The 251,423-nt window shown below is 46.5% G+C and overlaps 7 protein-coding genes, 1 long non-coding RNA gene and 1 other non-coding gene across 10 annotated transcripts in view; 5 read left to right on the top strand and 4 right to left on the bottom strand.

The window, feature by feature from the left end:
* LOC119386884 (calcitonin gene-related peptide type 1 receptor) overlaps positions 1–6,040 on the bottom strand; it is a 30,622-nt gene extending 24,582 nt beyond the window's left edge. Inside the window, exons 1-2 of the mRNA XM_037654160.2 lie at positions 5,929–6,040; positions 4,536–4,621 (exon numbers count right to left, since the gene is read on the bottom strand). The gene's annotated coding sequence lies outside the window, so the exon portion shown is untranslated. The remainder of the gene's footprint in view (positions 1–4,535; positions 4,622–5,928) is intronic.
* Positions 6,041–7,856: 1,816 nt separating this feature from the next.
* LOC119386885 (uncharacterized) lies at positions 7,857–36,021 on the bottom strand. The gene is made up of 3 exons (XR_007415372.1): positions 35,964–36,021; positions 10,920–10,968; positions 7,857–7,992 (listed from the first exon to the last, which is right to left on the bottom strand). It is a non-coding gene; the product is annotated as an uncharacterized LOC119386885 (long non-coding RNA).
* Positions 36,022–39,219: 3,198 nt separating this feature from the next.
* Positions 39,220–53,448, top strand: LOC119385719 (serine-rich adhesin for platelets). Its single transcript, XM_049414076.1, has 4 exons — positions 39,220–39,327; positions 39,753–39,877; positions 43,273–44,593; positions 53,152–53,448. Exons 1-4 carry the CDS (start codon positions 39,220–39,222, stop codon positions 53,446–53,448), a joined length of 1,851 nt encoding a protein of 616 aa, XP_049270033.1.
* A 2,623-nt stretch (positions 53,449–56,071) lies between these two features.
* LOC119385718 (phospholipid-transporting ATPase ABCA3-like) lies at positions 56,072–97,238 on the top strand. Its single transcript, XM_049414075.1, has 16 exons — positions 56,072–56,084; positions 58,226–58,515; positions 61,094–61,345; positions 63,457–63,763; positions 72,257–72,505; positions 73,526–73,714; positions 74,428–74,612; positions 76,773–76,898; positions 79,110–79,227; positions 80,417–80,571; positions 82,670–82,825; positions 84,396–84,568; positions 86,686–86,899; positions 90,550–90,700; positions 93,310–93,569; positions 97,002–97,238. The coding sequence occupies exons 1-16, from the start codon at positions 56,072–56,074 to the stop codon at positions 97,236–97,238; spliced, it is 3,075 nt and encodes a 1,024-aa protein (XP_049270032.1).
* Trnai-uau (transfer RNA isoleucine (anticodon UAU)) lies at positions 81,510–81,602 on the bottom strand. The gene is given in 2 exon segments: positions 81,510–81,545; positions 81,565–81,602. It is a non-coding gene; the product is annotated as a tRNA-Ile (tRNA).
* Positions 97,239–103,791: 6,553 nt separating the features above from the next.
* LOC125757856 (retinal-specific phospholipid-transporting ATPase ABCA4-like) lies at positions 103,792–106,732 on the top strand. Its single transcript, XM_049414074.1, has 3 exons — positions 103,792–103,802; positions 103,923–104,211; positions 106,361–106,732. The coding sequence occupies exons 1-3, from the start codon at positions 103,792–103,794 to the stop codon at positions 106,520–106,522; spliced, it is 462 nt and encodes a 153-aa protein (XP_049270031.1). The 3' UTR covers positions 106,523–106,732.
* Positions 106,733–109,124: 2,392 nt separating this feature from the next.
* On the top strand, positions 109,125–143,309 carry LOC119385717 (phospholipid-transporting ATPase ABCA3). The gene is made up of 10 exons (XM_049414073.1): positions 109,125–109,200; positions 128,916–129,041; positions 131,314–131,571; positions 132,536–132,783; positions 134,674–134,832; positions 136,507–136,665; positions 137,986–138,167; positions 139,046–139,219; positions 141,050–141,272; positions 143,079–143,309. The coding sequence occupies exons 1-10, from the start codon at positions 109,125–109,127 to the stop codon at positions 143,307–143,309; spliced, it is 1,836 nt and encodes a 611-aa protein (XP_049270030.1).
* Positions 143,310–189,145: 45,836 nt separating this feature from the next.
* Positions 189,146–197,950, top strand: LOC119385055 (uncharacterized). 2 transcript variants are annotated; one of them, XM_037652616.2, is made up of 3 exons: positions 189,146–189,226; positions 191,400–191,743; positions 197,755–197,950. In XM_037652616.2, exons 2-3 carry the CDS (start codon positions 191,405–191,407, stop codon positions 197,884–197,886), a joined length of 471 nt encoding a protein of 156 aa, XP_037508544.1. In that variant the 5' UTR covers positions 189,146–189,226; positions 191,400–191,404; the 3' UTR covers positions 197,887–197,950. The 2 variants fall into 2 exon arrangements, with proteins under 2 accessions (XP_037508544.1, XP_037508543.1); XM_037652615.2 differs by having other exon boundaries at positions 197,752–197,950.
* An 18,435-nt stretch (positions 197,951–216,385) lies between these two features.
* LOC119385054 (uncharacterized) lies at positions 216,386–220,527 on the bottom strand. The gene is made up of 2 exons (XM_037652614.2): positions 220,401–220,527; positions 216,386–217,398 (listed from the first exon to the last, which is right to left on the bottom strand). Exon 2 carries the CDS (start codon positions 217,383–217,385, stop codon positions 216,408–216,410), a length of 978 nt encoding a protein of 325 aa, XP_037508542.1. The 5' UTR covers positions 217,386–217,398; positions 220,401–220,527; the 3' UTR covers positions 216,386–216,407.
* Between the last annotated feature and the right edge of the window lie 30,896 nt (positions 220,528–251,423).

Raw genomic sequence — 251,423 nt, 5'->3', positions numbered from 1 at the left:
AACACTTATTATGAAGGTAATAATATATTAATCTCAATAACAATGACTTTATGCATGCAATTCGTAAATGATAGTCCCAAATGAAGACTGGTAGCACGGTCGAAGTATTTCTCGCCTACCATTATTTTTTCATAAACTGTATCTTCACCATGCTTGATGAAGCATCCGAAAGTGGTGTCACAGCCGCATTGCATGTCTCCGCGAATTGACCAATAAATTAAAGTTTGTTCATGTAAGACGGCATGTTTTTTCAGCCATTGCGGCTACGAACATCGAAAGAACGCAATGAAGGTCCTGCGAATACTGTACCTCTTATTAGTTGTAAGAATTTACCAAAATGTATAGTATGATAGTTATTATTTGTATGAACTGACGTTAGTCATTTTTATGCTATACTAGTATTATGCTGCGGTACTGGTATGTTAACAATATCTCAGCCACCGTTGCTGGTAAACAGCCTTCTCGTTATTATTTATTTTTACTATCCCTTATTCTTTATTCTTTAGTCATTCTCCGTATAAAACCAAAGGGTTCTAAAGGTAGAATACATAGACGCGTAAATAAAATCATATAAAATGCATCTTCCATATTTGCGCTCACTGTATACGCCCGCTTGCCCAGAACTTGAAGCACATACCCCCAGCCAATCGACACGAAACCACTTGATGGCTTTGTCTTCGTCGACGAATGCAAGTACCAGGAGCGTGTGCAAGTAAAGGCCCTCGCAGAACATCCACAGTAGTTGCAGACAGGAAGTGCTGCGTCACCACGTGCAGAACCTGACACCAACTCTGACGTAGGCAATGGATAGGAGAAAATAAATTGCTTCTTTCTGATCAGGTTAGATTCAGTGTTGGCGCTTGATATATTAAAAAAACATGCGTCTTTGATCTCGTCTCCCCGGGTTCAGTTCGATTACATGTGTTCCGCGACGACTTGCACGTACCAGAGTATCCAGCAGAAGTTGCTGACAAATAAACGATGTGAACAAGTTCTTATGAATAGTTATTCTCTTGCAACGAAGCGATCTGCAAGGAGAAAATTAATACATTCGTTGACTTGAAAGCGTGCACTTTGCAACTCAAGTTGCTGTAAAAACGAATTCATGAAAGTAGAATGCAGGAAGATGAGTAGTTCGGCAGGGGAAATAGCTGAAGCTCAATTATTTAGTTTTTTTCCGACGCTGACCATTAGGAAGACCTGACGTCACCATCTAAGCGATCATTTGAAATTATCTGTACTGATGGCCAAGTGAATTAGACATGGTGATGATGGTGTTTTAGGCAGCTTTCAGATATGGCTTTTACTATGTTTAGCATCTTTATAAGAGGGCTTCTTTCTTACCAGTACATGCCGTGATTGTCTTGGTTTAATTATGTTATGGAGAGACCGAAATGTCACTTAAATAGCCTATAATTGGGGTAATGTATACATTGTGTGCATTGTTTACATGACAGAAGCTTGTAAGACACGATACAAATATTTATTTTTTGATAGATCTCTCATACCACTGATCCGAATGTTCAAAGATGACAGGTCTTCTCTGGACCCCAATAAAGTTTGCATCATCATCATCATTAACAACATCATTATAGATATGGGGAACTGCTCACCTGAAAGAGAAAAATATGATAAGGGACAAGGTGAGAGCCACCAATGATATCGTGTATCCAGCGACGTACAGCGAGTTCACCAAGTTGCCGTACTGCGAAGAGAGGGGACAATATTGAATGAACTCACTGAAAGTCTCGCTAGTTCTTTTCAAATTGGACTCGCTCGCGCTTAATATGCAATAATGGCGCCGGCCGACACGACCATATTGTGTAAGCCCAAGCGGAAACGAAATCCTCGCAAAACTTCGGCTGTTAGACTTTAGTGCGGCTATAATTATCGAGACACACCGAGCGAACATTCGCCGTCGGCGTTGGTGGGGTGGTCCGCAAAAGGTCCAAGTGTGATGAGGCTCTATGGTACCTCGCGCGGTACTCTGTGGAATCGAGAGAAAGCATGTTACAGAGGGCGCCGTCTTCTAAAATAGGGGGGGGGGGGGCGTGCAAGGAAGGGGACAGGCGAGGACATAAGGCAGGGGCGGTTGCTGATGAAGCGCGGTCCTTCTCATCTTGCCAGACCAGCCTGGAGCTCTCACGTGCTCCGCCCAGCAAAATGTCGTAAAAGGCGTCGCGCTTGCACTCCCTTGCGCGGTTACAAAAGTTGAGAGAGCCGACTTCGCTGCTGGCTTCGTGTTGAGTTCTTCGCCGACATCTCCGTGCGCCCAACGTTGCAAAGAAGCGAGAAGCAATGCGACACGTTTGCTCATTTCTGTTTGCGCTGTTCATAACGCCAGTGTTGCGAAAGCCGGTGCTCGCGCGCATCGAGTGAAGTGTGTCCATGCTTGCCCACGCGCACAGACACCATGTTTCTTCATTTAATTGGTGCGAGAATGCTTGCTGTAGTGTTTAAGGTCAGTAAAGCAACGAGCCTTTGTATAGCTATTTTATATGCATTGCTATCGCTGTCAGTACTTCGCATTTCTTGCAAAACTGTTCCTTTTTCAGAAGAGCATGCAACACACAACATGTTTATACAATGCAAAGGGATGCCACATGGCATGGTTATATCAGAAGGTAAAAAAAGCACTTATGACACGGACCTGTAGGTCGTGGGTGTCGACGCAAGCCGTGTAGTTGGACCAGACGTGACCAGTGACGGGATGGACAAACCAAGTTCCGTTGGAAGTGCACACCTTGTGCGCCTGCCCTTTCGCAAGTGAACGAGAATATGTGTATCCAGATCAGTGACAGTCGATGTACCGTAAGGCTGCGTCTGTCAGTACAGTGACGATTTACGCAGCCATGAACTCGGATACGAGTAAGCTGACTAATGTCTGCAGAAATTATATCGGTTTAAACGCTTACATGAATAAAGCGGAAGCGAGATTGGATGACCAAGCGAAGTAATGCGCTACTGAACTATTACTCGAGGCCTAATGCGAACACTGTGATTCTCGCTATGCTGCATAGTTCATTACAGAATAGCTGTAAAATGCCATGTCACACAATACATGCCCGGACGGTTTATTTTAAGCAGCGTCTGCGTACTTTATGATTGTGGCGAGCCTTTACAGTTTACTGAGGCCTCAGGTCATACTAGTTATAAACACTATCGTGATTTAAAGCTTCCTAGCTAAATAAAAACCGCATACCCACCTGACTGTTTAGCGCCGGCGTGAAAGAAACTTAAAGCTCAACGATTGCATGCATACTATATGTTAAATGAAGACTTTACTGTAAGTCGTGCTGTATTGTTTTATTGGAAGCCATCAGAAGCAGCGAGCAGCCGCAAACAGAAAAGCGGCTTCACATTCGCTTTACCTGCTGAAAAACGTCTACCGTTTTCGTACATTTGCCTCGTTGAACGATTGTGAAACTCCTTTGTCTGTGTGTGTGCGTGTATGTGCTTCCCTCCCTCCCTATCCCATTCCTCTCTTTCTTACTTTTCTGTCTCCCCTTCCCCAGTGCAGGGTAGCAAACAAGACATGTTTTCTGGTTAACCTCCCTGCCTTTCCGCAATACATTTCTCTCTTTCTTTATACCATGCCACAACAGCCGGCCCTCTGAAGCGGTGAAGCGGTGATCTAGAAGCGGTGATTTCCCCTCCAGAAATGGTGCAGCTACACATGGTTCAAGTAGCCAATAATAGGACGCAAGATCGGACTGGATTCCCCTCCCCCTGCTCGATACAATTATATTTCATCCTATATTCTACACTAATACAGATCTATTTCTGTTCATTACGTTGCGATTCAACTAAAATGACGCACTCACTGTACGGTACGAATCCGGCGACGAACTGGGGGCAAGGTGCGTACGCTGTGCGACCGGGCAGCGTATCGTTCCAGCAGCTCCACCCGTCCCAAGTTCTGGGACAAATAGACTCACTGACACCTGCAAGGTGCGAGGAGAAATTTATCATTCGGTTGATCAAGGTTATAGAGGAACATATTATGGAATATATCAGATTGGTAAGGATCTGTGAAGATGTATACCTAAGTGAGGAAGTGGTTTTAGGAGGACACTTTCGAGACAATCCTTGAAGCGGTCGATCTTCTCTTCTACGATTCCGTCCTCACCGCTGTGCAGCTTTTGTTCCCAGGGCACGTCGTCGCCTAGATCTTGGGCAATGTTATGTAAAAGCACCAGTTCGGAATCCTAGAATGAAAACAAATATGTTGCTAGGCACGCTTGCGTCCAACATTGTCTCTTGCATTACAAACACATGTCCAAAGAAACAAGTGTCGAAGGTTATGGAAATTTAACAAAGAACTTTAGATCTTTTAGCAACGTGTTTTTTGTAAGTGGTGTTTTCGTGCACAATATTGCACAAAAGAAATAAATCCCTGTAAGCATACAAGAAAAACAATATACGAGTCAACTGTTTAGTTACGATTATAGCAAAATGTGTAATGTTAAGTAAATATACTTCAATGTGACACTCTACCGAAAAGGCTTAGAAGGATTTCATGATGAGCTCCTTACTTCGGTGGGTGAGCTGGTACAGGATGTGTAGTCTGCAGCAATGCCATTCCATGAACCATTCAAGTGACAGTCATATTTCGCGGCCGCTGTTTCCGGGAGAACATGAAAAATATAAGACCGCTTTGAAATTAGTGATGTTCGAAACAAAAATATGCACTTGTTCTAGGTGCCTTATACAAACGCCAAGCGTGTACTTTCTTCGAGCTTTTCCACGAGAATCCTTTTTGTGAGTGTACCATAAAGCACAAATGTAGCGATACGCTATTGGCACAGCTTATATGTTGCACCTTGCTCCAAGTTTATACGCTTTGTCTGTGTTTGCGACGTCTTCACGAGAATGTGCATTTAGATAACGACATCCACTCTTTATATCTAGCTGGTGCAGTGTACAAGAGGTAGTGGTGGTCGTCGGCTTTCGTAGCACGAAAATATTGCTTCTTTGCATACATGCGCGGACCCAGGAGGAATTTATAGATGTCCTTCTCCCCCTCCCCACCCTTTACGTTTGTGTGGCCAGTGCCGTGCAGCGTGCGGCACGTGACAAACTCCTAAACGTCATTCTTCCAAGCTGTTGCTGTGTCGTTGGAAAAGGAGCACTCACTGGGACGTGAATATTATTTATACCAAGTAGGACTGAAAATTGGGCGAGTTGGTAAGGACTTATTATTATGAAACGGCGCTACGGAATAAGACGAAAACATAGAAGGCACACGAACACAAGTGCCGACTCTCAAGTGAAGTTTTCAAGGCTATTGTTATTGATCACAGTCATGCGTGCAATCATCATCGATCAGAATCTCCACGTCAGACCCCCCTCCCTCCCTCCTCGCTTTTGAAGAAACCCGGGATCCGAACCTGGTTCACCTGTATAACATAACTTGTATTAGCACGACAATCTTTACGTTGACTAATAGTACCAATGATCAGTGCACTAAATCGGCTAAGTTGGACACATAAAATTTTTTATGCCATTGTTTAATTAAAAAAAAAGCTTTCTGAATAGATAGAAATAATCTTAAAATCTAAAAGCAGCATCCGTCCAATTTTGAATGTTAAAATTCAAGGAGATCGAGTGAGCCTGAAGATTGTGGTTATAATTCTGCTACCATGTAACGTAACCAACGTATTAGTCAACCGGAAATACTAGTGGATTTCATGTGCGGAACTATTGCGATGTAGTTGTGGGCCTAGCTTAAGAAGACGGCAATTTCCACGGCTGAGTTTGTAAATGTCATTCGAAACTGAATTGTGACATCCTGAAGATGGTAACTGCTGTTGTTACTCTGCTACAGTTTATTCAAGGACGTGGTTTTCTTTAAGAAAAAATGAACAAATCGCAAAGCCGAGTAACGGTTGTCAACATGAAAGATGAGGTGTAAACCAGGCGACTGACCGAAAACATTCACTTGTCCGGGAAGGAGATGAGGACACGGCGCCCGGGCTTCGGCGCCCACTGGCGTCGGAGGCCAGCACTGCCAACCGTCGAACGTTCTGTTGCACCTGCTTCCTGTAGAATGGTTGACAGAAAAGGCTCAAATATATCATAACGTTGCATGCCCTGCCGCCATGTTTAGCTCTTTTATCATCAACAGTCTTTTCTCGTCAACATTCTGTTCATTTACCCCATTAGCACTATGGCAGAAGTACAGGTGAAGATGAAAGCTTGAAGAAGTGGAATTCATCTTACAAGAAGCGTCGCTAGAGCCATTGTTTCGACAAGGGGACATTTCTTCAAGTTGATGGCCAGGCGACGACGAGTACACTTTTCGAAAAGGTGGCTCTAGCGACTTTCGTGTTCAACAACTAGTCATCACTTTAAGCACTCCGGGACATATAAATGTGCAACGCCACTTTGTTTCATATATATTGGGGAAGTAACATTTCGAAGCGGCCAGTACAGCGTTAGAAGAACACCCGAGTGTAAGAAAAATCGAGTATTTGCAGAATATTTCTGCCACACAACGATAATCGTCATCCACCTCGCGCACTTTTCTTGCGTTATAACCGTGGTCCCGGCACTTCCCGGTCACGAACGGCGTGCGCGCTATCAGCGTAACATACCATTCTTAGGAAAGTGGCGAGAGCCGGGTTTTCAAGAAAGCAAACGCGAGCAAGCCAGATGACGATTATAGTTTTGTGGCAGAAATACTCCCCAAATACTCTATTTTTTCTTAGAGCGAAATTGAACCGGATCCATTTGTAAATGCATGCGCTGATTCAATGCTGTAAAATATGCTAAACTTGGTTAACGGTATAGCTATAATCAGGGATGAAGGCACAACTGATTTGTTTGTCGGCGAGAACGCTGTGCCCCCAAAGAAATATATTTTTCTTCATCTCTGCGCTTCCCGCACTGTGTTTAGCAATTACGTAGTCGTCCATTTCGCCATATATGCTCTTTGTGTTATGTGCACTATGCACACTACATGATTTGCGAGCGCAGCGTACACTGTATATTATGCGGTCGCTATGGGCGCTACGGGCAGTGTAAACATGTTACCACGGATAGCATGGCATGCGTCAGGCACGCTTCGTACCAGTGCAGTCCTAGCAGCGCTCATTTGTTGCTGCTCCTTACAACGAAACAACAGTTGAACTGAAAGAAGATTCACAGCACAAAAAATAGAAAAATAAATAAACAAGCGTTAATATGCTTAGACTTACTGCCCTCTTGAAAGGGGTCATTAGAGGCGCTCTTGTAAGCAAGCTGAGATGATCAGGACTAAAATGGCGAAACACGCCGTGAAGCAATATAATCATCGCCATATATCATTAGCGATCAGACCCTGCGCATGGCATCACGTATAATCACCTGTTGCGAGTGATGAACTGAAATGCCGAATTATGCTGGATTCGGAACTTTGAAAGCCTTCTAAACGCTTCAGTGATTCATACCAAGGTATTCAGCTGTTAGTTTTGCTGAGAGGAGATTATCTAGAAAATTTGCTTGCCGTATGGCTTTGCCGGATAAGAAATGTCACGGAGCAACGATTAATCGATTACTGATGCGCTAAATCATTTAACGTTTCTTTCGCCGAATAGGTCAACCGACGAGCACCCTTGCGCGCATTCGCGGCGGGATACCATCGTCGTGCAGATAACTTGTTTTCTCAGCAGGACATCGTCTGCAGATGCGATCTTCACCCAAAGCGAAGCTCGGAAGAAGATGTAAAGGTCACAAGAGCAAAACTGGCGCGTTGACACATCAACACAAAAAAGCAATTGCCTTTGGAAAGCAATCTCCCCTTAACTCTGACAATCTGGCAGCATGAAAAACTGCCATATGCAAAGTGTGTTGTTCGATCTAACGTTTTCTTACCGGGTGTTGTTGTGATCGGCTTCGAAAAGTGCCAGCTTAGTGCAGTCGTAGAGTGCTCTCAGCTTGGCAAACAACCTTCTCGGTGTGAGGACTATGCGTCCTTGTGTAACACCATGGCAGGAAGCAAATACAAGCCAGCTGCATTCACAAGGTTAAGGGAAAAAAATGTTCAAGGTTCAGTATGACTTAAAGTGCCTTATTTTGTATATCAGCCGAAAAACATTCATAAAGCGACAGTCGCTTTATTGAACGCGAGCATTCGCATCCTCGAGTGGCAAACTCGGGTTCACTGGTCGTTTTATGCTGACCACAAAAGAAAGGCGCGCTACGAATCTCTGGAATCGGGGTTTGACTCCGAAATAAAGCAAACCTACAAACATACAAGAAGCAACAAACACAGCATACACGACGAAGTTCAGTTCACATCGCCAACACAATACGACATAATAACTGCTTTAGGCGCGAAAAACACACACACCACTTGAGAAGTCGACGGGACAGGACCATCGTATTCTCTTGTGACGTGTGTGTTTTTCGCGCCTAGAGCATTTATAACATGAACCGATACCAACTCACCCAACAAGAAGTTCTGTTACAAAAAAAACAATGCTGACATATTTTACGCAACGAATCATACCTTCTTCGATTTTTGTAAAAAAAAAAATCCAACCTGAAACATAAGTGCGTACAAGCACAATCGTGCAAGATGGTAACCGTGTTCGCGATATCGTCGAATGAAGTCGTCATCCTAGGGCAAAATAAGAAAAAAAAATATAAAAGACTGCGACGCCAGGGTTGTCGCAAGGCGGGGGGACATTTATGCATTTCTTAACAAGGCCTGACGTTAACGTCGGACTAGCATGTCCACGAGCTCATTTTGTATGCTACGTCGCCAGCCCCCAGAGAGCGTTAGAAATGGCCATCTGTAGGCAGAACAGGGAAGAAGCCGTTGAACGTGACACTTTTAAATTACAGTGTTTACCGCTCCAGACGCACTTGAATGTGTAAAGACGACGGTGTACAGAGGCGATAATGGCTGTATAGACGAAGCGAGAATTGGCCTGCCGCTGGCTCGTGGAGGAATTTCGGAATAGAGACGCTTCTCGAACGTGCCATACCGGCTGTAGTGTAATTTTCAGGAGATGCCGCGTTCAATAACCCTCTGGCCATCTCCACGTCCACTCGTCATGCATTATAAATGCTTATGAAAAAGCTGATGGGACTGACTTGCGTTATGTCGTCCTCTAATACCGTAGATGCGCCTCACTATATACGCAACGCAACGTGAGAGATGTAGGCGTCGTAGAAAGACAAACAAACGACGGAACAGGAAATCACACATTTTCTTTCCACGTTAAGATAGGTTACAAATCGCAATATTGGCTAGGTGAACGGCATTTTAGGGGCGAAGCTCCTTAAGGCGGCACCCGTTCGTCCCTCGTAGTCGTCGTCGTAGTAGCAGTAGTAGTAGTAGTCGTAGTCCGTAACAAGTCTTACGCTTTGACCTCCAAGGTGGTGCCGGTGGGAGATTTTTCCTGTGCGTTGTTGAACAATAAAAAATTCGCAGCGTGCGCGTTAACTAAAAGCCGAATTCTGTCTCTCATTCCCCATTAGCAGCCATTGGCATGTTCCAGTAGGAAACGTTAGTAGAAGTAGAAGTGTAAGTGTTAGCTAAAAGCCGACTTCTTCTGTCTCTCATTCCCATTAGCAGCCATTGTTTACCTCCAAGGTAGTGCCTGGTGAGATTTCTCCTGTGCATGATTAAACAATAAAAATTTTGTTCAAAACGCCGTTGATTTATGAAATAAACCAACGAAAGACGCCAGATGTTTTGTAAAAGCAGAACGAAAGAACGCCAGATGTTTCTAAAGCAAAACGAAAAAGACGCCAGCTGCTTAACGAAAGACGCAAGGTGTTTTCTAAAGCAATGGTTTTCTAAACGATGAAAATTCACAGCGTACATGTAAAATTAAAGTGAGCTGCGAGTCGTCATAACTCATCGAACCTTTAGTATAAACGCGCCCGATCTCACGTCGGTTGGGCAGAATTCACGGAAGATTCACGGTTTACCGATGAACCTCCGCAGCTTCGCCCACTCATCATCATTCACTCCGTGGATATGCTGTGATTTTTTTCCTCTCAGATTACATTGTCATATTAATTGTCATGCTAAACTGTAAAGCTTGGAGGTTTCGGGCGTGCGAACATTTATGACGCGTATACATTGTTGGTGCGTGGGTAGTTATGTAGCAGTAACAAGATTAGAAATGATGATGTCCATTGAACTTTGTACTTTTTTGTGGTTATTGACAACTTCCTGATGTAAATTATTATGTCAGAGAAGATGAGTAGCCGGATACACACTTAGGCACCAACCCGTCCTTCAATACGACTATGTTCAATACATTTATTGAAAAAAATTGTCTGCCTTCGTGCCGAGTTTAAGGTGCCTGCCATCACATGCGCTGATTAATATTAATCTTTTTGATAAACAAGTAGGAAAAGATGGCGAGAAATGAACGGTTATTAAAATATTTAATGTTTAGATGGGAGAATACCTCATTGACAATTTAAACTTTAACTTGGGTTGTGGAGCGTTTGTGAATTGGGAAGTAAAAGCACACTCGACAACGCCAGCTCATTCGTTTGGAAGGAGCTTTGTATAAGTTTTTGTCTTTGTCGAAACGACGCGTTACCTACTGCTATCGATCCGCATCAACTAGCCAGGTCAATGTGTCCGTTAAATATAAAAAATATTACAGTCCTTAGTGACGTATGGTGCCTTGTGAAGGTGTATACATAATCAAACTTGTTTGAATTCCAGAAGAATAGCGATTAACTACTGGCTACATGGACGTCATTTGATTTACATAACGCTGGTTTTCCAAGTATGCATTTATTTACACATTTCTCACAAATTAGTGCACCGATGTACATACGTGCTGTGAAGAGCAAAGCAGAAAATTTAACTTGTGAATAAAGCTTACTGCTCGTACACCTGGATACAGTGACATAAGTTATTCATGAGGAAAGATAAAACAAATAATATTATATGTAAACCTTACCATGGTGAGGCACGTGCTATTCAGCGTAGTCATCATTTGGTCTACAGCTCTGCAAGATGAAAATTCAGACAGATATCATAACTAGGAGTGACAATTCAGCCCTTTGTATGCAGGCAAACTTTCGCCCGGTAATATGACCGGGGCTATTCGATGCTATGAGCACATGGTCACAGCACTTGCTCACCAAAGCACTTTCCGTAAACTAAATGCTCACAGCACCAACCGAAGTTTGTATTCCACAGCTATCTGTGAATTACTTTTGTTTTGGATCCTTATTTTTGCTTCTTCTGCTACCTGCGGTAGCTCTGATATTTTTCTTGCGAGGGGGGTTTTTAAGTGAATCATTCTGCTTGAATGCGAACACTTCGAGCTTGCAAGTTGACTGTCCTCTTACTTCAAGTAAGTCTGACATTTCTTTCACAGCCGTGTTGGCATGAAGTATGCATTCAAGAGGAAGCCTTCAAGTTTTCAGATAGATAGAGTATTGTGTTTCCCTGTACGCCTCAGTCGTAACTGGTTAAATCCAGCTGCCGTAGTTAAATGGCTATGGTTTTTTAGTAGCAGGTTTATTTTCCGGCTGCGTAGTCTGCATTTTAGCAAGGGAGGAAGAAAAAAAAAGAACTTCGCATAACCGCGCTTTAGGCTGGCGTGAAAGAGCCACAGGTGGTCAAAACATTCCGGAGCCACAGATTACGCGTCTCACATAAGGTCACTTTGATTTGGGAGCTTAATCCTCTTCATATACTTATGTCCGAGTAATAAAACCACGAAAATTTGAATCATTATTTATGTTGATACATGTGGCCCGGCGCACCTCTGGTTCGTCAAGGGAAATGCTTGCAAAAAAGTTAGAATTGCGATGTGGATCTATGAGAAATGTCTAAAAAGCCCAAGCAAAGGGATAATATGATATAAAGACTTCATGAAGAGCATGAAACGTCAAACCCTGTGACCTCTTCCAATGTCACGCGTCATTTCCCATTATGAGCACTGGGGAACTCATTTCACAATTTAAGTTATGTTAAAGAAATAGCGTTTTCAACCCTCCAGACTTGGTCACCATGGATTACTTAGCAGAGCGTTTTGTTTCACGGGGCCCCTTGATCATCTTTAATCCATCAGATGGCTTCTTTAAAGATGCAGACGCGTTGAACTCTTGGTAGTCCTTGTAGATTATGTAAAATTATTCAGTCTGAGTCGCAACTCGTCGCACAGGAATACATTTCGGATAACTTTTCCACAACGTTATTTTTTTGCCGACTATACAGTGTACAATGGTGTATTGGACAGTGACGCGATATCAAAGCGGATTTCCAAATCTATCGGCTGTGATGTTGACATAATATGAACGCGTAGTTATATGGTTATATCTAGCTAGCGCTGATAGCGGTACAGTAATATTCCTATCAATACACAAATGAAAGCTGGCAAAATGAACAAATCGTTCCTTTCAGTTATACAATCAACTATGTAATCACACTGATTACTCTTCACCCTATCAGTGAAGACTGCGAGTACTGTTTGAAATACTCCTAGTATCAAAACTTTTGCTAATGTTTCACAACATCAAATGTTATTTACATCCTAAAGTAGATTTATTTTCGCATAAAACAACATGGTGATTGAGCAGTATTGTACGTCATGCTTTCTTTTCTTATTTTTTTTTCAGGGGGTTGGACTATACGAATGCAAACAGTACGGCGGTATCGAAGGACTTCTTACTTGATCAGAAACAACGAAGCACCGACGATTCCTTAGCGATGTGGGCGCCGAAGAAATGTGTAGGAAGACTGCTCGTCGACTTACCCGCACGCGCACTCACCGGCTCAATACCATCGGCCGACGCCACACATCCACTCGACACTCACTACTTGCCATCATAATGACAAAACAAATCCTGCGATTCGTCGCGCTCTCAAATGTCCGACTGTCGTCATCGTGTCGCATTTAAGCAGTCCGAGCGTCGAGTTGGTCGTTAGGGTGCTGTCAGCGAGGACGAGGTGTTAACTATTGCCTCATAAATCAAAAAAGCAATCCAGCTGATTTTCTGATTTCCCCCGCGGCGAGCCTTTGCGACACCCACCACACGTATGCGTGAAGCATCGTTGTGTCACAGCAATGCTGGCATTGCGTATACCTGCTGCGCCGGGAATTTGGAGATTGGCGAAGAAGGCTTTGGGGGCTAAGCCCCGCGTGCCCACGTAGGGGAATGCCTTCCGACCATTCGGCGCACGCTGAGAACCGCCGCGATAAAGACGTGACCGCGAATGTGAACAGCTCTTGCTCCCTTGTGGGAGAGCAGGAGGAGGAGGGAGAGGGAGGGGAGACGTCATGTGCCGAAGGCACGCGACGCTGTATGTTGCAGTGTACGGTTTGTACTGGCACGCTTACCGTGCTGAGAACAGGTTTGCCGATTGAAATCCCCAGTGTTCATGTACAGCTGACAGAAGTGAGTTTTTTCGTTGTTTCCTTTGTGTCATCGGTGTTTATACGGATCTCATAACAGCGCCTTGACCATGTCTATAGGCGGACTCGAGAAGACCAGCAAGAAGCGTTGCACTTCGTAATGCTGCATGACGTAATTGAAGCCAAATACTGTTAGGATTAAATTTTAACTGAAACCTGATGGTGACTGAGATTGTTGCGGCACGGCTCAGTGTTACTGAACGACACTGATTACTGCACCTATTCTGTGGTGCTGGCATTGAGAAACATCGTCTTGTTGTGTTCAAATTGGCCGCTTATTAAAAAAAAAATTGCGCGAACAACGCAATGCCCAATTTTATAATGTGATATCATCAAAGGTTATCTGAATGCAAAAAGCTCTGCTTTAATTAACTTGTTATGCATGTCGTTGCTCGGTATTTTCATACTTATGCATTGCCTAAGTCATTTCCCTCTCATTCTATAGGTTGACCATACAATATTTTGGTCACTACAGCTGCGCTTTTAAATAATGGTTACAAGAGAACTCTGCCCCTGTAGAAAAGGAAAAAAAAAACCTAGGCTATTCTTTCTACAATGAAGGGGAAGTCCTCGAGAGTGCTATCAATATAACCCGAGTCAACGTCTGCTCTATTCTCTATGCATTTTACAATAATTTCGATATCACCATACTTGCAATATTGCACTAATATTTTCCTTGCCCCCAAACAATCGCTCATTTTCTCTACTATTTGTCCGCAAATTGATGACTGCCCAGTATTTGCATGTGTGCCAAAAAAGAGAGATAGAAACATAGCAGGCACTGGTATATTTCATCTCATATACAGGCAGTTGCCGCAACGAAACCCGCAAAAGTATATAGCATTAGTATGGAAGGTTATACTGACGGCTATGACCATTCTCAGGCCTCTCTCAGACTTAAAACTTAAGTCTCACCGAACGCTCGCTATGAAGTAGCTGTTAATGTACTAATAAGTTGTAAATCCAATATGCTAGGAAGTTTAATCTCATTGTTTTGCCATTTGTACACGAATGTGTATGCGGTGCCCCAAAGATGAGCAAGAAGAATGTCACACGAGCGCTTCTGAAGCACACATTGTTTCTTTGCGACGTCACATCAGGCGGAACCAGCCATTACTGAAGTTGATCGAAACGCATTACATGTCAATCACGTGTAATGTTTATACCGGAGATCACGGATATATCGCGCATTCGATGAGTATAGATGCGCACGTTTGAGTAGCACGGGCAAATACCTTCAGGTTTTCCTATCTAACTTAGTAATACTTGCTGCTGGGCTTGCTGGTAGATGCTTACCGAAATACAAAAAGACGCGTAGCCACCATAGGACTCGAGAGAGAACAGAATGGGGCGTCACTAGCAGCGACTGCCCCGTATTATAAAGAGGAGAACAGAAGGCAGGGTCCACTACAGAAGAACTATAACTCAGTACTACTTTTTTCTGGGCTGGTTGGTGCATGCTTACTGAAATAGCCGTTGCTGCTAGAGACCTCCTTTTCTCTTCTGTTTCGAGTCCTTCTGTGGTGGTTACGCGCCTTTTTGCATTTTAGTATCCCACAGACCAGCTCTCACCACATAATAGAGATTTCCACCTCTTGAAGACTATATCAGAAGAGGAGATACAATCTCTATGCTTTTATTCTTGACGTCTTACACGTACGGAACACAAGAAAAGCGACGAAACAGGGAAAGACGCAGAGATACGCAGTTTGCTATTAGCGCTGCGTGTCACTTCGCTTTCATTTTGCCTTTGTGTTTTGTGCGTCACGTATATCAGGTCAAAATGTGCGAACTCGCAGATAGGTCACATTGGAAAGCATTAAGTGCAGAAGGATGCGCAGGGAACGTACCACGTCAGCTTCAAGTCTGCAGATGGCGATGTCTTGTTCATCATCACCAAATATTACTTACAAGAAGCACATGCTTATTAGAATCGGCATAGTTATGGGTGACCTTAAAATTTAGCAAGATGATAACTACAAGCAGTGTTGAGTAGTCTAGAAGGAAGCTTCGTGAGAAGGGTCAGTTGACGAAAATACGGTGTGTGGTACTAAAAACCCTCTCAAGCGTGGCAGTTTGTCTTTGTGGCGTTTGCGCCACTAAAAAAAATAAAAATAAAAGCAAAGCTGCGTCCGCGGGACTGACCACACCTGACGGCTTTCATCTTCGAGTTGTCATAGGCGAAGGCACAGATGGCTATGCGTGCTTTCTTTATAAGTGTATCACATCGGAGGACTAAGATCATCAAATATAGTAACGAGGCAGGAACAGTTTCACTGATTTATCAAGTCACAGCGTACAAAAACAATTTCAACATTAATTAAACTTCGGTAATTAACAACACAAAAATGACTTTACTAACATGATGGGTAAGAACATTGGGCATGTGAGAAAAGAAAATGGGACTTTAAAAAGTGATGTATACGTGCAACAGTGGCGCACATGGAGCACTTCATGGAAAATAGTGCGTCGGGTTGGACAACATTTAGCAGGAGTGTGTTTTTTTGTATGACATGATAAACACCAACTCGCTAAAAGACGGTGCTCTGGTGAGCGAATGAATAGTCGTTCGCGACGTAGAGGGAGTGTTTGTGTTTAATAAAACTTAAAAAAGCTTTTTGTTGGCAAAATAATTTGCAAAAGCTTTTGCTCCTTTCATGTGCTTAAGAGTCAGAAAGATCTCTGTAAAAAGTGTAAACTGTGTGAGGAAGAAGATCGGCAAGCATGAAGGCCCATCGCCATCGGCTGGCACAGACCGACAATTCGCTCTCTGGCTACGCCCTGCTGCTACGATCGTCGCTCTCGTAGAATCCTCAATAAACCCCCCGTAACAAGTGGTGGAGGTGCTGGGTAAGCAAATCTGGAACTACGCAACGGGAAACTCAAGCCCGCCTCTACAATGACAGAAGGTGGACCAATGCAGCAGCAACAACCCGGTGCCACGGTGACTACCGTGCTCTGCCCTGGCCCGTTCCCTCAACGCGACCCACCAATCTTCAGCGGTGCAGAAGAGCAAGATGTGGAAGACTGGCTCGCTGAATACGAACGAGTGAGCGTGATAAACCGCTGGGACGACACAGGAAAGCTCAACTACCTGTCATTTTACTTGAGCGGTGTCGCCAGCGTGTGGCATCGAGACCACCAACGTGACCTCCCGACATGGGCTGCCTTCAAAACTCACGTGACGGAGGTATTCGGGCGCCCCGCCGTTCGCAAGCTTCGAGCTGAGCAACGTTTGCGTGCTCGTGCGCAGCAGAGCGGTGAGAATTTCACAAGCTACATAGAAGACGTTCTCGACCTATGTAACCGCGTTGATGGAGCAATGACCGATGCCGAGAAGATTAGGCATATCTTGAAAGGAATCGAAGACGATGCCTTTCAGATGCTGCTGGCGAGGAACCCATCAACAGTGTCTGACCTAGTCAGCCTTTGCCAAAGCTTCGATGAACTGCGCAAACAACGTGCAGCCACCCGCCAATCTCTACCACCCGCGACTTCAATGTCCGGCTTGGCTGTTGCTCCCGATCACACGTCCCTGCTGCAACAGATTAAGGATTTCGTTCGAGAAGAAGTCGCTCGTCAGCTTTCGCTGATGCCGCTTATTCACGGCCAGTCGAGTTCTCCATTGGCGCCAGCTCTCCAGAACATCATCAGGGATCAGGTAGCCGATCAAGTTCCACCTTCTCTCCTTCAGGCTCCAACTGCTGCTCCTCTGACGTACGCTGAAGTCGCTTCGAGGCCTGTGCTACAAAGTTACGGCCCACGTCGCCCACATATGCGCCCGCCAGTATCTCCACCCGCCCGACCAGCAGTACAGTACGCACGAGCTGAAAATCCTTGGCGCACAGAAGACAACCGTCCTATCTGTTTTCATTGTGGTCTTCCTGGGCATGTGGCACGTTACTGTCGCTTTCGTGTACCGAACGTCTCGAACAATATGCGTCCACCATGGGTCACGTATGCGCCACGTCAGCCCCGCCGTAGTTATTCGGACGACCACGAATCTGCTCCTGTCGCTGAGGCACCATTCTCCTCCCGCCGTTCGCCTTCTCCTCACCGCCGTTCCCTTTCACCCATGCAACGACGGCGGAGCCCTCTGCGCCAGGAAAACTAACTAGCGCAGTTGAGGAGGCAAGAACTGCGGTGCCAGCGAAATGTCTAAGGCCTCAAATTTCCCCGAAGAACGTCATTGATGTCGCCATAGAAGGAATACGGACGCTAGCCCTCGTCGACACTGGCGCTGCTCTTTCAGCAATTGATGCCCGCATTTGCCGCCGAATCGGAAAAGTGACGACACCACTTTCTGGACTATCTCTTCGTACCGCCAACGCACAGCACGTCGAGCCGTCCGGCGCCTGCACAGCCCGTGTCGTCATTCAGAATGTCGTCTATGTCATCGAATTCATCGTGTTGCCATCATGTTCTCACGACGTAATATTAGGCTGGGATTTTCTCTCTACGCATCATGCGATCATCAATTGCGCCCGCGCCGAAATCGAGTTGTTTCCGTTTTCATCAGATATTATCAATGACCACGCAGACTCTTGTTGTAAAATGGCAGTTTCCGAAGACACCGTTATACCGGCCTAGTCTACTGCTCTTGTCAGCATCTCTTGTACTTCTATCAACGACGGCACCTTGTTTTTCGCACCCTCTGACCTTCTACTTCGCCGCCGATCACTACCACTGCCGTTTGCCGTCCTTCAGTTCAATTCTGGCACCTCTGTGATGTACGTGTCAAACCCAACGGCCGCACCAGTCACCCTGCGCCGCCGTGAAAGCCTAGGGAGAGCCGAACCACTGCCATCTTCTTCAATTTTCGACATCATGGAAGACTCCGCTGACCTGGCCGCCCTTGAGGACCTCACCTCCTCAGTCACTGCCGCGGTCTTTCACACCAACTAATGCAAGCGACCTTACGACGACGCAGCGCGACCAGCTTCTTCGCTTGCTCGAAGGCTTCTCATCCTCGTTTGACTCCCACGCAACGTCGCTTGGCCGCACGACGGCTGTGTCGCACACCATCGATACTGGAAGCCTTGCGCCCATTCGACAGCGTCCTTACAGAGTATCGGTGAGCGAAAGGCGCGTTATCGATGAGCAGGTGAAAGACATGCTGCAACGTGGTGTCATTCAACCCTCCAACAGTCCCTGGGCCTCTCCAGTCGTCCTGGTTCGGAAAAAAGACGGTACCATACGATTTTGCGTCGATTATCGACGGCTTAACAAGATTACCCGAAAGGATGTGTATCCGTTACCCCGTATTGATGACGCCCTGGACTGTTTGCAGGGTGCGGAGTTTTTTTCTTCCTTGGATCTCCGCTCTGGCTACTGGCAAGTGCCAATGGCTGACGCTGACTGTTCGAAAACGGCGTTCGTAACACCAGACGGATTGTACGAATTCACTGTAATGCCGTTCGGTCTCTGCAACGCGCCCGCGACCTTTGAACGCATGATGGACGGCATCCTGCGCGGCCTGAAGTGGCGCACTTGTCTATGCTATCTTGATGACATTGTCGTCTTTTCCCCAGATTTTTCGACTCATCTGCACCGTTTACATCAAGTTTTGACCTGTCTCCAGAATGCTGGCCTGCAGCTTAACTTGAAAAAGCGCCAGTTTGCGGCTCGAAAACTGACTATATTAGGCCACGTTGTCTCCAAAGAAGGCATTCTCCCCGATCCTGCTAAACTCCGAGCCGTATCCGATTTCCCAAAGCCCACTACCCTGAAAGCACTACGCAGCTTTATTGGCTTATGCTCATATTTTCGACGCTTCGTTCGCAATTTCGCTAATGTCATCGCACCCCTGAATGCACTTCTCCACGGCGACAATGAACTGTCTACCTGGTCGGAAGCCTGTGATCACGCGTTTACGACTCTTCGCCGCCTGCTTACGTCTCCGCCAATCTTGCGCCACTTCGATTCCAGCGCACGGACAGAAATTCACACTGATGCCAGTGGTGTTGGCCTTGGTGCTGTGCTCGCACAACGTAAGGACGCCAACACCGAATACGTGGTCGCCTATGCCAGTCGTGCGCTCACGAAACCTGAGACCAATTACTCCGTCACAGAAAAAGAGTGCTTGGCTATCATATGGGCTCTTCAGAAATTTCGCCCCTATCTTTACGGTCGTCCTTTTGACGTCGTAACGGACCACCACGCTCTTTGCTGGTTGTCGAACCTGAAGGACCGGTCAGGCCGCCTCGCTCGTTGGGCTCTCCGAATCCAGGACTACGACATCCGCGTCGTAGTGATTGTGATTGTGATTGCGGGTGATTGTGAGGAAGAAGATCGGCAAGCATGAAGGCCCATCGCCATCGGCTGGCACAGACCGACAATTGGCTCTCTGGCTACGCCCTGCGCGCTGCTGCTACGATCGTCGCTCTCGTAGAATCCTCAATAAACCCCCCGTAACAACTGCAAATGAGTATCTGTTTTGATCATAAGGCCAATAGTGAACGTATGTACAAGTTATAAAAGAGCTGCTTTTGTGTCCTCTGTAGAGAAAAGTTGTGGACAATGACTGCGAGGTACACCTCCGAGGATATCAATTAGTATGCGACCATCATCATCATCATCATCATCATCATCATTTACTAACCCTTATGCATCCCTGTTGTGGTATTACATGCGGGGGAATCATAAATGACAGAAAATAAGAAACGGCCATGTGTTGTAGAGCACGAAAAACCACGGTTATTTCATGCATGCTCAGAAACGTCTCATAATTTGCTGCAAGTTATTCAGCTGGTACTCACCAAAGACAGAGGGAACCATAAACGCAAAGTTTTATCATGACTTCAGATAATTACAGAATAAAACTGCGCAATTCTTCCCCTTAGATTATGTCTAAACTACCTATAAGTTATAGGTCACGTACGTTGTTATAGACAGTGCCAAAGCATCATTCTAGCGTCGGCACCCACGCACTCTTTCTTCCGTTATGTCTGGACGGATTGTGCGGCAGTTATAACCAAAGTGCGTGAACCTATAAGCTACAGCCAGGCAATCGCATTTGTCAAACGTACAGAAATAATAGTCAAGTAATGTGACTCCCACTGGTGCGACTCGACGCTGCGTGCAGCTGTTCTCTATAGCTGGAACCGTGAGTCACAGCTGCGGTTACACAAAGAGGTTTCTATTCTACCACTCGCAACACGGATGTTACGGTTTTACAAGTATTTCTTGCATTTGTAATGTTCTTTTTTTATGTAGTGGGGCAATAAAAAAAACCGCGGCTGAGAGAAAAGACTGTCGATGACAAGCGGTAGTACCTGTGCCCCGATGGGTGCGTTGTACACGTAGTACATCGGGCCATTAAGCTCTTTAAATGATTATTTTTTTACGTTTAGGTTAGACCATGTATATGTTTGTGTATGTGTGAGAGAGAGAGAGAAGCAAGGAGAAGGTAGGGAAGTTAACCAGACGTACGTCCGGTTTTCTACCATGCATAGGGGGAGAGATAAAGGTTTGAGAAGAGAGACAGAAGAAAAGAGAAAAGATGAGCAGAATGAAGTGCAGATTTTGGGAGAACATCAAGTATATAGGCGGTCGCACAGACCCGTTAACTTTAACTACTTCATCAATGCTTTTGTTGCCTTCTGCGTCTTCGAGGCGCATGCCCACGGTTCTAGGATGCGGCATAATGTGGTGTTCACTGAAGCAAAGTGGCTCTTTCTGTTTCTGACATACTAATCTCATGTAACATCGGAAGCCTCATTCTTTAAAAATGGAGCTGGGCAGGTCATACAATACGTAGGACAGATAACCGATGGTCAGTGAGAGCGTCAGAATGAGTATCAAGGAATAGGTAGCATAGCCTAGCACGACAGACGGTTAGAGGGGCTGATCATTTTAGACATCAGCACGCATAAAATGGAATTAGATTGTTGAAGGAAGGGTAACTTTACTATCATTTGGAATGGCCTGCGCTCTGCAATGAACATTAGATAGGCTTATGATGAATGGGCATTGGTGCATTATGTATAAGTATATGCGTACCGAATGTGGAAAGGAACCTTAAGGTTAAAAATATTCACTATCTTATAAGGGGCGAAATGTGCGAGTCATCGTGTCTTTAGGTGTTAGGTGCAAGGTGAGGTAACGAAAATTGCCAGGAATAATGCGATGGTCTTCACTGCGGCTTTTCTCACAACCAGAAAGAGATAGAGGGGGGCAGAAGAGAAGGCCGGAAATGTCAGCTACAGTTTGCTACCCTGCAGTGTGGATGTGCATGGAGGGTTAACTGCTACGAAATAATGAAGTGTTGTTTAAAGCAAGTTATCTGCGTAAGTTGCTTTAAAACCCCTTCCGTGCTTGCCAAGTTTCTACGCTCGTACGACAGGGCTAGACGTTATCCAGAAGAAGTTTTCTGCTTCGTGTTCGAGAGGTGGAACGCATCGTGTTTGGTTATTGTTCGGGTCATGTCTTAGATACGAGGTGCCGCGAATAGTTGCCTCACTCGTGTGGTCATCAGAGAAATTTTACCAGCTATGCCTGGTAAAATTAGCACTGGTCATGCTAATTTTCGTTACAGCTATGGGTTGGCGAACCAATGGTCTTATTTGCCAGTTGCACGACACTGGATAACGAATATTACCGAAACTTGGCATTCTAGAAGCTCTATAAAGGAGGGCGTAGCAGCTATTTCGTTAGAGCGCTGATACGTCATCGCAAAGTGAAGTGCATTAATTTCAAAATTCCTAAACACTAAAGTGTTTGAATAACGCATTGATAATAACCTGAGTAAGGTTGTGCAAGTTTGACACCGTGTGATTTCAGAGTACTTCGCAATATTTGAGCCAATTTGATGCGGGAAAAGCTCTCGAAGCTTGCTGTTTTCAATGTCTGAACACGTAGTATTCTGTGCAGATGAGGACCTTGCTGAAGCGATACATACGTTGTTAAATTAATGAAGTCAATTCAAGCCGGCGCGAGAACATCAAGACGGCAATGCGTGTTTTTTATTGCAATTAGACTTGCCCTTAAGGCATGATACATGTGTGTATGCATGTATTAGATGTGTGCGTTAAGAACGGTGTTGTGTATGAAGTAAAGCAGTGTCTTGTCGAATCCGTTATCATGTATCCAACAGTCATAAGTGAATACATATTCTATTATAAATTTGCGAACCACCAAACATTATGCTTTCTTCAAAGGCTATACCACACTGCCACGCGCCCAGTCCCAGGAAATAAAATATAGCAGAAACCATCTAAAGGTGTTTGCCCCAGTCAGGGATTATAGCATCGTTGTTGATTGTGTATTAGTGAACTTCTTTGCGCCAGCATTCGAGTGAACGGCAACTCAACGACTTCTTCAACTTTGTCAAAACGCGCCAAGCGGTTCAGTGTGCCTCCTTGAATGATATGCATGTAGGCGTTGTGGAAAACGCGCCAAACGTCTAAACGCGTTTTCTTGCACGCGGGAATTGTTTAAGATGTTCTAGGAGCCTCCGGTGTAGGGGTTGGCGCACAGGGGGTCTGTTTGATAAGCTCAAAGTTGAAAATATAGCGGTAAGAACACTTGTATTTATGCTTATGAGGTGCAGATATGTGCTATGTGACGTCATTCTCCACCGTGAATCACCGTGACGTCATCACCACCAGGTGCGGCTAAATAAATCTCAAAGGCATTAAAACAAAACTACACGTTAGATATATACACTTTCTGCAATCTGCGTTGCAGAAGATGCAAACTCACTCGTGACTCCCGCAAGCTGGATAAAAACAACATAAGTATTATACACCGCTACAGGGACAACACGACGAATAATTCACACGATGATTGACGAAGTGGGATCGCCGACAAGCGTTAACACGTGTTTCTGAACTCACCCTTTTCTGGTTCACCATTTAAGCGGCAAAAAAAAAAAAAAAAACGAAGTTTCGCGTATACGGTTTTCTCATTGGGTGCTAGCAAAACGTAGAAAAAAAACCAGAAATGGATATTTTCCTTCGCACGTTTGCGTCTTTTCATCTTGAGGTTGCAAGACAAGTGATGGATGTGGCACGCGATAATCCCTATAAATAAATGACCGTAAGCTCACGCCGCAACGTTGACGGCCTTCGTCGAACTGCGAAAGAGAGTTTGTGCGGTCGTGGACGTTTCGTTTTCACATCAAGATTTCCAGTCGCCTTATATCCCCGCATACGTCTTGGGCCGCGAAAGAAAAGAAAGGACGAAAAAAGAAAGATAGCAGGATTCAAGGTTGAGAAATCAAGCGGCTATAGAATGAATGAGGGATGCTAAATCACTAAATCATGCGTTTAGTTGGCTACCTTAAGTACCCACGAGGGCAATAAAAAGAAGTAGGCCTAAGGAAGAGTGGGAGAGGGAAGTCGTATGTTTAGGTCAAGTTCTTTAAGCTCGTTACTAAAAAAAATGACACAGAAGTGGAACTACCGAATTGTCTTAGCCTATGCCTAAGGGCAAGGTTTCGAAATTAAAATAAAAATGTACCGATTTGACAGCACGTTTGTTAGTTCATCCTTCCTAAATAAAAAAGTAAGTTTTTTTTGCCGTCGCAACCTACATACAGCCCACGTGTCCTGCGCTGACTCTATTGACGCACCTAAACGCTGTTGGACATGAAGATGAGATTCTTCATGTCCGCGTAAGCTACGCAAAGGAAAGAGAAAAGTTGGAGAAAAAGCCAACAAGTTTGGAAGGCGCCCCTTCAACTTACAGAAGTGACTTGAACCGTGGCCTAAAAGGCATCTTCAGCAAAAAGTGAACATCTTCCTAAAAGACTTCTTTGTGGACATTGAACTATAGTATAAGCGCTTGTGATGAGCAGCCATGCGCAGCTATATGCGAGTGGATGTGTTAGTCCTTATACGGGGGGTAGAGCTTGGACAGAAAGCCTGTGGGTCGGTGTAGCGTTTGCCAACTCGTTCAGCTATCGCATTGGCGTGGCAGGTTCATCCATGTGCAATAGCTGCGACTGTTTAGAGACTATATTGATCATCTCTTGAGCCGCTGTCTCCAATTTGAACAACATCGACGGACTCTCCAGTGTGCCTAGAGGAGACTCGATGATCGGCCCTTTACTGAAGGAAAGATCTTGGGAGCCTGGTCTCACAACACATCAGCCCAGAAAGCCACACGAGCCCTCCTGCAGTACTTGACGGCAACAGAATTAAGCGACCGCCTGTGAAACCCTGCACTGTGTGTGTGCTGTGAAATGTGCCCCTCCTTCTCTCTCTCTTTTACTCCTTATTCCCCTCCCATGTGTAGGGTAGCAAACTGGACGTAGTCTATTTAACCTCCCTACCTTTCCTATATTCCTTCCCCCTCTCTCTCTGGACAGAAATGTGTGCGCGTGAACGTTCTATTGCGAAAGTGAACTCCTGCAAATGAACTGTTCATTGTCATGTTATTTTCTTTCGTTGCTTCAGTTTGCTATGTATTTCTTTTCTTGTTCATTTTTGTTTTGGGGTAACCGTTTTATTTTTCGGGGCTACGGAACATATAAAAATGGAGTAGTCGCTAGGTGATATAAACTCAACCTCTGCACAGCAAGCAAGTTAGAACAGAACAGAACAGAACAGAAAGAAGCACTGCAACTCCAATTGTAGAGACCGAAAATTGCACACCGCGACACTAATCCCGCCTATTTCCTATATGTCATCGAGAGCGTCAAAAAAAAAAGAAGAAAAGGTCACGCCATATCCACGAAGTGAATGATGATTGAGGAGCTGGCTCGCAGATAATCGGGTAAACCATGAATGCTCCGTGCTATTCCTCTACTGTCATATAAAGACGTCACACGTTGTTATAGTAGCGATTGTGGTCAGGTTATTGTCGAACCACAAGCGATGGCAGATCTCGCAGCTGTGGCCGGACGTGTGGTCGAGGAAATCGCGCTTGAAGCGCGCCAACTTCAGGTAGCGACCACTTTCGGCGCTTGGCCGCTGTATCCCGCGCCCGTACCTCTTCGAGGTTCTCTTGCCGCCGCTTCCGCGCTGCTTCGGCTTCGCGGGCTTGTATATCGGGGTCCGCACGATGCTGACGTCTCTCTGCGGCCTCGCGAGCTCTCACCGCAGGGTCTTAGCGGCGAGCCCGTGCTGCTGCTGCCTTAAGAGCCCTCCGCTCCGCCGCCTTGTCTTCTTCGTTCATGCTGTTAGTATTGAAACACACTGCCGGAGTGGAGCGAGCGCCGCATGCTACAGTTGGCTATGCTATATGTGGTTTTGCCCGCGTTATTATCATCATCAAGGCTCTCGAAGAACAAGATAAAGAAGATTTTTCTTTCGCGTGAGCGTGCGCATGCTACAGTTGGCTATACTATATGTAGTTTTGCCTGCGGTAATGTCATCATCAAGGTGCTCGAAGAACAAGAGGAAGAAGACTTCTCTTTTGCGTGAGCTGCACCTGTAGCGGTCGCCTCTGGAACTAAGCTTACGCTTACGGCGCGGGACTTTGTCCCAGCTTAAGAGCCTGGCGAGCCAGCTCTTAAAAAACGGAAGCTTTGCTAAGTGATTTCGTGAGCAATGTTACCCGTTTTCTTGTCACAATATTGTTTGGCTTCACACCTGTATAGAGTTACGACGAAATCACATACGGCGCGGAAAGCTGATTTTCCATCGGCACCAAAATATCTCCGATTGAAGAACTATTGCGCGTTTTTGTGTTTGCACTCAACGGCAAGTAACGAAATATTATGTACTACAAGCGAGCTTCTAGTTAGAGCCATAAGAGTAGCGCAGAAACACTCGCATTTATTAATATGCACCCTTGCAATTTTTAACAGTATCGCGCACCCTCCGTGGTGTTCTAGTGGTTATGGTACTCGACTGCTGACCTGAAGGTCGCAAGATCGATGGAGGCAAAATGCCAGAGGCCCGTGCGCTTAAGTTTGGTGCATGCTAAAAAACCCCATGTGGTCAAAATTTCCGGAGCCCTCCGCTACAGCGTCTCTCATAATCATATCGTGGTTTTGGGGTGCAAAACCCCAACAATTATTACTAATAGTATCGCGCGAGCGTCGACCCAAGGATACGGTAGTTTCTATATCAGCGAAAAGCAACGAGATCAGCGATACAACAGCTCCAACAGCTTTCTGAACACATGACCGCGCAGATAAGCCCGATATCGGCTATGCAGGCGGTGGCTCGCACATCATGTACGAAATATCGTTACTTCTCGCCTATATTAGACGCTACCATGTGTGGAGGTCAACGCTCTCGCGATATCATTAAAAAATGCAAGAGTGTACAGCGGATAACGCGTTTCGGCAGAGGAAGTCTGGTGACCCACGCCTTGCGGCTTGTTTCAAATGGCCTTGATAAACATGCGCGATAACACAGCCTTGACGCAGAAGCTGGTGCCGAGACTGGCTTTTTAATAGTATCTGAGGCTTCTATCGTATATTATTAATGCTGTCGCACTCGCTGGTATACGTGAGATGGCAGGACGCAGCACGCGGGTCAGGTCAGGAGGATCGTTTGGTCATTTATAACGCTTCTGTGACCATTTATAACAATTCTCGTTAGTTCGTCGGAGCATCAGATATATAGCTGGGTTCGGCGGCGCTGGTTCATTCTCTGTACCTGCCAGCAAGGTGTTTCCTTTACATTGCCCTTGAACAAGCACTGGCAGAAAAAAGTCACCGGGTGCCTTCAGCTAAAGATTAACATATCACAGGATAAGAGTATGTTCTGCAAGGTGCTCTTAATTTACTTTAAGCACTCTTGATTCACTTAATTTACTTTAATGTATATTGATTCGCTGTATTCAATCTTGGTTCATTTTAATGGTCTTTAATTCACATTAGGTCCACTTTTACTTCACTTTAATTGGTACCTCTAGTCATATGGCATCATAAATATACCGAATGAAGTATACTGCCTTTAATTATGTACACATTTATGTTTCAAATAAAGCAAGATGCTAAGATTAATTTACATGCTATTTACGGAGTTTAAAGCAAAAAACAGCCAATAGCTTTAACCTAAAAGCCATGCGACGTCTTCGTCCCGGTGGTTCATCATTGTGGCTATGCTCCGGATAAGAATAGCGATGTGGGCGAGTTGGTCTAAGATCATGGCGTGAACTCTGGAGCGCTCGTGTATGTCTTTCTTTCGCTAATCCCTCGCACATGTTTCATATTTTCCTTCCACGATTTAGTTAGTATAGCTCTGCAAGAATCCCACCATGGTCATGGTATACCGCGGAATTATTGGAAACGCCATTACGCTGATGAACAATGTCAGCCATATCAAAAGAACAGTTCTCACAGTTCTTGACGTGTATTGGCAAATCTGTCGACACCATACAACGTCTACAGCCTCACGCAGTGCCTATGATATCGTTAACACTCTACGCACCGTGCCAGCGGTCACGGCGCACAAACTCAAAGATAACACCTCACCTACAATAGACGGAGCCGGAGATCGTATAATGCAGCTGATGTTTCGGATTAGCGGCCAGGATGCGGTTGAAGAAGCCGTTGGTGCTGATCTCCAAGTGTGCGGAGTGTGTTAGAGGCGTCGTAAAAGTACGCCCTGTCGCCACGTAGGAAGCAGGCATCAGCGAATCGTTTGCCAGGAAAGTGATACACTGCGGGCCACACTGTGATACCACGACAACCGAGCGTTGAGGAATAGGAGCGGCTTTAGACTGGTGAAGGTGAGTCGATCAATTCCGTACGCGTGACAAGGGCTACGTTGGCGACGATTGCATTACAGCTTGAAACAACTGCCACAGTCACTATGTGCCCGGTTTGTAACCACAGCGCGGGGAAACGGCGACGGAGGACGGGTTTCCTGTGTAGATTAGAAAACAGGCGTTTGATACAGCGAGAGCATTGAAAAAGAATGACAGGCTCGTATAGTGTAAATATGCAGTTACACAAGTGAGTCGTGCGGATAAAACTGAGGTTTTATACATGTGGAGAGTCTGCAACGATAGCATTGCGCAGCCTACGTCGTGATATTAGTGCACGCTTGATTTTATAGTGATTCAGGAAATACGTTACATTATCGGTACGTTAACTATGCCATTCTTCTTCTTCAACGAAGTTGTCTAATTACATCTGTAGCAGCAGCAGCAGCAGCAGTAGTAGTAGTAGCAGTAGCAGTAGTAGTAGTAGTAGTAGTAGTAGTAGTAGTAGTAGTAGTAGTAGTAGTAGTAGTAGTAGTAGTGTATTTTTACCTTAATTATTGCAATGATACACACAAGAGGGAACAGAAGCGAAATGCGTTTTATACGCTTGAAAAAAACATCTGCGCCTGTGGTTCACCGCACACGCGAAAACAAAATTGACGCACCAGCGACCAGCTGACCGACCAACTTTGGGCCGTCCGGCAAGCCGAGGATGCCGCCCGGGTCCAAGGGCTTCAAGCCGTCACCTGACGTCATTATCATCGACGGACAGTGGGACGGGAGAGGGGTTAATCCCCTCTTTCCCCCGCCTCGCCCGGGCTTTTAATAAAGTTTATTCACTCACCGTATAACATGAGCGATAACAAAGTAGTATTCATCACTTACACAAGCAACAAATGACGCACTTTCCATGTTATAGATACACATGTCTTACGCTCACAAATAAAAATTGACGCGTCATATAACAACGTGAGCAATAACAGACATTGCTCTCTTGCAAAAGCAACAAATGACTCACTTTTCATGTTGTAGATACACATGGGATACACACAAAAATCATTCAACGCATCATATAAGGACATAAGCGATGAAAAAGTAGTATTTCTCTCTTACAAAAGCGACAAATGACTCACGTTTATAATGCAAAAAAAAAAAATGGGGCAGTTAGCACCAAGCGCAAAGCTTGGTACAACGAACCACGGGCCCGTCTCCGCTCGTACTCCGCGTCGACCGACACGTCTAGCTTCGAGATGCGCGTCTTCCTCCTCGGGAGGAAACCTTGCGCCTGTGAGAGAGAGAGAGAGAGAAAAAAAAAACTTTATTGAATAAACAGAGGAGTTTGGAGCTCGCAAGCTCCCGGGCCCCCGCACGACCCCGTTGCGCTCAAGCGTTCATTTGGTGGTGGTCCATGACGCTGGCAGCCCAGCCGGCAGCCATGGTCCGCGTAACCGGGTCCTCTGAACGCAGTAGGGTCTCCCAATCCTCTCCATGTCCTTAGGTGTGCTAGGACCCGCGGGGGAGGATCCGCCGGGCAGTTTGAGAGGATGTGAATTAGAGCTGCGCACGGGCCGTATTTCCGAGCCCGAGCCCGGCCCGGGCCCGCTGACTTTGTCCAAGGCCCGCCCGAGCCCGACGGCAAAGGGCTGCGAGCCCGCCCGGCCCGGCCCGACGTAAGAAAACACAATCCCGGGCCCGGGCCTGGCCCGGCCCGGCTTTTTGAAGGTTCGTTGCGAAAACAAAACATCGTTTTCCGGTAATTTGGCATTTTATTGAGCATATGAAATATGATGAAACGACACACGACGAACGGTCTCCATTACACAGATTACAAAATACAAGTAGACGGCCTCATGCCAGCAACAATGGAGTTTTTTTTGTACTATTCAATTCAATTCAATTTTTATTCAACATCTGACAGATGTTTGGTGCACGGACAAAAACCCTGAAATGGCTTGACTAGATCCGTGCACCAGACTATGGCATACAGTGGTGTGAAATTACAATAGAGGTAGAAAGCAACGCGTAAAGGAAAAGAAAAAGCACAAAGGAAGTACGTTAAGGCATCAATAAAGGAAAAACCATACATACACATCAGAGCTACAAGAACTTTTCTATATTACAATTCTTAGTAATTGATATATTTAATCGGTACATATCAAAACTACTGGAAATTCGCTAAATTTCAAATCAAGGTAACAAACATATGTAGTACATTGGACAAAAAGAAACAATCACAGTTGTACATACATATTGCGTAACTCATTCAAAGTCATTAAAGCTACGTCCGTACCATCTCTGGCAAGTTCATTTAGTAATGTAGGTAATGTGCACCTGAGCATTTGCTTGCCATAAGTCGTGCGGCATTTTCGAATTTTTCATATTTCAGGATGGCGTGTGTGGTATGCAGGGTCATTTTCTGTCAATTTCGCCAATGTCTTTAGAAGGGAAATTTTCTTTTTTGTTTCCAACTTGTGTTGCCGAAGTAATCTGAAATTGTAAATGCTTTGTACGCTTACAATTTTAAGCTTTTCGAACATGCCCTGTGTGTGACTTAGGTAAGGAGCTTTAAAAACTATGCGTATTGCACGCTTTTGAAGTAAGAGAAGTTTTTTTTTATATTTTCTTTTGTTGTCGTCCCCCAGACCAGTGCACCATAGGTCAGAGTAGAGGAAAATAGAGCATTGTATAAAATATTGTTAATTCAAAGAGGGAGAGTCAAGCAATGTCGACGCATGAGGCCAATTACTTTTGACAGCTTTTTCAGCAAGTAATTAATGTGATCATCCCAGTACAAGTTAGTCGAGGAAAATACACCTAGCGTTTTGAAACTATTCACAACTTCTATTTCAGAATTGTTGAGCACTAATCGGGGGACTGCACGGCATTTGTTTCGCGGGTGAAACAAAACTGCCTTGGTTTTACTGATGTTCAGCTTTAGCTCATTATTACTAGCCCACGAGTGAATGGAATGAAGTACCTCATTTGCTCGATCCGAGAGACATGCAACATCCGAACCAGCGAAAAAGAGGCTAGTATCATCAGCGTATAGTATATGTTTTGCCGTAGGATCAATATTAACAATGTCGTTAATATAAAGAACAAAGAGAAAAGGACCGAGAATGCTCCCCTGTGGTACACCCACATTGACTGGTTTAATTGAAGAAGGGTGACCATTAACCATGACAAACTGTGAACGATGTTGTAGATAAGATGAAATAGGCGACAAAGCTTTTCCTCGAATGCCATAGTGCTCCAATTTTTTATTTAGTATGTTGTGGTTAATAAGATCAAATACTTTCGTGAAATCCAAAAAAGATGCCAAGGACCAAGTTCTGACTTTCAAACATTTCAAGAATTATTTCTTTTTGCGTGAGCAATGCCAGCTCAGTAGACTTATCTTTCCGAAAACCGTACTGTGAATCCGTTAAAATGCTGTAACGGTCAGTGAATGAAATCAATCGTGCTAAAATTATTTTTTCAAAACCTTTTGAAAACACAGGGAGAATGGAGATTGGACGGTAATTTCCAATATCATTTTTGTTGCCTTTCTTGTAGATAGCTGTAACTTTAGCACACTGCATCCTACGCGGAAATACTGCACATGAAATACAACTGTTAATTATATGCGTTAAATAAGGTACAATTAAGTCAATGACAAATTTTACCGGTTTGATCTGAAGTTCCGCATTATCTGTAGCTGTGCTGTTTTTTAAGCTAGTGTAAGTTGAAATAATTTCCGATTCAGATGTAGGCCACAGAAACATTGTGTGCTCACAACGCGGCTGCATGTAGGGGAAGCTGTCACTTCCGGAAGATAATGGAATGTTGCGAAGGAAGGAATCATTAAATGCATTCGCTAATTCTTCACCGGAAATTTCGAGGTTATCTTTTACTCTTCTAGTAATATGTTCAGTTCCTCTGCCTATTATCGTATTTAGTTTGCGCCACATGTCTCCATAGCTTTGGCTCGCCAAAGCCGTCACGTGTATGGGGTATGCCCATGCAAGCGTCAGCTTGCACGAAGGCGATCTACGTCGGGTCGCTCGTCGCTGTCGCGTGCATTTTCACTCATATGAGATTTGGCCTTAAATCTAACGCGAACAGTCGCGTGGCGCCGTCACCAGCTCAGGTGCTGTTACTTCTCTGTTTGTCGGAGTGAAATAGAGGCAGCGCTTTACCTGCTCCCCTTTTGTTTAAAGTAGCGAATGGAAAGGAGAAGCGGTAAAGGGCGGTCGCAAAAAAGGCGCTGTGTGCGTGATGGAAAAAAATTCCCGCTGATTCTCTATATTTCGGGCTTGAGTCGGGCTTTGCACCGGGCCCGAGCCCGGCCCGATAAAACTCCAAGTAGCCCGAGCCCGGCCCGGGCCCGAGGTGAAAACACGTTGGCCCGCCCGAGCCCGGCCCGCGGGCCGGGTCGGGCTCGGGCTTTCGGGCTACCCGGAGCCCGTGCACACCTCTAATGTGAATAGCAGAAGCGTGAGGTTCAGGGCAAATCGTACAGGCTGAGGTGAGGAAGAGGGGGTGATAGTGTGATAGAATGAGAGGAGAGGGAAGAGTGTGAGTTTGTAGCTGGCGCCAGAGGGTTGCCTGTCTGTTGCTGAGGGACGTATGTGGTGGGGGATATAGCTGACGCGCTGCCCTGTAGGCTTGAGTCAGCTCGTTGAAACTGTGCGCGCGCTCCTTCGTGAATCCCGGATCGGAGGCCGCCAGAGCCCGGTTTAAAGAACCTCGGGCTAAAAGGTTGGCAGCCTCGTTTCCAGGATTCCCGCAGGGCGCGGGCACCCAGATCAACTCCACTTGACGGGGCGGGGGTGCAGCGGGCGAGTCCATTATGCAAAAAGCAGGGACGTGAACTCGGCCTCGCGCAAAATTTAGGATCGCGGTTTTAAAATCTGGTAAGACATACCGTGCTTCTGTGTTTACGATTCCTAATTTGCTCGTCTGTTCCTTTCTGGTGTCCCGTCTCGTTGCACCACTCACGATGGTTTCTACGCACTCCTCGGGAGTACGCAGCAAGGCTGTGCAGTATAGAGCGGAGGCTCCGCGCGATGTTTCCGTCGGTGGGCGTGGCTTAGCTACTGTGCATGCGCGGCTTGGTCAGATGGTGCGGTATCTGGTCGCTAGACGACGCGATGCTTGCTTCCTCTTTGTTTCTATCTTTTTTTTCTCTCTCTCTCTCTACTTCTTTCTCTCTCTTTCCTTGATGTTCTCTCTGTCTCTCTTTCTTTCTCTCTTTCTCATTCTTTCTGTGTTACGCTGTACTCTCTCCCCTCCACCTTACCTTTCTCCTCACCACCACACCTCTCCTCCTCACGCTCACTTAACTTTCCCACCCCCTTGCTACACTATACTATACAAGGCTGTGCTATGCTCTGCTAGCATGCCTGGATGGCCGAGTGGTTAGGGCGCTCACCTTCGTATCGAGAGTACGCGGGTTCGAATCCCACCTCGTGAAAAATTTTTTTCCTGCAAGAATTTTTCTCTTTCTTCTTCTTTATTTCTTTCTTTCCGTCTCTCTGTTTCTCTCTTTATTTCTTTCTCTGTACTCGTTCTCAGGGTTATTGCAGGCCACGCCGTAGCGGTGAGTAGTGGGATCTGCACAAATTCTGTGGCACATACCCGGTCATGATGATGATAGTTTTCGGGCACGGTCACACACTTTACGCCGAGCTAGAACAGCTTCGCTGTTAAAAAATAAAACTGCTTGAATATAATTTCCCTACGAGTTCTGTGCCATATTGTTTGGAGATACGGTGTTTGGATGCGGTGTTAGTCCATTGATTCGTTCGGAGTTTTTTGTCGCACTTTTTATCGACCGCCATGACCAGTTTTATAATTAGGTTTCTACACGGCGGCTGTGAAGAAGATGCAAGCGTATTCAATGCATTAATGAACTTCACCGCCCAGACATTTCTGAGAAAGTGCTGCCAGCATGCATGTTTAAGTGTTGCTTCACCATTCAAGCAGCAACGTATGCAAACGCATAATGCTAAAATGAAATTCTTAAGCATGAACAAATGTGATATTGCTTCTTGCGATCTTATCCTTCCTTTCTGAATGCATTAACCTTTTGGAACGTTAGATGAAAGGGCACGAGGGTGGAATTCCCGCAGTCGCCATAGCATATGTTTACAAGTTGGGCGGATATGGAGTATTCAAATGTATATAGGTACTCTCACAGCCATCCGGCACCTTATTGGAAAGAGGGAAGTGTATTATCGTGTAGATGCATTCTGAAGAATTGTGCACATAAGCTATAAGCGCCAGGTCAGCGCACGTGTGAATGGTTCGTTACCGCCATCGCTCGTGTCATGCCATGCGTGACAAAACGAAAGACAAACTATTTACTGAAGACAGCATTATTCAACTGGTTTCAAGCACAAGCGTAAGTACTCGAGCTTAGCAAGACAGGAAGTTGAGCTAGTTGGTGGCGGTTTATCTAGAAGTAAGTAAGGCGTGCAGGCACGGACACAAGAGTAAAGAACCAGGAAATACAAACGCCAGTTATACGACGTTTCTATTTATTTATTTATCTATTTGCCGTATTTATTCGAATCTAAGCCGATGTTATTTTTCGAAAAAAACATATGCGAAAGTGGGGGAGGAGTCGGCTTAGATTTGAGTACAATGATTTTAAAAGTTTTTTTTCTTCTGGCCTTGCGAATTTCGGGGGTCGGCTTAGCATCGGGGCCGGCCTAGATTCGAGTAAATACGGTATTTATTTATTTATTTATTTATTTATTTATTTATTTATTTATTTATTTATTTATTTATTATTTATTTAACATACCCACAAGGTCAATACGGCATTATAGAATGGAGTGGTTAGGAGCAAACAGGTTAATACAATGAACACGAGGAAATTAAGCAAAACAAACATGTATACATAAACAAATGACACCTAGATATACAGTGATCGCTATGACGTTCATAGATGCAGTGTCAACAACGTGACGAAAAAAAAAAAAGGTTCCTGTAGTTGAAGAAATCAAGAGTTCGACGAAAACTCGTCTGGTCGGGAACAATCATGGTCAAAAGTAAGAAGAACAAGGCCCCCGTACGGGAGCCGAAACGTCTTTGTTATTTTTAAGCTTTTGGTCGGCGTCTTCTTACTTTTGATCGTTCCTGTAGTTATACATTTATGTATATTTTGATATCGCACAAACAAACCGCGCTGAATTGTCTCCTGGGTTCCTAATGTGCGATTGCCATAACATCAGGGACGTATATATGATAGGTAAACGATAACGCAGCATACACGGAACGTTCAGAGCGCCTACGATGTGTTGGCCGGTGATGTGGCGAAACCCATCATGTCTCACGAAATACTTTGCGACTTCGTGTGCTATATCTCTGACAATACTGCAACTTCATGGCTTTGCGGGGCCTTCTAGACTGCGGCGCGCGCTGATGTTCAGAGTTCCTTGCAAAGCGCGTGGCGCGAAGTGATCTCTACGAGGCCGTAAAATCATGGTAAATATTGCGGGTCTAAACGCGTCAAATAAACGAAGTAATTTGTTCAAGAGCTGGAAACTCACGGCACAAACGGAGCTCGCTTCTCTGCGCAAGATCTCGGCGGCAAAATCGTCGCGCGATTTGACTGAATTGTGAGACGTCCAACATTCGGATATGCGCATCAAAGCAGCAATTTGTGGTTGAAGGTGGCGAGCAGCCACTTACGTACATCAACTGCGGACGATGTTATGGCTTGGCGAACGCAGCTACTCATTTTCCTGCAGTAAGCGGTTATCGTTGCACGCAATTTCACGCTATACCAAATGAAGGCTTTAGTTGCGAGTGGGATTTATTCGGTTGCATAAAGGAACAAGAAACGGATGCTGAATCCAAAGGGACTCCACCGACAAATAGGATATGCGTTGAAAAGCCTGACAGCGCTTACAAAGAGATAGAGATATGCGTTGCAAAGTGCTGCGCTTACCATGCAGATGATGTTCATTAAACCGTGCTCACCTTCAGTTCAGATCGTTGGCCGTGTGTGGATTCGATGACATCCTGGGACAACACGTTTGGCAGAACAATGCACAGTGCGTTGACGCAGAGTTCGGAAAGGGATTCAAAACACAGAAAGTTCCCCCTTTTTTTCCCCCTGAGATCAGTAGGGACACTGAGCCCTAGTAAGCATTTAGGTTTGGATTGTCACGCTTTTTTTTTCCTTTCGGGCACAAGAAGGCACTAATTTCAATGTCTGGGTATTCAATGAACGTTACGAATCACAGTGAACGAAAGTTGTACTCTTGTTCAGCTTTGAACATGAGCTTTCATGAAGGTGTGCCCTCGACTTCACAACAAACTGCGCCGCTCTGGAGCACCGCTTCCGAACAGGATGTAACTTATAGAGTCACACCTGTGCGGAAACTGTGGAACGAAATAATCGAGCAATAACACGCTTAAAGTATACATCCCGGAGATCGCGCTGGGAACGTATATATTTCAACTTCATCGCGCGAGCGATGCGGCAGTGCGCTCGGTTGTTTAGGTGACAACGAGCACGTCGGGAAGTATACACTTTCATCGAAACTCTTCACTACTTTTTTCTCTTTTAAAGAAGTTATAAATAACTTCGGTTTAAACATAGTACAAGCTGTTGCCAGAAATGGCGAGAACGTGTACACCCGCGCAGCGCTTTATATGAGCAGTGTGCTGTACCCACCGGGAAGTATATCATAGCCAGAGTTTTTTTTTTTTTTTCGGAGCGGTGGGCGTGCAGGGAGTACAACCATACTTTGTGCATGTCCGTGCGTGTGTTTCTGTGTGTGTGCGTGTATATATACACAAGCAAAAGCGAAAAATCATACCATCTACTATTGGAACGTAAAACTCATTCATTCATTCATTCATTCATTCATTCATTCATTCATTCATTCATTCATTCATTCATTCATTCATTCATTCATTCATGCAGTGCACTAGTAGCTGCGGAGCATTTATAGATAATACATGATAAATTGTTTATCAGGGAATGTCGCTGTAACAAACTCTTCGACAGGAGGGCATCCAAGAAGACAATTACTCTTGTTGAAACGTTGGCTTTAGCCACACTCCCTGTTCGATGATTTTGCATCACTTCAAGCTTGCACCTTCCGAATATGCGTTAATTTTAATTAACGTTTATCCAGCCATCCGTTCCCCCGGGCTTCCGTATTGTGTAGCTTATATAGCTAACACAGTTTATCATTCCTGTGATAAGTGGGAAGACCTCTTATGCTAGGAGTCATCGCAAAGACTGATATAACGATCGAGCGAGCGAGCCGGAGGCGATGCGCTGCTCCCACATGATCACCTCATCAGGGCGGTGACGTCATGCACAATTATCTGACAAAAAGTGCATCTTTCGCTGCCCTAATAATGGCTATTGTGACATCGATGCTTGCTGGCTTGAACAAGGCGGTGATTTTCTCGCATCCCTCACGTTACGCGAACTGACCAGCGAATAAATGTACATTTGTTCAGGCAAACAACTTCTTAACTAGCTTTCTAACATTATTCAACAGTTTCTAACTGATGTGAACGACGGTACGTTATAATTGACAATCCATCGCAGTTTACAATAAATAAATTCGCCGCATCGCCACGTCCCCCAAGGCTTCCATATTGGAGATGTCCGGCTCCCGGCCGGCCGTTCATCTTTTATGCCGACGGAGGCCGCAATCACTCCCAGCAACTATTTTAAAAGGTCCAGCGGGGGACCGCGCACACAGCCCCTTAGCCCCTACCTTCATCTAGCTCTGAGTCCTCCAAAATAAAAACGGAAACTCGCCGCAAAAAGTGTTACAATAAATTACTTAAGGCGCTCACAAGATCGACACCAATCGCTAATAATATTTAGGTAATGTTCGACATTGGTGACATAGAATGACGTAAACGCATTAGGGACACGTCAAATATTCTTTCCTTGGGAAGTCTCATTGCTGAGATATTGCCTTAAAGATGTCTAACACGCCAGCGATGACGAGCTGGGCTTTGACAAAGATAGGTCCACCTAACGTAGTGTCGACCCTTCTGTCTGAAGCGTGTCTTGCCCCTCTTTATACCTGTAAGCCGCATACTCTACGCTACTGTTTCAGCGTTTTCAATTGCCCTAGAAACATTTTCTTGCTAAATTCTTAAGAATTTATATTACCTTACTTTATTTGTTCGAATTAAAAATTCTCATTCGTGTTTTTTTTTTTTTTCATTTTACTAGTCATCTTGATAACTCATCCGATAAACTTGATCAATCTGCTGTAGAGGGCATCACTCATTCACAAAGAAAAACTGGCAAGCCAACCAACAAAGCACCGTCACTAAATTTTTATTTGCACAGGCCTGGTTTCGTTCCTTCCCCCCAGTGTAACTATCGTAATCAAGCAGAAACCATAGAACACTTCCTCACAGAATGTCGCAGATATGAAAATAAAAGCCAAATATTTCTGAAACCGTCTTTTCAACGACTTGGGCTTTTTGGGCTTTCCATATCGGCATTACTCTCCCTGGGGGCGTCGGCCCTGGGGCACTGCGACAGGGACATATATGATTGATTGATTGATTGATTGATTGATTGATTGATTGATTGATTGATTGATTGATTGATTGATTGATTGATTGATTGATTGAAATAACTTTAATGACGTCCTGCGGGACGCGCCCTAGCGCGATGATGCCGTATTCAATTACAAAGGAAGCAAAGAGACCGCCATGCTAATATTATAAGTACATCTAAATATTATCATTTCATTTATTCATTTATTCATTTATCTTATCAGTATTTATTTATTTAATTTTATTAAATAACACTTATTTAATTAGCATTTTAGCAAAGCAAAAATACTACAATTTTTTTTTGCTTCCAAATAAATTATCTTTTTCGCATATCTCTTGTTGTCCTTTTCTTTTCCCAAATTCTACAGCCGCACGATTCGTGGCCGATCCCCCGTGGTGTGTTGAGCCACTCTTCTAGGAACCAACCAACCAACGTCGGATACGTGTCTTTAGAAAAATTATTACCATCAGCATAGGGAGCGCACATCGCGGGCAAAGGCCTTGGTATATTCAGAAGTCCTGTACTACGCGCGTCTCTCTGAATTCGTCATTGTGGCTTGAAGACATGATCGATCGTCGGTCATCTATGTAGAAAGGACAAAGTTTAAGCTCCATCATCTTTTCTCTATTTTTTATCAACCCAGACTAATTCAAATCAGACTGCTGCAAATGCGCAGAGAGAACCCCAATGGAACACATCTTTTGGGGCTGCCCGGCGGACCCTCCACCCAAGGAACTCCAGAAGCCTGCAAGCACGCAAAATTGGAAGACCCTGCTGGCCAGCTCTGCTCCGGACGTACAAGTCCGGGTCACAGTAGAAGCCCAAGAGGTCGCCTTCAACGCCGACTGAGGGCCATCTGGTGAGGACGCACAAGCCTTCACTTCCAATACCGACATTAAAGTTTTTTACTACTACTTATTGATATTATTATTTCTCCTAATGCCACCTCGTTCATGGACTATTCCGCATCGTGGGTGCGTGCCATTGAGAACTAGTATCATCATCTTCAATGTCCGAGCGCCGTTTACTGCTGAGCGCGGCGTCAGGCTCCTACCGAACATCCAGCGGCAGACCTTCCTCTCCTCGCTGTTCCAACCATACACCATGGCGCCGCCTTTCCAGCCAATCCGAAGCGCCTTGCGTTTTTGGATGAGAAGACACGCTCGAAACGACGAAAGCGCATCGTACACGGAGCAGGATTGGTGGCCTCTTCGTTACAGTGCAAAACTCGGCAGCCGGGTGCCGCCATCAGCTTCCCGCTCGAGCGGCCAGTGGTCATCGGCGCTGGTGACCGACGAGGCGTCGTCTGGGGCTGCGAGTTCCCGCCGCGGCTCATCGTCACACGGCTCGTACGTCCCGCTTCCGCTGCGTTTTTTCTATATATACTCTTGCACTACATGGTCATGTATGCCACGACTGGAAGTTTCATAGCATACCGTTGTCACGAAAGAAGAGTTAGAAGTTTTGTTGCTTTCTTGTTGGAGTAACCATTGAGGGCTCCGAACCTGTTTAGACACGTCCTCGGTTGTCGACTTCATGTGTCGTAACACAGTTTCCAACAATTTTTTTTTAAACGAAGCTTGCGTGATCTCACAAAAAAAGTGTACAAATTACAGCCGAAGTGCAGTGATGAGTAGTCATCGCCCACGTCTTGCCACTTAAAGCGTCTATATTTCCTGAACTTCTGTCTTGTTTTTTACCGCACGATGCACATAGACTCCTAGCGCTGTACTCATAAAGTCTTATTGCAGCACTACCACTGTCATGGTAGAAAAAGAGAAAATGCTATTTATTTGAATTGTGTTGAAAGATGGGTTATTTATCCTCGCGCGGTTTTCAGAAATAAATCAGCATTTCCTGAGTACCCTACAGCAGGGCATAACCTAATGAAGCCAACAGACAATGAAGCCAAGGAAGGCATAGGGGGCAATATTTGTAACTTCTTTAACTGTAGTGTAGTAATTATGGCATAAATTGCTAGGAATTAAAGTGCACGAAGTGCCGTCGGTAGGGACCAGAGTTGTGCGCAACGCCTTACAAGTAATCCATTTCTTGTAATAAATTACATTTTCCTGTTATTTCGTAATATAATCGATTACTTGTTTGAAACAGTAATTTTCTGGGTAACTTGACTACATTTTGTTGTAATTGATTACCGGTAATGAAATACTTTTTTTTTTCAATCAAGTTGTAACCCGTCTTCTACGGCAGTTCTCGTACCGAAAAATATGCGACCGCTCTGTAGGGACCCCTCGTCCTGTTAGACGGGGGTTGCCTACATAGCCTATTTTTTCACCTTTTCCTTAGCTTACCTGCAACGCCTTACCCGAGCGCCAGCAACAGCTAGGCGCGACGCTTCATAGAGGACATGGACACCAGCATCGAAGAACTGCGCAATTACGAGCTAGTGCGCAAGGTGTTCCTACGTTATAATACCGCCCTGCCCTCCAGCGCATGCATTGAGAGCGTGTTCATTGTAAAAGCTAAACTCTTCACGTAGAAATGTGAAAGAACCAGCGACCACAACTTTGGAGGAAAAAAACTCCTACTGAAAGTTAACGACGTGTGACACTATATCACAGAAGCCACAGTAAGCCCCCCCAGCCTTCACGCAAGTCTTCAGCCTTCTCTCTACCATGCAGGCCACGGTAGTTCGTTGTAGTTTGAATAAACTTGCGTTATTGTGTTACGGCAATAAAATTTTGAAGGAAAGTAACGCAAAAGTAATCGATTACATTTCTTTATTGGCTCAGTTACTTTTCTGGGGCTGTAATTGACCTCTGTAATCAATTAAGTTTTAAAGGAAGTAATTGTAATCGGTTACTTATTCTCTGCAACGTGTACAAGTCTGGCAGGGACCGAATCTACAATCTTCGGATAATGCTCTCGATTCTTGGGTTCGTTGTCTGTTATTTGGATCAGGTTGCGTCCCACAAAGAAACGAGCCCTTGATCCATTCCCCTCCTATCTTACCGCAGGGTATGTAGATTACGACACGCTGGCAGAGTACCCGTCAGGCATTGATATAAGGACAAGAAGCCCGCCACGTTACCTTTTATTCCGCGTCGCAGAAAGGACCCGTACACGTTTCCGCGGTGCGCGCTCAAATTCTTGTGCGTCAAGTGGTGAGGCTGTCCGTATTCTCATAACTCATACACACAGGGCTGTGGTGCTTTTCTTCTGCTCGTCGTTCGCTATCTTGCGTGCCTTTCGTGTCTAGCGCATGTGTTCACCTTTAAGTATCAATCTGTTGTTGACACTTCATCGCCAACAGCTGCGACCTCTTTCTATATAGCCTTGTAGTCATGCAGGTGCACAAATAAATATTACGTTGGCAAATTAAAGACTAAATACTTAGTCGTTATAAGAATTCTAGAATCGTAAATGGCTCCAGTCACAGTTTTTGAAATCTACCCGACGTTTCGGGACCGGTTCGGTTCCTTCCTCAGGGGGTAACTGTATTGGCTGAGGAAGCGGCGTCGCTTCTTATCCTCTCACCTTCGCTGCACATTTTCCTCGCCTCTGGAAAGCTGTGCACGTATACGTTCCCAGGGATGGTTTGGATGTGCCAAGACTCGAGTAAGAGCCCTCCGAACCCTCCTACCTGGGTTCGCTTCGGTGTCGATCAGAGAAGCTCCGTCAAAACTGCTTCAATATTGCTGCATCATCTCCTTCTGAACAAAATCCTCCGTTGACGCTTCCTACGAACAAGAACCTCATCGATGTGCATGTGGACGGTATTTCTTTGCCGGCTCTAGTCGATACTGAAGCTCACGTGTCCATAATCAGTGCTCGTCTTTGTCGCCGACTGAAAAAAGTCCTCACGCGTCGCCGATGGCGGAACTGTTCCTGTCACTGGAATGTGTACAGCTCGCATAAGCATAGCCGACCGTTACGTTCCTTCGCACCAAACCACGTATACAGTGTATTTTCATGTACTTGTCACGTGGTTGAATAAACTCAAACTCAAAATCAAAATTGATCTTGTGTTAACGCTTGTCATAGTGCTCTGCAAGAACGCTACGCTGCGTTCCATTCTCCTCACATCGTTCCTGTGTTTGCAGATTGTTTCATGATAGAATCTGCCAGGTATAACAATAGCCACTACTAATCCTTCCGCTCTGTAGCCTCTAAGGCCTTCAGAAGACGTCACCCATTAGGTTATGTTTTGTTTGAGTCATTGTTTACTTACATTTCGCAGCTAACGTACAAGTGCAAATGCTATTATTATATTATTCGCAGCGTTGAATGTCAAAAACGAGCTTGAAATTTTACGCTTGCCTAAATAACAATTTTTTTCTGTGCGTATCTAGCCTAACAAGTTCTTCTTCAGCTCTCCTACAATAGAAGGCTGGTAACAAGTAACATGCCGTGTCTTCATATTTGGCCTTCCTGTTCTCTTTACCTTTGCCGTGGAAGTATGACAAAAGTTAGTGAAAGTGGCGACGAAGGTGCTTTCTTGTACACCTTAAGCAAGTTGGCTCGACAATGTAATCTATCCAGTCGCTAAATTGACGTAACCAAGAGAGGGGCTGACCCCCCCCCCCCTCGAAATATTGAAATTTTGCATGCGCATATATGCACGCGCCCATACAAACACATGCACAAACATATATAATTCATGGTTGAATCCGCCCCCCCCCCCCCCGAAAAAAAAATTAAAAATTTCTGGCTACGCCTCTAACCATGACATTGCGCAACGACCCATATAAACGAAACAGTTTGCTCTTAATTGTGCAGGCTGCAGCAAAGCAACAGTGTGGAGAGCAATGCCGACAGCAGCATCGAGCTGACGGACAGAGGCTCCAAGGAGTCCTTGGTACGTGGCGGAATAGCGTGGCAAGGTCTTGAGAATGCCTCTCAGTATATGCGAGCGCCGGCCATCGCCTGCATCGTCTTCGTCGGTGCTTTTGCCACCGCCATGGTGGTGAAAAGCGCTTTCGGAATTTTTTCGGGAGAGGAAAACGCCGAATTCGCCTCCGACCCACCTGTGCACCTGCAGCTGCCTTCGAATCCGCTTCAGCCGGACGACTCTGGCCCCGGCGTGAGATTTTCTCACCGCTCGTACAACGGCACTGTTAAGCGAGGACGGTTCGTGCCCAGAAAGGAGAGTTCCGTGGCTACGACTGCGTTTAGTACGGACGAGCCGGACGGGACGTCTGGTACGAAATCACTGCTGCTCGACACCGTTTCTTCAACCGAGGCCGGCAGCAGGACGCTCGGAACGAGAAAAAGAAGCAGGAAATTTAGCGAAAATGACAGCACGAGTTCGATTAGTACAAAAGTAGAGTTGTCAGTCAGGACCTCCACCGCCAGCACCGTTTCTCAGTCGGATAGCACTTCGGAGTCAACCAGCGGTGCCACAGCGACCCCGTCGTCGGGCGAGACCTCCTCCACCGGCAATGGTTCGTATCCTGATATCACCAACGTCGGTTCAGAATCAGCGGGAGATGTGATAGCGAATCGATCGACGAATACGCCCTCCAGTACCAGTTCCTATCAAGCTAGCAACACTCCCGTGTCAATGTCAGTGACCAGCGAGTCAACCACTCTGTCGAAAGGTGAAAACTTCGCCACTGGTACCGAACCTAACCGGGGTAGGATTGCTGTTGGTTCAGATTCAACAAGCAGCAGCGCAGCCACGTGGTCAAAAGGCAGGAGCTTTGTCACCAATACCAGTTCCTCTCCAGGAAGCAACATGATTAGTTCAGACTTGACAAGTGACGAGGCAGTGACGATGCAGCATACACAATCGGCAAGAACGACCATGGTGGCATATTCTACGGGAAAAGCTGTTACCGTTAGCGAGCTGCCGGATTTGATAAGCACTTCGTCCGCCGCTAAACCTACGGACCAGGGCAGTACTGCAACTGAAGCTGCCAACTCGAGCACAGCTTCAACTGGAGTAGCATCCTCACACGCTTCACCAGCCTGGTCTGCTGTGGACGAGCGCGCGATCGGAAGTAGCCTTGCGGAGCTGACCTCGGATACCAGAGGCAACTACAGCGCTCCTGAAGCGGGAGTAGCGCTGGGGGAGACCGTTCAGGAGGCGGACGCACAGGCCGGTGCATCGACAGGAAGCAAGCAAAGCTGGTTGGTTGGAGATTCTGAGAAAAGAAAACGGCGACGCCATTCAGAATCGGTGAAATCGTCCCAACGATGGGACCCATCGACAGTTCGCTGTCGGCGAATATCACCGGGTAGTATTAAAGCTTTCTTAACTGAAGCGAGTTACACTGTTCTGGCTCGTTACCTTTTGGACGACGAGTGGTGTTACACGTGAAAGTAATTTTTTGGCGAATGCAAGCGAAATTACGCCATCTGTAATCTCTATTGGTTTAAAGTTTGATTGTGCTTTGTTCATGTGCGTAGCATCAAACTACGAATAAAGTGAACTGTTTTACTTCTACATCAGCAGTTTATGGGATAGAGTCAAAGAGGCTTAGCGTTCCACTTCTTCGTCCTATGTTTTTGCGCGCTGTTACCCTCACAAGTGTTACCCTCATACCGTCTGGCCCGAGCTTTCACTATTTTGACACACAGCATGTTAATGCTCAGTGAAAGCTCACGACAATTGCTTCGTATCATAGTTCAGCGTTCTCCATGATAAATTGCTGAAGATAGATGAAAATGACTACCTTTTTTGTTTTAGAGCACAGCTCTTAGGCGCCCGTTCCTGCGTTGAGCGGCGTTGCCGTTGTTGGCTGGCGTCGGCGTAACCGATAGAGCGAACGAGGACGAAAAAAAAAATTCACAGCATATCCACGGGTGAATGATGAAGAGCTTGGGCGAAGCTCCTGAAGCAATCATGGTTACACCGTGAAATCTTCAGTGGTTTCGCCCAGCAGTAATCAAAGCGATAGCCCATACATCATCAAAAGACGTGACAAACACTGTATATATTTATACAAGAAATTTTATTAATCGTAAGTGGTAGCTAGACGTGGCTTCCGTTCCCCCTTCATTATAACGGCTTTATGGTCGGTGAAGTGATGGATTGGTCATGGGTCGTAGTGGGATGTTTGCAAAGACGAAGTAGTGGGCAGTTTGCAAAGGTGGTTACGCCGGACAACGGAGACGTGACAAGGTTAGTCTAAGAGGAGCTTCGCCCCTAAAAAAGCGAACGCGGAGTCTGTCGATATCACGAGCCACTGGCCTCTAACCTCGCTTTCTTACTCCGTCACGCGCGCTGGCCCTTCGGTCGGAGCTCGTGCGCATGCAGGGCTGGCACGTGCACTGCGGCTGGCTTCGCTTGTCGTAAAGGGGCTTTCGGCGTTTCGCTTGGTTCACGACGCCTGCAATGCACAGAGTGGTGTGCGTAGCACTCGAGCGTTGCCAGTTTCTGCGGCAATATGCAACGAATGTTACATTGCTACAACTGCGGATAGCCAAAACTTCAGACACCGTTGGCGTTGCCCCAGCACGAAGCTGCGCTCAGAATTCGCGTTAGGCAGTATCGTAATTACGTCGGTGAATTTTTTTATTAACCAACCATTTTTATGGAACAATTAAGAGGAAGGAAATGACAAGTGAACCTTTGCGCATGTGTCGAATATATCTTGACTGTTGAATGCATCCAACCCTCCGTTCCACACTGTGACAGGCACGCTGTACGATTCTCGCGCTTCAGCCACATTCAGTTCCTAAGTTCGTTTGTACACGCCCGTGTGCGGGACCTGACAGAGGCCAATTTCTGTCGCACCGTTCTGTATGAGCATTGTGTGAACCGCTACATGTGTTGCGAAATTGTACACAGCAAGTATAGGAGACCCCGTCAGATGCTGTGCGCCTTTAGCTCTTGATAGCAATTATATGGACACTCTCGGCTGATTTTTGCCGTCACCATTGCCGTCATGCCCCGAATATGTATATGTACGTATATATAAACAACACGAACAAAGAAAAATAAATCAGAAGAAAAATTCGGCAGATCCCACGTACCGTGGGAGTCGATGTTATGCGAAGCATGCAGCGGGTAGGTGACTTTGGCGTAACTTTTTTTACTTAGCGACACTTTACAAAATGACGCTGAAGATTTGTGTAAATTTTATACTCACACATACATATATGTTGAAGAGCCGCATATGTGCTATATAACCAGTTGTTTACGGTTGGGTAACGCTGCCAATGGCAAAGTGGGTATTGCCAACACCAGAAGCGGTAAGCTGATATGTAATGATTATGCGTGTCACGAGAACGCATACACGTTTGACGAACCCGTGTGTATGTGTGCCAGAAGTTCTTGACAGTTCTTGAACAAGGGCATCATCACCGTGATCAGTGAGCACCAGCAACTGGTCATGATTGTTATATGATCCGGTCATGATCATTGTGACGAGGGGTCCATGTGTAGTGAAGTATGTGGTATAATAGAGCTGCTGGAATTCGTGGATGCCTCGGTCAATTCGTCGGCAAATTGTCTGTCGACAGAGCCGGCGACATGTCGGAACCTGAAGCCACCCTTCGCGTTGGTGAGGTATAGGCTGTTGAGGCTGGTAGGCCTCGATAGTGCTACGTAGACCAACATCAGTGGATGGTGTTTGTCGTATTCATAGACTATCTGGGCGTATGTGGCCTACGTAGCCTAGTCTACAAAGCGGCTGTCAATCAATCTGGCATCTTCCACGGTCTGCATGAGGCCATCGCCCAGCCTCGTAAGAAATGAAGAGGACACTGCGTCGTTCTGGTGGACGAAGTGCACCTTACGCTGCGGTGATGTGGATATCATATGTAACTTTCATTAATGTATTCCTCCGGGGTCGAGCAATGCTTCAGTATAGCTTGCTGAATCATAGAAATACAAACATAATGTTCATCAGACTGCTACAAAAGCGGAGCCAACACTGGAACTACAGACGTTAATCTGATATGACGCCTGTATGGTAGGAGTACACATCGTGGAAGTATCATGTAGTGTTTATTGCTTTCTTGTAAAATTAGAAATCCAGCACCACAACCAAAATTGACGTTGCACCGGTATTACGCCTGCGTAGGCTGTTTTTCCAAACCAGTTTATAGACCTAGCGTGGCTCAGTGGTAGAATACTTGATTGCCACGCAGAATGCTTGGGTTCGATTCCTGCTGGGATCCTAATTTTCATTCTTTCCATTCGTTGAGTCAATGCTGCCGATGTTGGTGTTCCTTAACGCTCTAGCATTTAAGTTACCAATGTCTGTTCTCGCCGTTCCTGGGTAGATATAAACTGTCAATCACTTGTGGCACATACCCGTACACCGCGGCCCGTGGAAAACGGGTATGTGCCACACATGTCTAGTGGAAAGGGTTTGACGACGTACGCGACAGGATTTTAACGTTATTGATGTAATGACCGGGCAATCATATTCCTGAAGTCCTCTTACCCTCCCATGTAAATTTTGGTCTACACCAAGTTAAGGAGGCGATCATGAGAGCACCCAGACGTAGGCGGCTAGATAGATAGATAGATAGATAGATAGATACGTAGATAGAAACGCTCAAAGTGCCAGATGTTCGCTAAGAAATGCTTCGCATTTAAAATTATTTTCGGAGTGCACTACCCAGGCTCGAACCTGCAACCCTTCGCTCCACAGCGCGCCGCTTTAAACAACTCGGCCACGCGCCAGCCGTTTGTTGACCACTAACGGCGAGCTATTTATATACGCCATTTAACGGTGGCGGCATGCAGATCTCGGAGGTGCTTCCGCGTGTGCAGTATCACCCGCGAGATTGCCCGCAGGGCGCGCTTCAAAACAATATTCCTAGATTTTGTTTCTGTTTGAAAACTGCCATTGAGACGCGCACTAAAAAGTGGCCCATTTCTGTACCCACACGCGATGTGGAACGCCGGGTAAACATAGAGTCACTAGAAAAATTTCAGAGTATCGCATCTGTTTTCCGCGCGCCGCCGCCGACGCTATTGGCTTACTCGCATCACGTGACCTCTCGCCGCCATATCCCTTCCAAGCGCTTTGGGTGCAGGCGCGTTCAATGCAGAGCGTGGCCGGACATTTAGCAGTACCGCGGTCCCCAGGAGTACTTCGTCGCTTTTTTAAACGCGTCATGCAGACAGGGGCGTAAGCAGACGTTTTTTTCGGGAGGGGGGGGGGCACCTTCTTGATCTGAAGTGGGGGCCTGGCAGGCAGATGTGGTCGATCGAGTGTCATTTCGTGCTATGTATGCCACGGGAAAAAAATTCGGGGGGGGGGGGGGAGGCACGGGCCCGGTGTGTCACATCCTGGCTACGCCACTGCATGCAGATGCCAGAAGAGAGTAGCTCACCAGCAATCGAACGTTACTGGTGAGCTACTCTGGGAATCTCGTTTATTTTTGCATGCCGTGTGGGAAAAATTAATATCAAAGAGCGCCGTTCTACGTGGCTGCATAGTTGGTCGGAATGAACTCGCCCCCCTTGAATAACACTCCTTCCTGCAGTGAAGTACACTAACTTTGCTGGAAAAGATCTTATGCGACAGGATACTTCAACTTTTCGGTTCGCTATGGTCAGCGATATTGAAAACTACATACCTTTTTTGCTCGGCTGTTTATATCGATCTGTTGAACAGATTACGCATGCTATCCGAGTTATCAGCGTGTCACCCACGAGAGCGAAATCGAAGATTTATTAAAATAATAACTGTTTACTGGTATACCTTGAAGGCAATTGTGGCATGATCATTTGCCATTGTGCAAAACAGAAGCGCGGAGCTCTGTTGATAAACTTGGTATAAGGCAATGTATCAAGCGTATTTTAAAATTTGTTGCAAAAAATGCTGCTAATGCTTCATTGCGCCGAGCGTACCCTTAAATACTTTTTAGTGGGTGAGAAGTGGTCACAGCAAAAAAAAAAAGCAGATCCCGTACATTGTGGGAGTCGATTTTATGCGAGCCCTAGGTCTATATATATACTGTGTTGCAGTAGCATGCGCTTTAAAAATTCCGGGATATGCTATTTCTGATCAAAAGAACATAAAGCACCGTGCCGAGGAAGTTTTAATCAGAGTGCATTATGAAAAAAAAAAACAAAGTGCGGCAGTGCAGAAACCAAACCCCAGCTGTTCACGCGCTGGCAACGAAAAAAAACTTTGTCGGAACACAGCAAAATATCTGCAAATTCATTGCAACGTTGGGAATATTAAGGAGACAAGAAATAGGAAATGAAACAATCAAGTAGTGATGTCAATCATTTTTGATGGCCTATTTTCTACGTATCGCAAGATAAGATGCGCCTTACCTACCGCACGCCGATTCGCCCGTGCGTTGGGCTGCTGGCGTTCCGAATCAAGACATAAATACGTCGCGCACAACTTTCAATTACAGTACACACACAACTTCCATTACACATATCAACCAGTTGAACAGCAAGCATGGTGCGCAAGCAATCTATGCGTCAGCGATCAGTCGAACGACGCAATGTTGAATGTTCTCGATGTTGTTCGATAACGTTCTGAGTGCAGTGAACCTGAACACCGACTGCAAAACTAGCGCAAACAGTCAAGATTCACCAAATGTTGAAGTAAATGGCATCTCGCACGATGTCACTGCGCTAATACAACTATGTTTACAGCTCCGGAGCTAGCGAACACACCCGGGCGCGACACGAAAAGAGACCGATGAAGCCATGAAGAGAGTTCGCGAGCACATGGCAACATTCACCGTACGTTTCATTAGTTCTACCGCTAGCCGCGCAGTCGATCCATACCTGTCGATGACTCGAAATCACTTCTAATATCCTCTTCAAGAAACACACACACATAATGCCGTTCCGCCGAGCGTAACACGGCACCGAGGCTAAAAGACCGGTCACTTCTCAACCCACGCTAGCAACGCGCCGGGCGGTCTGGAAGGGATATGGCCGCCGCCGCCCAATGTTGCCCGCGTGTAGCCTACCTTTGCGGTACTCTGATTTTCCAGTGACTCTAGGTAAACAATGCGTCGAACGCCACCGCGCGGCAGGAGACGCGGAGGGGCCACTACACGCGCCGCAGTTTTCAAGAAAACAAAAGATATCTAAGAGCGTTGGTTGTAGCGCGCCGCTCAAACACGAATAAGTAACTTGGACAGTTGTTAGTTCGCGCTCGTCCTGTGTATACATGTACCTGTGCGGTATTTTCGAGCATCCTTCGTGGTGTTTGAGCAGCGTACCGCGCTGCAAGTGTCGAGTTGTTGCCGTTCTTAGTTCGTGGTCATCCTGTGTGTGTTCTTTTCGTGAGTCATTTGTGCTGGTTGGGCGCGCTTCAAGTATCGAGCTTATTGGTGTTATTGTGACTGTAATTTGTTTCTATCGCATTCAATGCTTCGCCTTTGCGGTGAATCTGCGATTTTTTTTTGAAATATACGAAGAAAAAGTTAGTAAATGAAGTCGAACCGTACATCTTTCGCTATAATAGTTCGCAGGGATGAATTTCCGGCATTTCTGATACTGCATTATTCGAAGAGGAAGCCATTCGACAGTGTAAACCTCGTCTATATTCGGGCCCTAATTGCTACAAAAAATCACGGGACTCTTTCAAGTCCAAAGCCTTAGATGCCTCATTAAACGCGAAAATTGACCATCGGCGTCGGCGGTGTCAACACAAGTGACGCCAGAAATGATCATCACGATGATTTTACCATACGACGTCATAATGACGTCGCAGATTGCCAAACTTTGTGGCGTCATCATGGCTTCACATGATGGTGTCATCACATGACATAGTCGCATAGTGAAAGTCGGCCGATCACGGAGGCAGCGCAAAATCAAGCGAGGTCCAGATATATTTTTGATTGAAGGAGGGGGGGGGGTCAATGCATCAACTGAGAAGAGAAAGAAGATGAGGATGGCTTTTGCCTTCGAGTCGTCTTAGGCGAACGCATAAGGGACCCCGTGATTGCATCCTACAATTTTCAGTCCATCTTCGGCGCCTTAATTCTGGTTCGTGATTGCAAGTTACGTCGAAGTCCAGGCTAGTTAGAACCCATTCGGCTGTTTCCTTCCGGAAACAGACATAGTTGAAACGAGAAAGAAGACGAAGAACATTGTCGCCCCGAGGTCGCCGAAGCGTTCGCGAGCACTTTCGCGATGCCTTTTGATGCCAAGTGCTCCCAACGAGCAGCCGGCGGCGATGTCCCGGCTTCCATCAGCGACGCTGCGCCACCTGTTCCAGCGTCTACAGGACGTCGCCAAAAGGTCCCGGCGCTTCCGATGACAGTGCAGCCAGTGCTGTACAGTAGTGCGTTGACCGTAAGTTTTCGATGATGTTCTCTGTTGTAATACTGATGTGAGGGCGGAACCTTGTGATACTTTCGACCGGTCGCCTTCGAGTGGTCTTGAAGACCATTCTGGTGTGACGAACTGGCGCTGCGAAAACTCACACAGGCATCATGGAAGACGAACAGAATGTGTGAACTTTTGTTGCTCTTATTGCGAACATCAGTTCTGCAGAACCATCTCGTCCAAGTGATTCCTGTTGAGGGGCACAATAACAGGGTGTATTTAGATCGCCCAGTTTTTATTCGAAGCACTCAGTGGAGGAAGGGGGGGGGGAGCACTTTCCATTTTAAATTAGAGTTCAACCGAGAAAATTCGAAATGCATGACCTCTAATATGTATGTGCTAAACTGCATCTGCTTTGATGATTGTCATTTTATACAAATGCAAAATCGCATCCACAGAGAATTACTGATCATCCGAATCAGGCATGCTTTCTCTAGTTCCAGGGCGGACAGGCTTTCGCAATGCTGCAGACCAAAGGGAAGCGTGATAGATACAAGACGACCATACCATAATGACGTGAACAAGGGTAGGGATATGGGCTTGTCGGTACATCTTCACTTTAAAAGGAAGCGGATTGACGAATGTGTAATTTTTCGCTAGTGTTTATACCGTGGGCTTTCGTCATTCTGTTTCCTTTCGCTGCACTCTCTGTGAGTCTTTTGCTCATTTCGGAACCATCACTTTTTGTATTGCTCTGCTATGAACCTGATTGGGGCTTACATGACATAGAAAGCTTCCCCGGTGTAAATATACTCGCTGTATGGGGATGGTACCGTGTGTATTTAGCGCCTTCGTAGAATGTGTTAAAAATGTTTAATCCGACAAAATTCTTGCTATACCACCACACACACACACACACACACAGTTAGACTTAAATTTTTCTTCGCAGAAGATTGCATTGATACTCCCCCCCCTCCCCCCATCTCTCCGAAAGTTTCTACACCTCACGTGGTGTAGCACAGCCTCCGTGATCGGCCCACCTTTGACAAAGCGTCGATGTCACGGGAACGAGACGACATCATAATCTGGTGTCATCTTATGTGACGTCGCAGTGACGTCAGAAATTTTGGGATCTGTGACTTCATACACGATGTCGTCATGAAGTCACCTGTGAAGACGTAACTTTTTGCGCCGCTCGCGTCGACGCCGACGTTGACGGTCACTTTTCGCGTTTGATGAAGGCAACTAAAGCTTTCGCTTTAATGCCTTGAAGGTGCGCATACTAATAAGCCACGTTAAGCCATGCGCCTGTACGTGAACAAGCAAGAGGTATTGTTCTGCTTCCCTTGGCTTTGCACAGTACAAGAATGCTAGTCGATGTCACGCAATAATAACGCTAAATAAACGTGTCGTCGTTCCACACTGCAGTGAGTACTCTTTTTTTGCAGGGTTCGGGGGCTCTGCTCCCGTCGGTACTGTACGCAACGCCCGGCCGAGCATTCGCTTCGTCCGGTGACAGCTTCGACGATGGCGGCCGCGGGAGGCGGAGGACCAACAGCGACAGCCAACGAATGCGCGAGGAGATAATGGCGCTCGCTCGTTCTCCAAGCTGCTGGCGTCCGCTGATGGTCTTCGTCTTCAGCCTGGTGATCGGCGCCACGCTGGCGCTGGCCGCCTACGGAATCAGGGGCGCCCGCCTGCGCGGTGGAGGAGGGATGCATCCTCGCGGCAACGGCACGTACTAGGATGCAGCGGACGAACGGCGGAACCACCGCTGGCACCGCCATCTCCGCCATGGTCAAGATGGTTAAGATTTGTGGCCGATGCGACAGTCCGCGCTAACAGCGGTCAGAAATGCTGCCCCCCCTTTTTTTTTTCTTTTTTCTATGAAATGTCTGGTTCTCAAAGTACTATTAAATGCTGACGAAATCGTCCCTATGTGGCCAGTGTTATTTGTCGTCTTTAGTTCATAACAGCCCGTAACAAGATAACGTGCTACGCGACGCCAGCTGGCGAAAGGAGAGTGTTCCACACTCGCCGTCATGACTACGAGCGGCGCTGACTAACACTCCAAGGTTTAAATGCACAGATGTACCCGATAAAGTGTACGGGAGGACGACCACCACCGTAGCTCAATTGGTAGAGCATCGGGTGCGTTCTCTGAATGTTGCAGGTTCGGTCTCTACCGGTGGCAATTTGCCTTTTCGTCCCATTAAGTTTCTTCACATTTATATCATAGTTACTACAAAACGTACCCTATACTTTCGTTGGCTTGACTGTAGGATGGTTGTCATAAACTAAGAACATGCTTGACAGTGCAACCCATTCCTGAACAGCCACCCTCTTCAGGCCCTGCGGAGTCACCGGAAAACTTATTACTATAACCATGATCGGCCTTCGTCCTCTGCTCGCTCCCCGAACACGTGCGCCCGACTGTTATGTTCCCCTTAGTCCTCTTCTTCATCTTCTGCTTCGCTCACAGAACACGTGCGCCTACTTGTCCGGCGTGGGATTCAATAACTCTGATGGGCGAGAGATCGAGTACAGAGCGATAGAAATAGAGACAGAAAGTAAGACACAGAAAGAAAAAGAGAAATTCTTCGCGAAAACATGCCTCCAACCCGCGGTCCTCCGATCCCAAGGCGAGTGTCGTAACCACTCGGCTATCCAGGCATGCTAGCAGAGCATCGCATTGTCTTGTATAGTACAGTATAGAGGGGGTGGGAAACGAAAGTAAGGATGAGGAAGAGAGATGTGATGGTGAGCATAGGCGTGCGCAAGGGGGGGGGGGGGCAGGGGGCGGCCCCACCCAGTCACCTAAGAGGGGGGGGGGCGCAATATCTGCCCCATACATTGACCCCCCTAGTCACATAAGTAGGGGGGGCGCGAAAATCTGCCTCGTACATTGACTTAGAAGGGGGGGGGGGCTGCGATGAACCTTCGCCCGCCCCTGATGGGGAACCCTGCGTATACCTATGAAGGTGAGGACGAGGGAAGGAAGGAGGGGAGAGAGTAAAGCGTAACATAGAATTAGTGAGAGAGAAATAGAAACAAAAAAGGGAAAAAAGACAGAAAGAGCAAGAATGTGAGAAAGAGAGAAAATCAAAGAAAGAAAGAAGCGTAGCACAGAAAGAAAGGGGAAGGGAGACAGAAGGAGAATGAAAGAGAAATAAATAAATAAAGAGAATGACAGAACAACATAGAAATAAAGAGGAAGCGAGAAATAGAGAGAGAGAGAGAAATAATCGAAAGAAAGAGAGAGAAATACATAGACAGAGAAAGAAATAAATAGAATTAAACGGAGACAAAAAAGACATAGAAGAAACACAGGGATCAGAGAAAAAGGAAGAAGGAGAGCGAGAGAAAAAAAGAGAGAGAAACAAAGAAGGCCGCCTAGCTCCGCACTTCCTTCAGGCTTAGCACCACTAGTGCGAAGTCTGCCTCAATTTTTTTCGATGATGGATGCATACGAACTGGTCCAGTTAACCGCAATTCTGCTGAGCGGGCTCTCACTGCAGCTACCTCTATAAGCGGGGCTACTGGCGTAGCCAAAGGGGTGGGTGTAGTGGGGTGGGGGATTCAACCTGCCCCCCCTCCCCCCGAAGTTTCTCAATTTTGAATATGTATATATACACGCACAAATACAAGAGAACACACGAACATACATAAAAAGTCATTACCCCCCCCCCCCCTCTGCCGAAAAAAATTTCTGGAAAAAGATTTCTGGCTAACCCCCTGTGTACACTTTACCGCTGGTACTGCTGTTTCCGCCGGTACCTAGCTTATCTTACCATATCGGAAAAGTTGTAACAATCTACGCGGCGCAAGGATGAGGAAAAGAATTGACCGCTATTTTTTTTTTGCATAGTGCAATCAATGTAGTATCGCGAAATTAAAAAAGTTTTCGCAGATTATTTTGTAAGCCTGGCCTACAGCTGTACAGCTGAGGCTGAGCGAACTTTATTTAGATACAGCCCTTACAAAAATGAATTTAGACAGTCTAAAACAGTTTTTAGACAGTCTTTAGACTGTCTGTATACATTTTTGTAAGGGAGAGAAGAAGCAGGGGAGACACCGCACCACCCAGCTAGTCCCACATAGGGACCGCTAAGCCGAGTTTTTTTTTCTTTGTTGCAGCTTTTACTGGCACAATAAAGAGAAATACTAAGCTGTAGCTGTTCCGTGATAGAACAGCTACAGCTCTTAAGGGTGCCAATAAAAGCTGAAACAAAGAAAACGGATGCCACACGAGAAAGCGCGCTGCCACAGAAGAAGAGCTGCACGAACTGTCGCGTGACTCCTCGTGACGATTTTTGTTGAACGTTTCGCCAGTCGTTCGACGCCCGTACAGCAGGAATACAAACCGCTATGCCTCAACAGGGTGAGTTTAGTATAGAGACCACACTGAATTTCTTGCTGCGTATTTTGTTCCGCAAGATTGGTTCTCCCGGTAGCGATAAGACTGGGCGAACATACGCAACCGCGCTGAACGTTGACGGCTGCACAGTTATTCCGTTGTTCGGTGGTTGAACATATCCATATGGTCTTTGAATATCGTGTCTCGTGCAATTTGGTGAAATCTGCCGTGTTTCAAACCCTAGCATCCCCTATGCTGCGGTCGCGGTTTTGAGAGTGTGGCAAGGAATAATAGGGCCCATTCGTACCGACTTGTCGTCCAGAACAATTCATGTTCAATGTGTGTGCATAACCTTGTCGACGTAAACGTAAGTTTTGTTCTTCCTAGCCGCCGTAATACTTGAAGAGGCTCCTCTTCTCTGTCTGGGTGCAGCGCGAAGCCTTGCACTAATTGCCAAGACCTGTTGTTGCGCAATAGCTCCGTGGTTAGCATGCTGGAATATCAAGTGCACATTCCTTCACTGAAATATCCTCAAATTCCGTTTAGAATGGTTTCAGAGAAGTTCGGGAGATGACTAGGTGGCGTAGTGGCCACAAAACGTCATCGTATGCCGTCTACGATGGTCGTAGTCAGTATTAGAGAATGCGATGACGTGGCGGTCAGGACGAAATCGATTTCTCGCGTTAGGCTGTCGTAGTAAAACGTTGAAGAAAAGGGCATTTTCGAGCGGTCGTTTGAAAGCGCTCTGCCAGAGACCCGAAGTAGACGAAAAACAGTTCTAAATCTTTGCTATGATGACAACCACGCACGGGTGTTCTTATTCCACTTCGTTATTACCAGTGGAAGCCGCTTATGCAACGAGATGCTTTTTCACATGAACATTAGAGCGCTGCCAGATCGCTCAGGAGCACTATGTGATTGGAAAGAACGACCTCTGGCGTCAGCTCTTTCTTCACTCAAGATTCGCGACACACTTGTTATGTATCCCTCTTACTATCGTTGTGAACAAGTTTCGCCGTGCATGTGAAATTATCTTAATCACCTTGAATATACATTTCAACTAAGCGAATCAAGAGTACACTAATGTTGCGTTTGCACCGTCAGACTTGTGTGTAATAATTAAGGTTGTTCATTTCACACGATACCGTAAATCGTGCCTCTGAAGCGCAAGTTCTTTTTCGTGTATCTTCCCATGCTAACAGGAGAGTGCGTACTCGCGCTGAGAAGGCATCTGTCGTTATATCCGCCCTGTTATAGCGTAGGGGCGAAGCTATTAACGGGGGTTTGGCGCACGCTCCCAGCGCTTTCTCTCTTTTCTCGTGCGGCGAGCGCACTGGAAGCTAGACAGGAGGGATGGCATGGGGGAAAGAAGTTACGCCAGCGCGCGTCATGAAACGCGATCGCTCTCCCGCTGTGATTCGCTTGCGCGAGTGCGGCTACCGTGTACTGAGGAGTGCGGCGCCGGCATGTAGCGGCAGCGGCAAGAAGCGCATCGAAACGCCGCTTCGATACGTCGGCTATCGGCCAATAAGCATGCTATGTCTCTTGCTACGTACAGCGGACAGACGCCCCGCCCAACCGACGAGAGTGAGAACCGGCCTCTGTTTGAAAAGAGGGTGCCTGGGGAAACGGCAACTTCGCGCTCCGCTTGTGGCCATTACGCGGCGCGCACGACTGTAATATTTGGCAGAGCACTTCATAGCCGTGTCAGCTTTCCGCAGGATGTGTTTTTTCAATCAGCCCAAGGGGTGCTTCATGACCCCTTTAAGTTGGCGGACTACCAAGCTTATAGCTACAAGCTACAATGTTCATCTTAAAAACACAGCGCTAATTTAAACATGGACAGAAGAAACAGCAAACGAGAACAGCGCCCGTTCTCGTTTGCTGTTTCTTCTGTCCATTAGCGCTGTGTTTCTAAGATGAATCCGTACCAATGAGCTCGCATCCAAACTCTTCTAGATCATCAAGCTACAATGTGCTGCGCTGCTCAGCTCTAGGACGCAGGTTAAATTCCCAGCCGCCCTACGATGGGGGCAAAATGCAAGAAGACCAGTGTATTCTCATTTCGGTTCACGTGAAAAGAACCACAAGTTGCCAGAATGACACGTACGCGTCCCATTATCATATCGCTGTTTTAGAGCACAACAAATATTGTCTTCTCGCAGGGAATCCGATCGCTACGAGCGTCCCTGTGCTGGACGTTATACCCCGTCACGCGCCGTCTCCTTGGCTGCAGCTGGTGACACTGCTGTGGAAGAACGTGTACCTCAAGCGGCTGCGTCGCCGCTACATCACCACGCTGCTCGAGATTGTGTGCATGGTCGTGCTCCTGCTGGGAATCCAGGAGAGCGCCGTAGTGCGCGAGCCGCTCATTCGCAGGGGCGATACCATCTTCGCGCCCATCAGCCAAACCACCTTCTGGAACACGGAGCCCAGCATGGTGCACGTCAAACAGGTTCGACACTCGCTTCACAGTAGCAGAAATGTCGTTCAGCTCAGAGCCATTGATTGTTCGGCTGGTTTGTGCATCCTGCGAGTTGAGCGTAGTAAGAAAGGAGGGAGCGAAGAGGACAGGCAGGGCAGTCTGCTTTTTGGTTAACCACTGTAGTCGATATCCAATGTACTCGATAAGCTTCAGTTGCAGATAAGCGTCAGCCTTATCTTATTCGCTTCGTTCCTTTCTTACTGCTCTCAGCTACCCAGCTCGCACGTCGTCCAGCGTCGAGCATGCGCTGTAGCATAAGAAACGCCACTTGCTGCTTTGCATCTTGGAATTTGCTTCCGGTGCTGGCCGGGAATAGTCTATGAATTGTTGGGGGAAAAAGCTCATTAGAATGAGCAAATGGATAAGTCATCACTAAAAATGGAGATAACACGCATGAGTCAAGCGGCGCAGGAACTCGTTGAGGCTACACACATCTGCATTCAGGGCAATGGGAAACAACAATGAGGAAGCTGCCGTATGAACAAATGGGAAAATAGCCGCCTATGGAGAACTTCAGAAATTATTTTCTTCCTTAAAACGCGAAATGTAATGATAAAATTTGCCATGTAAGATCAACTATTTGTTTTATATTGAGGTATAAAGCTTATCTTTAATTAGAGCACCACATGGCGTAAATTGCGTCACATTGTGGGCCAACATGAACATTTTCTCAGATTTGTGTTCTTTTTTTTCGTAAGGTTTACAAACTTAAGTAGTCTGAAAATACTTTTATCGCAAAGTGTACATTCCGTAGAGTAAGTATTAATTACTCAGATATGCATACACAGCGCAATATTGCAAGGGGAAAATTGCAAGCATAGCACATTTTGGCAAACTTTATGGAGGTGTATATAGCAGAAAAAAATCGTAGTAATATTGTCGCTTCAAACACCTTATACACAAACGCCTTTGCGTGACATGTAAACCAAATTTGGCATCGAAATGAGCAACGATACTCTCAGAATAAATTTTCTTACAAGCATCACTCACAAGACCTCATGCGTGGCTCCAACTTGAACAAAAATTTTGTTTCTCTCCGAAATACTCTTGCGTTTCACTGCTTTCAGTGCAATATAACAACACGATTTTTTTCCGAATGCACTTGAGATGGTCACCAAAATCGCTGGGACGTTTGGCGTGAAATGACCCTAGAACGAAAGTTCTACTACTCCCGGTACAAACCCAGGAAACGACTTTGTGCACGAAGAAGAAGATGATGATAACAACTTTATTGTTCCGCCAAATAAGCAGGCACCCTACACCCCGTCCCCGGCACGCAGGCCTTGGTAACGGGGGCCGGCACCACCGCGATTATAAGCAAGCAAAGTGGTATTGACTCTTCGCGGCTTACTTCGCCAGGCGGATGGCTTGTTTCTGTGGGGAAGGGTGATCGCTCCGCAGCAGGGCTTCCCATGCCTCTCTCTATATAATTTGTTTACTTTAGCTCCTCGGGAGCTACCCCACTCCCAGATTGTGGTCGAGGCTCCCTCTCGCCCCACAGTGCTTGCACTCTTCGATATCACCTATCTGAGCATATGCCGAGACCGGATAAACAAAGTCCCCAGCTTGCAGGCGCCTCCATGCGACTGCCTCTCTTTTGTTTAGACTTGAATTAGCTCCTCTTCCTCCTCTCACTTGCGTCATCATAGCAACGGACATGCGCAGTGTCGGTTTGTTCTCATCTGTCGGCGAGAGCCACGAGCTTCTGTCAACGTGACTCCCGCGCCTGCAATATGAAGAGGAATCTGGGAAGCGTGCCACTGCTTGCTCCGCAGGACACCGCTGCGGCATGCTTTCCGCGGTAGTTGCTTCGGCGTTTGACCACGCCAATCTAGTGGGCAATGTCATCGACACATGGCCTATCACGACTACCAGCGTGATAAAGGCAATGATCTTGGAATGATTGCAAGCAGGTAATAACTCCTTTTGAATATCGCTGGTGGGGAATAAACTAAAGGGCTCTTGAACACAACGGAAAGCATCAAAACGAAAGTCCTGCGGTTTCGGTAGGTCACTCCTCCAAGAAATATTTGTCACATATTTTTAAAGTTAGCCAGAGTAATTTCTGCGGCTGTGTTTGGTAAGACATATCTTTAGTCACCTTAGTCTTGGTTCCAATTGCACTGGCGATGAGTCTCGTCGGTTTGAGACCCTAGTAAGGGTTCGTACCCTAAATCGTTAACCATTGGTGCGATCTTGTACGCATTCCAAATAAGCACGGAGGCGTGGCGTTACATCCGGCCGCACGCGAATGGCAAATGTGAACCGTGTGAACCGCGACAGACGTCACGGCCCTGCATTGACCAATCGCGTGCGGCTGGAAATCGCGGCGGAAATTATCAAAAGTGACGGCGTCATGGGAGTCGAAACGGTAATATCAGTGGTGGGTGCCGTACCCGTACTTTTTCGCGCGTTGTTGTAGCTCACCAAATGTCTTCTCAAGTCACAAGTGGTAAGTTCGGTATTCTGAAAGGTAATTTCATTAACACGAAGTAAATCTTTCGCTTAGTGGGCTACTAAAATTGTTTGCCGATGCTTCCTTCGATAGGTGTTCTATGCGCCCGCTGACAACAAGTACTTGTCTCGGCTGACGCGGGAAGCCTTCAAGATGCTGCGCGTGCTCGACGTGAAAGGGCTGCCCTCGGAGAAAGCACTCGTGGCTGCCATGCTGCGGCAGAACACGACGCCCGTGCACACCGTGGGGCTGCTCTACGGCAACATAAAGCCCGGCGACAAGAACAGTGTACCTGTCAGCCTAAAGGTCACCTTCTTCGGCGGTCGCCTGCCTATGGACGTGTTCGTAAGTGAAGCCTTCCTTATGGCTTTTAGGGGCGAAGCTCCTTAAGGCGGCACCCGTTCGTCCCTCGTCGTGCTCGTAGTAGTGAGTAACAAGTCTTACCCTTTGACCTCCAAGGTGGTGCCGGTGGGAGATTTCTCCTGTGCATTGTTGAGCAATAAAAAATTCGCAGCGTGCGCGTTAACTAAAAGCCGAATTCTTCTGTCTCTGTAGAAGTGTAAGTGTTAGCTAAAAGCCGACTTCTTCTGTCTCTCATTCCCATTAGCAGCCATTGTTTACCTCCAAGGTAGTGCCTGGTGAGATTTCTCCTGTGCGTGATTAAACAATAAAAATTTTGTTCAAAACGCCGTTGATTGATGAAATAAACCAACGAAAGACGCCAGATGTTTTGTAAAAACAAAACGAAAGAACGCCAGATGTTTCTAAAGCAAAACGAAAAAGACGCCAGCTGCTTAACGAAAGACGCAAGGTGTTTTCTAAAGCAATGGTTTTCTAAACAATGAAAATTCACAGCGTACATGTAAAATTAAAGTGAGCTGCAAGTCGTCATAACTCATCGAACCTTTAGTATAAACGCGCCCGATCTCACGTCGGTGATGATGTACTGGGCAGAATTCACGGAAGATTCACGGTTTACCGATGAACCTCCGCAGCTTCGCCCACTCATCATCATTCACTCCGTGGATATGCTGTGATTTTTTTTTCGTCATCTCCCTCTGGCGATCTTTGGCCATCAAGTGGCCTTTGCGCCATAAAAAACCATATGCATACCTTCTTTGGCATCTCCCTCGTCACTTCATTTCCTTCGAGACGGAGGAGCAACACCAACCCCGCGGTACACAGACAAACACAGAAGTGCACGGTCAACAACGTACTGCGAGGGCGGTCGCGCATTTTGTGCTTAGAAAGGGCCCCGCAACGCTTTTTGCACGTGGAAGAAAGAAAGACGCTAGCGATCGGTACTTGAGGATGCTGTGAACATGTGAGCCGAATAGGCTCCCCAAGCATCGTTTAGTGGCGCTGCATGCCTGTCAGGAGCAGCAGGCGCTGCTGTCAAGGCGCTGCTGCTCTTGACAGGCATGCAGCGCCATCTCAGGCATAAAAATAAAAACTGGGGGCAAACGACGCGCGTTTTCCCTTCTCTCCAAAGCGCTGCCGCTCGCTTCCGGGCACGTGCAGAGCTCTCGCGGTGCACATGCGGCGCCTCACAATGTACCACCTGCAGTGCGGCTTCAAAAAGATCTTCAAGCTGGACAGGCACTTCCGCAAAGCGAACTTCATAAAATGAGAAACGCTCGTAAAGCACGTTTACGGTGAAGAGCAGAGGATCGAGAACGACGCCGGACTCAAAGCGAAATGCATTTCCCAAGTCGCGATTACACCGTGTAGGACGCATACCTCGAGGCAAGTCTCATTCTGTTATGTTAAAGATGCCTAATGGTCCATATGCGCTCCAAAATGAAGCCGTGCACGCTATCGATGTTCTGCGTTGTGGACTATGAATCATATAATTATTCTTTTGATATGGCATGTTTGCAGTAGCAGCCGTGTACTTTCGTGCACAAACGTTTGCGGCGTGCGAAAAAAGAAATTGTACGGCCATGGCACTGTTTCCTGAGAAGGTTAGAGTCAAGTCCTCCGTGCCGCTAGAGAATAGCCCGCCGATTAAGACGCGAGACAGCTAGCTGAGCTTTAACCACTGTGAAGCAAGATGAACTGCTCGCCTCGTTTTTTCGACTCTCGCGTCATGCTTGCACTCTCTTTTTGCGTGGATATCGACTTTACATGCATATAAAACCTGCCGCGCGAACGCGGCTAGAAAATCGCGCAAATTCAGAATATGGCTACTGCAAGGTGGCAATTGCAAAGCATGTATTAAGTGCTAGTTATATTTAGCGGCTTAAATATATATCACCCTAATAGTGACAAAAACAAAGCAAACCAGCAAAACGATGTCAAAGTTTGCTGAAAATGCACAGACGTCCGTTCAGGCGTGATAACGCAGCCTTCCCGACGCGTAAATTGCAGGTGCCAAACTTTTGAAAATGTGCCGAGTTCAGTTGAATTCAACCAACCGCGCAACGCTAACGGTATAACGCGAGCGATCTTTGCAGGTCCACTACCCACAGCGCATTCTGTCTCAGCCGGAGGGCCCATCTGTGGAGGAGCGCTTCCCGGAGAGTAACACGTTGCTCCCCATCATGGGAACGCTGCAGCAGTTGCACCTGGAAATGCAGGCGATGCTGCACAATCATACCCAGTACACTCTGCACCCGGTGCGTCTTCAGCGCTTCCCTTACCCGAGCTACATCGAGTACAAGGACACGAGGAACTACGCGCTGGTTCTCACACGGTTCTGCGTCGGCATGTTGATCCCGTTCGCTTTCTTCGTCGCTATGCTCAGCGAAGAGAAGGTCACAGGTATAACCGAGCACAGTATATGTCTTTCCGAGTTTACTGAGGCGTTTTATTACTGTGGTATTAGGAAGGGAGCCAGTAAAAAACGGATGAGAGAAAGGCGATGGGTGGAACGGTGGGGATTCGTTCTGTTTGCTGGTTTGTACGATGCATGCTGAGTTGACAGGGACAAATATACGATACTGCCCGCAAGGCCAGTGCTGGGCAGTATCGAAGATACACGTATCTTAGATACTGTCTTAGATACTTGTTGCATATCTTGTATCTGTATCGCGATACGTCTCGCAAGACGTGTATCAGTATCTGTATTTCTGATACATTGAAGAATGTATCGTGTATCTTAAGATACAAGATACTGCGATCGCGCCACCACCGGGCGAAATAATAAACGTTGCTGGTACTGCTTCCACTGTCACCAGAATACAACTAAAGGCACTGGTGGCGCTCGCATCATCTCGAGAGACAAGCGCGCGAACGTATATGCCTAGCCGATATTTTCTTTCCTCGCTTTTTCTTTCCTTTTATTGCGATAGCAATTATATGGAGAGTCTCGACGGGTTTTTGCCGTCGCCGTTGCCGTCGCCGTCATGTCCTGTATGGAGTGCAAGAAGACCCCCCCCCCCTGCGCATCCTATGTTCTACCGCGGGTAAAAGCGCGCGAGCGGGGGCGACGAACGCGGCCGAAGCAGAGATCAAACGAGCCGGCCCATTTCTGTCGTTCGGATGGTGCATGCGATAACATCACTCCGCTCGGGAGGCCTGCCGTCGAAGCAGACAGGAAACGCCCCCGTCCGTCTTTAACGAGCATGAAAAGACGCGAGGGGGGTGGGGTGTCGCACGAGCAGCAATTTTGAACTTTGAATCTAAGGGTGCGGTCGCGATCGCTGGCACGCGCGCTATCTCGACAAACATCACAGAGGGCGGCTCGTACACCCTTCTACGTGCTGCGCTCTCAACACGAAGTGACTCTGAGGAGAGCATCTCTCCATCGAGCGGCCGTACTCTCTTACACCAGCGTTTTGTTGTTACGCGAGATCGGATACAAAACAGTTAGCTGCCAGCCTCACTTCGTATAACACTACAATTTGTTGCTCTCGCATTCATTGCTTCGCCCTTGCGGTGAAAGTGCGACTTTTTTAGTTGTGTAAGTGCTTGGCACTTAGCCCTTCCTGTTCCGCGTACTGCAATGCGTGCGGCATCTTTCTCGCACATCCTGATGCCGCTGTAGTGTCGTTGTCAAGGTTTCTCTTGCGTGGTGCTTCATTACGAAGTCTGAATGATGCGTTGCGTATCGTGGCTTTCACACATCGGCGATTTGAAGGATTTTGCGGATGTAAGTTTCGCTTACATGCAATGATAATAATAATATGTGGGGTTTAACGTTCCAAAACCACGATATGATTTTGAGAGACGCCGTAGTGGAGGGCTCCGGAAATTTCGACCACCTGGGGTTCTTTAACGTGCATCTAAATCTAAGTACACAGGCCTCAAACATTTCCGCCTCCATTGAAAATGCAGCTGCCGCGGCTACGTGCAATGAGATTGGCTTATATGCAAATAACATTCTAACAGCTATAGCACCGTGCACCGGTGCCGATACTGGATCTAACAGAACAGGAATCCGCCTAACCAAATCTATCATGGCGTAGGTCTCTTCTTTTATTCAAAGAGTTTCGAAATCATGTGTTTAAAATCATAAGCACAAAAAATCCTAATCATGTGTTTAAAATCATAAGCACAAATTCTTTCTTAGCTATCCTTCTTTTCCATCCCATATATTACCTATGTCTTATACTTTTTCGGTCTGCTTACTGCACTATGTCTTTAACGTGCTTCCAAGGCAAGCCCTTTGCTTTATTCTTAATTTTGAACTGTCCGCGTCATTTGTGATAACAGTTTACGTACTTATAGTATTCCACTTGAATTTACTGTCATGTAAAGGCGATGTTGAGAACAAATATATAATTATCCGGGCGTGCCTAGAGTATACAGTAACAAATTCTGCTTACTGCAGAGTCAATTAGCGAAATTGAGTTTTCATTCTAATGGCCATCTTAAAGTTGCAAATGGGTTCTTAAGTTAGCAAAGCATCTTAAGTTAGCAAAAGGATTCGAGAAACCAAATGCTCCGTTTTTCTTATGAGCGTCCCGACGAGCCGTTTTACGCTATTTTCCATAGGCACTGAATTTTCTATGGTCCTACCCTAAATGCCTAATTGTCATACCTATTAGGGGTTACTCGCCTCGGTGGTCTAGTGGTTATGGTGCTTGATTGCTGTCCCGAAGGTCGCGGCGGCCGCATTTCGATAGAGGGAATATGCTCGAGGCCCGTGCGCTTATATTGAGGTTCTAGAACCCCAGGTGGTCGATATTTCCGGAGCCCTCCAATACAGCGTCTCTCATAATCATATCGTGGTTTTGCGACGAAAAACGCAACAATTATTCTTAATCATATTAATATATCACTAGTTCTTTAGGTGGCCGTCTGTATAGTGTTTCTATACTTATTCGGTGTGTTTGGTACGGAACCGCTTTTCTATTTTACTTGGATGTATTTGTTTTCCTTGTTTAAGCTTCCTTAAATTTATTTGTATACTGCACCAGGTAATCGGAGCTATAAGTGCCAATAGTGCGAACAGCGGCGGCGTCCTGCGGCGCTTTTTACAACTGTAGAATACGTCTGAAAGGTTTCTGGGCTGCGAATAATCTTGGTGCCGCAAACCTGTCCGGTGATCCGCTATGGTGAAAGCCAGAGGCGTAGCCAGAAATTTTTTCGGGAGAGGGGGGGCGCACCTCCTTGATCAGAAGTGGGGGCCGGGCAGGCAGATGTGATCTTGTCATTTTGTGCTCTCTATGCCATGGCAAAACAAAAAAAAATTCGGGGGGGGGAGGGGGTACACGGGCCCGGTGTGCTCCACCCCCCCCCCCCGGCTGCGCCCCTGGCGAAAACTGTAATACGTTTACGGGCAAGGTAGAACTCCATAGCGGTATTTGCACCATCGTGCAGAGGCTTCTTATTGACGTTCTTGTAAATAGAAGGCAACCTGCTAGCTGGTTGGCAAGCAGAGCAGCGACTTCCATAAATTACAAAAGTGACAAGCAAAAACCGCTATCAGTGAAGTGTATAAAGAGAAGCGCCATAAGTTGTTTCGGAATGAAACTGACATAGCTTGAGCTAGAAGTACAAAACTTTTGAGATACCAACAGACATTACATTCAAATGAAACAAAATAGCTCGCAGTTAATCAATTTTCGAGCGAAAATTGTTGTGTATAGGCCTTTTGTGCTACATTATATGAATATATAATAACAAATTTGCGAATGTATCGAAGTATCTTAAGATACAATCGGAATGTATCGTATCGGATACAATCAGTGTTGTAGTATCTTGTATCTGTATCTCAAATACTTCTTGCCTGAGTATCTTGTATCGTATCGCGATACAGTTTCAAAGTATATTTGCCCACCCCTGCGGCAAGCTTTGTCACCGAGGCCTGCACAGAACACATGGCACAGTCCCAGCAAAAGCTGGAGGAGAAGCCTTTCTAGAGTAAATTCTTTTGGGCGACTACTGCAAGTAGAGTTGCAAGGCACCCACTAAGCCATAAATCGTAATTTTGCGAAGAACCCACTATCTCATTGTTCGTTATTATGTAGAGAAGCGAGGTACCCCCTATGCGTCTGTAAGGCGTTATGCGCACTTTGTTGATGCTGTGGCTGATTATTATGGCTGAGCACTTTGTAACTGGTGGGAAGATTTAGGCTACCAACTCATTACGAAATTCTCAATGTGTGATGCCTGATGCTTTTCTGCTCTTCTACCACGCTATGTTACAGAGGTTAACGCGATTCCTTGCGTGACATGAGGCTTGTATGGGGTCTTTTTGCGAAGGAGTTTCAAGCACCGATGTGGCTCTGTCGAATACTCGACTGCCACCCGGAGTGCCTGTGTTCAAATCCCTCTCGAACCCTGTTTTATTTTTAACACGAAAGTGTTTTATGCCGGGGTCCACCAAGTACATCCGTCACGGATATGACGTTGATAAAATGGACGCCAGCGGGTGAGAAAGAAAAAAACCAAGAAAAAGATCCCCCACTGGGGATTGAACCCACGACCTTGCGGCCGCGACGGCAAGCGCCCGACACCCTACCAACTAAGCTAACTCGACAGACGCGGAACACGGCGCGAACGCGCCTTATATCTTTCACACATTCTCTCTTTCGCACGGTTGTCACTGTTGGCGGTGTAGGTAGGCGGAGCGGGGCGGTGCCGCCGTCTATGAGAGGTGAAAAGAAGTAATGCTTCACGATCGGCACTTACTAGCGCTTACTCCGAGATTGCGCGCGATATTGGAGGTCATGGTTAAAGCGTCTCGATACCAGCGAGGTACACTAACCGCGCTGGCGTCGCCGAGGCACCTTTGACGCAGTTACGTCGTTACGTTCTTTGCCTTTCGCTTCGTGTTAGCGTACGTTGGCTCATCGTAGTAGTGCAGCTTCCATATGCATTAACGGGATTTCTCCGCCGCCGACTGCTTAGATTGCGAGAGAACCGTCTAACAAAACTGCTGCAATACGCGTTGCAGAAAGGACGCGATTTCGACGGGCGAATGTCGTGCCTTGGTGGAGCGAGACCAGCGCCTGCGAGACAGGTTACGAACTCTACCTCCCGTGTTGCTGAAGCGCAGTGTGTGGTAGTGCATACATGAGCGCAGGCGTCGGTCACCCATTGCTAGAAAGCGCACTGTGTCGTTTCTCTCCTTAACTGACGACGCTTTGAAGAAGTGCATACCGGGTACCAGTGTTGATTATGAGCTTGTTGATATCATCCTTACATGGGATTCACGATTTGCTGTGTCCAAATATATGTTCACAACGTCACCTACCACAACGGTTTAATCATGATCATGGGCGTCAGTCGACGCGATAGAGACATGCCGTCAACACAGGTGCATCCGCGTCAAACGGTGCTGTAGCTGCCCAACACGGATATACATTGTACAAGCTCTCATATATCACCACACAATAAGCACTACTTCTGTGAAGACACGTTTCGCTTTCGTGTTATACCGATTCCTATGACGGAGGGATCAGCCATGTTTTTTTCCCTTTTCACTGTGCGCGATAGCTGTCACGGACACCGACGGCGGCGGCGGACAACTGCGTCACAAAATCTGCTGTTGTGAGCAGCTGTAAGAGCGGCGTTTGAACTTTAAGCGCATTCTCGCTCCCGTGAACGCCCATTTTGTACCTTCGAAGCGTTGCAGTACACTAGTTTGCGAATGAATATTTCCGTGCTTTTTACAGCGAAAGCTGTTATGAGACCACAACAACGGTCGTTTTTGACGTCGTGGTTGTCCGCCGCCGCCGCCGCCGCCGCCTCTGGTGTCCGTAAGCTCTACCGCGCGAAATGAAAAAATAGATAAAAAACCTGAGCCCTTTATGTGAGAGCCCAGTGTTCTACCACATAGTCATGCCGGTGCTTGAAACTCCTTTGCAAAAAGACCCTATACAGGCTTAATGTCGGAAAGAAACCATATTAACATATGTAATATAGCGTCGTAGAAGAGTAAAATAACAACTAGGCGTCACACAACGCGAATTCTGTAAACAGGCGTCAAACAATGCGAATTGTGCAACGAGTGGGTTGTTGAATGCTTCCAATCCATTACAAAGGGTTCTGCCATAATTCATCGTCCTCAGGCACAGCATCAACAAAGTGCACATAATGCCTTACAGATGTTTAGCGGGTACCACGGTTCTCCGCAGAATGACGAAAAATAGCATAGTGGCTGCTTCCCTACATCACAAAAAAATATCGCTTATAGCGTAGTGGGTACCTCGCAAGTGCACTTGTATTGGTTGTCAAGGAAGCCCATAAGGCCCCCGTGATCCATTTCCTCAGCGTCTGAATAAAGTTCTTTCTGTCTCTGTAGCTATTTCTCACGTTAACGTATGTTATATAGCGTGGTGGGGGAGTGAAATAACGACGGGGCGTCACACAATACGAATTACGTAACTAGTGGGTCGTTTAAAGCTTCCAACCCATTACCATTGGCTCAGCCATAATTGTTCATCAGCCGCCGCATCCAAAAAGTGCACACAATGCTTTACAGATGTGTAGCGGGAACCTGGCTTCTCCGCAGAACGACGAATAATGGCGTAGTGGGTGCTTCCCAACTTCACGAAAATTATAATTTATGTCGTAGTGGGTACCTTGCAGGTGTACTCGTCTTAGTAGGCCGAAGAGATTTAACAACGGGCTCTAGAAATGCCGCTCTTCTAGCTTTCGCTGCGACTGTGCTGCCCTTTCCGCGCAAGCCTGGCGTTTTTTTGTCTTTTTGCAACGGCCTTTCTGTCCACATACAAGGGCATTATAATTCTCGTGATCGCTCAGCAAGTCTGAAATACTAGGGCGGGCAATTCGGCTTCATCAGCTTGAGAAATGGGCATCGGGAAAAGAACAGAGAAGTTACGTCAAGGCTCGTGTGAAGAGGAGGAGCTGATGCCAGAATGAATGGCGGATGTGTGTGTCACTCTCGGTATAATTGAGCAGCGTCGTTGCAACGCAGTGAAGCAGCAGATTCGCGGAAAGCCTATCATCTAGCGTGCAATACCGCCGCCTCGTGTAACTGTCATTTCAGAGAACAAGAACAAGAAAAAAAAAGTTTTTTTAACAAATGTAGCCAAGTTGCATGCATGTAGAATAATGTATCTCGAACAGCAACAAGCGTAACCACATCGGATGGTGTCGCGTGCGTCATTTTATTGATACATCCTGCCGTCTTTCCATCGTCATAGCAGTATGGACTTTGGTTTGATTAAAGTGTTAGGATTAATATCTTTGAAGTCGGAAGAGAACCTTCGGTATCGTGAAGAACAGTAAGCGCTGATCAGGGATACGCTGAAGTCACTTACTTCGATCAGATGCTAAACTAGATGAAGTGACCGGTCGTGAAGGCGCATTTACAGTTTAGCAGCGTCTCAGCCAGCGTGGCTTCTGGTCTGTTGCTCCATATTAATTTATGAACCAACCCGCCTAGAGACAAGTAACGGGATGGGAAGTCTGACGGCTTCCGTCAGGACCGCCTGAAGTGTTTCGAATCTATACGTCATTGGAACTGATGACCGGGTTTTGCGAGATAGTCACAGTACAAAAAGCCGAGTTGTAGCGCACAAGTCACTTGAAGGGTATGGCGCCGAATATATGTTAATACCCAGACTACGCATGCGCCAAATAATGATATTGAATCAGTCTGATTGCCGTGGGTGTGCGAATATTTATAAAAGATTCGAATATCGAAACGGATAGCATTCTATTGGATTCGGTACTCGAATCGAACACAAGGTTATTCGATTCATTTCTGTTGCTTCATTTTCTTTTAGTCATTGAATTAACAAGATGCATGCAGCCCAATAATTTCCAGGACCTAGCTACGCTATATTAGTGCTCGGATGAAGGCGTTCTTGCTTAAAATCAAAGTGTCACCAAAGCTAAATTTAGGGCCATCACTCTACTGTCATCGCCATGGGATTTATGACGTTGTATTTATGGTACATTGTTTAATTTTTATCTATTTTATTTAAAAGCTGGTCATAAAGTATCACCTTGAATCACTGCTGTCAGTCACTGCTGTACTTCAAACTTCAGGTAATAAATATCTTGAAAATTGCAGTCGCTGACATATACGAGCTTACCTCAGTTAATTAACCTAATTGTGGTACCATTTGTCGGTTAAGTGTAGCCGTATTGTTTCCTTTTCAAGTCTGTGAATTTTCGTTTCGGGTCAATTGATGTGGAGTTCTAGGGATGCTTTGAAAATAGTTGCCTTACTTTTGGGACGCTATTTTGATGGCATGCGATTCGTATTCGATTCGGTTCTCAAGTTCGCTACTCGCACACTCCTAATAATTTCCATATTGGTCTGAGTGTCCACCATAACCTGGCTTCTGGCTATTTAATGAATTTCGTGAATGGAAACGTGAAGAGACTGTCTGATAGCAGGTTGGATGAGGGAGGAAAATGCATATCGAATGGGGACTCGGAGAACTCGTGTTTATGAAACCTAAATTAGATAAACAGTCATTTTCTAGAGCAACAAAATGGAAGTACAGAAAAAATGCTGAACCAACGCAGCAAGATAAATAACAAGGCAAGAACGACGATTTGAAAAGCTGTGGGACTACTTTGTTCCTGTTCATTCCCCGCGTCTTCTGGTTTCCACAGTGGGAAACAAAAAGGGCGGACGGGTGTTAAAGGGTTGTTATGTAATTACGTAAGTTGCACACATAGGATAGACTAGGTACTCTCTTTGCAGGATTTCATATGAAAGGAGTGACCTTCCTTGCACTTAACAAACGTCTATCTTCTTCATATTATTATTATTATTATTATTATTATTATTATTATTATTATTATTATTATTATTATTATTATTATTATTATTATTATTATTATTATTATTATTATTAATTCATCGGCAGCGTCATCTCGCAGGTATGAAGGAGATGCTCCGGCTGGTGGGAGTAGGTGACTGGGTGTACTGGATCAGCCACTACCTCAGCGCCGCCTTCATGCACGTCATCATAGCGACGCTCATGATGCTGTTCGTGTGCGTCAAGCGGAACGAGGAAGGACGCTCCTTCATCCAGTACAGCGACCCCATGCTTGTGTTCTGCATCCTGCTGTGCTTTGGGAGCTCGTGCACTATGCACGCCACGCTGCTCTCCATGTTCTTCAGCAGTCGTGAGTATACCGCATGTGTTTGTAGTATCCACCCTGCCGTGAGCGTGCTTCAGCAGCACTGACCCTAGACAGGCCCTCTGCATCTACATCGCGCGTACTGCACGTGTGAAGGTGGGGTGCAGATTGGATCGAACTGTCGGTCGTTTAGTATCGATAACTGACTCGTAAGAGCTGACTCGTTAGAATAACTAGTCAGACCTCCTGTTCCGAAATAGCGTGTGGGAGTTGATGAATTGAACATTGGCATTAATTGTTTACCTAGAGTGTTGCGATGGAGTGCGAAAGGGATTTCAGGCTGTAGGCGAAAGCGCTGTTGTGACTCCTTTTTCGAAAGTGATGAATGAGAAGGCAAGTCTCAATATGTGAATCATTAAAAGTTTTATTCAAGAGAACTCTGTGCCGTCTTATTATCCTTGCGGACTTCTTGGCACTTGTGACACGCTTTGGTGACAGCTGCCAAAGTGAGTGCACAGAGCAGCTGTTCTAGCTATGGTCATCAACGCGTCGAAGTAAAACCAAGTGAGACCGCGAAGTAAGACTAAATGTGACCTTCGTGCAAACCGACCGGAAATGTATCCAACTGAAGTAAGCTCTGCTAGTTCGAAGAAGGCCGAAAGGCCTTATGCATATTAAGCAAAAGCTATGTGCGAATAGCAGTTTGGTGCATGCCAAGCAAGGTCATTGAAAAGTAAGCTATCACCACACCTCAATCGCTAGAGCACCGTACGCATCATACGAAGGCAGCTCTACACGCAGCTTTACATAAACCGAACAACGCTTATGATTTTTGCAGTCATGTTCAAGAGATATTGTGGCTGTGCGTTCAGCACACACTGCACTCATTCCACGTATCGGTTAAATAGTATTGCTTTTACAGCGTAGGTGCTATTGCGATAGAAAAAGAGTTCGCGACCAATCGGAAAGTACTTCCGGCAAACTCTGTAACTCGATGTAGCGGCCCGGTTATGAAGATTTGGCTACTGCGCCTGATATCTTAAGGGTCAAATGGCTGTTCCGCAGCGCACAGTGCCGTGGCCGGAGCCATGCTGTACTGGACGTGCAGCTGCGTCATGCCGTTCCTCCTTCTGGAGAACGACGGAGGCCAGGGTTACCACTTCATCAGGCGCCCGCACAAACTCGTCACGTGCATCTTTCCCGGCATGAGCCTGCACTGGAGCTTCCGCGTGCTGGAGCGCTTCGAGAAGTTCGGTGAGCGCTCTCCCTGCGTTCGGTAGTATATGAAAACTCGACGATGGACACCTTAACACTAATAATATGTCCGAAAAACATGACCACTGGAACGATAGATGAACAGGATCGGTGCTATTTGGCCTTCCTTTTGTCGTGTTTTTGGTGCTAAATCTATTATTAGTATGGAACGCGCAGTAATTAGCCGTCTAACAGCAAGTACTACTTGATGGACGTCTCGCCTAGGGCTCAGCTCGACAAAACCTTATGTCACAGTTGAATAAATGGGGCTCTTATTGAAAAACTCTTTTCGAACAGCGGCTTCTTCGGCGATAAAACAAAGTGAATGCCAGCAGTAAGATTGAAACCATAGGAAGTAATAGACAATAGTTGTAAGCAACCTACAACCTACCTATCTTTAGCTCCTATTTCTTCCTTCATTTCATTTTCTGCTTTTTCTGTGATTCTCCGGGTATTGCCGTGTATCAACAAACTACTCTTAAGAACACGTTCTAAGAAACCGGAGCAACTATGACAGGACTTTTCGAGGGCTGTAGAAGCGGCAGAGGAAGGGGCTCTAGGAACAGCTAAGGAACAACCTAAGGAAGCGGTTTCCGAGTTTGGCAATCTCGTTGGCGGCATCAAAGCGTCGACTTTGGCCAACTAATACAATACCAAATTTAATGCGGCACCGCCTAAATCGCTGTGTGTAACGGTGCCTACGATACTCGCAGTGCCATATGGCGCTAACTGGTCGAACTTCTACGACCGGGCCGCCACTCCGGACAACGTGACGCTGGCAGAGATCCTGTTCATAGGCTTTGTGTGCGACTGTTTCATCGTGGTCGCGGTCTGGTACCTAGATAACGTGCTGCCCATCGGTCCAGGAATCGACAAGCCTCCGTACTACCCATTTCAGGTACTTACGGCAATGACACAGTCATGGGCGTGCGCACGAGGGGGGCTCGGGGGGGGGGGACGCAAAGTCTGGCCAATATTTTTGCTCAGTAGGACCTGTCCCATCTTAGCTTAAAGAGCAGGGTTTTTCACGATAATGGCGGTTGAAGGCCCCTGATGTTGCATTCTAAGAACTGCTTACTTACCATCTTTACTCCCGGAAAGCCAAGGACCAAAGGAAGGCCACTGCGAGAGGCGCGTCATCGCTTCATTTTCATATTTTTTATCCATTGTTAAGCATCTTGTACTTTGGACATGATGGGTAGGGGGGGGGGGTGGAGCAGCTAAGATTATTCTTGAACCCCCTCCCCCCCTAGGGGAACCCCCCTGCGCACGCCTTTGAACGCAGTTGCGTTTGTGTGTCTACTCGTGCCTCCAGGTCGCGAACTGCCATCGTTAATGATGCCTGTTTGTCCTTTGGCATCTGTGTCCTTAATGAGACACTAGAGAGAAAATAGATTTTGCTCGTATTAGCAAATTACTTTCTCACACTACCAAAATCGCCACGCTTACTGCGAGAAGACTTTTAGCAAGGAAGAAAACGCGCGAAAAGAAAATGCGGGTGGCGAGGCCATCTTGAAGTTTCCGCACCAATCGACATGACGTCGTAAGTTTCGAGTGCGTCTGCTAGGACGTACGTCGTTCCTAATCGGTAAAAATGAAGTACATTGTCCTCTGAAGGGCGACTAACATACCCAAGTTTCAGGAAGTTTCGTTGGGCCAATGTCACCAAAATATTAAAAATGCACTTTGAAATCAGTGACGCTACGCGCGGAGATTTTCGGCGCGAAATTTAAAAAATGGGACTTTGACCTCGACTCTTTCCTGTAATATTAAGCTATCATGGCGAAATTAAGGACGTTAGAGTTTTTAGAGTAAAGTTAATCAATCTGAATCGATTCCTTGTGTTACTGTAGTGTACCTTAAGACTACAGAATGTTCAGCTTATACGTCAGTGAGTTCTAACCGCCCGTGTGTCCGCGCAACGACAGTTGAAATTTGGGGCACTACGCGTGCTGTGCGACAACCACCGCCCCTGCCGCGTTCGCCTAACCAACGTGCCTTAGCGTACACTACGGAAACCAAGATGTATTTCGAGCACCAGTTGCCCAACCATTTTAAATTCGCATGCAGACTCTGTGGCCACCTTTGTCGCAGTGGCTGTAGAACGGTTAGTACCAGTGGTTGCACTACCAGTGACATCGGCACCGCTGCGCAGTAATACGGTGACGCTGCTCAATTGTAGTGGTCAACATAGTGCGTCAAACCTAGGCAAGTTCGGTGGGGTCAGTGTGGAACAGCCTAGATTTTAACGCTATACAGCATCACTTGGCTCATTGTGCGACCCTGTCGTTATCAGAAAGCCGTGGCAGAAAAACAGCACGCAAGATACGTCATTTTCGCTGAACAAGTGGCCATGCTGGGAATATGGACCTCTGCCCGACTGCAACTGTTACCGCTCCGTAGCCGAGTGCGCCAACCACTGCGCCACCGCTGCACTGGCCCCTATACAGCATCCGATAGTGTTGAATGGATGTGCACTTGGTTGGGTTCTACCGGGTAGCCAGTTGAATAGATGGCGATGCAGCCGCTGCAACCCACCAAACTCTCACCGCAGCCGCTTGCTCTGCCTTCTGCGTTGTCTGGGATGCAACGTTCTTGACTTAACACACTCGCCTATATTAATACTATCTCATTTAAACATAATTTTTTTAGGTGCCCCCATAATTTTTTTTTCGGTGGTGGTGGAAAGCCTTTATTAGAGTAATGAGAGGTGTGAGCCCCACAGTGGGACTCTACGTACTAGGAGATGTTCCTATACATAAACTCCGTATACATAAACCCGGTAAGTTTCATCAAAGCCAATCAAGAATTTCTTTTAGTAGCTTCCCTAACATTTCTTTCTGTGTAGTTGCCATGGTTACCACGCTGTAAGCGGAAAACGCGTACGCGGCGGCAGCCCGCTGGCTTTTACGTGTTGCGTCATTCGACAGTTGGCCTGACCCTATATCGTACACAGAAGGTGACGGTCATGGTGCCACACCGCTACAGTAGAGTGTACTAGCTACAGCTTCTTCATTTGTCGTCCATGTTGTGCAAACCTAATCTACGTGCGATGCAGATTGACTACTGGATTCCCCCTGTCGTGACCGTTGTGCCACCGACAAAATCAGCAGCCGAAATGCAGAACTTTCAAGAGGATCCGAAGAGCCTGCCAGCCGCAATAGAGATCGTGAAAGCCGGCAAAGTAAGCCGACTTTACTCATCAACCTTGATAAGAATGATACTACGTTCTGTGAGAAGACGTCGGCACCGCATTCACGGGGCATTGTTTACGGGCTGTCGAATTGCGCTGACGCCAGAATTATGGTGGAAAAGTAGGAGCAAACGCCACCTGACAATCTTGAAGCGGGATCACGAAGTACAGACACATGCAGAGTGTCTCTCTCACCGAGGGGTAGGAAAGGGGCAATTTCTAGCTGACAGGTGAGGGGATAGTATGGGCGACCCGTGTTTTCATACCATAAAGACTTCCACAGCGGAACTTCTGATCGCCGTCACATGCGGTAAGGTGACATGATAACAACAGAAACGTCACGAGTGGTGTCATATCGCCACCAAACTTTCAACGAAAGGGAAGACATGGTGTTGGATCAGTATCTTGCCACTGTCTGTGGTTAGCCCTTGTCACGGGGGGGGGGGGGGGGGGGGGGGGTGGAGGTCTGCCACTAACGTACGCCATGCCGCTTCGCGGTTTTCGCTATTTCGCCAGCATCACTACTGCCAGAACCAGATTCGACAGCGACGTGTACCAGTGGCGTCATAGCTGACGGTTTCTGCTGAGGTCACGTGACTCTTGCTCATGTGACAGCAACCGGAAGCTCCACTATTACGCTCTTTAGGATACGGAAACGCATGGGGAGAGTGCATGTGCATGACAGAGAGCAGGCGTGGTGCTTGCATAGGTCGGAAAACTCATTCATGAGTCGACTCACTCAGACTAAGATCCAGCAGTAAGTCTGAGTGTGTCAGGCTGAGTAATATTTTCGTGAGTCTGAGTCCGCGTCAGTCAGGTTGAGAAAACATTGCAGTGAGTCTGAGTCGGAATGCGTCCGGCTGAGAAAAATTTTGGTGGGTCTGAGTCCGATTGAGCACTAACGGCAAAATATATATCTTTAGTGAGTCGGAGTGAGCTCGAAATTTTTTTGCCGGCCTATGGGTGTTCGTGACATGGGCTGCACTAGAAGCCACTACGAGGAACCGATCAAATGCTTGATAGACAGTTCCGACAGTCAAAAAGAATATTTCCCAACGATCAGCGTGCAATTCAGCTAACGTATAAGGCAATAAGAGTCGTCGTCAGGGGAAAGTTATATTGTCCAGGCTAAATGCGTGACGTCGAGCTTTCTCCTAGTTTTCTATTTCTAGAAGTAATACGCGAGACGAATCGCTTAGTTGCTCACTATGAGTGACGCGGAAGTATCGTAACCTCACTGTTATGAGAGGCATGCTTTTGGCACGAACACCGCGTCACTCAAGGTGCAAGCACGTTCTAGCTGCACGCATATTCTGGCAGGACACTGACTGCGGTAAACGTGTAATCGTGAGTGCCCCCATCTACTATCTTTATATAGCTAGCCGAGGGGTATGACGCCGAGTTGAACGCGTTGGTATACCGTATACGCGTCATGTTGGGGCGCCGGATTATGCTGAGGACTCGCCAGCTCCACTGACTATGAGGCTATGCTAATCTGCTGCGGAAAGAGAGGTCCTGGGTCTCGTTACCCGCAGACGAAGTCCACATTCTGGTGGCTCGGAAATATTTACCGAAATTTTAAGTGCACGTTAAAGAATCCTGATCAGCTAATAGTCGGAGCTTGTCACTACGGCCGTGTTGTATCTTGCGTTGCTTCATGTAGTTCAATATCAGCAATGAGTAATAGAGCCTTGCTCCTTTCAGGCGTGTTACGCTTCTAAAAGATATACTTCCAGAGGCGCCTGACCCAATTCCTTGTCTTGTCTAACATGCTCTTAGTTTTATGATTCTATAAGGCGAAAGCCTTACATATCTCATAAAACGGGAAAACCGTCGTCGTAGTCGTCAACACGAGTGATACCAAAATCGCATGACGTAACAATACGCCTAAGAACCAGTGAAGCAGTATAAAGTGAAGTAAAAAGTAATTGAGAGTGATTATGAGTAATTAAGAAGTAGTTGAGTATAATTGAAGCTAAGCAAAATGACTGAATAATTTAAAGAAAATACAGTAATTGAAACTAATTGAGAATAATTGGAAATGAGGCCGAAATAGTAAAGACCTTAAAATAGAGCAGACGTAATGGCTTTCATCGTCAAGTCTTTTTAGCATGCGATAGGTGACCCCGATTATTTTGTTAAGGTGTCTCTTTCACAAGGCTGCTTTTAATACGCCCCTAAGCTTAACTGCCCCAACTACAGGACTACAGCGGTCTGCTCGTCTTGCAAGACGTCACGTTGAGGATCTTCGAGAACCAGGTCACGGTGCTTCTCGGGCATAACGGTGCCGGCAAGACAACGCTACTGAACATGGTCACCGGTGAGTCACTGGTGGGCGCTGTAATGCTACCAACGTGGATGCGCGAACAACGAAATGCTAATCTTATACCACTGTTATCAGGCTGTATTGCGTGCGCCCTGTCCGATATGGGCAGTTTGCTCTGCATTACCTTGTGTTTTCTAGAGCTAATTTTAAGGCGAAAGCCTTAAGTGTTTCGCTGCGCGGCCCCACAAGCGAGACGTGGCAGGCGAATTGGTACAAAAATCCACGTGACCTACGTACGACGCTAATGACGCCAGATATCTTATAAATTTGGGGCACATCCCACGACGTCAGTTATGGCATCATCATGTGACGTCATCACTTGATATTGTCACTTGGTCAAGTGTGGGCCGATCACGGAGTAAGTATACAACGCTGTGTGAAGTGCGCAAAGCTTCACCGGCGGGTTATGGGAGGTGGAGAGGTTACTATGCAATCGCCTGATAAGGTGAAGGTAATTTAATACGTGTCTCTCATGTACTACGGCTCCTTATGCCTTGCAGGAGGTCTGGGGCCTGACTGCATAACGTAATGCGTTACCAAGTGCGAAGCAGTCTTTCACCTTCAATTGTTACAGAGACTGTAGCATGCTGCCGGACTTTTTCTTTCACTCAAGGCTCATCAGTTATGCTTAAAAATGGCTATAACAATACCATGACTTTATCCGATGAAGTACTCGCACTGGCAAATACGAGAAACTTTTGATATGGTGTTAAGGACGCGAACTTGCTGGCTGTTGGCTTCATATGGTTTGTGTCTAGCAAAAACGGCGCCCTTCAATCCATTTGTCTTCTTTCGTTCAACCTGCATCGTGGCGACATACGGGACTTGTATATAGATACGGACAGTAGCGATACATATTGGTGCGCGGTCGGCGTTCCTCGTTTCTTGAGTCCGTGTCTGTCCACCAAGTTGAACGCATGCCAAACATATTTTAGTAAAAACAAATCCCGTTGTATATTAAAATTTATTTCTGAATTACTTCGAGAGTCATGGCCAAATGCCTCTCCCAGTTGTTAGGCCTTCCAGAAAGAATGTTTCATCAAAAGAGCAGCTTCTTAATTTTAGTACGCCGTTTACTACAGGAATCTGTCGTTGCTTAGACTCGGAACACAAGAACGCGCATTACAAAATATCATGCCTGTTGTTTATATCTCCTGATTTCGCCGCATTTGCTTAACTCCAGGTTTCACGAAATGCAGCGCGGGCAACATCTTAGTTGATGGCTTTGACATCACGACTTCCACCAGGGATGCCCGCAAGAACTTTGGCTATTGCCCCCAAGGCAGCTTGCTCTTCAACGATCTCACGGTTGAGGAGCACCTCATCTTCTTCGCTGTCGTAAGCTGCGCTGTTTCCGTTATTACCACGTCTTACTGTGTATAACAGCCCAGCTTTTAATTTTTTTTTTACACTCAACATTCACTTACGAACAACGAAATGCCGTAAACTCACGTACGATTCGTACTCTTCAAAAAAAAGCTGGTGTAGCACTTACTAACTTAGGTTTATCCTTGTAAACAGGTATACGTAGACTTACTTGTAGTAAACAGGTAAATACTATAGCAAAAGTTAGTAACGGCTTGCGGCGGGTAGTAGCCGTTGGAAGCGTTCAAACATCTACTAATGTAGGTAGTAAGAAGGCAGCAAGAAGTTAGTAACAACCGAGACAGGTAGTAACAGCTGCTGTTGCTACCTATTTGCTCGCAGTTACTAAGTTTTTACTGACTATTTTCTAATAGCGCAACTCACAGTTACAAATGCGTCTTTTTTTTAAATATTACTTATTTCCTGTGAGGCCTTTTTGTTGAGATATTACATAAGGGGCAGTTTTCTTCAAAGTATAGCCGCCCGGAGCTTTAGATGGAGCGAGAATCGATTAAATAGACGTTCAGAATGGCACAAAACGAATATTTGTGGCACCTTTATTGGCGTGTCAGCAGTTTATCGCTTATCGATTAATCGACGTTTTAGGTGAAGTTTATCGTCGATTGTCTGAAGTAGGGGTTTTGAAGGCTTTGCTGAGAAGCAACTACTTAAACGATACTCAGTTCTATTTCGGAAAAGCCTGCGAAAACTTTCGACGTGTTCATGGCAGTTGCCTGTGAAACTGTATTACGCTGCGTTGCGCACGCATCAAGCGTGATCCATTGGTTGGGGCGAGATACCAGAGTATAAAAAAAATTGAAGTAGGCATTCACACCGCGATAAAAGGGTTATCTGCGCTCTGCTATTCGTACAACTTAATAAAAAGAAGAAGCTAGGAGAAAAAAAAAACCTTCCCCAGGTGAGGCTCGAACTCACAACCCCGGCATAGCTCACGAAGCACTGTCGTATAAGTACCGTGCGCTAACCAATTGCGCCACTGGGGACACGAGGCGCACTAGCTGTTAAGTGTGGGCAGACCTATTAGGTAATAACACTTCTTCCGCATGGCTACCTTTTTGTCTTTGTGAAAAACGGGTCAAAATGCAGCGCGCGCACAACACAGGAATATATTTGCGCAAAAACCTTCAGACGCATCCGTGTATTGTGCTGTCAGCCGCGAGAGATGCTGAAGATGCTCTTGCTTTCTTGTTGTAGCTGCGGTCACGTGGGTGGTGGGATGGGAGTGGGGAGAGGTCATTCGGGCATTACGCTACCATGACGCGTGGTAGAATATAGTGAATAACCTGCTTTCAATATTCTGGTAATGCCGAAGGGGTAACCCTTACTGATATATCGGGAAGGTTCAGTGGTGAACGAACCGGGTTAGTTTTGTCACGATTAACGATTTGAAAGCCAAATTACGGGATCGTTCACCACGATGAGGTTAGCTGAACGTTGAGTCAAAGCCCGTACCAGACGTATAAGTTAGGGTAACTTATCCTTATAGGCTGAATGGTTGAGATGCTTTATTTGGCCATTGTAGCGCATCGTAGCGCATTGTAGCGGATGGTTGACACGCTCAATGAAACCATTGTAAAGAAGGAACACAACACCGCCACCAAGGGCGCTACAAGTAGCTCGCGTGGGTTGTGGCACAGTTTTTTTTTCTTTTTCGTGTGCTTCCTTTATTTGAGCTACCGTGGCTCCGTTATGCGTATTGTACACCCTACAGCAAAAGTTCAGAGGACGCTATATTCCCGCTTGAAAGCTATATTCCCGCTTTATCTAAAAACACAGCCTCCATTACAATGTTCCAGCCTGTAGTTGTTCTAGCAACTTGTACAGCTATCCGTTAGGTAAGAAGCGTCATGCAAAAGCAGAGCAGAAATTTGTATTTGCAGCAGAGCCCACGTCCCCTAAACTTGCGTACATGCGAAAGTGCATGATGGTGGTGCCAGTTTTTTTCTTATGCAAGTTTCGCCATATTCTATGTTGATACCGAAACACAGCTTAAGGGACGAGCGCGATAGTTCCTGTCAGCTACTGCGCTCAGGATAGATGGTTGTCGCAGGTCAAGGGCACTCTCTACAAGGACGTGAAGCTGGAAGTGGTCACCCTTCTGCACGACGTCGGTCTGATAATGTACCGTTCAGACCTAGTCAGCAACCTTTCCCTGGGCTTGCAGAGACGCCTAAGCACAGCCATAGCCATCGTGTCCAAGCCAAAGGTGATGTCACGTTGCGTACCATGGTCTTCAGGCAACTCAAGCTCCTTCTACCTTCCTTCTACCTTCCCTTCTGATTGTTTTGAAACTACGATTTATAAGTAAGAGAAGTCGTTTAAAAAGGAGTGCCGATAGAGCCAATTGGCGTTTCGAGAAGTCGGCTTTTGAAGCACTGAACAGAAGTGTTGGGTGCTGAGTAATCATTGAAGCAGGAAAGTCGCTTGAAACAACATTCACTATTGAATGAATTCTCACCATTTCAAGCACCTCACCATTTTCGCGTACAGTTGGCTTTCGTAATTAGAGCCTAGAGTGTGGACTTGTGACTTCTTAGGGGACTTGGGGCTAACGTCTTAAAATAAACACATGGAAGAGTTGTATATGTGTTTGTTTCTGCGAGTCGGAATGTAAATGAGTAGATTCAATTTTCTGTTATAGTTGGACCCTGTACTACAAGTGCTCTTTTGTCTTGTTGGCAACCGTTTGCTAGGATTAGATCTCCGACTGCTTCTCATATCCGTGTGGTTTCTGTGCTGAGTCTCAAAATGTTGAGGAACAATTACCAAATAGTCCGTTGTTCATTCTCCTCCAGCTTCAGGGTCGTAGCCAGAAATTTTTTTCGGGGAGGGGTTCAACCATACTTTACGTATGTTCGTGCGTGCGTTTGTATGTGCGCGTGTATATATACGCCAGCAAAACTGAAAAATTTCGGAGGGGGGGGGGTTGAACCCCCCCCCCCTGGCTACGCCCTTGTCCAGCTTCTTAACCAACAATTCAGCGATGTAAAGGATGCTTAAGCTTCGCATGAAATGACAAACGTTTACCACCGCGATGACATCTGCCATTCGGTTAGCGATCCCTACGTAGCACCATAGTCCTTCAGGATTATGGTAGCACTTAAGGACTATGGTAGCACTTATTGAAATGCAGCAAGTTCTATGTAGACTGAACGCAAAAAATGGAAAAAAATTGCCGCGTATCTGCGTGCTTCGCTGCAAATGTCGTCGAAAGACGACAGTCTTCTGCCGCCCGTACTCCATTAGTCCTCCTCCTCTATGTTGAATCGCCGCATCTCGCTCATAGCGTCGCATTTTCAGCGCAGCCTAAAAACCACTAATATTTTCAGCGCAGCTTTAGAAACACTAGCGTCTTTAGAATTACGTATCTATGTATTTTCTAGTAAAGGAACACACCACCTAACACTTACGTATTGATATTGTGCCTCAGATAAGCGTAATATTTGCTTTTTGATTGACAATGTTGACAAGTATGAACGCCGCTACCTGTTAAAGACGGCTGGGCGTTCGTACAGCAAGTGCCTAAACTTTGGCCGGGTGGCTGAATCGTGTGACAGACAGACATACAGACATACAGACAGACAGACCGAAATTTCTGCGTTCAAGTATCCCAAGAATGACTATCGTCTTTAGAAATAAAATGAGCTTATTTAGGTGAAATAAGACTATCACGTGGTCAAATTTATCGTAGTACGTGTTTTGAGCTTATCTGTTGTTTCGAGGGGGTAACATCGGCCTTTAAACGAGCACCGAAGCTAGACGACCCGCTTCCGCAGGTGGTCATACTCGACGAGCCCACGGCAAACATGGACCCTGAGGCTCGTCGTGAGATGTGGGAGCTGCTCCTCAAGATTCGCCGCAACTGCTCCATCTTCCTCACGACGCAGCATCTGGACGAGGCGGACGTGCTGGGTGATCGCATCATCATCTTGGCGAACGGTCATGTCCGGTGCGTGAAATACTGTTTCTTAATGTAGCATCCACGTGAAACACGCATTAGTGTTATTTTCACCGCAGTTGTCACATCTGTGCGCGGTTTGGACTTTGTAATAGTAACGTGCGTATGTGCTTAAGTTCGTAATTTGCACTAATGATACCGTTTAATACGGCCGCTGTGGTTGAGTGCCTGGTGTGTATAGTGAAGTATATTGAACCGAGTTGATAAATGGCTTAAATAACGTAACTTTGACCATGCTGTTACTGCACTTCATCGTCTACAGGGTGTCCCAACTATCCCGCAGCAAGGTTTTAAAAAGAGGAGCAAACCTAGCACATATTGTTCGCAGTACAGTGGAGCAGCCACTACTATTTTTTTCGTTAATTATGTTTAATTAAAGGTCCTAATTTTATTTGCAAATCGACAAGTACTTAAGTAATTATCAAAATCTTGATGGGGCATATGTACAAGTGTACAAATGACATCTAACTGCGATATTTTATTGCGATAACAATTATATGGACACTCTCGGCTGGTTTCTGCCATCGGCGTCGCCGTCATGTCCTATATATATATAAGCCACAAAGAAATGTTTTTCAGAAATACTTTTCAACGCGCAGAATCGAACGGGCGACCTCTCACTCCGCAGCGCACGGCGTTAGACGGTTAGGCCACGAGGAGTACCGTATTTCAGCATGGTAACGGCGAGCTATTTATATACACCATGTAATCCAGCCTGCTTTCTTGCTCACCATCGAGATGGCGCGAAGTGCGCGAGGGGCGCGCTTTAAAGGTCATCGCCCCACTCGTAGCGTCGCGCGCGCGCCTCCCTACACTTCGCTCTGCAGGGCGTGGTGCACGGAGTATGTCTTGTATGTCTTGTGCTTTCACCAAGATGTTCGCGCTGAATTTAAGGGTACGAAGGTCACTTCGCTCGCTGCAGCGGCCGCGTTTGCGAAACGAGCACGCTGTTCAAACAGAAATAAGTAACAACTGTGACACTTGATATAGTTCGCGCTCGCGAGCGCCCTGTGTGTGTTATTTTCGTGCGTCCCTTGCGCTTGAGCGACAAGCTGGAAATTTCGAGCTGCTTTCCGTTCTTCGCGTTACATTACAATTTGTTGCTATCGCAGTCATTGCTTCGCCGTTGCGGCGAAACTGGGACTTTTTAACGTCGTACTAATTGCGTGCTCATTTCTTTACCGGCTGATAAAGGAAGCCCGCGAAACTTGAAAAATAACACGTGACTTCGCTCCCACCCGCAAAAGAAAGCAGCGCCCTCAAATAAGCTTACTAGAAGCAACTGCTTTGCCTGTTTTCCGCTCCCAGAGACAGCGTTGCGCACTTTGGCAAGGGTACAGGACGAGCGGCAACAATATGCGTCGCAATTTAAAGGCATTCCTTCCGCTCGAACATGCCTACATATGCGCAATTGACATTTTGATAATTATGTGAGTTATAATGACAAAATAATTAAGACTAATTAACGAAAAAATGTAGTAGTGGCTACTCCAGCGTACTGGAACAATATGTGTTAAATTTGATTCACCTAACTGCGTTTCTTTCTTTTTAAATCTGCCCCGCCACGGTGGTCTAGTGATTATGGCGCTCGACTGCTGACCCGAAGGTCACGTGATCGAATCCCGGCGACGGCGGCTGCATTTTCGGTGGAGGCGAAAATGTTTGAGGCCCGTCTACTTAGATTTAGGTGCACGTTAAGGAACCGCAGGTGGTCGAAATTTCCAGTGATGTTAATTACGGCGTCCCTCATAATAATAGCGTGGTTTTGGGACGTTAAACACCAGATATTATCATATCTTTTTAAACCTTGTTGCGTAATAATTGGGACGCCCTGCAAAAGAAAAGGACAAGGTGAAAGCCGACGAGGACAAGCGCTGACTACCAAAAATATTTACTTTAACAGTGTCACGCTCGTATGCATGGCGATGACGAACAGCCTGCGCAACCGCATTTGTACCGATAGACAATCACATACGATGATCAGTCCAAATAAAAACGGAGCAGCAACTGTAAGATTATGAGATGGTTTTTTTGCCTTTCCCGCCGAGTCGCTCACGGCTTGTGGCTAAGATAATCATGTTATCTCTTTTCTGTTAACTGATCTTTAGGTGCGCCGGTTCCCCGGCATTTCTGAAGCATCGCTTCGGAACGGGCTACCACATTATTATCAGCAAGTTACCTGGAGAGTGTGACGTCAGTGCTATCGAGACTCTTCTCCGCAAGTTCGCACCCAAGGCGAGGCTGGAGAGTGACTCGATCAACGATGCCATCTTCATCTTGGGACAGATTGTCTCGACGCGTCTCACCGTCACCATGTTCAAGGTGACTTCATGTTCTTGTACATGGCGTTGTACCAGCGCTACGTTTTCGTAGTACCACTGAGCGAAAGTGGTGAATGACTGTGCTTGACCGCACGCAGCCATCCGTGTATTGGCCATCGTATAATGGCGAGTTTGAAAACAGATATATATATATATATATATATATATATATATATATATATATATATATATATATATATATATATATATATTTGCACTTCCTTAGCACAGCTGCCCATCGCCACCGCCGATGCCTTTTCACAAGTGTCGCGATACTCGGCGGCGGCACTTCCCACCAATCGTGCCCATTTTTATGTGAAAAGGCATCGGCGGTGGCGATATATATATATATATATATATATATATATATATATATATATATATATATATATATATATATATATATATATATATATATATTTGCACTTCCTTAGCACAGCTGCCCATCGCCACCGCCGATGCCTTTTCACAAGTGTCGCGATACTCGGCGGCGGCACTTCCCACCAATCGTGCCCATTTTTATCGTGACGTAGAGATAGCGCTAGCGCTGTTATCGGCAGTTGCCCTTTAGACTCGCTATGAGATCGTTCGCTCGGAGGAAGAAGAGCAGCAATTGAAGGAGCGCCAACACGCACAGAAGCGCAAATTGGCGCGAATACGACGTGAAGCCGCTGCCGCGGAACGTGCAGCCACAGCCACTGCTGGTGCTTCGAGTTCCACCACATCGAGTAGCTGCGACTCCCTCACAGAGGAACAGCAGCTCAGTATAGTTATTAATCATACCAGACCCACCATAGTGACAGCTACCATCACAGTAGTGGACGGGCTCTGCATTTTCTTTTCGACAACGGAGCTGATTAATGCCGTCGTTAATCCCTACGAAGCGTCGTTCACAGTGCCTAGAGAGTATGTGCCACGGAAATATCGCAAGTCCCGTTGCTCACCTCCGGTTCACTAAAAATGAAGCTGTGTGTAACTAGCCGAGCGGGTGCGTGCCACCGAAATTGGTCGAGCCGCACTTCATCTCCGGTCCACTAAAGCTCACGAAGCTGTCGATAACTACAGAATGTTCGGCTATGGCCGTGCGCTCTCTGGAAGTCGATGAGGGTGGCGATTTGGGCTTGTTGGTATGGTTGCATGATAATTGATGGTAGCGCAGGCTAAGACACGGACAAAAGAAGGCACATTCGAGACACCACAGCGCTAACTTTCAACAACTATTTTATTACCAGCTGATCCCGCTAGTATATGTACTCCCTCACCGTCATACGTCACGTGTGCATAGCTCTGACCCCCATATATTGTAAGCTACACGCATACATCACAAACATGACAACAATGTATCAAACGCATTTTTCTTATAGAGCTTATCCACAAAACAGTTTATCGCGAATACATGTAATCTAGTTCCTTATTTGACAACACTACTGACGGACTGCTCACACAAGCGTCACCAAACGCTGAAATCCTGCTGGCCTTGATTATCAATCGCGTCATCTCGCACCTACTCCATACTCATGATGGCCGTTTATTTAAATCTAGGTCGGCACTTACATGTGTGAAAATGCAGGAAAAGGAAACCGTCAGAAGCAACTCTACTTATTTTGTTATTATGCTCGCGCAATATATCGGTGTCGGATGTGCCTTCTTTTGTCGGTGTCTTAGCCTGCGCTACCATCAATTATCATGCTGTCTGGAAGAAGCTACCCATCGGGAGCGTCAAGGGGAATTGGCGTGTGAACGGCAAAGACGACGTCGTTCTGATCCAAAAGAGTGAAGGCGACAAAAATAAACGAGTTCGATGAGATTGTGCTTTCTCTAAAGGGGTACTGATACGAAAATTTTCCGTTGTCGCTTTCTTGCGTCAAATGAAAGTACTTCCATGCGGGAGTAAAATGTACTGCCATGTAACCACCGTATCTCTCTAAAAGCTAGTTTCGGTTCCTACTGTACCCTGACGTCACGACACGGTATGAGCTTCTCGTCACCTGCTGGCGCAAGATATCGTGACTTTTCCACGGCCGCTCCGCACCATGGCTCCGTTGGTGACGCGCAAGCGACCATTTTGAATCTTTTGGTGACGCACAAGTGGCCATTTTGGAGGCTTCGGTACTTGTCGTCATTGTAACTAGCCATACTGCTGCGTGAAGTCACCTGCGTTGGTACTGTAGCCTGAAGTCAAGGTATTGTCAATGTCGGTAGGTGCGCCGTGGGAAAATTGACTTTAAGTATCTTATCAGTATTTGCTGGGCTTCGCACTTGCTCAGAGCTATCTCTGTATGCAGGAGATTTGTATGGCAGACTTAACTAGCCTTCAAAAAAAGGTGCCAATACCCCTTTAATGGCCAAAAGTCACCAAAGCAATATCCTCCAAAAAATTAACTCGGCTTCACCGACTTAACGTCTCGAGGACTGATTATAATCAGCGGGGCTACTATAGCACCAAAAAGCAAAAAAGAAAAAGAACAGACGAACAAAAGGCTTAGCAAGGGAAAAGAAATAGAAAAGAAAAGCAAAGAGCCAATAAATTCATGCCACTAGTTCCGCTGTTGAATCAGTCCTCGCGACGTAAAGTCAGTGAAGCTGGGTTAATTTTTTAGGAGCGGAATGTCGCCGCTGCGGATGACGCTATCGACGCGATCTTGGATTGCAACCATTGACCACGCAGTTTTCAAGGCTATAGTACGTGGTGTTGCATGCGATTTAAAACTGTCGAAAGAGCGTATTTCGTGCAGATTTCGTCTTGGCTGGAAGCTCGAGCCGCTTTCGCTCGCTTGTGACGTATAATTGCGAAGCTTCGCGTTAGCTGAGCTCAGAGATTCAACTGGGACGCTGCTACAACGGTCACTATAGCGAGAGTTTGACGCCAGGAAATAACGCATATGCTTGCCGGAACCCGAGGACGAGTGAGAATTTTCTTTTCCCGAGCTAACGAGATATTACTGTTGATGCCCATTAACCTTTGTGTCATAAGAAGGCCGTGATGTTTCTCCTTCTTCGCGACTATCCCGCTCATATCTAAATTTTGGTCCCTGACGAGACAAGCCCGCCCACCCCCAACTCCACGCACACACGTAACCTTTCTTGAATTAGTTTAAAACTACAAAGGCTAGAGGAGCAGGACGTAGGAACAGAACTTCGCATATGTCCCAATGAAGAAAATACAGATTAGAGTTACGTAAAAAGTTACAGTTTTTACTTTTAGGGCCGCTCAAAGTGAAATGTTGTTTATCTCTACTTAATTAGTTAACACATCAATTATTAGTTACGGCATACACCTTAATACGTTAATGAGTTGGTGCATTGGGATTTCTCTCATCTCTGCATGATCCTGTATCCGTCTCGGATTACTCAGTTCGCCCTCCGCGGAGCCTGAAATTAATGAGTTACTTAAATAATAAAATATTGTTGCGTGTGCAGTGCTTATTATCAGTTCCGTGTAGATCATGCTTTCCGGACTTGTATAAGCGTGCTTATTAGTCATTATTCCGGATAGAAATTCATGAAAGTTTGGTGTTTTTTTCTATGCAGCTGCGTTGTTTCTGAACTGTTCCGTTAATTAATGTACATCAAATCGCTCCAACGCTCCGCGTGCGCCTTCGGAATTTTCCTAATCACTGCCATTGAATAAAATACACGTCTGCCTTCCAGGAGTTGGAACATCGCAGCAAGGAACTAGGCATAGAGAACATTGGCGTCCGGGTGACCTCGCTCGAAGACGTGCTTGTACAAGTGGACGAAGAGCACGAGGCGAAGCACACTGTGGGCAGGGAGCAGCACCTGTCAGCGATTGACGTCAAGGGTGAGATCATCTTTTCGCGTACAAACGTTGTGCTCGGTTCGAGAGCCAGTGGTCATACGGGACACCACACTCTTAGAAAAATAGTCGAAAGAGTCGGGGTACCTCAACTCTCTCCGTTTCTTGTCTTGATCCCTTTTAGGTTCGGTCCCTGCCGGCAGAAAGTTATCTTTTCGTTTACTTTACTTTCTTCAAATTTACATCATAATTATTACAAATAGTATCCCCTATACTTTCCTTGGCTTTCTTGTCTGTCAGTTCTAATTAATGTTTTGTCTAATAAAGCAAAATGAGCCCTTGAAATTCCCCTTCTTTATACCGAGGGTCTCGTTCTGGCAGACTGGATGCCTTCAGGTAGTATGTCAGGGATTATTGGTCAGGTGCCAGCTCGTAAAAAGATCACGTCCTTCGTGACGCCATCAGGCAGAAAAAGAGTTCCACACTCGTCGTCATATCTTCTAACGGCGCTGAATCACACTCCTAGGTTTAAATGCACATATATACCCCATAAAGTGGACGGGAGGATGACCGCCTACGCAGCTCAGTGGTAGCGCATCGGACGCGTTATTCGAAGGTCACAGGTTCGGTCCCTGCCGGCGGCAAGTTATCTTTTCGCCCACTTTATTTTCTTCACATTTACATCATAATTATTACAAATAGTATTCCCTATACTTTCCTTGACTTTCTTCTCCGTTCTCATTATTGTTGTGTCTAGCAAAGAAAAACGAGCCCTTAAAATTCGCCTTCTGTCCCCTTTTAGGTGGTAGCATAAGAAAATAAGTAAAGAGTCAACTTTTCTGCATGGGTCGAAGGACTCCTTTTTGGCTAGCGAAGTGCAGTCGTGAACGTTCGCTAGTTCTGTGCAGCGCGGTTAGATTGGCTTCCGTGTGCAGCACGACACCGTATACGTCATATATACATCACGTGGCTGACGTTCCAAGGCTGTGGTCTGTGGCGCCGCGCCTGCTTGACGCCGCCGTCGGCGACTCCTCCCTGACGCCTGTCTCTGGCACTCTTGCGTGGAAAGTCAAAGTGCACTCCAGTGCACTGACTCGCCACCAAAAGAAAGTTCGCGGGTCGCATCAAAATGCCGCATATACGTGACAACTCAGGGCTTCCCGAAAAGAGTAACCCATACTCTATCCGTTTTTCTCAGAGTGCACGCGACACTTGCAACGAGGCATCAAATGAACTGCATGTCTACACCAATGATTGTTCAGAGTGCAGTGTCACAAACCAACATAGAAGCTATGACAGTGTCGTAGCGCAGGTCTTCGAATAAAGTATAACACGTGTGAGACACCCTGAAGATGAGTGTTAACTCTCGGTACTCGAGCGCTTCTGCGTTCATATCCTAATCAGGAAGCGGTCAGCGCTACTGAGGGTCAAAATCTCAAATGAAATAGCTGGATTGAAGCGCCCTGAGTCTGCCGACTGACATTGTTCCGTGCACTGAGTGTCAAGTCGTACGTAGAGCTGCCCCTGATTCACTCTCGAGCATTGAGAATGACCGTTCGGATATACAGGCAAATTCATCGCTTGGAAGATGCAAGTATATGGTCTATGTATTCCAGAACACAGCTTCTTTTATTTTTTCATGCAAGCGCACCTGCGTAGCCTGCTGAGGCGACGTTCTTTACGAGTATATGTGTGATATCGGATTCTACGTTTCTGAAAACAATTTTGAAAAGTCGGGTTTTCATATCTGCTGCTTTTAGTACATATATGTGCGTATACGTACGTGTTTCAAGAATGTAGAAAAGCTGATAGGACGCTTGAGCTTCGTCTTCTAAAGTGGAACGCGATAGCGCAGTCGGGCCCCGTTCGCATCGCCTTCTGATTCGCTTGCCACTCTTCGCTTCTCGGTGGACACGCCAACCATGCCGCGAGAAAAGGCGCGTCCGTGCGCGTAACAGTGGTCGTTGTATACTCTCCTATAGTTGGATGCAGCTTTATAATTCCGCGGCATTTCCTCCTCAAAGGCGGATGTACACAATGCCTGCACATATGGGAGCGCACTCCAAACCCCGCCTTCGGAAAACGTTGCTGAGTGCATGAGTGGGACTACTTCTTTAGTCGCGTAGGCTATCTACTTCCGCGCTTCGGTCGTCCGGGCGGGCCCTCTCCGGGCTTCTTAAGTTGTATCCGACTATAGAATGCCTACTGCTAGTACAGTTTAGATGTGCCCACTGTGCCATAATTCATCATTTTGCGAATTAACGAAATGCCCACTACGCGTCCGTAAGGCCGCACGTGCACCTATAATCAGATAAAACTTATGAAGTCCCCAGACGACCGAAGCGCGACAGCCGATCGCCTCCGCGACCAAAGAAGTAGTCCCACTCATGCACTCGGCAGTGTTCTCCGAAGGTGGGGTCACCGACCGTCCGGCTCATGACGTCAGTCTGGAGTGCGCTCCCATTGGTGCAGGCTTGTGTGCATCCGCCTGTGAGGAGGAAATGCCGCGGACTAATAACTATTTATCCCACTATAGGCACAGGCACACTTTGTTGATGCTGTGGCTGATGATCAATTATACCTGAGCGCTTCGTAATGGGTGGGCCTTTAAACCACCTACCCGCTTAAAAGGAGTGATTGGTACGCCATTGCAGAGGATCTCGTAAAGGTGATGGCCACCACGGTGTCCGAGAAGCCAGGACTCCTCACACAAGTGTGGGCCGTGCTCGCCAAGCGTGCCGCGTGCATCTGGCGCCAGAAGAAGCAGTCGCTGTTGAGCTGGCTGCTGCCTCCGCTGCTGCTGACGGCAATGTTCGAGCTCGAGTACTTGGCGCTGCGCCGCAGCAGCTGGGACGTCGAGCGAGTGTCCGACACGCTCGTCTTCACGTTCCCCGACGTCGTGCACTACGCACAGGTACGTTGCGACGTCTGCCTGCGTACCGTATATCCACGCGTATAACGCGTTAACGAGTTTCCTCATATAATGTGCACGCCCAACTAATACCCACGGAAAGATGAACAGATCCCCGCATATTTCAACCGTGCAAATTAATTTCACACATTTACAGAAATGAACCCACTAACTAGAGCTGCCCGATACTGACGAGCTAACAAGCAAATAATCGTCCCAAAAGATTCCCCCAACATCCCCCCCTCCCAAAAAAAAGGCGGCGCGACGTTTGCGTAGAAGCCCAAGAGAAGTGGAAGTTTAAAACATTTTCTCATTCTTGAAAGTACTTTTAATCATAATAAAGTAGCTCAAGTACGAATGACAAGAAAACGAAATATGCGCAACTACGAACGAAATAACATAATTAATTAACACATTAAATAAGACATATTTAATTAACATATTTCATTAACACAGTATCCAGGGTAGCGTTACTTGCCCACTCTCCCAACGTATGTTTGATTTCAACATTGAACTACACAAAGTCAGCGACAAACGAGTTATTAGTGAATGTGACGAGCACTAATCCATCTATATATTTGCGGGAAGAATGTGAGTAAGCCCCCAAAACGCGACAAGCTACCGGAAATTGTACAAGCGATTCGGTGAAAAAAAGAAGCCCAAATCCGCTCACTATAAGAGGAACAGGCAACTACGCCACTAACGATGCTCGAAGATTGCGAAATTCTTATTTCGCCTTTCTTTCGGTCAGTCACCAAGTGTCGTTAACCCAGCCCCCGCCTATTGTTAGTTTCAGCCATCGCTATCGATCTCCTTGCGTTGCCGCGAAGCATAGCCGCTGAGCCATCTTGCACACCGAAATTCGCGTGTAACTCGCTCTCCCACTTTAGCTCCGAGTTTTCTGTATATTTTGCACGGCTTATACACGAGAAGGTACGGTAGCTTCCAAGTCTGGCCTTTCGAAGTTGTACGCGTATCAAAGAAATCCCTGCTCCAAACATACAAGGAACAAATATGCATTTAATATAACAAAATTAATTCCCGTGCTACACCACAGACAAGGTACACAGTAGTTTTTGAAGCTTATGTAGTGTTACATGGAGCATGGGTCGAACAGTTCTTTGAAGCCAGAAAATTCCGTTAAACGAAACTTAGATCGATCGAGCACCCGCAACAAAAACACAGTCGTGAGGCAAAGCGGGGTACACGTAAGAATGAAAGAAAAAGATTTTTGTACGCAATGTTGATAAGACAATGCACGTGAATGTATTACCTTATTTAGGCCATTACTACGCATAACACTTCCGCTCAGGCCGACCAGCATATGATGCTATGATGCTGCTGTAAGGAGGAAGAACAACAATATGCCGCAATGCGACACTATACATTAGCTGGAAACGCTGAGCGCGAGCTGCTGGCACTGGCACTGCGATTCTTGTGTCGCTTTCACGACACTGCAAATATCTTGGACAGTTTGCGTTCTGTGATGTGTTGCTTAAGGTTTTTCAATTGAACCTACACGGTAAACAAAAGTGCGAAGCATTAAACCCTATTGACGTCGCTTATGGGTACTTAACAAAGCAAAGTTTACAGTGGATACACCACGGTAGTAGAAATTTAGGCGCTGTAGCGAATTTGGTTTTCATAGCACGCAGGATTTTGTCCTTATAAGCGTAATCAGCAATTCACATGTAACATTACAAGTCTACACATGAGAGAAACCGCCCGTACCATCAGGAGTGTCACTGGAGCATGTCGCCACTAGAAACAAGTTAGACGTGTCTTGTCACGTTTCTATTCCGGTAGGCGTGCAAACGTTTTTCGCCGAGTCCGACTGCTTCACGCATAGTAATCACGCATAGTTAACGCGCGTAGTAATCACGTATAGTAATAACGCATAGTGATCATGTATAATAATCTATGCCACTCATTGCGTCATCGCGCGATCTTAGAATTCTATGTTGTTGGCAAAGGGACGCCGATGTTAGCTGCGTGTAACCCTGGGGCATCATACATAAATGAGCTAATATTCGCATAGTTTCTAGTTCCGGAAAACAACGAGGCACCCAGTGTGCATCCGTAACACGAATGTATTCTGAATTTGCCTCAGCTCTCAAACGATCTCATACTTAACCTTCTTGCATTCTTATTGCATTCATATTGGAAACATAAGCATTCTTCTTATTTAAGCATTCTTTTTGAGGACATATTACCGCTTTCTCCGCACATCTCTCTGGAGTGTTTCACCGCACTTAACCCTCGGCACCCCACAATATTTGCGGATTATAGATGTCATGTGGTTATGACGGGGATTAAGACAACAGGGTAATACAAGTCAAAGTACAAGTATTTCGCGCTGTACACTGATGGCGGCGAGAACAGTCGTTGACCGTCGAGTAATCTGATCAGCAGTAAAGCGCGTCGATCTTTTATACTCGTGGCATCGAAGATTGCAGCGTTATCGTTGGTGGCCGGGTTAGTTCCAGAATAAACTCTATTGTTCGCGTGCGGCGCACAGTCTTATCTGAAGATTCTAAAATTATCTGGAACATCCCTAGACAATCGGGCGCGGCTTGAGCAAGGCAGTGGTTATACGTGTGACGGACCGGTTACATAAAAGTATAAAAAGAAGTGCGCGTGGCAATATATATACACGCACAGATAAACATACATGTATGACATAGGCGCCCCGCCACGGTGGTATAGCGGTGGTATGGCGCTCGACTGCTGACCCGAAGGTCGCGGGATCGAATCCCTGCCGCGGCGGCTGCATTTTCTATGGAGGAGAAAATGTTTGAGGCTCGTGTACTTAAATTTAGGTGCACGTTAAAGAACCCCGGTGGTCGAAATTTCCGGAGCCCTCCACTACGGCGTCTGTCATAATCATATCGTGGTTTTTGGGACGTTAAACCCCAGGTATTATTCTAAGACATAGTCGTACCCAGAGGGGGGTTAATCCCCGATTGCCGAAAATGTTCAGTTTGAACGTGTATATGTCTATATATGCACACACACGCATGCGCACATACACCGCGCACACACAAATGAACATAGATCCCCCCGTTTCCCCGAAATAATATCCTGGCCCCGACCATGCCCTCTTGGCTTGCGCACTGACTCGAAAGAGACCTTGGATACAACGATTAAGTATATGACGAGGAGTAATCAAAGATCCCTGCACTATAGAAAGCGCAAACGAGACATACATCATGGAATAGAAGAACTGTTTATGACCTCGATAAAAGCTTTCTCTTTGTCATTACGAGAATGAACAAAAAACTGGCGGAACTTGTGAGATTATGAAACGTCCGAGCGAGGCAGGCAAGCCACGCAGGCAAGCCAACGCGGTGCATGTATAGCCTGCTAATTGGACGAGCTGTAAGTATGCGCGGAAGTGGTAATAATATTTCTGCTTTCTGTTTGCTTACGTTGCAGGGATTCGTGCAAATCAAGCACCCGAAGGACGGAAAGTTTTTCTATGACTACATCCAACCTCAGCTGAACCAGCGGTCCTATTTCCTGCAAACGATGCCCCCAGATATGGACATTAACGGAAAGGCTCTTGAAATATCGAAATGGAACCTGCGCTACTACATATTCAACGTGCACTACGGATTTCAAATCTTAGACGAAAACAAGTACGCACATCCTTTTAAAAACATCAGCTTTTGAATATTTTCTTGCAAACACATTCTGGTCGAAATTTCTTGTGAGCGTGCATACGTTAAACGCGTTTTGGATAATTGCGTGAATTTTCGTCAACAGGAGAAACTTGCCCTCAAGATAGTGTGAAAGAACTGTGCATTGAGGTTTTCTTGCGCAAATCATACGCTGCAGCTCTTTGGGACCGCCTGCCACAAACGCCGATATCTTACGATTAAGCAGTGCAAAACTGAGCACCACATTACTGCACAGGCAACTAAGCTGAGATAAACCTTATCTTTAAACATCAGATGTGAGACGGGAATACACTTTGAACTGCTTGGTGCAAGCAGAATAACTCAAAATGCGTCCTCAATGTACGGCATGCAGTATTGCCCCTTTTTTGACTGTATATACATGACGCTGGTAAGCAGAGCGCTTTGTCTAGAAGCATCAGTCAGCACCAGGCGTCAGCCTAACTTATGCGCCTACATGAAACGAGGAAGTCTGACGTCACGACTCGGAGCCGGCTTTTCTCCACTGCCGAAATGTGCCACCAAATTGAAGGTCGACTTAAGGGAAAGTGTACTAATACTACTGTTCTAAGTGCACAGCACTTTAGGGGCCCGGGCTGTCGGCGTATGATGTGTGATATCGCTTGTCACGCTAGCAAAACCGTGGAAAAGGGAAGTGAGCGTGAGGAGGAGATATGTGAGGGTGAGGAGGTAAGAAATGAGGAGGGGGTAACGCCTAGGATAGCCGTGTGTAGTACAGTATGGCAAGGGGGTGGGAAACGGAAGTGAGGGTGAGAAATAAAGGAGGAGGGGGCCGGGAAAAACGAAGGTAGCCGTGCGTGTGTGGAGCAAGGGGGTGGAAAAGCGAAGTGTGGGTGAGGAGGAGATGAACAAGAGGAGGCGAGAGGGTGCATCATAATTGAAGGTTTCCTTTCCCGCCATGGAAACCGAGTAGGCTGCACGTTTGGAACGCCAGCACGGGCTTGCCCGTGGACGCCAGCGTCGCCGAATCGCAGGCGAATCACTGTTCCGCAGTTCCTATATACAGCTTTCACGTTGAATGGAACAGCATTAATTTTAAGGCGATAGCCTTAGATGCCTCATCAAACGCGAAAATTGACTGTCGGCAGCGTCGACGCGAGTGGTGCAAGAATCATCCCGTGATGACCTCACCATACGACGTCACGGTGACGTCACAAAGCGCCAAAATGTGACACAATTATGACGTCGCTATAGCGTCATCGTGACGTCACATGACGACCTTATCACGTGGCATCGTCGCTTGGTCAAAGGTGGACCGATCACGAAGGCAGGGCAAAACCAGGTGAGGTGCAGAAGCAATGGCTCCGGCCCTGGAAGCAGTGCAAAACCACGTTGGGTGCAGAAAGGTGTCGCAGGGACTGGGGAGGATTAATACGTCGACTGAGAAGAGATTTCTCCTTTGAGTCGCCTTAGGCAAAGGCAGACGGGATCCTGTGAGTGTTTTTTTAACACGAAAGTGTTTTATGCCGGGGTCCACCAAGACTTCAGTGACATATTTCCGTCACGGAAATGACGTAGAAAAAAGTTACACGATCAGATGACAAAGAAAAAAAGTTCCGTCAACGGGCATCGAACCCACGACCGCTCGGTCCGCAACAATAGCTGCCGGGCACGCTATCCACTGCGCCACGGTCACTTTTTTTTTTTCTTTATTGAACTGCGCCACGGTCACAGACTCTAGCGCCTTTACAAACACGCCTTTTATATCTACCACTCTCCCGGTCGGCGGGTTGTTGTTGCCCTCTGAGAGCGGTAAAATAAAGTAATTCGTCATTACTGCGGCCTCCGCGATTAGCACCTGCAACGCGTTACCCGTCCGTGCCATTCGACGCGTGTGCAATAGAAGTTCTATTTTGTCAGTGCCATAACACACCGCGAGGTGGCGATCTTACCCCAAGCGTCGCAAAGAAAGCGTTGTAAAAGCGTCGCCCTCGCTCATAGCATCACTCTAATCCAAACCAAAATAGCTCTGCGACGCGCGCCTGCCTCACCTGGCTGCAACACCGCGTTCCCCGCTGACGTGCTCGCCCCGAGAAAAATCGCGGCCGGGCTACCGGGGCGGCACGACGCGCTTTGCGTTTCCCTCTAATCTGGCCGTGGTGTTCAATCACAACATGCTGCGGGATGGCGACCAAATTCTGCATCCATTATGCGACGCTCTTCTGGCTATCACACCTCGTTATCTGGTTACACTTTCACCGTTGACTACTACAGCTACCACAAGGTTTTGCTTAATCATTTAACGTGGACGTTAGTCGTCTGGATGGAAATGTACCATTAATCATCAAAGTGGGTGCATCCACGTTAAACGGTGCTATAGCTGCCAGACATCAATATACATTTATAAACACTCTTATATCAATGTACAGTAAACATTCAGTTACTTCTGTTAGGGCACGCTTTACTTTCGTGTTATTCCGATTCCTATGACAGAGGGATCAACCACCTTTTTTTCTACCCCTATTGCTCTAAGGAGTAGCTTTACAAGTAGCTGAAGCGTTGTCCTTCGCAGAATACCGAATCCACAGACCTGCAGCCGTTGGGTGAGCAGTAGTGTGACTGGCTGTGATTCACAAACAGGAACAGAAATGTTCGTAAAATGAACAGTTCAGCTAGTTTAAAAGTGGCCCCATAAATTAAAACGCGAACATTTTTCAAACAACTCAACCGAACCTTTCGTCACCCCGCCGCGGTGGTCTTGTGGTTATGGTGCTCGACTACTGACTTGAAGGTCGCGGGATCGAATCCCGGCCGCGCCGGCAGTATTTCGATGGAGGCGAAATTTTAGAGGCCCTTGTACTTATATTTAGGTGCACGATAAAGAACCCCATGTGGTAGGAATTTCCGGAGCCCTTCACTACGGCGTCTCTTACAATCATATTCTGGTTTTGGTACGAAAGACCTCAAAAATTATTCAGTTTCAGTTTCAGTTTATTTTCAACATCAAGTTACAACGTACAGTGATGTTGTGGGCAGTGGACAAAAAGCCTCTAAAATGGGCTTGAAAGCGTCCACTGATCATAGCCTTTGACAGACAGCAGTACAATGAAATCTAAGAATTCACATAGCAAGTAGCATATTGCAGTGCAGCAGTACAACAAAAAAATAACAATGTACAAAATGAAATTATTCCCAATTAACAATACAACGTTTTGATAAAAGTGAAAGTGTAGTCATCACACAGGAAGTGTTGAATGAAGTCAATAACCTAAAGAAATTATACAAGCTAAGCTTTACGTGCAAAAATTCTGCACCTAAAACAATATCTGCGAGAAAAAAAAAGGAAAAGAGCGAAAAAAAGAAAGCGATATGAAGCGCAAAAACGGAAGCCTATATGATGCGCGCGCTACAAAGCTTATCTATTTAGGAGACGTGGTAACTGTGTGCACAATCTTCGTTCCCCATACATAGTTCCGCAACGCGGAACCTCCCACATTTCGCGAAATCTGGTGTCACGTACATTTACGTTAAGTGACAAGTAGGCGATGCTTTTAAGGGATTGGTATTTTTTTTCTGAGCTCTGATTCATAGCGTTTAATGAGGATACGTTCATACAAATTCGGAAGTGAAGCCAAATGCAACTCACGGAAAAGTGGTTCCGAATGACTTTCGTACGAAGCATTCGCAATGGCTCGAACAGCTTTTTTTTTGTATTATGTGTAATTTACTCATGTTCGAAGCAGTTGTAGTACCCCACACTAGGTAGCATTAACATTAAAACTTACATAAATAAAGAGTTGTAAATAAGAAGCTTCACATTTCTCGGAAGTGAATAACGCACCTTACACAATATACCGGCAACTCGAGCTAATTTGGTTGCCGTAGCCTCTACGTGAGGATCCCATGACATATGTTCCTCGAAAAGAACACCAAGATACTTAACAGTGGGTGCTAAATTAATATGTGAATCCTGAAACTTGAGCTCAACTTCTTTATCAATTTTACGATTCTTCGGTCTAAAAAGAACGGCTTTTGTCTTTGTAGCGTTTATTACCAGGGAATTGGCAGTAGACCAGGCTGATAATTTCTTTAGTACTTCGTTACCCTTCAGAAGTGCATCACTTGGGTTTCTTGATGTAATTAATATGGTGCTGTCATCAGCGTTATTAACAAAGTGAACGGAATTTTCAATGTTTACAAGGTCATTGATATATAGGCAAAACAAGGGCGGTCCCAGGAAGCTTCCTTGTGGCACTCCTGAGCTTAAAGGTCTTAAGTCAGAAGAATGGTTGTTTACGATCACTCTCTGCTGGCGGTAAAGAAGATAAGAGCGAAGTAATCCTAAAAATACACCACGGAAACCGTAGTGGCTGAATTTTTCGTTCAAAGTGACATGATTAATGAGGTCGAATGCTTTGGAGTAATCTACGAAAATACCCAATGCACATTGCTCGTGTTCGAAAGCATCCAGTATTTTTTTCTTTTTGTGTCAAAAGAGCATGCTCTGTAGAGAGTCCTTTCTGAAAACCAAACTGCGACGGTGTTATTATGTGGTGCTTATTAATAAAAGAAGTCATGCGAACGTGAATTAATTTTTCTAAACCCTTTGAAAATACCGGTAAGATGGATATAGGTCTGTATTGGGAAAGCATATTCCTATCCCCGCCTTTATGTAGAACTATGACCTTAGCAACTTGTAATGCCTTTGGAAAAACTCCATGAGAGAAAATAGCATTAAAAACGTGTGTCAGTGCAGGGGCAATGATCTCAAGGACATGCTTAATGGGACGGATCTGAAGTCCATAAATGTCACTGCAATTACTGTTTTTTATAGACCTAAATACATGAATTATTTCGTCTTCCGATGTAGGAGCCAGAAACGCGCTTTCCTTTTGCCTGTTACTCAGAAATTGTGTGCACTTAGGGTCATGGGCTTGACTTGTGAGGGATACAAAGTAATTATTGAATGTATTTGCTAACTCCACCCCTGAAATTACATTGCCGTCTATGGAAATCTCTGCCAATGTATTTGCTTCATTACTACGGCACCCAAGAAAGCTGTTCAGTCGCTTCCATGCTAGGTCCGATTTCTCCATTACCTCGCAGTTATTATCCTTTTGTTTCCCCGTTAACCTGGACCGTTCGCCTGGGTAGTCTTATCCTCCAGCGCACACGGCCACCAAATCCCGTTGATAACGTGGACATTGCTTTGAACATTGCTCAAGCACAAAAATGTGGGTCATTCGAAAGACTGTGGGTCATTCGAAAGACTCCACAAAGGGTGCACTGGGACTCTCCGTACCCATATATAGAAACCGCATACAGCGCAATTACATTTCGCACTTGCGTGTGATCACGCGTAACAACGCTGGTGAGTTATAGTCAGTATTTTCGATACATCGTTATCTATCTATCTATCTATCTATCTATCTATCTATCTATCTATCTATCTATCTATCTATCTATCTATCTATCTATCTATCTATCTATCTATCTATCTATCTATCTATCTATCTATCTATCTATCTATCTATCTATCTATCTATCTATCTATCTATCTATCTATCTATCTATCTATCTATCTATCTATCTATCTATCTATCTATCTATCTATATTTTTGTTTGTTTGTTTGTTTCATACATGACCTCGAATACTGCGATTAGGAGTATTACAATTCTACGGAAACAAACTTTACTTGATGTGTTTACTTGTGTTCCGGCCCCTGGTCGTGTTTTTGGCGCTAAGTTTTACTATTCATACTGTTCACTTGATGAGATGGGTGATATATTCCTTGAATCCGCTTGGGTCACCAGAGTAAACGATGTCGGCAGGAAAACTGTCCCACTCTCTTGCTCATGGGAAGAAAAAAAATGGGCGCGGGTGTACGCTAACATGGGATAGACAGCCTTGTGGTGACTTACCTCTTTAGATATATGGTGGCAAGGAACGTACGGCATTCGACAAAAATGGGACACTATGGGAAGTGGTCATCCACAAAACTATTCGAATGAGCCAGCGCCTCCTCTATATCAAACTGAGGAGGCGTTGAATGAGCACTCTTCGAGTCGCGCGGCCCCGTTTCAGTTCTCTTCTGGTTGCTGAGCTGTGCGACCGTATTATTATTCAGGTTGTTTGGGTAGAGACTTGCATCAGGCCGTGATTCACGGTCATCTGCGTGCGCAAGTTTATCGGTGAGCAGTCAAACAATGCTGACATGAACATGTGGTCATGATCGTGTGCCGTTTCTTCATTGTACCTTGTTCATGTGGAATCAGCCAATGTTTCAATCAATCAATCAATCAATCAATCAATCAATCAATCAATCAATCAATCAATCAATCAATCAATCAATCAATCAATCAATCAATCAATCAATCAATCAAAAATATAAGTTATTGCAGAATTTGTAAAATTTGTACATAAGAAGCTGGACCGAAAGTATAAGTGTCTAGTGACCGGTCCAATATAGAATTTTTTAGTTCTCTGCAATCTGTTACTCGTATATAACACAGTTAATTGATATTAATAATTTCTAAGCAGCAGACATCAAGTACAGAAGAGTTATACATAAGCACCATATAAAGACATGTGGTATACGTAAGTAGTATACATAAACAATTAGCAGCGCTCCCCAATAGCTTCTGTGAAGGGGCTCGTAACGCTGCTGTACTATCTGCACAATCTGTACGATACAGCGTATCACGTTTACCTTCCCAGCACCCTGCTGTGGTACAACGGCGACATCCCGCATTGTGCGCTCCTCATCACCACGCTGTACAACGACGCGCTCCTGCGCTACGTCACCGGCGTCAAAGACGCCAATTTTCGCGTCGCAGTGACGCAGCTCGACTATGGAGCCAAGGTGGCGGAGGACGAGAACGTGAAGAGTCAGAACGCGTACCGAGAGCTGCTGCCCAAGGTGCTGCGTTCCATCTTCCTGCCGCTGGCGTCGAGCCTAATGTGCAGCAATTTCGTTCTCCTACCGATCGCCGAAAGGGTGCACCTGGTACGCTTCCCATAACGTGTTTTATTCGTTTATGAACTATACTATGGTACGCACACCAATTACAAACGTACGGTATACCTTACAGCCTCGCCGCCACTCTGCACACGGTGACTTCCATTGCTACAAAAAAAACGAGCCGTCAGAGATGGTAGCGAGAAAGTGAATATCGGGAGAAATACGTATCGGATTAAAGGCTTAATAATGAAGCCAGCAAAGACGGTTGAGAAAAGCTAAATAATTAGAGAACTACAAAATAATCCTAAGGCAGACCGACGATTATAGCTCATAGGTTTGTAATAAATGGGTGCGTGGTATAACTAGGCCTAGTGGCTCCCTACGATATCGTCTTGTCTAGCAAGCTCGCTTTCTCACCACCTTTAACAACAAAACAAGACTGGGACTCAGGCGCGACCTAATTGTGTAAGCGTAGCACTGTCGAATATGTGAGATAATAGGAGCTCCGCTGGGATCGCACTAGGCGCCGACGGTCGAGGGTCCGACCGCCCGAACGATCGAGCTAGACCTGCCCACTAGCCATCGGCGTGATACTATAGAGCCAACGATGCAGACGGCGTCTTCGAAAGCTTAACATAGACGGTCGTATATTCCACGTGCCCTATTCAGTCACAGTCGGACTCTGAAAGGACGACCCTGACAAAAGAACGAAGGAACCAGCGTTATGTACCAACTGATTCGGACTCCAAAGAGTCGCACGGTGGATTGTGTGCAGATTTTCGTATATGTGCGCATGCCAAAATAGTATTCCTATTCACATCGTATTGCTCACGCTTAAAAAAAATAGTGTAACGCGGCTGTAAAGAAACATGTGCCACATCGGAGGCGCAATAACTGAGGTATCGTAGAGGAAATACGATTCTGTGATGGTACCATTCCTAACATTTACAAAATATTTCTGCTGAACTACAACTTATTCGCCACCGTTATTACAAAGGGGCCATCCGTTGTTCACCGGATGCCTACGATAAAACCATGATTAGGTGTTACGCTGTAATGTGATACATAGATTCGACCGCTTTGGAATTCGTCAAAAAGTGGCACAATTAATACTCATTTTTCTAGGGAAGCCGTATAGGAACATGATTGATAAAGGATTTAGGCATCAATAGGGCGGAAACAACCATACCTCAATGACTTAAGCGCACAATTCTAATAACAACTCGGGGAAGTTGTGGGCCAATTATGTACGGAGTAATAAGTATGCATACTGGTGACTACGAGTCGTTGGAGAGCAAAAGAAGCAGAGACGGTAAATCTGATGAAGAAACAAACATCTTTGTAAGGTGAACAAGAAAAACATCCGTCCGCGCAGACAAAGAAAACGTCCTTCCTTTTGATAGTCGGAGCCATTCCCCAGGCAACACTTAAAAGAAATGGAAGTTTATGGATTGAAAAAAAAAAAAAACTGGGACTGCGCAGCACGTTCTGATCATACATATCATTACGACAGTGCAGCTGCAAATCCGGGTACAAAAAACGTGTAGCGCCCCTTAGAGAACAGCGGCGTATTTTGAAGCATTCTGAAGCACTAAAGTGACAGCTCTGCTGCCCCATAGAGTGACGGCAGAAACTCGTGCATAGGAAAGAATGGGGAAAAGACCGTCGGTGCGCGTTTGGTACGTTTTTCGCCAGGCCAGTCGAGTCTATAGGCGCGGCGTTGGCGCTGTCGTGCGTGGCAGGTCGACCGTGCATTGTGAGTATACGCCCGAGGAGCAGCACGCTTATAAAAGACGCGGCAATAAGCGCGGCATAAAGATAGGCGGCAGTGCACCTGTCACCTCAGCTGGTCATTCGCCTTCACGGAGTGAAATGGCTACAAGTTTTTATTCATCCATTCAGAAGATAGATGGGCACTGTTTGTCACAACGCGATTGGCAGGAGGTTATTACCAGTCAAAGCAACGCTAATCCTTTTAAACTTCACGCAAGGCTGCACAGAATGGAATATTGAGACAACTACAGTTAGTCTTTAGAAGTGGCATAGTCGACAAAACCTATACTGTTACGGTTTGCAGAAATAGCCAGGTATTTAAAACTAAATACGTTTGACGTGCTGGCCGTATATTTCTGATGAAGTGACTTCCTATAAAACGTTTCGCAACAATTTTATTATCCCTTTTTATTTTCCACAGGTGAAGCTCCTGCATAGCATCGCTGGCATTGGCCCGTTTCTCTACTGGATTTTATGTTTTATATCCGATTTCGTGTTTTACATGGGCACGGCCATCTTTGTATTGCCGCCCATTATTTATTTCCAGGCGAAAATGCTTGACTACACCTTCATACGTAAGTGATCAACTTGCGTATCTAGACAATGTTGCCTAATTAGTTTCCCGCATGCTGGTGGTGATATGATCTATTCCATTATACTGCATAAAATCGTACGTCGGCCACACCGAGAAATGATCGTACGACCGCCTAAAGGAGCATGCGCCAACAAAGAAAGGAAAAATGACAAATTTGTGCGTGTAGTTGCATACGCTGTAGCAATGTTGGTGTGAACCACGGCTCTTGGAGGAAAAAACGAATGATAAATGGCACTTGTAGCGTTAGAACCTTGCCTTATCGAAAATAATAAGGATGAAAGCGTTAGCGACCCTTCTGTGTCTTTCCCCGCCACGGTGGTCTAGTGGTTATGGCGCTCGACTGCTGACCCGAAGGTCGCGGGATCGAATCCCGGCCGCGGCGGCTGCATTTTCGATGGAGGCGAAAATGTTTGAGGCCCGTGTACTTAGATTTAGGCGCACGTTAAAGAACCCCAGGTGGTCGAAATTTCCGGAGCCCTCCACTACGGCGTCTCTCATAATCATATCGTGGTTTTGGGACGTTAAACCCCAGATATTATTAATTTATTCTGTGTCTTTGTTTACAATGGAAATCTTCTTTGAAATGCTGAGTAGGTTGGAGGATGAAACACAACAAACACTCAGGCTAATAAATAGGATTACTAACAATCACGCGGGTATGAAGGAGTCCAACACTCTCCGTCTCGTTCAGGCTTTTGTGCCGAGCAGAATTGCATAATGCCTGCCGTATCTACGCTTAACAACAGCTGACAAGTCCAGGGTGGACACTAGTGATGCAGAACTATCGATGGTACTATCGATACTATCGATAGCTGAGTCACTATCGAACTATCGATAGTGAAAAATACTATCGATAGCGCTATCGATCGTAAAAAATTTGATGGTACTCTCGATAGTATAAAATAAACAGCACAGACTGACTGCAGAATAAACTTGGTTTTCCGCGCACCTTGTACATAGTAGGAGCAGGCTAAAGGGCAAGAAAGTTGACATGATTGTGTTCTTCACCCGAGTGCTTTGCTGATGCACGATCATAAAGTCAAACTGTTCAGCTGTAGCGGAAAGGACGCCTTTACATGTGGTGGGACTGCGCGGCTTCAAATTGACATTGCATTTTATGATTTCAAAATTGAAAAAATATCAAGAAGAGTTTTGTAAGGTGTAACTGGTTGCTTTTGGATACGAGTTTATCGATGGATATATTACGCCATTTTCACGGCGGAAATAAATAATTTCGTTGCCAAAAATTGCTCACAAATTAAGCGAAGCTGGTAGTAGCCTATCGCAAATATTTGGGCAATATGGCCGGCCAGAAACCGCATCATTATTCACACCACTATCTATAGTATTGTCACGTGGTTGTTACGGTGAAGAATGCTGCAGCAAGACTGGGAAATACAGAGCCCTTTATTTAGCCGAACTTGTGCCCAGAAAATGAAAACTCAGAATACAAGCGATACGTGCTGCGCACTGATAGCGGCGAGAGCAGTTGTCAGCCGTTGGGTAATCTGATCATCGGTGGAACGCGTCGGCCTTTATACGTCACTCATCAATCCTTCCAGCGTTATCGCTGGTGCTCGCGTAAGCTCTCGAATAAACTTGACTATTCGCGTCCGGCGCGTAATCTTAACAGAATGGTTTCAATTAGATGCGAAGCATCTTATTGTGAAGCTTCTCAAACATTACGGCGCGGTCTGCGCCAAACGTTGGTAACACTCTTTGTGGGTGACTGAACCCGAATACGTCAAAACAAAGCAACAAACACGCGTGGCAGTAATATCGCTAATAATAATAACGATGGAACTACCGATTGCACTATCGATAGTTTGTCGATAGTAGCACTATCGATAGTTTGTTTACACTATCGATAGTTTCAAAAAAACTATCGATACTATCGATAGTCAATTGACCGATAGTTCTGCATCACTAGTGGACACACTCTTACGGAAGGTGTACGAGGTGGCTCTCGGCCTACCGATACGCACCTCCACGGCGAAATTTTTCGCCCTGGCACTCAACAATACGTTAGAGGAGATGGTGGAGGCCTACCTCACCGCGCAGTACGAGAGGTTATCGCGAACTCTAGCCGGTCGCTATGATCTTGCAGAAGCCTGCATCACTTACACCCCTACCTTAACTCCCAAAGTCATTATATCCTTCGTTCAGAGAGCACATCTCAAAATTCTCCCCATACCTCGGAATATGAACCCACCAATCGTACTGAAAGACGGATGGAACGGGCTAAGGCCCTGCACACCAACTTTGAAACTAATAAAAAACGGCGTATGTTGACGCGGCCGAGATCCACGGACGCCTGGGTTTTTCGGCCGCCGTAGTGAAAACTACGCAGGGCAAGTCATGTCGGGAGGATCAATCAAAACGACTAATCCGGAGGAAGCAGAGGAGACGGCCATCGCCTTGGCCATAGCCAACACTGCCGAAACATACATAATCAGTTATTCTAAATACGCTATTCACAATTCTACTAAAGGACACATTTCCGCAATAACTAATACAATTCTTAATCTGAACACTAACCATCGCACTGTCCAAATCATATGGGCACCAGCCCACTCCTCACTCCCTGGTAATGAGGCCGCCCACCATCAGGCTCGAGCTTTCGCCTTCCGAGCCCACGGCCCAACCCACGTCGGAACAGGGAATGGGTTAGAGGAAATTAGGTGGTCGACACGCGACCATATGGTGACGTATCACGAAAAACGCAACGTTATAGATTGGCCAGACTTTACTATCCCCCCGGGCAGAAATCTCGAACTAAACGGTAAGAGCTCGTGTGGAGGCAACTCCAGACGGGCTCAACACCAATTCTTTACTCTTGCATCTATCCCACTGCAATTTACACCTTAGCGCAAGCTGTGCCGAGCCCCCCCCCCCCCCCCCCCCCCCCGAGTCGACCTCTTCCACATACTTTGGGGGTGTCCCTGTATACGCATACATGGTAGCCCAAAGGTCTTGCAAATTACCCCGACGCAGCAGTGGGAGGCGGCCACACTGCTCAGCTCCGACCCTGACGAGCAGGTCTGGATCACGGAGCGGGCACAGGCAGCCGCCAAGGAGCAGGGGCTCCTGGCCGACTAACCGTCGTGGCCCCCCGCAATCGAACAAACCATCTTCATGGGTTTTGAATAAAAGTGTTGTCATCCTCCTTTCTTGAGACAAGGATTTAAAGGGCTGCTAGCCTCTTATGTTTGATTGTGGTGGTTCGTTGCGCATGGGCACCTTTGATGGAGATTTCACATGCATATATGATTGTGCATGTATGTGTTCCATTACACACAACGTTTGTTAGAGAGCGTAGTTTGTGGGGTGTGATCCTAAGCGTAAGCAAGTGTGGGTGAATGAGCGAGTGCTACATTTGCTCGCTTAGAAAGAGTTAACGAACCATAGGCAATCGGTGCTTAGAAAAAATACTTGACAATTCTAAGTATACCACGTGTACTCTAGTATGGGAGAGCGAGAAGCCGTCCCGAATTGCGTTGTCACGAAAACTGGATGGGGACGATAATAGGAGGTTTCGCATTTCGGAGACAGCTGACAAAGCTACTTCATCTTGTCTGTCATAAAATAAAACCGTCCGAGTCGCACCGGCTAATTATTGCACTTATCATTACGTACACCACGAAAATTTATGCTATCCGAAAACGATAGAATAAATTTTCTAATTGTTTATTTAGCTGCATCTATCTTCTATTTCATTTTTTCTTGTTTTTCCATAGGAAATTAAATACTGAGGTCTGTCTACGGCCACGTCCATGCTCAGGACGTGAATATGCAGCAGCTGCATCTCGCTCGTTGTGTGGATCGGGTATTTAAACTCCCCGCAGGAACTTCTTTAATTGCCTATAGGTGATTTGTATCTGTAGAGATTTAAATGCGTAAACATTTCTACTGTTTAGGCATTTAAAAGTCCGCATGTTTGCGCATTTCGTAAACATACGAAATGCGTAAACATGCCGGCTGAATGAGAAAAGTGTCCGTCGTCCCTCTGTCACGTAAGGCGATCAACGCCATAAACAATTTTTTTTAAATTCGCAAAGTCCGTCATGGATTGGCAAATACGACTCTAAGGCGAAAGCTATATTCTTTTTCTTCTCAGTCGATTGTATTCATCTTCCCGAAGGCTTTCTGCCCCTTAACGTGGTTTTGCACTGCCTCCGGGATCGCAGGTATTGCAAGCTTTCTGCACTTCACGGGTTTTTTTCAATGCCTCCGGGATCGGCCCACCTTTGACCAAACGACGATGCCGCGATGACGTCATCATGTGAAGTTACGTTGTGACGACATGATGACGTCATGTGCTGATGTCATCACATGATTTTTGCGTCACTCAGCAGACGCCGACGAACTATTGTGATGAGGCACCTAAGGTTGCCTCCTTGATAAAACCAATTCTATGATGGGGCTGGGTTTGAACCAACGAGGTTTAAAAATAATTTCATTTTTTAAATATCCTTTGTTTTGAGCAACGACTCCTTTAACCCTGTAATGCCCAAAAGGCGTTCTGCCTTCAGAAAAATTGTGAAAAAACACTCACCATAGTTACTCTTCTTGTAGAGTTCATTTTATGAAAAAAAAGAATGAAACTTTAATTCGATCATAACTTAATTACTCTTAATTAAAATTAATTAATTAATTTGAATAAATGAATAACTCAGTGTAACTTCATTATAACATGTTAAATATGCAATAATGGCTTTTCCATGAAGCTTTGACGGGCTTATTACCTCTTTTGAGGCATTATTTTTAATGTATCATATATGATACACTGGGTTTTACAGGGTTAAGGCGAGTGTCTTAACCCCTGGGCTGCAAACCCCGCTTGCAGGAAGTGGATGTGTGTGTTTCATGCGAATGCGTTGTGCCGGCGCATGAAAAGAAATGTAAAGAGAACAGTTACTATGAATGCTTCGTTCAGTTTCGTGGTAGTTGAATAGAAGCGCTCTCTGTTACATGTGAAGCCGACATGAAGGATTGTATACACATCAGCAAAATTTACACTTCGCGAAAATTTTATGTAAAACTCGCGTTTGGGTGGTCGCGGGACGTGCCTTCTAAGGAGGCCGTAACAGACGCTGACGAAAACTGGAAAGAACGTGAAAGACGCCATACTGATGCAAACCCAAAACAATGTTCAGGGGAAAGATACAACGTACAATAATACCATGCGCTTATACGCATCACTTAGACAACTCCCTAAGCAGATTCCACGCAGCTTTTGATCGCAGCAATCTCCCTAGTTGCGGCCTTTCATGGAACGTGTTGTTGTCGGGCGACATTGGCTTCGGGTCATTCATCTTCTTGCTAGCGTTCATCGGCGTCTGAAACGGCACAACGCAAGACGCATTCCGCCACAACCGAAACGCGTGTTTCGAAATAAAAATTTGTCGTGAATTTTTCTCATGAATACAATATTCACGCCGGCTTTACATGTTGTCCTAGGGAGTTGTTATTTCACCATCACGAACTATTCCAAGGAAGCCTTCGTAGAAAACGTTCTTCTTCATTTGTCATGTACCTTTGGTACGAGGCACTCGTATGGTTCTGACATATTCACATTCTGGAAGCTGACTCTCCTGCTAACTGCCCGTCACTTAACTGGGAACCATTCCACTCTGTGAAGGCGGGCGACCAGCGAAGCTGTGGTGCGACACGGTAGTATAGCTGCAATGTTCACATATTTGTCAAAACCCTTTGTTCACACCATCACGCACAAGAAACATGGCACCGTGGTTTTAAGCGTCCGGTCGTCGCACGCCCCGCCGACAACCTGTCGACGCACGCAGTTTTGGTCAGAACCTATAGCCATATGCAGTTTCGCTGTAAAATCTTGGAGAACGCATTCTCAGGATTTCGGGGCATTAAAACCCCTGAAACTTCGCAAAGTAGCGACACTTTCCTCCTCCGCTCGCGTTCCTCCTCGTTCTCCTCTCCTTCGCACTCTCTTTGCGAGCATGGCGCCACCTACCTTGCTCCCGCGTAGCAGACGACGCTTCGCAAAGAGAGCGCTTGCTTGCCAGGCGGCGCGCTTTAAGCATTCGCACAAGCCGTCTAGCTCTTGGTATCCTTTTTTTTTAAATTATATTGTGTTTAGGAGATGTTAGGACGCGTTTGTAAAGGACATGCATAATGTCGAACGTTAATGTCCCGCTCTACATGAAGCCTTCCGAAACTTATACATTGTATACGTCATCCTCGCGAGGCGAATTCGTCGTGAATACCAATGACGCACTGAGGCTGCCAGTACGCACTAGAGGTAGCCGTTCCGAAGTATCGGTTGGGTAAATATAGTTAACGCCGCTATACGTGCCTGTATTATGTAGCACTGTACACTGCAGTATAATAGGGGGCGTATTTGAGGCATCTCTTTCCCACAAAACGATATCCAGCATTTGGCTCGCTTGTTTTTTTTTTTCTTTTTCGCCAAATCTTTGCGTGCTAAGAGGCGTATTCCTGTCCCGAAACAATAACCATCAATCTCGCGTGTCTTTCCTTGCATTATCGCCGGGCGCACCGTACTTCCAGGCACGAATGGCGTGCGTGTTATTAAACAGCACCTTGATAGGAAAGCGGCGAGCGCCAAGTTTTCAAGAAAGGAAGCGCAAACTAGCCAGACGACGGTTGTTGGTGAGGGGCAAGAAGACTCCACAAAGGGTACGGACAGTTTTTAGAGTGCAAGAAACACATGGGCAATGGGTGTTGGCGGTATTATGCTAGTTAAAGAGTGGCGACTAATATTTATTTGGAAAATGACTGTCAGTTCAAGCAGCAGCTCGGAGCTTCATTGAAAGAAGAATGCGCCAGAAGGCGTACATCATTTCCAGTCAAGACAGCGTTGGTTGATTCGTTAAGAGATTAGACGCACCAACCATAGTGCGCAAGTGCGCCTCGTAGACGTGCCTGAGATACGAACTATACTCGCTGCTCAATGAACGAGCAAGCGAAAGAATAAACTAGCCAGCTGCCACCGTAAACGCTTCCTTCGCGAGAGCTCCACTCGCGGATAATATCATCTGGGGTTTTACGTCCCAATACCACGATATGATTATGAGAGACGCCGTAGTGGAGGGCTCGGGAAATTTTGACCATCTGATGTTCTTTAATGAGCATTGACATCTCACGGCACACTGGCCTCAAGCTATTCGCCTCCATCGAAATGTGACCGCCGCGGTCGGTCGCGACCTTCGGGTCAGCAGCCGAGCACCATAACCTCTGCTCCACCGCGGCGGAAAGCCACTCGCGGATATAAACCTCCACACGAAATGGCACGTAAACCTTCGCGCTAAATAACACGTGTACGCGAGGTTCCTAAACGATGAACGCACCCTGCGACTCGGTTGGGCACGCACGCTTTGCCTACCTACCTTCTATCGCAAGTCCACCGGCGGTTCTGTCGACGTACAAGAGCCAGAGAAAGCTCTTTACTCCAGGAAAAAAACAAAAACAACCGAGCACGCAACAAAAACAAACAGAGAGTACCACTCCTAATGTGAATTTTCACACTGCAGCTTTGTTTCTTCAAAAGAACTGCGCCGAATCTCTGAAGTTTCGCAATCACATTTTCGATCGTCAGTCGGCGTGCCATGCTAGGCGCACAAACCAATACCGCAAACTCAAACCAGTAGGCGCATCACGTCAAGCAGAAAACCTAACCATATATCCTTGAAAAAAAAAAAACACTGAGTACAGACCCCGCAGAAGCAGCAATAAAACGTGTGAGGAATAGCGACGTACTGCACAATTAACTGACACCTGTCTACGGCGTTATAGGGCTGACGCGCTGGAGTTTTGAGTACTGTGGCGGAGCCTGGTGGCGTGCGCCGAAGTTGCTTGGGTAGTAAAAAATGGACGCCGACCGGCGAGATACGCAGTTCTCAGTTGATTTGAGCGTTTTACTTAATTTTGCGCCTAGTTTTCAGGCTCAAAAAGAGCTTCAAACGTACGCAGGAACTTGTCCGCTATGCCTGCAGAGTCTGACATGTTTGACGAGCGATCCCTGCTTCAACAAACCGTGCCGAAAGCAGGTGGTCCGGGCGACGGTTCTGAGCAGCGCGCGGTCCCGAAGTGCGGTCGCCGCCGTTATTGCGTGGTTAATTGCCTCGAAAGTGGGGGTAAGGATCCTGATGTGGGGTTTTACTGGTTCCCCTGAAAGCCGTACGAAGTGGAGCGACGGAACCGCTGGATACGTGCCGTCCGACGCGTGAAGTGAGTACGCGAGCAAAACGTGATTTGCAACGCAACGTGCTGATCACTTTTCGTACGGGATATATGTATATATTCCCTGTGTGCAGTCCAGACGGCACGCCGTGGCTGCCGACGGCGATCACGAGGATATGCAGCCGGTATTTCGTGGGAAACGAGAAAAACGATGGCATGAGTCACCCTGCGTATGTGCCTACGATTTTTCCGGCAACTTACAGCCGGCCGCTGGAAGCAGCCGGCTGTAAACATTGCGCGCCGTCGCTTCTCGACCGCCACCGCACGCTGACAGAATTTGACGAATTCCCTAGAAGCAAATGTTGAAAATTACGACCGTGCATGGGGAAAAGGGCTGGGCAGTATCGCGATACAAGAGTATCGCGATAGTATTTCAGAGATACATATGAGTATCTGTATTTCTGTATCGAGATACATTTGAAAATTGTATTTGTATCTCAGTAGTGAAATACATTTACAATGTATCGTTTGTATCGTGATACAACGCAGGACACGGTTATTCCGTTACATTTTTTTGCCGGGAGTGAGTTGAGGCGTATTTCCAAGGGGGGAAAGACGTTTTTTTTTTTTGTGCCAAGACAAGCAAAGGCGCGCTACCGGTAGCCGACAGAAAGGGCGGCGATGGTTTCCCCTCATGCGCAGAATGGCCCATGTGGTAAAACCCGCGACGCCACAGATAGCGAATCGGGGAGGCAGTGTTGTCGGCCTCTGCCGACAAAAGTCGCTGTCTCTCAAGGCCAGTGCAGCCCGCCTAATTTTTTTCGGGTGGCAAGCCATTACTTCGTGACCCTCCCGCGCGGATACCGCCTTGCAACCGAGGGTTTGCAATGTTTCGCGGGCGTTCAGTTCTCAAAGCGGCGGCACTTCGAAAAGCCGTTCCTGTAGTCGCGGCGGAAGTGACTAGAAGATGGCTATCTCTGTCGCGCTTTCAGCCACCTCTCCAGCTTGTCAGGGTGCGTTCCTAATTGATCACAAGCGTGAAACTGTCTTTTGTGGTACCAGGCTCCCCCACCGTCGGAGCCGACTTCGCCTGTGGCGGCTTGCTGAAATGGGTGCTGGTAGCGTCGGTGGTGGTGATAGCTTTATTGAAGAGTGACCCTTTCGGCCCAGGCCATGAGTGCTTGCTGTAGTTTCTGATGGGGCGCTCTGAGCAGCAGTCCCTGTTTCCACGTCTTTTTATAAAGCTGGCAGGAGCGACTTGGGAGGGCTTAAACCCTCTCACCCCCAAACAACGTGATTTTAAGAAGCCAATGTATGAATTGTGCAGTTTTGACGTACTGGGTTCCATTGCACGTAGGTAATTATGGTCAGCCTATATGGGCAGCGGAATCCTCAGCCGTCTGACCTGGCGCTGACCGGACCAGACGGCTGAGGATCCGAGGATAGAGACCGACTTCAGCTTCTGAAGAGACAGAACAACCCACGTGAGGGCAGAAGTGTTTCGGTATCCAGATGACCCGAGAAGAGATATCGCCACGCTGTAGGGCTATCCGGCTATGAAGGCGGCATTTATTCACTATAATACGAATTTGTGCTCGTCTGCAGCGGCAGAGAGACTTTTATTCCTTCCCGAGTCTTGTGCTGAGGTCGAACCGACGATGTCTAGAAGACAGACTATTTGAGAAGCCCACACAGCAACCTTCTCAGCAAAGCAGATCTTATGTGCAAAATAAATGTGTACTTTTTCTCAGTTCACTGGTGTTCATTAGCGATGTGAGTGATTTGCTTAGACTGTGCTATTTCTAGCAAAGCTCATTTTGTTGTCACCAAGTATGTCGATTTGGGTGTCCAATGCTTGTTACTCTTGCTGTGAAATAGCATATTTTTTATTGCAATTGATACGTGTAACTATGTCATTATTACCAATTATGTACATTGTAACCCCCTCCCTCTGCAATATCTGATTGGCGCTGAGGGTGCTGTAATAAATAAATAAATAAATAAATAAATAAATAAATAAATAAATAAATAAATAAATAAATAAATAAACTGAAAGTATCAATGCGCTGCGACTTTACTAACAACATTATGGTGCACTTACATATATCTTTGCGGAGTATGAGCATCCTTGAAATAAAAAAAAAAAGTATTCCAGTATCTGTATTGCTGTATTTGTATTCCGGAATACTTTTTTCGTCCTATTGCGAAAGTATCTCCGAAATATCCCGTTACGCTAAAGGCAAATGTATCTCAGTATCTGTATTTTAGGCTTCCAGTCCATGTACTTCGATATCTGTATTCCGGAATACTTTTCCGAGTATCTCTGCCCAGCCCTGGGAAAAAGTGTGTTTGCGACTGAATGCGGCAGAAAATGGCACACGGCGCGAATGCGCTCATTCGGGTCGCCGACGGCTAGCCTTCGTCACTGGACCTTTCTTGATTCCGTTTCGTCGTGTAATGCAAATCATTTCGGCTTTCTTAACAGCAATATTTTCGTTTATGCACTGTCGTTAATCGCGCGAGCATGCCTCGTAAAACTTAACTCGAGTTCAACGTCGTATGAGATTCGCTGCACTTCCGAGTTGCAGCGCGCCGAAATGGTTCCTTCAATCTCTTGCACGTCGTAAACATACTTGACATTGACGAGCTTCTTGCGTTTACGCAGATTGCTTGGCCTGAAGAACTCAGCCACGCCAGAAATTGGCCGAGATCCAAAGCGCAGCACAACCGACAGCGGCGGCTCCATTGCGGATCTGAGCTTAGTGCTGCATGCGGCCGCCAGTCTGACTACTCGAAACCAAAGAACTTATCGTAGGGGGCGCTCTTTAGCACCGTTTTCGCAGCGCCGCCTGGGCAGCCAGTCAGGCCTTATATATTTCGCGAACCTCGAAGAGTACTTATAGTGGGAGGATAGCAACTTACCTCGCACAGTCGCGTCGAAAGCGTCGGCGGAAAGTTCTATCTTCCGATTCGGTGTAACCAAGCCTTCCTTCGCAACTCGTTGCGCTTCCCGGACGGTTTTTGCCTTCGCTTTATTTGTTTCGGCATCCGAAAGCGCAGCAGAAGCCCATGGCAACCAACCGCGACGTCGGTCTTGTGTGCAAGGTATCACAGAGCACAAGGCACGCGGTATGGAAAGTGCGTATCCATAGAACACGTGCGCTGAGAACCAGCGAGCCCGCACTTCGAGAGCAAAGATGGCAGTCAGGCCCCGGAAAGTCTCAAGTTCCAGCGATCGCCGCAGAGGGCGAAAAAATCGACCGCGGCGAGTTCCAGCTTCAAACACCGGGAGTCGATCTACTAACCTCTGCGTTAGGATAACATGGCGACGTTGTGGTGGCTGCCATTCGCGCTATTTGACTTTTTATGTAGGAACGCCCTCGTCGGGCCCCAACTTCAAATTAAAATATTCTTGAAATAAGGAAGTTTAGTTGTTTGCTTACTGTTACACTTCAATAAACAAATTTCTGTTTATACGAAGTGGCCCTGCCTTGCCAGGTACCACGTCATCAATCTTTTGTAATAGTTTTTGCTCCAACAAACTAGTTGTCAGCAGCCTATCGGCATCATTATCTTCATTTCAAAATATACCGCGGCGCAACGACAGGTAACGGTTCGCGGTGCATTGGTATGGGCCTCGCGCTGTTTCGTTTCGCTGTAAATGTTTCGAGCCACTGCCGGCCGACACACTCGCTTTTGTTCTGTTCGTTTTGACTCGTTATTCGCGAAGGGATTTTAAAATCCCTTCGCGAAGTGCATTCAGCTGACTTCAGAGGAACGAAGGGACCGTTGAAGCTTTCACCGGATGACTCTCGTTTCAAGCCCGAGAATACACGGACCGGTGAGTAAAAACCCATTGCTTCAGTTTTTTTTTTAACCAATGGCTTTGTGTGGGTGTCACACGGAGGCGACGCACTGCAATATTCAATTTTTCAACGTCATACTCTGTCGTTGAGAAAACGTGCGTTCCTTGCGGCGTGGCTTCACGTGGGAGCGGGTTGCTGAGTTTTATCGTTCGGTTAACATTAACCAGGCCACTGCAATAAATAAAGGGAGGCAATTGCATCACCAACGCCTCGCATGTATCTTCATAGCTAGCCCGTATATCAGTGCAAAAAACATATGAGTTATATAGTTTGCCGGATCGCATTTGAGAAGCCAGGTTTAGAGGTCTCATTTCTCCTGCTGTTAGTTTAGGTTACCTTTACTACACATTTAGTGTAACAAAAGCTTCACATAATTATGAGTGTACTTTCACTTTAGTGTGATAAAAAAACCGTCACTATAATCAGAAATATTTTTTTTTTCTGCTGTAGCCTCCTGGCCTGACAAGGAAACAGCTGTGTGCAATAAGCAAGGCACCTGTTACATGACACGGCTTGTAAAGAAGCTAGCCCGAGTGATACAACATGCATTATGAGGTACGTTTACATATATGTATAACAAACCGCTGTTTTTGTTCACTATGTTCATATGTTTACTTTTGCAAAATTTAATATTTCATTGATTATGCTTATCAATATCTGGTGATGTCATTACTTGTTTTTCCAGGATTGCCAGGCAACGACAGGGTGACCACCCCCGAATGTCCACTCTGCAAGTGCGGCGAAACATGTGAACGTCTGCTGCTACAACAGGTCATCTTGAACCTCACCCTTGCAATGCTGTATTTGTGAATGGTTTACCAGGCATCTCATGGCGCTGTGCCTACAATCGTCTACAAGTATTAGCTGTCTACTGTATCATGCAATCTACACCACAATAGCGTTGAAATTGAGCACTAGCTCCGTGCATTAGTTACGTTACCTGACACTGCTGAGCTCAACGACGCAGGTTTTATACCCAGCCACGGTGGTCACGTTTCACTGGGGGCGAAATGCAAAGACACTCGTGTGCTTAGATCTGCGTCTGAAGTTCAGGGAAAGACGGAAGCTTGAAGAGACGAAAAATTTGTGAACAAGAGGTGTCGCTGGAGCAAATGTTTCGACAAGCAGTCTTGTCTTCTTCAAGGCTACAACTGCGTTTGTTAAACTCCAGTCAGTTAGAATTAATCTAGAGTTGCCCACTACTGTATGACTCATAATCATATCATTGTTTGCATGTAAATCATCAGAAATTATAAATTTAAGGGTAAATATATAGAAGTCTGTCTGGCTGGGCAAGATTATAAGAATAGAAAGACTCTCCAGCCACGTTTAATCATTAGTCTTCTTAATTTAATAAAACTAAGAGACCAAACGAGTCTCGAAACGTAGGGTCAGTTTTTTTTTTAAATTATAAATCACATTACAAAACGAACATCACGGCAGTGAGAGGAATTAACAGTCTTTCCAACATCTAATAATATCTGGGGTTTAACGTCCCAAAACGACGATGTGATTATGAGGGACGCCGTAGTGGAGGGCTCAGGAAATTTCGACCACCTGGGATCTAAGTACACGGGCCTCAAACATTTTCGCCTCCATCGAAAATGCAGCCACCGCGCAACATAAATGGAACATTTAGTTGTGCATTATGAGACAGTTTACAAACTATGCTCAAAACTGTTTTGCCTTAATTAACTGTGTTTAGGTCATAGAAGTTTACAAAAGGATACGACAAAGCTTTAGAAGGCTGTGCTCAATTACATTAGCCTTTGCACATATGTTCAATGGGCTCCTTCAAATTATTTACAGCTAATAAACAAATTATAAGTGTAACGAGCACTTCTTCCAGCACAGCTTCACCAAGCACGTTTACGTTGTCGTGATGAGTGAGATTGTGTTCAGTGAGTATGGTAGTGTTTTCTTTTTTACATATCAGAGAAACGTCCCAAATTTGTTTGAACACACCTACTTCTGCTGTTTGATTAAATTAACATGTCACAGTTGTAGCACCTACCACTATGAAGTGAAAGTCTGTGAACTACTGTCACGAAAAAAAAACCCAGGAAATCGAAGAGGTAATTTAAAACATACATGAACTTGGACTTATCCACAGCCACACTACAAGATTTTACGTATTGTCACGGGGTCGTGACGTCGACGAAAGCAGCAGTCGGTGTGTCCAAGATGAAACTTTTTATTCGGCCGAACTTGTGGCCGGGAAACGAAAAGTCAAACTACAGCAATACACACTGCACACTGATAGCGGCGAACAGGCGCCGGCCGTCGACAAACTGATCTGTGGCAAGGCGCGTCGGCATTTATACCTGCGGCATCGAACATTCGAGCATTATCACTGGTGGCTGCGTTAGTTCGACAATAAACTGAGCTGTTTTCAGTTGCACGCTCCAGCCTAACAGAAGATCCTAAAATAATCTGGAATGTTCCCAGACATTCTGGCACGGTTTGCGCAATGCAGTAACAACACGTGCAATTGGCCAATAACATAAAACATAGAAAGAAAGGTGCGCATGTGGCAGTATTTCAAGCCGGAGCTTCTAAAAGTAGCAGGGAGAATACATACTTGAGCTCCCAAGCCCAAATATATTGAAAAAGTAAATAACACAATAACAAGTATGCAATATATATATGACCTTTATTTATCCAGCATTGGCACAGGTTCACATCATGCCCCACAGCTTGATTTCGTGAGTCTGCTTGCAATAGAGTGCTCAAGTTCTATCGACATGTCTATGTGATACAGAGATTGTGCTTACGGCTGAGCAGTTGTTTAGTGTTCTGTGCGAACACCAACAAAGATGTACACTGCATGCCTAAAGCTTATTTTCTTAGAATTGTGCTTCTAGAATCTGTAAGCACTCGCCTTATATCTCTGTTTCTTTAGCATTCATCTATGCTGCATACTCAGCAGTCCGATTACTACTAGCGCCAAGAAATTCTAGCTGTAGAAACTGTGTAACTGAACTATATCGAGGAACAAAACGAGCCTGAAATATTTTCTTCCACCTATTACCTGAATACGTAATACCTATGGTATGGCTTCACGGCCGAGAATTTAGCCGAGAAATTCGTGCCTGCCCTGTAGACACAACGCGATATTCTTTATTTGTAACGCAGTCAAGGTGACATCTCAGAGCGAGAAGGATGCAGAACTGTACGCATCCGCGATTGTTTACGTAAACGATTAATCAAAACTACATTGCTCTCACTGCGCCAGCTATCTGTCGGCGTAGCGCACGTTTCGTTTCCGACTCCACATCATGCACTCAAAGATCAACACAACCTGGCAAGCGCCGCATAACTAACGGAAGGATAAGACCCTTGTCCTAAAGCTATGCTGTTAAAACTCGGACGCTGCTACACAACGAGAGCAACGTTCTTTCAGCGATCTCGGTGTTCAGTTATATGCACATATTTGTCAGCTTTCAGACTGATTACACACGTACGGGTTAAAAGCTTTCGACGTGTATGAGTGGCTTGTTTTGCTTGGACCTGACTGTATACATTGCTTGTACCAGCTTGGGCACTCACAATAAACGATGCCAACCTTACTTGATTGACGTTGTTTTTGCCAGTCGAGGCCAGTTTGGTCACCTGGCGATAAATATTACACACGCGAGCAGCGATTTAGCAACGACAAACAACAAAATACCACAGGGAACAAAAAACGCAGTAGCGCGACCAGGGCGAACCAATCGCAAAAACGCGTTTTTCTAATGATGATGATAGTACTTGCAGCGCCATCTCGCCTCGCCCTATTGTAGTTCAGTACGCCGCCGCTACCCTTATTTTCGTACTACAGTCAAAGGTACAGTTTCCGTTCTCTAAAGTGGTAGATATTCTCTGTGGCAGTCGCGAGCGACTGTAAACAAACGAACGCGGCGCGCTGTCCCACGTGACGGCAGTTGGCCAATGCCGACGCGGCGTCAGCCTCGGAGAGGGCAGAGGAGGGAGAAAAGAGAGGAGGCGCGCTTTTATGCACGTATGTCGCTACTTTACGAAGTTTCAGGGAGTTTACGGGGCATTAGAGTCACTGGAAAATCAGAGTACCGCAAAGGTAGGCTGCACGCGGGCAACATTGGGTGGCGGCGGCCATGTCCCTTCCAGACCTTCCGGCGCGTTGCTAGCGTGTGTTGAGAAGTGACCGATCTTTTAGCCTCAGTGCCGTGTTACGCTCGGCAGAACGGCATTATGTGTGTGCGTTTCTTCAAGAGGATATTAGAAGTGATTTCGAGTCATCAACAGGTATAGATCGACTGCACGGTTAGCGGTGTAACTAATGAAACGTACGGCGAATGTTGCCATGTGCTCGCGAACTCTCTTCGTGGCTTCATCGGTCTCTTTTCGTGTCACGCCCGGACGTGTTCGCTAGGTCCGGGGCTGTAAACATAGTTGCATTAGCGCAGTGACATCGTGCGAGATGCCATTTACTTCGATATTTGGTGAATCTTGACTCTTTGCGCTTGCTTTGCAGTCGGTGTTCAGGTTCACTGCACTCGAGAACGTTATCGAACAGCATCGAGAACATTCAACATTCCTCCTTCGACTGATCGCTGACGCATAGCTTGCTTGCGCACCGTGCTTGCTGTTCAACTGGTAGATATGTGTAATAGAAGTTGTGTGTGTACGGTAATTGGAAGTTGTGCGCGACGTCTTGATTCGGAACGCTAACAGCCGAACGCACGGGCGAATTGGCGTTCGGTAGGTAAGGTGCATCTTATCTTGCGATACGTAGAAGGCCATGAAAAATGATTGACATCACTACTTAATTATTTTATTTCCTATTTCTTGTCTCCTTAATATTGTCAACGTTGCAATGAATTTGCAAATATTTTGCTCTGTTCCGACAAACAGTTTTTTTTTTGGCATTGCCAGCGCGTAAACAGCTGGGGTTCGGTTTCTGCACTGCTGCACTTTTTTTTTTCATAATGCGCTCTTATTAAAACTTCCTCGGCACGGTGGTTTATGTTCTTTTAATCAGAAATAGCGCATTCCGGAATTTTTAAAGCGCATGCTACTGCAACACAGTATGTATATAGACCTAGGGCCCGCATAAAATCGACTCCCTCAATGCGTGGGATCTGCTTTTTTTTTGCTGTGACCATTTTTAAGGGTACGCTCGGTGCAATGCACCATTAGCAGAATTTTTTGCAACAAAATTAAAAATACGCTTGATAACGTTGCCTTATACCAAGTTTATCAACAGAGTTTCACGCTTCTGTTTTGTGCAATGCTAAATGATCATGCCACAATTGCCTTCAAGGTATACCAGTAAACAGTTATTATTTTAATACATCTTCGATTTCGCTCTCGTGCGTGACACGCTTATAACTCGGATAGCATGTCTAATCTGTTCAACAGATCGAGATATAAACAGCGGAGCAAATAGAAAGGGATGTAGCTTTCAATATCGCTGACCATAGCGAAACGAAAAGGTGAAGTATCCTGTCGCATAAGATTTTTTTCCAGCAAACTTAGTGTAGATCACTGCAGGAAGGAGTGTTATTCGAGGGGGGCGAATTCGTTCAGGCCAACTATGTAGCCACGTAGAACGGCGCTCTTTGACATTAATTTTTCCCACACGGCAAACGAGATTCCCAGAGTAGCTCATCAGTAACGTTCGATTGAGGGTGAGCTACTCTGTTCTGGCATCTGCATGCAGTGGCGTAGCCAGGGGGTGGCACACCGGGCCCGTGCTCCCTCCCCCCCCCCCCCATGAAATATTTTTCCTGTGGCATACATAGCACGAAATGACACTCGGCCATATCTGCCTGCCAGACCCCCACTTCAGATCGAGGAGGTGCCCCCCCCCCCCCCCCCCCCGAAAAAAATGTCTGCTTACGCTCCTGTCTGCATGACGCGTTTAAAAAAGGGACGAAGTACTTCTGAGGACCGCGGTACTGCTAAATGTCCGGCCACGCTCTGCATTGAACGCGCCTGCACCCAAAGCGCTTGGAAGGGATATGGCGGCGAGAGGTCACGTGATGCGAGTAAGCCAATCGCGTCGGCGGCGGCGCGCGGAAAACAGATGCGATACTCTGAAATTTTTCCAGTGACTCTAGACACAGATTGTGTACAGCGCCATCTAGAATATCGTCCCTGAACTGCAGTTTGTATGTACTTACATGAGACAGCGCCATCTATTGCATCATACGGGAGATCCGTTTACGCCGGACAACGGAGACGTGAAGAGGTTAGACTAAGAGGAGCTACGCCCCTAAAAGGAGAAGGCCTTTGTCCTGTGCCCTTTCCACTCGCACTACGTCAGCAGATGGGGCGGACCCACGAGGCGGCAAACGAGCTCGGCCAGTCACCGCGATACGTCGCAGTGTCGCGCGTTCGTTGATATGAAATGAAGACGAACACTTCCTTTAAAAGCGCGAGCCCTTGTCGACGGCCTTTCAAGATTACGCAGCTAACTTTTTCTTGCGGCATAAAATTTCGAAACCGAGTTACTTCCATCCCAACAAAATACCCTCGGAGAAAGTTCCAAATCTCGCATCACGCCGTCTGTGGTACCCGGCAGCTTCTCCGCAATGCATGGTTGCTAGCGGCGTTGGAAGACAGATGCGCAACTCTGCTACCTAAAGGTAGCATATACAGTAACTCTAATGTCCCCTAGAGTTACTGTATTGCTACCTTTAGGTAGCAGAGTTGCGCATCTGTCTTCCAAACGCCTCTGGCAACCATGCATTGAGGAGAAGCTGCCGCTTGGGCCAATGTTTTTTATTTCTCGACGCCACCGCTGCAGCGAACTGAATTAACACTAGCCATCGACAGCCAATGTTTATCGCCGGTCTTCGACACGCCAGACAGGTTAATCGGCGACACGGTAGGCATGTCGCCTGCAAAAACGAAGTGCGACTTCACCGCATAGCTGTGGTTGTTAGCCGGACCTATGCGCTACTCTGCTACCTAAAGGTAGCATATACAGTGACTCTAATGTCCCCAAATCCGGGTCATGCTTCAGGTTCGCCTTCAAGAGCGAAATACGAAAGCGTAATCGGGCCCCGTTCGCATCGCCTTCTCATTCGCTTTGCCACGCTTCGCATCTCAGTGGACATACCTCAGCTGTGCCGCAAGGAAAGTAACGTCTGTGCGCGTAACATTGGCCGTTTTAAACTCCTAGAAAGCATTTTGCAAGCGCAGTTGAGAAGTGCCCACTACGCCATAATTCCTTTTGCGAATTAACAAAATACCCACTAAGCGTCCTTAAGGTGATACGCGCGCCTACACAGCTGAACACTATGTTAGTGCTGTGTCTGATGATTGTGATTAACTGTGCCTGAAACCACCCACTCGTTGCGTCATTCATATGATGTGGCGCCTGGTGAGATTCTATGCTTCTGCCGCGCAATATTGCATGCGTAAAGGATACTCCTCCCACTACATGACAGCTGTAGATTTTCTTTTTTTATTAGAGGTATCCAAATACTCGAAACTTCGAATATTCGATTTCAATAGTTCCGTATTCGATTCGATTCGATTCGTGAGGCACTTTTGCTATTGAGTGTACTTGAACACCATGAAACTCCCTAACATCTATTGAAACTAGCACAAAAGAATTACATTCCTGTGCTAAAATGCACTAATAGACAAACCAGATTCAGTTCCCAGGTTCGATCGATTGAGGTTCGACCTCCTAATTTTTATTCTTTGCAACCATCGCGATTTCTGGCTCGCGGACAACGCCGCCATCGGAATTTTTGTGCGACACGGGCTGTTGCGTTAAGAGGCGTTCAGTCCACTGGATTAAACGCTCGGCTTCGGAAGCTGGGGCCGGCCAAAACCCATCACCACCAAAAACATTGTTTCGTACATTTATTTCTCTACGGCGATTTACATTACGTGATAGAGGGACGAACGCAGTTTTCTCATTCAGTCGTCATAGAAATGCGCACGCATTTAATATGATCCGTCGGAAAATTATTAGAGGAGCTCTACAACACCTCTCTATGTTATCAATGGAATGACCGTACTACTTAATTATACGTTGCCACATAAATCTCCAGCCGTAAAAATAAAAGTGAAAAACTTTAGGCGACCTTAATATTCAATTCAGGTCTCTAATGGCGACAGCCATTAGCGTTTGGTGAATTTTTGGTTCACTTCAACGTTTGTCGCACACAGAAGCCAGTTGCCGTAGTGTATCGTAGCGCCAGATATCACGCGTTTTCTTTTCTTTCCTCTTTTTTGTAACGACACATATTGATTTTGTTTTGCCGACTTCTCTCTTGGTTATGTACCTGTGCATTGCTTCCCACGACTCCCGTCATGCATTGCACCTAGTTCGCACCATTTCTTTTTTTTTGTTTCTTGAAACATCGCGAACGCGCTTGTGTGCTACCGAAAAGAAAGATTACAATTATATTCTTCCGAAATGTCATTGAATAATGCCGCAAGAAATCGATTGAGCTTTTACTGAAGAGTAATAGATTACTTATACGTTACTTTCCTCCGAAAATAATACAAACATAGGAAATAGAACGAGCCGACATAGATATCCCACTGCATCCACTGCGTTCCCTTCGTGCCCTGAACTTTATAAATATTGACATTCTCTTGCGCATCATCCGTCGTTTACTTGCGAAGCCGTCAGCAATAACAATGTAGCAGTGACACTCCATCATTGGACACGCTCGATTGAAGGGCAGCGTTATGACGTATGAAAATCTTGCACACAAAAATGACTTTGTTAGTGCGATGCGCACGTCTAGGTACTTTATAAATAGGGCTCCGTGTTTTCGGAGTTTATTTTTCTTGAAATTGGGAGGATGTTTAGCGGAGTTTATTTTTTCGCTGAAGTTCGGCGTTTATCGGAGCTTATTTTCCGTAAATCCCCGATTCTCCGAAATTAATATATCTGAACACGAAAACTTCAGAACACACAAAGCGTATTTTAGTTGTCTGGAACGTTTGAACGCGCAAACACATATGCACACAAGCACATATACTTGAATACAAAACGCCTACGTTTGTGCGCATTACAACCGTAAAGCTTGTTGTAATAGACGCAAGCATACTTTACGAGCATTCCCAGAATTTTGGGACAGTTGTGCTTGGCGCCATCTCTCGGTGGTAGCAATGGCGTCTTGCCATAACTGAATGGAAAATGGGCCAAAAAATCATATCTCTTGAAAAAAGCAAGCTACCAAAAACGACTCGCGGTTTTACACAATAGAGACCTACTGGAACGTTTTGGCAAAATTGCAGTATTGCAGTACAAAGCGTGTGGCTTCCCAGGACAATTGAACACCGCCCATTAGAAACACATGGGGCACCATTGTAAAATTTTAAACACTCTGGGAAGCCACGCGGTTTGTAGTGCGACACTGCAATTTTAACAGAATGTTCAAATACGTCTCTACTGTATAGAACCGGGAGTCGTTTTTGATAACAAATTTTTTTCGTCAGATATGATTTTTTTCGCTTTTTTCCCATTCAGTTACGGCAGGCCACCGCAGTCACCGACGAGAGAACGCGGTACGTGCATATGTCTCCAAATCCTGGTCATGGTCCGTATATTCGATGTCGTCTGGCTGCCACAGTGCCGCCAGGGGACCGTTTATCAAGATGTCGTCTCGCGCTTCCGGAGGCCCTGCATACGTTGACGTCGCTCCGTGCGCGACGAGCCCTTCTTTAAATGTGCGATGGGTGACGTCTATGAGATATTCATTTGAGGTCAAGCTTATATCGGTCAAACCGGCCGATGTATCAATGTCCACTTAGAGCATGCTCTTTCGATAAAGAACAGAACAGGGCCATATTGGCTATCAGAGTTTATCAAATAAATTCGAATTCTCAAAAATTTTACCAGCGAGTGTTTATCAGATTTTTTCGGATTTATCCGTAAACACGGAGCCCTATTTATAAAAGCGCCTTAAAACTACTGGGCCAAAGAGAGTGGACTCCGCCACTGTGAGGTCAATAAACGCTGGAGTGGGCATTTCTATGAAACAGTAGCGGTTCTTTCAGGCAAACATTTGAGACAGCGCCAAGATGAGAAAATACTTAGCGTTCGAGTTTTCCTTCTTGATAATGCGGGAGGCTGCATTCGTGAGAAAATCGCGGGCTTTCTATGGTGGTGTTCCAGCCAAATTTCAGTGCACAGTTCTGCGTTGTCTGTTAACATTATATCGCCAATAAACTAGATGGTTAATTGTAAACAATTACTAAACGAAGTAATTGAATTATACAGTTAACGTTGTCAAGTAGAACAGTAACCGAATTATAATGCCGCTAAAGTGCAAATGATAAGTCGTCACTTACAAGTTATGGGCTATTACGTATTTTCAACGAGATAATGTGTTTCTATATTGCAGAATGGATCTACTGTTTGAACATCCTGCACGGCTTGGCAGCTCTGCCGTTCATCTACCTGTCCTCCTTCTTATTTTCCCAGCCTGGCGTTGGATTCTCTACGATGGCAATCTTGACATTCATTATCTGTGAGTCTCGCGTTTTTTTGCTGCAATGTGTTGTTGGAGGCCTGTTAGTCATAACACGGCACATCGTTTGCTGCAGCGCGCGACAGATAATTACAGGCTCCTCATTACCGACCAGTGTCAGTTTCAGTTTGAAAAACGACAGGCCTCCGGGTGCAATTATCACCACCTAGCGGGTGCAGCGCTTGATCACGTCAGCACACAGAATTGTGACGCACTTCCGCGCGGTTCGCGAGCAGTCGCCGAGAAGTAGGCTGCTGGAGCGAACGCTGCAAGAAACATGGCGGCTATGACGTTATCATGACTTGTTGCAGCGTGGTCACGTGAGGGAAGTAGGGGGTCACCGAGGGTCACCTTTGAGAGTGTCAGTAGCGCGAGGGTGTCGATCGCTCACGCAAACTTCATAATTAATTTAATATACCTTCCAAGCTATATTCGCTGTTCATTTTTTGCAGATGATATACGCTTGTTCACGGGAATCGATCCCGCAGTTTATCTCGGCCGCGAAATTTTGTGTCTGTACCCCTTTAGGAAGTCTGCGGGGATAACGTTGCCGCAGAAAGCACACAACCAGAGTTAATAGGAGAAACATGGGACATGCCTCTGCCCTGCACTGGGCGTAGTCAGGCTCATGACGATGCTGATTGTCACTTTTATGCATCTACTTCGCGCAAGTATCGCCTGATAAGCTGGAAATCACATGTACAAACACAGAAGGTTTAAGTATGCGAGGAGCGTTGATTCTAGGTTTGTGAAATGCAGACGGCTGGAACGTTTGTTTGGTGGCAGTGCAAATGCAAGAGCCATCACGCGTTCACACAGGAAAGAGCGAAGTGTCTGGAACGACTCTGTAGCTTTTTCAATGAGGCCGATGAGCAATAGGGATCTCATAAGAATACTTTCAGGAGTATATCTTTTTCCAAATTAATTGGTAAATAAGTTCGAAAGTTCAATGCTCAAATATTGTCTCAAATAGAGCGATTGTCTCAAATAGAGGTGCTATTAAGGACATTTGCACAAGTGCTCACACTAAAGCAAAACTCAGCGCAGTTTACACGCGCAACTAAGAAACGTAAGACTTTTCTTTTTTCCTGAGTTCTCGCTGGAGGTGACCAGAGCAAAATAACGTCCTCATGCTTTCGCTTCGTTTCTAGATATGACCGGATGTTCGTGGTGTGACTAAGTCCTAACCCGAAATTTTAGGTTGGTCTCAGGATTTGGGTATTCAAAAATGCATCTCCCAGCCTTTCACTCGCACAACTCGCGCGTTTCTCTTACACTCCCATGAAGTGTCGCGTTAACAATGCGCAGTAAACTCGGACAACCATGCAGCACTTGCTGCTCTTGGCGCGAAAGTACAGTGAATGGATATATGCCTGCCATATATTAACCACCTCACGGTTTCATTTGCCCATCACTCTGTCAGCCAGTTATTTGCAGTTCAGTGGCACTTCCGTTCTCCTTCAGAACAAGTCCCGGAACCTTTTGGAATATCACTGTGTTACCCATTCAGCAACTGCAGAAAATACTCGAAGTGTAACAGGCAGTAAACGTACTGTGCGCCACGGATGCACAGGGTGGAACGAATGCTGAGGCGCAGGCCATACCATGTTGTACTGCATTGCAAGAGACAGCGAGGTGCAGCTTAAAGTAATGCATTGAATCAGCCATTTACTTGTCATGGAAAATAAGCGAGACACTAAATGCCGGAGCAGCGATACCTTACTTTGCAATTAACTGCAGCGCAACTGCCACGCACGTTATTTCCTTGACACCCTATAGACCAGCACTATCGCACGAGCATACCCAAACTATCACACGGCGACGGAGCCATCACATGGACGGCGGGTTTGGTTAGCTCACAGCTGATGGAGAACGAACACGGGCAGCAAGCAGGCGGCAGGATGGTGTCGTGGTCGCTCTACCTGACCCGACGCCCCCCTCCCTCCCCCTGGTATAAGAATAGGCCGGGCGCTATTTCGACAGACATAAGTAGACGGCTCCTACCCTTGTACGTGTTTAACTCTCATCGCTTACTTCGCATTGAGGTGACAAACAGCACGAAAACCGCTTCTCTTCTTGGAGTGGCCATATTCCCTTACTGAAGCGTTTTGTAAGGTTACGCGAGATCGGATTCTAAAGGCGTTAGCTATTGCCTTACTTGGTATAGCATTCCAATTTATTGCTATCGCATTCATTGCATCGCCCTTGCGGCGAAAAAGTGACTTTTTTTTTTTGCTTCGACTCTGTTTCATTGTATTGCCATCTTTTGCAGCTTTACTGGGCTGCATGGCATCGGTGTTTATAGAGCACTACGCACTCACCATGGAGAGCTCCCCGCTGATTGCGCTAGTGGAAATAGCGCTGCAAGTTCTGCGCCTGCTGCCTTCCTTCTCCTATTCGCGGGGCCAGACGAAGCTCTTGCAGCTGGCCAATGAGAACTTCATCTGCCGCATCGGCGGACAAGTGCTCGAGGCCGCCTGTTTCGCCAAGACCGGCGAAGCGAAGCTTTCGCTCAAACAGTGCTGTGCACGTAAGAATCTGTACTTTGTTATCTCTTTCACAGCAAACTAAGCGATTCGTATTGCATATAACTAGGCCTACTCAATAAAAAACCCCTAGCGGGCATGTGCCGCAGAAATCGGGTGAACCCAATACTCACCACTCGTCCACTAAAAACATAAAACACAGAAATATATAAACACAAGAAAGCAAGTAAATAGATAAATAAAAAACGTGTAAATAAATAAACTAATTAAAGAACCTGACCGCTGAACTTCTTGCCCAGGCGAATCGATGTGGAAGTGCTTTAAATAGCATACGCTAAATTAAAAAAAATATTCTTTGCCTTTCTATACGTTTCATCAAAATTATGCGCCACCCCTGTTCCGTGCGCTAGACAGCTTCAACCACCTTCACGGAGCGGGATGGCTCAAATTTTTTCTGCGCCTGCGTCGTTGCAGTTAACGTATCTGAAAAAAAAATGCCGAGTGTCCCTTAGACTCTTGCTAAGATCATTCGAGAGGCGAAAACCTTACTGGCGATGCACTAAAAAAATTCGGCATCATGCTACATTCTCCGTAACACCTGAAGGCGACATTACACACTGTAATGTATTACTACTTGGTAATGCGAACATGGTCATACAACTTGTGACCAGACCTTGCAAGACGTAACGATGCCACAGTGTCAGACACACGCATTAAACCGCCTCGACTTTATCAGTCGGTAACATTGTTCCCACCCTCATATGAAACTTTCTGCACCTAAGCAGGACGGTTTGCCACTTTGGTGCTGGGACAACCGGCGTACGTCCCTCGCCGCCAGGAGCGAGGGGACAACATTGCGACGAGAATTCGCTTCAGAAGCGATAGCCGAGCCCTCCCTAAAGAGTCGGCTCATGCTTCCCATATCATCACGCGCAATTCCGCAATGTTTCTGAATGTACTATCTGCTGGCGCTTTCAAGAAAATTGTTTTTCCCGCACGTCTATGCAGATATCAACGACCCCGATCCAGCGAAGTACGCAATCAATCCAGTGGACCCTCATAATTATTCTGCCTGCTACGAGATGCTCACTCTCGCTATCGAAGGTCCTGTGCTTTTTGTGTTGCTCATATGCCTCGACCGCTTCTGGCTCCGCCGGCTCGACCAACGTTTGAGCGAACCCGACTCTGAACAGCAGCTCATGATGAAAGACCAGCCTGGTGCTCAAGGCCTCGGCGCAAACGTGGGCGGCACGAAGGTACCTATAAATGTTGTTTGCAGTTAGAAAAGCGTGGCACGGTATTTGCAGTGTGATTTTTAACACTCATTACAGCGGAGCTGCATATAGCTAGATTGTTGCGGATCGCGTCCGCGTACAAAAGACGCATAGAACAACAATTTTCGGCGAACCAATTAACTCGACTAATCCAGCGTATTTGTGTCGAAAAAACTAACGTGGCGTAAGTAAACATGACGGTGTACGATTTCGCCGCCATGGCAGAATGACGTCAACGATTTTGCCTGAAAGACAAGACCACTTGCATAAGAAGTGAACGCCACGCCATTCCTATACTTTCGAAACAACGGGGTTCCTTTCGATAAATGTAGTCCTCGAACGTGTGTGGGTATTGCGATCGGGCTCAAAAACGAAATCAGCACCAAATTATTTTTTTTTTCAATTTTCCTAATGGAAAATTATCTGCGTGTTACAATCAGAGGCACGCGCTAGAATCATGCAGACAGGGCTGCACTACAGAATGCATCGCTACAGAAGCTGCAACTGCTTCTGTAGCGATACATTTCACTTTTGCATTTTGAATGATTCCTATGAAAGAGAGATCAGCCGTCACTTTTATTAAATATCACGAACAGTACAATTAACAGTAACAGGCGTAGAAAGCGTTGCGAGGTTGGGGAAAGGGTAATGCATTAGTGAGGGCAGAAACACTAAATGCAACTTAGGCGTCTCTTTTGAAGCCATCGCATTTCTGGGAATTTAATTCTCAGTTTTCAACGATACATTGACAGATCGCTACTGTCAAATGCCAATCCACAGTGCCTCGCGCGTAATATTCTCTCTTCGCTATTTCTCTGCGTTGTTATTTTTGTTGTTTTCCACGTTCTTGTTTCCGTTTTTTTCCCTGTGTATATAATCATCGAGGGTAGATCAAAATAATATATCAGTTGCGACGCAGCGCTCCTTCCATCAGTACCTTTCTTTGTCCCCGTGTTTGCGACGCGTTTTTATTCATTATCGTGAACCACATCCAACTAGCTCAATTAGCAGTCCTTATTGCGTGTACCTATAATGAAGTTCGCGTTCAAGTTAGAGTAGGATAATTTTTTTAAGTGCGTAGTTGTGCGAAGCTTATCGCACGCGTCTGCGCGCAACTGCAGCCTCGGATGAGTGAACGTTTTCGGGCCTCGTTGCAAACCTTCACAAGAGGACCCTGGCTGGACCTTCCCACGCTAGGCGAAAGCTTTTTCCAGTAGCTACATAAAGCATATATATATATATATATATATATATATATATATATATATATATATATATATATATATATATATACATATATATATATATATATATATATATATATATATATATATATATATATATATATATATATATGTATATATCTTTATATAAAATGACGTCATCAAAGCGGAACGCGGACATAGAAAAAACATCAGAAAGAAAACTTTGCCTGAGGCATCCTATCAGGCAATCGAATATATGCAAATTATCTTGCTTAACCTCCAGCAGTGCTGCAACTGCTTCTGTAGCGATACATATCACTTTCGCATTTTGAATGATTCCTATGAAAGAGAGATCGGCCGCCAATTTTATTAAATATCACGTACAGTGCAATCAACAGTAACAGAACAGTGTGTACGTGTGTGTTTGAGTTATGATCCTATATTTATCTGTTATGAAGTGCCGTCATAACTCAGACATTTCATAAGCCTCATGGCTGGAGACTCACTAATCTCCTGCACACTGCCTCTCTTGTTGAAATTTTTCACGCTGCATTCTTAGCAAAGTCGAACAAGTTCCATGGCGCATTATGGCTCAATTTGAATATAATTATCTAGCTGAATACTTCCAGGAGAATGTCAAAACTGAAGATTATCAACTTCCTCACAGGCTGCCAAACGCTACGACACAGATGTGCTTCAGGAGGATAAACTGGTCACTGGGCTGCTCTACGAGCGCATGCCGCCACCACAAGGCGTCAGTCCAGCAATGATAGTCTGTCGCTTGCAGAAGTCGTACGGCTATGTCGACACCAACGTGGTGCTGAAGGCAAGTTTTTACAGCGAAATCTGTCATGGGATCACAACAACAGTGCCGTAGTTGTCCGCCGCCGCCGGTGTCCGTAACCGCTAGAAAAAAAATAAATGAGAAAACATATCCAGGACCAGATGGGATTTTAGCCCGGGCCCTCTGCGTCTCAGTCGAGTACTCTACCATAGAGCTCCGCTGGTGCTTGAAACTCCGTTGCAAAAAAATGCGTCATGCTGGGCAAGGAATCGCGTTAACATATGTAATGTAGCGTGGCAGAAGAGTAAAAAAAAAAACAACCAAGCGTCACACAATGCTAATTGCGCAACGAGTGTGTGGTTTAAAGCTTCCCACACACTACAAAGTGCTCAGCCATAATTCTTAATCGTCATAAGCACATGCAGCATCAACAAACAAAGTCTGCAAAATGCCTCACAGATGTGTAGCGGATATGCCTCACTTAGCCACAGAAAGACGAAGAATGGCAAAGTGGCTGCTCCCCTAATTCACAAATTATTATTTATGGCGTAGTGGGTACCTTGCTGGCGTACATGTATTAGTTGCCCCAAGAGAGTTTAGAACGGGCTCTAGAAAGGCCACTCTTCCAGCTTTCGTTGTGACTGCGCTGCGCGTTCCGCACGGGCCCGGCGTTTCTTTAATTAAAACGGTACCTCATTCGCAAATCTGAAATTAAAATAAATTAAGGTAATGTTGTGACTCCTTTTTTTGACGTGGTTGTTGGTAAAAACGGTCATATAGTGGATACGCCTGCCCTTATCGTGGACATATGTCGTCGAACCAGAAAATTGCAGCGATGAAAGCCTTATATACTTAAGAGCGTAGACTCTCCAAAAAAATATATAGAGAGAGAGAGAGGGAGCCGTAGTAACTCTTCAGGCGCCATCCAACAATATTTGATCCTACAAAACACGATTACCAGAAAGCAACGGGTGGTTGAATACAGTGTCTTGGGTATAGTAGGCTTGTAGCGGCCTTGGAATGGTGGCATGGCGTATGTTGAGATACTGATTCCTTGAAGTAAGTTCGCTTTTAAATCTTGAGAATTCTTACAGCCTGTGTACGTGTACGTGCCCGTACCTGTTTAGTTTTTCAGAGTCGAAGTTTCGTTCCAAAAACTCGCAGAGTTAGAGCCGTGGACGCAGATACGAAATTGCTTAATTTCGCACAAGGCATCAAATTTCGATGGCGCGTCCCATATTACGTTTTTATGGCATGGATAAGCACTTGGGGGCTTTTGATTTGCGATTTTTTACGCAGTTTGCCTCTAAAGAATAGATTGTGTCACATAGCTGCTCGTTTATCGAGCATGTACCGTAGTATGTCCAAGCCGTTGTATATGGCGTGCAGCACATCTATTCTTGGAGCGTGAAGTTGACTGGTTATAACTGTGACAGCTCTTGGAGAAGATTTAGCGCGACCTAACCTAACCTAGCCTAACGAATGGTTCACTAATCATCGCATGGTTCTGCGGTTGTTTATTGAACACAGCGTCCCGCTGTGCCTGTGATGGCTTGTGCGGTGTAACCATGAAAATAACACTTTTCGGTTGTTATGACTAATGTTCGCAGCGTTGTGGGTGCTCGGAGGAGCGGCAAGGTGTATGCCAGTGAGAGTTCACAGCGTGATCCTTCGATTTTTCAGATTTTGCTGTAACATTTTGTTTCCAATGCGCAGGGCTTAAGCTTCACCGTGAGACCCGCCGAGTGCTTCGGCCTCCTCGGTGTGAACGGCGCCGGCAAAACGACCACGTTCAGGATACTCACGGGCGAGATACTGCCGCACGATGGCGATGCCTTCGTTAACGGATTCTCAGTCGTTCGCGAGCGGTCCCAGGTAAGATGAGGCGTTTGAACAGTAATGAACCCCGTAAGCGTCAGGCGAGTAAGCAGCCGTCTATACGTGAGCATCAAGTTCGAAGTAAGGTGGAAGCCATTGGGGAGAAGTTTTACGATTGTAGATATGAATATGCAAGGATATTATTTTATCTAGTAAACATTGCATAAGTCGAGTGACCGGAGTGTATGATTGACTGATTTGACGGGACCTAATCTCTTCATAATACGCGTTTTAGTTTGTATCTTGCATATGACCGATTAAAATTAAGATGGCCTGTGGTTAACCATATGAAACGTTCATCAGATGTGGCGATCACATCATATACCAAATATGACCGGCAGACGCTATCGGCGACAGTATTGTTCCATAAATCCCAGAAAGCGATGTAATCCTGAGCAACTTGCAGGAATGGATGCAATTAACACGGATTGCCGCAGTGAAAAGAGGGACCACTCAATTGTCCCAATTGCAAAACTGCACAAAGCGCTGCCGTAAGCAAAGCGCGCTTTCCCGCAACGCCCTTGCGTGGCGCTCTGTCGCTGCAGGCATACTGATGGCTAAGTAGTCTTCACAGCAAAGCAAGCACATCGCTCCCGTGCTTCAGGAGAGGTCACGCAACCCCTGTGCGCCTGCGCCGCTTAGTTGGCGCTGCGCGGAGCGCGGCCATAAAGCCCCTTGATAAAGCCCCAAGATCAAGGGGCTTTACGCGGCCACTCTGCGCCATGCTCGTACCAAGCGTGGAGGACTCTGTACATGCGAGAACGGATTCCGAATGCTTTCCAGGCGTTTCATTTTTCTCTCCTTGCCGCAGCAGTACATGCTAACGTTTGCCTACACGTACATGTGATTTGTGATCCCTTCGAGCCGGCGCACAATCACGTAATCGTTTATTAGTGCCGAGTAAACCACGGCTGCACTTTCCGAACGCAGACTACACGCTACCATATTGCCGACCACCGCTGCTGCATGCGCGCAGTGCATTGTGCTCTAACGACGGCCGCGTGGAGCGCGTGAAATAGAACGTGTTCTATCTCTGCGCCAGTGGCGCCAAGCATGCCGAATTCAGCCGTATGCGCCAGCTACGCCATCATGCCACTACTTTTCACTTTTCACCGGCGTAATTAACCGCGCCGCGCGTGGTCGCGCGCGCGCACTACGCCGGACTAGGAGGTTAAACACAGGTCGAAAAGACAGATCGATCGAAACACGACAAAGGTTCCGTAGTGTCTTTTGTAAGCTGTCACTGTGGGCTGTCTACGATGCCCTCAGGAACTGGTACACAGCCTCTGTGTCGCCGCTGTATTTCACCCCTCGCAGTTCCATCGCTACCTGGGCTACTGTCCGCAGCGCGAAGGCCTTCTGGACATGCTGACCGGCCTAGAGACCCTGCTGCTGTACACCCGACTGCGCGGCATACAGCTCACCGAGCAGTACCTTCACACACTGCTCTCCATTTTTAACCTCGAAGATATCGCCGATCAGCTTGTGGCACAGTACAGGTGCGCAGTGCAGTTATTTATTGTATATTTCCTCTAAGACCATACAGGCAAACTTCGTCAAAGCAGGAAGGGTTAAAACTATTGCAAATAGATTCTGCACAAGCGCGCGATGATATCGTGATCGAAAATTGTGGCATAAAAATATTACAGCAAATACGACGCATTGTTGGGAGCCGATTTCATGCGATTTTGTTTGTCAAAGCAGCGAGAAGGCAGTAGGATATTCGAACAGCCATAATCTGCCATAAATATACCACATTAGGCCTTAACTTGTTTCTAGCATAAGATATCTTAAGAAACACGACATGTGCAATGTTATTAACTTGAAAAATAACTAATTACCGTAAAAAACGACAAAGGGCAAGGAGATGCATGAAAACAGACAGGACGCGGCGCTAACTGGTCTGTTTTCTTCACTTTGTCCTTCGTCCTTTTTTGCGCTAATTAGTTATGAACTTTGAAGTCAGTTCGCACTAACTAGCCCAACTCGCATCTCTAATGCAGTAATGTTATTAGCATTAAATGTTGCAGTCACGTGGCCATTCTGGTAGTCAGCCAATTGCACAGCCCTGTTCAAGATGTGATCAGTATTTCAATTAGAGGTCCAATGCTGAGTAGCGCAGAAAAGCTGACAATACTTCTTTTTTTCGCGCAACCATGACTACCTCTCCTTCGTTGATGGAAGTTACTCAACATAACTCTCGAAACGAATGAGCAAATTCACGAAACTTTCAGTACGCAAGTGACTTTCCAGGTGGCTTCTTTAATAACATGTCCGGTATGAGATTTTCCTGAAATTTTCTCTTGCGAAAAAGCCTGGCGTAACATCTTTTGTGTTAATACGGCGCCATGTGAATGTGCGTGCGGATTTTCCCCAGTGCCGGCAATCGGCGCAAGCTCTCCATGTGCGTCTCAATGATCGGCATGCCCAACGTACTTCTTCTGGACGAGCCGTACGCCGGTGTCGGGACCACATCGCGGAAGCGCATCGTGCATTACCTCAGCGCCCTGCAGCGCGTGGCGAAGATCTCCGTCGTGCTGACCTCGCACAGGTAGGCACCCTTTCTGTGTGTCCTAAGCGCAAGCCCGTGCGGCTTTCCAGAATGGTGCCTTGGATGCCAATTAATACACGTAAAAACACCTCGACGTACACTTCGCAGATAAAATCAGTACAGTAAAGCTATGGATTGGGCTTGTGTAATACTGAGTGCAGTGCAATCATACTATGCAGATGCGGAAACCCAGAACTTCATCCGCCAACAGGCTTCCTTAGCTCAGGATGTCCGGAGCATAGACTGCTGAAAGCAACCTTGCTTTCAGCTGTCTGTGTTTCAACGATTCATGTAATTTAGTAGTCTTCTCGGCTCCCTCTAGTTGCGCTAAGTGATCAACTACCGATTTGGAACGACACCTTGCTATAGGAAAACCAACGATAAATGTTTTGTGTTCTTGATATTGAACTGCAGTACGAATGTGAAAGTGGCAATTTCGGCAACAGTGTGGAAAGAAAATTTTGCTTCGGGTTTAGGAACGAAAACTTGTGTTCGAGAGAATTGGCCTCAAACTGGTGCTTGTCCTGCATACTCCTTGCCTGAGCACTGTTGTCCATTACCCAAGTACTGATAAAATTACCTCAGTACTGTCACAGATAGCCTTAGTACTCTTGAATAGTCCGATGCAGCCATGGCTGGTGCTTGCTTTCTGTTAAGCCAGGCAGACTTGCTTATCGGCCGAGCCTCAATTGTAGACGCTCAAGGGCAAACCAATGTCCCCTGCAGCTGCCGTGGTCCTGACTGGAAAGATTTTCCGCAGACTTCTGATTGCAGACACGCCTAGATTTATTTAGACATGGATTTTTCTAAGGCGGAAGCTTTGATTGCCTGTTTCAAGGTCGTGTGAGGTCCAAAAAGTATGGTCCAAAAAAAGAAGCGGGTGCGTCATCTCTACACCGTCCACATCGTCTTTTCGCCATTCGCTCGAGCTAGAAAAGAAGCACGTGAGTGCTACAGCTGCTTGTCCACTTCTCCCGCTTCGTCTTTGCACCGGCGAGGCCGGCAGCTGCGAAGTGCGCTGTGGCAGGGATGCGACTTTCTTGGTCAGTAATGCAATTTGCCGCCGAAGGTCCGCCTTCTGCTTGCGGAGCACTGCAAGTTCAGGACAGGGAGGGGCAACAAGAGGGGCAAAGGGAGCTCCGGGCCCCCTTAGCATGAGCAGCAGCGCAGTAGGGACGTGAAGAAGGCTGAGACGCGAGCTCCACACCGGTCCTGCGGCGACGGCCCTGCCAAGCATGCACGGTCTAGACGTGCCTGTCACGTTCGCTTCTAGTCTGGGCCGGGCACAACTTGGCTGCTTCTGATCAACACTTCTTGCGCAAAATTTTCTTAGACAACGGAGGAAGCAGGCACGAACGGGCGCTGTTTCGTCCGTTGTCTAAGAATCTTTTTTTTTTTTTGCGCAAGAAGTGTTGATCATGGAGTACCAACTAGCTCGAACCGACACCTTGTTATGCTTCTGATCGCTAGGCTGCGGGTTCCTGAGCGGCTGTTCCATTATGAAAAGCTCCATTGCACATTGCCTACACGTCGCCGCGTCGGCTCAGAGCTTCATTCTACATCGCAATGTGTCCAACTAGGCTTTCGCCTTCACATCCTTAGAAATTTCTAAGCATCCGTTGTAACCTTTTTATTTGACCCGCTTACTTCTCCCTTTAGCTCTTGAAGTTAAGTAGATAAGGGGCGCATTCTACCTGACCAATAAGTGGAAGATAACAAAGGCCATGTACTGTTGTTTTATCACGCGTGCTTGTTGATGTAATCTGACATCAAGAATGTGCCACCTGTAAGCGTGTGTCCGCTCTTCCTCGCTATCATCTGTATGTGCAGCCTTTCCGACGTCGAGTTCTTGTGCAACCGCATCGCCATCTTGGGAGATGGAAGGCTACAATGCCTCGGCTCGTTTTCGCACCTAAAGGACAAATTTGGGAAGGGCTACACCATCACGGTGAAGACGTATCCGGACAGAAAGCAAGACATCGTCTACCACCAAGAAGTTGCACGTGAAGTGGTCAAGATCTTCGACGAAGCGGAGCTCGTGCATAGCTTCGAGGTGAGGCTTCTACTCAATCAACGGACTCGTCGGCATCGGTAGCATGCGCCAGGTGGAATGCAGCTGCGGACGCAAAAGTTCTTGTGAGCCTGCTGCACGCACAGAGCTTAGTATATCTTGTGGCAATCAGGGCCCGTACTCACAACAACATCTTAGGCTAAAGACGTTCGTAAGAAATATTTCAGCCAATCACTATGCGGGACATATCATTAGCGAAGCCGGCTGGCTAATGGGAAACGCACTTACGAAACAGGGGCCGAATTCACAAAGCTTCTCTTTCGTAAGTGCGTTTTCCCATTGGTCAGTTGGCTTCACTAAACATACGTCCCGCATAGTGATTGGCTCAAATATTCTCTTACGAGAGTCTTTACCGTAAGATGCTTGTGTGAATATGGGCTCTGTTCGATTGCACAGGAACGCATATATATTTGTAAGGGTTGACGCTTGGGCAAGTTGGTGTGGATTCATTTCAAAAAGGTTTACAGCGCAAGAACGATTAGGAAGGGACGAGACAACAGAGGTAAAGAGCGCTGACTTCCAACTAGTCTTTATTTCGATAAGAAGTGCATATATACATGGCAAGGGAGAGGGCACTAGACAAGAAAAGAAAGAAAGGATGTACAGGTGCTGCCATCGTTGCCTCATCATCTCCAAAGTCAGCGCTCTTTACCTCTGTTGTCTCGTCCCTTCCTAATCGTTCTTGCGCTGTAAACCTTTTTGAAATGCATATATATTATTGCGACTGCATGAGGTTTCGTACATTACTTGTGGATCTTGATTTGACAATCGAACCTCTGCACACGAAGTCAATCGTCAACATTATAGGACGCGGGCCCTTTGAGCCGTAGCCATCATTTCCGCGATAGTCAAGGAATGCAATTATTCGGTGATTCAGAGGCCGCCGAAAATCAAGGTCTACAACAACAACAACAACAACAACAACTACTACTACTACTACTACTACTACTACTACTACTACTACTACTACTACTACTACTACTACTACTACTACTACTACTACTACTACTACTATTATTATTATTGTAATAGAATGGAGAGCTGGGCGAGCTTGTTTGAGGACATTATTGGAAACAATTCGGCGCGCACGCAATACACGAAAACGAAAGGCGAGAAGATAAACGGGCGCGAACACACAACTCAGTTTATTGGAAATATATTTTTGCACAATTTTGCACAAGTGCTATCTACAACGTGCAGCAGAATGTAAACGTCAAGTACGACTCCAAAAGGTGAACTCCTTGTCTGTTAGTACAATCGATGGGTTGCTTAGCAACCCATCGAGCAACCCAACACGTCATCGCGTGATGAAGATTTTTCGAATCACTCGTGTTGACGCCACCGACGGTCAGTTTTCGCGCTTGATGAGGCATTAAGGCTTTCGCCTTTCATTTCCTGAACTTTGGCCAAGTTAGCAGAACGGGTTTGTTAAAGCCACACCGGCTTTTGCTGGCCATCGTCAGGCCGCTAACGACATCGCAACTGAGTACTTTTCACAATTGAAAGATAGAAAAGATTAAAAGAACTACATACATAAAGCATACAGAAAAACATAAAAGTAGAGCATAGCGTAACAGTTACGTGTACAAAAAGAATTAACCCAAGACTCGAGTAATATACGTGACACTTTACACGTCTACAGCATGACATTGCAAAACCATGTGAGCATCAAATATTGAATCATCAAAACACTCATAGACGGTGGAATACACTCCGTCTATTTATTGTATTTAAGACGTTGTGTCATGAACTTTACGGCAGAAAGCAAATTACTTTGCGCATATACAGGGACTGCTCGAGTTCCGGATGTCCCGAATCCAAATGCAGTGGAGCCAAATGTTCGCGCGCATGGCACGGATCAAGAAGAAATTCAAGTTGCAGGACTTCTTCATCACGGACACGTCGCTGGAGCAGATCTTTCTCAGCGTGGTCCGGAAGGAGGCCAGCGAGGCCGCCGCCAAGGCAGCCGCGCCACCTGTTTCGTCAAATCCCCTCGCAACCACGCTCGGCATATTATGAGTTGTTGCTCAGTAAAGGCCAAGAACTTACTTGAGCTGTGGCATTATTGGCAATAGGCTTTGCTGCTATTTCGACCGTGACGGGAGCGACAAAATTGTTTGGGTTATCCAGGGTCGCACTAAGCAAGAAGCATGAAAAGAAAAATTACGAAGGATGCTTACAGTACTGGGCAGTATCGAAATACATGTATCTTAGATACTATCTTAGATACTCTTTGCGTATCTTGTATCTGTATCGGGTATGTATCGCAAGGCGTGTATCAGTATCTGTATTTCTGATACAGTGAAGAATGTATTTATTCATTATTTATTTTATTTATTCAATACTGTGGGCCTTTTCAGGCCTATACAGGAGAGGGCATCAAAATAAAGCGGACTTCATATTAGGAAAATAAAAAGGGAAACTCCGCAGTACAAGGTAACCATAACAGCGACAACAGCAAGAAAAGAAAGAAAAAACGATAGATGAACCATGCATATAAGTTTTTCAAGGGTGTACAAAAAAAAAGAAACTAGCATACATGTTCAAGAAAAATAAGAATGTAGCAATAACAAGGCTATGTCATGCCCTAGGAACAAGATACCATGAAATAGACACATTTGACAACTGTTGAACACGTGTAATAATGTGCAAGTACATGCGTGATACATTGTTTTTCCTTTCATTAGCGCACCGATACCAGTGAACATATTGTAATGCTTCTAAATGAGATTCATGCAGCGACGAAAATGAATCAAGTGATTGAGCGCAGAATACCGTCACTAAATTTTTATTTACACAGGCCTGGTTTCGTTCCTTCCCCTAACTGTAATTATTGTAATCAAGCGGAAACAATAGAGCACTACTTCACAGAATGTCGAAGATACCAAAACATAAGGCAAAGACTTCTAAAACCTCCTTTTCAAAAACTTGGCCTTGAGCTTTCCACATCAACATTACTCTCCCTGGGGGCGTCGGCACTAGGGCAATGCAACAGGGGCATATATGATGCCATATTCATTTATATTAAAGAAACAAAGAGACTGCCATGTTAATATTATAAGTAGAAATATATCTTTTCATTCCCTTAATTAAATTTCTGTAATTGCTTATTTATTTAATTTTATTATTTAACAATCGTTTAATTAACATTTCATTAATGAAAAAAAAAAGAACCAAAATTGCCCAAACATTTTTTTTCTTTATAATAAATTATCTTTTTCGCATATTCATTTTAACTTATTTTTTCACAAAGTCTACTGCCGCACGCTTCGTGGCCGATCCCCCGTAGTGGGTTGGGCTATTCCCCCAAGGAACCAACCAACCAACCAACCAACTGACGACGCCATTCGGCAGGTCATTCCACAACTCGATAACTGCGGGAAAAAAACGAATACTTAAACGTGTGACAACGTGACAACAATGGGCGTATGCATTTCTCGTTGTTAGTTCTTCTGGAGTGACGGTTCGGAGCTTTTAGGTATGTGTCCTTATTTATATTTACTGAGTTGTTCGAAAGAAGGAAAAGAAACTTCAGACAAGCCAGCTGTCACCGCCTAGCGAGAGTTGCGACACGTGCTTGCAAACGCAGCGCGGAAACACTCTCCTACCTGGCATACTTTGAATAAACGAATCTAAGAGCCCTATTTTTAATTTTTTCTAATACATATCTAATACACCAGCCATGTTTTTTTGGTGCGGGTTCCAAACTATTGCTGCGTATTCTAGGACGGGTCTAATTAGTGTTTTGTACGCTGTTAGTTTAACCTGAGGAGAAGTGCCAGTCAGTTTACGCCTTAAAAAGCCTAGTTACTTGAATGCTCGCGCAGAAATCTGATCAATATGAACGTCCCACTTTAAATACTGCGTTATTGTGACCCCCAAGTACTTTACGGTATTCAAGTGTTTGATGCCTGCCCCAGAGAGAGTGTATTTCAAGTGGAGTGGTGTCTTTCAATGGGCAATTGTAATACACATAGATTTATCTGCATTAACTTGCATACCGTGTTTTTCACACCATTTTGCAATATTCTCTAAAGATTTGTCGAGCTTTACCCGGTCCTCTGTTGTGATAGTAGGAGCGTATATGACGCAGTCGTCTGCAAAGAGCCTCATTGTAATACCTGGTTCCATAGCCGTGTAAATGTCATTGATGTAGATGAGGAAGAGTGTTGGTCCTAGTACGGATCCCTGGGGAACTCCAGAAAACACGCCGGCGCGGTTAGACTCAGCATTATTAAAGGAAACATACCTGGTATTGGAGAGATAAGCAGCAATCCAAGATATCATTTTCGAGTTAACGCCGAATGATTCAAGCTTTTGTATGAGTAACGAGTGCAGGACGCAGTCGAATGCCTTAGAGAAATCAATAAATATCGCATCTACCTGTTGTCTAGAATAGCTGCGGCAAAATCATGAGTAATTTCTAAAAGTTGTGCGATGGTCGAAAGCTTCCTTCGAAAACCGTGTTGGTTGGGGTAAAGCAGATTATTATCCTCCAGGTAGTTCATCAGTGCTTTATTTGTGATATGCTCCATTAATTTACAACATATGCATGTCAGTGATACTGGCATGTAGGTGTTTATCAGTTGTTTGTTCCCGCTTTTATGGATAGGAATCACTTTCGGACACAACCAGTCACCAGGAAGCACCGCTGTTTCTCACGATAAGGAAAATATCTTCTGCAGGATTGGGGATAACTGAGCAGCATAACGTTTAAGAAATGTATTAGAAATTTCATCCGAGCCTTGCGACTTTTTGACATCGTTGAAGAAGCAGGCTGAGTATACCAGATTCTGGTATTGTTACCTCTGGCATATGGCCTTCGTTGTTAGACAACGCTGAATACGAAGGCCGCGTACGAGTAAAAACTGACTGGAAGTAAGTGTTAAAAGCATCTGCAATATTCCGCGCGTCTTCAACGATACTAGCCGATACTTGCATTTTAGTCACAGAGCTTCCTGGTTTGGATAAGTACTTCCAAAATTTACGCGGTTGGTTTACCATAAAAGTGTTCGAGAAAAAGTGGTCTCTAGCCGTCTTTATTTCTGTTTTTAACTGGCGCGAAAGCTCGTTGAACGCAACGGATTTCTGTTTTGTCTTTTGTCTGCGGAATCGTTGTACTCTTCTTTATAGGTGAATTTGTTTCTCGTTTTCCATGGCGCTTTACGTTTAGTTCTCTTTAGCTTAGTGGGTGTAAAGGTTGATTCACAATGTGCGGTTCCAGATTTTAGTTTGTGCCATAGATCAACAACATCCGATGATGTATTAAAGAAATCTTCTTGTAATGCTTCTAAGAAATCTATAACGCTTTCGTCGTTCGCTTTGCAGTAATCTTTAACTGATATGCGCGTCGCTGCATGCGATACGCGGCTACCCGTCCCATGAAATGTTAATAAAATGAGCTTGTGGTCAGAGATTCCCTCTTCAATACTTCTTTGTGGTGCTAAGAAGCCAGGCACAAACGCAAGATCGAGCACTGAACATGTCGACCCATGGATGCGAGTCGGTTCCACCTCCAGCTGTGTCAACGAGAAACTAAACATTATATCAAAAAGTGTCTGAACCTTTAACAGCAGTGTTTCCGCTGGCGAAAGTGCCCCGATTTATTCCTGGCATAATAAATCTCCTGTAGGTATTACTTTCGTTCGCTCGTTTACACAGCCGTGAAGAAAGAAAGTCGCAGTATCTTGTATCTTAAGATACAAAATACTGCGATCGCGGCATCACCGTGCGAAACAAACGCTGATTGAACTCCGTTTCTCAATCTAATACTGTTGCCACTAAGTCACCAGAATTAAACTAAAGACAGTGGTAATTTTTTATTTTTCCGCCAGAGTTTCACGTTAGTGGAGCTGAAACACCCTTCCCTACATGCTTCGCCCCTCCCCAATGTTTTTCTTTTATATAATGTAATATCTGGGGTTTAACGTCCCAAAAGCAAAACTATGTATGGCAAGGGCTCTATGTATTTTTCCTGTGCATCAACAAGAACGCATCTATCACACAAATTGGGCAAGCCCCACCGCTCACCACCGCTCCACAAACAGTGAAGAAGGGAACACACGGGCGGCAAACGCCATTAAGATAGTGCATGAAAGAGCAAGCACATGCGGCAAGTCAGACAAGATGACGCATGTTGCGAAGCGGAAAATGCGGCAAAAATACGCAGTTTACCACGCTGCACTGCTGGAAAACTTTAAAGAAGCTGGCCCTCAATTTAAATGAGACTTTCTGGACAGGCATTTCGAAATTAGTTGCAGGGCGTGTAATTTTCTGTGGTTCGTAAATCTGTATCACCTTTTTGTCGGGGGCTAAACAGATTCGCTGGCCATCCACATTCACAGAATGTCATGCCTTACAATTTCTTTCTTCTTTCCTTTCTTTCTTTCTTTCTTTCTTTCTTTCTTTCTTTCTTTCTTTCTTTCTTTCTTTCTTTCTTTCTTTCTTTCTTTCTTTCTTTCTTTCTTTCTTTCTTTCTTTCTTTCTTTCTGTGAAAGTCGCCGAACAGCAAGGTTTAGTGTTGCGAACATTTGTGAAGGAAGAGAGATTCTGGTGGAAACGATGAGTTTGAAATAAAGCTTCAGTGCTCCTTTAGAAGAGTAGCTTTGTCCCTTGTTCTTACTGGAATATTAACATTGCAGAAGGGGAGATAGAGAAAAGTTGTAGAAAAAAACTTGTGTCAGCGTTGCTGCTGGAATGGTAGAGGTTGTAATTAAGCTACAGGTTAGTCGGCTCCATTGACAGTCGCACAGTTCGCTATATGGGTCACGAGCTAAAGATCGTATGAGCCGGCCTGAGGTAGCGGCAAGTGTGATCACCGCATGTTTTGAGTAGAAATGCAGCATTTGTTCCCAAGTGGTATTGTGTATCCGTGAAAACTTAATCTGTTCGTTCTTTTAACACGAAGGTGTTTTATGCCGGGGTCCACCACGATTTCATGACGTATTTCTGTCACGGAAGTACGTCAGCAAAATGAACGCCATAGATGGCAAAGCAAAAAAAAACATAAGGAAACGATCCGTTGACGGGAGTCGAACCCATGACCTCTCGGTCCGCGACGATGACTGGCGGGCGTTTAGCCCACTGAGCTTGCGCCAAACACATTACGGAGGTTACCTGAACGCACCTTTTATCTTTCACACTTTCCTCTCACAGTGCTCTTGGATGGTTGGATGGATGGAAGGATGGATGCTATGAGCGTCCCGTTTGTAACGGGGCGGTGACATCTTTGCCACCAAGCTCTGTTGTGTGGTGGTGGGTATTTCCGTCTTAGCTTGTAATGCTGCGTTATTTCATTGTAGCTAGTCATACGTTGTGATTTAATAAATTTTTCTAAACACCGTGCTAGTGCTTTTCAAGGGGCAGTTGCTTACGGCTCTTCCTTAGTAGAGAATGTAGGGCTACTCTATGCTAATCAGGCTCTGTTAGAAATTATGGACAATTTACCATATGTTTCTTTTTACTTTTTAAGACCTGAAAAGAAAAGTTAGCGCGGGGTTTTTTTTTTTCATGTTTCAAAAAAAGTCGCGCAAGGCGCGAGGGTCACAGCAAAGCTGGTAGGCACCTAGCTGGTCCTGGCACGGCTAGGCCTTTTACCCTCTCATTTCTCTCTTTCCCACAATACAATGGTAGCAGAATGGGACAAAATTCGTATTGCTGAAAATGGTCGCAATGTAAATTGTCATGTAATTAATTCGTCTCGCTGAAAATGGCCGCAATGGTAGCACTTTAATGCAGTAGCGTTAAAGAGCTAGTTTCGCAGAAATTGCGGTGTCGGCGTCGTTGGCTGTGAGCGAGAAATGAGCATTGTCCGTGACCGAAAAATCAAGAAGGATGCAAATAAAATAAATAATAAACACCTTCGGCTCAAGTTAGAATCAATCCCAGGCCTTCCTGCTTGGCAAGCAGGTGTTCTACCACAAAGCAACGCCATTGCTTGAAACTGCTTTGAAAAAAAAAAGCACTATATGAATGCCGTGTATGGAAGGAGTCGCCTTAACGCATGTAATATTGCGTGCCAGAAGCGTAGAATCGCGCCAGGCGTCAAAACGTGAACTGCGCAACGAGCAGCTCCTTTAAAGGCCCACCCATTACAAAGCGCTCACACATATTTAACCATCCTCAGCTGCAAAAGCATCAGCAAAGTGAGCAGCTGCGTAGGTTCGCGTGTTGCCTCACGGACGCGTACTGGGCCTTTGGCTGATTCGCAAAAGGAAGAATTATGGCGTAGTGGGCACCTTGCAACTGCACTTACAGTAGGCATTCTTGGATAGTTTGAAACGGCCAATGTTACGCCCACAGACATTCGTTTCCTAGCGGCATGGTTGAGGCATGCACCGAGAACCATAGCCAGGCTAGCAGTTGACAAGGCGACGCGCACGGGGCCCGATTACGCTATCGCGTTCTACTGTTGAAGGCGAAGCTCAAGCGTCCTCTAAGTATTTATTATTGCGTTAGAGTAATGGTAGTGACAATCGCTTTGTGGTCGCCCCTGCACAGCCAGGAAGAACAAGGTCAAAAACAAGTCATCCGTCAAGCCCAGGCCATCGCTGGAAGCCAGCTGGTTCCAGCCCACGTTTTAGGGGGGAGATAGATGGCGTACGGGGGAGCTGCGTCTCACCTTTATCACCCATACTATCTGACGGGAGCAAATCAAGTGTTTTCACTCTCTCTCTCTCCACCTCTCAGAATGCCCTTCCTCAGCGTCCGAGGTGAAAAGCGTGCTCCTCTGCTAGGAGATGCGCGGAGCACGCGCATCTCCTAGCAGAGGAGCACGCTAGCGTCTGTGGTGAGTAGTGGGATTTGCCCAAATTTTGTGGCACATACGCGCCATAGTAGTTTTGTGCTGACGCCACGAAATTTTCAGACCAACGAACGGTATACAGTTTCGCTGTATAAAATAAACCGAGCCAAGGAAGGTCACCCAGCTGCGCCCTTCCTACAGGCTTGCCACCACTAGTGCGAGAGCTGCCATAACTTTGTTCTTTTGTCTGTGCTTATTTCTATTTCTTTCTTTCTTTCTTTCCCTTTCTTCCATTTTTCTCGCTCTCTCTATTTGTCACTTCCTGTTTCTCTCTATCTCCTTCTCTCTTTCGATTTATTTCTCTTTCCTTCTTTGATTCTTTCACCAAGGTGGCAAAATGGGCATGTTGGTATTCCGTGTTTATGAAGGGTAAAAAGGAATTTGATTTCCTCGGTGTCCGTTATGATGCTTAGTAATGTTGCTGTTACTTCTGCGCAGCAGATGTGCTCAAGGTTTTGCCCTAGAAGTAGTGTCGAGATCACGAAAATAAACTGTTGAAAGTATCGCTACGTGTGCGCGTGTGTGTCGGCCTTCATTGTGTGTTCGTCTTCAGTGCGCTCTTACCCTTTATAAACTTTGATTCTCTCACTTTCTCCCTTTCCTTCTCTTTCTGTCTCTCCTCGCTTTCCTTTTCTCCATTTTTCTTTCTCTCTTTCTATGCCATGCCTCACTCTCTCCCTTCCTCCTTTCCTTCTTTCTAATGCTCGCATCTCTCCTCCTCACCCACAATTTTCTCTCCCAGCCTCTGGCTTTACTATGTACTATACAAGGCTATGCTAAGCTCTGCTAGCGTGTCTGGATAGCCGAGCGGTTACGACGCTCGCCTTTGGATTGTGGGTATGCGGGTTCGAATCTCGCCTCGCCAAGCAATCTTTTGGCCAGGAATTTCGCTCTTTCTCTCTTTCTTTCTCTCTCCCTGTACTCGTTCTCTCTCTCATCACAGTTATTGCATCCCACGCCGTTCAAATTGGCGCCCGCGTTCTGGGAGCGAAGTGGAAGACGAAGGAGAGGACGAACAGAGCGCGCTCTGCTTCCCGATCATTTTCTATCTACGACACACGGCAAACCTCGAGCATAACATAGAAGTTCGGCTGTAAAAAGTTCTACTTCAACCCATTTCTCGAAACCGGTAAGAAAATAACAGCATAGAAGACTGGCACATGAAACGTAGATATCAGCAGCAACCGCGGCAAATCCATTAACTGGTGAAAACCATGAAGTTGCAGCGATAAGTTAGTTCACCATTCCTCGATAGTAAGATGACATTCTGTGTAATTAATAAACGCTGGACGTTGCGCTTATGAAAACGACGAGATAGGCACACCCGTCATGGTGGAGCATAACTTAGAAATCTCCATTTGTGGCACCCAGGTTGAGCGAAACGTGCAATATCAACGCACTGAGGCAAGTGGTGAAGGCAACACACTGCGATTGTTTGGCCTGCTAATTAGGCTGCGTACAACGTAAATCTCTAGTTTTGAGCCTATACTTTATATTTTCTTCAACGGTCCGGGACAGCCGCCTAGCAGTCTAGCTCCGCCCTCTGCGAACAGTTCCGCTGAACGAGAGCACCGGCGTCGTCCGTCTCTTGTTGCGCGGCATCGTCGTCTTTGTCGTCGTTAGATTCTCCGATCTGCGTTGTCGACGAGTTTTCGGCGATCAGCTTTACCGACACCTCGGATACATTGAACTGTACCTCGGGGCGTTTCTTCAGCCTCTTCGTCGGAGTGGCGGATGACGATTCTGAAGGCGGGATATCGTCGGTCTCTTCCAGCACCTCCGACGTATTCGCCGCCACCACCGATTCGTTGAGCGTCGAGATATGGTTGGTGCCAGTCGCATAGCTCCACGGTGTCGACGAATGGGACACATCGAGGAGCTCCGGTTGCCTCAGGTGACCGGGTAAGTGGCCGTGAACCAGGTAGTACGCCGTCGTGATAAGCACCAACACCGACACGGCAGCCAGGGAGAGCACGCACGGGGCCCAGCCGCGATGCTTGTCGCGCTGGGGCTGGATCGGCCTGTTGTCGCCGTTCGCAGCTAGGCCACCGGCTCTGCCAGCGCGCTTGGCGTCGGCAGCGACCGTGGTCGTGGTGTTGTCGTGCACTGCGATGGCCGCTCTCCTCCAAGCGTTCTTCGAGGCCACGGCTTGGGCCGCCTGTTTGACGTTGGTCGCCGGGGGGACGACGCCTCGCACCCGAGTTCCAGGTGGTGGGTATCTCAGGGCTGCGGTCGGCTGTCCGCTGCCCAATGGCCCTCTAACGAGAGGATCCCCGCCTGCAGGAACCGGCACGGTCGAGGTTTTCCGATTCGGTGCAGCCCGAGTCTCCATTGCGTTCCTTCTTCTTTGTCCTCGTCTACGAAACTCAGTTATGCGCGTGCACTTTGTGACCTCAAAGATTATTTCTACTGGCCACATTTGCCAGATTACGTGCGATTAGCGCTAAAATAAAGAACCAATGAAAATAATTCTGGGATTTTACGAGTCAAAAACGCGATACGATTATAAGGCACGCCGTAATGGGAAACTGCGGATAAATTTGGACCAACTAAGTACGCAGGTGTTTTATATTTTGCCCCTTCAAAATGCGGCCCCCGTGGCCGGGAATGAAACCTGCATGCTCGAGCTTGGCAGAGCTGTACATTATAACTGCTCAGCTACCACGGCGCCTAAGAACCAATGACCAATGAGAAGGGTTGATTCTGTTTCAAAATGGAGAATTCTTGCTGCCTACCATTCGCAAACGTGTCCAGTGGTCGTTGTCAGGGAAGTGGCGTAGCCAGAAACTGTTCTCCGGGGGGGGGGGGGGGGGGTTAAACTATACTTTGTGTGTGTTCGTGCGTGCGTTTGTAGGTGTGCCTGCCTGCATATGTACACATACAAAGGTGAAAAAGTTCGGGGGCGGGGGAGGTTTGAACCCCCCAACTACACCCCCGCTGGCTACACCAGTGGTCAGGAAATGCCAACAAGCCTTATTTTTTTTTACCGTATTTTCTGTCCGTCTACTCGAACATTCGACGAAAAGGCACACGCTGCTCTGGTAACCTGGGTGAGGGAAGTCGCCGCGCAAGCGTGGCCACTCGTCTCACTCATAGGACACCTCGTTTAATAAAGTTATTTCCTCATCCTTGTCAAAAGAGAGAGTTATTACGTAAGGTCTAGCATTGATCTCCCTGAGTTTATCTAATGGACTTTCGTGACATCGGTAAAACAGGCGCTGACATTAATTTGACTACACTACAATCTATAGCCTTACGTGCTAATGCAACATTTTTTTATGAGTAAGCTGATGAAAACTTGGTAATTTTACCACAGCGCATTATTTATATATGTGTAAGGGGATGGTAAGGCGGAGTTCAAACGGCACAGGTGGATTTCATGTCATGAGGTCGTAGGCTGCGTATCCGTTCAGGATACATTGTCACTGGAAGTACCTAGGAATCACAAGCACATAGAAAGAGCTCACGAACGTCTTTTAGTCATAATACAATAAAGAAGGGATAAGACAGTCAACGCAGCCTGCAGATGACGACTTTTGTAAAATTAAGAGGGCGGGAGGGGAATGTAATGGGGGTGGGTCTGACCACCTTTGCCTTGTGATGAGGTGTACATGTAAAGAAACATGTACTTCATTCACCCAAGTCAGCCCATCTCGGCAAACTCAGCAGCGGCTTCGTTAGATTGTTCTGTGGCGATCGTAGAGGCCGGCCGGCGCGCCAGGGTTCCCGAAAAATGCGCTTTCAAAGTTCAGGACGATCTAGTGGGCTAGTTGATTACGCATGCCTATAAGAACACAGCGCACAAAAACTTCTTAACACGGACCGACAGAGCATACAGAAGCGCTTCGTCGTGTCTGCCCTGTTGGCCTGTTTTAAGACGTTTTCGTGCGATGTGATCGCATAGGCATTCAATGTTGTTTCGTGCTTCCAACACAGTGTCGCCAACTTCGTCTCACATCTAGGACTCGCGCGAAAGGAAAGTTTCCGCATATTTTGTGACATATCGAACGACTTCAACGAAAAAGAAACAAACGGGAGACGCTGCCTTTCAGAATGCGGGTCCTGCTTTGAACGCAAACGCACACATTGCTTTACCGCCGATGTCCCAAAGCTCACTGCGAAGCTTATTCCGCTCTGTTGATTGGCGCAGGAACTCGCAGCGCCTGTAATACTTCTCGCTTTGAGAAGTTGGACGGCAGCGGCCCATCCGTCAAGCTCGACCGCTCGTGAGACTTTCGGTATATGGCCCGTATTTAGATATATAGCCGAGCGCCGTGAAGAATGCACGGGACGGCGATTTCGAAAGAAGGCGGATTCGAGAGGCGTTACGTTTTTAGTCGTGGCGGTGATCTCGGCGGGGGACCGTTATTTGTCGGCTGGCTGGAGAGAGAGAGAGACGGGGACGAGACCTTGGCCCGGTGCTCGCAATTCTTCAGTATCTACCACCCGGAGAACCCTCGCTGACTACGCTGTATAGTGTACCGTGCGAAGAAGAAGAGAGGTCCGGGGCTACGTCCGTCATCAGGACGTCCGCCAGCAATGGGGCACCCATCACCGATAAGCCGGATCAGTGCATGCAAGCGAAAACGTTCCGGACTTTAAGAGCGGCCAGTGGCTCTCTGAAAAGTCAAGTGAAAACAAGCAACATGGAAGAAGCGTGGAATTTTGGACGGCGAGGATGCAGTGCCTGTTCTCAGAGCCCGGTCCACTCGGAGCGATCAAGCGCCTGTTGCTGGAAGAAACAGCGAAAGAAATTCTGGATATGAAACAACCAACAAAATATGTTTCGGGCGTCGCTCCAGGCGATTGTGTGTGCGTGCGTCTGCATGTGACCTGTAAGTACCCAGGTCTTCTTTTCTCTCTCTCTTTCCACGAACGTAGCGTTCCTGACCTATACCGCCTCCTTCATAACTGCCCGAGAACAACGTTCGCTTAGCAGTTTTTACTTGCGCGCGCGCAACACGGGCTCGGGCGTCGAATGCAGGTCAACGAAGAAACTCATCCGCACGTATGTATGCGTGTGCGTGCGCTTTCTTGTGTGAGCCTTTGAACGTTTTGTCCGCAGGCGCTTCTTTCTCCACGCGCGTAAATTGCTCGGCGCCAGAGGCAGCATGCTCGGCGCCTCCGGTGCGCCCGAGGCCGCAAATACAAAAGCCGACGTAACGGCATACAGCTACGGAAAGGTGAAGGAACGGGTGGGGCAGCGGAAGGAAAACAGCCCTAAGAACAAAAAAAAATATAAAGAAACCTGACCTGCGAATACCTGAAGTGACGGCACTTCATCCTTGGCTCTTCAGGAATGCGTGCAGGGGCGACCTGTAACGGCACTCCCAAATTAGGAGATGCCGTCATTCCTTTGCTCCTCACCCTCCTCGCGCTACTTCTCCACCCGTCTTAGTGCCAGGCGTGGTCGCACTTCTCCACAACCTCCCAGACGCAAGAACCAACAAAAAAATGTGTACGAAGATGGCAGGAAGCTATATATAGGCAGTCGCGGCAATGTCAGATCTCTCTCTTTCTTCCCCGTGTCCTTCGGAGGTCTCCTGGAACGAAAGCAAGGGAGAACGTGGAGAGCATCGCGGTAGATCAGCGAAAATTTCGAACTTGCGCTATCGGCTACATGTACTTCCTGCCCGCTCAGATCGAGAAGGAAAGAGGAGGCTTCGCGAAATCGCTCGAGCGTGTTGCGCGTGGAGGAACAGTGGCGCGCATGACGCAAGAGATATACACCGTGACAGCTGAACAAGGCTGCGAACTAACTTCTTCCACTCCTCTCACGAGCTGTCCAATTACGGCAGAGAAAAGAAGAGGGGGGAGAACCATGCACACACGCGCACCGTCGGGAAGAAAGGTCCGGAAGTTGGTTCTAATGTACCCATTTATTAGTAAGGGGCTTGAGATCGATATGAAGGTGGGGCCGACACGAAGAACGTTTGGAATTCCCCGGGCATGTCTGGCTTCTAGCGAACAAGAAGACAGATAAACTTGAAGCAAAAATGTAGGGTGAGGGGGAGGGGGGGAGAAGGAGAAACGCTATAGGCGAAGAGAGAAGTAGCCTGACGGGCACCGGGCAGTCGTCGTCTTCTACCATCGCCACGGTGACCCACAAATCAAGATCAACGCCCTGTAAGCGATGTAGGTACATATACCATCTCAATGTTACGGGGCAGCGGGGAATTCCGCGACTATAGTCCCGAACCCGGCGGGCATCGCAATCCTTCGGCAAGTGTTGCTCCCTCTTTGTCGCCGTAATCGGTGACTGTCTGTGAACTCCCATCCCAGGGCAGAGGGGGGAAGAAAAGCGAGGTGATCGAGGGCGGTGCAGGGCACGCTTCCGCGAGCGAGCGTATCGGGCCAAGGACACACCCTTACGTTTTACAGCTAAGCTGTATACGGAGTGTTTCGAGAAATGTCATAAAATCCTCAAAAATGAGCAAAATTTGATGTTTGCTCGCTGCCTTCACAGTTGCTTCTTGTGTAGCAGCAGACATCTTAAGATTCTTAAAGGCATCAGTTGGGACAGTACTTAAGATGATAATATAATTAATTTTTTTTAATTAGAGGAGTTAGGCAGTTATGTCAAATGTGAAGATATCGTAACTCGGCGAACATTTACCTAGTCGGCAACTACCTACTCAACAAAAAACCCCTAACCGGTAGGTGCCACAGAAGAGTGCTAAGCCGGGCTAGTTGGTAAGAGTTCATAGTTAATTTACAGCTCGAAAAACGAGAGGCAAAAGAAGAAATACTACACAGGACAAGCGCTGTGTCTCTCGTTTTTCGCGCTGTAAATTAACTATGAGTGCCACAGAAATTGGGAAAACTTCACTACTCATCACTGGTCCACTAAAAATAAGCAGAAAAAAGTAAAAAAAGCAAATGAAGGAATGAAATAAATAAATAAAAAATGGCAAATAAATCAGTCACCTGCGAGTTGCACTTCTGGCCCGCGCAAATCCAAGTGGAATTGATTTAAAGGAGCATACATTAAATTCGAAAATTTTAAATCAATGTATAAGTAGGTAAATGAATAAACGAAATAAGTAAATCAGTGTGCTACACAGCTGCGCTGTCAATCCACCTTCACAGGGTGGAATGGCTCATGAATTTTTTTCGTCCTCTAGCCAGCTTTTTCGGGGTTGTATGATCCCTTAGGTTCTCTTGTTCGTTGCTCATTTCGCAAAGCCCCATGCTAAATAAAAGCGTTCAGCTACGTGGGAGACCGACTGCACCATCTTTTTTTGCAACAGCGTGAACCAGACAAAAGGACAGAAAAAAGACGAAGGCATTGGCTGTCCGGCCATCTTTCTCTCCTTCCTAGTGCCTGCTTTGCGCTGTTGCAACAACATGGACTTCCAGTGAGCCCGTTGAAAAACTTTGCAGCACCTGTATATCTCTATGTTTATTATTATTGGGCGAGGGGCATAGATTAGTAGTCTTTTGCTCAAGAAATCGGCGATACTTTTTCTTCCAATTAGTGTGTTACATTTTTTAATTGTGCTCGCATGTGATCTAAGCACTCTATCTTTGAAACTGTTGTGTACGCGTCACCCAGCATTGAACTATTCTCTGGAATGTAATCGTCACTTTCGACACTGTTGTAACCATTTTATGTAGTACTGCCATTCCTGCTAAGACCGAGAAGTTCCGCAGTATATTGAAATAAAATAAATAAAATAACAAAAAGGAAACGTTGAAGATTTTCTTTGTCTTTGTTGTTTATTGTTCAACGTGTTTGGCTTAAACGTTCATTGCCGCCGTGACGTGCTTTGCATTTTCAATAAGCGCGTCAGTAACGAAAGTGACCTTTAGATCGAGCTTGGTAAATCATGGGCAATGTATACTCTCAGCAATTCTCGTCAAGCCCCATTACGCTTCATAGCAGACACTAGATCGGCAGAACTACGAATCACTATACTGTACTTATCAGGATGAAGGTGGCGCAGTTATCTGCATACATAGCTCGTAATTTCGCAAAAAGAACTTCATGGCGTTTCTTTTTAACTTCCATAACTACGACATTCTGCGAGAAAGCGTTCTGGGACTCCACGCTAATTGAAATAATAGCATTGCGAGAAATGTGACTAACCCGCGATGTGCTAATAAAAACTAGGCAGATCTTCTCGACAACGCAGCCTTGTCAAAGCAAATTTTCTCGTGCAACGCCACCTGCCTTGTCGAAGAGATCTTAACCGTTTATCTCAATTCTTTTTTTGACACTCGGCTGCTTCTGTCGCCTATTTCTTCAATTATTTCCTGTTGTCCTGCTTTTCTGTTCAGTGTACAAGCGTTTTTAACCAACTGCCACAGGTTTCGACTCTCTGTGTCTCTTCAGGTACATGTGTATTCTATTCTGAGTCATTCACCAAGAATGGGCACATGTTGCCAGTTCATACTAATTGATCCAAGTAGTCTATTGGGCTCGCTGCATGCTCAACACTGTCAGCCCCCACGGCTCGTAGTGAGAGAGGTCACCTGGAGACCGACTTTTATTAAGTGGGACATGTCCAATGCTCCATACTGACCTCAAAAGCGGTTCACTGCAGAGTGACTTGTGCCTGGTTACCAAAGTTGACTTCAAAGATGCTCACTGAAGTGAGGCACATGCCTAGCAGGATGTGAATGAGGTTTATTCAAGAGCAGGGTAAACCCGCTGCACTGACACATGTTTTGTGAGTAACGTTGGTTCGTCCGACATTCTGTGTCGACGACCACGTAACCTGTTAGGCACGGCTTCTCGTTGGACATTCACGCTGCAGTGATTGCAGTTACATGTTACGTTATCGTTATAAATCGATAACCATTGAATTTTACAGCGATGCTATAGTTACCATAATTCTTACAAAACCCTGATGTCAAGCTGACTGGCGAAATTCTTAATATGTGTAGTTAGTTAAGTGATACTTTCTGGTTACAAATAAGAAAGCAGAGCAGACAACAGACCAACGAATGAGTTGAGTCGCAACACTGTTTTGACTGGCACAATAAAAAAATGATAATGGAAGAACGCTATAAGCATTACAATGTCTCTTCGTTGTCTGTCTTCAGCACGAATCTCTTAAGCGCGAAGCACACACAGAATATGGCAATCGTAATAGGCGGCCTTGCTCCGCGTGAACCAGGAGCTCGTCATCTATTAAAAGAACAAGGAGAAACTGCACTTCCCGCAAGCCGGCCGGACGTTTCGGCTGGCGCGAAATGAAAAACGACGCTTACATTGAGGGCGTGGACGTGACCTTAATTGGTGATTGCAGATGCGTGCACGCGTAGAGCGTGTGGAAGCACGTACTGCACGCTTCGCGTGATATGCGCGCGAACATTATCTACAGGAGCTACTCATTAATGATCGTCGGCTGCCCATTACCTCGTTAGTAAAGAAAAACTTGTTGAAGGCGAAGGCGGATCCATGTAATGGCTGGCGTCGGTTGATCCAGAAGACGATAGTGCTCCCATCGCTGTGCAGAGTGCCTTGCTGTATGTTGAGCCCCTTTGAGAAGGTGTGGGCCTTGTAAGTGGTCGTTTCATGACGCTGCTGTGCTGTGCGCGGTCATGGTTGTGGCCAGTCGACTGGGCAGCACTGCAAGCGAAAGAGTATAGTTCGTGTACCCCTTATACGTTGCTTGGGTTTTTACTATAAGAGTAGCCAGTTAATTAAAAACAGTTAAACAGCGCTGAGGACGGGACGAGAGGTAAGCGCTAAAGCTAACGTATACGTAGTGACGGGAGGATCATGGGGCCAAGAGAGTTATGTTGTCTTTTCAAGATGCTACTTATACTTGCCCTTGCTCGCCAGCTCGCTCGACAGCCGTTAATGAAATCCGCCTCGCCATTAACGGGCTGAAGGTGTGGCCCATTTTTTGCCATCCTGTAAAATTCGTATATCCCCCGTGTCCGTTGCACAGCATAGCTTCTTAAGATGGCCGTGTTCCTCAAACCCGGAAGGCAGCCGCAATCTTTGCAATCGATGACCATGCTGCTACCGGCGCCTTTATGCATTATACTTTATTCCGTACACGTTTATGCCCTCCTCGTGCGACCTAACGAGACCTTCCGAAGCTGACCTTGCAGCAGCCTGGTCTGACGCAGGGCTCGCAAAACGACGCGGACGTAAAACAAACGTGACACGACGCACAGCGCTGCGTATCGAAAGCCTAGTTACTAACAACTTAATTACGAATCAAATTAGCGCGTAAAATAACAAAGCCGAAATCAAGTGGAAGGTCTGGTCTCATTTCTCTCATGAATCAGGTAAATCAGAAGTGGATAGCCGGGGGGGGGGGGGGGGTTGTGGTGGTGGTGTTCACGGTAGTGTTGGTGATGTCTTAGCAGATGGGACAGACCTGGTATGCATAGTCGGGGAATCTTTCCGCCTGAGCCTGTCATGCGTTTATGCGACATAGCATGAGTTTGCCACCATGAGTTCATCACCCCGTGTCCCGCATGATTACATTCAAAAGTCCTTCATGTGACGTCTTCGAAGCCCGAGTGCTTACAACCATCTTTTTGCAGGTTGTGTCAGGTCCGTGTGAAGCTTAGCCAGTTGAAAATGCTCCATGTCACCGATATCGCCGCAGAAAGCACAGAGCTGTGAAGCGCATCGCACTGTCATTGATATCCAAGCCTGAGTGTACGCAATCTGCATACCATACGAACTCCACACCAAATCTATGAGAGAGAAAGAGAGAGATAATAAAACGAAAGAAAGGCAGGGAGGTTAACCAGAATTGTAGCATCCGGTTTGCTACCCTACACTAAGGGGAGCGGGAAAGGGAAAGGAAGATTGAAAGAAAAGCGGAGAGAAGAGCAGGCGCGCGATAAAATAAATCTATGAATCCCGTGTTAAGATGCGGGCCTACAGGTGAAAAAACATGGTGCAATAACAGTTGCACAAACAGTGGTGAGAAGCTTCAGACCGGCTGGCTGACGTTTCGATAGGTGGCCCTATCTTTTCCAGAGGGTGCCTCGACAAAAATAGGACCATCTACCTAAACGTCGGCCAGCCTGTCTGAGGCCTCTTATCTCTGTTTACTCAATGACGAGGATGACGATAAGGAATTTCTAGGTTGCCGGTGGATCTAGCCTTGCGAAATTTGCAGGGAATTGCCACGTCTGGTTTCCTCTTTTCATATTACATTGAACTAATGTCCTTTTTAAAGCGAAGCACTGGCAGGCTACCAAGAAGTCGCGCGCAGCGCGACGCAACCGTGCACAAGCCGGTGGCATATTACTATGTCGCCTACAGTGTTGGACCGGACCCCATATCACCACAGCACACCCCAACATGTGTCACTCATCACCAGACACATGCATGCGAGGTCTGTAACATTTAAAAACTTCAATAGTAGCCGCGACACCTCTGTCCTGAATGTCGAGTGACCACGTGGAAACACAATATCACTTACACTGTCGTGTGGCGAGCCTAAACGTTCGAGTGCTTCAAAGAAACATTGGCGATCTCTCTCAAGTTCACGACACTTAAGCAACGTATAGTGCGCGCATCAAATCCTGCGTGATACAACGACCTACTCGCGAAGAAGCTACCTTACTGCACACTTTAGAACCAACTCTGCGTGCACTCAGATAATGGATGACTTCGGGGAGTACAATCTATGGGGTTTATAGATTAAGTTACAGATTCATAACTGGAATTTTAACAGTATTCCCTACTGAAAATACCTATATGGTTTCATACAGGATCCGTATGGTTTTATACAGGACTTACAGGACTAAATATAGGAATTGTATAGGACCGTATGGGGGTATATAGGATCCAAATGGGACCTAAACAGGACCCATATGGCGGTATATAGGACGCAAGTAGGACCTACAGAGGACCCATATGGCGGTATATAGGACTCAAATAGGACCTCCAGAGGACCCATATGGCGGTTATAGGATACAAATAGGGCTTCCCAGGACCTATATGGCGGCATATAGGATCAACACAGGAGTTGTTTTCTTTCATCCGCTCTCATTCAAACCTCTCACAATCTCATCCTGATCAATAGTTCGCCTTTTTATCTCTATAAGTGGCAGGACAGCACCTAATTCTCAATGCTCTTATCTTTCAAATTCCCTTTCATCTCACTCTAGCTCTCGAACCAGCTGGCTTTTTTTTTTTATCTTGACAAGTGGCAGTGCAGCACATAATCATCTGCTTTCATCTACACCTCGTACAACATCTTTTTGCACGCGCACCCCATACAAAAATGCACTTTGCGTGTCAATTGACCCCGAACCGAGGCCTTTTTGACTCAATAGCTGGTCAATTAAACGGCAGCTTCTAATGAGTGCCCTCAATAAACATTGAATTGACATTAGGTTGGAAATATTCAGTTGACTCTCACTCATTTTATTTTTAATTGACATACATTAACAAAGTTTTAATTGACCCACGGTCACTACACATTTAATTGACCTAGTATTGAGCGCTCTCAATGAGGGATGTTGACACCTACATTAGCTTCTGGGGTAGAATTCACAAAACTTATTGTGTGTGTGCGTGCGTGCGTGCGTGCGTGTGTGCGCGCGCGCGCGCGCGTGTGTGTGTGTGTGTGCGTGCGCGTCATATGGCCAGCACCACTATTGGCTGCAGTTTTCTCTTACGCATATTTTTCCATTTTTTTATAAGACACGTTCGTTAATAAGGGTCCTGAATTAGGCATAAACCAAACTTGAGGATACAGTTACAGCACTAAGTGGAGCAGCATTGCATTACATAAAACTGCATGCAAGCATATGCTTTCAGGCACTGACTGTGCGGCGCACGTGTTTCTGAACTGTGTAGACGGATCGTGTCGCGGTCAAGTGCGACACGTGCATTTGCTTTAATGATTCGCTAAAATGCTGCCTTCCAAAATTAGCAAAAGTACCCTTGATTCAATGTTTATCGGAACGTGTATTCAATGCTTTGACAGGCAGTGTCTTTATTATTATTATTTTATTACTATTTATTCATGAGAAGTACGATAAAAATGGGGATAAAACACGTCGTGGTAGCCGGCTTACGCGAAAAGAATGCGGATTCGACGAACGCGTCTTTCAACGGTCGTGCACTTTTAAGCTGCTCTCCCGACCGTGGGGGGAAAAGGCGCGCCCTATTGTTCCGAAACTCGCCTGTCTGGTAAGTCGCGGGCGGTAGTCTTTGCACGTGGCGAGACCATGAGGGGGAAAGAGAAGAATTCTGAGAACGCATGTCGCAAACTTTCGCTGCACAGGTGCAAGGAGGCCCGTCTACTGTTGCGATCAAGAAAATAACGCGAGAAAAGATCAATTTGTATTTTATAGGGTGCTAATATTGCGCCATGAAAACTTGATAGTTCACAAATAAGCTTCGCAGAATTTATTGGCAGTTACACCAGTGTAAATTTCTGACGGTCACTTTAGTTCTTGTTGTGTATCCCTCCGCGCCGCACTTCCTTCTTCAGAATTGCTCACCAGCGTCACGAGTGCGGACGTGTTCGTAACTTGCGATCTCTCTTGCTCTGATTTCGTGGACATCGAGTACCGCGATGTGCACAGGCTATCAGCGAAAGAGTGAAGAACATATACTTCGCTCATGTGCTGCAATTGTGGCCGTACATGGAAGTTTGTTTCGGCGGAACGGTTGTTCACCAGACCCAGCATCGCAACTTTCCTGCGGAAAAATGGACACCACAGCCTACATGCAAGACTCCATCGCAGCTTCCCTTCTGCAAAGCTGCCGAGACAGATACCGTCACCATGATGTGCCATCAACATTTTCTGTATTTGCGGGATCTCCAAACCACGCGCCTCTGTTGATTATCTTTGAAGGTAAGTTTATCATTTTCACTGCCTTCGTACGTTCTACTCGAAAGTCATGAAAAGTGAAAAAAAGTATTGTGCGTTGGATGTTGTATCAGTATGCAACTACGTAACTATTGTGGTTTACATCACCAAAGTTTTGCAGTTCTGAAGTGTTCTTAACCCTTTGACACGCTATGTACACAATTGTGTACAGCACCTGTTTTTGCTAACTGTGTCAACTAGGGGCTTAGAAGGGGTATTTCATGCAAGTGAGTATTTCATGCTTCATTAATTTCGCCTAATGTAATGACATTCATTTTTACCATACATGTGAACTTATGAGTGCTTAAAATTCCTTCACATTCCTGCTCATTATTCCACAGATGCCTTCAACAAGTATGTGGCCGAGAAGCCCAACGAAGTGCCGGGAGCTGAACGTTTGAAAAAGATGAACCGTTTTATTGCGGAAATGCTTAAAGATTTAAATAAATAATCAGTTACCAAATATTCTTGCCTGATCGTTTTTCTTCAAGTATATATGTAAGTGCAACAGTGAATTCTTACATTCTTATAATTAGACTGCTGCGAGATATCATTACAGCTTGAATTGCTGTATATATTTGCTTTTATTATACGCTTCATAAACTGGCATGTCCTTATCAATATGTTCCTTTGCTGCACGTCATTTGTGACCCAAATCGCTGATTCGGCCCATATTGCCCATATCACCTGTAACACCCATATAATCCACCTACCTGTATCACCTATACTACCTGTATCACCTATACGACCTATATCACCTATACGACCTATATCACCTATACAACCTATATCACCTATAAACCTGTATCCCCTATACGACCTGTATCCAATAACATCATATGTATGGGTCCTGTATATATAGGAATTTTCAGTAGGGTTATAAAAAGCTAAATTGCGCAATCATTGGATTCTACCAGTGCAAACATGCGGTTCAGAAACTTTGTTGTTATCAATGATGCTTGAGAAATGCTAAGAACCGCGCAACTGGCGATGGACCCGTAAATGACAGGTCCCACATTGAAGAACAGGAAAACAACAGTGTGAAATAGACAAAAACGTGAATACGTGATATTCTAGCTGACATAAAGAGGAAAGAATGGATTTGGCAGGTGAGGTACATCGCAAGAATGGTCACTGGTGATCTATTCGAGTTAAATCATGGATGCAAAGATAAGCGCTGCTGAGGACGGCGGAGAACTAGATACTGTGATAGCATTTAAGAAATTTGCAGGTATAATATAAGGCCGGCTAGCCCAAGGCCGACATAACGGAACATAACTCAGAGTTCGTGTGTAGCATATAATGATGATGAAGACACTAATGATGACTGACATTTCAGCTCGGGATCTTGCACTGAGATTTGGTAATTGAAATAGTCGGTATAGTTCGAGCACCTGAAGGATATGTTCCCTTGATTCTTCCACGTTTCCGTTCTAATGTCCCGCATTCGCGTGTAGCGAACTTCCAGATTGCAACAGTAGGCTAGGGTATATGGACGTCAATACTTACCTTCTTTTTTTTTTCTTCTCGCGAAATCGGCTTCGCCAGGCATGTACAGATTGAGATGGATCGACCGGCGACTTCCGTAAAGGAAAGCACATCCCGAAGAGGAAGTGCAAGATAAGTGATTTTGCTGTTGGAGCTCCACACGACTAAGCACGCACTTTGTCTTGCTGCGCACGTCGATAGAGATCGTCGTGCCCACGACGTCGCCCTTTTCGAAGCCCCCATTCACGATGACGTTATCCACGTTTCGCGGCTACGTGACCTCTCCTGCCACCGCTTGCGCAACTCTCTGCCGCACGTGTAATCACGAGTAGTACGCACGCGACCTGAAAGACGTTAGACTGAGAGCCCGAGAGACGTGAAAGACGGGTTTTTATGGACTGACCGTATGACTGCAGCTACGTAATAGAGTATGACTGTGTGGCAATAGCTGCGTGTAGTGTACGTAACGCAAGGTTGCCGCGCTAATGTGTCGGGGTTCGTGGGAGCAAGAGCGCACGCTAAAGCAGTCCCTTTTGTCGTCCGTATCGCGTGCAGAAGTTGTGGGTGGCTCTTCGAGGCGTTTATCCTTACCGACATGTTGTAGGCGTCACAGTACTGTACGCACATCGTAGACACGAGATTGGGCTCATAGAGCTGGCTTTACAGGCTGTTCAAATACTGTACATAAAGAAGAAAATACTTGCGCTATAGCTCGCCATCACATGCACAAAAGGCCAAAGTTTAATAGACAGAAATGCCATAAGGCGGGTGGTAAGCAGGAACGTGCAGCCATGAGCATGCCTGCGCACGCACAAAGACAACCGAAGGGGGGGCCTCGTGTCATCTGCTGCTGCATTTGACTTCGCCAAGCATGCGTCCATTGCAATACCGCTTGAGTAGAGCATCACCGCAGCAAGGAAGCCAACCTTGGTATCGAACCCACGATCTCGTGCTAAGCGATGGAACGCCATTGAGCTGCAAACAGCTGGTGTAAATCATCTTCAGCATCAACGTGATTATTATTCATGACTATATGGCTACTCATTCGCCGTGCAATAATTGACCTCTAGGGCTCTGCCGCGAGTAATGGAGCCGGAAGAGCCGTACGAACTCAGGAGGCGTGCCAACATATACACTACGCCGTTCCACAGTCGTCTCGAGTGCGTTTGCGTGATTCACCGTTCGGCTTGTCATGCATCACTCGCCTGCATTCACGGTTGGTTACTTCATGCGCTTCCGCTTCTCTCTCTTTATTCCGTTTTCCCGCTTCGTAGTTCCCGGTGACGTGGTCAAGCTGACATTGAAACCAGGTCAGTGATCTCGCGTCTGTATACAGTTGAAAGTCATTCAAAACGTCGTGCATATAGTGCGATATGTATACTGCCAGGGCCATAACCAGAAATTTTTCGGGGGGCCGGGGGGGGGGGGGGAGGTAGGGGCGAAGGAGTGTTCCCATGTAGGGTTTTCAACCACCATGTATGTTCGTGCGTGTGTTTGTACTGAGCGAGTGGGAAATTGATAATTTTACCGGTGAAGGGGGGGGGTGGAGGTTTAGAGCGCACAGCGTATTAGGTTCAATGCCCAGTCGTTCAAGACAGCGATGGGTTTTAACTTATTACACAATTACCTGTCAGAAATTTACCTATTCGGAAAGCTTTAAAGATTGTGGGTACTGGGCTTGCTGCGTCCCGTCTGTAGTTAAAGCAAGGACGACGGAGGCTTCAACTCACAGCAAACAACAATAATTTATTTAACTCTACGCTGCATACGGCGGGGTCGGTCCAGGGATACGAGACGACGAGGCGGCGAGCATCATCGGCGGCAGCAGCAAGCGGCCAGCGCGGGTGGCAGCATCCGTCCTTCCTGGCAGCCCAGGCACGTCTCTCCTGGGCAGCGCGCCTGCTGCCCCTTTTAAGCCGCGCTGCTGGGCCACGCGCACCGCCTTTGCGCAGCACGTGGCGCTATCTCGCGATAGCCGGTGGGCGTGGTTCCCACGAGATTCACCATTTCATATAACAAACCATAAACTTACCTGATGTCCCATTTGCATATATTAGTATCAGATTCACTTGCACATTCGATATTCGTTATTCTTTCTTTTTTATGCTATATTTTTACTATTATTTCCCCCCCCTCTTCAGGAATATTTTAAGTCCATTCCCCATCTCTCTTTACAGAGCAGCATGCCAGCGGTTACAAACGCGCAGGCAAAAATCTCTGTATTCCAATAAAGGGCATCTCTCGCTCTCGTTCTTCCTATTATAGTGAACCAGTGAGCCAGGGATTGCCTGCCTTTTGAAAGCCGGGGTAAGTCGGGTTGCAGCCTACCGTTTTCATGTCCTGTGATATTCACAACCGTACCCCACCCTGTATACTGTCTAGCTACTACTGTAATGACAAAAAAAAATAATAAAGGTGGGCAAGTAAAATATTGGGAGCGATCGCTGCACCGAGTTACTGTGAAGCATAGCAGCCTTGAATGCACATTCCTCGCGGTCACGTACGTTTCAAGTGCACGTGCTCGGCCCAGAACTTGCGATAGCGTGCGCGTCCAAGTGCGTTCGAGGCTATAAGTTATACGGCTCACACATCTGGCGCAGGATGCACCGATGCGGTTAGCGGATTCGACTGGGCGCATCTGCAGCATGCACTTCCGCCCACGTGCCCACACGGACTGAACTATTTCAGAACATCCTAGATTGCACACGACGCCCCTTCAAGTTTAGCCATCCGGCCGGCTTTACGTAACCAAATTCTGGCCAGACATTTCATTGCGTATCCACAGTTGTCATGAAAACCTGCTGAAAAAGGCCAGTTGTAGTTCCGCCAGATTGCTGGTTTTCGATCTTGTTATCACAAATTCTTCTGTGGGGCATATAGAGAAGATGTTGTAAATATGGCTTTAATGTCGCTTGGTGGCCTAGCCAAACAGTCCAAAGAGATATGTAGACCCTCCCAGCCAGACACGAGATATGCGTCTCCCCAAACTCCCAGAGTATACATTGTGTGCAGTCTTTGAACATAAGCGGCCAAAGTGATGGTCGATTTTCAGCTACACCAAGGCTGCCCTACAATCTCTGTTATCAGCCCTGCGGCATGGACCGTACGAAAAACTGGAATTCGAAATCATACGTCTCATTCATACGTCATTTGAGAAAGGACACCAAGGGACATTCCAATGGCTGCCAAGTCACTGCGGCGTGTTAGAGAACGAACATGCCGATAATGCTGCTCGGTCAGCTTTGCAAGGCGACAAGGAAGAGGCTATACGCCTTTCAAAGCCTGATGCTGCTGCCATGCTTCGAATGATCCCACAGGACACTACGCACTCCACACTGCCTAGCAGCCAAAACTATCGGCAACAGCACCTGAACTCGTTGCTACGACTTCAAATACCAACTGCACTCCGCCGAAGAGAGGTCACTCTACTATGGCGGTTATGGCTAAGAGTGACTTTCACAAAGTCATTTTCCTTTCGTATAGGGATGGCCGACAACGCTCATTGCGATGTCTGCGGTACCGAGAGGACTTTGCAGCATCTCTCCTGCGACTGTGCTCGCTACGCTTGGCAGAGACGATCACTCGCAATTGCTCTCGCTCGCCTTGACAACAGGCCGATGTCGCTAGCAACTATCATCCAATGTCATCCCGAAAAGTCATCGAGGATTCAAGTAACCAAGACATTGTTAAAATTTCCAAGGACAAGAGACTTGCACGAGCGGCTGTCGACTCGTAAGGATGCCGTATACCGCAAAAGACTGCCGCTCTGCTCTGTGAGGTTATATTTGTGTTTGTGAGTGCTCCTCCTCTCTCTCTTTACTCTTCTTTCAGTCTCCCCCATCCCTTTCCCCTGTGCAGGGTAGCATATCGGTTATGCTAAACTGGTTAACATCCCCGCCTTTCCTCTCTCGCCTGTTTTCCTTTCTTTCTAGCGGCCAAAAATACTTCGGACATCAAACAATTTATTCACAGACTGCAGACAGCCCTATCTCTAAGCTGGTATGTCTTGATTTCTACTGAGTGAATATTAGTTGAACATGTATGCATTCACCTGTTTCCCTATTCTGCAGTTACACCTTTGTCCTCAAGTAATTATTTAAAGTGTTTCAGAATACATAGTCCCAGGTGCGCCGCGGTATGTGTACTTCATGGTATTAAATAATAATGCTCCTCAGCGAGGCACCTTCACTTTGGGGTGTTCGTATGGGCTCTGAGAAAACTCTCCACAAGACAACTATAAGTACGGGTAGTATAAAAATTTGATAGTTTATTCTTAATAATGTTCGCGTGCTCACTGCGTAACCTATTCCCGCGTACGGCCGGTGAAGACCCGCAATACCCTCAGATGAAACAAATGCATGAAGCGGTTGCAGCAAAGGTAGACGTCGTTTGCATGTCACTATAATCCCACTAACGGATAGAGTTCTGGAGCGTCGCCTCTCACTGTGCAACTAATTGCTGATATAGCATATGACTATAGCTCGGTGATCGATGGTCAGTGACGTAATGTCACCAGCGCACGCCTTCTTCATCGTAAACAGCGCAACAAAACGGGACAATGGAAAGGAAGATAAACGCAGGACCAAGTTTTCACGGCCTTGATTCGACGGATTGCGGAGAGGGCCCCGCAGGAAGATCGTAAACGCTGTCGTTTGGAAGGAATTGGCTGCTTCGCCACGAACGCTAAGCAGACTTGTCCTGGGGGTGCTAAAGAGAGCTTGGAAAGTGTTGGCAAATTATTTAAGAATAACGACCTGTGCGTTTTTCAGGCGGTTAAGGTAGGCGGCTTTGCTGCCTTAGCCATAACCATGTCTGTACAATGAAAAAGCTGCTTTAAATGTCAACAAGAACTTCCTTCATGTGAAAAGACGCAAGACAAGAACTAAGAGTAAAACAGTACAATTTTGCGAACGCTAACGTCTGCATAGGCTTTTCTTTTCCGTTGTCCCGTCTCGTTGGGTTATTTATGATGAATTTAATGTCCAGATAGTGGCGTAGCCAGGGGGTGGCACACCGGGCCCGTGCTTCTCCCGAAATTTCTGCCATGGGATACAGAGTAAGAAATGACACTTGAGCACACTTGCCTGTCTGGCTCCCACTTCAGATCAAGAACGCGCCCCCACAGAAACAAATTTCTGCCTACGCCACTGTGTCCAGACACCAACTCGCTTAACAATCAACTCTTTTGCACCGCCACGGTGGTATAGTGGTTATGGCGCTCGACTGCTTACCCGAAGGTCGCGGGATCGAATCCCGGCCGCGGCGGCTGCATTTTTGATGGAGACGAAAATGTTTGAGGCCCGTGTACTTAGATTTAGGTGCACGTTAAAGAACCCCAGGTGGTCGAAATTTCCGCAACCCTCCACTACGGCGTCTCTCATAATCATATCGTGGTTTTGGGACGTTAAACCCAAGATATTATTATTATTAACAATCAACTCTTTTAAAGCACGCCTTCTTGACCGTGAAATTCGAGGCGGTCGGCGCACTTGAATTCGGCTCGTTCGCGCTTAAATTTATGCGTTGGCAGCACATATAGAAGAGCCACCATGAGTGGGCACGTGCGACGACCTCCGGCGACAGATTAGGAGGCCGCTTTCTTGCTCTCCGATTTCGATCTCTGACCCCGCCTTCTAAGCGTTGCTGTTCCGTGTTTACGCAACATGCAGGAAGTGCCGAAAGCGTGCGGCGGCAAGTCACCCAAGCGCCGACTGCGCGTGGCTGTGCCCCCGCGATGTCGTTCTCGGTGAGACGCTCTGGAAGGTGGGTGGGGGTCAGACCGAGACAAATATTGGCAAAGAGAATCGCCGGGCGACGGCTACTCGGATCACGTGCCGTTTCGAAACACCACCATGTACCTTGTACCACCCACCACTGTTACGTAAAAAACATCTGGCTTCGTGTCGCTGCAGGAGCTCAAGAAGTGCACCTGCCGGCATACCTCTCTCCCCGTGGCCCTACCGGGGGGCACCACTCAAGACTGAGCCTCGCTGATTTTTTTGCGAAAATGAAGCTTTTTCTCCTTCTCCGTGGTGGCATACGTACACTATGGCTTGGCCTCTCAAGGAAATAGATAAACAAAATACTCTGGGGCGTACCAACAGTCCTGGAGTGAAATCGCTGGTTCGGTTATTAGTGAGGCCCCATGTCTATCAGAACGAACCTGTCATGTCAGTCCACCCTGTTAGTTTTATCACTCCACGCGATTTTTTTCCTTCTTTTTTTTTGCCAGTGATCGCTATGACCGAGATATGCCGTAATTGTTGCTATTTTGCCGACTACCGATCCTGCATGGTGGAACGAACGCCGGTCGCTCTCACGTACCTCCATTCTAGGCTATGTCAGCGCAGCTCTGCAACAGTGCAAGGCAGTTTTGCACTGCCCCTCGTCCAGTCAGTCTCATCTCTATGCAATTAACGCACCAGCCTCTGCACACGTGCGAGGAGGCTACGGTGCTTCTTAATTGGTGACCCGGGTGTAATGGCCACTGCGGCCGACGTGCCCGCGATCTACGATCCCTCCCTCCATGCAGACATGCTGGCGACGATATACCTGCAGTGTGTGTGTAAACAAGCCCAGCGGCAACGTAAGGAAGCCCTGAGAGCCAGGCCGTAATTCTCTGCGGCGAGCCAATCTGGTCCGGAAGCGCCGGAGTCACATTACGCTGCAGACAAGCGGGAGCCGATAAGAACGCACCCGCGCTCTGCCCTTGCTGGAAGTATATCTACCTGAGACCACTCCGCGGCCATTTATAACACCGCGCGGTGGCGACGCTGCAGGTACGCTCGTCCCGTTATCCAGCGGACGCTTTGCTGCTGGCCTTGCTTCTGTGCGCCGTCGATTCCCAGCCGGCGAGCGCACTGACCGCGTGCGCCAGATTTTCGCGGCCGCTCTCGTCGGGCGCGCTTGGAGCGCGTATACGCGTGCGGATACGCTACAAGAGAAGCAGTGTCATGTCTACCACTACGCTTACGAGTACACACAGGCACGGTGCGAAGAGGAACAAGAAAGCAAAAAAAAAAAGACCGTTATACTGAAGTCGTGCTGGTGTGTGCCGTCAAGTCAGTGTCGAGCCCTCGTGACATCATCTGAACGTTAATATGAAGCAGAACAAGGCTAGAAATTCGGCTAGATGGGGCGTAGGTTTTGGGAACAAGAAGGCAGAGGTTCAGGGGAAGGTGGTAGCTTGAAGGGATGAGGAATCCCTGAACAGGGTGAGCCAACGTTTCGACAAGCAGACTTGTCTCTGACAAAGTCTGCTTGTAAAAACGTTGGCTCCAGCGACAACGCCCTGTTCAACTGCCAATGGGGAAGGGGGATGAAGGCGTTCACATACAGGCTGCTAAGGGCCTTGACAAAGGCAAGTATGCTTATCGAAACGTTGGCTCCAGCGACATACCCTGTGCTTTCGCTGTGACTGCGCTGCGCTTTCCGCCCAGGCCTGACGTTTTTAACTGGAACACTGGCATCAAAGTCCACATCACCTTTGTCGGCCAGATTTGCGGCGATATGACGCCGTTATCGTGAGAAATGGTTCATAGCAGTCGTTACACTAAAAAAAATGATGGCGCGTTTTAATCCGTGAGTACAGTAAATTAACGTAACCTGACTGAAGGTCGCCATCCACACAGCTGGGTGTGCGCGTTTTGCTATATTTTTCGGTAATGTTTTTACCCATGAAAGGATATGATATCTGACGAAGGAGCGTCAGAGCAAACTAAGGATCTCTTCGCCGAAACCTTAAATTGCGGTCGCAGCGAAACGCCAGCGGGCCATTCCGAGGCTTCAGACAAGCTGCCTCATGACAGCGTTTCATGTTTGCATAAGATGTCGTGTGGAAGTAACTGTACCTGGTGGAGCGAGTTTTGACGCAACTACCCAAGTAAGGCACATATATATGTCGCTTACCACACGACGCTCGTTCGTAAAATCATGTCATGGCGTTTATGCTCGGGATTACCTTACGGACTTCAAGGAAATGTTGTCTAGCGGGTCGAGTACACGTAACAGCATAAACGTAGCGAGGCGAAAATGCTTTAGAAAGCGAGGACCTTAAATACACGAAAATAATCGGCTAATTATCTCGCCTTTAAGAGGGAGTGGTCGACATGGCTAACGACGCTGGAGACATGAAAAACGAGCTCTCGTTGAGACCCCGTGGCGCCGTTCAATTTCGCGTTATATTTCACCTCTCTAACTACCGTACACTCCAGGAAGCGATCCCGTACATTCAGGTTTGACCGGCGAACACTCTTGCTATAGTTTGCCGCGCAAGCCGGTCTTCGAGGCACTGCGTGGTTTCATTGCTAATTACTAGTTGTGATTGGAAGGAGATTTGATCTACCAGACCTTCCCTTTATCAATTACGTTTCCTACCTGTGATGCACTTACACGTGTAGTCTCTGTAGGCGTAAACTAGCGCCTTAAGCTAACGTATACATTACTTAGTACAGCAGGACTTCTCATTCGAGTCTGACCGCTTAATCTTTCCGTTTATGGAAATCGGCTGCATTAGCGCTGCATTGTGCGTATCACGGTGCAGTGCGAGAACGAGGTAGTCTCGTTGTGACAGTACTACAGGTAATAACACACTACTGCAATTAGGCTTGTAACTAACGATGCAGATTCCCCAAGCATAATCATTTAAGTAGCACCCTCGAGAAAAGCCAGGGTAACACGGCTATCTCAAAGATGTCCAGTGGGCTTATAGAGGACGGCGTGTTTCTATTGTACTTCGTAGTTTGCATCAGCTATATGGAAGACGAAATAGCCATATTCTACGCAAGTAGGCTACCACATCTATACAGTTAATGTCCCATGGACTGCATTTTTGCGTCATGGTGAACGCCACTCAGCGCGAAGGCGTGAGTGACTAAATAAGAAGGCCGCACACACGGGAGTTGACAAATGACGCTTCACCACGAGCCCGCCTACAAGCCTCTACCACGTTGTATTCCCAGAAACATTGCAACTTCGTTTTAATGATACCAGCGTACGTGGGGGCACTGGCAAAGACTACCATCTCAACAATGAGAGCTGATGCGGGTGAGTGTTTGGTGTGCACGCTACCAAAGGCGAATTTAGCTCTTGTAGTGAATGGCTTGCATGTCAGGTTCGTTGCATTTCAGAGCTGCAATTTTCACGCAGGAATTACTTCATGGAGTGGCGTTTATACCGCTCCACGGACAAGACACGCGAACAGATGTTTAGAAAGAAAATTTGTTTTGATCAGGCACGGGTAGTCGTAAGAACTCAGTCTTTGGTGGTGCGCGCTATTCTGCACTTCACCGCTATAGTGGCAGCCAAGAGCAGCAGACAAAATGAACGTCTCTCAAGCCTTTCCTCACCACTCAAAACAAATAATTCGTGAGTAAACACCAACAACTCGATGATAAGCATTCAAATGCGAAGCTATTGACTCAAGATGACACGTTCCATGGTCGCTTGTCCATGGACTTATGCTCCGGAACATTGAGGATGCCCCTTCGTGGGCAGCCGTCTCGCTCTTTCACGAAGTTGGAACTGACCAAGTAAGAAGCAAAACCACAACAGTAGCTTCGAAGACGCACTTCCTGCGCTCACGGGGGCGAGACCGTCTGGGTTTCCGCCCGAGCGGATCGGAATCCCGGGTACTCGGTCGACCTTGCAGCGCCGCGAGAAGAAGCGTCGACGGACACATGCGCGTGGGTGGCTGCAGGGTGCGCGCTTGTGCGTTTCCGTCTGTCCGTCCGTCCGCGAACGCGCTTGCTCGCATCTTCGCCGGGTGTATCCGCCACTCGTACCGAAGACAATGAGGCCGACTTACGCGGTGTTCCAGACTCGGTGGACCAGCGCGGCTGACCAACATCGCCGCTCGACTCGCGTTACAAGGACAGTCTCCGCTGCATCCGCGGTATGAGGGTGAGACGTATACGCACGCCCACACCCGCAAAAGTGGATACACTAAAAACACGAAAGCATTCACTGTATAAGTACACAATGACATGTTGTCTCTGGTGTCCTTCATCTTTTTTCTTCCTGTTCCTTCCTGTTTGTTTTTCATAAATTTCTTCGTCTTTATTGTTTAACGACCGGTCTTCTTTCATTTTTTTTTATTTTATACGTGTTCTATACTACATTGTGCTTCTTATTTGAATCCCTTCTTCCCAATTGAGCGTTTGCCCAATTATCTACACCTCACGCCCTACAAAAGGATATGTTAGCGAAAGAGAGCTTGGGCCGTTCCGACCCATTTGAGGCCTCGGTAGTAGTGGCAGCTTGTAAGCAGCCCAGCTCTCTTTGGGGCAGAGCCTCCGCCAAGCTATACGCTCGCTTGTAACCGTTTCCGTTCGTTATTCAACAGTGTGGTCGATGTATCGCCATTGCGCTGCAGTCGCTAGGTACGAATATCACCAATTTAAGGTCCACACCGTAAACAGTGGCGCGCGAAGCGAAGCGTCTCATTCCGAGCCGCTGGTATCGTACATGCTTCGGAAAATCAAAGCGGCAAAGGTCAAAGCGTCAACCTTATTTCATAGCGTCATAAGGGGCGTATATTCTTTTTAAAGTCATCCTTCCCACCTAGTTCCTAATGAAGGAAGTTGACGTCCAAAAGCAACTAATATACCTTATGAGATATAGACTATGAGCTATGAGATGAGTGACTCCTGCCAATGTGTGGTAACGCGTTCATCGCACGCCTGCAGCCGCCAGGCCACATGTATGTCGTATGGGCACTTACCGTCTTAGAAATACGTGTGATTAGCTCCCTGTGTGGCAGCCATTTTTGTAGCAGTAGGCGTTTTTGCTATCCTCAGCACTATAGCGCGGTAGGAATGTGGTGCCTGTGGTGCGTACGCCACTTTCGTGGCGGCAAAACGTGCATGACATTTACTGCCACACCAGAACTATTCTAAAATGAGCGCTACTGTCCTTCGTTAGGTATATCATCTAATATGATAGCTCGTTGCAGACTGAATCATGAATGCTTGAGCATATTTATTTGTGCATAGTGCGGGCATTTTTTTTTTCTTTGATTCTTTCACTCCTCATTCTCCATTCCCAAATATAGCGTCACTAAGCGAGCCTTGCCATGGCTATAGCCTCATTTCCATACGTCTAGCTTTCTCATACGTCCTGTTGTCATCGCACTTTCATAAAAATGAGAATTTAGAAGAACGGGACCATCTTTAGTGAGGCTTGAGTGGACTACTTCTGCAGTGCACGTAAAAAAAAAAAAGGAGCTAATGTCGCCCTGTGTTCTTCGCGCGGTACACTACCTTCAGATCCACTGTATAGTACAAGGGAAACATTCTCACTTGCTCCCTTAAATGTCTTACAGCTCCTGCAAAAACTGTCTGCCCATAGCATTCATATGTTCGGTTACCATTCGGTACTTCGAATACTTCAGATTGTGTTGTCCCACTCCTTTGACAATATTGTCCTGGTAATTACGGTGCAATAAGCAACAGGCGGGCTAACAGCAGAACAGCTTCGATAGAGCATAACGCCCTTTTCATAATGGTCTCGTCTGCCCGAATCCTCCACCGCGCGCACCTGAAGCCGAAAGACACTCTAGCCCCACGGCGCACAGAAATGCACTGGATCTACGCTACAGCTCATTACTGCCCCTTTCCAAAAGCATCGGCTCGATGCCTTCGAAATTTCGTAGGCGAGAGAGGCGGATCAGCGTGAGTAATATGCTTCATCCTGATCACATGGATCTGTTGTGGTGTGCGACGGGAACATCGCGTCGTGGTCTTTTGAATAACTTGGCAGTTGATGTCGTCGATGTGTTGGAGAAACCGGCGCTGATATTCGCAGCTTCAGAATTCGTGCTTTTCGTTCCAAATCTTACTTATGAATCTCTCCTGGTAGGCCCTGCAGGGCGGTCAGTGAGCAGCAGCGAATTCAGCGTCGCTTTACTTAAGTGGCCATCTAAGCCTGCTTAAGTGGCGTCGATTACGGTTGTTTCGCGTCCTCGAAAATATGTTGTTCGTATCTCTAAAATCTATGCCCCTCTTGCTTTAATACCTATCGCGACTTATTCGTCCACGAGGACCGCTTAATTATGGATAAATTAGCGCACGATTTTTTTCTGTTCCAAGTTCACCTTTTGCCCGTCACGGTTACGATGATAAAGACTGTTTCACGTCCTCTAGAATTTGCTGTATACATCTCCAGATCTTTGACCTTGTTCTCTCTAAATCTATCGCTTCCTTATTTCCAAAGCAAGCCACTCGAAGTTATCGAAATGGTTGCGACGTTACTTAAAATCTCCGTGTCTCATTGAATCCTATAATGGCTGAGCTGCGGTTGTTACGTTAAAGTGCTGGTTATATCGCGGGAAGATTAACGCATAATCTATGGTAGCGGTTCAGACAAGCTTTTATTAAGCAATTACTAAATAGTTTGTTACGATACTAAGAAGCGTTCGACTCAAATTAGGCTTATTTGTTTGCTTACACGCGGTACTTCGTACAAGGGGCCTTCACCGTGACCAGAAGTGAAGGCCATCAAGCCGCTTTAATTTTTTTTGCCTGAAAGTGTGCTAACAGACCGTATTTATCATTTACTGCCTTCCAATTAGGGCCGAATTATTTCTCTGAAATTATATTTATTTGTACCTCCAGCTCCCTATGGTCATCTACTTTCTAAAAGTACTTGTACCAACTCGTTTAGGGTGGTCACGAAACGTCGGCGCAAACTAGCGTTGTTCTCAACCAGGCAAATGTCAGCATAAAGTGCAACATTAATATTAGAATCTTGCCGCGGAAGAAACTAGAGTCTCGTAGGACGCACGCCGTCCATTTTGTTTGACGAGTGCTCCGTATAGTGTAGTTGAGTTGCACGCAGACAACAAAGTACAGCTCACGAAAGCACTGGTCTATTAAAACTGCAGACACGCACGTTTGGGTGAACGTCTCCTTCTCTCTTTATTTTAGTGCTCTTGTAAACAAAGCAGCAACTTACTAAACAAGAAAATCACATTGCTAGAAAAGAAGACACGTCCGAAATATGCACCGCCTGCAGACAGCCATACAAAAGAAACCAAAGAGAGAGAGAGAGAGATAATAAAACGAGAGAAAGGCAGGGAGGTTAACCAGAATTGTAGCATCCGGTTTGCTACCCTACACTAAGGGGAGGGGGAAAGGGAAAGAAAGATGGAAAGGACAGCGGAGAGAAGAGCAGGCGCGCGATGAAAAAAAAAGATATAAACAAAAGGAAGCTGTAGAGCGGGAGTACTAAAGCCTATTCAATAGGCCACTGGCACGCAAAAAGTTCAGTAAGGCCTTAAATGATTTTCGCTGTGCAGACAGTTAGAAACCAAAGAGAAGGCACCTGCACATATGGTTCTCCAGTCCATATTCTATGGGCTATCTGCTCCAGCGTTTCTCTGCCCGTCTTAGGGACATAACAAGCGTTGTAATCACTGATGGTGCGAGGTTTTTTGCGCTGTTTTCAGACAATATTTTTCATGCGTTCAAACATGCACCTGCCAAAGCACATGTGGAATTGCGTGTTTCCAAGTGTCTTCTTAATTACAAGAAATGCCGATGAATACAGATTTTCTAATGAAGTAATCGCGCTTCGTTGTCGAAAGCACCCACCGTGGTGGCTCAGAGACTTTGTTGTTTAGCTGTTGAACGCGAGGAGGCGGGTTTTATACCCGGCCGTGGCGGATGAACTTGCATCAAGGTGAAATGTGAAAACATCAATTTAGATTAAGGTGCATGTTAAGGACCCCCAAGTGATCAAAATTCATCATGAATAGAAAAAATCGTACCTCATTAGAGCGTACTCCACTATCGTATGGTGGTACGTGAAACCCCAGAATGAAATACTTGTCGGTAGTGCTCTGTCTTATTAAGAAAACGGCGCGACAAAAAAAAACAAGGAAAAGACTGTTACCATACATTCGTGTAGTAACAGTCTTTTCGTTTTGTTTTGTTTCTGTCGGGGGGGGGGGGGGGATTGCTTCAGGACCTAGACAAAGTTTTTTGTTATCTACCGTTTTCTTAATTCATCCGTGCCGACTAGCCCAAATGTCAGCCCTACTTAAGTATATAGTGGTCTGGTTACAGTCGTCGAAACTTTCCCCACATACAAACGCACGCGTTAACCCTGCACCAGAACGCTCCAACTGCGCTTCAGGCTCATCGTTTCTGACTCTGCAACTTAGTTTCGATCAGTCGACGTTTCGAGATTCGTCCGATAGCGAGCGGAATATTTACGCAACAAGTGGACTCGATTACATGTCGGTCAAGAACAGTGGGGAGAGGAGGTATAGAGTTCGGTGAAAACCACCGGCGTACGTGCCCCTTTCACGGCTTTATATTTACGCTAACGATCCGTTCGCAATCCTTCGGCACGCTCGCCGCTAGGCTCTGACACCAATCCGGCTGCGTTCACACCAGCGCTAATATCCCGGGGACGGCAGCATGGACCGAACAAAATAAAAAGCCAAAGAAAACGAGGAGAAAAAAAAGCACGTGGTGCTAAAGAAAGCTCGCGCACATGCAGCTGACCACTGCTCCGACCCGCATACCCGTCCTATATTTTATGCCGACCGTAGCCGGTCAGCAGATATCGAGACGAGCGGATCTCAGGAGTATTGAAAAGCATGCGTCGATTGGTTCGTTTCTATATCGGTTGCTTTTTCCTCCTTCGTTTTCGGCTGTTTTTGGGGCTTCACGCGAGAGATGTGAAAATCGGACGCGGAGTGCAGTCCATCCCGGTCGCTTTCAGTGAATGGAGCCGAAATCGCGCGCGCATAGATTCGGCGGTGCCGCCTCTGCGATATCCTGTTCGCGATGCCCATGGATGCCGCCGAGAAAACCCTCATCTTTGCGAGACACGAAAAAAGCTGTGCCGAGTGAGAGAGAGAGAGAAGGAGAGGTGTGTGTTTCCCCGGCGACCTACCTATCTAGTCGCACACCTGCCCAGCCTCAGCCGTCCTTCGCCACGGTGGTGTGAAAATCTTCTTGAGCAGGATGCTAAACGATCGGCGCCCGAAACGGGAACGACCAGGCACGCGTTGGTCTCTTTGAGTTGCTCCGCAGCATGCTCCTTTTCTTGCCTGTTTTTTTTTCTTGTCTGTAGAAAAACCATACACCGGTGTACATACCCACCACGCGCCCGATGCGTCGCGGAGCTGCTGCTGACGCCACAGCAGCAATCGTGACGCCATTTCGGGGGGTGTTGCGCCCGCTCCAAATGCGCGGGGAACGTTAAGAGAAGATTCTCGGGCAAACGCGAGCAGAGTGCTCGCGCGCGACAGAGCACAACGCTGCGCGCTTTCAGTCTTTCATGCACCGTCGCCGTAGTAGCTAGCTCTACTGCCCAGACGACGACTGCCAGGGTCGTCTCCTCCTTCTTGCCTGAGAAAATTTGCGAGTTGGGAACCCCTGCCTCGCCTGTCGCTTCCTTTCTCTTGCTTTATTTCGCTAAACGCGTCGTCGAATCGCAGCTCAACCAGGGCTATGCACATTACGTGCGCATCTGCGTATGTGTGTGTGTGCGTCTGTGTGTCTGTGCTTAGACCGTCGCGACGTCTTGCAAAAGAGAGAGAGGAGGAGGTTGAGGTAACGAGGTAACACTCGTAGTCCTTGCGGGGCCATTACACGTTTTCGGGCAGCCCTCTTTACTAGCCCGCTTTTCTTTTGCCGCGCCGCAGAAGTGGAGTGAGAAGCAGGATGTTTCGATGTGCGTACGGGCGTAGAGTTTTCTCTCCCACGAGTTCCCTTGCGTACTTTTGCGCGCTTATACTTTTTCTTTGGGTTTCGGTTACGTGGCGCTCGATGCACCACCACACCCCTTTCGAGGATGCGCGCGAGTTTTTCCCCATTTTGCATCTCGCCTCTCCTGAGTGAGTGTCCGCGAAACTAGATCTCTCCGGCTCGTTGTGCTGATTCTCGGCGAGTGATACGCTCGCCGGCTGCGCCGCTGTTTCGTACGCATCGTCGAAGCCGCCAGCCACACCGATGGACGGAGCTTTGCTTTCTTTTTTTTTTTATTGCCTTCGTTGTCGTTTTGCGGAGGGTACCTGCCGAACGCGGATTGTACGAGTATATGTTCACTTTAAATAGGAGCAGTGACCTCACCGCGTTGCGTTTCACGCGGCCGTTGCAATCGACGGGTGGCGAGGAAGATCTCGACGAACTTGCTGGGTTTTGCGAAACCTTGCGTAATTGAGGTCTCGTAATCAAACTTTTCGTCACGGGGCCGAAGAGTGCCTGGAGCATCGTCTTGTTTCGAGCCGTGCTGAACCAAAATAGCGAACTGTTTTTTTTTTATTAATTCGTTCATGCACTGATCATAGTTTACAGCAAGTAGTCTTATGAGTAAGGCATAAATTAATGAAGCACTACACATGGCTGACATTTTTTTTTTTAATTCTACGTAGAACCAGTACTCAGCACTCATTTATGTCAAATGCAGCCCGCTTACTAGCTTCTCGTTAAAAAATAAAAAGACAGAAAAACAAATAAGAAAAAAAGCTACGATGCTTGAAATGCTCGCTCATACTAGCGGAAAAAAAAAGACTGCGCGGCTGATTAAGCGTTGTTTTTATTTTTTCTTTATGTTTAAATAGCTTGCGCGAGCTCACACAAGATAGATCAAATTAGAGATCACTGGGAGTGACCTTCGTCCGGTATAAAATAGGCTGAAAATGATGATTAGGATTATGACGATGATTTCAATAGCTGCTATGATTTTCTGGTAAGGTTATCTCTCTTCTGAAACATTACTGCGTGTGAAAGGTAACTTTTCGCGCAGTATACCATTGCAAACGAGTCCACGTAACGCCGTGACCCAAAACCTGTTTGATGTAATATCCGTGCGCGGGCGCAGTTATATAGCTCTTCCTCTGCGTGTTTTTCTTTTTCTTTTTTTCACTTTTCATCCCTTTGTCCAGTTCACCGGACCGGACGTGCACTTGGTTAAGCCGTTTGACTTTCTCTTCTTCACTCTCTCATTTTATGTCTTCCTCGGTGGTTGCATTGTTACTTCCGATAAAGAAAACTTAAACAGGGCGTTCTGGAACATTCTGCTGCCGCTCAGAGGCGTTTCGCAACTAGTTTCGCAATTTATTTGCCATAGTCATATGAACGTTCCGCGCTCGCTAATTCAAGCAAAATTTTCGAGGGCAACAGTGAGACGATGCGGTGACACTGACAATAGGTCGGCAACAGTATATCTTACAAAGCCCGCTGCAATGCTTCCTTGAGAGCAAGAGACAAAAGGGAAAGACCGAGTGGGCTCTGGTTTGCAACGCTGCAAGAGCGAAAGGGAAGAAGGCATCTAAAGGAAAAGGGGGACAAGCAGAATAGTGAAAATAGATTGTAATGGCTGCAGAAAATATTGGGAGCGGCATGCATCGCTGAGACAGCCTTTCCCTTACAGATTCTTAGATGGCGTTGACCATAGATGCCCGGGCCATGGTGGCATGGTGAAGTGGGTCATCTGAATGCACCCATGAGTGCACCGGCATGACATCCGTAATGACACCGAAGATGTTGGCTTCAGTGCCTTTTAGCGAGGCATCAGCAGTCACCTTTTCCTCTGAAAACGGTGCTCCGTCACTTCTCCTCGGCACACAGCACTTGATTATCCTTTCAGCGACCCTAACAACCACACAAAGCGGGTGCGCGACTCTTTAATCAGAGCCGCAGGTGTTACTGGTGAACCTGCGAGGCCTTAACAGACGAGAGGAAACATGCTTGCACCGCATCAGATTAAACGTCGCCTACACTAACTACTTCAAGAGCAAAATCAAGCTGTCGGACTCGCCATTGTGCGTTCAGTGCAACGTCCCAGAAGGACCTGAAACATGTTCTGTGTGAATGCTGGCGATACGCGTCAGAGAGACGATCTCTGAAGGCGACCTTGCACCTTCAACGGGACTGAAGAGCCTGGCTAACATCTCCAGCTTTTCATTAAAACGTTGCTGCCTCTCTCTCTCTGCCGGCATAGACATGTGCGCGTTCTCTGCAAAGGCGGCGATAGGTGGGCAGGTTGGTACTGATCTTATGGAAAAATAACGTTGTTTTGGTTGTTCTTTAAGATTACTGTCAACGTATGCAACAATTCTAGCCTCTTACAGCCTGTTCTTCTTTTTTTTTTTTTTGCCCAAATAATAGCACTCAAACTTACCATTTCACCACCCCACGCGAGTTTGTAGACAGCGTTCAAGAAACTAAAGTAGGGATTCTAGCACAAGACAACGTCTTATGTTTGCACGAGTTCTTTTCTATTTAAAAAAAAAACTCGAACTTCGCAGGTCAACCGGCCTGTCATGTTATAAGTCCGCAAAAACATTCAATATTACTTAAATGGTGGTTTCAATTTATTCGCCTGAAGCGATACATCCGTTAAAGTATTCACCTTTCTTGGAAGTACCATGCGCAGTGCGTTTTCTTCTTAAGCCAGAAATAGCGAAACGTTTACCACACATGACGTCCGTATTAGGAATTTCTCAATTCTGAGCATTTCGTTTGGATTCATTTCAGATTCTGTACTTTGGGAAATCAGGACAACAAGCTAGACGAAGTTAAGAAACGCGCGTTTATAAAGATCCGCAAATATTCTTTGAATTAAGCCCCCCTGTGTTCAGCGACCTGCTATGATGGTCTTCTAAACACACATCAAAATTTCTGATAAAGACTGTACGGCCAGTCCTATCACATGCGCTAGAATGAATGCGCGTTGGCAGGACATGAAGTACATTAGAGCAGACTAACATGGTTTTCATGACAGCTGTCACATCGCGTGCGTCACAGTCTGATCGTGGAACTGCGAAGAGAATCCGCGACAATCCAGGATGTGTCTCAGTGATTTTGTTGTATCAATATTGTCCCGTGTTGGTGATGGTGAAGAAGGCGGCAGTCACTCTGGTAGAGACGAAACTCATTATTAGGCGAACCTGTCACCGCCAGCAGTCACCGGCCGTCGGTAATCTCATGGTCGTCGGAACACGTCGTCTTTTATAGATGAGTTATCGAAAATTCCAGCGTTATCACTGTAACTCGCGTTAGCTCCAGAATAAACTAGAGTACTGGCTTAATAGAACTTTTTGTTGGGCTAGTTGGTACATGCTTACTGAAAAACCAAAAAGACGCGTACCATCAAGGAAAAAAGTAAGGACAGGACAGAAAGGGCGTCACTCGCAACGTCACTCGCAATGGAATAAAGTTAGTTGCGAGTGACGCCCTTTCTGTCCTGTCCTTACTTTTTTCCTTGATGGTACGCGTCTTTTTGGTTTTTCAGTAGAGTACTGGCGTCTTGCGCGCAATTTTATCGGAACAGACTGAAACTATTGCGTAGTTTCCTGAAACGTTAAGGCGCGACCTGCGCCGAGTGGTATCAATTTTTGGGGTGGGAGACGAATCCATAGAGCGGCAAACGCACTCATGAGTCGACCCACTCAGACTCACTCAGATCGAGCCGTCAGTTTGAGTCTGAGTGACTCTGGCTGAGTAATGTTTTGGTGAGTTTTAGTCCGAGTGAGTCCGTTTGAGAAAAATTATAGTGAGTCTGAGCCCGAGTTAGTCCGGTTGAGAAACATTATAGTGAGTCTGAGTCCGAGTGAGTCTGGTTGAGGAAAATACTGGTTTGTCTGAGTCCGAGTGAGCCCTAAGGGCAAAATAAATTTCATGAGTGAGTCTGAGTGAGCTCCACATTTTTTGCCGACCTATGGGCCGATCACATCAAAATAAAGAAATACACGCGCATGGCAATATCGTCAAGTTGACGAGGCGTTCCACCGATTTGGATTTACAAGTTCGTAGAGTAGTGTCCACACCCTGCCCACTAACTTCTGAGACACGTGGACCGTGTATGACAGACCCGATCGTATAGCCGCATACAGAGCAGCAAAGAAACTCAATTCACGGTTTCTCGCCGCTGCCGAATTTCACTCGCTCCAGTTGCTGTAATACATCGTGCGACGGGCGCTGCACGAACGTGTCGTCACTGTGTCACGTTCACAGCGTCGGCTCCGAAACGGGGTCAAGAGCGAAGCTCGAACAATGGTCACGGAGCCGAACTTTCGCGTCGAGAGCGGCGGCCGCGCGCGCGCGAGTTCGCTGCTCCGCCGCAGAAAGCACGCGCCGGTATGCGCGTGAACCAGCCCGCCTCTTTCACTGCACTTTGTAACGTCTCACTATGGCTTTGGCCGGCCTTGCACCGGAGATCTCACTGCGGCCGCGTTTTTTCTGCTCTCTGTCCGCAAAATTCTATACATTGAGCGCTGACGGATCAACGGCATTGGTAAGGCCATTGAAAAGCATCCACTATAGATTTCTCTCTCAACGTTCCTGGATGTCGGTGCCGAAAATAAAAGATGCACAGACTGTACTGAAGTTGAACCTTTGCTTTAGTTACAGCTGCTCGATTTCACACATGTGCCCCCAAAGACGCACTCACAAGGACACACACATACATTTGACGCATAGGCGCGCGTGGAACGCACTATGATTAAATCGATTTACAGAGAGAGAGAAAGATAGGAGACGGCAGTGGAGCAAGGGGTTAACCAGAAGAAAAATAGATTGTGTCAGCCGCGTGTCTCGGCAAAAAAATCGGAGCTCACTCAGACTCACTCAAGAAATATATTTTGCTCTGAGGGCTCACTCAGACTCAGACTCACCAAAATTTTCCTCAACCGGACTCTCTCGGACTCACTAAACTTTTTCTCAACCGGACTCACTAGGACTCACACTTACCCATATATTACTCAGCCGGACTCACTCAGACTCAGACTCACTGCTTGACGTGAGCCTGAGTGAGTCGAATCATGAGTCCGTTAGCTTTTTAGATCCTGGTGTCAATGCTCTTTAAGGCCAATATCGCTCATAATCGGGGCTCTACGATACGCCTTTCGGTCTTTCACCTTCAAATACGGGTTATAAATGGCTTCAATCCAGTAAGGAAATCCCTATGAAATAGGTGACTAAACTCGAGATATTTTTATCAAGAACTTCTCAGAGTTGGCGAATGGGGGTCATGCATCCCCTCCCTCGTACCCTAACTCACGCTTCTGATGAAAAAATATTGTGGTGGCGCATGAACGCTAATGCACTCAGATATGTATGAATGGACTTGATTTAAACGTAATCCGATATAAGGCTGATAGTATCGTTGAAGATGAGTAGATAGGACCATAGGTCGGCAATTAAAGGTGGAGCTCACTCAGACTCACTCAAGAAATATATTTTACGCTTCAGGCTCACTCGGACTCAGACTCAGCAATATTTTCCTCGACCTGACTCACTCTGACTGAGACTCACTAAAATTTTCCTCAACTGGACTCACCCGGACTCAAACTCACCGAAATAATATTCACCCGGACTCACTCAGGCTCAGACTCACGGCCCGGTCTGAGTCTGAGTGAGTCAACTGATGAGTGAGTTTGCCGACTTATGGTCAGCCGATTGCTTCTTCTCTTTTCTATTTTGTTCCTACTTTCGCATTGGGGCCACCCATGACTGTACAAGGTTTGTGCTTTTCTCAATGCTAATTCTTCATCCTCATAAAATTGCTCTGCTTTCTCATCATCGTGGCTGGATGGTGGAGCGTACCCTTCGATTACTTGCAGTTTATGTCACCTGTACAATTTTAACACGGCGCCCGCTGCCCTTTCATTGATGCCGTGACACTCCCCAACGTTTCACACAGCTAATCTCAAATCGAGTTCTTATAAGAGTAACTTTGGCACTCCCCAGCCCAAAACTCACAAGTAACGTTAAACGTTGAAGCAATTTTTCCTTGAATCCTTAGACCCAATGGTATTGGTGCAATAAACATAGCACCACATTTCAAGAAGTGAAGTCTGGTCGAAGATGAACAGTCCATCTTCACTTTGCTGCGTGTCTCTGTTTTCGCATAGTTCATACAAGATAATATGCGCTCAACATTAGCATGAGAAACTGGCACGCAGAGTCTGCATAGACGGCGTGCAACGTCACCAGTGTGCTAGCCGCGTGTTTGCCTGCAAGAGTGCAACTTTGTCCCTCCGTCTTTACAGCTGCGATATGGTCTCTAGAATACTGCCGCGCCAGGTATTGAGGCACCTCGATCCGCACCAACCTGCTACTCGCATGAGAATTTGCACGCGAATCGGGCGACATGAAAGAAAAACTTACAAACAATGGATTGTCCTTATGCTTCTTTGCTATTGTATCTGCAAATAATTAAAAAAAGAAATACTATTAAGTGCGCCAATATAGAAGTCCAAAGTGGCGAGAGAGCAGCCTGAAATTGTTGTCGCAAGACGATGTCCTAATGTAGCCAATTTGGCGCAAAGCAGCCACTAACGGCAATTCTGGAAACGCGTGTGCAACGCAAAAATGTGCTTTTGCACATAGCAGCCGTGACTCTTGCTTCCGGCGCTGGCATGAGAGTCTTGTAAAAAAGCTCCCGTCGATGACATCGGTATGGTTGTCCATGTATGTTCTCCAATACATTTTTAATGGTACGAATTTTTTTTCTTCTCTATGATCCTGCTATCTCTCCTGTGAACACTGGGCGTTCATAAATGTATTCCGGCGCTACTTGAAGAGGTGAGCTTTCACTGCACAAACAATTGCTTGCTAAGCGAGCTTATTCGCCATTCCTTTTGTGTTCCGTGTATTGATAAAATAACATGGTCGCATACAATCTGATGGTTAAGGCCTCAGTTACCTATAGATACACTCGTGCAGAACTAAGCCTCCGTCACGGTGTGCTGAACACAACATGCGTTGTTTCCCGGCTATTGCTTCCTACGTTTCCTTTTTCTCCTTATTATCTCAGATATTCTCAGACAACTTTCCATGTAGTAGAGCGGAACTAATGCTGGCGCTCAGAATCATTATGCATGAGACGCGTAATGCGAGCATAAAGAGACATTCAGGTCTCGACGCTTCCGGGCCCAATCGGGTGTTCACCTGCACTGAGCAAAGCATCTCCTCTCCGCCGCAGCCGCCGACAACCTTCTCAGAACCGCGCCCGACCACGCCGCGCAACTTCGCCGAGCGCATCTGCTCAAATCACCGCTGTGGGCTTCTTCGTCAAACAAAAACAGAAAAAAACAAAGAACCACTCGGGTTCGACCCCTCCTCCTTCTGCAAGCCCTCTCAGCCATGTCTCACACAGAGAAGGAACGGCGACCTTTAACGCCGAGTACACCCTCCCTGCCAGCACCCCCTCCCAGTTCGGGCACCGTTAGTTTCTGGGTTTCGCCGGGGCGCCGCACCGCTTCTGCTACCAGTGCCTCTTCTTTTCGAGGTTGAAAGTTCAAGGCCGTTTGCTTATGTAAGACAGGTCGCTCCCAGAATGGCGCGCACGCGGGAGGGGGGGGGGGGGGCTCCAGCTTCTTCCAGGCACGCACTCACGCACACGCATAAAAGCACGTCCTCCGACGCCGCATCGCATTAGGTAGGCTTTTGTTTTTTCTCTATAACTGGAGGAGGGGGGGGATCGCTAAGCAGGCGCCCCCATCCGTCGTCCTCTCCACGTGCATCCACTTCGAGTCTCGGCAGCTACTCCGCGAGGAAAAGAGAAGGAGGAGGAGGATGAAGGGAAGAGAAAGAGAGGATAGGTGGAGAGCGCGAGGCCGCTTAAAAGGCCACTGCGCCCGATACGAGACCTTCCAAATCTGACCGACATCCCTCTGTAACGGGACGAGACAGTTTTGCGACGACACACGTCCTGCAGAGACCTCCCGCTCCTTTGGGAGACCGCACGATTTAGCCGAGTGATCAGAGGAGAACGCCAGCGACCCCTGTAACGACAGGACCTCGAAGGTGTCACCGGTGCGCAAGAGGATAAACTTCAGGAACGCCGAAGGATTCGTTGAGATTTGCGAATAGTTCAGGTAAGAGATAACCGCTTGCCTAATTGCTAACTGAGGCAGATCACTTACAAGGCCGATACGGATCCATGGTTGACGAATGAATTTTGTATTGTTTTATAGTGGCTAAACAACTACCTAATTGAAGTTCATTTAGCTGGGAGACGGTGGTATAATATTTTGTAGTATTACACAACTCTAATTAAATCTATCGATATGTTATTGAGACGTGTGCCCTGGATATAGAATGCTCAACGAGGTGACCTAGTTCGTCGACTACACAAGAACATGTCGATGCGTCGCTCTTGTGCCTTACGTTTCCCTCCGAGCTTCTCACATTTGTGCAACCAGTATAAGCTACAATGCTTGTGTAAACTTCTCAGTTCATTATATAGCTCGCTTTAAAGTTTCCCTACTACTGGCTTGCGGTTTTTCGAGACAGTGACACACAATGAAAGTCATCCTCAAGAAGAGACTAAAACGTTAAGCTAAGACGACCTCACGCACTTAAACTGGGCCTTAGCAGTTTCGTTCGTAGTCTCAGTTTCTTAGAAAGACTATTCATCATAAGCTCGAGGGAAAAGCCACCACCAAACGGGAACAGCATTCACGAATTAAAAGAGTCGGGAGCATGGCGACTCCGGCTTACAACTGCAAAAAACGTTATCCAAGTAGTCCGTAGTGCGTCAAGTCTGTGTTAACGTACGCGTCGTGCTTCCTTAATGTTTCCGGTCAGCTTTGCATATCGTAAATGGAGTTGCGACAAAAGCGACCCCCCTGGCTATGAGGAAGTGACCTTTCCAACGTAATACGCTTAATTCCGTAACATGCCGTAATAAACGCGACATTCGTATTTCCCTGTAGATTTGTTACGCTTGCGCGATTCGGACTTTTGTATGTTCTGTGCGCTTCTTGTTATGACGCACAAAAAAATGAACTCACTGATACCACCACCTAAAGAAAGCGCCCTGCGCGTTAACTTTCTCGGGACTAATGTGCAGCGATCTCAAAAGATTATGCCAGAACGCACTCGTATGCTCGTCTTGCAAGTTATCAAGGTCAAGTGGCTGCCCCCTTTCCCACGTCCATTCTGCATGGACCTATGACTTACCTAACTAACATGGGGTAGCGCATATGACAACGACATATGTTTTTACATCCCTTGTTCCCCGAAAAATATAATTTACCCTGCACAGAACGTATTTATTCGTGGTTTGGCTATGAAGGAGTCCATCTTCAAAAGGCCGCAATCTCTTTAAGAGATGCGCTATATGTTCTTCAAAACGTTTAAAACGATGTATAAGCAGATCCGTCATGCAAGCGTTCCTAAAAAAACAAGAAGAAGAAGAAAGAAAGGAGGGCTGTCAACGTATTATTTCTTAAATCCATTACATGCGCCCCACAAAATGTTATACGGATACACAATAATCGAAGGCATCTATATGCATGCCGGAAGATACTTGAAGTTCCATTGAAATACAAGCGAAGGGCACTAAGGTAAGCCCGGGTACGCCTGAGTACTCGCGTCTTCTCCACAATGGTTCCCACGTGTTTTTGTTTTTTTTAATGCCGTGGCTGAGACACTAGTGACAAATGTGATACCAGTGTAATCGTACATTCATGTTCTAATTCCGATTCTATGCAAATCGAAATGCAGTCCTCGTCAGTACATCGTTGATTATTTTGTTCCTCGCACTTTCTTCCGTGCATTCAATGTCGCCAACGGGAACATTCGTGGCAAATTCCTGCGGCGGCTTTTCTTTTCTCCACCTTCTTTTCTTTCAGGACAACACAACAAGAACGTTCTTGGTTGCTCAAAGAAGGCCGCTACTCTTTATGTCCAAAGTTAGCAGTAACTCGATTTTTCTTCTATAACACATGACGCGGGTAGTTCTCAGAAACATCAAGCTTCTGTACAGCGTTTTTTAACACTTTACACCCGAATTCATGCATTTCAAGATACAGTTAAAGCATCTCTCAATCGCCTACCGCAGCAACCAGAGGATCAGAGTACTTGGGACATTTTCTTTAGAATACTTTCTTATTGTCAATCTTCCTTAATTTGGTGCCTTGATCCTCAGCTGTGAATCAATGTGCAGCTGGTCCTTATGAAGCCGGAATTCGCACCATTCTTAAAGTTCTTCGTCTTTTTTTTTTTTCGCATGGTGTTTGACCTTGTTTCGTGTCACCCATCCAGGCAACATGAAGACCCAGACGCTCCTATGCCTGTGCGGCCTGTCGCTGGTGCCTCTGCTGCTAAGCATCGAGGCGCGCAGCTTAGCCTCGATTAAAGAGAAGAGCGACAACTTGGTGACAGCTCGCACGGGCATGCTGTCCCGCTTCGAGCCGCTCATCTCGAACATGGTGGTGCCTTTCCTGGTGGCCACCGGCGTCGTCAGCCTGGTGCGCATGGTGCCCTCGGTGGTCTCGCAGATACCCAACGTGTTCGGCTTCGCCAAGCGGCACGGCTACACCGAGCTGCCCCGAGAGGTGCTCGAGATAATGCAGATGCTCGACGGAGCGAACATCAAGTACGACGTGGTAAGTGTCTTCATATGATTGAGCTGCACATTCGGGTTCGTTATCTATGGCGAATGATCAAGACAAATAGCGCTGCTAGAAGTCTGCCTAGCTGATTAGCTACGGTCACTGGAAAGCCCAGCACGGTATCAGGGCTGCCGTGACACGGTTCAGCACGGGCCCTTAGCGAGCTAACCAAAATGATCCAAGCGCCAACTGTTGAAATCAGAGGTGTTGTACAAATCCCGATCGGCTTAGTAGTTCCATTACACTTGTACCATCTCCCTCCTTTGAGGGCATTCTACCTCTGTGACTAAGTTCAGCTGTTTATTCTAACCTGCTGTTGCACCTTTACATAACGGAACATTCGCAATCTTCTGTTGGAAATAGGAAGCAGGTTTGGCGATTAAGGACTATAGCTCCCTCAAAGTCCGTAAGTCATGCCAGTACTGATAAGATTACATAAAGCAGACCTGTGCCGCGTATCTTAGTGAAAATGAGAATGAATAAGCTTTATTTAAGGTTAGTCCGACAATTTCCTTCGGGCGGGGAGGGGAGAAGAGGGGATTAACCCCTGTCCCGTCCCACCCTCTGTCGATCTTACTGAAGAACATTTAGTTGTGTTGGTATTCTTCTACGTGGGCCACAAATCATTCTTGGTTTCTCTTTTATGGTTGGTAGTAAACCATCAAGTGCTAGGCGGAAAACAGCTGTACTCTCTCACCCTGAAATCATATTGGAAAAGGGGCGCAAGTGTGAGCGATAATGTCGTTTTCGCAGCCAATTACATAATTTCCTTCTTCGTCTAACACACCTGAAATATTGATGCGACAAAGTGATACCTTGAGCTATGGCTCAGCGGCAGCCATTTATGACCAAAAAATGAGTTTAAATGGTCGATGCGCAGTAACAACCCTAACCGTCTCCTCCTATGCTAAAGAGGTTCTCCTTTCTGGTCGATCATTGGCGGTAAGTAATTCCGAGCGCGTGGTCTTTGACAGCGACAGTCTGAAGGGTTCGCGCCACCCACGTTTTTTTAACCCCCCCCCCCTGGCTTCTCGCAGCCCAGTATAAGTCACCGACCAATCTTTTCATAAATGGCACAATCATTCCTTTAGGTCTAAGTACGATAAAACATTCCAAATAATTCATGTGTCACTTGACCTATTTCATTGATCTATAATGGTTTATCAGTCTTTCTCACGCTCCTAAACCTCCCACGACACGTTATCTTCAGAGATAACTGCTAACGCTCTTACCGTTATAAGGTATCAATGTATCACACGTACTTGCAAGATAACAATTCGGTAACTGGCCGTCTCGACAGATGCGCCGAAGAGATCGATCGACAGCTTATGACCGGCAGCTAACTTGTATATCGTTACCGTGACGCATCTAAATATAAAGCAGCAAGCCCGTGCTCATAACGCTAGCAAAGTTTCGAGTCCAGCTGCCACTGTCAACGACGTGGGAAAACTTCGCGCCAATCGGTGACCCAGCTTTCGCGGGATGTTACCTATTGGGGTAAACGGGTTACGGAAAGTCGCCCAAGCGTGACTTGGGCGTCCGAGTCGCTCCAAAGCTTCTTCGCGAGCATCGAGCCATTCTCTACGCTAATGACTCGTCGTCCTCAAGTGGCCTCTGCCCCACTGCGTGTGCTTCCACGCCCACCACCGCGATCCTCGAAGCGTGTTCTTCAGAGTGGTCCGACATTTTTGGATACGAATGTAGCTGCCGACTTCCCAATATGGTGGCTTGGCACTTTTGGAATGGGGCAGATCGCTGAGAGTCACGGGCGGAGCCAGGAATTTGTTTTTGGGGTGAGTGGTGAAGGGGGTACTCCGATAACTCGTTATTATGTTCGTGCGTGTGTTTGCATGGGTTTCCTGCCACGGGGGTCTAGTGGTTATGGTGCTCGACTGCTGACTCGAAGGTCGCGGGATCGAATTACGGCCGCGGGCGGCCGCATTTTCGATGGAGGCGAAGATGCTTGAGGCCCGTGTACTTAGATTTAGGTGCAAGTTAAAGAACCCCAGGTGGTCAAAATTTCCAGAGCCCTCCACTACGGCTCATAATAATATCGTGGTTTTGGAACGTTAAACCCCAACAGTTATTATTGTGTTTGCATGGGTTGCATGGGGGGCGTATATACATACATCACGTACATGCTTACAAAATATAAAAATTTCGGAGAGGTTTATACACTCCGCCCACCTCTGTCATCGCCAATGCCCGTAGGACTTCGAAGGCCAATTAAAACCGATTTGTTTTTAAACATGGTGCGTTTACGTAGATTAGTGCATCCTCCGTGAAGGAAATGGACAATTTTCGCATATTTACCGCAACGTCTTGTTCCTAAGCTTAACAGGCAATTTGATCGGGCTAGGTGGTACGGATTCATAATGGTATTTAGCGCAAGTTTTCTACAAGGACTCAAGATATACATCGACATGCACAAGATCCCGAGTGACAGCATTGGCTGCCAGAGTGAAACTGCAATTTAGCAGGTGTAAGCACACCGCCTGTTTCACTTACGAGAAAGGAAGTTAGTTACCCAGATAGTGTGTAGGTTTGGAATGGGTGAGTGGTGTATTTATTTATTTATTTATTTATTTATTTATTTATTTATTTATTTATTTATTTATTTTTTATGCGCTTTCGGCTGTCGTAAAGTTTCAGTTCAAGTAAGTGCTTGTAGCTTGTCGTTTTGTATCTTGTGTCTTCGTGGGAAATTCGCGCTACCTACCGTTACTACCGCTATGTTCCTAAGTTACCTGTTGATAAACATCTGGGAAATATAAAGCGACGAAGAAACTCTGTATTGGTGATTATGCTGATGCTGACGAGAATCGGTCAGGCAATTGTACCACACTGACAGTGCATAGCGAGTGTTCTTCAATTAAGCATTTGAAATCTGTGAATTTTTAAAGAGAGAGTTTAAATGTACAAATCTCTATCGTGGTAACATGTGAATTCTTCGGCCAAGTGTTGGAATGGCGCGAACATTGGACATGGTGGCGCACTCGGTTTCTATTTCTTTTTAACATGAAAGTGTTTTATGCCGGGGGTCCACCAAGTACATCCGTCACGGATATGACGTTGATAAAATGGACGCCAGCGGGTGAGAAAGAAAAAAACCAAGAGAAAGATCCCCCACTGGGAATCGAACCCACGACCTTGCGGCCGCGACGGCAAGCGCCCGAAGCCCTACCGACTAACCTAACTTGGCAGCTGCGGAATACGGCGCGAACGCGCCTTATATCTTTCACACATTCTCTCTTTCGCATGGTGCTCTCTGTTGGCGGTGTAGGTAGGCGGGGCAGAGCGGGGCGGTGCCGCCGTCTATGAGAGGTGAAAATAGGTAATGCTTCACGATCGACACTTACTAGCGCTTACTCCGAGATTGCGCGCAATGTCGGAGGTCATGGTTAAAGCGTCTCGATACCAGCGAAGTACACTTGCCGCGCTGGCGTCGCCGAGGCACCCTTGAAGTAGTTACGTCGTTACGTTCTTTGCCTTTTGCTTCGTGTTAGCGTGCGTCGGCTCATCGGAGTAGTGCAGCTTCCACATGCACTAACGGGATTTCTCCGCCGCCGACTGCACGGACTAACAAAACTGCTGCAATACGCGTTGCAGAAAGGACGCGATTTCGACGGGCGAATGTCGTGCCTTGGTGGAGCGAGACCAGCGCCTGCGAGACAGAGGCCAGCGGGACGCACGCGTTTGCGGCTCAGGTTACGAACCCCTACCTCCCGTGTTGCTGAAGCGCAGTGTGTGGTAGTGTATACATGAGCGCAGGCGTCGGTCACCCATTGCTAGAAAGCCCACACTGTGTCGTTTCTCTCCTTAATTGACGACGCTTTGAAGAAGTGCATACCGGGTACCAGTGTTGATTATGAGCTTGTTGATATCATCCTTACGCGGGATTCACGATTCGCTGTGTCCAAATATATGTTCACAACGTCAGCTACCACAACGGTTTAATCATGATCACGGGCGTTAGTCGTCGCGATAGACATGCCGTCGACATGGCTGCATCCACGTCAAAACGGTGCTGTAGCTGCCAAACACGAATATACATTGTACAAGCTCTCATATATCACTACACAATAAGCGCTACTTCTGGGAAAACATGTTTCACTTTCGTGTTATACCGATTCCTATGACGGAGGGATCTGCCATGTTCTTTTTTTCATTTTTTAAGATGAGTGATATGCCCAATAACTAAAAACCTTTCAATGGCATTCATGTAAGTGTCATGCTGCCTACTGTTTCGTAATATGATATCTCGTTGGACTTCGCATGCAAATAACTTTTGCGGTCATTCCAAGCTTCATACTACAGGATCTAGCACAGAGTGAGAGAAACTAAGTTCGCTCCGCAAAACCGGAATACAGACTTCGTCGTTTGCATGTTCCGACGTTGTATATTTCCTTCTCGAATGCTAGTTATCTCTTGACAAGACTAGAAAATAACAGTACAAACGTCGCGGTAAAACGTGCATGGTTTGCTCAGCAGCTCATTTTTGCGCACTGCCCTTCTGTTAGACCTGATTTGCGCTCCTGCTCACAAAGGCGCTACCTCCCCCGCCCCTTACACATCATGCTTGTCGCTTTTTGGCCCCTGAGAACGAAAAAAAATCTGAAGTTACTCCACAAGAAACGTTAATGTGCAAGCTGTCCCCACACTTGCCTTTCTGAAAGAGATAAGTGCTGTCGAAAATATAGCGACTATAAGCTTCAGTGCATTGTGAGAACTTTGCCCCATCAAGCGTCGCAAGGCGTGACGGCACCGGCCACGGCCATATCGCCAGCGAAACTGTCATCTCACGGAAAGTGGATGTCACGCACGCAATCCGAGACATTTGTCTGCAGTTTAATCGTGTTGTCGTTCATAATAGCTGCTTGAAGTTGACTGACTGCTTTCTCCAACAGTATACCCAAAACCATAGCTGGGTGGAACATGCTCTAACATACAGCTGTAGCTTATATGAGCTCAATTGGGAATACGGTCCCTGTTCTCTGTTGTCTAATTATTGCTGCTTTTATCGTTGTTGATATTGTCAAAACATTACAGATATATTAGCACCAGGTTTCCTTATTCAAAGAACAATATAATACATTACCATCGCCTAAGTTACTTAAGCTTCACCCTTTCTACGCGAGCGATGAAGTCTATGGGCCACACCACATGCTGTATCCAAGCAAGCACTTAGCTGCATATCTACGCTTAAAGTGGCCCTGCAACACTTTTTGAGCATGGCCAGGAAATGCTGCCGGTGAGTAGTCGAGGCTCCTGCGAGCATGTGAGCCGAACCTTATAGCGTAGCACGCGGTAGGGCATTTACAATTAAAATGCAAAGCATAAGCTAGAAATCGCTCGCTCTTCCCTCGACAAATTATGCCATATACCCAAATCAACAGCGTCACATACCCAAAAGACACGGCCATTGGCTAATTCGAACATCGTGAGCTGCATAGTTACCGCGGCCGCCGCGGTGTGCCGCCACGAGCCGCGGCGCGGGTAAGGAAGCCGCGCGCAACGTCTATACGTTGGCCGCGCGCTCGTTCGAAGAAAACAAAAAAAGAAAGTACACCCTTTGATTCCCCTCCCCTCTCTTGCGTAGCTTTCAGCGCGCTCGCTGAGACGAAAGGAGAGAGAAAGCTCTCAGAGAGTGGGACAAACTTCTGTAACTCCGCTCGTACTTGTCGGACTCTAAAAATTTTTTGAGGCAGTCAGTTCGTGAGGCATTCTATGACTACACGAAAAAGTGCTGCACGGCCCTTTTAAGGAGGCGAGCGCAGCTCGAGCTTCAAACCCATGTCTCTCGGTCTGCGTCCTCCACAGTTAAGATAAGGAAAGCGACAGCTCTCATTGCTTGCACAACTCGAAAAAGAAAATAATATATGATGCGTGAGATATTTGTGTTTTTCAATCGATCTTTCTCAGTGTTGCCCCAAAAGCGATATCAGCACGATAATTTTCGAACGTTGATTCACATTCTGATTACTCTTTTTCTTTTCGTCCAGCAGCAGCAGCAGCCTCAGCAGCACGTGTACCACACCACCAACCAGCGGTACCCGATGTACCACCAGCAGCAGATCTACAAGGCCGCCGCAGCAGCCGCCTCCGGCAGCTCCAAGCCTCAGAGCCAGCAGGGCTGATCGAGCACTTCACCGTCAAACGGGACCTGGAAAGGGAACGGGTAGCGATAGCACCTGTAGAGAGGTTGCGATCAGCGAGAAGGCGGCTCTGAGGGAAAGAAGAAAAATGACAAAGGCAGGAGGAAGAAAATGTAGGAGCATCAGGATGCATATAGGGGCATTTTTGAGTCACGTAACTCTAGCTTTAACAGCACGAGCGACGATGCGCGTGGTAATGTAGCATGTGCGATGCTCGGAATGGGGGTCTTGGTTAGCTTTCCTCTATATTCGCAATTTCGGCTGGCCGAAAACAGCTTTTTCTCATGTGGCGCGAGCGATCACACGCAGTGCGAGTGCAGGCAGCAAGCGACAAAGGCGGCCCTGCGCGGACTTCCCGTTGCCTGCCGTCTCATATTTCTCTAGTTGTATGACATCGCGTATGTTAAAGAATAGTCTAAATGGGTACATATAAGTGTGGGGGGCATTCACGCTCAGGGTTCACTTGTTCATCTCACAGGAACGTATGGTCAGCTCCTTCTTCAACTTTGCTTTGTATGTTACGCTGTGAACATTGCACGCGATGGCGCAGATAGCGCAAACTTCTGATGTACTGCCAGTATGTTGTCACTTCAGCTTTTGTATTTCTGAACGTCTTGCGTGGTGGTGTGGTGCGATCTGTCGTCGCCTGCTCAACGGACTAGACTGATTGCCCGGTGTATTTGTTTCTGCAGTTGGACACCAGAAATACTTCGATGCATTGAGAATATTATAACGCGGTGTAATCTCAGGAAGGACAGTACAAGAGATAAGTACAGACAGTCAACTTGATTTCTACAACAGCCTTGCATCGATGATCGCCATGCCACGAACCAGTTTGCCGTGGTGATTGACAATGTGTTCGCGAAAACTTTCACAGGTCGGCTCATCGGCATAAATGCAGGACGGAGCATGTTACACGCTTTACTGTGCTTGGCCAGAAATGTTTCCATGCGTTTGAACGCGCTACTTTTCACGTGGTGCGTTATGTTTCATAACGAACTTCCTTGACCTACAGATTCGTAGACTAGATTCAACATTTTTTCACACTGCGTAATCAGGTCTTTTTAAGCAATTTGGCGCTATTACGACACTTATTTCCAACAGTAACTGTATTTCTTTAGTATTCTAAAGCGTCACTGGGAAGACACGTCCCATAATATCTCGGGAGTGTTATTTCCAGTTCGGAAATTCTCCCATGTCGCTCGCCGTGTGCTGCTGCTGCTGTATGCAAGGGAAAAAAAGCCACAGCTTAAAAAGGGCTTGTAGGCTATGGGATATAAACAGGCCAGGCATCAGATAACGAACAATCGATAATGGGCAATCAGCCTTCAGGACGCTAGTGCTGCTTCTCTACGAAGGACTGCGCACAATAATATGCGCGCATGGCAAGTCGTGCGGTCAAAAACTAGACTGCCATGCCATTCCTGAAACACCAAGACTTCGTTAGCAGCTGTTGCCTCACGTTCATTAATACAGACGTACAGCGCAACTCGCGTGATCCAAGTGTCCGTGGTTCATATAGAGACAGAATGTGTGACGACACCATTCGCATCACGGATACACCGGCATTTTATTGTATATGTTTCGTGTTTTCTTTCCTTTAGTTAAGAAACAGCTGGGCTGAAACCATTAGTGCATTTTCCTGTCTGTGGCGTCACGAGTACTGCAGTAATCCCACCGTCCGCATTCGTAACGTGCGCGGTCGCTTTATTATGCACTATTGTTTCATATCGTGCTGCGCGTCCTTGTAAATAGTCGTCGTTATTTATTGCACGCGATACATGCAGCAATAAAGGTTTCCTAATCAAAACAGACCAGCCTTGTTGACACTTTCTGGTGTTCCTTCATTTCTTCCCCCGGCTGACTGATCGTCCCAAGCGACCCTCCTCGCTGCTCAGGTAAGTTACAACATTTCAAGAGCTTCTGTTTACTCCTACACTTAATAAAGGAGCACAAATTTGCTCTGTATATTCACAAGCACAAGTCAGCGACAGTCTATAGTTTCATTGAAAATATCGCTACAGGGACCTGTTTTTATGCGATAATTATTTGTCCTGCGTGATTCTCTTTTCCGCAAAAAAAAAGAAAAAGGAAGAAATAAATGAATAAAAAAAAGAAAGCAACTAAACAAACCTCTGCAGAAAGCTTATTACACTCAACATATAAATTTTATGTACTTGCACATGATTAAGCATTGTTACGTATTCGGCGGCTGGAGGACAGCCGGCCCAGGAAAGAGACGACTCAAGCAGTGCCAGGAAGACAATCCCAGTTTATTCACCTTGCGACGCATTTTTAAGCGCTACGCAGCCAATCGCAGGTTGGCACGAAAGAAAAGAAAACAGCAAGATAACAGCAAGCGGGGCAATGTTATCAGAAAGCCCCGACGTGGAAAGGGGGCGAGCACTGCGAATGTTACAGCATACTACTTGAGAAATATATCGGTGGGTTGCGTAAGTTCCTATTTATGAGCGCTTCGCGTTATACCTAAACCAGGGCAAGCATCGCGATTCGCTTGGGTCATCGTCTTTCTAACGCATATAATAGTAAATACCTTCTCGGTGTTTAAATGACTTTTAATTTGCACGAAAAAAAAAAACAAACGTCAATGCACGTGCGTGACACACATCTAGAATGAAAACAAAAAAAGAAGGAAATACATTACAAATTCAATGGTGCCGATTATCATTGTAAATGCCAGCAGAAATTGGGGGACACGTTGCAGCAGAAGCCATCTAACGATAACTGTCATATAGTCAATGCGTGTTACATTGTCACTGATGAATTGTTGCACAATTCACCCGCATTCCATCGAAGGGCGCTTCGACGACAATCCGCGATTGTTGTGCGAACGCGCCAAGCATCTCAACGCAGTGGCTTGCACGAAGAAAATTATTGGGGCAACCGGCATCGTTGTGGAAAACGTGCCGGGCGTCTCAACGCGCTTGTTTGCACATGGGACTTCCGCCTCATAAATCATGCGCCTGGGTTGTAAAATTCGCAGTACGGGCTTTGATGCTAGAGGCCCCGAGCTCAAATTCAGCCGTCGGGACAGCCTTTTAACACTTTTTAAGGCGAAAGCCGAAGATGCCTCGCCAAACGCGAGTATTGACCCTCGGCGGCGTCGGCGTCCCGCGTAGTAGGCATCAACACGAATGAAACAAAAACTCATCACTTCATGATGTCATCATGACGTGACAGATCGCCGAAATTTCTGACGTCACGTAATGACGTCATCACGTGACATCTTCGCTTGGTCAAAGGTGGACCGAGCACGGAGGGAGTGCTGAACCACGTTGGGTGCAGAGAGCTTTCGGAGGGGGGCGGGGGAAGATGAATACATAAACCGATAAGAAAAATAACAATAAGATAGCTTTCGCTTTCGAGTCGTCCAGATGACGTTGATGTAACGATACCTGAAACATATTTCATATTACGTAAAGCAGGAATGCTGACCCATAATAAAGAAAGGAACACACTGTGTCCCGCCGAATGCATAAGGGACTCTGTGAGTGTTTTTGTGTTCATCCGGTGTACGTATGCACCATGCTGACGTCAATCGCGCGTGCATGCTCGCAATGTGAACGTTTTATTTGCGACCTTTCAAAGCGCAGCGTCGCATCTTCAGCGAGATGTCGTATGCATTTACGCTCGTTTTGATGAAGCGAGTCAAAACGAAGCGCGCCCTTGTCGGTCATCGCCGCCATGCGACCTGCTGAAAGAATACAGCGTAGGGTACTAACACTTAAATTAGCAGGTTTGCAAGGAATAGTCGTTTTCTATTGAATGTTCATCTAGCTCCTCTGTAAAGTACGAAATGTTACATTCCTTCCGCTGTGGAGCATGTTTACAAGTTGACTACTGATGGGTTCCGAACGTCCAGAGCTACAAATGGGCGCGCATACGAACACACAAGTAAAGGGCACACACAAGTGAGGTCGAGCACGCTAGACTACAAAAGTGATCAACAGTATCCTAAGTGCTGCAGGTGTAGGCCTATTACTTCGACTGCGAATGCACAAGATCAGACCGACAGGAAAACAACCGCGCATTCAAAGCATTGCCAAGTGTCTGAAAGCGCACATGCACGGTACAATAAAGGATGTTCCGGTCATGATAACTAGGTTTACAAGAGATAAACCCCAGCTAACCTTTTGTTGACATTTTTTGTCCATTTTGCCTACACGACGCGAGCCACCCAATATCACCCCCTCCCCTCCTTGGGAACGCATGGGCTAGAAGTAAACACCGTCGCAGTAAAAAATTTCTCAAGTGGAAGTTACCTTCCGGAAGTGAGGCCAGGCCTCCGCCATCTTCCTACAAGCGCAATAAAATGTTAGCTTACAGTGAAGAAAAAGTAGCATTTCCCTCAAACGTCCTACGAGTTTAAGTCTGCTAATTGTTCCGAACAGACACTGCTCAACGTATCTATTCGTATTACTGGTTTCTTTCAGACGCCTCAAAGTCTTGACGAAGGGGTCAAGTGACCAAAGTTTTCTGGATGTATTACATTCTTTGGAAGCAGCGACCTGTTATTTTACAACTACCCTAACTAGCGTTTACGTTACCCGAACAACATAGCTTCATCTCTAGAAGGGATCGGCGCACGCAATGAAGAAAACGACGAGCGCGATGAGAAAACCGGATAGGCGGACAGCTGTTCCGCCGCCGGGTTGCACCCCGGCTGAATCGTCTCAGTGGTTGGCCCGTTTCACTGGGGTCCAGTAACCTACGCATTGCCGCTTCGCGGTTCCCGCCGTTTTGTCACCATCACTACTGCCAGGACCAGGCGACAGCGACGTGCCAACGAACGACGACGTGTCAGCGAAGCGGGTGTTAACGGCGGCGATTCAGCTGGAGGTGCAAAGCAGCGGCGCAACGGCCGTCCGCCTGTCCAGCTTCCTCCTCGCGCTCGTCGTTTTTCATTCTTGCGTGCGGGAACCCTCCGAGAAATAGAACCACGCAGGCGAGGACCACACGCGAACCTAGGAAGGGCGCGAAGGCTCTCTGTGCGACCTAACGTCGTGGCTGAAGTATATGCTCTCTTCATATTTCCAGCTAAAAAACTCAGGAGCCCTTCCCCAATCGGGGAAAGGCGGCAAGCGAAGCTTGGCGTGGGCGTGCCTGACCAAAACCTCCTTGCGCCTGACATACTGCTTTGCTTTCCTTCCTTCTTTCTCTCTCTCTCTTTCTTTCTTTCTTTCTTTCTTTCTTTCTTTCTTTCTTTCTTTGTAGGTAGCCGCCGTCCCCGGAACGCTGTTTTCAGGCTTAGTCGGCGTGGCGTCTTTCACGTTCTTTCCAGCGTTGGACAGCCTGGCCCAGCGAAAGGACCATGACGCGATCGTGGAAACGCTGGTTAGGAATTCAGTGTTCTCGAAGTCAGCTTTTTCGAAGGGCGGTTCTCGAAGTGGAGCCTGAACGACCTTGTTGTAGGTTGAATGATGTCCGAAAGCGGCTAAGGAGGTCGACAATCTGGGCGTGCTGACTCGAAGTGAGGTTGCGGTCAATGCACCGAGAAAACGTTATTTAACGAGACGGCTCGGCAGGAGGAGCGCCAACGTCGACTGCGTCAACCTGTGCAAGAGCTGGGTTGTCAGGCACATTATAGACAAAGCTTGGGTCATGTTCGTCAGCATAACCGAGACGCTCATTGGTGCAAGGTAGCAGGACAAGAAAACATGTTCACAATGTGAAGTGCGCTGACACCCTGTCGCAGGGTAAGAAGGGCAAAATGAAGCAAGAAAGGATGACGGTGAGTAGCAAGCTTCGACGATGTGAAAAGAACAGTGGAGCCCGAAAATTCAGCGCAGGATACGGGTACAAGGGCGGAAGAGAAAGGAGGAACGTCGGTGTTGGTGGCGACTAACACTCGACCAGAGGCGTCAGAGGAATCTTCGGAAATGTTGCCGCCGAAAGGAGACAGCGAAAGCTCAGCACTGGCGCAATCGATAACGGCATCATGATATGACAGGACGCTCCATCCTAAAATCATGGCATGAAATCAGCGAGGCAGAACGACTAATTCAAAGTGGTACAGGGCATCGCCTACACAAACACGGACGGTGCAAGCTCCCAAGGTGTCAATCGGCTCGGCGCTTGCTGTACGTAGCCAAATCGCAGAAAACGGCGTCGTGACTTTTCTGAGCTTAAGAGGAAGCTGGTCAGAAATCATTGACACCGCTGTTTCCGTATCGACAAGCACATGAACGGCAATACGCAGGGCATAAACTACAATTACGTTGGCAGGGAATAAATGAGGTCTTAAGCAGTTCGCTGCGATCACAGTTCTTGCCTCCGGAACTGCGCTATTCAGTTTTCCTCGTTAACAGCTCCAGGTCGGCGGATGAGGGGAGGCAGAGAACGTCGACGAGGAGATCGAGACCGACGGGTACTGTATAGCCTCGAGAAGTAGAAGTCGCGACGTCGAAGTGTTGACCGGCAGGCGCAGAACGGAAGATGTAGTCCGGATCACTGCTTTGTGGCTGTGCAGAGTCAGAATACCAAGCACGGCGGCGGCAGAATCGTGCTACATGGCCAGCACACCCGCATGAGAAACAGATAGGCCGGTTGTCTTGGGTGCGCCACGGATTGAAAACAGGGGCCGCAGTTTAAGCGAGGTATTGCCGAGCCAGGCTAAAGGGCTGCGATGGCGGACCCGTACAGTTTGCAGTCGCGGGTAGAGGTGAAGAGATGGTGGGCGTAGGCACGTATTTCACAGCCGCAGACGACGGTCTCGGCTTAGCGACGGCGGCAGCGTACGTAAGCGGAACTGTCACTGGAGCCGGCTGATGAGCAAGTGGTACGGATGTCTGCGACTTGTTCGTGTATGATCTGACGGATCTCGGGAGTCAGGAGCGATTCAGACGCTTGGGCGGCTGGCAGAAGAGATAGCTGTCGTGCGACTTCTTCCCGAACAAATTTCTTGACCTGGTCGAAAAACGATGAGTCGGAAGCAGCAGCACATTACCTGTTGATTAGGATCGAGAGTGTGCTCTCTGGTATTAGAGCTCGTCGTGTGAAAAGCCGTTGTTTGCGCAGTTCTTCGTGGCTCTGGCAAAGAGTAATCACTTCGTTGACTGTTTGAGGGTTTTTCGCCAAGAGCATTTGGAAGGCGTCGTCCTCTATGCATTTCATGATGCTACTTATCATGTCGTCTTCGGTCATGGACGGGTTAATGCGCCTGCAAATGTCAACTACGTCGTCTATGTAGCTGGTGAGCTCTGACCTTTTTTTTTTTTTTGAGCACGACTGCGCAGCTGTTGCTTAGCCCGAAGCATGCGAACGGCGGGGCGACCGAATACTTCTTGGAGTCCAGCTTTCAATGGCGTCCAGGTAGGAAACTGATTCATGGTTGTGGAACAAAATGAAGGCGACTCCGGAGAGGAAGAAGCTGACGAAGCTGAGCATATCCGCGTCATTCCATATATTAGAGACACTGACCTTGTCCTACAATGACAACCAGTTGTCCACGTCTTGATCTTCAGCTCCACTGAAGATGGGAGGATCTCGTTGGCGTGGCGTACCTGAACAGACGACTGCAGGCGACGCCTGGGGAATATTGCTCTGCCCAGCATCGTCGGGCATGATTGGCCCGGGAGGGATCGTCTGGTTTCAGAGTTCCAGGTCTGGAAATACCCAGCAGCTCCACTAAATGTGAAGAGGCGTTCTGGGTGACCAAGTCCTCAGATGGTAGAGCCGAGCGACGAGAGGTGACACACGGGACAACATCGAAACGGAGCTTTTAAACGCGAAGCATTTCTTAGCGAACCTTTGGCACTTTGAGCGTTTCTATTTATCTGTCTATCTATCTAGGCGCCTACGTCTGGGTGCTCTCATGATCCCTTCCTTAACTTGGTGTTTACCAACATTCGCATGGCAGGTTAAGAGGATTTGACGAATATGACTGTCGGGTCATGACGTGGATAACGTGAAAATCCAGTCGCGCACGTCGTCAAACCCTTTCCTCCAGACACGTGCGGCACATACCCGTTGAGCACGGGCCGCGGTGTACGGGTATGAGCCACAGGTGATTGACAAGTTTTATCTACCCAGGAACGGCGAGAACAGACATTGGTAATTTAAATGCGAGAGCATTAAGAAAAACCAACGTCGGCAGCGCTGACCCGACGAATTGAAAGAATAAAGATTAGGATCCCGGCAGGAATCGAACCCAAGCATTCTGCGTGGCAATCGGGTAGTCTACCACAGAGCCACGCCAGGTCTACAAACTGGTTTGGAAAAACAGCCTATGCTGGCGTAATGGCGGTGCAACGTCAGTTGTGGTTGTGTTGTTGGGTATCTAATTTTACAAGAAGGCAATAAACACTACATAGGTAGTCCTACAATACAGGCGTCATATCAGATTAACGTCCGTGATTCCAGTGTTGGCTCCGCTTTTTTAGCAGTCTAATAAGCATTACATTTGTATTCCTATTAGGGGTGTGCGAATATTCGAAAGTTTCGAATATTCGTCGAATATTACATTCGAAATATTCGTATTCGATTCGAAAATCGTGTATTCGAAATGTTTCGAATATTCGATAACTTCGAATATTCGAAAAATTCGAATTTGCGATTCGATTATCGTCCATAAAATAACTCGTCTTCCACATTTATGCTGCGTTCATATAGCTAAAAACGTTGCCGAGAGGAGCGATAAACATCGTAAGTACACGGAGGCACGATATCTGCCTGCGACGAGCGCCCCAATACGTATGATTTATTGCTGGTGCATCTCCGACGTGCAGCGCTGTTGGCGACCATGTAACCGTACATTTTCAATATTATGCGGCCGTAACGTGCCGCACTACCACTCGTTCACTATGCGGGACCACTTCTGAAGAAAGACAGTGACCCACGTGACTGGTGGCGGACTGTAGGCACCTTCAGATACCCCAGTCTGGCAAAGCTTTGCCCCATGTACCTCCCTGTACCAGCCACTTCTGTTCCAAGCGAGCGTGCCTTTTCAGTGGCAGGGGGTGTTGTCTCTGCTAGAAGGGAGCGCCTGCTGCCTGATCATGTGGAGCAACTCATATTTCTTCATGATAACATCTAGTCATTACTTTCATTGTGCCGAGATATTTGCTTGTGTTGTGATGTGCATTGTGCTAGCCTGGACATTGTGTTCTGGAGATAGCAGTGTATGTTTTGTTGCCAGTCAGCCTGTTAATGTTTGTTTTTTTTCAAATAGCTACATGTTAAATAAAATAGTGTTACTGTGGAGGCATTTTTCCTTTGATATTCGATATTCGATTCGATATTCGAAGGTGGATATTCGTATTCGATTTGTATTCGAAAAATTTGATATTCGCACACCCCTAATTCCTATGATTCAGCAAGCTATATTGAAGCATTGCTCGACCTTGTAGGAATACGTTAACAAAAGTTACATATGATATTCACATGATTGCACCATAAAGTGCACTTAGTTTCGATAATACTGACGTATGTACTCTAACGTGAGGGCTGACGTTACGTCGCACCATAACTTGCCCTTTAAACTCCAGTGTTGTCGACATGCCTGGTTAGCCCACCATGTGCACACACCTACTGCACTTACAAAAAAGCGTCAATCTACCTCGTAACACTTGGCTCAAAGCCATTATATACAGCATAGATGTACTCGCTGACTGCTTCGCTTGAAACCGATTCCCACAAAGCGTGGGATCTGCCGAATTTTGTTGTTGTTGTTGTTTTTTGTTGTTGTGCCTCTACACATGGCTGATAACCACACTGGGGAATCGGTCAAGAATTGTTGATATGAAGTTTTCAATATCATTAGTCATAACTAAGAATTACAGACAAAAGAAAAGCAAACATATTAAAGAAAGAGTGCAATAATTATTTGTACATTCAGACCAGACTGCTCATCCTGGCTATAAATTATAATAATGGAATTACAGTGTACCCAACGTCTTTTTTATTGATTTTTTTATTGATTCCTACTACTATAAGAATACGCTTACAAGTAGGAATTTAAGATCGCGTTCGTTTTGTTTCATGAAGGAAAGCACTAACAGCATCAAGAACATTCCTGCGGCTGAAGCCCCGAGGCGAAGCACCGAAGGTGAGTATAGTGTCGACACCCCAGCTTAGCACATGGAGTTTCAAGAAGCCTTTTTCTTTGTAATATATAGCGGTGACAAGATAAAAATTCGTGTTATATTGATTCGATTTCTGAACAAAATTAACACAGGTAAATCACGCGCACGCACACAACACATACATTATTTCAAGCAGTCAAAGTAATTCCAATATTCAGGCAAACAAACACAAACGTACGGAAATGCAAGCCACTCTGGAACAGGGTCAATATTCGCAACAGCACTACGCACTTCAGCAGAGCTTTCTCGGAAAAAGGACCTCGTCGATCGCGTTGGCTCGGCGTGTCTGCGAACCATGTGGCTTTCCCATAGCGAATAAATTCATAACAACATAAACGAATCATATGGTATCTTATTGATGGTGCTCTTTTTGAACTGGAGGAACCTAATGCCAAGAGTTGTGATCGAAAACCTTTTCTGGCTCTTCTCTTCAGAATGTCCCATTAAGGCGATACATCGCGGCGATGAATAAAAAAATGCTTTAAGAATCTAAATATATATCTGAGCCATATGAATTCGTTGTACTTGCGGTCTAAAACGATTGTAAAATGACAACGTTTTCTATGGTGGCTTCGTTAAATTTCGTGGTGGTGGAATAAAAAATGGCGAATGTTGCATTAAGTCGCGTAAGACTTGGAACATCCAAGGTGGACCATTCTCAAGTCTAATCTGGTTGCTTCTAGATTGTTGCTAGGCTTTAGCTAGGCGATGCTAGGTTGTTTCTAGTTTGCTTCTCAGCGCAGCGAGGTTCGAGTTAAACCACAAATAGTCACAGACACGACGTCCTAACTCCAGACACCGAAACTCGCCCTGAAACCGAGCGTTCGCCCCTCCAGGGCTTCCAACACTTCGGGTTCTTCTCGCAGTCGCTGTTTCCTTTCCCGTTCCTAAGTAATCTCTCGTTGTACGTGCAGCTGCAGTCAGAAGCGTAGCCAGACATTTTTTCAGGGGGGGGGGGTTCAACCATCCTTTTTTATGTTCGTGCGTGCGTTCGTATGTGTGCGTGTATATATACACATGCAATTTCGAAAAAATTTCGGGGGGGGGTTCAACTCTCCAACCTCCCCCCCCCTCCGGCTACGCCCCTGGCTGCAGTACTCCGTACAGATGCTTCAGCGAAGCTGAAGCGTGCGGCCGCGGTGTTTTTCACTGGGTTAATCCCGACGGTTTATTAAAGCTTTTCTCAATTACTGGTGACGTCTGTCTAGAAGTGTTAAGTAGTGTTTGCCGCCCGTCTGTTGCCTTCTTCAGTTTTAGTGGACCAGCGGTGAGTAGTGGAATATGCCCAATTTCTGTTGCACATGCCTGTTCATGACAGTTTTAAAGACGATAGTCTTTCTTGGGGAACTTAAACGCAGAAATTTTGGTCTGTCTTTCTGTATTTCTGTTTGTCGGCACGTCCCTCGATTCAGCCACTCGGCCAAAGTTGAACCACTTGCCCAAGGGCCAGCCGTCTTGAACTGGTACGGCTGTTCATACTTGTGAACGTTGTCGATCAAAAAGTAAATATCATGCATATCTGAGGTGCAACATCACTAGGTAAGTATTAGGTGGCGTGTTCCTTTAATAGAAAATGCATACATACGTAATTTTAAGGACCCTAGTTTCTTAAGCTGCGCTGAAAATGCATAAGAATGGAAGCTTGAGCGAGTTGGTATGCGTTCATCTTTGTTGAAACAGCGCTCACTAGACGACGACGAAGTAAAAGAAGGCACAGGACAGGCGCTGCCTGTCCTGTGCCTTCTTTTACTTCGTCGTCGTCTAGTGAGCGCTGTTTCAACAAAGCTGAAAATGCGACTGCGCTGAAATTTGCCTTCCTCCGTGCCCTTCGCACGAGCTCATTGTTGTGTTTCGGTTTCGGTTCTGTATTGCACTGTACGAATGCCATGGGTTGGTGTTGAAAAACTTTAGTTTTGAGAAGGCCAAGAAGGTGAAAAAAAATATTTAAAAAAATGAAAAAGCAGCGTTGTGGGCGGCCTTCAGGCTGCCGGTTGTGGGCGCCGCTCTGGCGTTCCTGTTTTACCCAGAGGCGACGTGTAAATAAAAGAGTGTGTGGAGAGTACTCGTTGAGTGCGGACGTTTCTCTGCTTCAGCGCTTCGCGCCAAACCGCGTTTTCGGGCTGGCTGGCGTCCCCGCCGGTCGCGTTGGTCACCGCCGGTCTTCACCTGCTGGTGCGCCGGGACTACCAGCACGCAACACAGCACTCAGTTTCCCGACGTATTTCCAGATGGCGTCCATATCTCACACAGCGCCTCTTCTATCGTCTTTACACGACATTTGCAGCGAAGCGCGCAGATACGCGGCCAATGTTTTTGTACACATTTGTATACACCAAAGTTCTTACGGCCGGCTTAAACAGCTTCGATTTTAAAAACCCTCTTTGGGACAACGTGTAAAGCCGACACTGAGGATTCTACTCGTAAGGAAAACTGGCACTTTGAATATAGTTTGATGTCAAACAGGCGTTGCGGTGGTCGCGGCATGAGTCTGCCATGCGCTGGTTCCAGACGCTGACAAACACTGAGAAATGAAAGACGCCATGCCGATGCCGCCCGAAAACAACGTACTAGGGAAGGATGCAACCTACAGTAAAGCTCCAGCTTGTGCGTCATCTAGAAAACTCCCAACTGAGATTCTGTGTGGCATTATTTTAAAGATTAAAAATGCTTCGCATTTTCAAGCGAGCCGCCAGTTGAAGAGGGCGAGTTGTTCGTGCGTTCCCACCGAAGACTTCCTCTGGTTAACCTTCCTCATTTTCGCCTATCTATCTATCTATCTATCTATCTATCTATCTATCTATCTATCTATCTATCTATCTATCTATCTATCTATCTATCTATCTATCTATCTATCTATCTATCTATCTATCTATCTATCTATCTATCTATCTGTCTGTCTGTCTGTCTGTCTGTCTGTCTGTCTATCTATCTATCTATCTATCTATCTATCTATCTATCTATCTATCTATCTATCTATCTATCTATCTATCTATCTATCTATCTATCTATCTATCTATCTATCTATCTATCTATCTATCTATCTATCTATCTCTTCGTGCAGGCAAGCATATACGCAAGCTGCCAGCACTTCTGCACAGCGGGAGACTATTATTTGGGACAGCAGACCATTTAAAAAGGTATTCTTTTGGAGTGCGTTAAATACGCGAATTAAAGAGAAAAATTAAAGAAAAAATTAGCAAGTTTTGACAGACGGCCCCTCACATTAAAGAAATTACTTGGACCATGGCCTGAGATGCATCTTCAGAAAAAGGCGAACATCTTCCTGGCAGATTTTTTAGTGGAGACCGGACTGGATAAGCGCCTGTGATAGACACCCAGGGATTGATTTATATGAAATGTGTTAGTGCATATTCTGATAGTAGAAAAGGAAGGTGTGCGGGTGAACAGTTTATGACAGTGTGAACTGCTGCAAGTAAACTGTGTATCGGTATGATATTTTTTTTCTGATTGTTCATGTTTAGGTACCGTTCAGTATTTTTTTTTTCGTCGCATAACTTCGTGATATGGAGTAGCCGAGGCAATATGGACCTCAACCTTTCCACAGCAAAACAGAACAGAACAGCACTAGTAATCTGAAATTATGCATATTGTACTTCCTAATTTTCTATGAATGTGAGCGCGCGGTGTCGCGCGCCGACGGCCATGACGTCATGTGTGCCCGCGACGCAAGCAGCATCAACGCAGGCGGGCAGCCGGCGCGCGCCCGCCGGCGGTAGGAGCGGCATGACGCCCCGGACTCCCGTGCTACCATTGGCTGTGGCTCTACGACGGTGCGAGCGCAATGCGTGAGCTGCTGAAGGCAACGTCCCTTGTAGTTAAAGGCGCGCTGCTATACGTAGCAGTTTGTGAAAAGCGTATTAACTTCATTATTTTCCGCTTGTTCCTGTCTGAAAACAAGGTTGTGTCAACCAATTTCAGCACCTAAACTTTCATTTGGCTTAAAATTGTCAGCGGCATAAGTTCTGTTCGCTATCCCTTTAAGTTTGTAATGACAGTCAGCGCCCTTCAAGGCCATATGGCGGCAAATTTGGAAGATGTTCTTGCCCGATGTCATTACGCAGCACGTAATCCTTCCAAACAGGAAGCTAATCAATGATTCCTCGCAAGCTATCTCGAGGCATCAACCTGCCCGGTGTCGAGACCCTCGCTATATGAAATCAACGAAAGAAGTGACAGAAGGGACCCATTTCTGTTAGACATAAGCAATGTGGCATATAACGAAGCCGCTTAAAAGAATAGGGGACGTTGTCTCCCGTGTGTTATTGAAGAACAGTAATTATTGCATATTGGGAAATGAAAACGCAGAGAAAACCAATCTGGCGCTGCTGGGATACGAACCCACAGCCTCCGCATTGTGTGTGCGGTGCACTTTCAACAGTGCAACAGTGGCAGTCGTCCACACGCCCATAATAGAGACCTTATGCATCTACAAGGCCCACATACATTTTATGAAATATGTCATTATCTTGAGCCGTTTTTTTTAATTTAATTATTTTCACATCTGCGGGTTGCTTGGTTCTTAGGCCATTGGGTGTCTGGCACGGAGTACTTGCCCATTCTTAGCGAAACCTCGCTATCGTATGCGTTAAAAAAATTACGTCAGGAATTGAATGGTCTCTATCGTCATTTTCAATGCGAATAGCATTTGGATGACACATTGACAACTCATCCATGTAGAACTTACACACGCTTATGAGATGTATGTATTTATTCTCAATTTCACTTTCACATTATTACCGTGTAATATTTTTTACCTACAAGTGATCGTTCAATTCTTCTTTTGTTACTTCCTCTTGAATTTTTGTCATTTTCCTCTCTACATTGTTGACGACGTTGGTGCTGCTGCACTTGTTTTACTCACCACTTCCAAACACGGCAAGCGACGCTTGGCGCCATCACTTGTCATGTTTTTTTTTTTAACACGAAAGTGTTTTGTGCCGGGATCCACCAAGACTTTCATGACGTATTTCCGTCACGGAAATACGTCAGCAAAATGAATGCCACCAAATGGCAAAGAAAAATCCATAAGAAAAAGTTCTGTTGATAGGTGTCGAACCGATGACATCTCAGTCGGCGACGATGGCTGGCGGGCGTTTAGCCCATGCATCTATTCATATAAAAAAATAGCTCTCCTACGCTCGCCTAGCTGTCGCACCGCGTTCCCCGCTCGCCCTGCGAGTATTAACGGCCAGGATAGAGGGAAGATACGACGCGCGTAGCGTTTCTCTTCGCGTTTCAAGACGCTTTGAAGGAGTGCATATCGAGTATCAGTGTTTACTATGTCCTTGTCGGTGCCATATGTGCGGGAATATCGGTGCGGGATTCACCACACGCTGTGTTCACGTATGTGTGAAGAACGACAGCTGCTGCAGGGGTTAAATCATGATCATGGCCGTTAGTCGTCTCGATGATGTGCCACTAGGTGTCAACGTGAGTGCGTCCACCATCGAGCGCTGCTATATCTGCCAAACAACAATAGACATTGTACAAGCCCTCATATACCAATGCACTATAAACAATCAACTACTTCTGTGACGACACGTTTCACTTTCGTGTTGTACCGATTCCTATCTTTTTTTTACTACTATCCAGTACGCTTACATGCGTTTACTTGGAACTTATCGCTTCAAACTGCACTCTATTTATAGTGATCCAAACAAAGCTCTGTTGCGCAAGCCGACGGATCGTACAACCCAAACGGTGGACTTATAGTATTGCCTAAAGGTTCATTTTCGGCGTTTTTTGAAAAACAAACTTTGTTTTTGTTTGTTCATCTCGTAACTTTTGAGCCGCTAGTTTTGAGATTCATGGTACTGTGTAGCAGTATGCCGGAAACCTGCTTCGCGCTGGAATGTTTCTCCGTGACCCAGGCATTGTTCTAACCGATAAAAAGTCCATGTCGTAAACACGGGAGACGCTGCCCTGCCGTCATTCACCCTTCACTATCAGACTAAGTCGTCAGGGTACCTCAACTGCCTCAACGTGACGGCGCACTCACCTATAGCTACCTCGACTTTAATACCCAACCGCGTTTCGCGTTAACTACGCTGCGTTGGAAATACAGGGATACGTTTTGTTGGAAAGCCGGGGCTATAAAGATGACAGAAGTAGCTCTTTACAGCATAATTCGCTGAGCTTGTCATTCAGCATTAGATCTTGAGAAAATACGTAGTCGTAAAATACAAAGTTGGGAAAATACTAATTCAAAACGTAGTTAAGCTTTAAATTTTTTATCTTACCTATTACTCCTCCCTCCGCCTCACCTGGTGTAGGGTAGCCAATCGAGTAAGTGCTCGGTTAACCTTTCTGCCTTCTTCCTTCGTTTCTCTCACTCTGTATTTATCTTTATTTGCATGTTCCTTAAAAATATTACCTCAAAGTTTAAGCTGTCTGTATCACAACCATCGCATTTACCCCACATCTAAATAGAATGATCGCACACTTTTTCATCTCTTATTTTCCATCTTCGCTCAGCAGATTAGCATGTAAGCGTTAACATATATGCTGGGATAATTACGCTCCTACCTACTTTTACAACAAATACATTTTCATAAAGCTTTCCGAACTGCAGAAAACCAAGAGACGTTTTCGTGCACACGAAAGAAAGTTTATTGCAAAGCAAAACAAATAAATAATGCGTGAATGTACAATAAAGGCATGCGTCAAAAAACTAGTCAAACCAAGGGTGCACGCACCCGAGGCCAAACAGAAGCAATGACTAAACAAGGTGTGCCGCGGATGATTCATTCTCAGGAAGCAGTCGAACGTCAGGCAGACTGAAATACTGCCAACAACTAACTTTTGCTGAAAAATTATTCCAGCAAGTCATTAGTAACTACATCCTTTGCAGGTACGTTCTTAAAAATCGTCGCCCACCTGCCGTGCACAACTGAAGCGGCGGATTTACTGGCGCGTGCCACATGTGATCTCACCTTGATTATTGTTCAGGTATAAAAAAAGTTCTTTTATCTCTGTCATCATGCTCGCGTATCAAACTTCTCTCCTGCGATTGCATTACTCGTACAAAGAATACCGAGGTTTTCACCCAAACTACGCAATTCTTTTATGCTCGTGGCGCGAACTTTTTAATATGAGTCTTTTTTTTATGCAGACTGCCGTGAGTGAATGAGTCACAAGCTACCATGCTGCACGTCAACACGTATACTCTTAAAACAACTAATTCAACTGTCTTTAATTTGTCACTCTGGAGCCAATGACCTTTTCGCAAGCATCGTTTTTAATCGGACGATTTTTTTCTTCTACTCAAGTCTCTTGAAATCCGGGATCACCTTGAATGTTGCAGGGTCCTTAACAATGTAAACAAGTGACCGTCCAGCTCGCTAGGGCTGTCTTTTCTGGGAAGCAGGTGACAGGGAAAAACCCGAACAGAATTCACTCTGTGAGCGGATTGGGCGCTCCATATGCAATCAGTGTTTTGTAGGTCACTCCGCGACTTTGCGGAGCTTACTGACCCGATCAGCTGGTCAGTTCCTCGTACTGTGCACGCGCAGAGGGCCGGCGTACTCCATTAAGGTCATCAAGTCTCGCATTTAAATCCTAAGCAGTCTAGTTCGCCTCTCCGGTTTCCTCCAGCCCAACAACCATGCTCGCGCCATCTACAAATGTACAATACTTAACAGTTTGGCTCGTCGGCTCAAATATGCAAGAACGTCGTAGGCAGAGCTTTCCAAATAGGCGAGAAATTGCGAGAACAACTGAAGAACCACTATCGCTATCTTTTTCTTAAAGTAGGATAAGCTAACTCATTCACGTGAATCTTTATAACACACAAACACCTGCAGCCAAATGAACCAGTGGCGAACGTGAAATTCCTGCTACCTGCTTCATTTATCCTTGTCGAACGCACTGCCGAAAAGAGAGAAAAAAAAAATAGACGACTTCTCGATCAGACAAAACACTAAACTTTACCGAGAGCGGCTCTTCTGAGTTTAGTCACCGACAAAAAAAGTACCTGAGAATCGATGTTTTTCCTTATTTCCTCCGCAAATGAGACTTACGTTAATTCTCGCACGACCTATGCTATGGCGGTAGCTGTCGTGCGGCCCATCTCTCATTTATTTCATGAAATATGGGAGTCCTTACCCTAGAGCAAAAGGAGTGCCGCCTGAAATTTACTCAGAGACCGACATCGTTCCTTCGCCATCGGTAGACCGAGCAAAAGCTGGTGTTGCTGGTGACTGGGTGGTGTTGAAAACCATCGATCTAAATATGATAGTAACGACCTACTCCCAAGTGCTGCGTACAATCAGGAGGTGTCTTCACACCACGAGACTGTGGGGAATGGCATATCACAACTGTAGATATTGCTCTTTCGCAGTTGAAGCCACCATTCCTCATGCCACGGGAGGTGTATTGTGATTACTTAGGCATGCCAAAGTCTTGCGTCGCCTTGGCCAGCTTGCCGATAAGGTCATTGATGGCTGGCACGAGGTTGGGATTGACGGGCCGCTTAGCGTCTCCTTGAGCTCCGCCATTGAGAGACTTCGCCGATCTGTACTGGTTGGGATAGGCCGCGCCGTACGTCGTGCTGTATGGATAGGCCGCGTAGATCCCCGGATAGTTGAAGAAACCCAATCCGGACATCATCATGGCCGCCATGCCGCCGAGGAAGACTAGAGAACCCAACGCTGCACCACCAACGGCGAGCGCCTTCGAAACGGCGCGCACGTCCATCCTAAGGCTCCTGGAGAGCTCGTCGGCTACCCTGTTTGTCGCTGCAGCGATGTCGCTAACGTTGACGTTGCCGAAAGACATGGGCAGGGCGTTAGCGCCTCCGAGTCCCACGAGAGAACTCAGGATACTTCTCGCGTCGGGTAGTCCCTGCGACGCACCCTTTGGTAGGCCGTTGAAGCCTCCGGGGAACGGGACATGGTGTATGGGTGGGAGACCGTTGATACTGGCGGCTGCCCGGTCTCCAGGACCTCCGGGGAAGGACTGAAACGTAATGGCTTTGCCCTCACGAGGAACGAAGGTGATTGGCTCCTCGCTTCGGCTGCCGCCGCTCGGGAATGAGACGCTCGGGCCAGTTCCTCCGCTGTTGGTACCTGACGCAGACGAGGTGCCGGTTTTTGAGGCCTTCGAGTCCGGAAAGTTGACTGTGGAGCCCGAACTCATGGAAGGTGCAGGCTCGTGGTCAGCGTACATCTCTTCTTCCTCGGAGAAGCGAGACAGCGTCGCTCCAGACACGACGTCTCGCCTCGGACCGGAGGACGAAGATGAAGGGAAGACGGTTTTGGAACCGCTGTTGGTGCCCGGGAAGGTCGTCAGGACCCCGACTGCCAGCTGGAGAAAAGCGCATAGGGCGAGGCCCGCTACTGCAGAGTCTGGGGACTTCATTTTTCCTGAGGTTCTGTAAGTGAAAGAAGAGAAACAAGGGCGATGAAGCTTTCCATTCTTACAACAGGAATTGAGAAAGCATCGGTATATAAACATCGGCGTAATGGATTCCGCCATTTAACTTATAAGCAGCTCTTAATGAATTCACAGCTTTACAGTTACCCATGCTGACTCACTCTACTGAATCAACTCAATCGAGCATTACAGGTTTAAAGGAGCACATCGCCGTGCCAGGGAATGGGTGTACCAGCAACCACATGCGGGAAATTACCGTGTTTCTTATTCAGTGAAATTCCCTGAGTTTAGAACTAACCTTCTCTAACTAGACCACGTCCTCACAACGCCAACTGCATGGTTGAGAAGCAGATGTGTAATTATGCACTTGTGATTAAAACGGGTCCTATTCCGTTGACAGAATTTCCCTCCCATTCTTCAGTCTACCCGGATTTCTTGTTCTCGGTGGACTCATCAGCAGTGTCTAAATTCCCTGCGTCCATCACCCCCATAACGTTCAATTGAGCGCTGAGCTCCGACAGGCATGGAGCACATTCTGTAACGCTTTAGACAGTGTAGTCTTCTTCCAAACAAAGATGTGTCTTTGCCGCCTCAACTATTGTGACCACAATCACCCGTAACGTGACGTTCATATGTAGTGTCCACAGGCCCTCGAGCACCAATAAACATATTAACATTAAGTAGCGTGCAAAAAGAAGCTCTGCGAAGGTCGCTGCTTAAGAACTGCAATAGTTCGAGTGCAATCGACCATAAGCACAATTAACTCTGAACGAGTCATAGAATTCTGCGTGTTTACTGAAACGGTGTTACGTCTATGTGTACGTTACTGTTCTAAATCCATTTTATTAAAACCCGATCCATGTATGCTTTAGCGCACCAGAGCATCTTGTGCAAACTTTTAATTTAAGGTCTGTATTTTTTTGCTCGAAGTGTGTGCTCTTGTTGTTGTGGAACTGCTCTTACAGGTGACCCAATCCATATCAGGGTGTCTTAGCGCCTCCTATTTTCTTTTTAAGATTTATTTTCAGACGAAATAGTTTTAGGAGTGGAAGTATAAATTTGAGCTTGTACACGAAAATATTTACCTGAAGATAAGTGCTGCGATTCACTTTAGATAAACTGATAATTCTCATCGCTGCTTATTAGGTAGATATAAACCTATGAGTAAGCACTAAGGAAAGCCCCACTGGCCTGTATATTATTGTAAGTCTTGCTGTTTATGCAGTCAGAAAACGTGAACCACGCGATAGTTCCTTTCACATCCACTTGTCGGCCACAATGTTTAAGAAACAATTAGATAAGAAACTCTCACACTCTACTTTCAGTCCTTGAAAACTAGTTTAACTAAAGGCCTTTTCTGCACGAAGGTTTCTTATTTCCATCAAGCACAGTGAGATCAATCTCAGGTTTTAACACCATCAAACCTTCTGACTACAAGTACTGACACATTTAATGTTTTTCTTATAATCAAAAGTAACTCTTAATAAAATGTTACCCAAATCCTCTTCAAACTTCAAATGTGCGGAAATCGTCATAATTGCAGATTTCTGCTCGAGCCGGGGCTTTGTCGAATTCTATATTGATGATTGTAGTCTTGAAGTCACAAATTGTGACCAATATTTAGGCTGTAAAGCCTATTCAGCTTGATTTCATTTCTAGAAACCTTAGTTACGTAAGAGCGCACAACCTCGGCCTGGAGAGGTGACCACCTCTTGTTTGGTGAAGATGCAGATGCAATGAGTTTCGGGCCTCGGACAATTTGAACTTGTGGGAGACTACAGCAACCCGTCATGTGGTCTAGTGGTTATAGTGCTCGACTGCTGACCCGAAGGTCGCGGTGGCCTCATTTTAGATGGAGGCGAAAATGATTGAGGCCCGTGTACTCAGATTTAAGCTCACTGTAAAAACCCCAGGTGGTCGAAAGTTCCGGATCCCTCGACTACGGCGTCCCTCATAATCATATCGCGGTTTTCGGACGTTAAACCCCAACACTTATCAAACAACAGCAACACGTCCCTTGAAACATGAACGAAAATGAAGGGCGTTTCAGATACGCCAAGTGGATCATCCTACCACTTTCCTTCCCCTGAATATACATCAAGGTATGGTTGAAGCTTCACTCATCCATGTATATTACAATCGCGGTCAACTTGGCGACATGAATCGTGGTACACCCCTCGGTATACTGCAGGTGCGCTAAGCCCTGGCCATGAAGAAGTGTAATTCTGGAGCGGCCGGACTTTTTCGTCGTAGCTAGAGCCATACACTACAAACAGAATACTACAGCATCTTTTCATTAGGTCATCGCCAACAGTTGGTTGGTGTGTTTAACGTCCCAAATGACTCAGGCTGAGAGAGATGGCATAGTGGAGCGCTCCGGATAATTTCGACGACCGGGGATTCGTTAACGTGCATTGATGTCGCCGCCGTACACTGTCTTCCAGCATTTCGTCTCCATCTAATTAGTGCGACTGCCGCAGCCGGGATCATACCATAGTCTTTCGGGTCAGCAGCCCAGTAACTTAACCACTGCGTCACCGCAGCAATTCATCGCTAACGAGGCGGACTTGAGCATGCTTTTACAGCTATACTCCTACACCAAACTGAAGCCCCTGCTAAATTACAGGAAAACTCGCTTCACCTGATCCTAATTCCTAAGGTAGAATGATGAAGTCGATACCTCCTCCTGTACACCGTATCCGCCGTAGCGATTGCAGTAACACAGTAATAAAAATAATTGCTGGGGCTTGGACGACCTGGGTTTCTTTAACGTGCACCCAAATCTAAGTGCTCGGGCCTCTAGCATTGTCGCCTCCATAGAAACGCAAACGCCGCGGCCGGGATCGAACCCGCTACCTTCAGGTCAGCAGCCGCACCGTAACCACTCTACCGCCGTGCCGGCCCAGTAGTATAGTGGACTTCACCGGGAGTTAAAGCGGACAAAAGACCAGCTCCGTAGGAAATGACGAACGTCGAGGGCGCGCACAGGCAGGTACTCACTCGTCCCGGTTGTCGAGTGAAGCACAAAACGTAGACGGACGAGCAAGTCGAGAAAACCGTTCTTCGAGGTTTCGCTAAGGCAATGCCGTCGTAGTAGACCTCACCGCAGTAAAGACGTTCACACTCCTTTTCGTGCCAAGACGTGGCGCCCCATTCACTTTTATATCCCGCCGTGTCCAAAACACGCTCCAGTGGTGGCGAGGGGAGCAGGCGGGGCGACGGCAAGGGAAAGGATAACGGGCTAAATGAAAACTAAGGCAGCCAACTCACTCGTGCGCCCCCGTCGCACTTGACCAAAAGGACCCGCGGAATACACCGGGAAGAGAGAGGGGGACCCCGTTGGCTGGTGCGGTGAAAATGGAGGAAGAAGAGGAGAAGAAGAAGAAAACGAAAGAGTGTGGGCGAGCTCTGAGGGTGTCTTCTTTTGCTTGTACGTTTTGAGACAGCAGCAGCAGTAGCAGGGCTCATTTATTAGTCAGTGGCCGCTAGAGAGTCCGTGTTCTCTTCTTCTTGTTCTTCCTGAGCGGGCAAACAAGGGTTCGGCCGCGAATCTGGGTCAGTACGGTGCGCGCGACCAGAGAGCAGCAAGGCGAGAGGAAGACGAACAGGCCGCCATTCACTGGAAACAGCGGCAGCAGTGGGGATCTCCCACCGTTACCCTGGCTGGCGAACGCTCTCGTGAGAGGAAGACAAGACCGAGGGGGCCCGGGGAGATGTTCTCGGTGAGAGGAGAGGACACCTCCGCTGTTGTCTTTCTCTCTCGGTTGCCTGTCTCTCTCTGACACACGCACTCTTCCCATAGTTGCACCGGGCGAAGCGTCCAGGCCTCGTTTAGAAACGTATACCTCCAAACTGGCCCGTCCGCTCTTTCGCTTCTACTCCATCCCCTCGCCCTACCACACTCACAGATTTCCCTTCCAGCTGCCCCTTCTTCTGCAGTGACCAGATTGTTGTGTTGTGTGTGTGTGGCCCGGTTGCATTTCGCGAGGATCACCATGCCTGTTGTGGTGGCCGCGTTTATTGTTTTCCCCTTTTGGTGGATCTACAAAAGCTTACGCATGCTTCGTAGCCTAGCTAATCAATGGGGACTGGATACAGGCCAGGAGGCAAATTTTGGAAACAACAACCTGTTGGACGTGCAATGAAATTCAATTAGCCCTGCGCCTAATTTTATCTTTCTTTGGTTTCTTTTTTGCTCTGTAAATACGAGTAATGCTCACAGCTGTTAAATCTACATATTCAAAGAAATTAAAGATGCATATGTGAGTGCTCCAAATTCCGAAACTCTAAACAGTAGCTACGGTTATTGCAGCACTACGATACGGTACGAAGAACTTTATTTAAAAATCCGGAGAAGTGCCACCCCTTAGGGCGACACCGCGGGGCGTTCCCACGTGGGGACAGTTAGACCTAGCCTAACCGTCGCCTCGCAGGCTCTCTGGACAGCCCAAAGTTGATGCTGATATTCCGAACTCTTGAGGGCCGAGCTCCATTTTTGCTCTATGAGGTCCTTATCCCCACGTAACGAGGGGCACTATTCTTTAAAAATAAGTATGGTAACATTCTGCTAGCAACAACTTCTTTCATAACTTAGACGAGTGCACCGTACCTGAATGGGGGAAATGACACGAAGACAATCGCGACCACGTGATTTAAAACCTCTTCCCTAATCATTCGGTTTACGCTTTCACTTTCTTTAACTTCAGCGCTAATCTTGCCAAACGGTACTATTGCTAGGTTACACAATATGCGAGCCAGATACGTGGTTCACGTGAGGTTTCTCAGTGACTACCCAGCGTGTTCACTAACACAGCTATGGATCTATTTTACGTGCAACCAGATAGGTGAATCAAGCTGCCGATATGGAAGGTTGTTTAGAGGCACTAGCCATCGGGCTCGGCGGGAAGGAACGAAGCAGGTATTTTAAATAAAAGAGTGCAAATACAGACAGGGTAACGTGAGAGGGAGATAATGAGAGGTTCCAGGTTCCCGTAAATTAAGTACATGACAAGATGCGCCATGGTGCCATGGTTCATCTTGTCATGTACTTAATTTACGGGAACCTGGAATGAAAACATCTTTCGTACCGACCTGAAGTGTACATTTCTGCGTTAATTGTCTCATTGCCTCCTTGCCATTGATAACTACTCTGTGACGGGCAAACGCATGCAACCGCATCTTCGTCCTCTGAAACGCGACATAATACTTTCAAAATGAATAAATGTGTTTGCTACGTCATTTCCCTGTCAGTCAACAACTGCGCGTAGCCAATCAAGTGAATCATCGTATTGCAGGATGATTTAAGTATTATGTTCTACTAATATCCGCGCTCAGACAAGCGATCGAGGCATCACCTGGAAAAGTTTAGACTTCAGCTTCGAAATCTTTCGAGACGATGATTAAGGAACCGCGGGCATATATCGTAGGTCACCGGCGAGCACGGTTTCAAGGGTGTCCTAATACCGAGCGTGCAGTGCATCGCTCTCAGGAGGCGTGCGTACAATTACGGCACAATTACCGTAGAAATTAGAACGCATTGCTTTTTACGATCAGCTGCGAATAAAAATGCATTGCGAAGGAAAAATATCAGGTTGCGCCAATAGGTAGATCAGCATGACGTAGTCTACAAGAAAGTTTGATGCTATCCCGCGCTTCTATGGAGCACATGACAAGAAGTCGTTAGTGTTTGACTTCAGCTTATGACAAGGTGTAACTATGGTGAAACTGGTGGCACACCCCCAAGCCGTGGAGGCCGATCACTCTCTTAAAACACGGACTTACACCCGTAGCAACGCTGTTAGTACTGCGCCTGAGACCCTTGCTGAGTGAGTTAGTGTCGCCCCTCCAGTCAAGTGCTGTCCTTGGCCGCTCGGCTGTCGCAATGCTGACGCTGATCAGGGACCTGTTTTATTATGCCAATGAAAAAGGAATTTCAGGAACTTTCGTGGCCCTGGATCAAGCGAAGGCATTCGGCAGGGTCGAGCGGCGTTACTTGTTCGCAGTACTGAGGAATTATGGCTTACTAGACTAGTTCGTTAAGTGCTTTGAGCTGCTCTATGAGAACACCAATAGTCACCTCTAGTTAAACGGCGACATGACTAAGAGCTTCGCGGTAGAAAGAGGTGTTAGACAGGGATGCCCAGCCGCTCTAGTTCTATTTGTATTGTCATTGAATCCTCCCATCAGAAAAATCACAATGTGCCCTGGAATTAGAGCATTTCCCATGCCAGGCACCGAGGAAATTAAGGTTACAGCCTACGCCGATGATATTTCGATATTTGTAAGAAAAAAATTGGTTTTTCCATATTTTTGAAGCTCTTTCAGCAGTACTCCGCTCTCTCTGGCGCGTACTTCAATACCGACAAAAGCAAGGCGATGCATTTTGAAGACTTCGCCGGCGATCTCCCAGGCGGGGTCCAATTGGTGGACGCTGTCAGAGTTCTTGACTGATCTTCGAAGAAAAGAGCATTGCGAATAGAACATGGGAAGACGCGATAGCCAAAACGAGGGAGGTGATAAATAGGGCTTCGGAATACAAGCTGTCACTCGCTGTGAGGGCAGGTGTGGTGAAGACGTAGGCGTGCGCGTATGCTTATTACATCGCACACGTTGCGTTGTTGCCGCACAGTTTCGCACAGCGCCTCAGGACAGTCATTGGAGCATTTATGTGGGAACATAAACCTGTCAAGGTGAAGACTAGTTGCCTCAATCTGCCCGCAGAGCGTGGTGGTCTGTGTCTACCAGATATTAAGATCATCACGAGAGCACTGGCAGCCAAAAACAATCTCTAGGTTGTCCGCTGATCCGGAATACCCAGGAGAGAGCCTTCTAATGTACTGGACAAGTACTCTAAAGACTATGTTTACAACGCAGAGATACAGCGGACCGCAACCTGATAGACTACTAGAGTTTTACAAGACTGTGTGCGACTTTAAGCGCACAGTAGATCAAGAAACGGAGGAAAAAGTATTTGAAGAACTAGTACCAATAGATATAGGCTACTTGCTAATGGAAGAGGCGCTAGAAGACGAAGATAAAAGAAAGTCTTTGCTTCTCTTTTGAAATTGAAAGGATGTATGCTGTATCTTGCAAACCTTTTTTTTAGCATTGCATAATAATGACCATGATGTTATTCATACTTTTGTCCCCCCCTTGTGTAATACCCTGAAAAGGGCCTTTAAGGGTCAATAAATTATTATTATTATTATTATTATTATTATTATTATTATTATTATTATTATTATTATTATTATTATTATTATTATTATTATTATTATTATTATTATTATTATTATTATTATTATTATTATTATTATGATAAAACGAACCTTGGAAGGAAAACATGCGAAGTTCCGGAAGTGGCTCATACGTTTGACTGGCTGAGAAGGTGGAGCGTGTCACTGACGCGTAAATGATAGATGCGCGAACTGAGGGCAATCCTACACCACTAAGCATGCGTTATGCAAATGTGTTGCTACTAAGGGTGTATGGCACCTTGTGTGGCGCACCTTTGAAGGTGGAGCTATATCGCTGTCGCAAAGGAACAATGGCATGTTTGCCCAATTGGTCACAATGTACGTGATCTGGAGACGTAGGTGCCAGGCAGAAGCTCGTCGACAACCGCAGCGTGCAGCGTTCCCGGCTATACATCGTATTTATCAAATTGTTTTCGGATACCTAGTTGACGAGCTGGAATTGAGTGGTGTTGATGCCTTCCTAAGGCGCTGGCGCAATCGGTTTTTCGCATTACGTGGGGGAAAACTAGAATTTCCGGCAGCGCCATACTGAGTTGAGAACAAGAAGCAAATTATTCGACTCCTTATGCTACACTCCCCCCCCCCCCCTTTTCCCCACTTACTTGAGAGGTAGGATGCTTTTGTTAGCATATTTCTTGTTGTATAGTTGCTTGGTAGCGTAGAGTGTATTACTGCAGTCTGCGTAATACTGCTTCTAGCGTTTCTATAGGGTATACTGACGCAATTTATAACCATTTATTTTGTAAGCGCCCCTGGCACTTACATGTACTGGTTCAATAAACTTTCCTTTGTGGAAGCACTTACACAATTAGGGACGGCTTAGCACTGTCCCGTATTAAGGGTACACTGCACTCTAGATAGTCAACCATCTTTCTAAACACATAATACCCTTCATCGTCAGACACTTTTTCTAAGTACACATGGCTACGGACCGTGAGAGCTCGGGTTAAAATCCCGCCTCGCCAAGAAAAGCTACACCGATTTTAACAGCGTAGCTGCTAATCACGGCATAAAAACGGCTGTTCCCCACAGGAAACCTCGCCACGCCGTTGCTTAGCAACCACCACGCCTCAGCTGCGCACCAATTGGCCGCACCAACTGCGCATCAAATGCCAAGCCGCGCATGCGCCATATCAACAGCTGCGGAGGAGCCGCGTCGAAGCTACCGAAATTATTAAGTATAACCACGTAAAGTTTAAATAAAAGAGTCGCCTAGTAACCGTTTGCGTCCATAAATACGCCATAAATAGACATACTGCGCATGTGCATGTCCACGGGATCGTTTTAAGAGAGCCGCGCCTGGTCGTGCCGAGGCAGTTTGTAGCCATGGGTCGTCCGAGGAAGAACCGTACACCTGAAGACGATGCTGCCTATCGCGAGGCTCGATGTGCTGCAGAGCGAGAACGAGATCAGCGGCGGCAATCTGACCCAGCCTACTTGAACAAGAAAGCGGCTGACATGAAGAGAAAGAGGATGTCGGTCCAAGAGCCATAAAAAGCCGAAAAATAGCCTTGCTTAAACCAAGTTAGAAACCTAGCCTCAGACATGAGACCTAGTATTAGCCGATGAAGCCTCCTACTTGGATCGACCAGCTTCGCTGCTACCAAGTCTTGCGCGGCCGAGTCCAAGCTTCTTTAGGGGCGAAGCTCCTTAAAGCGGCACCCGTTCGTCCCCGTCGTAGTGCGTAACCAGTCTTAACGCTAGTACCAGATCTTGACCTCCAAGGTGGTGCCGGTGGGAGATTTCTCCTGTGCGTTGTTGAACAATAAAAAATCCGCAGCGTGCGCGTTAACTAAAAGCCGAATTCTTCTGTCTCTCATTCCCCATTAGCAGCCATTGGCATGTTCCAGTAGGAAACGTTAGTAGAAGTAGAAGTGTAAGTGTTAGCTAAAAGCTGACTTCTTCTGTCTCTCATTCCCATTAGCAGCCATTGTTTACCTCCAAGGTAGTGCCTGGTGAGATTTCTCCTGTGCGTGAATAAACAATAAAAATTTTGTTCAAAACACCGTTGATTGATGAAATAAACCAACGAAAGACGCCAGATGTTTTCTAAAAGCAAAACGAAAAGACGCCAGATGTTTCTAAAGCAACACGAAAAGACGCCAGCTGCTTAACGAAAGACGCCAGATGTTTCTCCTCTCCTAAGACAAGCGCCATCCAATCCACTGATGTTGGTCTACGTGGCACTATCCAGGCCTACTAGTTTCGACGGTCTATACCTCACCAACGCGATGGGTGACCTCAGATTCCGTCATGTCACCTGCTCTATCGACAGACAATTTGTCGACGAAACGACCGAGGCATCCACGATTTCCAACAGTTGTACTCTACCTCATACTTCACTACACATAGACCCCTCGTCACCGCGATCACGACCTGATCCGATAACAAGTCATGACCAGCTGCTCATGCTCACTGATCACGGGGATGATGACCTTGTTCAGGAACTGTCCAGAACTTCTTCCACACAAGCACACGGGTTCGTGAAACGTGCGTGCGTTCTCCATCATAAGGGACAAGTATAAGCACTACATATGAGCTTACCGCTTCTGGCGTTGGTAATACCCACGTTACCGTTGGCAGGGTTACCCAACTGTAAACAACTGGTAATATAACACATATGCGGCTCTTCAACATATATGTGCACGTATAAAATTTATACAAATCTTTAAGCGTAATTTTGTAACGTATCTCTCAGTAAAAAAAATTACGGCACAGTCACCTTCCTGCCGCATGCTTCGCATAACATCGACTCCCACGGTACGTGGGATCTGCCGAATTTTTTATTGTTACGTTGTAACCGACTGTAGTAGTCTGAATCATTCACCTTTTAAGAGCAAGCTGTTTAAGCCGGCCGTAAAAACTTTTGTGTGTACAAAAACTATCATCATCATAAACGGGTATGTGCCTCAGAAATTGGGCAAATCCCACTACTCAGTGTTGGTTTACTAAAAATGAAGAACGCAACAGACGGGCGACAACCACCAATTAAGGTTTCTAAACAGACGTATCCAGTAATTGAGAAAAGCTTTAATAAACCATCGAGATTAACCCACTGATAAACACCGTGGCCGTACGTTTCAGCTTCGCTGAAGCATCTGTACGGAATGCTTCAGCGGTACGTGCAACGATAAAATACTAGGAAACGGGAAAGGCAACGACAACTGCGAGAAGACCCCGAAGCGATGAAAGCCATACGCAAACTACGACGTGCCCGTAGATGTATGGGAGGTGCGAACGCTCAGTTTCAGCGCGAGTTTCTGTCCCTGGAGTTTGGACATCCGTGTCTTGTCTGTGAGTGTCTGTGGTGTAACTGGAACTTCTGCGTTGAGAAGCAACTTAGAATTAACCTAGCATCACCTAGCCAACGCCAGCAACAACCTAGAAGTGACCAGATTAGACGTGAGAATCATCCAGCTTCGATGTTTCAAGCCTTGCGTGACTTAGTGCAAGCTTCACAATTTGTTTTTTGTAAACGACGAGGCATCGCTGACTTCCAGAAGCTTTTTCGCGTTGAAAGAAAAGCTTACTGCTTTCCCGTCGTACTTATTACTATAAATCGTTGCTCTTTTTTCTGAACAACGAATCGTGCGTTAACTCGATGTCGCATATATATGAGCAAATCTGAGGCGGCGCCACGCGTGCTCGCCGCATGTTCGTGTACAAATGTAACGATATTTGCCAACCGATGTGTGCGTATATGCGCAAACTTCGTTTGTTTTCATATTAGTGATCCATCACCTGTGATAGCGATGGCGTGCAATAGGATAGATCATATCTGTGCCTTCCTGTCTGTGCGTGTCGTTTGGGCGATCTTTTATTGTCCGGTGCAGCTGTGCTCACCTGGACTGTTGTTACTAGTATTCAGCAAACTTCCCTGTGTTCTAATGTGTGATCCGCCTTTTTCATTTTCCTCTGCTGCCATCTGCTGTTTTGGTAGGTTTTTGGTAGAGGCCGGGACAACCGGTATTGCCAGAAAGCCTCCGAGACGAAGGTTCGTTGCGCGACCTTTCCTCTGGGGGAAGTGTGCATGAGTCATGGCATCGTGAAAAGGGCGGATTGGTAGAGTTAGAGTACTTTGTAGGGCCGTGCATGTTGGTTTCCGTGGCCCAGTTAATTGTTTTGCTGCATCTGGTCGTTGGTCGCATCGTGGCTTCCCACGACTTCTATATATAATTTCCGCAGGAACATTTTGTTCTGTGGCGTAAAAAGTCCGAGGCTCTCATCCGCTGGTCGCCGTACTCTATTTCCGCTTTAGAACGTTCATACTCCGAGTCCTTTTTGTTGGAGGAAATGTTTTTCCTTACGAAAGAGTAATTTCTACGGCAGTAGTCGTGCAGTCTCCTGTTGGTGGATGATGTTGCTGCTGGTTGTACAGTGAAAGCTGTTATGAGCCGAATTTGGTGCCGTAGTTCTCCACCGATGGCACCACCGGTGTCTGTAAAAGCTAAAGCGCACAATGAGTAAAGAAAGTTGAAGGACATTCTGTAAATTCCAAAGTGTGTTCGGCGAAAGCCTGTTACCATTCGACTGATCATACCATGGCCGCCGACGGATGCCGACGCGTTGCGCAACGCGCAACTGTTGCGCGTCGACGGACGGACGACGCCGACGGACGCCGCCGCTGGACGCCACCGCCACGTTGAGCAACTGTTGCGCGTCGACGGACGGACGCCGCCGTTGGACGCCACAGCCGCGTTGCGCAACAGTCGCGCAACGCTCGTTGGAACAAGCAACGCGCTATTGTTGATATGCGCCGCAATGCCATGACGTGATTACTGAGAGAGTGTGAGGGGGAGAGGCCACACCTGGCACTGTTCCAGGGCACGGACGGTCGATGGACGGTCGGACGCCGCGAGCATGAGGCGCTAAAGGCTTTCGCCTTAATATCCGGAATCAAGCGGGATTAGAGCCCAGGCCTTGTGCGTGGCAGTTGAGTATGCTACCACAGAGCCACACCGCCTCCGGGACAAGTATTCGACAGCCGAATGCTCCGCAGACCTGCCGGCTCGGGGAAGAAGCCTAGCATCGTCATTGCTGACGCTGCCGCAGAGTTATGTTATGTATGACCTGCAATGAAGAAAAAAACTGTCACGCAAAAGCCTGAAATTGAGTAGGTGCCTTCCTTCGCTAGAAACAGTGATTAGCGATGACGACATATTTGGCTGTTAAACGAGCGCTCAGGTTTTTGCTTCTCGTATCTCTAGAGATGGAACTGTTTTAAACGGATGGACAGGCGGGCTAGTTAATAATGCATTGTTTTAGAAAACGTGACGTGTGGATGAAAATACACTTGACAAAACAGCCGGCAGATCCCACGCACTGTGGGAATCGATGTAATGTGAAGCAGCCAGCAAAGAGCTGCATACATCGCTTTGTTTATTTTTCAGCCAAATGAAATCATTAATGCCATGGCATCTAGTTCACCATATATCGCATGTTTGTCATGCACGCGTGTATGCACAATGTGGCATACACCATGCCAATGAAATGTATATTCTGGTATATACACTGCATGACCGCTCATTTATATTCATCACGCACTCCTGTCATGCCATACCAATTTTCGTATATATCCAGTTATCTAAACGGCCGGAAGCGCACCATAGTAATGTCATGTAAATCATACCGTACATGACATGGATAACATTATTCGCATGTTAGGACCTGTCATTTATGTTCGTCATACAGTAACATCGCACAATACCAATTTCGGTGTATACCAAACGAGTGAAATGGCCGCGAGTCCACCATGAGCGTGGCACGTAAACCATGCCATACATGACATGCATGCCATGGTTTTCATGTTACCACCTGTCATATATGTTCGTCATACATTCGCGTCACGCAATGCCAATTTTGGTGTATATCAAGCTAGCGAAACGGCTGCGATCGGACAATGGGCGTGGCATGTAAATCATGCCGTAAATGATATGCATATCATAATTTTCAAGCTACCACCTGTCATATATGTTTGTCATAGTCACGTTGCGCAATACCAATTTTGGTGTATATCAAGCGAGCGAAACGGCCGCGAGCGCATCATGAGCGTGGCATGTAAATCATGTCGCACATGACTTGCCTGTCACGATTTTCATGTTACCACCTCTCATTTACGTTCGTCATACAGGCGCGTCGCGCAATACCAATTTTGGCGTATATCAAGCTAGTGAAACGGCCGCGAGTGCGTCATGGGCGTGGCATGTAAATTATGTCGTGCATGACACGCGTGTCATGATTTTCATGTTACCACCTCTAATTTACGTTCGTCATACAGTCGCGTCGCGCAATACCAATTTTGGTGTATATCAAGCCAGCGAAACGGTCGCGAATGCACCATGAGCGCGGCATGTAAATCATGACATACATGACATGCATGTCATGGTTTTCATTTTACCACCTGTTATGCATGTTCTTCATACAGTCACATCGCGCAATACCAATTCTGGTGTATATCAAGCTAGCGAAACGGCTGCGATCGGACAATGGACGTGGCATGTAAATCATGCCGTAAATGATATGCATATCATAATTTTCAAGCTACCACCTGTCATATATGTTTGTCATACAGTCACGTTGCGCAATACCAATTTTGGTGTATATCAAGCGAGCGAAACGGCCGCGAGCGCATCATGAGCGTGGCATGTAAATCATGTCGCACATGACTTGCCTGTCACGATTTTCATGTTACCACCTCTCATTTACGTTCGTCATACAGGCGCGTCGCGCAATACGAAACGGCCGCGAGTGCGTCATGAGCGTGGCATGTAAATCATGACGTGCATGACACGCGTGTCATGATTTTCCTCTTACCACGTATCAGTTATGTTCGTCATGTAGAAATTTCTCGTCATACCAGTTTTCGTATATATCCATTCATTTAAACGGCCGCGAGCGCCCCGAGGCCATGTCATGTAAATCATGCCGCACATGACATGCGTGTCATGATTTGCACGTTAGGACTTGCCATTATGTCCGCCATGAACTCTTGTCACGTCATACCAGTTTTGGTATATATGAAATTAACGGAATGGCCGCAAGAGCCCCAAGGCCGTGGAATGTAAATCATGCTCTTCATGACATGCATGTCATGATTTTCATGTTATGACCTGTCATTTATGTTCGTAATACGGTCATGTTATTCCATACCAATTTTGGTATACATCCGATTAACGAAACGGCCAGGAGAGCACAATGTCGTAAGCGGCTAGATAGATAGATACGCTCAAACTCGCAGAAGTTCGCTAAGAAATGTTAAAAAAAGAGCAAACACACCGCACGCACTCTAGTGGCGCGTGTGGTGTGTGCGTATCTTCTTTCGTCCAGTGCCGTTTCATTTGTGCTCTAAGTATTCTAAAAAAGAAAAGTGGAACTGTTGCTCTCCAACTGACTTTAACAATACATCATAATAGAAAATGCACAGATTAAGCGAGAAGCTGCATGAGACGTTCTGGAAAGTTTATTTCTTAAACTTTTTTCGTGTTCCAGTCTATGAAGAATTGATCGTAGCTTACATCGCGTCTACTTGTGCGTCTACTTGTGCGCAGATGACCATGCAATCTACATCCGAGCTATCCGAGCATTTCGTTGCGTGCCACCTTGTTTCAACAGCAAAGCAGATTGCATTGTTTTTGTCTTCGTAGCTGTCTTCGCCAAGCCGTCTATTTTGCCGGCTACATGAGAATTGGAAGGGGACTTAAGATGGCCGCTGTCCGCTTAGCTGCCTATTTAGCCGTCTTGAAAGTACTGAAACCCACCCATGGTTATGAGGCGTGCCGTCGAAAGGGGCTTCGGACTGACTCAGACCACGAAAGGTTCTATTACGGGTGCACTTAAACCCAGCAACAGAGGCAATTAGGCGTCTTCACAATCGACCTGATTACTCCGCGAGCTGCTTTGTATTTCGAGTGATGTGAAGATGGGTGGGCGAATATTGAAATTTCATCTTGAATCGAATTCGAATCGAATAGTGCCGAATAGTGGCCAAAAATGTCGAATATCGAATCGAATAACGAATGAAAATCTTTTAATAATAACTGAAACAAAAAACAAACAAATGAAATAAAATGAAATGTCACCACGCTACTGCGTTCTGACAGCTTTATTAGTGCTTATTCGGGAGGGTTTTTTTTTTCTTTTTTTTTCAGCTTTTATGGCCGCGCAGGCATGTTGATACAAGAGCTGCCATTCCTGTCAGCCCCAGCACTCCTAACCTTGTAACTGCTAAGAGGCGGGGGTACGGTAGCTAGCTTCCTTTTCCCCCTATGGTCGCACAATACGGCTAATCTCCCAACGGTAGTGTTGCGCTTCACTGTCATGAGTGCTCCGGGCGCAAAAATCTTCGGGTGCCCGTTTTCACTGCGCGCCGGAACGATGCGAGTTTCTGTACGAGTGGCGCGGGGCGGCAGTGGCGACAGCACAGCGTGAAAAAAATTTTCATATGTGAAGCCAATCACCGAGGATATCGCGGGCCAAGGCCAGGACGTTTTATGGCGTTTGCAGCAAATGCTAGCGAAATACGCAAGAAGTCCATGCCTTCGTTTCGGAAGCGAAGTTGTGCAGGGCTTGACAGTTTTCTCATGTGTGTTTTATTTTTCTTCTGGAAGTGACATAATCTCCTTTAAAAATAAACTATGCGCTCGCTTTTGAACCAGGATATCGACCAAGAAATGAGAGACCAAAAGTATTGCACGGCACTAATTTCATGCATCTCATTTTCCTTCACGGTCCAGCAAACCCCAAGAGAGGTCGAATAACAACATATATTTTCCTTTTTTCTTGATAACCGCCGCTACTTCCAGTTAGCCGTTTAGCAACGCTAGAAGCACGAAGAACGGAGAGTATGTCGCGCATCCTAATAAGCGTGTCGCATTCTCAACGAGTACTTTCGGGTCACTTGTGTCGTCACGTTACAGAAGCCGTAGCTGGTTGCAAGCTTCAAATGACATCGATAATAATATCTGGGGTTTCACGTCCCAAAACCACGACATGATTATGAGAGACGTCGTAGTGGAGGGCTCCGGAAATTTCGACCACCTGGGGTTCTTTAACGCGCACCTTAATCTAAGTAAACGGGCCTCAAACATTTTTGCCTCCATCGAAAATCCAGCCGCCGCGGCCGGGATTCGATCCCGCGACCTTTCAAATGACATCGAGGAACTTGCAGTCGACGCAGACCAAACAATTTGACGAATGATTGTATACGTTTGCAAGAAATTTCTGCTTACTAAATAGATATATGTCGGTAGGCGCACGATGGCGCAAGGTTTCTCTCAGGAAACTTTGAGCAGCGGTAATTGGTTGGAAGCTTCGAATGATATCTGGAAATTCGCAGTCCACGCAGACCAACTAAGTTGCCTGAAGAATAAATTCTTCTGGCAAGCTTTGTTTACTACGTAAAAAGGTTCGGTAGGCCCCATGACGACATTAAGTTTCGATGTGGATTAAACATTTGTAACTTGACTCCGTGGGCCTAATTCGTCAGACGCTTCCCAAACGACGTTCTCCGCACCACAACCTGAAACTGTGCTATACACGTGTCTTGCTTTCCAAACGCCCGTATCTCGGTATACAAGACAGACTTCCAGGACCATAACGCGGGTCTACTAAATTTAGTACGCGTGGACGAAATACGGGCATAGTTTCGTTTTTCTCTCCAACTTCTTGCTTTCTCCGTATCACGAGAAAGAAATTCTAATTACTTTCGCACTTTTTCCCTCAGTCATACCGCGCATGTCGTGCGCGGCTCGGTTTACCGCAAAGTCATGCGCCAGTCTGGCTGCAGGACCAACTGCGCGAGGCATGCAGGAAGACGGACAGATCTGGCTCCACTGAAGCCGCATCAAGGAAGAAAGAAGACGGGAAGGGGGAGGTAAAAGAAAACGCAAAGGAGAAAAGACCACGACAGAACAAGAAGCGGGGGAGAAACGCGATGTTCGGCCAGCCAGCGGCAGCAGTAGCAGTAGCGCGGAGCGGCGCAGTGTGTCGACGGAGCTCACTGACTTGTCGAGGAAGCGGGCACGCGCTCGTGGTCGTCGACGCACGCCTTCTCAAGCTGCTCATCACGCCTGGCTTCCCACAGCGGGAGGGACACATGCGCGGGACAACAGAGAAAGAGAGAGAGACAGCAAAACAAAGAAGAGAAAAATAGTGAAACTATGGGGAGAGGAGGGTGCTTATAGAAAAAGGGGTGGAGGCCGAGCGAAAACGAAACTGAGAAAACCAGGCAGAAAAAAAAAAACGCCAGCTCTATCGTCTCGGCCGAGTCAGAAAGTGCGACCAGCCAAAGAAGCTTTCCACCATTGGCGAGAAAAAGAAGAAAAGATCCCCTTAAACGCTCTTGCAGCGCGCGCGCGCACTCCACCGCGCACTTACACACTAGCGCTCGAGCTCGTAAACATCGTACTATGGTAGTAGCGTTGTTGCTGGTGGCTGGACGTTGGCTGCTGGCGAGCGCGGGGCCAAGGACCTCGCAGGTATTCCGAGTGCGGGGTGTGTGCGCACGTCCCGGTGGAAGTGACCTTAAAGGAGAGGGCGCGTAGCTGAGAGGGAGGTGGTAAGTCGGGAAGTTGTCTCCGTTATTACTAGGACGCGAGTGCGGCGCGCCACCACGCTGACGGCTTATATGCAGCCAGTTTTGGCGGGCCTCCAGAATTGACGTGCGCGGAACAGAAGGCGCAGCGGCGAGTCATTCACAAAACCGTCGTGATTCGAGTGCTCGAAGGCAAGCTTCGCCGGAGGGAAGGTCCCTTCCTGAATGTCATCGTATCCAGAAACGTTCGTCGACTGACGGATGGAATGCTGACCTAGTCTGTGGGTTCTCGGGGGTCGGTTGAACTTCGCAAGAGGCGCAACGTGGTATAGAAAGTGGCCTTCAACGAAGACGCCGGGAGGGTGTGGTTTCTTAGCGGGCACAAATCGACTACGTTAGAGGTTTTGTGCAACGGGATTGAAGCGCAACAAACCGGCTTTCATGGCCGAATTTACACTGTAAAAAAAACGCATTTGTCAAAAAAGAAGATAAAAAGTACCGTGCTTTGTGCAGAGCGCGAACGTAAAACAAAGCTACGCCGACAAGAAGACGCGTTTTGGATGAAGCGTGATTGAACATTATCGAGCCCGTCACGCATTTACGCAACTGATAAATCTCTGGCGATATTATTAATCTCTCCTTTTTATTTAGTATTTTTGTTGTCTACTTTACAAACTTTCTGTAGTTTCAAAATCATCTTCTTTTTAATGCTTATATTTCGTACTATTACAGAGAATACTGATGGCACATTTTTTTATGTAAGTAACTTTACTCATGACTGCAGCATAGAGAAAGAAAAATAAGTTAAGAGAGGACACTCCGCGAAATCTGGCCTCAGGAAGTACGCCACGACTACGTAACGAACTAATGCTCTCACCAAACGCCAGAGGGCTCAAGCGCGAAAAAAAAAGTTGTCATTAATCCCACAGAATTGTGTTTACAAAATAATAATTATATGCCCAAATTAGGCATGGTCTTTATACATAAAAACAATTTATTCAACACACCTTACGTGGTTATTTTTATTCAGCCGTACTGTCATAAACACCATCTCCCAGCGACGAGCGAAGAGCCCATGCATGACAGCGGGAAGGTTTCGTCCACGTCGGCTGCGTCGGTGTTTTCGTGAGTGAGACAACCGGTGAGGCATGTTTTCAAGCGAAGCTTGTAGAATGACATGTTGTTGGGCTAGTTGGGCCATTTATTCAGAAAAAGGTTACAACTGCGCGAATAAGACACCATGCAAGAAACATAGAAACACGCACACGCACACACACGTTGCGCTTCGTGTGCTTGCGTTTTTCTATGTTTCTTACGTGGTGTCTTATTCGAGCAGTTGTAACCTTTTTCTGAAGGTTTTAAGGACGGCGAGGTTCGCTAAAAAAACAGTTTGGGGCTCTATGCGGCAGCTTGACGGGAACATTGTGCAACGTATGCGTCAAGCCGAGTCGACGCGCGCTGCGTCTGGCACCGACGCGAGCGTCTGTGCGCTGAACTCGGTGCGAAACATTGAGGAGCGTTCGCTGGGCCTCGCATGCTTCACGACGTGCTTCCCGAAGCCTCGGACCACGAATAAATCCTGGCTTTTCTGGTATATTGTGTCGTGTGGTTTCTGTGCGCTCTTTTTTTTTCTGTGCATTATTTCCGTTAATCCCAGTCGTGACTCGCGACTTCATTACGATGTATATTTCACATCTTCCTCCTTGAACCTTGTGCGCTGTGTTTTTGCCAGAGATCCTTACGCCCCAGTGTATCATACTTCACCAGCTTCTGCCAACTCTAGCGATGTGGGCGTTGTCTGTGTTCTCTCTGTATTTGTTACAATGTTTGTTACAATTTATTTGTAAGCCGAGATCCATTCGTTGTCTACCTTGCATTTCTGTGCGATGCTGTTCTCATTTCGCGCTTTTTATATGCTCAGCCTCTACCTTGCTTTGGAATAAAAACATTGCGGATACTCTGTCTCTTTGATTGATACATAGATTGACCGCTTGTTCCAAAAGAAAAACACAAGCGCGATGAATAAAGCCGTAGTGAATTGTGATTACCTGCATCTCTTTCTATTATAACTTAATCGAAATAAAAATTACGTCACGACTTCACTTGGCACGAACCATTAAACTAGACAAAATAGGAAATTGCTAAATCACAACGAAAAACAATAGCTTTGCCATTTGGGCAAAGAAAAGTAGTCTGAAATCATTACCTTTCGCCATAGCCAAACGTCGGTTACGCAGAGCAATTCAAGATTCGCGCCAGTGAAACCGAAACAGGAAGCGCACGCCACTTGCTCTCACCAACCACCAGGTGCGCTAGGGTCGATTGGGCCGCTGGGGTCTATGGGAGTGTCCACTCTTAACTTTTTTTTCTTTCTCTATGACTGCAGCTTTAGAGTACTACATGTAATCTTCTACGGGAGAGCAGTAAGCAGCCCCTATTACCACCGGACCTTACAGTGAGTACGCAAGCGAATCAAAGAGTATGAATTCTTGCCCTCAGTGAAGGAAAAAGATTAAACATGGTCACAAAAGCACGCTGGATCATCACATGTTTTAGCACAATAAAACATCTGGCATAACGGCAGGAACGGCAGTGATGGCGACGACCTAGCCAAGCACGACACCTCTGTACATGAAGCCTCTGTCCTTTATGACAACAAGCCAGTTTCGTGCGCACACGGCTTGGCAGCGCTTATCGGAAGACGAGTAGATTGTAAAGAAGCCTCAAGCTCTCGAAAACTGTAAAGCATACCAACGCCATATGGCGCACGTGACGCACGTGATATATATATATATGTGTGTGTGTGTGTGTGTGTGTGTGTGTGTGTGTGCGCGCGCGTGTGTGTGTAGTTTTTACATATTTATATATATGCTATATAGATTTTGGAGTGCCAATACTTCTGAACAACTTCTTGGTAAATAGCGATGTTGATAACTGTAGCACATTAGTCAGCAAGTCACGTCCACCTGAAGGAATTTCTTGCGTCTCAGATGGGCAAGGATAGCAAAGCTCAGGAGCTTCAATGTTTTCAGGCTTTTTTAAAATCACATGTAAACAAAGGCTCGAAAAGATGATGTGATCATTGCCTTGGTTCGCTTAAAACACTGCACTCTGACAACGTGACACAGTGTACACACCAGTACAGATTGTTGGCATGCAGTAGTGATACTCCAAAAACTTCCAGCGTTTCCTTATTGTTTTTTTTAATTGCAAATAATTGCCAAATACTTGTTTTCCTGCTATTTTCATGTGTAACACGAGGTTTGTTGTAGGATTCCCCATGTGAGCTAAATTGGACGCACTGTTAGATGTAGAGAAATTGAGCGCACCATTAAAATTGATGCTTAGGCAAAATCGAAGGAGCCTTAGTCATTTCGGTATTTGAAGTAAATTATGCACGCAATCTGCACCATGCTCCGGAATGTTACTGCGCATGCTGAGCACTGTAGCTTCAGGCTTAGAAATTGCAGGCACAGTGTATGCTAAGCAACGTAAATCATGACTGCAATGTGCACTGGTATGTTGCTGTGCATGCTCAGCAATTGCAGGCACAGCGCATGCTGAGCAACGCAAATTATGCATGCAATGTGCACTGTGCACCGGAACGTTGCAGTTCATGCTGAGCACTGTAATTGCATGCTGAACAATTGCAGGCACAGTGCATGCTAACCAACGTAAATTATGCATGCAATGTACACTGGTATGTTACTGTGCATGCTGAGCAAATTTAGGCACAACGCATGCTGAGCAACGCAAATTATGAATGCAATGTGCACCGTGCACTGGAACATTGCAGTTCATGCTGAGCACTGTAATTGCATGGTGAACATTTGCAGGAGCAGTGCATACTAAGCAACGTAAATTATGCATGCAATGTGCCCGGAATGTTACTGTGCATGCTGAGCAATTGTAGGCACAGCGCGTACTCAGCAATGCAGATTATGCTTGCAATGTGCACTTTGCACCGGCCGAATTGTTACCGTGCACGCTGAGCCCTGCAGTTTCATGCTCAGCAATTGCAGGTACAGCGCATGCTGAGCAACACAAATTATGCATGCAATGTGCACTGTTCACCGGAAGGTCGTAGTCCATGCTGAGCACTGTAATTGCATGCTGAACAGTTGCAGGCACAGTGCATGCTCAGCAACGTAAATTATGCACGCATGGTGCACCGGAACGTTACAAGTGTGTTCCACGGACAGTGCATAATTTATCAAGTGCCGGGAAGAACAAACTAGGTATAAAGTGGAGGTAAAGTTTGTTTGATCTATACGCGCGAAGTTAAATCTGTGCCGGTATGAGCTGGAGTTTTCTTGATCAAGCGATCGCAGGTTATACATGAGAAAATGGGACATACACGTATCTTTCGCGATACTTAAATGCATCCCCGTCGATGCAGTACGTAGCGTGCTGATTTTTCTAGTGGTGTTACGGGCCCAAAACCACATCATCGCCACTCTCGCATTCATGGGTGGCGAGAGCACTCTTGAAGTTGTCGCAATACATGTACCAAGGCACAATCAAAACGTTCCATCATGGGCCGCATCCAACAGTTACATGCATCGGGCTGGGGAAGAGGTTATAATTGTTATCACGGGTGATCAGTTGCACTGCAGATTTCCAGAAAGCATCAGCTTTTCAAACGTTGGGCATTTCTTCGAGCTACCACACCCTATGCAGTTATATATATCGCCCATTTCTGATATAGGTCCTAGAAGCGCCTTTGCGGTGAACGGAGGGAAGCTCATGGACAAAAAAAATTGGCCGCGTATCTGCGTGCTTCGCTGCAAATGTCGTCTAAAGACGATAGAAGAGGCACTGCGTGAGATATGGACGCCATCTGGCAACACGCCGGGAAACATGAGTGCTGTGTTGCGGGCTGGTAGTCCCGACGCAGCAGCAGGCGAAGACCGGCAGTGACCAACGCGACCGGTGGGGACGCCAACCAGCCCGAACACGCGGTTTGGCGCGATGCGCTGAAGCAGAAGAAACGTCCGCACTCAACAAGTACTCTCCACACACTCTTTTATTTACACGTCGCCTGCGTAAAACAGGAATGCCAGAGCGGCGCCCCATGGCATTCGTACAGTGCAATACAGAACCAAAACTGAAACACAACAATGAGCTCGTGCAGAGGGCACGGAGGAAGGCAAGTTTCAGCGCAGTCGCATTTTCAGCGCAGCTTAAGAAAGTAGGGTCTTTGGAATTACGTATGTATGCATTTTCTATTAAAAGAACACACCACCTAATACCTAGTGATGTTGCGCCTCAGATATGCGTGATATTTACTTTTTGATCGACAACGTTCACAAGTATAAGCAGCCGTACCAGTTCAAGATGGCTGGCTTTTGGGCAGGTGGTTCAACTTTGGCCGAGTGGCTGCATCGAGTGACGTGCCGACAAACAGAAAGACAGACCAAAATTTTTCCGTTTAAGTATTCCAAGAAAGACTATCGTCTTTAATAAAAACCCCACGAGGGCCCTGGACAGATTGTGCTTCCAGAAAGTGCGCGCATGGTTCGCAAGGGAGTGTCGGTTATTCTTTTAACTTATCTGCGAATGACTGCCCTGACACTTGGTAAACATAGCACGTGGAATAAACGCTCGGGAGCAGCTATTAACGGCCAGGTCTGCCAGACTAGCACCACCTGTAGCAACATCACCACCGTCGGGCTAGCAGTGCCAGAGGCGTAGCCATAAGGGCGGGGAGGGGGAGCGGGGATAACCCCCCCTTCCCGAATTTTTTCGATTTTGCATCTGTATATGTACACGCACACATACAGACGCACGCACGAACGTACATAATGTATGGAGAATCCCCACCTCACCCCCCCCCCCAAAAAAAAAAATTTAAAAATTCTGGTTATGCTACAGATCAGTGCATATGACAAGGAGGTTTAAAAAAAATTACAGCATATCCCCGGGTGAATGATGAAGAGCTTGGGCGAAGCTCCTGGAAGAATCATGGTGTCAGGATTCGCTTCTCGTTGAGCCCGTTTCGCAGCGGCGTCCTTGGCACGCACCGTCACGGGATCCGCCTGGCTGCCGTCAAGCGAGCGCCCGCCGCTGCGCATCGTCCATGCTCCGCCAACGATCCGACACGTACGGCGACGATCCAGGAGAATAAGAGAGGCGCTCGCTCCCCGCGCATCCCCGCGCAGCCCGCGCAGCAGCCAATCGGAGAGCAGCGGCACTTCCAGCGCCACCTAGTGTCGATTCACACAAGCGCCATATTGCACACAATTCTATTGGACCAACGCCATCTAGAAAATGAGACGAGAAATGGTGATGACGACACAGATTGTGCACAGCGCCATCTAGAATATCGTCCCTGAACTGCAGTTTGTATGTACTTCTATGAGACAGCGCCATCTATTGCATCATAAGGGAGATCCATTTACGCCGGACAACGGAGACGTGACAAGGTTAGACTAAGAGGAGCTACGCCCCTAAATGAGTTCTTCTTTAAGCCTCTTCGAGTCCGGGTCATTACGATTGCAAATATGCATGTCTCGTCGGTCGCCTCACAGCCAGCCTCATTACGACTAGCGTAGCTAGAAATTTTTTTCATGGAGAAGGTTAACCATACTTTTTGCATGTTCATGTGTGCGTTTGCATGTGTGCGTCTATACAGGGTGTTTTTTTAGAAAATACAGTTTTTTTATTTAAAAAATGCTGACATTCAGTCCCCTGTCATCTCCGCAAACTAACTCTACGCCGAGGTGGAAAAACTTTGCCGCACCTAAAGTTACATTCAAATGAGTAATTAACAAAAATTATTTATTTAGCTTTTAATTATTAACTTTAGAGCCGTTGTTTATATGGAAGAGCTGTAGGGCGCTATATTTTATGACATGCCCCTTTTTTTAAAATCGCGAAAAACGCACGTAATTTGAATAATATTCACCGAAATCCAAGGCACCGATCGAAGCTACACAGAAAGTGACAGCACCGGGCGCTCAGCAAATCTGTCAGCCCTGTTACGTCAGTCTGGAAGCTCAAGTGCTGAACTTTGAAAAAAGGCGCGTCGCAGCAGAACACGGTCAGGAAAAACGACAAGCCGTCTCAAATACCCAATTGGACCGCTTATCTTTGCGTTTGGTGCGTAGTGCCTATTCGTCTTTTTGTTAAACTCGAAAGAAGTACAAAGAACTCGTTAGCTTGTTTGCGCGTTCATGAAGCTTCCGTTATGTGTTTAGCGGTAGCTCAGTGGGCTATACGCCCGCCCACGATCGTCGCGGGCCGAGAGGTCATGGGTTCGACTCCTGTCAACGGAACTTTTTTTCTTGTAGTCTTTGTCATTTGATGGCGTTCATTTTGCTGACGTATTTCCGTGACGGAAATACGTCATGAAAGTCTTGGTGGACCCCGGCATAAAACACTTTCGTGTTAAAAAAACACTCGCGTTACATTCGAGTAAATACGGTATTTAAATGATGACACGTGCTACTTCCCATTTGTAGGTATCTCACTCCCTGGTAGAGCTCAGAGAAAGGTTTTGACGATGATGACTTTATAACATCAGGCGGCCCTGACTAAGGTTGCCGTCTATGTAACATGCGAGGGCAGCGATATTGAATCAAAGAATGGAGATTACTCATTTATGTCAATATAACAGCGGATAACTAACATTAACCAAGTATGATTTATCCAGTACTAGCCAAAATTTGCCAATAGTAGACCAACACCAGTGAGCGTTAGCCAATTCACACCGACATAAGCCATCGTTCAGACTATGCTAGACCAAATCTAAACACTAGTGCCGAAATACGTAGTTGCTAATACCGAAATACGATGTGTTTAGTACGGACAAAGTGGTGTAGCGAAATAAAAACCAATCATACCCAAATTCAGCAGTGGTTAGGACAGGGATAACCACTGGTACCGAAACACGAAGTGGTTATTACCGAAATACAGCAGTGTGGAGGTACAAAGTGGCGTACCGAAATACAAACCACTATTACCGACATACAGCAGTAATTATCCCAAGGCTAACGATTGGTATCGAAGCACAAAGTGGTTAGTACCGAACTACAGCAGAGTGGTTGTGCAAAGTGGTATACCAAAGTACAAACCACTATAATGGCGAAATACAGCAGTGGTTAGGTCAGGGCTAGCCACTGCTGTCAGTATGCGACTAAATACGGTACGTCAGGACATGACCGCTCAAAAATTGCGGGGGGGGGGGGGGGAGGGGGGGCTGGGGGTTTCGCTAATATACGGACTCGCATGTGAAACCGTTCCTGAAATCCTACTGTAATGCCCGTAGGATGCTTCGCATTAGTATCATCCCGAATATGTCGTGCAGCGCAGGGGCTGCCGCATTATGCCGATGACTTTACCTTTTTTTTTTCGCCATTTGCCCCTTGGCAACTTCCTGCTCGTTCCGTTCGACCTGCACGAGATTGCCGCTGTGCTCGCGAGAATGTCGCCATTCCGCTAAAGCGTCACGGTGACCGAGCGAGCGCATGTGCATTCCTTCCGGTTTCTAACGATCAACTTCCTTTAAGATTTGCCGGGTCGGGGCGAATTCTGATTCGAAAGTTGAACTGAAGCCAAAAAAGAGTCTTTCCTTGAGAGCATTTCGCGCACTAGTAGTCTAACGAGGTAAAATTAAGTAATTAAGTTATGATCTTATTATTAGACACGCGGCAGGCAGTGGGAGGCCCCAGCTCATAAAATACTCGCGTCTTTATATAGTTCAGAGTGATCGTAAAATAAACGCGAGCAGTAAGACTTCTGTCTTGGATGAACTGAAGTAGTATTTTTTTTTTACTGCAGTACTTAGTGCTGGGCACCAAGATTCTTTAGTAATATGACTGCAACTACACCACCGTGGTAGCTTAGCGGCTACGGCGTCGCGCTGCTAAGCGCGAGGGTGCGGGTTGGATTCCCATTCGCTCCTGACGCGTTTCTATGGGGGCAGAAATGCAAAGCCAGTGGTGCATTTACATTCAACTGCATGTTAAGGAACACTGATCAAAATAAACCCGCAGTACCGAATGGTGCAAATGGTCACATTTAACGGAAATATTAATACCTAAAAAGTTCAAAGACGAATCACTTGGCATTTCGTTCGTGAAATCTAGCTCGGCAAAAACATTTTTGAACTGCTGCAATATCGCCGTGATATTAGCGGAGTTCACTGTTGCATATAAAGCAGAAAATCATCCACATGCCTAAAGCAAGCCTTCGCTTGCATGCATTTCATTCAGTAATGGCATTCATTCTCTGTCTCCCTAAAAATGTTGCATAGTATAGGAGCTAAGCACGTTGCAATTCAAGTTCCATCTCGCTGCGCGTTCACAACGCCTTTATATTCAAGAAACAGTGATTGTAAATAAAGTTTAAGTATAGTTAGAGAAAACCGTGCCCACTGGTTTCACAGTGCTTCCCGAACCTGCCTTCACCAAACGTCTCAACGCACTCTTTTATAACTTTAATAGCGGACTTTTGCGGAATAATGTAGAAGATATCCTCAACAGGCTCACTTTTCTTAGGAAACATTTGTAAAGATGCTTTATCTTAGGAAGTGCGTAGTAAGCACTTATATAGTACTCGTACGCTCCGCCACAAGACAAATGAACGGCCACGTGGCAAATGAACACCAGCGCAGAGAACGTGGATGCCTACTCGACGGATCAGCGGTTGTTAAATATGCTGTCTGCACTATGCAAATAATAATAATAATAATAATAAGAAGAAGAAGAAGAAGAAGAAGAAGGAGGAGGAGGAGGAAGAGGAAGAGAAGGAGTATCACTCGTTGTTCAGCTATAGTTCGTGCACTGTATTGAATTCTAGCTCAGTCTAAAAACATTTCTGAACTGCTGCAACATCGCTGTGATATTAACGGAGTTCACTCTTCCATATGACAGACAAAGAAGGAAATCTTGCTAAAACATGCTAAAAGCAAGCTTTTGCATGCATCTCATTAAGTGATGGAATTCATTCTCTTTCTCCATTCGCCATATGTACAGCCAAAAACGGACGAACACGTGAAACGGTGTGGATATATAATGTTAGGGTTTAACGTCCCACAACTACGATATGATTATGAGGGACGCCGTAGTGGAGGGCTCCAGAAATTTTCACTACACGGGGTTCTATAACGTGCACCTAAATCTGAGTACACGGGCCTCAAGCAGTTACGCCTCCTTCGAAAATGCGGCCGCCGGGGCTGGGATTTGATCACGCGACCAGCTGGTCAGCAATCGAACGCCATAACCACTATATAGACCACCGTGGCGGATGAAAACGGTGAGGAAGACAGGAAAGCGGCTTGACTGGCAACTGTTTATTTATTAAATAATTTTTACCATTATTAAATAATAATATTGATAAATACTGCATACGTGCAACCCTTAAAATACCGTTATAATTGTTTCTGTTATGACCATCGATATTAGCTAGAAAACGAAACTGAATATCCATTATGTTAATTTCTGTTCAGCTTAATTATTAAGATGTTTGGTCTGGTTGTACAAGTGCGCAGTTATAACATTCTCTCCGTTATAATTTTTCCTTTGTTTATATTTTTATCACTAATATTTTGATGATTTTTTTTTTAAGTTCATATATGCATAGTGTAATTCATGGCCAAACAACCAGTGCGGGTTGCAGTCATATTAGGAGGACATCATCATAATCATCATCACCTTAAAGCTAGAATGTAGCGCTTATACAGAGAGACCGTGCGCTAAACAGCGCATATGCGACGTATGTGCGCTTTCAGTGCACCTGAGTGTACAGTTATAATAATAATATCTGGGGTATTACGTGCCAAAACCACGATATGATTATGAGACACGAGATAGTGGAATGCTCCGGAAATTTTGACCATCTGGTGTTCTTTAACGTGCACTAGATATCTCACAGTACACGGGACTCTATATTCGCCTCCATCGGAAGCCGACCGCCGCGGCCGGGATCGAACCCGCGATCTTCGGGACAGCAGCCGAGCACCGCATAACCAATATACCGCACAGGTGGACCAGTGTACATTCGAGGTCGAGCACTGCTCCACCGCGCGCTGCATCCTTCAAGAGCGCTCCGTCTGAGCTCTGTTCTCTCCGCTAATTGACGTGGCGGGCGCCTTGCGAGCTCCCAGCGCGGCCGCGTCACCACCGACGTTGCAGTTGCCCGTGAAAGACGTGCCCTGACCCCGCAATGCAAATGGCGCCGCCGACTCGTTGCGGTAGATACCACGGAGGAGGGAAGAAGCCAGGACAAGCAAAAAGATGAAGTCCACTGCTGCGCGGGCTTCTAAGAGCCCTGAGAATCACGCGAGGAGAGTGCATCCACGGAGGTGGTTCCGCGACGAGACGCGCGTGCAGCGGCCGAGCCATCGAATTGCACGCGTTGGCGCCGGCCGCGTGCACTTGACCCTGATTCTCTGGTCGCGATAGGAGCTGGTCGTGGTGACGCCAACGACATGCCGCGGCACTCAGAAGTTGTTGCATAGCCGCCACCGCATGGCACAGAAGAGAAGGTCGATCTACCTGCCGCCAATTATCTATACACGTACGAGTATCTACGTTTCCTGGGCCTGGGCTCTCTCAACTTATTAGTGTTTCTCTCTCTGCCTCTCTCTCTCTCTCTGGATCGCAAACAAAGTATGCTACTTTTCTGACAATCAAGAGGCGCGCTCACGCGCGCGCGCGTGTGCGTGTGTGCGTGTGTGCGTGCGTGCGTGTGTGCGTGCGTGTGCGTGCGAGCGTGCGTGCGTGTGTGTGTGTGTGTGTGTGTGTGTGTGTGTGTGTGTGTGTGTGTGTGTGTGTGTGTGTGTGTGTGTGTGTGTGTGTGTGTGTGTGTGTGTGTGTGTGTCAGGATTCATGAAGAGAAGGCATACGATTAAGATGCTTCGTAGCACGTACGGCACACTACGGGTTAAGTTGTCCAAGGAGACGATTTAAGTCGAACTTTAATGGTATACATGACACTGCTACACCACAAAGGAAAGTTTATTGAACCGGTACATGCAAGCGCAAGAGACGCTGATAAACTAAATAGTCATAAATTGCGTCAGTGTAACTTACACTAACGCTAGACGGAATATTCAACCACATTCATACCATTCTTACTACGAACACGTCTTGAAATAGGGAAATACGGATGGATACTTGCTGACGCCCCTCCGAATTTCCCGCACTAGACTTTCGCAACGTCGGAGTTCACAGACGCAGTCCGTATGCGATTGCTTGAAAGCTATTCGTCACTGTCAGTAAAAACGCAAAATGAAAAACACCTTTAGGTAAAATGCATCCCGCAACCGAACGCCTCTCCTTCCGTCGAGGAATATGAAGCTTCGCTTTTCGTCAACGCCGGCTCACCTTCAGAAAAACATGGCGTGCGAGCATGGGTGATCATATTGCGATGCGTTTGACTGAAGTCGCCGAAATGCAGTTCTGCCTCCATGCGAGATGCATGACCATGCAGCGGCCGTTTACGAGCGCTATGAAGTATCGTGACACCCTGTGATTCGTCAAGAGTAACGAGATCCGTGACGACACTGCGTCGACGCCGATTTATGGACGAGAGAAATTGCGGAAGAGATATTTGGTCTTTCGTTACGAATGTATCCGTTAATAAGTCATCTTTCTTCACCGAACAAAAACTGCACGCATTCTTGAAGCCCTCTCTTTCATTCCAGTTTAACTTTATGTTTCTCTTTAATGTCCCTTTAAGCGTTCTCGACAAAAAAGCGGGACAGCCGTGCAGCTGTCGCACATCCGTCAGCGGACAGCCGTGAGATGGCCAGCACAACAAAGGCTTCAGTGGCGCTGACGGCGTGAAAGCAACCCGAGGTTCCGTATATCTTCTATCAAAATAAATCTTTATTAATTTAAAAACGTGCCGCTAATCTAACAGTACGTTCTTTACAAGGTAGCCGTAGTATGGTCTAGATCTGTGTATTGTCCCTGGATAAAGGAGAGAGGGAAATGTGACAGGCACATATGATTTGGTGCTAGTCTGTAGTATATAGTTTGTGCTTTTGCGGAAGGGCGTACTGGTTGAGATCCTAGTTGCAGTACTGGCGGGTTGGTCTAAGCAGTGCATCAAATAGCCCCTCCGCTAGTGGTGTGCCGTACTCTGGGCAGCTTGCCAAAGGGTCTTGAGATACACGTTAACTACATGAGGACCACAACATGTTCCTGATTGTCAGTATATATCTTTGCACGAGGCTGTGAGAGAGCGTGAAGAGAAATGCATGAGGCCCGCTTATTATGTTTCTCTTTTTTTTTCTCGAACAGGTGTTAAGATGCTGTTTGTTGATTGCCGTGCCGCAGTGAAGTTGGCGATACTTGCGTTGTAATAAGTTCTGCACTGTGCAGCGCACAAAGCTCAGCGTGAAAAGATTGCTTAAATTACGCCTGCTAACAAACAAGAACAACTGGCAGTGTACCTTCTGTCCGTGCTATCATGCCGTCCAAGCAGCCAGTCTTTCTGTCTAGACAAGTAGGACAAAAAGACGACAATACGTGCCAGAATAAAAAAGAAAAATTCTTCATCGAGGTCAAGGAGAGCGCAGTACTTCACGAGCACGATTCCTGACGGCTGGGCCCTGTCAATGGACTTAAAGTGGCAGTTATCAAATTTCGCACAGATCCTCAGATTCGTGCATCAACTTCTTGCGACAATCGCGTGCGTACTCAGCGGTGTTTACGTTTTCAGCCGATGCACCCTACGTTCATTCCTTTCAGCATTTGAATAGCTTATGTCTTCATTCATTATGGGTCTTAAACAAACATGGCCCCAATTCTAGCCTTCGGCTAAGGGGCCATACAGGGTTTGCAATCGATCTGTATTTATTTGATGCGAATAAGCATAAAACTTCAAAACTTCAAACAGTGTTGAACTAGCCGTCTGTACAATATTTCTATAAAAGTTAATTGAGAGAGGCTTTATCCGTACAAAAACATAGATTAAAATAACGGTGGCAACTAGCGCAACCACGAGGCATTCTGGTGCTTCACAGTTAAACGTAATCAACTCTTGTACGCATGTCAGAAACTAGTAATTGAAAACCTTTGAAGTTGAAGTCGTTGCTGCCATGTAGTTGTAGGTGAAACGAAGCACTTTACTATAAACGCTTGTGTGACAACGAAGTTAGGAATGCAATGAAGCTTTTGCCGAAGGTTGTTCCGCCGAATGCCCACATGCACGAGTAGAACAATACATCTGTTAGTTCCAAGCAACTAGGTGCCTGAATATAGTGTGACACAGAAGATTATTCAATAATTTGGCAGCAAAGACGTCCGATGACACACAACTGCTTGGCGAGGGAAGTCTCTGTTCAAGGTATGCCTGTATGTATGCGGTAATGTGATGTTTCCCTATCAGCCCTTCCTTGTCCTAGCAATGCTTGTCCTAACTAATATATAGCTTGCATTCTTGATGTAATATAGCTTGCCTATATTACTCAGACCATGGGATATATAGCTTGTATACATAAGGTAACACTGTTACCTTGTATACTGCTATCGAGATGGGTAAAGGGTCAGAACCATTCCAACAAATGTGACAATAAGCAGAGATACGAAAAGGTAACAGTGTGACCTTATGTACACAAGCTATCCCATGGTCTGAGTAACGTAGGCAATAGGTACGGGGTTAAGACAGTGTTCTCTGCTCCAAATAAATTTTGGGGAATCTGTCCCCTCGTTAAGAGAAAAATCGAGCACAGTAGCGTGCTAAGTGAAGGCTGTGGAACGAACCATCTAAAGTCTACGTAGGTGCCGTGTAAGTGCGGTGTCGTCTACCAGATCCCACTTATTTGTGGAAATTCTTACATGGGGCAAACAGGCAGATGTTTAAATGTGCGTTTAAAAAAGCATAACCAGTCGCTGAAGAAATCGGATGCTTCGCATCTCACGTCGCACGTTGTTCTCCAGTGTTTTCAGATACGAAAGTCTTGTCGTCACACAAATGCAAGGTCACTCGAGAAGTGATAGAAGCCTTCGATATCAAAAGAATCGGTGACGCATGCGTCAGTCAAGCTTCATTGTCACTGACGTAAAAGGAGATTTCTTTTCTGCTGAGCACGTGTTCTTTGAAGCAATGCTTATGTTAGTGACTAAATTACCCCCCTTTTTAAAGACGATAGTCTTTCTTGGGGAACTTAAACGCAGAAATTTTGGTCTGTCTTTCTGTCTGTCTTTCTGTTTGTCGGCACGTCCCTCGATTCAGCCACTCGGCCAAAGTTGAACCACTTGCCCAAGGGCCAGCCGTCTTGAACTGGTACGGCTGTTCATACTTGTGAACGTTGTCGATCAAAAAGTAAATATCATGCATATCTGAGGTGCAACATCACTAGGTAAGTATTAGGTGGCGTGTTCCTTTAATAGAAAATGCATACATACGTAATTTTAAGGACCCTAGTTTCTTAAGCTGCGCTGAAAATGCATAAGAATGGAAGCTTGAGCGAGTTGGTATGCGTTCATCTTTGTTGAAACGGCGCTCACTAGACGACGACGAAGTAAAAGAAGGCACAGGACAGGCAGCGTGCCTTCTTTTACTTCGTCGTCGTCTAGTGAGCGCTGTTTCAACAAAGCTGAAAATGCGACTGCGCTGAAATTTGCCTTCCTCCGTGCCCTTCGCACGAGCTCATTGTTGTGTTTCGGCTTCGGTTCTGTATTGCACTGTACGAATGCCATGGGTTGGTGTTGAAAAACTTTAGTTTTGAGAAGGCCAAGAAGGTGAAAAAAAAATATTTAAAAAATGAGAAAGCAGCGTTGTGGGCGGCCTTCAGGCTGCCGGTTGTGGGCGCCGCTCTGGCGTTCCTGTTTTACCCAGGCGACGTGTAAATAAAAGAGTGTGTGGAGAGTACTCGTTGAGTGCGGACGTTTCTCTGCTTCAGCGCTTCGCGCCAAACCGCGTTTTCGGGCTGGCTGGCGTCCCCGCCGGTCGCGTTGGTCACCGCCGGTCTTCGCCTGCTGCTGCGCCGGGACTACCAGCACGCAACACAGCACTCATGTTTCCCGACGTATTGCCAGATGGCGTCCATATCTCACACAGCGCCTCTTCTATCGTCTTTGCACGACATTTGCAGCGAAGCACGCAGATGCGCGGCCAATTTTTTGTTTTGTGCTTTTGCACACGGTTTTGCTTGTCTTTCTCTGTTCTTCTTGTTCTCTTGGATGATCTTTTCAAATAAATTTTTCAGTTGCGAGTCAGCGTTCGTCCTGTGTGAATGTTCCTTCTTAGTCTCTGTCTTTTAGCGCTGCATCAAGAATGCAT

The sequence above is a fragment of the Rhipicephalus sanguineus genome, chromosome 3 (genome assembly GCF_013339695.2).
Source record: "Rhipicephalus sanguineus isolate Rsan-2018 chromosome 3, BIME_Rsan_1.4, whole genome shotgun sequence".
In the NCBI taxonomy this organism is placed as follows: domain Eukaryota; kingdom Metazoa; phylum Arthropoda; class Arachnida; order Ixodida; family Ixodidae; genus Rhipicephalus; species Rhipicephalus sanguineus.
This window is presented reverse-complemented; position numbering and strand designations above follow the sequence as displayed.

What these genes read in the sequence shown, in the direction of transcription:
- LOC119385719 (XM_049414076.1), top strand. Translation starts at nt 39,220, where the DNA reads ATGGAACACATCTTTTGGGGCTGCCCGGCGGACCCTCCACCCAAGGAA. An exon ending in TGGCCAGCTCTGCTCCGGAC is followed by an intron (nt 39,328 to 39,752) that starts GTACAAGTCCGG and finishes TCTTCGTTACAG; the next exon opens with TGCAAAACTCGGCAGCCGGG. An exon ending in CCGCGGCTCATCGTCACACG is followed by an intron (nt 39,878 to 43,272) that starts GCTCGTACGTCC and finishes TTAATTGTGCAG; the next exon opens with GCTGCAGCAAAGCAACAGTG.
- LOC119385718 (XM_049414075.1), top strand. An exon ending in CTCCGTACTACCCATTTCAG is followed by an intron (nt 74,613 to 76,772) that starts GTACTTACGGCA and finishes CGTGCGATGCAG; the next exon opens with ATTGACTACTGGATTCCCCC. An exon ending in AGATCGTGAAAGCCGGCAAA is followed by an intron (nt 76,899 to 79,109) that starts GTAAGCCGACTT and finishes CCCCAACTACAG; the next exon opens with GACTACAGCGGTCTGCTCGT.
- LOC125757856 (XM_049414074.1), top strand. An exon ending in TCGCCGAAAGGGTGCACCTG is followed by an intron (nt 104,212 to 106,360) that starts GTACGCTTCCCA and finishes TATTTTCCACAG; the next exon opens with GTGAAGCTCCTGCATAGCAT.
- LOC119385717 (XM_049414073.1), top strand. Translation starts at nt 109,125, where the DNA reads ATGAGGCCGCCCACCATCAGGCTCGAGCTTTCGCCTTCCGAGCCCACG. An exon ending in CAAACGTGGGCGGCACGAAG is followed by an intron (nt 132,784 to 134,673) that starts GTACCTATAAAT and finishes ACTTCCTCACAG; the next exon opens with GCTGCCAAACGCTACGACAC. An exon ending in AGCTCGTGCATAGCTTCGAG is followed by an intron (nt 141,273 to 143,078) that starts GTGAGGCTTCTA and finishes GCGCATATACAG; the next exon opens with GGACTGCTCGAGTTCCGGAT.
- LOC119385055 (XM_037652615.2), top strand. Translation starts at nt 191,405, where the DNA reads ATGAAGACCCAGACGCTCCTATGCCTGTGCGGCCTGTCGCTGGTGCCT. An exon ending in CGAACATCAAGTACGACGTG is followed by an intron (nt 191,744 to 197,751) that starts GTAAGTGTCTTC and finishes CTTTTCGTCCAG; the next exon opens with CAGCAGCAGCAGCCTCAGCA.
- LOC119385054 (XM_037652614.2), bottom strand. Translation starts at nt 217,385, where the DNA reads ATGAAGTCCCCAGACTCTGCAGTAGCGGGCCTCGCCCTATGCGCTTTT.